We start from the raw sequence: 280,031 nt of genomic DNA, 5'->3' as shown, positions 1-280,031 counted from the left end.
ATTAGGTAAGGTTGAACCAACAGGTACAGCCTAATAAGCTTACATAGCTCTACGTACCCTAAAAAGGAGTATATGTTTATTATCAACTGATCACAGTAGAGATCCATATAGTTCCGTATTTATGTTTTAGGAAATGGCACAGCAACTCCTGTGAGCCAACCTCACAGCACAGTGTGAATTTCCCCAGTTCACAAACTGTTCTCTTAATACAGACCGACATTGGCTTCTTTCAAATAGGATCTGATTTGTTGACAGTTATGGTATCAGAATCGGGAACCGCCAAAAGACTCTTCCTGAGCCCTGAGACCAATGCATAACCAAAGGCCGCTGCTGACTGAAGCTAACTGCTTTGTCCTGAACCAGAGTTATGGGTGTGCCTTTCTTGGCACGAGCCCCGGTCCGTTTGACTCAAGCTTTCTGACTTTATTATGAATGCCTATGTCTTGTTCCTGTTCCCCACAAGTCACCTATTTATAAAGAGGAAATCTGCCTCCCTGGTCTGTTAGTAGAGCTACTGACCTTCTACGAATCGAGTAGCTTTAGGGAACCTAATGCTCTGAGAGCTTTTCTCCACCTTCCTCAAAACCCAGTTTCTGGGGCTGGAGAGATGGCTCAGTTCTCCCCACAGGCAGCTGATAACCTTCTGTAACCACAGATTCAGGGACTCAATGTCCTCTTCTGGTTCTGCTGTGCTAGGCACCCACATGGTGCACAGACATACACTTAGGCAGCAGACATACATATATACATTATTTTTTACATATAAAAAATAAAAATAAAAAAAATTCAAAAAAAGAAAAACAAACCCATGCTTCTCACACGCATGCTCACTACAAAGCGGCTCATGCTACTTCAGAAACCTAAGTGGTTTTTTACATTTTAATGGACTAATGCCGCACGTGTCTTTACGTTTGTAAAGTCGCCCTTCTCTTTCTCCCACTTTTTTCTCTTCTGTGCTGAGGATCAAAACTCCCAGCTTCCCTATACAGTGGACAGCTCTTTCCCACCGATCTCCAGCCCCAACCCCTGGGCAAACTTTACACAGGATAACCAGGGTGAGCAATACTCAAATTAGAATATCTTGAAAGTCTCAAAAACAATATGATCCATTCTCTGGGTTGCAGGAGCCTCCACAGACTGAAAACTCAAAAATAACTTCGCTTAAGGAATCTTTACAGAACATTCTTGAAAAATGAAAGACTAACCCACTGGCTCTGCCAGGCTTCTGGTAACCCCTTTTCTCCTCTCTGGGCTCTGATGGTCTAAGCCTACCAGTCCTCTGAGCTCTTACCCTTCCTGCCTAAGACGTGACAGTAACTGTTTACCCTCAAAAGCAGGCCCTCAAGCGCAGCGTCTTTACACCGGTGTCTTATTCCGAACTCAGTTACTGCAAAGGCTTCCTTGGTCACCCTACAAAGAACTGAGCAGGTGGCAGGAAACCTCAGAGTACTGTAAGGACCCGCAGCATACAGCTCTCTACTTTATACAACTCCCCCTCCCCCAGTGATAGTGAAAACAGGAAATGGCTGGAAAACTCCACGGGGACAATTCCAGACCTTGCAGATCATACTCAACACGCCGCCAAAATGAACTGTGAAGCACTAGACAAGCGGGTCAGCCCCCATCACATCCCTTAAATGTTCCCCATTACCAACTGGGCAGTCATCTCATCTTTCAACCGAAAAAGGAAGCATCTGCTATGGATTCTCAAGACTGCCCAGCAGATGTCAAACTCCATTCTTGTCTTAAGGATGAAGACGATGATGTGGGTTTGTTGGCCCATTTAGTAAAGAAAGAATGGGTGATAATTCCCTTAAGAGAATCATAGTGTCTAGCAGAAGATTTTGAAAAGACATTAGACCAAAAAGAGAAGCTTCAAGTAAATTAATTGCAGGGACTCCAATATAACTTTAAGAAATCTGGGAACTGGGGATTATAGCTCAGGGGTATAGCATTTACAAGGTCGAGTTCAATCCCAAGAACACACCACACAAACCACACACACATACATACACACCACACACACAGACACACCACACCACATACAGACATACGGTCACACACACACACCACACACACTATACACACACACCACATACAGACATACGGTCACACACACACACCACACACACTATACACACACACACACCATATACAGACATACAGTCACACACCACACACACACACACACACACCTCCAATTTTGCCCCTGTTGATAGAGTTGCCTATTGTTAGTGCAAAAATAAAAGAGTTAGTGAGAAGGCTCAGTGGGTAAAGGTAGCTGCTGCCAAGCCTGGCAACCTGTGTTGGATCACACTGAACTCACATAATGGAAGAGATAATCAACAGAAGTTGGTCTCTGACTTACATATATGCACCCTGTGCCCCTCTCCCAGCAAACAAAAGTGGAATTTTATTTAATTTTATTTTTTTATTTTTATTTTTTTTTTCGAGACAGGGTTTCTCTGTGGTTTTGGAGCCTGTCCTGGAACTAGCTCTGTAGACCAGGCTGGTCTCGAACTCGCAGAGATCTGCCTGCCTCTGCCTCCTGAATGCTGGGATTAAAGGCGTGCGCCACCACCGCCCGGCCCAAAAGTGGAATTTTAAGAAGAAAGAAAAAAATAAAGGGTGCTGGATAGAAGGCCCTCCCTTTATAATACGAGAAAATGTGGGGTCTTCCTCAGCTATCAGGGTTGACAGGGCTCCAAGGAACTGCCTGCCAAATCACTTCCTCAGTTTCCTTAAATCAGCAGTTCTCTGTGGGTCATGTCTTCTTTGGGGGGGGGCTCAGAATACTCTTTTTCAGGGGTCACATATCAGATATTTACATTATGATTCATAACAGTAGCAAAATTACAGTTATAAAGTAGCAATGAAATAATTTTATGGCTGGAGATCACCACAACATGAAGAACTGTGTTAAAGGATCCAGCATTAGGAAGGTTGAAAACCACTGCTTTAAATCAACATAAAGTCATAAGAATAGGAACTTCTGCTCGGCAGTGGTGGCGCACACCTTTAATCCCAGCACTCAGGAGGCAGAGACAGGCAGATCTCTGTAAGTTCCAGGTCAGCCTGGTCTACAGAGTGAGTTCCAGGACAGGTTCCAAAGCTACACAGAGAAAACCTGTCTCAAAAAAACAAAGGGAGAAAGAGAGAGAGAGAAGAGAGAGAGAGAGAGAGAGAGAGAGAGAGAGAGAGAGAGAGAGAGAGAGAGTTAGCTTCTTATGGTGAGAGTTTCAAAACAAGTTAGAGTTCCTCTTTTTTTTCTTTTGAACCCACTACGGTCACTCAAAACCATCATTTCCTGTCATGCAATCTTGCCCCCTCTAAAGCTACTAGGTAGGGATAAGCTGTCCACAGCCACTACTGAGATCCGCAGAAAATTCTCTTCTGAAGAAATAGCTTTAGGTAGATCGCAGATTTGTGTCCTCCATGCCCAAATTGATTGCTTTAAATTTCTGAAATCTTAGGGGTGTCTTCTTCCACAAATATAAGAAAAATTTTAAACACAGAGCCTGTTTAACTTAAACTTGATCCATCCCAGTTCCTAAATTTTTTCATTGCTTTCAAGAACCCAAAGTAAACAAGGGTTCACTCCAATAGTAGAAGACCCAACAGACTAAGGACTAATATTCTGTGCATCAGTTCTTATAATGGTATCTTACCTGTCAAAACCAATGTCCAGAGAGAAGCATTTGTGGACAGCCTTATACCTAGAAATACATATCCCAAGTATATTAAATCCAAACTGCTTGGCAGTAAGGACACTGGCTGAATCTGAAGGATTGACACCAGTAGATTCATGTTCTATTATGTTTAGAATACATGCAGTTAAGAGTGCCAATATTTGTTTGCTTTAACTTCAAATACTCAACAGTGTAAAACCACAGGGGAACCTTCTCATACTCTTTTGCAAGATATACATAGAGATTTTTTTTCAAGACAGGATTTCTCTGTGTAACAGTCCTGAGTGCCCTGGAACTCCCTTGGTAGACCAGGCTGGCCTCGAAGTCACTGAGCTCCACCTGCCTCTGCCTCTCAAGTGTTGGGATTAAAGGCGTGCGCCACCATCTCTCGGTTTACATAGGGACTTAAAAGCCAGTTTTCACACGAGTTCACCCTAGATCAGGTGTCTAGACAATTTGTCTCTTTGTTCTTCATCTGCAAAAAGAGGCAGAAGTCAATTTGAAATATCTATCCCAAGAACTAGTTTATGAAGAACACATGGTCTCTTGGGATAATCTTAAATATTTACAAGAGGCAGTACATTGTTTATATTATACATTGTCTACAAAAGCAACCCTGCCTTTGGAGTGATGAAATATCATCCAAGATTAGCCTAGAGCTATAACTGAGACAATTCTGAAGATCCCATGGACTTCCAGGATATCGTAGGGACTAGGTACTAAATCTCTCTCTCTCTCTCTCTCTCTCTCTCTCTCTCTCTCTCTCTCTCTCTTCCTTCCTTTCAATATTTTTTTTTCTTTTTTGACTTCTCCTCTCTAAGCAAAATAAATATAGCATTCAGGCATTCCTTTCTGAGGAGAGAAAACACAAGGAGGCCCGAACTTAAATGAGTTTTTCCATCTGTACACCTTAGGATAGACCAACTACCCTGATACTGTCTTACTTTTCATGAGTAGAACAACCATGTTTTGGGTGCAGTGATGGTTGAATGAAAGAAAGAAATTAAAAAAAAAAAAGGAGGATGTGACTGCTCCTAGGTATGGTGAGGAGAAAGTTTATGTAGAGAAAAGGAAGAGCACAGCCAGAGGCAGAGACATCTGGGAGATCCAGAGTGAACAGGGCCATGAGCAGGGCCCTGAGGAGAGGGGGGAGCCAGGAAGGAAAAGGACAGACAAAACGGGCAGGTAACCAAAATGGCTGAATTACATAGCAAGGAGCCTCTGGGGAAAGGGCAGCCCAGCCCCTAGGCTGGAGAAGGTTAGGGTAGGGGTGGAGTATGCCAGTCATACCCTGTAACTGATAGAGACTGAGGAAGGCTAGGAAAACGAGGCCGGCATTTTGATGCCATAAATAGGTACCTCAGCCAATCATCCTAGGTTTGAGGCCTAACAATGGTGAGTGTTACATTTCAATGTGACCAGATCTACACTCACCAAGGAGACAAGCTCTGGCACACATGTAAGGCTTCTTTAGGCTAGTCTCTGGGCATGCCTGCATTGATAGCATGTCTAGGGTAATTGGCGTGTTGAGACCTGCCCACTGTGGATGGTGCCATTCCCTTGGCCAGGATCTTGGACTGTATAGAAAGGAGACCGTGAGATGTGCATGCACTCATCGCCTTCTGCTTCATGATTCCCGATGCAACGTGGTACATACAATGGTGACAATATAACTGAATGCTTTTTTTTTTTTGTTATATGACTTTAACCAGTGAAGTATGTCCCTCAATCATTTAATTTTAACTGAAAATTCTCCAATGCATAAAAACACCCTCTAGGGCTTTTGAGATGGCTCAGCAGCTTTGCAAAGCCGAGGACCTGAGTTCAATTCCCAACACCCACGGTAGAAGAAGAGAACCAAGCCCCAACAGTTGTCCTCTGACCTCCACATCACTTCCAGGCAGGAGGAACTACAGGCATTTTAAAAATTCAAGTGAGAAGACCTGAGGTCATATCACTACACTAGTCTAAAATATTTCCCTTCATTTTTTATCAATAGTATCTACATCTTTTGGAAAACATGAATTAATTCTTGATGAAATTGTCACTAGACATATCCTGTTTGAGGGCCATGCTGGGATATATGAGACACTATTTTAAAAATTAAAGTAAGTCAGGTGTGGTGACATATGTTTTTAGTCCCAGCACCCACCCACTGAGACAGTGGGGCCGATCTATTGGGAGCTCACCAAGGCCAGCTGGACTGTGACTGAAAAAGCATGGGATAAAACCGGACTCTCTGAACATGGCGGACAATGAGAACTGACGAGAGGCCAAGGACAATGGCACGGGGTTTTGATCCTACTTCATGTTCTGGCTTTGTGGGAGCCTAGACAGTTTGGATGTTCACCTTCCTAGACCTGGATGGAGGGGGGAGGATCTTGGACTTTCCACAGGGCAGGGAACCCTGACTGCTCCTGGGACTGGAGAGGAAGGAGAAGAGGAGTGGGGGGAGGGGGAGAGGGGCGGGAGGAGGGGGAGGGAAATGGGAGGCGGGGAGGAGGCAGAAAATTTTTTTTCAATAAAAAAAAAAGTGCGGGATAATACATATGCCTTGTTCTAGACTTTAGTAATGATCCTACAATATTTTAGCCTACTGACATTTTAAATGCATTGAACTCTAATGGAGACATTAAGAACAAAACAGCAAAACCTGGGATAAATGGAGATAAGGAAAAGTGAGAAAGAATTTCAGACAGCCCAGTTTCTTTTTGTGTAATAAGTGACCAATCTCTTCTGGTGAAAACTGACACACGAAATGTTGTATTTAGTTCTAACTGTCAACTTCAGAGCTTGGACTCATCTGAGGAGTCTCGACTGAGGGGTTGCCCGAATCAGATTGGCCTGTGGGTGTGTGTGTCTTGGGGGAGGGGCTTGTCATGATAGTTAATTGCTGTAGGAGGGCCCAGCCCACTGTGGGTGGCACCATTCCCTGGGCAGGTGGTCTCAGGCTGTATAAGAAAGTCAGTTAACCTTTGAGGGTGCCAGCAAGCAGCGTTGCTCCATGCTTCCTGCTTCAGTGAGTTCCTGCCCTGACTTCCCTCAATGGTAGACTGTGACTTGGAGGTGCAAACCTTTCTGCCTCCAAGTTACTTTTGGTCAGTGTTTTATCCCCTTCTGGAACATGAATATAAATAGAGTCTCTTTATTTTATACCTCATAGTACCGTTTAAAAACTTTTAGCCATGTATATTAATTTGTAATTAAAATTAAAATATAGCATTTATTGTAAAATCTCAACCTCAATTCTTTTTATTTAAAATTTATTCATTTGTGTGTGTCTCTCTGTGTGTATGTCATATGCATTTGGGTATTGACAGAGACCAGAAGTGGGTGTCAGAACCCTGTAGCCGGAGTTGCGGGTGGTTGTCAGTCTCCTGTGGGGGCTGGGAACTGAGCTTGGGTTAGTTAAGAGCAAAGGCATTCTTAACCACTGCGCAATCTCTCTAGCCCTGCAACTTCAAGTTTCAAAAAATGTGTGTGTATGTATGTGTCTGTATGCCGGGAATATGGGGATGCCCAAGAATGCCAGGGGTCAGATTTCCCAGAGCTGGAGTAGCAGACAGTTGTGCTTAGCAGGGATACTGGGAACTGAACTCTTGACCCCATGAAGGACGGCAAGGGCTTTTAATGCCCTAGCCATTTCCCCAACCCAGTTTTTGGTTTTGTTTCAAATTTAAATTATATTGTGTGTGTGTGTGTGTGTGTGTGTGTGCGCACGCGCATGCATGTATGTATGCAGAGCCCTATGCTACACATGTGAAGGTCAGAGGATTACTTTAGTTGTCTCTCTCCTTCGACCACATGAGTCCCTTCGATCAAGCTCAGCTCATCAGGCTTGTTAGCAAGCCCCTCTACCTGCTGAGCCATCTCGCTGGTCCTCAGCCTCATTTTCTTTAATGGGACTTAGCTAAAGCACATAGTCTGAGTTTCTACTGTCCGTGGCTAAACTGTGTCAGGAAGGCAGCTTTCTAGGGGAGAAGGCTGCACTTTAATTGCTACTGAGAATAAAGCCTTCGCTAGACTGAGGAGTTCTATTCATTACTCTTCACCGTAAAGTTGAAATAAGTCAGCTTTCCCTGTCACATGGTGGTGAGCAGAGAGTAAAGCAGAGGTTATAGAGACGGTTTGACAGCCCTTTATCAAGTAATACTCATCGCTTGGAAACGAGATATTTATGGCTCAGCGGTTAAGAGCACCGTCTGCTTTTGCAGAGGACCTGGGTTCAACTCCCAGCACCCACATGAGGGTTCACAGTCATCTGTAACCCCAGTCCCAGGGGATCTGATAGCCTCTTCTGGCCTCTGAGGGCACAAGACACACATGTGCACATACAGACATGCTGGCAAAATGTTTTCACATAAAGGAAAATCCTTAAATCCTAAAAAGAAATGAGCCTAGCTAGAGATGGTGGCACAGGCCTTATCTATAAGCTCAGCACCCAAGAAGTGAGTCTGAGGCCAACCTGATCTACATAGTGAATTCCAGGGCAGCCAACCAAGGCTACATAATGAGACCCTGGTGTGGGGGAGAGGGGAGAGGGGAGAAAGGAAAAAGGAGGGGGAAGGGGGGAAGAAGGGGAGAGGGAGAGAGAGAGAGAGAGAGAGAGAGAGAGAGAGAGAGAGAGAGAGAGAGAGAGCTTTAAAATGAGGTTGTGGGGTTTTGGAGTAGAAACTATAATACTTGCTAGGTAGAAGGAGAGAACATTTAAACATATAGGATGCTCCATGTGTCTAATGTTTGTTTTATTTTTGTAAAATTTCCTATCGATGAAATCTGAGTAGCATCCTGGGTATCCTGCAAACAGATTTTCCAGACATCTGGATGGGAATTCGAGCTTAGCAAAGTATGACCCATCCATAAGGTATATCACGACATGGGCCCTCCTGTGATCAGGAGATACGACGGAACAGCTTGTGTTCTTTTGTGTCTTTCATGTAACTTACCAATTAAGCATCCTGCATGTTTATGAACAGTTACGTTGAGCTGAGGTGAGGATGCTCTAGCACCTACCTGTCCTTATTGGGGGCTCCCTGGTTAGCAAATCTCAAGACAGAACAGAGCCCAGAAGTTAATGTGGTTGAATAGGAAAATGGAGACTAAGGCAGGGAAGAAAGACAGGGGTGGAGATGTGGCAGGGTCAGCCATAGACAGGACCGAAATGCTCACCAATGTTTGGAGGGGTTAAAGATTTAATTCTAATTTTATTTAAAAAATTAATATATTGGGTTTTTTTGCACCCAAATTTGTTGAATGAGGTTCATAGCTAGCTGTTCAGCCTCACCAACTAACTACATACAATACTTGTTTCTCTTCAGATCCTCTGTGAACCTGTCTCAGTTTTAGATTTCTCTTACTCTGTCAATCACACATATGTGAAACTCTGTGAAGTGTGAATTCTTTTTGAAGTTTTTTAGATCAAGTTTTCTTAATGCATTTTGCATCATGAAATAAAGCAAACAAATAGAAAGCTATGTAACTGGTGCCTATAATTCTACCATGCAGACTTTACCATTTTTGCTTTGTTTTTATTTTTAAAAATTTATTACTATTATTATTATTGGGTTGGTTGGTTTTTCAAGACAGGGTTTCTCTGTGTTAACAGTCCTAACTGTCCTGGAACTAGCTCTTGTAGACCAGGCTGGCCTCCAACTCACAGAGATCCGCCTGCCTCTATCTCCTGAGTGCTGGGATTAAAGGCAAGCACCACCACCACCCAGCTTTGTTTTTTTTTTTCTTTTAAATATTTATTTATTAAGTATACAGTATTCTTTCTGCTTGCATGCCTGCAGGCCAGAAGAGAGCACCAGACCTCATTACAGATGGTTGTAAGCCACCATGTGGTTGCTGGGAACTGAACTCAGGACCTTTGGAAGAGCAGGCAGTGCTCTTAACCTCTGAGCCATTTCTCCAGCCCCCAGCTTTGCTTTTTTAAAAAATACTAAACAAAATGTTCTAGATAACTGAAACGCGTCATCATTTTCCTGTTGGTCCCATGACTGCTGCTCTCTTTTAGGTGGCTATATGCTCTTTGTTGCTTCTAACTTACCTGCATCAATTAGGAACACAATATTTTTGTTTTTAAGCTGATAGACCTGGTACAATAACACACATTTTAATTGCTTGTGCATATATATCTGAGTACATGTGTGCGCACAGTGCTGTGCACGAGTGTGTGCATGCGTGTGGAGACTGGAGGACAGCTGCAGGTATCATCCGCCTCCTCTGAGGCAGCCTCTCATTGACCTGAACTCACAGACTGACTCATTGGGCAGGTGCCTGGGATCCTCCCTTAAGCTTCCTTAGCTCTGGGATTACAGAGGTATGCCATCGGTCCCAGGCATGTTGTGAGGGTCCCAGAGCTCAAACTCAGGTCTTCAGGCCTGGGAGACAGGTGCTTTCCTCACTAAGTTACCCCCTGACCAAGCATCTGCATGTAGGGCCATATTATACAGGCCCATATTTCTACATTGTATGGCGACCAGAACTTCAGGGCACAGTTTGCACCTGCCACACAGAAGGTGGTCACCTAGCCTTTTGAGACAAACTAACGCCATCCTAAACAAAGGGTCAGAATATGCTAATGTCGCTCTGCTCCTTCTTTGTAATTTAGGGGGTCCCCTGGGGAAAGACTTGTTTTTCAGTCTACCTGACAGAGCAGGCATACAGAACAGTCATAGGTAGGACGATGTGACAAAATGGGCATAGAAAATGTGGACGTGACCACAGTCAATCTCCTGGCTACCTAGGAAACAGAATGCTAATAAACTCCCCCTCAGTTTATGTTTTGGTATAAAAGTTGTTTGGAGAATAAACGCAGGTGATTTTCAGGATGTGAATTCGGGATTTCATGAAGGATCCCTGAAAACTCCCTCCCGGTAAAGTCATGTGAGTTGTGTCTTTATTTCCACACCTCCACTCTGGTTTGAGAATAATTTATGTCGAGGCTGGACCCCCACACCTGCATATTTTGACTTTCACTTTGAAAATAAGGCATTATAAAGATTTATCTTGCCAGGTGGAGTGGTACATACCCATAATCCCAGGGTTAGGGAGGCAGAGGCAGGAGGCTCACCACAAGTTCAAGTGGTATACGTGGTAAGTTCTAGGCTAGCTAGTGCTATGTGGTAACTCTCTGTCTCAAACAACAACCAAGAGCTGATAGGTCAGTGGAAGAGTGCATGAAGCCCTGGGTTCAATCCTCAGTACTGCAAATAAAATAGATAATGTTTATTACATTGAGAGCTGTATGGATTTCACTTGTAAGACATGAATGGTAGTGACTGTATTCAGCTACTGATATAGTGTTTCTATTATTCAAACTTTTAAACGTGATGTAATGCTCACTTTTCTCTGGAATAGCAACATAGAAGTGATTTATCTTTTCATATAGCTTATAATAACTCAGGATAGAAGGTTTTAGGTAGGTGTAATCTAGTTGGGATTTATTTTTATGTGTGCTGACCTAGGGGTCTGATTTATATTTTTTTATATACGGAAAAAACTGAGAATTTTCCATCCTTTCCATTTTAAGTTGAGACACTACAGGCAGAGATGTGTGTAGGAGATAAGACTATTTTTTCTAAAGACCACAGTGCCGTTTTCACACATAATAAATTGGTGTTCTTCTTTGTGTCGCTTGCTCCCTTGCCCACGCTGAATTTTTCCCAGATGTCATTTTACAGTTGATCATTGATATATATATATATATATATATGAACACTGCATCTTGTTGGTTGATAGTTGTCTTCGATCTGTCATTCCTTCTTTCCCACCTCTGTCTCTTATTTAAGAAACAGAATCATTTGTAAAACTCCGCATCCAGGTTTGGTTGACTGTACCCCCATCCTATGAACAGAGTCACTGTGCACACTGAGGTATAAACTAGTTCAACCTTTGCGCCATGAATGCTTTTTAAGTGGCTTGTATGTACTTCCTATTTAGTTACATTGGGGGACATAATGTCTGGTAGCACCTTTTATTACTAGACCTTATTTTATTTTATTTGATGCTGGGAATGTAGCACAATGGTAAAGCCCTTGCCCAATGTGTGCAAGTCTTTGTGTTTGCTCCCCAGCATGCACACCTAAAAGTAATGGACTTCAGTATTTTGATTTTCAGAAAAAATTGAGCAGATAACAGAGAGTTCCTGAATTACCAGGTCCTTTCTGCTCTATGACTAACATGTAGCGTTAGTATGGCATATTGTTACAACAACTGATACCTTATTATTCATTAAAGTCCATGGTTTCTTCAGATTTCCCTTGATTCTTGAAATGTCTTTTTTTATTCTAAGGTATGCAACAAAATACCCTAACAGTTTCACTTTGAATGGTGTTAATTTTCATCAGTGGGTTCAAGTATTTTCAGGCAGATGGGCCATTGTAAAGTTCTCTATCAAAATCTTTGAACTTTATTTTTAGCATCTATTAGTAGTCACTGCCTATGCCCATTATTTCTTCAGGAGTTGCAAAGTCATGCTTTTAAAAATTCTGTTATTTCTTCTGCAATTATTAGCTAGAATTATCGTATGCAGAATTTTTAGTTTTTTAGTTGTTATCTTAGAGAGATTTTTAACGATTCTCAGTGTTAATGATTCTAATAGAGTTTGTGGTAGGTATGAGAATTTCCGACTTGTTTTACCTTTTAAAATTATTTTCACAGCAGTACAAAGAAAAAGCCTTATATTGCCGGTCAAAAGATGAGTCTTCCATCCATGATATTATGAAAGAAGCATTTGGTTTTTGCCCCATTTCCTGACTTATTGCTTCTAAAAACCCTCGGAGCCTCCAGGGTAACTGGAGTCTTTTACAACTGAAAGCCCTAGACAATTTCAGGACGTACTCTGGTTACAGGAAAGTCCATGTCTTGATTAGAACATTGGGACTTTTAACCACACCCTGCTAATATCCAGGAAGAGAAGGGTTAAAGGCCAAGTTGATCACCAATCATTAATTATTTAAGCCATCATATCTATGTAATAAAGGCTCCATCGACTCTTCAAAGGGAAACTTGGGGAACTTCTGGAAGGACAAGGAGTGGTTCTTTGAGGGTGGGACATTCAGATAGGAAACTCCCTGCCCCTCCCCCAGGACCTCACCACAGACGTCGCTCATCTATGTCATTGGAAATACCCTTTATGAGAAATCAAGGAACATAACCCAAGAGTCGCCGAGTCCTGTGAGATGCTCAAGAATTTAGACAGGCCCCAGGAGGTAGTATGGGAGCCCTAATTTATAACTAATTGGCCAAAAGCACAGGCAAGGAGCCAGGTGTAACGGTGCGTGCCTGTAGTCCCCGCACTTGAAGGTAAAGGCGGGAGACCAGGAAGGAGTTCAAAGTCATCTTTAGCTATATCAAGAGATGAAGTCCAGCCCAAGTTACAGGAGACGCTTGTCTTTAAAAACATGCATGGGTGAAACAGCTCAAGGCTGTGATTGGCATCTGAAGGGGAATTGAACCCCTAACCTGTGTGTTGTCAGGTGAGAATTTGCTCGGTTGTGGTGGTGGTGAAGGTAAAACCACATATTGGGGTCACAGAAGTATCCTGTTGATTGTGCTATATGAGATCAATGTATGTGTGTGTGTGTGTGGGGGGGGGTGTTCATGATGCAGGTGCATCAGGCCCCAGAGGGTGACATCAGGCTGTCTTCCTTAATCACTCCTTCACATTATTTTTTCGAGACATGGTGTTTCCTGAACCCGAAACTCCCAGAGATGCCGGGATCAGTCTGTCTCTACCCTCCCATGCTGGGGATATGGCACGTTGTCATCCACACACAGGTAGTTGCTGTGGATCTGAACTCATGGCCTCTTGCCCGTACAGTAAGCACTCCATTCATGGATCTCTCCAGCCCTGAGTTTTGTTTTCTACATAGTCTTCCTTTTAGGTAATTTGGGCCATGTTTGGAGACTCTCCAAACCATATTGTTGAAAGGCAAATTATTTTTTGAAAGGCCAATTAGTAAGTTCCTTACAAAGAAGACTATTTGAATATTATCATGTGAGCCAATACATTCCAAGCTCTTAACTGACGTTGACAAATCGTCTACACAGATTTTTAAAAGCTAAATTAAATAATTTGCGTGATGTAATAGCGAGCACTATAATAGTTTATGGCTAAGAAACTGAGAGCCAGGCAGTTCAAGGAAGTAGCCTGAGGGAGCCAAGTCGTATTAATATATTAAAGAGAATTTCTCACACAAATATAAGAGAAAACAACCCTTTTTACAAACACAGATATGGCATGTCAGCTATTTCCCTTCTCACAAACACATTCCATGTCTGAAGAGCAAATAGAACTTTCTATAAGTGGTGGCGGTGTTGTTTGCATCAACCATAGTCATGAGAGACTGTTTCTGAGACTTCCTAAGTTTAATTTCAAGAGCCAGAGGATGGTGGGGAGGGAAATAAGGAAAGTTAAGCCGACGTGATTCTAGTCACGTGTCTGAATATATGTGAAAACTAACTCAAGATCCCAGGCGGCCAAGCCTTTGGATTTCACCCATCTAAAAAACGACAAATCCTCCTCAATGATGGCTCGTGCCTAGTGCAATTTCTACAGAGACTGCCTTGCTCACTCCTCTTTATATGCCCTACTCTATCGTAACTAAACTTTAAAGACAAGAGAAATTGGGCATGGTAGCTCATGACTGTAATCCTATTTGGGAGACTGAGGCAGATGGATCCCTGAGAAAGACTTCAAGGCCAACGTGGCCTACAGTGTAAGACCCTGTTTTCAAACCTAAATAAATAACTCTATACAGGTGACTTGGAAGTTCTTCATGACAATAGGCTTCATGATAAGAAGACGTCTGACTTGGCTGGCCAAATGACCTCTAATAGACTTCAATTACATTATCGTCTCATTTCTGGGTTAAATGACACATTGGCCAATGTCATTAATGAGGGTTGAGAGATGCTCCGATCTAGGAGCATAGCAATCAGTCACTAGGAGTCATTTTAATACCATGTTCATTAGCAGAATAATATTAGTTTCTTCCTGAGGACTTAGGCTCTATCTAGCTACAGGTTCTTAGTCCCACTAACAGTGTCAGGTATGGGTTCTATCTCACGGAGCTGACCTTAGATCCAGTCAGAAAGTTGTTACTCCCATAACACAAATGCCTTTTTTTTTTTTTTTTGATACAAGGTTTCTCAGTAGCTATGGAGCCTGTCCTGGAACTTGCTCTGTCGACCAGGCTGGTCTTGAACTCACCAAGATCTGCCTGCCTCTGCCTCCCCAGTACTGGGATTAAAGGTGTGTGCCACCACCACCTGGCTCACTCATGCCATTATTGCATCAATCCACATGTCTTTATTGTTGTAGTTTGTGGGGGTCATGGCTAGGGTAAGCCTGATGATTTCCTTTCTCCTTGTGTAGAGTGCATAGCATCTTCCAGTACCATGAAAACCATCCGGTAACGATTAAGCTTCCAAGGGAGGACCAGCTTGCTTTCTCCATGATTTGTGACTCAAGTAAGTGGTGTTTTCAGAAATAGGGTCTTACTGCCATGTTCTGGGAGGCAAACAAGGGTATTGGTTAGAGCCTATAATGGTTGGGGGACAATGAGACACTAGCCAACAAGTCAAAACAAGGTGACTCAATAAACTCTTTTACTTTAGAGGTAAGTTGGTCTCAAGAGTTTTGATTTAATAACAGAAAGAGTAAATGTGTAGTGACAAGTCAAACACTTATTTCCAATACAGTAGCCTCTTGGGATCTACTTAAAATCTTCCCCAGTTCACTGCCTATTTTGTGTACAAATATTAATACCTCAATTGTTTAGAAAGTAAGAAATATGACCCAGAGTTTTAAACAGACATACAAATGGCATTCTTGGCAAGTCCCAGAGAGAAGAAAAAAAAAAAAACAATATTGAGATTGGAATCCAAGTCTTCACGCATGCCTGACAAGTTCTCCACCACTGAGTCACGCACCCAGCCCAACCTAGAATCTCTTGTTGCTCAGAGCCATGGTATTTGACATCATTGCTTGGGCCGTACTCCACAGATAATAAGAGGCTGCTGGTGTGATTTGAGCTGTATCCCCAACCAGCATCATTAAACTTGTACCTCGAGAAGCAGTTAGCCAATGGCCTGTGGAGCAACATGCCTAAGTTTTATTGTGACTACTGTGATACGTATCTTACCCATAATTCTCTGTCTGTGAGAAAGACACACTGCAGTAGTTGGAAGCACAGGAGAACGTGGAAGACTATTACCGGAAATGGATGGAAGAGCAGGCCCAGAGCCGGACTGACAAAACAACGGCTGGATTTCAACACGGAAAGATATCTCCAGCTCCATCCTCTGCTCCTCCTCGTCCTGCAGAGGCCATGATCCCTCCTTCCCCCAGTCTCCTAGGTCCTCCTCGCCCTGGCATGATGCCTGTACCCCACATGGGGGGCCCTCCCATGATGCTGATGAGGGGTTCTCCTCCTCCTGGGATGATGCCCATGGGACCTGCTCCTGGAATGAGGCCTCCCATGGGTGGCCACATGCCCATGATGCCCAGGCCTCCAATGATGAGATCTCCCTCTCATCCTATGATGGTGCCCACATGGCCTGGCATGACTCAGCCAGACAGATAAGAATGGAAAGCCTTTTTTTCAGTTTTGTATTTCTTGTTCTGTTTCAGCAGGAGATCACGGTGCTGAGCCTGGGTGTTTTCCAGCTGCATGACAAGCAAGGCTTCCCCTTTCCTAACAGAATAGTTTGGAGGGGAGAAGTGGGATTAGAAAAAGTGCAGATTTCACTTACATTATGAAATGTGAAAATAAAATTGTCAGCTGTTTGAGTTAAAAAAAAAATTGTATGTTGAAATCTTAACATCCAATATGGCGGCCTTCAGAGATGGGGCCTTTGGGGAGGTGATTCAGTTCAGATGAGGTCTTGTGGGTGGTGTCCTGTTGTAGGGCTGGTACCCTCCCACCATGGGACATCACAACACTAGCATGCTCTTCCTTTTTCTATGTAGAAATCTTCCATCTGTAAGCCTGGAAGAAAGTCCTCAGCAGAACCTGACAATGGAGACACCCACTTCTTAGACTTCCAAACCTCCAAAGCTATGAAAAATTTCTTTCTGTTGGTTACATCAGCTAGTCCCCAGGGTTTGTTATGGTGGTCCAAGCTGAACAACACAGACTAAGTCTCACCTAATATTTGGATAAAAAGTCAAATGTGTGTATTTCGTTATTTCATGTTCATAAGAATCCTAGGAATTGTATTTCATCGTTTTAAACTGATACATAATATTTGTGCAAATTGAAGAGACACAGCACAATTTAATGCTTGTTTATAATGTGTGATCATCAGGTCAGAGCAATTAGCATTTTCATCTCTTCAAATATTTATCATTCCTGTGTGAACTTTAGACTCTTCTAGTTAATTTGAAGAGTTATTGTGTCATAAGTTGTGGTAGATTGTAGTGACAATGGAGCCAATTCCTCCTCTTTAATATGTTTTTACTTTAAGTCTTTATTTTATTTTATAGAGACAAAGTCTTGTAACTCAGGCTGCCCTTGAGCTTACTGCTTAGCTGAGGTTGGCCTTGAACTCCTGATCCCCCTGCCTTCACCTCCCAAGGCCTGGGATTGCAGGCATGCACCAGTATGCCTGGCCTTCTCTTACTGTATTTCAGTACCCATTAACATATCATACTATACTCCCCTGTCTCCAAAGAGCACCACCCACTCTCTTCTGTGAGGCTGATTTGTTTCTAGCTTCCATCATGAGTGAGAATATGCTGTATTTGCATTTCTGTGCCTGTGAGTTTCACTTAAATTGATGTCTTCTAATGCCATCCACTTTGTTGACATTACAAGATTTGGGCCAATGTGATGGTTCCAGTGTGATAGTTCAATTGGTAAAGCACTTGCCATTAAGTCTGGCTGATGACCTAAGTTCATTCCCTAGCACCTGAAACCCAGTGCACATGTAGACACACAACAATCTCTCTCTCTCTCTCTCTCTCTCTCTCTCTCTCTCTCTCTCTCTCTCTCTCATACACACACTGTAATAAAAACAATTAAATGATAATAAATAAAAATTACAAGAATTAATTATTTTTATACTTTTACTATATTAACTGAGTGTATGTTATTACCTACCTTCCTTCCTTCTCTCTCTCTCTCTCTCTCTCTCTCTCTCTCTCTCTCTCTCTCTCTCTCTTTCTTTCTTTCGCTTTTTGAGACAGGGTTTCTCTGTGTAGCCTTGACTGTCCTGGAACTAGCTTTGCAGAGCAGGCTGGCCTCAAACTCACAGAGATACTCCTGCCTCTGCCTCCTGAGAGCTAGGATTAAAGGCGTGCGCCACCACTGCCTGGCTCATTTCTTTTGCTCGCAGGTTGATGGGCACTTTGCTTGATTCCACATCTTGGCTGTTGTGAATGGTACTGCAATATGGCAAAGTAGGCATTATAGCTGCAGGAATTAAAGCCCAGAAAGTTTGGTGTATTGCTCTGAGTCCCCACAGCCAGGAAATTACTATATTCATTACTTTTCTATTCTAGTGATAAAATATCCTTGACCAAGGGTGTGTAAGGTGATAATGGTGGGGAAGCATGGCAGCAGGCAGGCGTGACAGCTGGAGTCACAAACCCAGAGCTCACATCCTAACTGCAAGTAGGAAGCTGAGAGAGCAAATGGGGAAAAGTGTGTGGCTTTGAAACCCCAAAGACTGGTGACATAATTCCTTCTGCAAGGCCACATCCCCTAAGCCTTCCCAAACAGTGGCACCAAAACATCTGAGCTTATGGAAGACATTCTTATTTAAACCCCCACAATGACCAACTCAGAACTTAGGAGACCAGCCTTCTGCCTTTGTTGTATTGAAACAATTGCTGCTGACGTCTAGGCAACTATAAAAATAGCATTCTTGTTTGCATCTTTAAATTGACAGTTAAGCAGAAGCCCAAATTGCACACAAAGCCCATTCATATGTGAATGGACAAACGAATTAAGGTAAATGTATATAAAGATTGCTACTCAGCAATAAAATGCACAACAGCATAGACTAATATCAAACTGCAGCATTGCGTGGGAAACAAAAACAGGCAAGGAGAATCAGGTATGGCAGCTCACACCTGTATCTCAAAGCCCAGAGACCAAGGCAGAAATGGAGCAGCTTACGGGGCAAAGGGTTGATTTCCGCTCACAGCCGAGGAGTGCAGTGTATCACAGCAGAAAGGTCAAGGCAGGAGCTTGAAGCAGCTCACATTGAGGCCACAATCAGGATCAGAGTGAGAAATGCTTACTTGCTGCTCTGTTCTCTTTCTCATTTGCATAGTTCAGGATCCCAGCCAGGGAATGACACCACCCACAGTGGGTGACCCTTCACACTTGAACTAACCTAATTAAGAAAATTCCTCATAGGCCTGCCTAGAAACCCATAACTTAGGTGATTCTAGTTTCTATGAAGTTCATAATTAACACTAACTAGCTACAAGGTCAGCAGTCTGAGCCTAAGTGAGACCCTGTCTCCAAAACAAAAATACAAGAAAATAATAGAGCCCATCTGGCCTGTTTATATAAAAACCTAGAAAGTGCAGTCTGCTCTGTAAGGACCCACAGTGGATCACTGGTTGGTTGGGGATATGAATAGATGGAGGGTTTCCAAAGGGGTGTAAAGAAACTTGGAACAGGTGGAAATAATATACCGATTATGGTCATGCGTACTTGTGTCAAACGTGATCAACTTACAGGCTTTCATTACATGCAGTTAAATCCATTCAAAGGGTGGCGGTTGTAGCTCGGTGGTAGCGCACTTGCTGGGCTAGCATGCACAAGGCCCTGGGTTTAATCCTTATTATCACAGAAAGAGAGAAGAAGGAGGAGGTTAGAGGGGGAAGAGAAAAGAAAGATAGCTGAGGGGAAATGCAATTAAAGAAGATAAGTCCAACCATCTTAGTTTCCTTTAGAAGGATCTGTGGTTCTTTCAAAGAGTGGCCATATTTTCTATAGCCCGAGAGCCCATTTATTTGTTTACCTATTTATTTAATGATTTATGTTTTATTTTTATTTTATGTGCATTGGTGTTTTAGCTGCATGTCTGCCTGTCTGAGGGAGTCAGATCCCCCCCGAACTGGAGTTACAGACAATAGTGAGCTGTCCTGTGGGTGCTGGAAACTGAACCCAGGTCTTCTGGAAGAGCAGCCAGTGCTCTTAACCTCTGAGCCATCTCTCCAGCCCTCTCTCCTCCACAAACCCATTTAATTAGGTCAGTTTTATGATTTCTCTATCTTGACAGTAAGTAGTTGTCATGACTCTGGCACCTTTATTTTTAAATTTGGCCGCTTTTACAGAAAGCTGAGGTGAGTGCTATGATCCGCTCCCAGTTAGCGGCCTGCCTGTCCCCCAACACCTTTGCTGGACTTCTAAGAGGAATAAACTCGTCTCATTTCCTCAGGCATTTGGATTTACAAAAAAGAAAACAGAGGGTTACTTACAGGGGTCTTTAAAGCAAGAATCAGTTACAAAGTAACACCAGACTAAAACGACCAAAGTCTTGCATATGGAGGCTCCTCCAGGAAGCCCTTCCTTTCCACCTTCTTCAGGCAGCTGCTCGACAGAGAACCCTCACTCTCCATGTCTGAACTGTTCTGTCCTCTTTACTTATTGTTTTAGTTATTTTTAAATCTTGCCGTGCCCAGAATATCTTCAGTATGCCCCACCAGACACACTTTTGAGCCTTCTCCACAGTGCTTGCTCTTCCTGGAAGCTCGGCTGCTGTGGAGTGGATCAGCAGAATGAGGTCAGCCGATTCTTTCCCCTCAGCTCCTTCTCTAGAAGGTCGCTTCAGGCGGTTGTAGCCCTCAACCAAGGCTATTTCAAGACGGCTCGCTCAACACAGCATCCTCTGACACACTCCCTCAGCCCTGCCTATATATGGTGGTAACAGTTTCCTTCCCGCCCATGGTGAGTTTCTGTATACCTCATTTCCCCCTTCACCGAGCCATGTATTTGTAATTAATTCCATTCAATTTAACTCAATTTCCACATATATGTTTTTTTTTTGTTCCCCTTGGGACCCTCAGTTAGGTCCCAACTTAATGACTCCATTGTATCTTGAAAGCATCATAAATTTTAAAAATGAGTTTATCATTGCTAATGAGCCAAATATCATAGTGTAGTCTACCTTAACTGTTCTCAGAATGACACTCGCCTAGAATGGAGAGAAATATCTACCACAAAGCCTATTTTCTAGCAAAGCATTGAATAGTTCACCTAACTTATTGAAAACTACAGTGGAAATGAGAATTGGATTGCTTGTATAGGCATGTATTTGTACCAGGATGAAACAGAATTGATCATCCCAGGTGGTTTCTCTGTTTTGTTAGTGTCAGGCATGAACCCAGAACCTTCCACATGCTGGGAATACAATCTACCACTGAAGGGCACCCCCCGGGTGTTGTCTGTTCTTATCTGCTTTCATAGTTTATGTTGGGGGAATATTATTTCAAAGTGTGTTACTCTTATTTATGTTGCATTTGTTTACCTCTGTGGAGCTGATACTTTGCCTGTCTTGAACACCTGATGGTCTAATAAAGATCTGAATGGCAGGAGAAAGGATAGGTGGGGCTGGCAGGCAGAGAGAATAGATAGAAGAAGAAAACTGGGAGATGGGATTTGAAGCAATAGCCCATCCAGCCACCCAGCCATTGTCAGCTAGCCTTGGAAAGCTGGAGTATAAGACAGACGTGATACAGGTCTTGGAGCCCAGTAAGTTTGCTTGTTTGTATAGACAGAAGTTTCTGTCCCATCTGGTCCTGCAGCCGTTCAGTTCCAAAAAACCACACAGAGACATATTAATTATAAACTGTTTGTTCTATTAGCTTAGGCTTATTATTAACCAACTCTTACAACTTAAATTAACCCATGATTCTTGTCTATGTTTAGCCACATGGCTTGGTACCTTTTCTCAGTGGGACATTCTCATTTTGCTTCCTCTGCGTCTGGCTAGTGACTGTGTCTCTGTCTTTTTTCTTCCCAGAATTCTTTAGTCTGGTTGCCCCGCCTGTACTTCCTGCCTGGCTACTGGCCAATTGCATTCTATTAAACCAATATGAGTGACAATCTTTACCAAGTACAAAAGCATCATCTCACAGCAATTTGTTTTGAGATAGAGCTTTTCTGTGTAACAGCCCTGGCTGTCCTGGAACTTGCGTTGTAGACCAGGCTGGCCTCATACTTGAAGAGATCCACCTGTCTCTGCCTCCTAAATGCTGGGATTAAAGGTGTGCACCACCAGCTTGGCCTAAGTTTGTGTCAAACCCTAAAGTAGTATGCTGTTTTCTTTGTAGCACTAAACTTCTGGTTCCTTATCTGTACAGTTCCATTGCAGCTACCTATAAAGTTGCTATGCAGACTAATGAGAAATACCTAAGACAGGAAAGAGGAGATACTGAGCACAATACAGTAGACACTGTAATCTGTGTCTTGCTTAGCTTTGTTAAGTACTTAAAGCCAAAGCTTTCCAGTTGACCGAACATGGTGATTCATGCCTGTAATCTCAGCACTCTGGACACTGGAGCAGGGAGTAAGTTTGAGGCCAGGCTGGGCTACATAGTGAGAGTCTGTCTCAAAAGCAAAGCAAAGCAAGCAAACAAACAAAAACCACAGTAAAAATTTTTAGCATGATTTAATTTAAAAGTTAATGGAAAGAGTGATTTTTAAAGGTAAGAAAAAAAAGCAGTTTCTTGCTTCTTGCTGTAGCTGGCTCTGCTGAGCTGCAGGTCCCTAAGACCCTATAACTATTCCAACTTCAACAGTATCAAATGCTTTATTCAATCCATGGGTTATTTTTTTTAATATTTATTTATATTATGTATACAATATTCTGTCTGTGTGTATGCCTGAAGGCCAGAAGAGGGCAGCAGACCCCATTACAGATGGTTGTGAGCCACCATGTGGTTGCTGGGAATTGAACTCAAGACCTTTGGAAGAGCAGGCAATGCTCTTAACCTCTGAGCCATCTCTCCAGCCCCCTCCATGGGTTATTTTAATAGCATGCTATAAATACCCTCTCATCAGCAAATGTCTGAGATCAGTCTTGTTCTGACAAACAGATCCTGTGTGCTCAAGGCGTGTCTTTCCCTGGGTGATCACGATTTGACCAGACTGTAAATTTTATCTTGACTGCTGATTCGCATTCTGATTTCCTCCCTGAGGACTGGAATCCTAATTTGAACCCTAGCCTGGGCGTCTTGCGGGGAGGGGAAAGACTGTTTAGTCAAGCACCTGGAGGTCCCTTCTCCCTGGGAACTGATCCAGTCTTTGTAGTTCCAAGTGAGGGTTGGGGGTCTTACTTACCCTTAGCAGGACCTAAACCAGACTCCACTTTACTTACCTCAGAAGGTGGAGGCAGGAGGATTGTAGGTTTGAGGTCAGTCTCAAATATAGAGATCTCAAAAAACTTTCAAGAAACAGAAACCTGATGTGGTCAAGCATGCCTGTAATCCCAGGACTCCAGAGGCTGAGGCAGGAGAATTAGACATTTGAGGACTGAGTTACATGGCAAGAACTTGTCTCATAAAATAAGCACACATACAAAAAAAATCTAGAAAGTTTCTGGTATTCTTATTTAATTCTTATTCTTATTTTAGACAAACAGGTCTGCTATTCATTAACATTTAGAAACACAGTGGTGCACATCTGTCAACCCAGCACTCAGAGCTGAACACAGAAGAATTTTTGCATTTAAGAGCAGCATGTACAACATAGCAAGTTCCAGGTCAGATTAAAAACAAAAACAAAATAAAGCCAAAAGTAGGAGGCCAGTAAGATGGCTCCGCAGGTAAGAAAGGCACTTGTTACCAACTCTGACCACCCAAGTTTGATCCCAGAATCTGTGTGATGGAAGGGAGGGAGGGAGGAATGAAGGGAGGGAGGAGCAGAAGTCTGCAAATTGTTTTCTGACCTCTAACATGCACCCTGTGGCACACATGCACACTCATGCAGACTGTGACATACATGGACATGCCCACAGATGTTGTAATATGAGCGGCGGGGCTGCGTCCCCGGCACCCAACCGCCCGCATGGCTAGCTTATGCCCCGAAATAATTACACGGAAACTGTATTCTTTTAATCACTGCCTGGCCCATTAGCTCCAGCCTCTTATTGGCTAGCTCTTACATATTGATCTAACCCATTTCTAATATTTTGTGTAGTACCACGAGCTGGCTTACCAGGGAGAATCTTAACCTGCGTCTGTCTGGAGTGGGAGAATCATGGCGACTCCTTACTCGGCTTCTTTCTCCCAGCATTCTCTCTGTTTACTCCACCCACCTAAGGGCTGGCCTATAAATGGGCCAAGGCAGTTTCTTTATTAAATAAAAGTAATTCCTCCATCACACAGATGCACATGTACACGCACATGCTCACACATATGCACACATAAACGTTACACATTGACCCACATGCATGTGCACGCACAAGTTCACTGTGACACACGTCTGTACACATCTACATATACTAACACATGTACACTGTAGCACCCCTGTGCATGCACATACACATGCACATATTTTCACAGTGCCACACACGCATTCACCCACATGTTTACACATGCTCATGCAAAAACATACACACACTAAATAATTGTAAAACAGAACAAAAACAAAGCCAAATCCCTGAGACTTGTTAGTAGTCATTCCTTAGCACACTGTGTGGTGTACTTTTCCTGGTAAAGAAGGGAGAAAATTTTTTTTTTTTTTTTTAGAAAGGCATACCATGGAGGTTAGATTTGGGAATGTGCTAGCTTGTCACAGAGAGTTCCCTGCTTGATCCCTCCATTAGCATCCCTGTTAGTAACAGCCATTTAAAACAGAGTACTATGATTCGGACTGCGGTTATTCTCATTGGGGTGGCCCTGCCAGAGGTCAGGGGGCTGTAAGAAGTGACCGTTGTTCTTCTCAAGGCTAGCCATACATGTATGTACGTAACCTTTCCCTCTAGACCTGGGTCAGCGGCAACAGCATTTTATGTGTTGAGCCCCAAATCGCTTCACAATCATTTGTGGTTCCCCTACAGTTCATAAATGGTCTCTCCTCGAGTTTTCCTATTTTGAGTGTGCCATCTGTTTCCTGTCGGTACCCTTGACTAATACAAGCAGTTACTATGTACGAGCGCCGAGCCTCAGTAAGCAAAGGCACAAAAATTCCTGCTTTCTGGGGACTACATTTCAGCCAGTTTCAGATTGCCATGGGGGGCAGGGGCCTGTCAACCTATCTGAATGTGTATGTCTTTCTGGTCATCAGTCACAACGAAAAGAATGTTCCGTGTCTGCAAGTGTGCCTGTGTACGCTGTATAATTAGGACTTGAGGAAATCCTTGGTGCACAGACGATGTTGGACCTGCTTAACTGTCTCATTTCTTTAGCAAATTTTCTATTAAGAAATTAAGGAAAGTCTACGGCCATACCACCCTGAACACGCCCGATCTCGTCTGCTCTCAGAAGCTAATCAGGGTCGGGCCTTGTTAGTACTTGGATGGGAGAGCACCTGGGAATACCGGGTGCTGTAGGCTTAAAAAAAAAAAAAAACTTAAGGAAACCTGCACAGCAATGCTCATTTGCAGCCCTGCTCACAATTGCTAAGTTATAGAGCCAGCCGGGGTTACTCAGCAGCAGGGGACTGGATAAAGGCAGTGTGGTGTGTATACAAAACGGATTTTTCCATCCCTAAAGAATAAAGTTAAGTCATTTGCAAGAAAACAAGTAAAGCAAGAGATGATATTAAATAAATTAAGTCAATATCAGAAAGACAAATACTGTGTTTTCTCTCATTTGTGAGCCCTATACTTTATAGATACATGAGACTATATGGATAGAGAGAAGGGGTGGGGAGAAAGGGAGGACACGAAAGTAGAAATGAAACTCTGGAGAACAAAAGGGACCAGTGGGAAAAGGATGAGGGTCAAGGGAAAAGGCTACTAGGTGGGAGATATTGTCTAAGTGCACTATATACTGTGTGAACATGGTCTTATATAGCCTAGTATAAAAAAAAATTATAAAAGAAAAAGTACCTAGAGACTGAATATATGTTAGCTCCCTGTTGCTATGTTCTGGACATAGTATTACATCCTGTCAGGGGCTAGGGGACAGGGTGACACACAGATGGGGGCAGATGAATGGACAAGTAGCTCATTAACGACCTCCACAAAATATAAACAGATGTTTACAGAGGGTTTTCTGAGAAGGGCCATGGGAACACTGGGAAGAAATTATCAAATAACAAGGTCGTTAAAGTTGTTAATCAGGTAAAGCAGAATGCTGTTATAATAGCATAACTAGGTGATAGGCTTAAAATTACCTCCTCTGTGTCCTTTCCTGCAGGGTCTCCTGAAAGGTATATTCTACCCAAGTGAAAAACTAAGCCAGGAAACAGAGGTACAGGGAATGGGAAATATGACCCGGAAGGAATGTGAAGAGAATCTCCAGGAAGCCAGTGCAGGCATACTCCAGGACACCAGCAGACCTAGAGAGAACCAAACAGTAGAGGAGCCCAGAAGAAATGCCCTTAGAAGGCTGTGATGCACCCCAGTGGAGTGCTTGCCAAGAAATGTCCTTAGGAGACCAAAAATAGATAAGCAAGCTGAGCGGTGGTGGTGCATGCCTTTAATCCCAGCTCTCCGGAGGCAGAGACAGGGGGATCTCTATGAGTTCGAGGCCAGCCTAGGCTACATAGCAAGTTCCAGGACAGCCAGGACTGTTACACAGAGGAACCCTGTGTCAACAACAGAAAAACAGAAACAAACAAATCCAAGCTGAAGTGGAAGAAGACTATTCCCTTCATCGCTAAATTTATGGAAATTAACAAAACATCCTTTAAAAGTATAGAAATTGTGTTCCTCTCTGAAAGACTCCACAAATTATGCACAATATAGGTGAGGGCAGAGATATATAATAATAAATCAAAGATACAAGCTGAAACCCCTCAAGGTACTGACTAAATGCATTCATAAGAAGAGTCACTTCGAATGTGGGGCACTCACATTCCATAAATGTAGGAGATGGATTCTGACTGCAGAGACCTAACTCAAGGCTGGCCAAGGGAAATGGTACCCGATATTTATTTATTTTTATCAATATGCCCACATGTCTGTACATCTGTCTGTCTATTTGTTTTCAGACAGAATCCCATGCTGCACAGACTAGCTTAAACTCACCATGCAACCGGGACTGATCTTGAAATGGTCCTCGTGCCTCCTCCGTCTCCCAGGTGCTGGGATGATGGGCATGTACCATGTACCAACACACCTAGCTAGTAGTCTATTATTTGTTTGGTTTGAGACAAAGAGACAGGATCTTGCTATGTAGCCCTAGATGGCCTGCCTATTATGAACCATGGAGCCCAGGCTGGTCTTGAACTGGTAGTAATCCTCCAGCCTCTGCCTCCAGAGTGCAGGGATTACTGGCATGTATTATCAGACTAGAAATGTGCTGTTCAGCAGATGAATTCCATATTAGGGAGACAACCAAGAATTCTTTTTTTTTTTTTTTTTTTTGGTTTTTCGAGACGGGGTTTCTCTGTAGCTTTGGAGCCTGTCCTGGAACTCCCTTTTTAGACCAGGCTGGCCTTGAACTCACAGAGATCCGCCTGCCTCTGCCTTCCGAGTGCTGGGATTAAAGGCGTGCGCCACCACCGCCTGGCTCCAAGAATTCTTTGAGACATTTACAAATTCCCTTTCACTGGTCCCACACTCGCCAGCCACCCCATCATTTTAACTTACCCTCCTCCTTGACAGTCCCCACAAGAAGATAAGGGGCAAATACAGGGTAGAGGTGTAGTCCTCCTGGCAGCTGTATATATATATATATATATATATATATATATATATATATATATATATATATATATTTTACCAAATAACCCAGACTTCCTCTTTCCTTGTGTTTGTTTGTTTATTTTTGTTTTAAAATGGCCCTGAACTCCTGATCCTCCTGTTTGCATACCAGGACTGTAGGCACACACCACTGTTCCTAGCCAGCATTCTTATTTTATATGTTTGCAGTGTCTGTCATCTAGGTTAATGTCAGCCGACACTCTGAGAGTCTGGGCACCAATTTATGGCTGACATTTCAGGTTTCTGAGCCTGTAAGACTGACAGCCAGTCTGAATTCATTGAGGCGGGGCCTACCCGGGGAAATCAATCACCTTTCATTTGACGACGTTTTGACCTTTCTCTCTAGACTCCGTCTTGAATTCCCTCACTTGTCAAGAGCTATTTTAATTGTAATGCAAGGCATACAATCACTGTTCTTGAACTAACTGACCTGGCTTGAAGATTTTTAGATTTATTTATTTTTATTTTATGTCTGTGTTTTGCCTGCATGTATATATGTGCATCCCACGAATGCCTGGTGCCCGTGGAGGTTAGAAGAGAACATGGGACCCCTGGGACTGGAGTTAGGGATGACTGTGAACTACCATGCCAGTACTGGAACCTGAACAAGTTTTCTTAAAAGCTGAGCCCTCTCTCCAGCTCTGATCTGAGTTTTAAAAACTCAAGAGCAAGTAAAATTCTCTAGGTTTAAGACAGAAGATGAAGACAAGATCTCATAGTGAGTTCTCATAAGTGACTAGCTTACCATCTGCTGAAATCGCTGCTTATACCCATATAATCATAAGCTTAATACCACTGGTCTGGTTGCTACTTGTAATAGTTTTTCTTTTATTCTCTTCCTTCTTTCCTTCCTTCCTTCCTTCCTTCCTTCCTTCCTTCCTTCCTTCCTTCCTTCCTCCCTCCCTCCCTCCCTCCTTCCCTCCCTCTGTTCCTTCTCCTCATCTTTCCCTCTCTCTCTTTCTCTCTCTCTCTTTCTTTCGAGAGAGGGTCTCACTGTGAAGCCCTGATTGACCTTGGACACACTATAATAAAGACCTCACTATAATACCAACCAGGCTGGCCTCCAAGTCACCAGGGCTCTGCCTGTCTCTGCTTCCCAAGTGCCAGGGTTAAAGGCAAGTGCCTCCCCTCACCCCCACATGTAGGCTTAGTTTCTAGTTCTTCTAAAGCTTACTGTGGTAGGTTAGCATCAAGTTTCCTTTTGCCATTTGCACTTCTGACGGTGGGGACCTTGCTGCTAGAAGGGCAACGAATGGGTCCACAGCATCAGTTTTTGGAACCTTACCAGAACTACAGAACCTCAGGCCCCAACTCCCTCTGTCATTCTGAATTAGAATCTGCAAATGCACTGGAAAATTTGAAAAGCAGTGATCTGGGGCTTGTTTATCAAGTTGCAGTTGCAACCCATTAGAGTGGACCATGAAATCAATGTCGTGGTACCACTGTATTTAAATGCCAAAGGACAGAAAGCATCGGCATTCATTGCGTGTCTAAGAACAAGCGCTTTGTGAAGTCCTTGAATTAGCTATATATGTGCTTATGTTTTGTAAGTCATGATGTAACATGAGCTGTGGTCAAAAATTTTGAAAGCTTCTGGTCTAGAACGGCGTTTCTCAAAACGTTGTCAACATTGAAAATGTGGACATTGGAACGGTGTTTCTCAAAATGTTGTGTTTATTTCCCCAAACATTGAAAACTTAGGCTGACATTGAGAAAGGGACAGGCATTTGTCTGTCCCTTTGCCAGCAATGCCAGCAGGCAGTGGTGGCTCTCAGCACCATCGACTGGCAGTTACCTCAGAAGTTATCATGCATCATAATAAACTGGAAGGCTTTCGATCCAGAATTTTAATTCAGTAGATCAGGATGGTACCTAAGGGTTGCAGTTCTAATCAGTTCCGGTGTGTTGCTGCTGTTGGTCTAGGGACAGCACAATACATCCAGGGAGTAACTGAAGTCAAGTACTTGCTTCGAGAGGAATCACTTTTCTAATTTATGTCTAAATCCATCACTCTAGCAAACATCCCACTTAGTTTCTGTATGTGCTATCTGCTACGGCCTAAATGGGTCCCCCCAAAGTTCACGTGCCTCAGTGCAACAGCCTTTGTAGGTCAGACCTTTAAGTCCCTGTGGTGGATTCCTCCTTATCACAGGAGTGGGTTGCTAGTGAGAGAGCCATGCTTACGAAGGGCAAGCTCGCCTCCAAGAACTCAGCCAGTGGCTATATTCCTTTTGCCGATTTTTTTCCCTACTCTGGAGTATATCTTCAACAGCTACTGGATACACACAGACAGGAATGCCAACTGTGAACCTTGATACTTTTAGGCCAGCTCAGATCAGAGTTTGGCCCTTGAGTGGCCGATTCCATCTCACGTAAGGGCGTGTTGGAAAGGTGTATCTCCCCGTGTCACCGTGGTCTCCATCTCTGGAGGGAATGGGCCTTACAGTCTCTCCCAGCATCATGAAGGGTGAGATGCTCTACTTGGGATCTCTCCCAGTTTCTAGGGGCCATGTCTGCTTCTCACACCTGCAGCTCACTACGCTACTGGGGAAGTTAGCAGCAGAATCATCTCTGGCAGCGTAGCTGTGGGTTTCCCAACACCACGACTACCACAGGAAATACATCCCTTCAGTAGTGATAAAAACTACCCATATTTTACCCATTAGAAATGCCCCATATGTCTACTTTAAGAAACTACCAATGCGAGTTTTACTGTGAAGCTTCCCCCCCCAGATATGGTGATTTTTTAAAAAAAAAATCTTTGTAATACGTGTGAGAAAATAATGCATTATAGAAATAAATATGTCCAAGCCAAGATTATGAATGGTGAACTTTAAACTAGGGAAAGGTTTGAAAGTTCAGAGGTTGAATGGAGAGACCTACTATGTATGTGTGTATGTATGTACATATGTATATGTATATTAACTCATTTTATTTGATGCAACATAAAGGAGTTGCTATTGCCAGAGAAACTTCACTTCTAAAAAAATTTCCTAGAACTCAACACACCCTTGCATCTGAACACTGGCATACACGTATCACACATATGCTCACCACATATACACCCACATCAAAACCACTTTTTAAATTTCCTGAGACTCAGTGATTTGCCTGTCACATGACTAGAATATCCTCCCACAATGCAGGCTACCTTGGGGCAACACACTTACGAAGTTCAAACAGCATCAAAATTACTTTTTAAAATTCCTGAGACTCAGTGACTTGCCTGTCACATGACTAGAATATCCTCCCCCATTGCAGGCTACCTCGGGGCAACACACAGATTATCCTCTTCACACTAACAAGTTCAAACAGCCTGACTACCTCGGGGCAACACACGGAAAGAATATCCTCTTCACACTAACAAAGCTCAAACAGCCTGCGCGTGGATGTGCACTTGTTGATTTTCATTTCAAAAAGAGAAATAACAGCTTTAAAAAAAACCAAAAAAACAGGCAGTGGTGGTGCAAACCTTTTGCCCTAGCACTTGGGAGGCAGAAGTAGGCGGTTCTCTGTGAGTTCAAGGCCAGCCTGGTCTACAGAACAAGTGAAACTCTGTCTCAAACAAAACAAAACAAAACAAAACAGAAAATCCAAATAATAATAACCGACTTCCTTCCTTCCTCCCTCCCTCCCTCCCTCCCTCCCTCCCTCCCTCCTCCCTCCCTCCCTCCCTCCCTCCCTCCTTCCCTTCTTCTCTCCCCCTTTCTTTCTTTCTTTCTTTCTTTCTTTCTTTCTTTCTTTCTTTCTTTCTTTCTTTCTTCCTTCCTTCCTTCCTTCCTTCCTTCCTTCCTTCCTTCCTTCCTTTCTTTCTTTCTTTCTTTCTTTCTTTCTTTCTTTCTTTCTTTCTTCCTTTCTTACTATGAGTGCTCTATTTACATGTACGCTTGAATGACAGAAGAGGACATCAGGTCCCCTACAGATGGCTGAGAGTCACCATGTGGGAATTGAACTCAGGACCTCCAGAAGAGCAACCTCTTAACTGCCCAGCTATCTCTCTAGAACAGGAAGAGAAAGCTCTTTTTACAACCCATGACTTGGTTTTTTATTTGTCAAGAGGAGTGACCAGTCTTGACAACAGGTTTTCTTAGTTACCACAGTCTACATAAAGTTTTTCTTCCTGTACTCAACTAGAGGATTGTAATCCCAGAGTTTGATCTTTTTATTTGAGAGAGAGAAAAGGGTGTCATTCTGTAGCCTTGGTTGGCCTGGAACTCACTGTGTAGCCCATGCTGGACTTTAGCTCACCCCACTCCTCCTGCCTCAGCCTTCTGACAGCTGGGATTACAGATGTAGCTGTCAGTTCAGGTTTTGTGCACTGCTGGCGACTGAACCCAAGAATGTACAGGCTGGGCCAGCCCTGATTCTTAAGATACTAACCCCATTCAGAGCCCTGAGGGCCCCATTTATTCTTAATCTCTTCTGAATGGTACCACACCAGAAAGGTACTCTTCAACATACAAAGTTTCTTTTTCCCAATAATAAGAAATCTGCACTTCTTAGTTTTTAAAGCTCACGTACAAAGCAACAGGCTGCATTACGGCATCTTCAGGCGTCTGTGCCATTATCCTTTGTTCTTCGTTCCTCTCTCCTACTCCCAGCCCAAGGTATGAATTTACAAGGGAGAAAAAAAGATTCCGACATAGCAGCCCACACTTGGACTCGCCCAGTGGTCTACATGTTGACTGTCTTTCATCACCCTCTGTTATGTTTTGAGTCTTATGAGCAAACTCACACTTTATAATAATTATATGATAGCTATGATAAATATGCTTGGTGACAAGGAACAAGACTGGCCTTTTGGGAGCTATCAACCTGACTTTGTTCTTATATTTATTGCTCCATGTATATGTGTATGTGGTGGAGAGAGCTGTATGGGAATCCAGGTACCTGTGGAGGCCAGAAGAGAGTCCTGTTGCCTGGAGCTGCAGGTGAGCTGCCTGATGAGGGGCTGGTCACGTGCAGTGCATGCTCTTAACCACTGTTCAGTAATTTTATGACAGGGTCCAGCTGTGAAGTTCACACTGGCCTGTAATTTACTATGTAGTCCTGGTTGACTTTGAACTCTTAAACCTGACTTAGATTCCTGAGTGCTAGGATTAAGTAAGTGTGTGTGTGTGTGACCACAATGGGCTTGTATGTAGTTTTTATCACACCGTTGGTTGATGCTATAGTATGAGGATGTCCAGCTTTCCGGGAAGGAGCTACAGTCCTAGTCTTGGGATTATCCATAGATGTATTTGAGGGTTTTGTGGGTTTTTTTTGCCATTTGTTTGTTTCTGGTGTTGGGGTTTGAACCCAGGGCCTCACACAGGTTAAGCATGGGCTCTACCGCTGAGCTGAGCAACGTCCCCTGCCCCTGAAGTCAATTTTTGAAATCGATTGTCTTGGTATGTATGCTGGGAATTGCCCAAGGCCTCACGCATGCTTAGTATGCACTAAGTTGATTCTTAGCCAGCTGTGAATCTGCAGGGTGAACAGTCTAGAGGAAGGTGTTTGCCATTCAATAACACAGGCTTCTTCCTTTGCCTCGGCAATAACCTGATTTGGGGATTGCACAGAATCTAAACATCAAGCTACCTTGTTGGACTGTCTGGGAAGGATTTAATAAATTCAAAGTTACAGAACATCAGAATATATTCCAAAGATACCCGAAGAGTCTTAAATTAGGATAACTCCTAAACTTGGTGATATTTCAGGGTCTTTTCTTACACGGCACCTGACGAATTGTATTTATGTTTTTTCATTTAAAACATGAGATAGATGGGGCTGGAGAGATGGCTCAGTGGTTAAGAGCACTGACTGCTTCTTTCAGAGGACCCAGCACCCACATAGCAGCTCACAACTGTCTGTAATTCCGGTTCCAGGGGATCTGACACCTTCATACCAATGCACATAAAATAAAGTTAAATAAATAATATATGTAAAAATAAAATAAAATAAAACATGAGATAAACAATTGCAGAGTGACAAAGGACAGCCCACAGTGTGACTCATAAAAGCATGTCAGGTCAGGAATGCTGATGTTAGCTCAACACAACTCAAGCTTCAACACAACTTTTTACATAATCAATCTAGTGCAGAAAGTTCATGTATTTTTTATAGCGTTTCAAATAAAAATTTATTAATTAAACTTGATTTGGAAATCTCAGGATGGCAAATTTACATGTGGTATTAAATGTTATTATCTTCCTAACTGCAGTACTCAAAGGAAAGTACCAATGTTATTTTTGGTTTATTACCTAGCATGATACTCTCATCAAAGACTTGTTAATGAATGAAGGATTGAATTAATGAGTGAGAAAGAGAAAACGATAGAAATAAAAGAATATTGCTGTTAGATCACTTTCTTTGTTTTGAGATGGGGTCTCATGTAGCCCAGAAAGACCTAAAACTCACTACGTAGCTGAGAACGGCCTTGAACTCAGCCTCCTAAGTACTGAGGTTACAGTCACGTGCCGCCACACCCAATTCTACCCCTATTAAAAGCAAATTAAATGATAAGAATGAAAGTGATTTGCTAAAGAAATCAGGTCAACACAAAATGACGACAGCCAAGAATTCCAGACTCAAGTCTCCAGCTTCCTCCCTCCCTGCTACTGTTGGGGTCTTCTTTTTGTTAGGCAGTCGTTAAATCTAGCCACGTGTTAGAATCGCCACGGTAAGTATTTATGGTGTGTGTGCTGAGACCTGTGGTGAGCACATACTAAGCACATACCCTGAGTGGCACCGCATCTTCTAAACCTCTTCCTAAAGGATAGCGATGTGCGATTCCCATATGTGTTAGCTACTTATCTGCAGCTGTGACAAGACACCATGAACCAGGCAGCTTAGGAAGGGAAGCACTTAGTTTGGGACCTCCAGTTCTGGGGAGTTTGAGTCTGTGATGGTGGAACAAAGGCATGACGGCAGGAACAATGGAGAACTTACATCTTGATTCGCAAGTTGGGGACAGGGAAAGAGACACCGGAAATGGCTCAAGTCTTTAGAAACCTCAAAGCTCCCCCCACACACCCAGTGCCACACTTCCTTCAACAAGTCCACGCCTCCTAAGCCCTCCCAAGCAGTTCCACCTGTGACCAAGCATAAGAGCCTATGTGGCTGTTCCCGTTCAAGCCACCACACCATCTTGCTCTCCCATCGCACGCCCATCCCAGGTTTTTGGTTTGTTTTACTGTAATTCTTCTCTGTAGCCAACTGAGAATCACCATGTTTGGGGATCGTATTGTTATGGTTTGTAAAGCTGTATTTTATTTGTAATGGAATGTGTATATGTGTGCACACAGACGTGTGCATGCAGAGTCCAGAAGAGAGTATTGGATCTCCTGGCACTGGCAGTTGTGACCCACCAACTTGGGTGCTGGGAACTGGACTTGGGTCTTCTGCAAGAACAGTACCCACTCCTAACCACCGAGCCTTCTCACCAACACCCTGATGTGGTTTTGGAGCCCGGGCTGGCATCAAGTTTGTGATCTTCCTGTCTCAGACTCCCAAGTGCTTATATTATAGGCCATTCCACCATGCGTAGCTCCCCCCCAGCCACACACATGCCGTACTGGCATGCACACACTAGGCAAGCTCTCTTTTGAGCTATATTCCCAAATTCATAGTGTCAGTCCTGTGAACCTAGTGGTTAAAAATAGCATAAAGATCCTCTAACCAAAATTTGCTTTGGAGTGTTTTTGTAAGATTTGAAACTCCATGTTAAGTAGTTGCTGTGCCAAGGGCAAACACCAACAAGACACAAGGGAGTGTCTTCTTCTGCTCTACATAGCTTTACCCACTGACCTGGGAGGTTCATTCTGTGCTGAGTCAGTGTAAACCAATGTCTCTTTCTCTCTGCTTGAAATTAAATATACACCAGGAGATTAGTCTTCCTTCTGTCTCTAAACGGGCGGGTTAAAGAACACAGGTCAGAGCTCAAGGTTGCTGCAGAATGCCTTGGGGTGTGTCTTGATAACATAGCTTTTCCACAGATACCAGGTACTCAAGTCCGTTCTTTCCACACTGGTTAAGTTTTCCGACTCATTTGTTTTCTTCATGAACAGCATCTTAACAGGGTGCCCGCAGGCAAGGGAGGCCAATGGCATGAAAGCTCAGCTGTGTTTCATTTAAGAAATTCCTTATTGTGATTATTGTGTGCGTAGCCTGGTGGAGACATGAGCGTATGGAGACCAGAAGACAACAACATTGTAGGGCCAGCTCTCTCCTGCCACCTCTTCTAGCTTTGCGTGGGTCAGACTTGGGTGGTTGCGTGTGCCTGACGATCACTTTTACCCCTTGTAGTCATCTCCAGGCACCTTCTTTTGAATTGCTCTTATGGTGTGTGTGTATGCACACGCATGTGACAGGGGTGGGTATTCTCCCCTGTGTGTGCTGACAGAGGTCAGAGATGGGATCAGACATCTTGACCTTGACTTTTCTCTACCTTAGTTTTGAAACAGGGTCTTTCATTGGTCCTCACCATTTTGGCAAAACCCTGAGAACTGCCTGTCTCTGGCCACCCAGAGCTTGGATTATAGCACTGGCTGCCATGTCGAGCTTTTTATATGGTTGTTGTTGTGGGGGGGGGCATCCTAACTCAGGTCCCCCAAACTTCCTCAGTAAGCACTTGACCAACTGAGACATCTCCCCAGCCCTTGGACTTTCTTTGGCTTTAACAAAATTTCCAGCCAGAAAACAATTTTAGATTCTCCTGTTTGATTTGTTTCTGACGTTTGGACATGTGAGATTCGTGAGCGGGAGGCTATTTTGTCTGCCCCTCCACACAGCAGATGTAGGCTCCTGGGCCCGGAAGAGATACCTGAGAAATATTTGTTGAGTGAACATATTCTTTAGATGTTGAATGGTGACTTCCAGCATCCAAACACTGAAAAACCAGTGTGAACAGCTTTTAAAATGCATTATTCTCAGCTGGGCAGTGGTGGTGTGTACCTTTAATCCAAGCACTTGAGAGGTAGAGACACGTGGATCTCTGTGAGTTCGAGGCCAGCCTGGTCTACAGAGTGAGTTGCAGGACAGCTAAGGCTACACAGAGAAAACTTATTTCAAAAAACCAAAAAGAAAAAAAAATTCTTATTAAGAACTCTATAATGAATATTATCTATGTTTTAGTGTTTTTAGCATCTCTTTCTCTTCTTGAGATGATAATGCATTAGCATTTTTTTCATGATAGCAGAATCTCTGAGAAAATGAAATTACATATTAAAAAGGTTTATTTGGGCTCAGAGTTTGGAGATTCCGGGTCTATGATTGTTAGATTTCTGAAGTGGCATAATGTTAGATTTTCAAAGGCAGCTTAAAGAGACAGGAGGCAGAAAGAGACCCGACTGACTTCAGCAGACAAGACTGTTTATTTAAACAGCAAGAGGCACACAAAGTCAGAAAGGAATGTCTGCCAAATGGGGAAGGGGATACTTAGAGTTTGCCCAGGGAATTTGGTGAACAAGAAGTTAATGCAACTTCAGAGAGGGACGTGTGAGCCTGCAATTTCTTGCTCCTGGAGTTGTTTGTCCAAGGCCATTTTATCTCTAGAAACTGCCTTGTCTGGGATATCAGGATGCAGATCATTTGGGGGGCTGTGTTTGGCAATGGCAGTGACAGGGAAGGGGCTATCAACACCAGACCTTGGCCAGGGTCTAGAAGAGTTTGCTCAAGGTTTAGTTTAATAACGACCAAGTGACTTAGTCTCACATGGCTAAGCAGGTAGTAGAGACAAATTGCTCATCTGTGGTCAGAAAGCGAGGGTGGGTGGAGAATAGATTTTCCTTCAAGGGCCTGCCCCAAGATTAAGATCTCCACAAGGCCCAACTATTCCAGGCTTTCCTTGCTCCCAGAACAGCCCTACTCCATGGACCAAGCCTTTGAGTGACATTCAAGATCCAAATTATGGCTCAGTAGATTCTTTCTTCCCAATGACCACAGTGACCAAGTCCGGTCCCATCAGGAAATTCCATCCTCTGCCTGCTCCCTCTCACTTCTAACAGTATTATGGGTTCCTGATTGAAGGCGACCTACTCTGATTTTGCTGTTGGAGCTAATAAAGAAGATTGTCTCTATTTATTTGCTAGAGTTAAGCATGGGTATGACTTTATTTATTAGAATCTGGAGCCAGGTGTTGCCGACTTTCCTGTACTGAAGCTAGAATCTAAATGTCATAGCAAGCCTCTTAGAGGGAAGCAGAATTCAAATACAGGAGAGAGGGAGAGAGGAAAAGGGGGGGGGGAGAGACTTTCTCTAGCTGGCTTATCATTTTAATACAATTTTACACGTATTATTTTTTATGGGGGTGTGTTTGATGGATGTGCGTGGATGTGTGAGTACTGTGACATGTATGTGCATGGATGCATGAACACTGTAGAACATATGTGGAGGTCAGAGGGCAGCTTTCAGGAAACCATTCTTTCTTTCTACCATGTAGGCTCTAAGGATCAAATTCAGGTCGCCAGGCTTACTAATAAATACTTTACCTGCTTAGCCATTTCTCTAACACCTCATTTGTTATTATTTTATTGAAATATAAATGTTATTCTTGTTTTGTCTGATGGTTAAAGTGATTGGCATTCATTGTAAGAAAAAAAGTCAAAAAATACAAAGGTTTTCTTTAATTCAATACCCAGACACTATCATTTTGATATATATCCACAAACTATGCGGGCTTTTTTTTCTCCCTTACTCCAAACAAAAGTAAGAATTCTTTTTGTAGCCCCCGCCCTTTAGAATCTCTTTCCACGTTGCCGTAGTTGTCCTGTGGTATTGTTGGGGTGTTGCAGAACCTGTATGGGGCACCTATGAGGAGGGCTGTAGGTCATAAGGTGTGTGCCCTTAAAGCCCCTTTCGCCTTTTTCTCACTAGCCAACAAGAAGGTGACCAGTTCTGCTCTGCTGGTGCTCCCACCACAGTGCTCACTACCGGCCCCAAACCACCTCCACCCAGCCATGGGCAGAACCGTCTGCAGCTGCGAGCCGAGATGGAGAGGAACATTTCCTCTTTGTAAGCTGATTGTCTAGGTCTTGGTGACAGTGACAGAGAACTGGCCAACGCGTGTCCTTGTTCACAGACTTAGGGCTTTTAAAGCCTACTGCTCAGTTTATACATTTACTTAACCGCTCCCATCATTTCAAACAGTTCTTTCATGCTCTTGATTGTTTTTTGAAAAGGCAATAGATCCTCACATTGACTGACTTCTTAATGCTTTCCTCTGAGAATTCCTAACTCTAAATCTTCCTTGCACATTTTTGAGCCTTTAAACATCTGTAGGCTGTCAACCGGGCCAAGGAAGGGGGGGGGGGCAGACTTTTTTAAGCTATCGAAAAGAGAGACTAGTTCACTCATAACTGTGATTTTTTTTTTATAAAATTTTGAACTTGATAATTTCACGAAGCCATCACGTTTGGCGAATTTCTTCAGCTGTTTCCAAACTCACTGTTGTAATGTTTTAGTTATGACTGTACTAATTTTGAATGGCAACCAAGTCTATAATTACCAGGGTGTGGCTCCCCAGTCATAGGAGTAAACACATTTCCACCCAAGCCGTGGCTGATGCTTCACTAAGACAACAAGGCAAAGCAACAGGGAATCAAGGAAAGGAGCGATCAAGAAATGTATCTAGCTTGAGCAAGCACAACCATCCAAAATCGGAATTAATGTTTTATCAGCAAGAGGGTGATTATAAAAAGCAAGAGGAAAGATGGAATTTGTATCTCGGAAGACTTGAGCTATGATTAAATGTCCTTGGTGGGATCATTGTCTTAGGTAGGGTTACTACTGCTGTAATATAACACCATAGCCAAAAGCAACGTGGGGAGGAAAGGGTTTATTTTACATGCAATATCATTAAAACAAACATTGTCAAAAACAGTGAGGGCAGGAACCTGGAGACAGGATCTGATGCAGAGGTCATGGAGGGGTGATGTTTACTGGCTTGTTCCTCATGGCTTGCTCAGCCTGCTCTCTTATAGAGCCCAGGACCACCAGCCCAGGGATGGCCCCATGCACAAATGGGCTATGGCCCTCCGCCATCAATCACTAACAAAATGTCCTGCACCCAGATCTTAGGGAGGCATTTCTTTCTTTCTTTCTTTCTTTCTTTCTTTCTTTCTTTCTTTCTTTCTTTCTTTCTCTTTCTTTCTTTCTTTCTTTTTTTCTTCCTTCCTTCCTTCTTTCTTTTCTTCCTTTCTTCCTTCTTTCTTTCTTTCTTTCTTTCTTTCTTTCTTTCTTTCTTGTTTTTGTTTGTTTGTTTTTTGTTTTGTTTTGTTTTTTGTTTTTTGAGACAGGGTTTCTCTGTAGCTATGGAGCCAGTCCTGGAACTAGCTCTTGTAGACCAGGCTGAGCTCAAATTCACAGAGATCCACCTGTCTCTCCCTCCTGAGTGCTGGAATTAAAGGTGTGTGCCACCACTGCCCAGCAGGGAGGTATTTTCTTAAGTGAGGTTCTCTCCATCCAGATAACAGTAGCTTGTGTCAAGTTTACATAAAACTAGCCAGCACAATTGTTTTGAAAAGAAATGTAGGAATCTTGGCATGGGGGCTCAAGTTTATAGTCTTGGGACTTGGGAGACTGAGGCAGGAGGATTGCTGTGAACTGGAAGATACCCTAGACTACACAGTGAGTTCCATGCCAGTCTGAGCAACAATGAGACACATTCATAGATTAGAACCTCCCAGGCTGTGAGCTAAACTAAAGAGTTAAAGCTGCCCTTGGGAGTGTCCACTCACCTACTGTGCTCCCCAGTCCAGATCCCTGCCCTGTTGTTACTGGGTAAGTCCTGGTGTGGTGTGCTGGAGCCTTTGTTCCATAATAAAGAGACCTTGACATTGTTCAAGTCAATTATGAGTGAGGCACCACACCTTTGTCATAGAATCCTGGGGAAACATTTGAAATCACAATTTTCTATTTTTTTTCATGCCCAGTAATTAAAAAAAAAAGGAAAATGTCTACTTTTCATCTGAGATATGCTCATGTATGAAAGGAATGATTGACAATGGTGATGTGCACAGCCCCAGGATGACAATGGTGATGTGCACAGCCCCAGGATGACAATGGTGATGTGCACAGCCCCAGGATGACAATGGTGACATCCATAGCCCCATCTGAAAGCCTGAAAGTTTTTGTGGATGCTACAACAGAAAGTTTTGCTTTCTGCTGAGAAATATTTGTCACAAAATGTAGATGCTTTCAATATTTAAAATAATTTTTAAATAAAAAAGCTTTTTCTTCCAGCTTCAAAGTGATTCTTAGGCAAATTAACGTGTGTGAAAAATAACTTGAGTGGGTACAATAAGCAAGGGGCTGTATTGTCAGCTGCCGGCAGCGCATGGCTTCAATTCTGAGGACGTTATGAAAGGTTTATTGTAAGATAAATAACGTACTCAAGGGCACATTAAGTTTCTATTTTCAATCACCCTGGCTTCACATTCTTTGTATTTATTTGCTTCAAAGAGAAATCTTTCTTCTTCCAAATCATCACACTGCTTCCCAGGGAGAACTTTGTATAGATGTTTTGTTACTTTTAAGTCTTAAAAAACAAGTCCTCCATCAGGCTCAGAGGCTTCCGCTGTTTTTCAGACAACACTGCAGAATTTGGCAGCATGAGTCAACTCCCTGTACCATTCCCTTATTGTTAACCTAATTAGTAATTGTTAGGTTAAATGGCAATATTGGAGGGGTAGACATGGCCCTATCCAAGATCAAAGGACAGTAATTACTGTAAAAATCCTTAGACTAAGTACAATTATTCTAAAAGTTGATCTGGGAGAATAAGATGTTCTCCATTTCTTTATTTATTGCATGTGGTGCTTGTCTATGCCACAGGGCCCCGTGGAGATCAGAAGACAACCTGCATGAGTTGGTTCTTAATTTCCTCACGTGGGGTCTGGGAATTGAACTCAACTCATCAGGCTTAGCAGCAGGCGTTTCTACCTGAAAAGCCACCTCGCTAGCTCAAAGGACATTTTTATTTACAAAGAAAGACAACACTAGTTGAATATAATAGTCTACTAAAACTATTTATTATATAGCTGCTGACATTTTCTTTGGGCCACCCACCAGTTCCCAAGTAAAGACACACAGACTTATTAATTATTAATACTTGGCCTTAGCTTAGGCTTGTTCCACTAGCTCTTTTAACTTTAGTCAATCTGTTTTATTGATCTTCATTTTGCCTCAGGACTTTTTACCTTTCTTTCATTCTGTATGTCCTACTTTCCTGCTTCCTCCATATCTGTCTATCTGTCTGGTTTCTGGTGTCTCCCTAGTGTCTCTTTTTCTCTTTTCCCCTAAGCCTAGATTTATCCTCCTCCTTACTCTCCCTACCTAGAAGTAGTGCATATACATCCTCCCTCACTATTGGCTATTCAGCTTTTTATTAGACCAATCAGGTGCCTCAGGCAGGCAAGGAAAAATAGCAACACATCTTTACATAGTTACAAAAATGCATCTTTACACAGTTAAACAAATACTCTGCAACATAAGCAAATGCAACACAACTTTGCACATTCCAAAATACTTATCCATTTAGGTCAGGTATGCATAAAACTCCAGCACTCAGGAGGATTCTTAGTTCAAGGCTAACCTGGGCCACATAACCTGGAACTCCATACCAGCCTAGGGGACATCATAAGACCCTGTCCCAAAAATAAAACAGAGCAAAAATGCTTTTCAATTTGTAAAAAAAAGGATCTTAGATTGTTCCTTCATACTATAGATCAAAATTAATCTCAGCTGAATTAAAGAGTAGGTATTAAATAATGAAAAATCAGAAGAAAATAGAACTGAATATGCATCAAGCCTCCTGGAGGTGATTTTTTTTTTATACTTAGGAACAAATAAAATAAAGCTCCAAAACAAAGAACCTCCAAGAAAAATAAAAGCAGATTTTTGTAAAGTGACCAAATTAATAAGCGACTATGACTCATCACAATTGGCTCACCCAAACTTGGTGAGTACAAAGTCAGAAACAAGCATGGCCAAGAAAAGAGGCATGGAGGAGGATTTGAAACCCGCAACAGGTATGAAGCGTGCTCATGCCCTCTTCAGACAAATGAACCATGAGGATTTTGTTCAGGGAGCCTAAGCAACCTCACCATCCTGGAAGGTACAATCCTGAGCCGTCTCGGTTTAAGATCATAATTGAAGAAGGAAGGATGTCTTGTCCCATTTTGCTCTGGATCATGAATATGTGTTCAGAGGTTAAAATGGTGGACAGGAACAATTGATACATACTCAACTCATGACATAAAGATGGAATGCTCCTGGACCTGTCTTATGTGGCGTACAGTTGCAAACAGGAAGGCCTCTGGACATGTCTTAGTCACGGTTCTATTGCTATGAAGAGACACCATGACCAAGGCAACTCTTATAAAAGGAAGCGTACAAGTGTGTGTGTGGGGGGCTTGCTATGGTTTTAGATGTTTAGTCCATTATCATCACAGAGGGGAGCATGGTCACGCATGGTGCTGGAGCAGCAGCTTTGCATCTTGATTGACAGGAAAAGTACAAAACATTGGAGCTTCCAAACCAAAAGCCAGTAATCACATGTGGATTATAGTGAATGAATATATCATGTAAAATGGGAAAAGCGTAGTTTTAGAAATACATAAGAGTTGGTAAAGTGGGAAAACTGGAGATTAAGGATGTGTTTTTTCTCATCACCTCTTTGTCATTTTCAACTTTGTTTTAATTTCCGTGCTTGTGGATGATACACATATTTTGTGTATTTTTGAGACAGAGTTTTTCCAGTTAGTCCAGACTGGCCTCGAACTCTCCTGTCTCAGCCTCCCATTTGCTGAAATCACAGGACAGTGAGTGATAGATATTTTTAAAATGGGTCTCATGGGGGGTGCGGGACCGTGAACTCACTCTGTTGAAGATGACCTTGAACTTCTGATCAGCCGAGTGTTAGGATCGTAGATGTGCCCACCACTCCAGTGCATGCGATGCTGAGGATTGAACTCGCGGCCTCACGTGTGCTATCAATGGAGCTACATCCTCAGTTTTGATGGACATACTTTCAATCCTCCCCAACAGTAAAGTGCCGGTGCACGAAAAGCTAAGCTTTTATTGTTGTCCACTGGGTCGCGGCCAGGATGCTAAGACTTCCAGATTTTTCACACTCCAGCGGAATGACTCACTCATTCTGCTTTCCTCAGTAACTCACCGCTGCCCTCCGGATCCCAGCTGCCTTTCTCTTAACATAAGAACAGCACACTGCTTTGTTTTTCCAGCTCTCTCACAGGAGTAATCAATGTCTTTAGAGACTTTGACGCCTCTGTTTAAAGATGCCTAGCATGAGCATGACCGTCTTGCTGGCATCGACTAGCATCCACTACAATACCAAATGTACAAAGGAGTCCAAAAGCCGCTAGTCTACCCCGTTAACAGCTGGCAATTTGGTCCAGGTTTAATTCCATTGAATGTAGATGCTCATCTCTCTTAGCAATGCCTAGTTTGATTGGTATATAAGGCATTTAGCTGTGTGGAATTCCTCGAAGACCCTACTTGGGTTTCTTTAGTTCCCAACCCTTGCTATCTAGCTGGGAAGACCCTGTAAAACCACACAGTAACACTCTGTTATACTATGCATATTTACAAAACATGACAGTTTGTTCAATTTGTCACTTTCTGTGTCGTAAGTACTTATCTCATGGCCAGTTTAAAGCTCGGGCATCTTCCGACGTCTTCCATCATTGTGTGTTGGCTTTCAATTTTTTTTTTAACTTTTTGGTTTTTCGAGACAGGGTTTCTCTGTGTAACAGTTCTTCATGTCCTGGAACTTGCTTTGTAGACCAGGTTGACCTCGAACTCACTGAGATCTGCCTGCCTCTGCCTCCCGAGTGCTGAGATTAAATGTAGACGTGGGCCACCACCACTCGGCTCTGACTTTCAGTTTTAAAGTTTCAGTCTTCTTCTTTTTTCTTTCTTTCTTTCTTTTCCTATGATGGCCACAGTTCAATACAACCTCCTAGTGAGCTTAATCACTTGGCTTCAGCATTATTTTTATTGCTCCAGAAATCGAGGTGTTGGGGCTCATCCACCATTATTTTAGTAAGTACTCTACCATACAGGTGCATTCATGCAGGTTGCTTCAAAAGCCTTGGTAGAACCAGTTGGTGGTGGCACGTGCCTTTAATCCCAGATTTTGGGGGGCAGAGGCAAGCAGATCTCTGTGAGTTTGAGGCCAGCCTGGTCTACAGAGTGAGTTCCAGGACAGCCAGGGCACAGAGACAAACCCTGACCTGAAAAACCAAGATGGGTGGGTGGGGGAGCCTAGACAATAGTGAAATTTAGGGAATAAGGAATGAGTTTTAGGTATGTTCATCTCTGTTTCTAATATACTTTCCCACCCGTAAGTCCATATGATTTAATTCTTAGGAAATATTAAGTGTGTTATATACCTTACAATCTCCTGGCTCTTGAACAAGCAAGCCATCTGTAGCACACCGCTGGTTTTAAATTTACCTCAGAGTCTGGAACAAAACCTTAGTTTGGAAGCTGACGCGTCATTCTTGTATCTAAAGCAACTCTTGACCCAAATACACAAGCACTGATTTGGATTAGATTATCAGCAAACACAAAGACTGCAGTGTGTCTGGTCTTGTGCCAGGCTATGATGCTGCAAGCAAAATTAAGACTTCCCACTTCTTTCCCGTTTCAACAAAAAGCGTCTCTCTCTCTCTCTCTCTCTCTCTCTCTCTCTCTCTCTCTCTCTCTCTCTCTCTCTCTCTCTCTCTCTCTCTCTCTCTCTCTCTCTCTCTCTCTCTTTCCCCTAGGTTTTCAGGCCAGAATTCTTGGCTGTCATGTCACCTTTGGCTACTTCTTCCTTTCACGCCATTTCTTGTTCCCAGACCAATACCACACCCCGATGACTCCACTTCTAAACAGTGTTCAGGTGCCCATTCCCTCCCTCCTCCCAGCCTGTGCGAGCGATCCCCCCCCCCGCCCCCAGACCACTGCAATCCATGCCTAAATGGTATCACTTGCACTCTTGCTCCACGAAGACGTCCGGGGACCCTTCCAAGCCGTTACTTGTACTTTTCTTCTGCTCGGGACTTTCTGACAGTCTCTTACCTCATGCCCAGAAGAACTGGAGTCTGCGCAGTGGCTCAGGGACCCCAACTAACTGACATGCCTCCTTAGTTTCCTGACTTCACCGACTTCTTTGTTCACACTGCTCAACCATGTGTGTGCCCCTTCCCGGTCCCTGCTGGGATGCTCTAGCAGAGTCTGTCTGTTGTACTGTCTAGTCTCCTTTAGAGGCCTTCGTGACCCCCTCCCTCCTGCTTGGCTTTTGTTTATTTTCTCCCCCCACCCTGCCTAGTCCCCCACGCAACTTTGAGGATGGAACACAAAGCTAGCTCAGCACTCTACCAGCTGAGTCAGCCAACCCCCGTCCCTGTAATCCATCTTACAGAGATCTTACAGAAGATCTTACCATCTTCCCAGAGAATATTTTCCTCAGTACAGGGTTTAAAATTCTGTGTCTACTTACTATCAACAGAATTCTCCACTTGATTTTTTTCTCCTTCTTTTTACTTATTCTTTGTATCTTTCACATTGTGCATCTCCATCCTATTCATTTCCCCATCCATTCATACCCACCCTCTGCCCTTGCAAACTCCTCCCCCCACCAAACAAAAAGAAATAAAATTTAAGAGAAAAAAGAAAAGAAAAGAGAGAAGGAAAAAAAAAATCAGTCTCATCATGGAAGCTGTGAGTCACGCAGTAAACCCTTTTATCCATATATCTGGACTTGCAAAAAAAATGTTCATTGCAGAAAGTCATTGGTCTGGCTCAAGGCCTTTGGTTTCTGCTACAGTATCAATGCTGGGCCCTCGCTGAAATTCCTCTTGGTTATCTTGTTGTTGCCCTGTGTCGTGGAGATCCTGCCACTTGGGAGCTGCAGGACCTGGGTAAATGTTGGGGTGGGTCAACACATAACTCTGGTTCTGGTTTTGGATGGTTGCAGGGTTGGTCAGCCCGCTAGCTTTCCCTTGTCCTCACCAGCAGGGTGAGCTCCCTTGCATTGTTACCTCTTGCAAGGATGAGCAAGTTCCAGTTCTCCTGCTTTCAAGTCCCCAGGGTTAGATCTTCCATCCCTACGCCTTCAGGGTTCCCTGTGGCAGAGGGGCTACTCTCCTGAGTACTGCAGGTGATAAGGGACAGGTCCGGCTCTCCGGCTCTTATGACCAAGGCACCATCTCTCCCACTTGCCTCAGGTGTTGATGGGTGTGGGAGGTAAAGGCTGGGAGGCATCTCTCTCCTTCCCGTGGCGCCACATGACAGATGAGTAATGGAGACAGCTCTCCCGTGCTCACAACTTCAAGGTTGGTTCATTCATACCTCCTCTAATGGTGTTGGCTCTATTGTGCTGCCTATGCAAGGTGCAGAGACTGTTCACTTGAATTTTTGACATAGACTTATTTCTATTAACGTATTGTGTGTCTTACCTGTTGATTGTCTCCTCCCAGCCCCACCCCAGTAGAACATAAGCTACACAAAGCCACTTTGTTTGTATTGTTCGCTGAGGATTCGTCAGTGTCTAGGACACTCTCTGGTGTTGTCGGTGCTTAACACAGTTTTTTTGAATGAAGGAACAAAAGTATGTCATTAGAGAGTTTGGAGTTTGATCATGGGTACATTTGTAAGCAACATTGCTACATTTCCTGGTTTTGCCCTCTGGTCTCCTAGTTACTAATCTCTAACATTGTTGCCAGGCATCTATAATTCTGACACACCTGCGAAGATCCCTGTCAGTTCCTGGCCCAGCCCTGGATCTTGGGTCTTTCTTGGCTGGGGTTTTTGTGGCTTAGATTACGTTTCAGAAACGCCATTTCGTGTCTGTGTCTGACCTTTGAATGCTTTTCTTTTTTTTCTTTCTTTCTTTTCTTTCTTTCTTTTTTTGTTTTTTTGAGAGACAGAGGAAGAGGATCTCATTATATTAGACCAGGCAGGCCTTCAGGTCATAATCCCCTTGCAGCAGCTTCCCAAGTGTTAGAATTTCAGGAATGCACCAACAATTCTGGCTGCTTTTGCTGCTGCTGTTCTCTTTCTCCTCCTCTTCCTCCTCCTCCTCTTCCTCCTCCTCCTCTTCTTCTTCCTCCTCCTCCTCCTCTTCCTCCTCCTCCTTTTCTTCTCTTTTTATTTATTTTTTACTTTTAGGAAAACACCAGGGCCCCTTGTACTTGCTAAGCTCTATCATTGAGCAACATTCCTGAGTTTGAGTTTTGGATCTGATAGTCTCTGTTGTGACAGAGTATATAACAAAACACATTGTCATTATAATATCTAAAAATTAAAGTGAAAGCCAACATATATTGTTGGGGAGTATTATTCATGTGTGCGTGACTTTTGTTTATGCTGCCTGTCTAAAACACCTGATGGCCCTAATAATGAGATGAACGGCCAATAGCGAGGTGGGAGCAAGGATAGGCGGGGCTAGCAGGCAGAGAGTATAAATAGAAGGTGATATCTGAGAGAATGAGCAGCAAGAGAACAAGGAGAGGAGCACATCGGGGGTCAGCCACCCAGCTGCACACAGTAGGCCATGGAGAAGGAAGTACAGAAAGGTATACAGAAATAGAGAATGATAAAAGCCCAGATGCAAAGGTAGTCAGGTTAATTTAAGAAAAGCTAGCAAGAAACAAACTACGCTAAGGTCGGGCATTCATAACTAAGAATAAGCCTCTGTGTGCTATATATTTGGGAGCTGGGTGGTGGACCCCTAAAAAAAACAAAAGAGTAAAATATCCCACGATAATCTATCTTTGTCTTTAATCCCAGCTCTTGACAGGGAGAGGCAGATGAATCACAAGTTCAAGATTAGCCTGTGCTACATAGCGCAAGGTTAACCTGGGCTACAACAATAAGATCCTGTCTCAAAATAAACAATCCCAACCTTCAAATATGTGGCAGTGTGAGCCTGTAGCCACAGCCACTCGGGAGACCAATGCAGAAAGAATGCATGAGTCCACTTTGAGGCCAGTCTGGATAACATAACGATTTGTCATATTTTTAAAAATTAAAATGTTTTATTATAAGGACAACAATTCTTTCAGCGATTGCATAGCAGACGACTTCTCTGTTAGGCCCTTGCTCTCTATATAAGATAAATGCAAATTCCTACAAAATTCATGTTTTATACAGACAAGCATACACACACAATTAAACAGCTTAGAGGCAGCTGTTGTTAGAGGCAAATCTATTCTTAGATTTCAAGATCCCTGGCTACCTACACACCTTTCTTTAGCACTTTGCCAAAGTCCTGGCATAGCTAGGATCAAGCAAGTGTCATCTTCAGCTGTCAGCTGAGGCATTCGCTGTCTGGACAGCATAGTCTAGACACTCTGAATTCATAAGCTGCCTCCTGATTGGGAACAATAATGTGAATGAGAAGGGTTTTCGACCACCACCAACCCTGTGGAATGATCTGGTTTCTTCAGCCAGCTCCCCAGTATTATTTTTGCAGAAGCTCCCCAAAGAGTCGGAATATAAATAGTGATCTGTTGTCTGAGGTTTCTGTCCTGCCCAGTTCCCATAGTTGTTAAGTCCCAGAGAAATCACACAGAGTTCTACATTAGTTATAAACTGATTGGCCCATTAGCTCAGGCTTCTTATTAACTCTTATAACTTATATTAACAATTATTTCTTGTCTATGTTAGCCACATGGCTTGGTACCTTTCTCGTCAAGGCAGTCACATCTTGCTCTGTGGCTAGATCAGGACTGCGTCCTCTCCCAGAACTCTCCTGTTCTCATGGACCCACCTCTACTTCCTGTCTGGTTGTCCCGTCTATACTTCCTGCCTGGCTACTGGCCAATCAGCGTTTATTTAAAACATAATTGATAGAACACAGACCATTGTCCCACACCAGTAATCTTTTCTAAATAGAACTGATTTGGCCCAAACCTGGAGACCACTAATCACCTAAAACAATGCTAGTGGAAATAATAGCAAGGGCATTTCTCTTGACATAACAATGTTCTAGAGAGATGGAAAAGAACTTTGTTCAAGAACTGGTACTATTTCCCGATCATCATTTTGTTTCTGTGAGGCAACTGAGGGGAAGCAGAAGCAAATACTTCTTTTCTGAAACCGCCAATAGAACTCAGACCCTCTCTTACACTGGGCAAGTGCTCTACCACACAGCTCTACTCCCTTCTCAGGCAAATCGTCCGCCATGCTCCCCCTCGAATTGCATCTCTGCAGACATGTCACACCAGCCAGGGTTTCAGTAGAGAGAGCTGGGGATTTTAATCACCAAAATGGCCGTCGCATCCTCTTATTCATTGGCTTGCAGTTTTTATGCAATCTTTCTGGATTACTAGAAAAACAGAGAGTCTAAGTAATCATAGATGATGAGGCAAATGTGCTCACGAGCCCGAGTGAGAACTGAAAACAGGGTCTAAATCTCCTTACCCCGTGCCCATTGATCCCACCCTCAGGCCGCAGGATGAAATTACTGAATTTCATAAAAACGCTGTCAGCCTAAGCTCTAAGAATCTACCTAATTATAGTTTAGTTAATGTTTTATTATAAGCCAGCAGAATCATTCAGTTTCTTGTCTTACCTAAAGAAAATTTCAAATTGGAATTCTTTTTTAACACTGCCATTTCGTCTGTTTCAATATGTGTTTGTGTAATAGAAAAGGATCTTGGTTAAATCAACTCACTGCCTCAAAAGTCCTGCCTAGCAATTGGCCATTTAGCTTTTTTTTTATTAAGCCAATCACAGTGACATGTCTTTATACAGTATAAAGGACTACTCCATAGCACCCTCCCTCTTCCTGCTCAACAGTGGTTCTCAATCTGTGGGTCACGACCCCTTTGTGGGCCGAAAGAGCTTTTCACAGGGGTTACATATCAGATATCCTGCATATCAGATATTTATATTACAATTCACAAGAGTAGCAAAGTTACAATTATGAAGTAGCAACAAAAATAATCTTATGGTTGGGGTCACCACAACATGAGGGAACTGTATTAAAGGTTCGCAGCAGTAGGAAGGTTGAGAATCACTGCTTCACAACAACCTGGAGAGCTGAATGTCTCTTTTTACAGACTGAGTGACCTAAGATCTTTTTGTGGATTGTGAACCTACTCTCTCACAAATTGCATAATCTAGATATAGGCTCAGACTCGGGTCTAAAGCCTCTTCCAGCATTCTTTATGGTGTGTGTCACAAGAGGCTATGGTGTCTAGTTTTTGGTTTTTTTTTCCCCCTTGAGGAAAGTTTCTAGATAAACTTTAGACTTCTGTTTGTTGTTTGTTTATTTGTGGCAGGGTCTCATTCCATGGTGAGGTTGGTCTGGAACTCCCTATACAACTGACGCTTGCCTTGAATTTATGGCTACCCTCCTGCCTCAGCCTCTCAAGTGCTGAGGTCACAGGCAGGAGCTGCCACACTAAACTTAGATTTCTTTTAAAGAAAATAGATGAAGGAATGTTTTTGTTACATCTATTTCCCTCACACAGTTCTTCAGCAACTCACATGCTTAGGGCAGTAGATTATTAGTCTCGGGATAGCAGGAAAGGACGAACACATGTCTTCAAGTGTCTGGATACCATAGTCTTGTTTGAGTGGAGTTCAACAATAAGTTTCACATAATGGTTGCCAGCAAAATTTTAAAGTTAGAATTGAGCTGACCATGCTTTATATGAATAACATCCTGTGCTTTCCAACATAAGGAAGATGACACACATGAATAAATTGAGCTACAACTTTAAAAAGATTTATTTAGTTTTTCTTTTAACGTGTATGAGGGTTTGTCTATGTGTATGTGTGTGTTCCACAGTTGTGTCTGGTGCCTGCAGAGGCCAGATGAGGGCATTGGCTCCCCTTAAACTGGAATTGAAAGCCTCCACGTGAGTGCTAGGAACTGAACTCAGCTCTTTGGCAAGTGTTCTTAGCCGCTGAGCCACCTCTCCAGTCCCAGGCTACCATTCTGGATGTTGGTGAAGCCTATTGTTCTCACCAGATAGAGGTTTGTTATTATTAGTGTGTGAAAGCATGCACACGCACGCCACAGTGCATATGCGGAGGTCAAAGGACACCTTTCAGCAATTAGTTCTTTCCAATGTGGCTTCTGGGAACCAAACCGGGATCCTCTGCAAGTGCAATACACATTCTGAACCCATTATCAGCTGTCTCTCGAGCCCCAAAGAAATAATTTTCTTTGTTAATTCCTCTGGAGCCTGTGTGGGCTCATGGTGGTTACCTCTGAGCTAACCGTAGAAGGCTCTACACTGTAGTCTACAGGGTCCACTCCAGGCTCACTGTAGTGTTGGTGTCTGCCCCCATTCATGGATTGGCTCTATTACTCAACAGTCAACAAACCGCAAGCAAATCACTCCCCGGTGTTTTATTTTTCTCGTCAGTAGAAAATAAAGTCTAGTAGAGTATTTTCCTCATAGGAAAACCATGAGGATTAAGCAAGATGTTGTACTGCAATATTCGCATAGCACACAGTGCAGCACCTTGCTAATTGCTGGCCCTCAATATCATCATTGATAGTATTTCTTCCAGAGTTTCGAAGTCACTTACTTATTTTGTGGAGTTGGCGATCAAATCCAGAGCCTTACACGTGCTGAGTAGGTTCTCTGCCACACATCCTTCCCTGGCTTAGGAAACTTCTTTAAATTACAGATTTAACATTCTTATGACCTTGTCAAAGGGTCTGTTTCCATATGCTGCCTGCCAGATGGCCCACTTACAAACGAAACGCCAACCTTACACATGATAAATTAGATCAGTGAAGGTCAATAGCATAGAGTAAAGAATAAGGGTTGCCATAAATAAAATCATGGAATTAAAAAGAAAGGGAGGGAGGGAGGAGAGAGAGAGAGAGAGAGAGAGAGAGAGAGAGAGAGAGAGAGCTCACAGACCCTGAAGGGGGTGTGGTAGGGTAAGCAAGCATGGGCAGAGGATCCCTTTCAATCAGTCTGTGCTCAGTTCTTAGCCTCTGGGAGTGAGCTCTTAGGCATGCGCACCAGGGAAAGGATTTAAGCTCCTTTGATCCTTATTTTTTCCCACTGTACAGTTGGGAAGGTGATGTCTAATGTACTGAGATTCCTGCAATAACACAGACTGTACAGAGTGGGCCTCAGGAAGCTGTGGGCTACAGACAGACACCGAGACTTTAATCCCTTTCTTTCCCCTTTGATGGTCTTGGGAAAAGAAGAGCATCCCTGGGCAAGGCTTGGAGGCACATGCCTTTATTTTATTTTTAAAATTTTATTATGTGCATGGATATTTTGCCTGCATGTGTCTTTGTATACTACATGTGTGCCTAGGGCCCACATCAGAACGTCAAAGACAATATCAGAACCCCTGGAACTGGAGTTACAGATAGTTGTAAGCCACCATGTGGATGTTGGGAATTGAACCTGGGTCCACTAAAATAACAGCAAAATTGTCTAAGCCAACTCTCCAGCTCTGGGATATATATATATATATATATATATATATATATATATATATATATATCCCAGAAGGCAGAAGTAGACAGATTTCTGTTAGTTTGAGGCCAGTTGGAACTACATAGCAAGACTCTCTCAAAATGAAAAACAAAGCAAACAACACCAGTAGCAAGAGTAAGTTTGGCAAGCAGGGCAGTCCACCAGGATGGCCCTTGTGCACAGAAGGGCACAGAAGAAGTAGAAATCTGTGTTCCATTCTGCAAAATGTACAGGGGTGCGTCATTCTTCACCTGTGGTACTCCTACTCTTCCTTCCTTTCTAGTCTTTTCCACCTGCCTCAGGTACTCTGCGACGCCATGATGGCCCCTCCTCACTGCAGTTCCCACTTTCCCCACCTCATGGTTCATCCCACACAATGTGCTCCTACCAAGACAGTCTCAACAGTCTCCTTAGGGACTTTCCCAGCCAGAAAAGTGCTGATCCTATAAATAAAGTCCAGCAAAGGTTTTGGCAATATTATATTTAGTTAGACAGTCAGTCCATTGGTATTTTAACGGAGACATCCAGTGTTCCAGCTCAGAGGAACAAACATCGTCAGGGTTTGTGGTGTCAAGACATAGCTAAATGTGGAGATGTGGGTTGAAAATACAGGGGACTTTCCAGCCCAGCACGTAGCTCCTGCCTGTGTGCAATTGAAAATGGCCCTGAATACAGATCAGGAAGTAGAAGTCATAAAATGTTTATTGCCCCAATGACCCATCCTTCATTTGCCACCTTGGCCACTCCATTTAGAGTCAACAAGAACTTTGGCCCCTACCCTAAAGGAGTGCTCATCTGAAAGATGAGGATGTGGGAGGGGCAGGTTCTGTGGTGTAGGGGAAGAGTAAGGCCCTCAGAGTCGGGAACCTGGGCTTTCAATCCCACCCTTCCATTAAGAAGCCTTGTAACCCACAGAAAGGCAGTTGTGTGCTTAGACCTGAATGAATTCTCTGTGCCTGGAGAGCCTGAATTAGGGAAACTCTGAGGTTCTTTTCAGCTCACACCTTCTATGGTGATTTTCCCCTTCACTGTAAACTGAATGTCCTGAAGAGAAAACAGGCATTGCTAGGATTGTGGGTGTAGCTCTGTGGCAGAGTATGTGCTTAGCGTGTAAAGCACTGGGTTCCATCCCAGGCACTGAAAAGAGGAGGCCCTGCTACCCTATAGTATGAAGAGAATTATATTGGACTGTTTACTGAGAGCACGGCTTCTAGAAAGGCAGCTGGTCCCCAGCAGGGAGCCACACAGTGGGTGAGAGACAGAGACATGGATAGGCACGCCATGCAGAGTAAAGTTGGATATTTATTTAGTGGGTTATGGAAGGGAAGGGAGAAGGGGGAACAGCAGAGAAACAGGCAGTGATGGGGGGGGGAGTCAGGAGAAGGGAGAGACAGAAGCTGCTTCTTTGGGAGGAGAAAGAACTCAGGCTGGAAGCTGAAGATCAGCTTGCCTCAGCAGATGGGGTTGCAGGAAGGAAGTGGGCATGGATTGTCTCTTAAAGAGACAGAACAGATCATTACAGCCTCTAAGAGTACCTCCTGTGCACATTCACTACTGTTCCCTTTTAAAAGGGCCCTGCCTATCTCCCATCTTGCTTTCTCTCTCTGTCTCAATCCATCTGTCTGACAGGCACCTGAGCAATCCTAGAAATCATTGCTACTGTGTGCTGGAAATGTGCCATGGGTATTTGTGCCCTGAAGACACTTGCCAAACAGGGACTTAGTCACGTTCACCATAGATGATAATTAGGTTAAGTGTGGACTACCCTGCATGGCATAGACCACCAGTGCCAATTCTCTTACTGTGAGAAGCTCAGTCCAAAGATGGGATCAAAACTATTCTTAAATCCAGAGACAAAATTCTATCTTGGCTCCTTTTGTTGTTTTTACTCTATTTTTTGAGACAGGTCTCAATGTGCAGCTCAGGCTAACCTCGAACTAATGATACTCCTGTCTCAGTGTCCAGATGTCTCAGCCTCAGGATTACATGACCTCGAACTTCTGGTCCTCTACCTCCTAAGTGCTAGAATGACTGGCACGCAGGCAAGAGAGAGAACGAACATGAAGTTGAATGGGTAGGAAGGCAGTAGAGGATCTGGGAGGACTTGCAGGAGGGGAAATAATATGGTTAAAATACACCACATGAAACTTTTAAAATGACTAAAAACGTTCTTAAACCTTGTATTTATTTTAGCCTCAAAATCCTTACTGCCACCGTCATCTCCCAGTCACATGAACATTCTCCTAGTCAGTTTATGCAGCACTGGGGATCGTACCCAAGGCCTCAAGCAACCAGGTAAGCACTTGACAAGCTGAGCCACCCCCACCCTCGCCTAGCTACAAGTATCTTAAGTCATTGATATAGAAAGAAAGCTAATGGATGGTGACAAGACAGCTACTAGAAACAGTCATGACCCCAAGGCTGAGCAAACAAAGGGAATCTACTGGACTTATTAAAACTTAGAGAAGCGGCCCTCATGAATTCTTTATGGCATGTCATCTCTGTTCAATTGACCCACATACTCTGTTTTCTGGTGTCAGTGGCTGTACCAACGCTTACTCCCGCTGGCCTCTGAACGTCAGAATTATTCCAGATTCTTGCCAAAATTTAGCATCTTCTCTCTCTCCTTTGAACTATTTTGGTGAGCTTGAAGCATTCCTGCACTGTGGAGTTAGTTTGTATCTAATTGGTTGAAGTCAAGTGCCCTTGCCAGTTGTTTTCTGGGTGGTTTAGAAGTCTTCTTTTGTAAAGTATCTATTCAAGTCTTTTGTCCAGTTTTCTTCTTGGTTTGTAGGAATTCGCTGTGTGTTTTGGCCAGCAGCTTTTTGGAATCCATCATCCCAGGGCTTTTAACAATGCTTGAGCAGCCTTAGCAGTTCAAAATGTTCTTCTTTTGAGTAAATGGCCCTAGGAATGGAATTACCACGTTGTTCTTATTGTAATACCGCAACAAACAAAAAGTTTATTAAAATTCCTGTTTTCCCTTGTGTGTGTGTGTGTCTAGGTCAGAGGTCAACCTTGGGTATTGTTCCTCAAGGCACCATTCACTTTTTTTTTTTTGAGACAAGAGTTTCTCAACTGACCTGGAATTTGATGATTCAGCTCGGCTAACCAGCAAGCCCCAGGGATCCTCTTGTCTCTGCCTCCCTGTACCCCAGGGGTGCCGGTATTAAAAGTGTGCACCCCATGCTCATATGTTTAAAAACATGGGTTTTGGATCTTAAACTGAGGTCCCAATGCTTACCTGGAAAGCATTTCACCCACCGAGCTAACTCCTTTTGGCATTGGACACACCAAAGACTCCCCCGGTTCAACTTAAGGAAGACATTTTAAAAAGCAAGATATGAAAAAAAAATAACATGATGCTTTTTGTTTAGGTTGTAAGTCTTGTGAGGCAGAATCTCTTTGTACAGCTCAGGCTGGCCTAGAAGTCACTAGGTAGGGGCAGGTCTTGAACTCTCAAGTGCTGGGAGTCTAGGTAGGTGCCATCATACGTCACATTCAACCACCACACTTTCTGAGTCTCCATTTTAGTTTGTCTTCTGAGTGGTGGAATAAAGTTATTTAAATAGAATTGTGCTCTTTAATACAAAACTAACAGCAAAACAAAACAACAGCAAAAACAAGCAAGAAAAAAATCCGTAATTTTTTTAATGTCTTGAGTAAAGTGGGATGGGGTGATTACGACACTAGGAATGTGCTTTAAATTTATGCTGTGTTAGCACTCAACGACCATTCTAGAGATTTTCCATTCTTTGTCTTTTCTTTTTTGAAACCTGCAAGCTTTTAGTTTATTAGCCATCTCCTTATAAATTGGCACCATCACAGCAGATCAAGTCATTGCGGAGTCTCTACTCCTTTGGCTGTAGCCAGTCTCCGCTCTCTTTCGCCAGCACCAGCACTGGCCATTGCAGTCCCCAGACTGTCTTCATTCAGTTCCTGCTTTCCTGTCTCCCTTTTCTGGACAGAACTGTCAGGCCCCAAAGAAACCCCTGGACAAGTCTCACTCAGCACCTGTGCCCCCTCTAAACCTCTCTAACCCAGGTACTGGGCTTCCCTCCACCAGCTTCCGATTCCTATGCAAGCTATCCTTTTCTGCCATTTGCTCTCTTGTCCGCTTGGTTCTTCCCTCTCTCTTGGCCCTCTGCTCTTGGTTTCTGCTCCCCTCTCTTGCCTTGTGTCCTCTTTTCTCTCTTCTCTTCCCCTCTCTCTTCTCTCATGACCTGGTTCAGTCTGGACCCTTCCAGAAGCCTCCAGCTGTACTCTCCCTCATATCTACAAGAAAAACCCTTCTCAACCACAGCACGGATCAGTCATGTTCTCACAGCATTCAACAGTGGCCATGTCTTGCAAGCTTGTGTTTAAGCTCATTCCCCTTTGCAAAATCCACTGAATCATAGCTTATGCTGAAGCTAGAGTCAGCTTGCCACTACCAAAGAGGCTTCTGAGTCTGAAGACAAAGATGACATCTGGTGTGGTTTTCTACATTTTGTCTAGCTTTTCCCGAATTTCTGTCTTTGCTACTGCTGCTTTCTCAGGGTGAAGGCCACCAGTGACCATTTGTTCCCTCAGAAGCAGAAGATGAGTCATGAACTTCCTAGCCAATCATGGTGGCAGTGGTCCCCAAGTTGCCAAGGAGGAAAAGCTTATCAAAGATGGATAAACGTTAGGTGGGAAAATTGATTCAGCAAGGTAAAGTGATGTGGGATTCCCCTCTGCGTGCTGTGAATACCATTGGTTAATAAAGGGCTGCTTTGAGCCCATAAAGCACAGGAGAGTTAAATGAATCGCTCAGGAAATTAAATACATGGTATAAGGAACAGAAATTTTGGAAATGTTTACGTCCATGCCTATCTCTCCTATCATGTGAGCGTTTAGTTGACGGCCTGGCTGGCAGAAAGATGAATGAGCACACTACACCTATCCAAGTCATTTCCCTTTCTCACATCTCCAAACTCTGAATTTACTAGTAATTGTTTTCTGAGCCTCCATCCATTTTTTAGGTGATTTTGCTCCCACATTTTGGCAGCTAAGAATGACTTTTAAAGGGCTTAATTAAAGATGATTTGCTAATGATCATTATCTCTTTGGATAATTTCCTTCCCCTTCTATTCCTTTTTTACTGTGTACAGTTTCTAAAGGTCAGTGCTTTTGTTCCTTAGGCTAGATTTTTGTTTTTTAATTAATTTCCTCCTTTTTTTTTTTTTTTTTTTTTGGTTTTTCGAGACATGGTTTCTCTGTAGCTTTGGAGCCTGTCCTGGAACTAGCTCTTGTAGACCAGGCTGGTCTCAAACTCACAGAGATCTGCCTGCCTCTGCCTCCCGAGTGCTGGGATTAAAGGTGTGTACCACCACCGCCTGGCTCCCCACCTTTGTCTTTTAATAAACATGATCCTTTCTGTTGTCCTTCCCAGATCAGCAGTGGTTGCTGTAAGTGACGGCTAGGAGACAAGATGCCAAGTACAGTGGCTAAATTTAAAGATCAGCCTTTGCACCTGTTGTTCCCTGGCAGCGCCTGCGCCCCCACCCTCTTCTCCACCTCCTGCTTCCCGCCAGCTGCAGCCCACGGCCCATGACCTTCGTGTTTCCCCTTGGAAATCAGATCTGGTAATGAGATGATATACATTCCATCAAAAGTGAGGAGAAATACAGTAGTTTGACAGTAACTTAGTTTAGATTCCAAGGAGCTGAAATTTGGGCCAAACTCAGCATAATATTAAAGATGTATCTCACCTTCAGTTAGGCAGATTCATGTGGCTAGGAACCAGCCCAAGAAGGTTCCTTTAGACTGCTCTGTGAAATTCTTTTAGATATTACCATCAAAGGTGTCTATACATTAAAATGTGAAGAACAGACAGTTGACGGAACAATTGACATTGTCTAGAATTAGCTTCAGCTAAACTTGCCAGATTGGCAGCTCCTAACCTAGAAGAGCACTGTAGGACAAAATGACGTAAGTAATTCTGTTACAGAATACACCATGGTAGGGCAGAAACAGTGATGTAAGTAATTCTACAGAATAGACCATGGTAGGGCAGAAACAGTGATGTAAGTAATTCTGTTACAGAATACATCATGGTAGGGCAGAAACAGTGATGTAAGTAATTCTACAGAATAGACCATGGTAGGGCAGAAACAGTGATGTAAGTAATTCTACAGAATAGACCATGGTAGGGCAGAAACAGTGATGTAAGTAATTCTGTTACAGAATACATCATGGTAGGGCAGAAACAGTGATGTAAGTAATTCTACAGAATAGACCATGGTAGGGCGGACACAGTGATGTAAGTAATTCTACAGAATAGACCATGGTAGGGCGGACACAGTGATGTAAGTAATTCTGTTACAGAATACACCATGGTAGGGCAGAAACAGTGATGTAAGTAATTCTACAGAATAGACCATGGTAGGGCAGAAACAGTGATGTAAGTAATTCTGTTACAGAATACATCATGGTAGGGCAGAAACAGTGATGTAAGTAATTCTGCTACAGAATAGACCATGGTAGGGCGGACACAGTGATGTAATACACTTAGAATTGTGAGGGGACAGTGACCCCATCAGTCAAATTATCACGATCAAATGGGTCTGCGGAGGGCTGGGTGTAGTGGCTCCTATCAACACTACTAGCAAGTGCGTGCTTAACCTAGGCCCCATTAGACCCCGTGTCAAGGAAACCAAAGGCCTGATGATGCTTGCCGAACATTATTACACTATTAGACTAGCTCAGATGCAGGACCGAGCAACCGGGACAGAAAGTCAACAGTAAATTATGGGAGCTTGCAGAAAGGAGACTTAAGTTTTACCTAGACATTTACTTTCCGAGAAGGCTGTGTTTTTCTTCAACCCCCACACAGCACAGATGGCTATGGGAACAGCAGAAGCCAAAAGGTGGTGACAGCTGTATTGAGGTTTAGGGAAGAGATCTCCAGAGAAGAGACAGCTTAGCGAGGGAGCCGCTTGACCGTTTGGAGGTCAGTTGTTACAGGTCAGCTGGGTCTTTGTTATTACTCTGGAGGGTGCTGGGTTTCATAAACATGTGAGCCGAATGCCTGTGGACTTAGGAGGTGTGCTATATTTGAGTACAAAATTAAGAACTTGGATCACTCCAGATAGAGACAAAAGACTTGTTAGTTTCAAAGTCTAGTAAATCTCAAAGGCTGCAAGAGGCCACGAACCAACCTAACCCAGAAAGATGGCTTTAAAATTTGCTGCTGGCCTCTTGGATACTGAGAAACATGAACGAGGACCATCCTACCCGACCAAGTCCTGCCCTCCTCGACTCAGGGTTTTCTTGGGGTTCTGCACATGAAAGAAAAGATTTCAGAGTGGATGTTTTCAACAGAGAGTAATATTAAACCATAGGGTTGTTCAGGTATAAAATATGGGGTCAGTTATCCTTTGGAAGTCAGTGCATGAGCCTCCCACTAATAGACATTTTTTAACGGGGTATATAAATATATTTCTGAGTTGGAGTGGGTCTGTGTTAGAGTTGGGGCAAGAGGGAGTATCGGGAGAAATAGAGAAAAACAAGAACGTAGGCGAAGCGTTGATCTTATTAATCTTATCAATAAAACCAGGAGTCAAATACTGAGGTAAAACCGTGGAAGATCAGAGAACCAGGAGCAGTGGCCAGTTGCTTCCTTCCTGCACTCAGAAGGCTCAGATCCTGCCTCCACCCCATCTTATCACTTCCTGTTCCATCTCCCGAGCGCTGGGATTAAAGGCCTGTGCCACCACTGGCTTCTGTAGTTAACCAGTGGCCAACTCCACCCTCTGATCTCCAGCAAGTTTTATTTGTCAGAACACAGACAAAATATCACACGACACATGGGTGTGTTTGTGTGTGTAATGAAGTGAAAATAGGTGCATAGAGGAAAAACAATAGCATATTAGGACATATGATACTTGTATATAAATGTATAGAGGAGACGCTTTATTTGTTAGTGAACCTTTCTCAACTACATCGAGTAGATATATTTGCTATGCAGATGGGCTGCCAGAGAAAGAAGAGCAAAGAGCCAGACAGGAGAAATTTGCTGGAACTGGGTTGTGGTGGTGGAGAACTGACTTCTGATGGGGTGGATGAGAGAAGCGGGAATGATGGCATTCTCAGAGAGGGAAGCAAAAAAATAAAGAGCGAACAGGGCTTGGCAATGGCTCCCCATAAATATCGGAGAGCTACCCTTTTCCTTTTGTCCTTCTTTCAAATGTTCTCTTTTCTGCTCATTCAGAACTGCTGATACCACACGAATAATAATTCACATTACCAGTGAGCCAGGAAACACAGCCCCCAAACCTCCCAGGAAATTCCTTTCATGTTTGCTTGCTCGTATCAGTGTGTGTGCCTCACCTGTCCACCCTGCCTGTTCTGGAGCCCTTAGGTAAATATTCCATTGAGTTGAGTCAGAGCTGGGAACTGACCTCGATGTACATTTTACCAGGGGAACTGGGTAAAGTTTCATGCACCAGGAAATATTCTCTGATTAGTTTTAACTTTAAAAAGCGACCTGTTTTTAAGGGTTGGCATAGGAATAATTGTGCGACTGTATATCCTTTAATGACCATGTTTTTAAATTATAAAATTGATATGTGGATGGGAACAATTTAAACTACTCAAAAGAGCAGGTGTCCCTCAAAACTTCCCTGAGGCAACATGTTTTCAAGTTTCTTCCTTTGGAATCACCACCTAAATTATATAATATATAGCATATAATTAATTATATATAACCTAATGTATATTATATTACATATGATACATAAATAATATAACATATATAAAACATTTATATTATATGTGTATTTTTTTAAGGTTCTTACTATGTCATTCTGGCCGGCTTGGAATCAGGACAGGTTCCAGGCTGGCCTTGACCTCAGAAAAATCGTCCTGCCTCTGCCTCTCAAGTGCTTTCATTAAAGGCAGGTGCCATCATGCTTAGTCCTATATATGTAGCTTAAACAATTGTTTTACATATTTATTGTTCTTATTATTTTTGTGTGATTGTGAGCATGCCACAGAGCATGGATGGAAGTCGCACGACAATTTTTGAGAGTTAGTTCTCTCTTTCCACCTTGTATGTGCTCCAGACCAGGCTCAGACTGTCAGGTTTATACCACAAGCACCTTTGCCGGCTGAGTCAGTTCACTGTCTCCTATATTAGAAATATGATTTTTAAAATGATGATGTAGACTGTATTATCTATAGTTTTATATTTCATATATGATTTCAGCCAAGTCAAAAGGCTGAGAAGTGCTATATTCTTACTTTTTGGAAATAGTGTTTCTCTATGTAGCCCTGGCAGTCTGGAACTCACTCTTAGACGAGGCTGACCTCGAACTCACAGAGATCCACCTCCCTCTGCCTCCCAGTGCTGGGGGATTAAAGGCGTGTACCTCCCGGTTTACATTTTTTTTTTTTTGAAACAGGGTCACCTGTAGCCCAGGCTGTTCTCAAACTCTAAATAGCTGAGGATAACCTTGAACTCTAGCTCTTACTGTCTATATTTCACAAGCACTGTGATTATAGGTTTGTACCACTATGCCAAGCTCACTTTTAGTAAAGAATAAACACATGATTTCTTGGTTTTTGGCTAAGATAAAGTGGGAAAGTACAGGTAAGACAACTCTTTTCATTTGTGGTTTGTTTTGTATTTGAAATAAACGAGATAGGCTTATGTGGTCCAGGCTGGCTTGAACTTGTCAGTCTTCCTGCCTGAGTTTCCCCAGTGTTGGATTATGGGAATATGATCATATCTTTTTTTTTTCTCGACAGTTTTTCACTCAGTAGCCCAATTGGTTCTGAACTTGTGATCCTAATCCTCCCAAGTACGGGGAAACAGGTGTGTGTCACTGTGCTTGACTCATGGATAGGTACTTTTGTAAGAGGTTGATTAAGATTTTGTTGAGATGACTGATTCTTTATTGGAAAATATTGAGGTTGTCTTCGACATCTTACAAAGTGTGTGTGCCCTTCTTTATTAATATATCACCCCTAGAATGATCAGCGGGTTCCCTGGTTCGCGAAGGATCCCTCTTGGGTATGCGGACTCCTTTCTGATGAGCTACTGTACTTTTTCCTTACTCAGCTTGACCAGCCTGCTCATGTAGACCTTCGTCGCTGAGGGAAGTGACAGTTGTTTAGAGCAATTGCTAGATCTATACTCCATGAACTTGGCTTAGTCGGTAGATCCTCTAATATGTAGTCTGATTTAGGGGCATCAGGAATTCGATTTTCCAGGATATAAAATGATGCATTTGGAAAATAGATTTGGAACGCTTAGCAATGTCTCTAATTTGTACATCAAAAAGAGTGTGGCCAGGTGGTGGTGGCTCATGCCTTTATTCCTAGCATTTGGGAGGCAGAGGCAGGCAGATCTCTGTGAGTTTGAGACCAGCCTGACCTACAAAGTGAGTTCCAGGACAGCCAAGACTTTTACACAAAAGAAACCCTGCCTTGAAAAACAAAACAACAAACAAACAAAAATAGTGTGACTTTTTTTTTCCCATTTTGTTTTATTTGTTTTTGTCTTTTCCTAAAACTTTTAACTATGTAGCCCAGGTTGGCCTCATATTCACAGTCGTTCTGCCTCAGTTTCCCCAGGTATGTGATTACAGGTGTGTGCTACCATGCCTGGCTTAATCCAGTTCATTTTTAAATGCACAGAACTAAGTCTCAGTACTGCAGGATGGACATTTACCTTCCATACTCAGAAAAACAGACGAAAGGCAATTCCAGCAAGGTTTCCAAAAGTATAATGTACAGATAGAAGGGGACACTCTGGGCCCATGGCCAGGTTTGGCAAAGAAAAAAAGAAAATAAAAGAACTCAAACCCGTGGTAAATGGAGTAAAAGGGAGAGAAGGGGAGATGTGCGGGATGGAGAACCACATGAAACGCTGTTGGGATAAATATAGACGGGCAGAAGGCGATTGTGAGCAGAGATGTTCCAGCGATGGCATGAATTCCAAATGGGGGGATAGTCCAGGCAGCTGTGGAGCTGGAGCACATCCCTCCATTCCCGGGCTCCACTTGCTGAGAATCTGAGCTCTTCTGGGTAAGTGAGCGGCATGAAGACCTCATGTGGAGAAGCCCAGCAGCCTCCTGTTCCGGTTGGGGGCATAAGAATTAACCCAGAATTTTTACTTCATTGTTTGGCCAAGAAAGCAATTTTAGTCAAACTTGAAAGAATATTATTAAGAACAAGTAACACATTTTTTTAAAAACTGCATGTAACAAACTACAACTATTGGAATTAAAAAAAATTAATTGCCTCCTTGACCCCAAGATTATATAAGAAGCTGAAAGAATTGAGCAGCTCATAATAACAAACAGCTAGGAAGTCTTCTAAGAAAATCTAGGACCCCTTCCTGCAAACTTGTTCCTTATGCAGTGGTTCTCAACCTTCCTAATGCTGCAACCCTTTAATATAGTTCCTCATGTTGTGGTGGCCCCCAACCATAAAATTATTGTCGTTGCTCCTTAATAACTGTAAATTTACTACCGTTATAAATCGTTATGCAAGTATCTGTGCTTTCTGATTGTCTTAGGCAACCCCCATGGAAGGGTCGGTTGACTCCTCAAAGGGGTGGTGACCCACAAGTTGAGAACCATTGTCCTTGTGGCAAGGAGTGTTTTCAAGAGAAAGTGAGAATCAGCCCAAGACAGGCATGATGGTTCATGCCTGTAATCATGACATTCAGGAGGCTGAGGCAGGACTGGGAATTCCAGCCCAGTCTGTTATGTAGTGAGACTTCATCTCACACATGTAGTGATGGGAGCAGTGGGCTGCGTCCCTGGCACCTGGCAGCCTGCATGGCTTTACCTGAAATAATTACACGGAAACTGTATTCTTTTAAACACTGCCTGGTCCATTAGTTCCAGCCTCTTATTGGCTAACTCTTACATATTGATCTAACCCATTTCTAATATTCTGTGTAGTACCACGAGCTTGCTTACCAGGAAAGATCTTAACCTGCGTCTGTCTGGAGTGGGAGAATCATGGCAACTGCCTGACTCGGCTTCTTTCTGTCTACTCCGCCTATCTAATTTTTTGTCCTATTAAAGGGGCCAAGGAAGTTTCTTTATTAACCAATGACCTTCCTTCATCACAAACAAAACTCAGAACAAGAAACAACAAAATAAGAGTTATTATATTCTGGGTGAGACGGTACATGCCTACAACCCCCACACCGGGGATGGTGAGATCCGAGGTGAGTTTGAAGTCATCCTGGGCTACATGGACAGCCTGGGCAACCCAATGAAATACCTCCCTCTCCCCAAGAAAGTTATTCTGAAGTGTGATCTAATTGCTGTTTTAGCAAAGTTATGAAACTTGATTCATCTTTACAATGATTTTATTACTTGTCGACTTTTTTGGTTTTTTTTTTTGTGGTTTGTTTAATAAAGGAGCCCAAGGTCAACTATGATGATGAACAGTGTTGCTTTTAGAGAGGAATGTCAGTGTTGTAAAGGCGCTGTGAAAAAGAACGGGGTGTTTCCAATGTCTAGAGAGTTCTGTTCATTCCACCCAATGGCAGGTGCTCATCCTGGAACTTCGATGCTACTGCAATCATTAAACCTTATATTGTGTTACACAGCACTGTCATTGGGTTATTTTATGATTCGGGGTTTGTTTCGTCATACCCAAATGCTATCCTATCCGTTATGGCCGCTAACTTTGGACATGTGGTCGAGAGTTGTAGCAACCTACTTCATATGACCAACTGAGTTCTCCTGTAGACAACTTAGAACACTCAGAACTCAACTCCGAACACAATTGGCACAGTTATCTATTTCCCTAGTTCCCAATGTCACTATGCTTGGTAAAGATTAGCCAGATCGAACTTGCCATCCCTTACTGCTCCATTCCAAGTGCTTCGAGTGCCAAAGACGGGTTCCCTAGAATTTGCCCGTAAGGTAACTCTGGAAGTGACAGACAGCCCGAAGCCGGGGTTCTCCCGTTTTTTCATTGGTCTTCGAAGAAAGCCCCGCCTCAGAGGCTTCACTCAGGACTGCAGTTGGCCGGGTGCGGCTGAGTGGCGGGTCTTGGCCACGCCCCGGCCGTCCGCTGCGCTGCCTGGGCCAGCGCCGTTTCCAGTTGAGAGATGGCGGCCGCCGCAGGTAGATCGCTCCTGCTGCTGCTCTGCTCCCGGGGCGGCGGCGGGGGCGCCGGCGGCTGCGGGGCGCTGACTGCCGGCTGCTTTCCCGGGCTGGCCGTCAGCCGTCATCGGCAGCACCAGCAGCACCGGACGGTGAGCGAGCGCGGCTCCGGGGAGGGCGGGGCGGCGTGGGGAGCCGCGGGCAGGCCGGGGCGCCCGGCGACTTCCCTCAACTCGCGGCCGCCCCGGGGTGGCGGGCCACCGAGCCGCCGTGTCCTTCAGCGCCTGCGGCGGCGACTGGGAAGGCAGGGCGGGCGGGCGGGCGGGCGGGAGGCAGAAGAGGAGGAGGGGCGACAGCAGGGATGTTCCCGCAGGACTGGGGACGCCAGGGCGGGGAAGGCACGGGACTTGAACCTCTCTCTGACCCGCCTGTGGGCTCGGTCCTTCCCTCCGTCGTTGCTGACAGCTTTGCTCCAGTGCTCCCGAACTGAGCCCGGTGCGAGTTGTCTCCTTCTCTCCTCCGCTGGGCTGGTCGGGGCGTCCTGAGTTACCGCGGCTGCCGGTGTGTCAGGAGAGTGGCAGTGCCACGCTGCTAGGAACTGTCCCCCGGAGAACACCCCAGGACCCCAGGAGGCTGCTGCCTCGCCCTCTCTCGGCCCCCTAGGAATGCGCAGGAGGGGAAATCAAACTTTATCCCTCTCTGAGTCCCTGCATGTGTGTGTTCCGGGAACCAGTTTCTTCAAGGTGGATGCTGCATTGCTTCAGGAGACAGGCACCATCCCCTCGGGTCCTTAAAGGTTCTGGTGGTCCCTTCGGAGGGTTGGCTTTCATGCTACTACGCTCGTGCCCAAAGGAAGGACAGCAGGCACAAGAGAGGCAGCATGGCAAATTGTTCACAGAAGCAGTGATTTGGTGGTTCTGGGTTTTATTGCCTGGCAAAGAAAAGGAATTCTGTCTGAACAGCTTAGGTTGTGTGTGTGTGTGTGTGTGTGTGTGTGTGTGTGTGTAGTGTAGTGTGGGGAGCACGGGAGCTTGGCATGGAGTTTTTCACCTAACAAATCAGCAGGTTCTCTTCCTTTGGACTTTTGAGGCCCATATGTCTTGGTCTCTGGCCAACTCTGAGAGAACAAGTGTAGGTTTAATTTTATAGGATGAGCTCGTATATTGTGGCGCTGGGAGACTCACTGTATCCAGCCCAATAGAGAAAGACCCTTCAGCCTGTGCATCATGACCTGTCTTGTTCTGATTCCTCATCTCTGAAGAGGAAAGGACTGGAGGTTTGCAGAGAGGATACCCCTAGACCCAGGATAGCATGAGATCGTGGGAACATGCTCGGAAAAGACCCGAGACTCGGCAAATGCAAGATAGTATTGCTATTATTAGCCGTAGTTACGGACCCGATCATCCTTCTTGTGAGAAAATTGCACTTTTTCGTATTTGGCATACTGACATTGCTTTGCTGAAGCATCTGGGTGAGAGCCGAGTTTTTCTATAGTTCAATTCTGATTTGCATGTTTCATAGCCTCCAGTCATGTTCTCTGAAAGACATAAAGGCCACTCCAAAATCTGATGGCATTCGTTCCTCTCTGAACTATGGGAAGACTTCCCGAGTTATCTTTGATTTCCAGTGAGGCATCTTCTGATTTTTGCAGTTTGTTTTTAATACTGTTTGGGTGTGGTATTCAAGTGGTGTTTAGAAATGTGTGCCTCGTGTATTTTCTCCCATGCAAATGCACCAGTCTGTGAGTGTCTTCCTTGTAGGGACACTTCATGACAATGTTCTTCTGTGCTATTCTGAGGCGGGTAAAAGTGGTGTGCTGAATTCCTAGCTGAAAGCACAATTAAAAATGAAGTGTTATTTTTGAAGGGCAGAAGTGTTGTCATGGGGATGCTGACTTGTAAATGAACTTAGGATCCTAAGATTGGAAAGGTGGTGAACCTGATGATTTAAAGATGTAGACGCCGATTTTGAATTTCTGTCCAGTTGCTCCAAAGCCATTGTGCATGCATCCCTATCTGCAGTTCTGTGATTCCTCGCATGACGTTCCATTTGAAGGATGTCTCTTAGGGATTTGACTCTTGATCTTTCAAACCTGAAACTGAGGCCCAGAAAGGAGGGAGACTTGGCCCAGAGTACATAGCTGGTAAACCTAGTCCTGACCAGATATTATGACTTCTTTTTTGTGTCTTTTTTTATTGTATAATAAACCATAGTTGCCTTAACATATCTCTGCATCATTCACTTATAAAATTAACTGATTGTCTGCCAGGAAAGTATTTCTATTTCAAAGCCACAGGGATAGGAATCTTTCGGTGGATCTGATTTTGAGGCACATAGAGTAGGTGAATATGGAACCAACAACTTGCTCCAAACAATCGATGTTCTAGTGATCCTACCCGGCGAGACACTGGGGCCGAGTGGGGACATCCCATGCATGCAGCAGATGGCAGTCTGCTTCGAACCTGGTCATAAGCCTGGCTTGTGTCACTTTATTCAGCAGTAGTAGGTCCAGAGAATTAGAGCCAAGGGTCATAGCTAATAATAGCTCTCTTTTTTCCCCAGCTTGGGCCACCATTTTTATTTGTTTGTTTGAAGCAGGGTCTCACTATGGAGCTGAGACCAACCGAATGACCTCTTCTTTTCCTGCTTCTTCTTATTTCCCTGGTGTTGGGATTACAGGCATATGCCATCATGTTCAGCCTAGCCAAGAGTCATTGTTTTAAAACATGCCTAAAGCAAATAAAACTTTAATAAAATGGTAAATATGATCGAACAGTTATAAGCATAACTGTTCACTATTCCCCCATTAAAACATATTTCACCCTCCTCCCCAAGACACAGGGTTTAAAATCAAGTTTTTCTTTGTTGTCCAGGTAGTCCTCTAACTCCTGGCCTTAAGAGATCCTTCTGTTTTCAGTTTACCACCTAGCTGAGACTACTAATGTGCACCCATGCAATCCGATTCTAGAGTTATCTTTCAGTGGAGTAAAGGAACATGACTTTCCCGGTCTTTTTTGCACCATGCAGTATGATTTTCCTTCTTGTGTAAAGAGCCCTCTGTTGTCGTCCTACTTGAGAGCACTTACAGTGCATAGAAACTCTTTGTCGCATACCGTCCTGTGTGATTAATGAAGGTGGCTGCTGGTTCCAAAGATGCTCTTTCGAGGGGAACTGCCTTTCACCGTGGGCTGTGCAATTCCTTTGCTAAATCAAACTGTTTCGTCTCTGGTTATGACAGCCCGAGTGTTGGCAGTTCCTGGTGGTCAGCATCTGTGCTAAGTTACAAAATTGTAAGCAACCATTAGACTGTTACAGTTTGTGCCCCCCCCCCCCCCCCCCTTCTCCACACATTGCAGTTTCTTGGCAGTAATACTGTTGCAACTTACCTAAGGCTGCTTGGCTTGATACATAGTTCCCCTTGGGGGCAGTATGTAGCCCAGGCTGGCCTCAAGCTACCTTTGCAGTCAGTACAAGCAGGCCTTGAACTTCTAGTGTTCTGCCTGCATGGGATTATAGGCCTCTATGAGAATGCTAGGCTTAAACCCTGATTCTCTGAGTTTCTCCTGGTCCGAGTCTGCCTTTCATTTGTTGGATCCGTGCACAAAAACCTCTACTGTAATTAAGCCAACTCCAGCGCTGACCCCAAATGTCCCATCCATACCTACTATTAAACAGATTTTGTGGCTGACTTTCAGCTGTGACTACCCTTATTCATTCCTCTTATGTCTAAGGTTCATTTCAGGCCAGCGACTGTCACACTACTACTTTCAAGTCTAACACCGTCACTTCATAAAGTTAATGAAACAGAAGAGTGACTTGTGAGGTTGTATTTGTGACAAATAAGAAATTAGGGATTGAGATTCCTTTAAATTGATATGGGTTCAAGAAGGCTTAGTTTAAGGCTGGGTGGTGGTGGTGGCACATGCCTTTTATCCCAGCACTCAGAAAGCAGAGGCTGGTTGATCTCTGAGTTCGAGGCCAGGCTGGTCTACACAGCGAATTCCAGGACAGCCGGAGCTGCACAGAGAAACAAACGAAGCTTAGTTTATAGCTTAACTTGGTGATTCCTGCCTCCTAATTTTTTCTCCCATTCTTTAATCTAAATCCTGATAGAATTTATTACCTTCAGGAGGCAGATCAACAGTGTACTCTCCACGTTTCATTGGTGGACTCCTGATCTACTGGGGAGATAAAGTCAAGATGCGTATCTTACTTTTCTTCCCCTCTTGACTCTTTAGCCTGTTGTCAAGGAACCCAAATCTGAAACATTGCTTCAAGCTTGGTGATGCCAGTGATGCTTTTGATTGTATGCTATATTTCTTTATGATGGGTTGGCGGCAAGAGTTGGTACCACCAAGTTAGTTCTGTCGTGGTCAGTGGCTATATGCTTCCATCAGATTCCAAATATATTGTTTTTATTCTACTGTAGTATTAGAATATTGAGGGTCTTGGATAAATTGGTTTAGAACACACTTGCTTTGTTTTTAAGGAGGCAGGCATCCTTTTGTTCATCTTAAAAATCTTACTTATTTTTTGAATCCCACAAAATATTATGAGTGAACGAATTTGGATTTATTCAACAGATTCTGATTATTTGATCTTTTTAAGGCTCTGAGGACTTTATTTTATTCTCTATGAAACTTCATAGAAGAAAAAAGTTTAAATATATAATATAGCATCAAGGATGATGTAGTCAAAGACAGTACATTGACAGCCAAACCTTTTCTATTTTTTTCCTTTTGAGGTTATGCCTGCCTCCTATTAGGTCTTCTGGAATATGATGTCATCATATGAATAACCACTGGGATTAAGGTCAAGATTATATTTTAATATTTTAGGATATCTGCTCAGCGTTTGAACCTTTGTTTTTAATTGGACTGATTAAACCAGGGCTCATGGATGTATTAGAATTATACATTATTAGAAAAATTATAGCTGTTGTATACAAATACATCTGGAACAGAACTCTGAAGCCCCGAGAGCAGTCGTTCTCAACCTGTGGGTTGTGACCCTGTGTATTTGTGTTGGGGGGGGTCCTTTCACAGGAACCACCTAAGACCATTGAAAAATATGGGTATATACATTACAGTTCATAACAGAGCCAAAATTGTACTTCTGATGTAGCAATGAAAATAATTTTATAATTGGGGGTCACCACAACACGAGGAACTGTATTAAACGGTCACAGTATTAGGAAGGTTGAGAACCCCTGCACTAGAGGAAGCAGGAGTGTGAGACAGATGGTTTTTTCATAGTATCTGTGAAAGCAGTGGTGAGAAGTCCTGAACATTCGTTTCTTCTTTCTCCAGTCTAGCTCTTTTCCACTAAATTACATGGTTGTGTATTTTGTTTTTAACTGTTAGTTTTGGTTTTAAAAGGTGAATTGGAAAAAAAAGCTAATTGGGGTAGAATTCTTAAATTCTTGAACAAGTGCTCTCTGATACAGATCAAGCTTGACAATAAATGCTTAAAAATGCCTGCCAGGGCTGGAGAGACGCTCCGTGATTAAGAACACTCACTGCTCTGAGGGAGGACCGGAGCTGGCTCCTAGCACCCACGTCAGGTGGCTCACAACTTCTGCAACTCCAGCTCAGGACTGTCCGATTCTTCTGGCTGTCTCGGTGGGCGTCTGCACTCATAAGCCTGTGTCCGTACATACACATTCATAATTAAAAACAATAACAGGAAGTCTTAAAAGAAAAGCTTCTGCAGGTTCAAAATGAAGGGGGGGAAACCATTTATTTCTGCACACTTTGTTCAATGCTTGCAGTGAGATGGCTGTGTAAAAATGAAGGTTGACATCAAGCAAATTCATTTTAATAACTTTAGTGAGCTGTTGGCCCATAAACTGTATACAGGTTTGAATCTTTCATAGTCATAAAAATATAACTTGGTAAATCACATCACCAACTGGATCTAACAGCTTGCTAAAGCAAGCCTGTTTCTGATGCAGTTCTGAAGTAAATGGATAACAGGCTATCACCTCTTAATATCTCCTAAAGATAATGACTTTTTCTAAAGGCTGTTTTTGGTAACATTAAACGTATTAATCCATAAGAATGTGTATTTACCTTCTTTGCATCATTACTAAAGTTTTCAGTTTTTGCATGTTTTCTGCTATTTATTGTCCATTTGGTCATTTGAGGAATACGCATAACAATCTCTAGGAAGTTGCGGAGGCAGACAGCCAGCAGCTCAAAGTCCTGTCTGTTTTAATAGGTATCAAAATTCTTACATTATCTTGCCTCCTAAGACAGGGCTGTGTCATGCTTCCTGTCTGTTTTGAGTGATGTTTCAAGATATTAATATCTGCTTTAAACTTTGATGCAGAGAAAATTAAAGTGACTGATAAATTGTCAAATAACAATAGAACAAATGAGTTAGCTTGTACTGTCCGACCTCTGCAGTGTAGAGAGAGCCAAGATCTGAGAGCATCTGTAAGACCCTTTAATTCCCACCATTAACCTGGGAAAGGCACTATTATCCCAGTTTTGTAGATTTGGACTTTGAGGGTGGGTTAACTTGTTTTGAAGTACCAGGAACTATTTCAGTGCCACTATCTATCTCCAGCCGCCCCTGCCTCCTCCTCCAAGCATTTGCTGCAGTTTTCCTTCTAAGAGACCTCAAGGCCCTTCCTACCGGCTCTAGTCCTCACATCTTTCCCGGCGTCCTTCAGGTTAGCTGATTGACTGGGGTCTGAGTCAGGTGTTTGCCTCCTAGGGATCTTGATAATTTAATCTGGAATGCTAAATAGTTCCAGTAACTGTGGTAATTGTTGAGTGTTGCTTCTATACTGGATAGTTCTGTAAGGTTTCTAGTGGATTCTGTGACAAACTGCTCCACCTGCAAAGGTTAAGTTACCCAGAATCACTTGGAAGGGATGTATAGAATTTCCTTGTGGGCCTCTGTGCGAGGGAAGACAGCCTTTGGTCGGTGAAACGAGAGTGCAAGCAGTGTGACTGGTTGTGCTGTTGATGTTTTCCAAATGTAGTCTTTCCTTCCTTTTTATTTTTTCTTCTGAGACAGAGTCTGTCTGTAGAGCCTTGTCTGTCCTGGAACCACTGTGGAGACCAGACTGGCTTCAAACTCACAGAGATCCTCCCACCTCTGCCTCCTGGGTGGGTGCTGGGATTAAAAGCATGGAGCACAATGGCTGGCTTTTTTTTTTTTTTGCTTATGGAGGTTGAGTGGGAACACTGGGAGACACCTGTTGGAACTGGGAAGGCTTCACTGAGGTGGCCTCAGAGGAGCTAAAATACGAAGCCATTTATGCACGTGGGACTGGAAAATGTGGTTGGTGTTTTGGGGACATGGAGATGTGAGATGACCGACCGTACTAGGGAGTTTGTTACAGTCGTAATACGGACAAGATCAGCTACGGAGGGCAATAGAGGCGATACCAATAATAACTCTTATCACTTTCACCAAGCGCTTTATATTAGTTGTCTCCCTCAGTTTTTGAGTTACCCCAAGATGTGAGTATGGCTCCTTTTCTCATCTTACATATAGTGATACTAAGTTACCCCTTACTGGTTATGTGACTTGTCCGGGATCACAGCTGATAGCACTTGTCTAGGGCCACATACTAGCAAAAGTAGAACCTAGCTCGTCATCCCAGAGAGCCAGGCTGCAGCCTCTGGTTTTTTAACCACCTCGCTATGTGGAGAGGTCAGGCTATGACAGTGAAATGGCTTGCAAAGGTGCTGACAGTTTATTCAGTACAGCAGCGGCCATTTGTGGACTCACACCCTCATGGAACTTTGTATTATAGAATCACTCGTGTGTGTGTGTGTGTGTGTGTGTGTGCGCGCGCGCGCGCGCATGCGTGCATGTGTGTTTGCTGGTGTAAAGGGTAAACTGAAGAAAAAAAATCTATAAAACAGTAATTTTGCTTTGTATGAGGCATGCATGATTTCTTTTCTGCTTGAAAAGTACCACTAGGGTCTCCTTCAAGTTGATTTTGCAACTGAAGAAGTCTCGGTTTGAAAAAAAAAAAGAAAACAACCAAAACCAAAAACCACACCATTGTTTGTCAGTAGACGAGTTTCTGCAGATATAAAGTAGGAGAACCACTTGATCAAGTTTATGCTTCTACGTGGGTCATGCTGGCTTCAGTGTACAGGGTGGATAGTGAGGACGGGACCACAGGGGTAGAGAGCAATAAAGGGTCGAGCGGTTCAGTGGGTCCAGAAGAGATGGTTGAACTAGGACATTAGCTAGAGATAGGATGCACAGAATAGAGAGAGGCAAGTAGGGAGGAGAGCGTTTCCATACGTGGAAGTGATGGCTCCATCCGTCTCCCCAGCTCCTAGCCAACACTGGGTTGAGGGCATTTTAATTCAAGGTCTGATTTTATTCCTCAGGCACAACGATCATTTCTTGATCTTTGAAATTTCCCTTTCTATATGCTTATTAAATAGGCTTCGCTGTGTTCTTTTCTGTGCTTGTAATTTTGTATTAAAATATGTTGTTGTGCTTTTATTACTTCAAGCTACTTTTACATTTGTATATCAAATTAGATACCTACCTTCTCGTGTCCCTGCCTCCCCTCTCCTCCCCATAGAAATCAGGAGATTTTCCCAGCAGTCTGAGAAGGCACACACAGCATGGAGAACACTCAGGAAATCCCTGCACAGAGACTGCATTCTGTGTGTTGCACGCTTCTCAAAGCTTTGAGCAGTAGCACTTTGTATTATGCTCATCAGAGGAGGACTTTTGAGTAATTTTCTCTGACTTAGTTCTTCCTGGCTTTCCATTTTTGTCGTGTGTGTTGACTCAGAGCTTTTTAATGGCCTTAAGTTTTGATTCCCTTAAGGATCTATTGAACCTTGTATGGTAATAGTCTTGTCTTTCTTATCTTTTCCTTTAATTTTTTTCTTTGAATTGGCAGGTAAAAATCTTACCTGTGCCTGTTTAAGGGAAGCTGTTATGGGATGTTTTGGTTTGTGTACACATCGTGTGATGTTCAAATAAGTAAACATACCTATCTCCTTAAATATCTGTTTTCACATTGGGAGAACATTCAAATTCAGCACATGGTTGTCTAATGTCTCCGTGCATAGAATGCCATTTCTCCTGAGGTAGGCATTCCGAAGCATGAGTGTTTTTCTTAGTAAAATTTTACCCATCTTCCTTTCTACATTAGAAACGTAAATACAGGGGATTCCTGGTTCTTCCACTGCCCCCATTGCTTGCGAAACTAAGATGAGAACAAATAGTGTGGAGCCGTTTGTGTAGAAAGCGTAGATTCTGGTCTTCTGCAAATGCGGGTCTGTTCCTTCAGTCACTGTGACCGTCTTTCACACATATTGTGGCATTTCTATGGAGGAGGCCATGCTTGTGATGCCGTTGGTGGGACCTGGAATCTTCGGAGAAAGGATAGCTGTACCATCAAGCTATTGCTAGTTTTCTGAGCTACTTAAATGAAGGGGTTATAAATGTGTGTATGTTTGTATGTTTTCCACTAAATATAATTGAAGGTGCCATGTGGTATAATAGTGAGAAATGTGACTTCTCTTTAAACTTGCATCTGATCTTGGACAAGACATTTAACCATTTGGTCTCAATGTTTTTATCAGTAAGTAAGAATACTCAATCAAGTGAATCGTAAGAGCTTATTTTGCTTTTCATTTATGTGTGTTCAGGTGTGTGTGTGTGTGTGTGTGTGTGTGTGTGAGTGATGGGCATGCATGCTGGGATTAAGGTGCCACTGTATTTGGTTGTATATTTTTTAAATATTTTATTATTTTTATATATGTGTATGTCTGTGTGAGTGTATGCCACCTGTGTATGAGTGCCCACGGAGGCCAGAAGATGGCGTCAGACCCCCTGGAGCTGGAATACAGCTGGTGAGTTTTCTAATGTGGGTGTTGGGACCCCACTGGTCCTCTGTAAGATCAGTATGCAGTATTCACTCCTAACTGCTGAGCTGCATCTCTCACCTCATCTTTTATATTTATAACTCTTACAAGTAACCTTTGTTTCATTATGAGGCCTCATTAGAGTTGAACATCCAGGTTTCATTCTTACATTGAGGTCAGGAGCTTGAAGTAAGACAAACAGCTCTCTAGTTCTTCATCATGACAGTTTCCATAATTTCATCTGATTCCTTGTTCAATATTTACCTTGTAGTCACCCCCTTTAAAGAGTCATTTATGGCTGTAGTTTCATCTTTCTCCTCTGTGTTTGCCACTGGCCTCCTCCTCCTTTCCTTCTTTTTAATCCAAACTATTGAGAGAATGGCAGAAGAGGTATGGATGTGTTGGGGAGCCAAGAGTTTGGAGAAGGTCCAAGCAGTCAAAGTTGGAGTGCAGTGGTAGGATTATGCTAGTAAATTAATTCTAAATTGTGGCATGCTGGCCTGAAGCAAGATGCTTCTCCTCTCCTTTGTGTTCCATTAGTGGAAAGTGTAGCAGGAATACCGTAGTGCGTGCTTGTTGTTTTCACGATATTCATGTACTGACAGCAGTCATAGCATTGGTGGGCATCTAGAAGCCTGTAATGTCTTCCAATTCCACAAGCAGAGCCAAAGTACAGTGTCGAGAGCCTAGATAGTCCATCACTTTTGGATGGATGAGTCAGTGAGTTAAACAATCCTAGAGACCATTGTCTAAATCCTTTGGCTCCAGGGGAAATGCAGTTAGCTGTAGATCATCTTGTTCTCTGCCAGGACAAGTGATAGAATGACTTCTGATTCATGCAACAGTACATCATCTTGAAGGAGTTTGCATTATGCTGAGGCAGGCAAGGCTGTATAAAGGCTATGCAGCAGCCGTAGTCAGGTGGCGGCGGCGGCGAATGCCTTTAATCCCAGCCCTCTAGAGGCAGAGACAGGCAGATCTCTGCGAGTGTGAGGCCAGCCTGGTCTACAGAATGAGTTCCAGACAGCCAGGGCTACATAGAGAAACACTGCATCGAAACAAACAGACAAGCAAACAATTGGTGCAGTAGGACTGAGTGGTAGGGTGTTTGCTCTTGAGTTCTATCCCCAGGACTACACAAAAATGGAAAGAGGGTGGCACAGAAATCACTACCTGGCCTGTGTTGGTGGGAGCTGGGTTCTGCAGAAGACAGGAGGGAACTCTTTGAAGAGGCACTTTCTGCTCCAGTTCCTCCCTCCATATATCCTAAGGTGGCAGAGTTTTGCAGGTGTTTGTTCGGGAGTTAACCTTCTGAATCTTCATTCTGCCCCCACCATGGCAACATCTTTGCACTGTCAGGACCTTGCTAGCTGCCATGAAGCAGCCTGTGGCATGTGGCCAACTGTGATAAAAATCCATTTTTGGATTTTAAAACAGAATTCGGATAGCAGGGTACTTTAGAGAAGTATATTTAAAGGTAGGTTGAATATGGTGGGAACAGTAAAAACCTAATGAGGATGTTAAAGCTACCAGAGTTCTCACTACTACTACTTCAACCACTACTGCTTCTCCTTCTCCTCTTCCTCCTCCTCTTCTCCTCCTCTTCCTCCTCCTTCTCTTTCTCCTCCTCTTCTTTCTTCTCTTCCTCCTCCTCTTCTTTCTTTTCCTCTTCCTCCTCCTCTCCTTCCTCCTCTTTCTCTTCTTTTTCTTCTTCTTCACAGAAAAAAAAATACTAGATTATGCTGGCTTGTCTTGGTTGGTTGTTTTCTTCTGCTCCTCTTTCATGATCTGTAAGTGCCAATGGTAGAAGGAAGCTTTCATATACAGATGAAAAAGAAATTTTCTGGTCAGCAGAAGTGGCTGCTGATTTTTTTTTAAATCCAAGGGTGTGTATTCACATGCCTAAGGTTTTTTATTTTATCTTTAAGTCCTAAAGAAAGTAAAATCTTAAATAAATTTTCAGATCTGTAGCTCTGACCTAAGTCTGAAAACAAGATGTTTCCTAAGTACAGTCGAGGTGGTAAGGCAGAATGTTAGTGTAATACATTGCAGAACTTTTAGATATTGATTTATTTAATGGAGAACCGAACAGTGCTTTCTTTAATTTTAATATCTCATTCTGCATTGGTCTTTGATTCAGAATGAATTATAATTCTCAGCATGGCCAAATACCACGAAGTCGGGTGAGCTTGAAATCTGTAATGACTTTCTTTTGAGTGATTGCTAGAGCTTGAGGTAGCAAAGGAGGAGACAGAAAGGGAGCTATAATTGTTTTTTATTTTCTATTTTTGCCTAAGATGAGTATTTTGGTAAGATTAGATGCAGTGATGGGCTGAGGCCCTGAGTTGTAGGTCAAAAAGTCACATCGCAGCCGGTACCAGAAAATCACCACAGAAGGAGTTAGCTCACCAAGGAACTCACCTGGAAAGACCTGTCGCAGGAGGGGATTTCCTAGGGGTGTCCATTGTAAGGGGGTTCCATCATTCTTGGCCGATCCCCTCAGAGCCCCCCACCCCAGTCTTGTTTCCTGTCTCTTTCTCAGAAGTAGCATTCTTTGGATGGTGTTTCCCATCCAGCGCATGGTTAACCATTTGTTGTGTCTGTGCATGTCTGCAAACTGCACAGTCTATAAACATGCTTTCTAACTAGTTAGAAATAATTAAATCAACCATATTTAGAGGGTTTTACACTGTGTGTCTTTCTCCAGTTCATTCTCTTTGCATAACACTTTGACAATAGTTAGCTGAGGGTCGGCCTGCTGATGCAGTGGGTAAGGGTGCCTGTCTCCAATCCTGAATACCTGAGTTCGACCCACAGGACCCACTTGGAGAGCCAGTCCCTCCGGGCTGTCCTCTGACCTCCACCTGCACCACCCCCCAAATAAATAAAAGTAATACAAAATAAAACCATGTTTAGCTAATACATTGTTAGGTTCATTCATTTTAATTTTAGCATATTTTATGTGTTTGGGTATCTTGTCTTCATGTTTGTCTGTGTCCTGTGGGCATGCCTTTTGCCCTTGAAGGCTAGAAGACAGCATCTGGTTTCTTGGAATAGACAGTTATAAATCAAGGTTGTTGTGGTGCTGGGAAACAAATCCAGGTCCTCTGGAAGATCAGCTAGTGCTGCTAGCTGCTGAGCCATCTCTCCAGCCCCCAGTTCATTTGTTCTTAAGTGCTCTATGACATTTCTGTCTCTGATCTATATATATGAGCATTTCCCTGCTAACCGAGTATCTTTTTCATTGAGTATCACGAGGAGCAGGAATCTATTACGCCATTTTTAAAGTTAGACTAGGAATGCTGTTTTGCCTTTGAAGAAAAGCTAATCTTTTTTGGTGCGCAGTGTCCTCATTGATCATATTCCTGGGAAAGCCCTTTGTACTTCCCCCAGAGAAGGCGGAGAGGAGTAATGTCTCATCACACAGATGAATACGTCCTGTGCAAAGCGCAGAATAGCTTCTGCTGGGAGAGCGAGCTCACGAGGGACAGGGCTGCTGTGGGAGAACTTACTTCACTCCAGTGAAAACGGCAGGGTTTTCCCACTGCAGACAGGCTGTGGCTGGAAACTTGTTGGCATCAACTTGTTGTTTCTCTGTGTCTGGGATAATCTGCAGTGTGCAGGCGATGCTTTATTCTGTAAAAGGATATGATGCCTTTTATGGTAAAAGAAAAGATTGTTGTGAAATTGTGGCATGGCTTCATGGAGCTGAAGACATACAAGTTCTAGAAAGGACGAGAGGGACTCCTTTGTGAGATTGTTGGTGTGAAATATTCATCTGTTTTAATGATGAGTCTTAGGCTCTTACTTACAGTCCCTGTTTTAAGGAGCAATCTTGGGTACTTTTTTTATCCTCTTCGTCTCATGCTTTTGTCTCTGTTTGCAGACTCCTGGCTAATGGTCTGAGCATTTTTACAGAGCCCACAGTGCAGAGCTTCATTCAGGTTGTCCCTCCAGATGATTTGCTGTGCCGTGCATTAACCAGAAATGCTGAGACAGCAAGGGAAACACTAATAAATGGGATGCTTTCCAGGGATGGTTGCTAACGCAAGGCAAGCACAGCCAAAATCAAGAAGAAATTGTTACTTAGGCACTCAAGATGTAGTCTGGCCAGATACGCTATTAACAGTGAGTAGCCAATTGTAATTAAACTAATTGGGACCTGGGCAATTTGAACTGCCAGATTGTCTGTTAAAAAGAGTAAGCAATTTTAATGCATCTTAGAATTAAAGGCTATGAAGGGTGGAAATAGTATACGTTCAATACTTGTGTGAAATTCTCACTAGATAAATACATTAAAAAAAAAGAAGGGTCATGCAAGTTTGACACAAACTTACTTAGAATGAAAAAATTACATTTGCCTTTTGAAGAAGGTGTAAGTTCCAGAGGCTCAGGGGTGTCTGGGCTTGGCTTGCCTGTGTGTTTCTTCCATGATCTGAGAACCAGTGCGCAATGGGCTGCTGGTGAAGGGAGCAGTCTGTCTGTCTGTCTGTCTGTCTGTCTGTCTTGTTTTTAGGAGGTGAATGACTGGCAGAATGATTGTTTTGTTTTTCACTGCCGCTCCTTTTCTAATAAACACACTTTGAAGAACCCAGGTGTAGGGTATGTATGCATGGGGAGAGGAATTCCCGACGTGTAAAGACCCCTTTTATTAGTGTTCTTGGTATTAGTAATCTCCAGTCATCCCTGCTCCAGAGAGCTTTGTGGCTAGGCCAATGTCCTGCATCTGTTTTTCATGTTTCAATTTGCTTATTCATTTTATGGATATGGGTGTTTTGTCTGCATGTGTGTCTATGCATCACATGCATGCCTGGTGCCCTGCAGAGGCCAGAGAGTGTATTGGATCCCCTGAGACTGAAGTTACACAGATACGCCACCATGCGAATGCTGAGAATTGAACCCAGGTCCTCCGGAAGGGCAACCTGTGCTCTTGACCGCTCAGCCATCGCTCCAGCCCCGTGCTTTTAAGTGTACTCGATTCCTGAGTCTTATGAGTAAGCGTGGCTTCTCTGAAGTATTGGTTGTTAGAATCCACTTTCATTAGAAACGTGATTCTTCATTGTTTATTAGAGTTCTCTGTTTCATCTCTATATTCTGAAGCAGAGAAGAGAGTGTGAAAAAGATTCCCCATTTTTGCAAGGCTTTCTCAAAGTATTAGTTTGTGGGTTGTTGCTTCAGATTTCCAATTCCTCCATCTGTGTGAGTTAATACTCCATTTCTCGGAAAGGCTTCTCCCAATTCATCTGGACTTGCTCCAGGAGTGCTCTCAGGAGGGCTTTGTAGACTCTTGGCCTTCTAGGCTGAAGTAGCCATGCTAGCAGGTCAGGGCCTTCACCTTTGACATTGACCTTACTTTTCTCTGTTCCTTTAGGTCTTTCATGGCCATTCCTTCAGTGGCTGGCAAGATCCCCACCTCACACCCCATGTTCCCTGCCAGTGGCATCTTAGCTGCTAGAGTGTGGAGCTGGCCTATGGGAGTCAAGTAAGTGCCTTTTTTACTATTTGGCATGGTTTTTGCTTACTTGGCAAAGCCATGTAGAGAAACTTCGTAAGATGAGTTTTTAAAAAGGCACTTGCTTGATCTTGGTGGGCCAGCTGTGCTCCAGCCCTCTCCCAAACACCTGCTAGCTAACATGGGGCTGAACTTAGGGAGGCGACTCTTACAGAATGGATTAGTTTTGCTAGGATAGACACAAAGGGAAGATAGAGCTGATCTTGGCCCACACATCCACACCGGTGAGCAACTCTTGTCCCATCCTCAAATAAATCAGAATGGTTAGGTCAAATAGTAATTACTCTAGTTATCTGCCGATGTAGTGGTTTATGGATGACCGTGAGTCTGCACGTTTAAAGCAGCTATATAAAAACACAATAGGTCTTCCAGGGAAGCCAGTGACCTTGGCATTTATCTGAACTAGTTGCTTAACAGGTAGAAGGAGTAACAGTTGACACTAATCAGACTTGGGTTTCTGTATTTATTGCTTAAGTTGCTAAAACCTGGTATTTTACTTTTGCAGGTCATCATGTAAATTTTGCCTGTATAAATTAACACATCCCATTCTGTCATAACAACCATGTAAGGGAGAGTGTTTTCCTGCTCTGTCTTTAGGTATTGGTGACGTGACCAATTCACACAGGGGAAACTTGACCATTCGCAGGTATGTGGAGATTCTGATTCCTCCCTGCAAGTGAAACAGTTTGTCTTAGTGAGAACTTGTGATGTAGTGTTGCAAAACTCTGTCTTTCCAGTTGCTTTTCCTGTTCCACTGTGACTTGAAGAAGACGGGCAAACTGTAGCCTGCACTGCTGCTTGTTTTTACAAATAAAATTTTATCTAAACACAAATCCATTCATTTCTATATGCATCTCCCCTGTATAACAGAATTGAGTTGTTACCACAGAGACTGTATGATTCCATAAAGCTTAACATAGTTACTATTTGGCTTTTTAGTAAGAAGCTTGTCAACTTCAGCTTTAAATACATAAAGTTGCTAGGACCTTCTTACTGATCTCAAAGCTCCTAGGATTAAACCAAGGAAACCTAGACCTATGTCAGGGTACTGCGGACCAGCAAGTAAGAATTTGCAGTACACAGAGTGATATGATTACTTTGTCATTTGAGGGAAATGCTCCTGTAGCTCAGGCTGACCTTGAACACTATGTAGCTGGGGATGATTTTGAACTTTTGATCCTCCTGCCTCTACCTCCCAAGTGCTAGGACTGTGGATATGAGACGCACACCTGGTTTATGTGGTGGTAGGACTAGAACCCATGGCTTTGTGCATGCTAGACAAGCACTCCCCAAAATGAGCTCATGTAGCAGGGTGGGTTCTACAAGGTTAAGGAAATGAAAAAGTACCATGGATATCCAACTTAATCTTTTCTTTCATTTATCACCCCTTTAGTGTGTGTGTGTGTGTGTGTGTGTATGTGTGTGTGTGTGTAGGCATTCATTCAATGGCAAGATGTCACTGTTTAGATTCTCTAAATGTTTTGCAGAATGGAGAGTAAAGCTTTAACTAGGATAATTTGCACAGGCTAGAAGTGAGAATGAAGGACCTCTTGGTGAATGGGAGAGATACTATAGTTGATTGTAGACTTGAGATCATGATCTTGAGGACTAGCGATACTCAAGGGTCACAGAGTGGTCCTAACTAGTGGTAGAGCTGAATGAGGCCAGGTCTCTTGACTTTCGACCAAGGTTCCTTTCCCTGGATCTTCCATCATATTTGTGGAGTTTTCTCTAGTACCCGAAAACCTGTCTACTTCTTCTCCTTTCTCCCCCTGAAATAGAAGCAAGGACTTGATGACTGTAAACTACTGAGATATGCTTTTTGGAATGTTATCTCTGATTGGAGGTTTGATTCGTTACTACTTGACGATTATTAGAGGCTTGCCTCTTAATGAATTATTAAATGCCTGTGGTGTAAAGTTGGGAAGGTTGGAGTAGATGGGATAGAAAAGAAAGACTTATTTGTATCTTATAGCAAGGTACAAAGCCAATATTGGTGCAGATAGAAGTGTCCCATGTTTGTCTGTGTGCCTGAGTTCATAGAGGGAAAGTGTGTATGTGCGTATGTGTACACATGTGTGCACAGGCATGCGTGTATCTAAAGCTCTTCAAGTGTGTCCTAAAAGAAGTTCTTCAGGTGTTTTACACATGCAGACGACGTTTTAAGTAGACATTTAAAATTTTTTAGCATAATTTTAGATTTGCAGACAAATCTAAATTCCTATATATTTCTCAATTCCTATATACTCTCTCTCCTCCCATTTTTCTTTTTATTGACTTTTTACACAGCTATGGCACATTTACTGTAACTAATGAACCAGTCTTGATCTTTCTCTACTGAAGTCCATATTTTATTCGGTTTCTCCCTTTTCTTTCTTTTTTATGTTCTAGAATTGTGCATGCAGGTGCTGGAAAGCAATAAATGAATTTTTATTAACATGGTCATTGAGGTGGAAGCTGTTTATAAAGTCTCCTGGAAATTAGGCTAGTTCTGAAATGCCTTTCACTTTCTAGATATTTAGAAACCAATGTAGAGTCTTGGTCCAACTGCCACTGCTCTGAGCTGCAACATTGATGTTCTGTTGTAGCGCACAGAAGTTACTTTCCAGTAACAATGGCACTGCACTAGTTTGCTCCTAACTTTTAGCAACACCAATTCTGAAGAACAGAGACTCTTGAGTTATCCTGTGCTACAGTTACTCCTGAAAATACCATAAAGTAATGACCTCCAAGGACTGATGGGCCAGCTCTCCTCCTTCTATACCCTCTTCCTACTAAAAGCAACTCTGAAGTTATACCTTCCACAGTCCTCTGCTCAACTCTGAAGTTTTTACACTAGTGGCTGATAAGCCAAGGTGTAACTTGGATTCTTTAGGATGTTCATGTGGGGGTATGCTCTCCTTCCCACTGACTGCTCCTGTTAGATGGTGAGCAAGTGTGAGACCTGCCTCTCAGCATCTACACCTGCCCTTTGGACTTCAACGTATCACTTCACACCTAACCAGAGCCCTCTTCCCAAATGGAGCCGTTTTGTGGCTTTTCTTCTTGGTACCGTTGGTTTTCCAAATTATTTGAGTTGAAATTAATCTCGGCTTTCACCTTTCCTAATCATCCTTTTAAATTGTGGTAAAATAGGGGCTGGAAAGATGGCTCAGCCGTTAGGAATACTGGCTGCTCTTTCAGAGGCCCCAAGTTTGGGTCCCAGCCACTTAACGTGGTGTCTTTTTTTTTTTTTTTTTTTGGTTTTTCGAGACAGGGTTTCTCTGTGGCTTTGGAGCCTGTCCTGGAACTAGCTCTGTAGACCAGGCTGGTCTCGAACTCACAGAGATCCGCCTGCCTCTGCCTCCCAAGTGCTGGGATTAAAGGCGTGCGCCACCACCGCCCGGCCTTAACGTGGTGTCTTACAACAGTTCCTAAGTCTAGTTCTGGGGAAGCTCATGACCCCTTCTAACCGTTGTAGGCACCAGTCATGCAGATGGTATTCATACATAGATGCAGGCAAAAGCACTCGTACACATTAAGTAAATTTCAAAAGAATAAATTGTGGTAAAATATGTTCAATATAGATCGAGCATTTTCTCTTTTAAAAAGTGTCTAGTTTAGTATCTCACCCTTTTGTGTGATAGCTAGATCCTAGTTGGTTGGCTTTGTTCCACCTCTTACTTTGCCTCTTTGCTTCCTAGCATCACCTCCTTCTTGTTTAGGTTCCTGTCACGTGACTGGACTTCTACTGCATAGGTCCCAACTCCAGTGTTTCCCCTGTAATTAGTTCATTTATGGCTTCCCACAGATTGGCCTCCCTAATACTTAGTGGTGGCCCTGGGGTAGATTCCTTTACATTACTTGCCATGCACATGACCCTGGGTTCTATCTCTAACACCACAAATACAAGTAAGTAAATGAATCCATTGAGCAGTGACTAGTTAGTAATTTTTATAATGATATTTTTGTTACTATATTTTTATTCTTGGGAGTCTTTTGAAGTAGGTACAAGATTGCCATTATTGAGGAAAATGGGCAGGAGGTGTCTAGTAATTTGTCCAGGCTTGGGAATGATGGGATTAGGAGTTCAAATACACGTTCACATATTTCACAGTTGTAATGTCTACCTCCCTATAACCTGCCTCCTACTTTAAAAGAAAAAAAAGAAGAAAAGATATCACTGTGTTGCCTAGGCTGGCCTCAAATTCCCCATTCTCTCTCTCAGTTGGGTTTGTATATGCATTGCACCCAGCTCCTCCCCAAGTGCTGCATGCCTTGAATAGGGTTCTCCCTACATACTAGCTGTGTACCCCCTTTCTCTTGGCCTCTCACTTTGCAGAGCCACTAGTTAGCTTCTTTCTTCCCTCTTACCATCTCACTTTCCATCCTTCAAAACACAGGTTAACTCCTGGATGGCTAATAGTTTCTGCCTCTAATCTCTAGCTGACAGGATACTCATTATATTAATTAATACTCATTTATTAATACTAATATGTTAAACACTCATTAATACTTGTATTTTAATATTATATTATATATTATGCTCAAATACTTTGTACTCCCATTGTTTTGAGTCTTTTGTTGTTTCTGTTGTTTGTATTGGGTTGATAAGAAGAAGTTCTCATGAATATTTAAACTTGGAGAGAGGCGCTTAGAAAAGAAGAGCGGGAAACACGCAGCCAAGCACAGGCATGGGCTTTTCAAGGAAGTCACCAAAAGTGATTTATTTTCTATGTTGAGATCCAACACTGGCCATATGCAAGCCAACAAGCACTTCACCAAGGAGCCTCATGCCCAGCCTTGTGTCTTATTACATGAACAATTCAACCTGGACTTTAGGTTGTGATCTCTTTAGGAAAGGGCTTGGCTTTGTAGCGTTTCTTGATATCCTCTGCAGGACCTTGTTGTATGGTAGCTGTTCAATAAATGAATGTGTCAATCAATTTAAATAATAAGAAACCCCTCCATGGCTAAAGATATATGATGGCCTTCTCTGTTGGTTAATTCTCATGGTCAGTGATTGGACTGACAGATGTCTTCATTAATAAAGCATATTTCTGGATGAGCCTATGAGGTTGTGTCTAAGGACAGCCGACCTGTGGGACATCAATTAAGAGACAAAGGCCTGGGTGGAATGTGGGCAGCACCAATAATGAGCTTGGAATTGAGTAAAGGGATGGAGGAAGCCTCTAGCACAGCCACACTCTCTGTCACCATGAGGTGAGCAGCTTCCGCCACCACACACCCTGCTGCCCTGACGTCCTGATCACACGCCCCGGGCGCGTAGCGATGGAGAGAGCTCGTGAACCATGGAGAGCTCGTGAACCGCGAGCTGCACCTCTGAAACCAAGACTTAGAGTAAGTTCTAACTCTTTTGCGGTTTTTCCTCAGGTATTTGTCACTGACAAAAGTCATACCAGTACCACAACATCTTAGAACTCCGTTCTTGGTTGATCTTCTCGAGATACTTTGACTAGTGGTCTTAATTTAGAACTGGGGAGGAGATGTTGAAGTTAGAAGGAGAGATTTTTTTTTTTAAAGTTATGTAAAGTTTTATGTGTATGAAGTTTTTGTCTGTGCACCACATGCTTTCCTGGTGCCCACAGGGGTCAGAAGGAGGCAACAGATCTGGGACTGGAGTTAGAGATGATTGTGAGCTATCTATCACGTGGGTGCTGGGAATGGAACCTGGGTCCCCTGGAAGAGCAGACAGCGTTAACTGCTGAGCCATCTCTCCAGGCCCAATACTTGTTTTTCGAGATAGATTCCTTAAGGTACTCAGGCTAGCTTTGAACTGGACTCAAGCGATCCTGCTGCCTGCGTCTCCCTAGAGGCTGCTGTATTAGCTACTAGGCTAGCATCAGCTACTGATGCTTTGTGGAGGAGAAGCCTGGTAACCATTGCCACATGCTAACTCAGAGCAGAGCTGCTCTGCCAATGCCGGTTAACTGCCTCTCACTGTCTCACCTCCTGCACTCAGAGTCAGGCTCTAACACCTTCCACCTAGATTGTTTTCGCCCCACTTTCGTCCCTTCTGCCTGTTGGTCTGAGTGCAGAGTGACAATGCTGGGCAAAAGGTCCTCTTGGTCTTCCTGTATCTTCTGGTCTTAGTCGTAGGAGAAGCCCAGGTGTCCTAGAGGTGGTCACGAGAAGCCACTCCCCAGGGAGAGCCTCTGACTTGCAGCTTTTGCCTCCTTGCCTGATATAACTCCTCCCACACTGGCTAACTGAAGTTACAGAACGTGTGACAGTCTGCTCCCCAGCACCACTGCTGAACATTTGGCTCCAGTCCGACTCCCATCTGCTGCCTTTCTTGCTCTTGCCCACTCTGTTCCTGCAATCCTGACCCCTTTTTGTTCCTCAGAAACGTTAGACACGTGCCTGCTTCCCGGTTTTTCCCATTTGCACTTTTGTTTGATTGGGAAGCTGGTTCAGATCTTGAGCGCCCACCTAAGAAACTGGATGTGATGGCAGGAATCCCTCCAGTGCTGAGGAGCAGAGACAGGGAGATGCCCCAGGGCTCCCTGGCCAGCCAGTCTTGATGAATCTGTGAGCTCCAGGTTCAGTGACAGATGGTCTCAGAAAATAAGGTGGAGAATGATAGAGGATGATATTTAATGTTGACTTCTGTCCTCATACACATGTACACACATGTGCACATATGTGAACATGTACACATATATACCTAGAGACACACAGATATTAAAGTATGGCCTAACTAGTTGCTGCTGCCTTATTTTTAATTTTTTCTTATTGATTGATTGGGATGGACACACACATACTCACACACACTCATACACACAAACACACACATGTGCGCACACACAAGCACACACACATACACACAAATACACATTCACAAATGCACACTCACAAACACACACACTCACACTCACAAACATACACTCATACACACATACTCACATATACACACTCACACACACTCACAAACACACATACACATACTCTCTCTCACACACACACTCACAAACACACACACACACCATGATGCATGTATAGGAGACTGAGGAAAACTTTCAGGACTCAGTTTTACTCTTGTACTGTGTGTGTTTCAGGGACAGACACATGGATTTTGTGTTTAAACTTGAGTTCTCCTATCCTTAAGACATTTCATTGTATATGAGTAAAAACTTGAAAAACTCCAAATTCTGAGACATTTTTGGCTTCAAATGTCTTTTCAGGTACTCAACCTATGCTGTCCCCTTTGACCAATGAATTCCCTTCGGGTGCACGTTTCCAGTCTTTGGCTGACACTTGCGTTGCTAGGGTGATAACCACGTGAATTCCTTATTGTTCACGGTGAATTTTAGAATGCGTTGCTAAAAATGGAAGTTATGAGAATTGTATCTGATCCGGTCTTTGTCAACACCATGTGTCACCAAACGTTCGGGTCTATGACTTATGTGAAAAAGCGTATAAGTATAAATTAAATTTGTATTTCTTGCATTGCTTCCTCTTCCGCCTCCTTCCTCTTCTTCGTCATCCTGTGCTGGGGATAAAACCCAGGGCCTCTGTCATGCTAGGCAAGAACTCATCTCTGAGTTATACCCAGACTGATGGTGTGGCTTTGTACTTAGCTGATTCTGTACTAATTTTTGTTTCCTATTTTTGCCACTCTGAACATTGTAGAAAGCTCTCAGTCCATCTCTTATGTCTTTTATCCCTAATGAGATAACTGAGGTGTGATATACAACATACAGATCACTAAGAGTTTTTCTAAGGGTCTCTTCTGAGTCATTTAAGGACAGAAAATAGTTATATAGTTATACGATTTGGCATTCATTCATTCATTCATTCATTTACTTTTGAGGCTGGGTCTCCTAGTAACATTAGCTAGCTTTAAATTTGTTATATAGCCAAGGATGACCTTGCACTTCTGGTCCTTCTGCTTCTACCTTCCAAAGCTGGTCTTTTGGAGGTGAGCTACCATGCCTGGTTTATGTAACACTAGGGATTGAGCCTAGGGCTTCATGAATGTCAAGCAGGTTCTTTACCAATTTAGATACACCTCCAGCCCAGATTTGCTGTACCTCTAAAAGAATGTACCTAATAAGTTCTATTATAAAATTGACCATCTTTTTGTTTTCAGCATGGCTGTATGATTTTAACACAAAATTTCATCCAAGGATCTTAGTTTAAATACTTGGAACCAGTGCAAGATTTTAATAGATTAGAAGATAAATGGAGTTGGGGAATTTTAATACTTTGTAGATAGGGTTTGAGAAATAAAGGCCATTTTGGTAATAGATCTTTATTTTTAAATTGGATATTTGCTTGGTTGCAAGAGGATTAATTATAAGAGTCTCTTTCCCTTGGTCTCTCAGCTTGAACAGATAAATATAGAGCACCAGGGTTTGGAGAGGGAACTGTAGAAAATGTGTGGGTAGCTGTTGTAGTTTTACACAGAAGATAACATCTAGAATAGAGAACAGATGAAAATACTCATTGAGGATTAGTGTTCTTAAGACATCATCAGCGACAGCGTTCCCAGGCCTTGCATTTTGAGCCATTCAGAACCTTGCTCATTTTGCATGCCTGATGGTGTGTCACCGAGCTCAGCTCGTTTCCTTAATCATGGTTCTCCATGTTGGGAGAACATGTTCCTTTCTCCATGTTTCCACACTGATTCCCAGTGCCTGCTCCTCCTCATCCTTGGAAGGCGTGTGTCTCCCTTCCATACCCCAGTTTCAGATTTTTTTTCAATATTCTCTATATTTTTTTCTTCATAAAGCCCAGGTGACTTCTCTGGCCCACACTGATTCTAATTTTTAGCTTTTGACTTCTGTAGCACTGAAACTTTGAATTTCTTTCAACTGGGTCATGAATATGTATTTGCATAGTAGTAGAAAGGTGTTGGTGTGTGTGTGTTTCCTTGAGGGCCTCATGTATGTAAAACACTGTTCTAAATACTGGACTTATGAAAATGAGTGCCATACACAACATCTCTGTCTTCATGAAGTATACACTCTCATAGGCACAGACGGCCAATGATGAAACAATTAATAAGAAACATTTCATCATTTGTGCTATGTGAAAAAAAATGTGTGGATGAATCAGAGTTCTTAGTAGCGAATGACAGAACCCACTTAGGTTAAGCAGGAAAAAAATGTTTTAAAAAGGTGTATTAGGTAGTTCATAGAACCCAGAGACTCAGTCTTGGCAGATACTTAGCCAGGAACCATGCCAAAGTTCTGCTGCTGTACTACAGTCGTTGGGGACTCTGCTGCTTTCGCTTTGAAACAAGTGTTAGCTCTTGCTTCGCTAAGTATGATATGTAGCCATGAGGACCTCTGCCATTTCCATTTCTGATAGAAGGCTGATGTCACTCTGAAACTGTCAGATTGGATCCCACATGGCCATCTTCGTGATATCATTTGCTTTCTAACAGAAACACACCACATGGGTATGTCTGACTGGCAGAACATAGCCACTTATCTGCTACTTGTTTGCAGAGAGAGGCTGGGAAAGTCAGGTTTTGATTTCTGTCATGGGAGGCAAGCTTTATAAGATGAGAATTTCCCCCTAACAAAAAGGCTATTTAAAAGTACTAAGTAGTTAAAAACCACGGGGAATTTCATGCTGTAGAGAGTAATTAGAACATCAATTTAGATTTGAGTAGTTACAGAAGGACTCACGTAGGGCTTGGTACTAAGCTGATGCTTACATGACAAGGAGAAACCCTTGGAAAGTTTACAGGTGAGTGGTATTCCAGCGTAGAAAACAAGCGAAAAGGCCTTGGGCTACAACTTGGGCAACTGGACATAGCCTGGATGTTTTATGGGCTTCCAATTGGACAAAACGCTGATTGGCTGATGTGGTTGGAATTTGTGAGTGAGGGGAAGGATGTTATGAAGTAACGCAGGAGACGTGTTTCTATCAAAAGTTCAAGGTCCCTTTCCTCCTGCAGAGAAGGGGGTGTAACTGTCGGTGTGAATACAAGAAAGGCCTGTCTGTGTAACTGAAGCTCTATGAGCTGTTAGATGTCGTGTAACTAAGGTTACCGGTGTGCTGTTCAGCAGGAGAGTAGCATAGGGGATCTAGCAAAGATAGGAGATATTAGAAAGAGTGTGTCTGGAGCCCGTGGGGGGGGGGGGGCACGAAGGTTTCTGTTCAGCAGGAGAGTAGCATAGGAGATCTAGCAAAGATAGGAGATATCGGAAAGAGTGTATCTGGGGTGGGGGAAATGAAGGTTTCTGTTTTGATGCCAGTGTCCCATTCAGGTGTACCTGGAAACAAATTACCTTTTTATTCTTTGTACCTTGAAAGCCTTGAAGATCATGGTTACAGTCACTTACCCTGTGCTAGGCCCCCTGACTGCTTCAGTTTAACTAAAGCCTGCGGTCTCAGAGGTGAGCTGGTAGTCTTTCCAGCTTGCGTTCTGAGCTGAGTGTGATGGCACATGCCTTTAATCCCAGCACCGGGGAGGTAGAGGCAGGAGGAGTGAGAGTTCAAGACTAGCCTGCAGATATACCTCAGTGGTAGATCATGTGTGAGGCCCTGGGTTTGATCCCCAACACCCCCACCATGAACAAAAAAATAATTGCATTAGATAGTGAAGTAATAGAAAACTGCCTTTGGGTACCCTTCATAATTGAAAACAGTCATACAAGTAAGATGAATTGGTCCTTGCATTTATTTGCATGTGAGTATGTGTGCATGTGTGTGTACCTGCCTTGGTGTGTATGTGGAGGTCAGAACACAGCCTGTAGGAGTTGGTTCTCTCCTGCCACCACATAGGGCCCATATTGTCCGGCCTCTCATGGTGTCAAGTGCCTTAACCTGCTGAACTACCACCATGCCATCCGGAATTTGTCTTTGGAATCCAGAATCCCAACACTCTGAATAGACCCTCTTTCCTGCTAAGTCTTTTCCATTTGTTAAACTTGGCTCCTAAAATGAGAACACAATCCAGATTTATCTAGTACTCCACACTTCAGAATGGCATTTGGACTTTCGATGAGCTAACAGAAGTGTAGGAGGTTATCCTCCGTTATTCAACCTTCACAGCTCTGCTGTTTGGAGTGAGCTAATCCTCTGTGACAGGAAACCCCTCCTATGTAACTGCACCCTTGGCCCCTACCCAGCAGGTGAGGTCGCGTGTCCCCACTCAGCTGTGATAATCCGGAATGGCTGTGCATTGCCGGATATCATTTCTGTTTGGTTTTTGATGTCTAGTGGCCATACCCTGAGAAAGTTTTATTTGTTTGGTAACAAGGTCTCATCACTATGTGCCCAGGATGGCCTTGAACCCCTGGGATGAAGCTGTTGAAGTTGTCTTTGCAACCTCAGCCTGCTAGGTAGCTGAGATTGATCGTGTGCACCCTCACACTTTCCTCCAGAAAACATGCAAGTTTAAATGAGAAGACAAAGCTCTGTTCACATTGTATGTATGTCATTTAGATTTCCCCAGCACGGCTTTTGTAAGATCAAACAAGATAACATATGCAGGAGTGTACTATGGGTGACGTTGTGGGGCAGAGGCTCATTCTGGAACAACCATTGAGACCTTCTCCATCAAGCAGCGGTAGGGTGGCTTTTGCATGTCGCCCTTCCCCCAGGTGTGGCCTCTGATTAGGTAAGCCAGTTATTTTGAAGTTGATGGACACGGCATATTAAAGGGTCATAGAAAGCAGCCCAAAGATGTCTGGGTGCTTTCGGCATAGTCAGGAGCAGTATTCTTTAACAAGCATTGGTGTCCCTTCTCTTCATGTGTGTGGACCGAGTCTTACAAGCTTCAGTTATGCGTGGCACAGCAGCATTCTGCAACTGACCAACCCCATATGCAATAATGGTTCCACAACACTAGAATGCCATTGCACTCACTAACTGAGTTTGGGCTTGATATTTGCACAAGGGTGAACTTGCCTAATAATGCATTCCTTGGAATGTCTTTCCATCTTTATGCAGGGCGTGACTCTGGGGTTTTTGTTTGTTTGCTTTGATGTTGTTTATATATCTGACACACACACATATATGCATACTTTTGTTGTTGTTGTATTGCTACTCTGAGACAGGCTCTTGACCAGACCCACACTCACTGTATAGCCCAGGCTCCCTTCACTTCTCAAGAGGTAGGACCACACGTGTGTGCTACTGCACACTGCAAGTCTGTTTCCTATTGTAGCTTTCAAATAAAGAATAGGGCACTCTGGAGCTAGCTAATCCTGTCAGTTCCATCCTTGCCAGTGACTGAGTAAGCAGCCCAGGTTGAAGTGAATTCCACATGGAATTCCCTTCTGGGAACTGGCATGGATTCTGGAATGGGCCTGCGTTCCGAGTTGGCCCAGTCATCTCGAGGAAAGGACTTTGGATCAGGCCTCCCTTGTCTCAGTTCTTATTCTCTTATTCTTCTGCCTCGTGAGTACAGAGGAGCACTCTGTGTTAAACCTGGTGTGACCTGGGCACTCTGGGAGCAGGATTGGGAGATTCACCACTTGATGCCCACTACTCGGGATTTTCCAGAGGTGGCATGCCTCCCTCATGGTTAAACCACTTTTGAGCTGCTGTTCTACCTGTAACTCAAAAGTATCGCCCGATGAGACCGGACAGCAAAAGCGTGCTGTGTGGGAATAAATGTTGCGTCTCACTTTCTGCTTTCAGAGTCTGGTGGAATTGTCTTCAACAGCTGGATTTGGGAATGAGTTGCTTCAAGACGCGAGAAGCAACCAGGTTCCTGTAAACTCAATTCCTAGTATTTACAGTATGTGTCACTTTATGAACCTTCAGTACTTTACGTATAAACATCTCATTTTGTTATTGTGACAAGATCTCCCTGTGTAGGGAGGCTTGTCCTTATCTGTGATCCTTCTGCCGTCACCGCTCAAGGACTACTTTATGAGTTCTCTAAGTGTTTTGTCGGTGAACGCTGGGCAGTGGGGAGGAAAGCTGCCACTGTTCCGGCTTCAGTGACAGTCTCCGTCTCCCTTTCTCTAACAACAGCCTTATCGAGGACTAATTCACACAGGGTAAGTTTTGCACAGGTAACGTGTGTAACTCCGTGCTGATACACAGAGTTCTCTAACATCACCTTTTTTTTTTTAGTTCCAGGAAACTTTCAATAGTCAATTTCCATTCTCTCTTATACCTAGATGCTGGCAAAACCCCACTTTTCTTATTTTTTAATTTTTTTTTTTTTTTTTTTTTTTTTTTTTTACTTATTTATTTATTTTTATTCTTTTTTAATTAAAATTTCCACCTGCTCCCCATATCCCATTTCCCTCCCCTCCTCCCAAATATTGCCCTCCCCCCACTTCCCTCCCCCTATCCCCACTCCTCTTCTCCTCCCCCCACTCCATTCCCCCTCCCTCTCAATACTGAAGAGCAGTCCAAATTCCCTGCCCTGCGGGAAGACCAAGGTCCTTCTATCTACGTCCAGAAAGGTGAGCGTCCAAACAGGCTAAGCTCCCACAAAGCCAGTTCATGTATTAGGATCGAAACCTAGTGCCATTGTCCTTGGCTTCTCATCAGTCTTCATTGACCGCCATGCTCAGAGAGTCCGGAATCAACCCATGCTTATTCAGTCCCAGACCAACTGGCCTTGGTGGGCTCCCAATAAATCAGTTCCACTGTCACAGTGGGTGGGTGCATCCCTCGTGGTCTTGATTTTTTGCTCATGTTCTCCCTCCTTCTGCTCCTCATTTGGACCTTAAGAGCTCAGACCGTTGCTCAAAATTGAGACTCTGTCTCTACCTCGATCCATCGCCAGATGAAGGTTCTAAGGTGATATGCAAGATATTCATCAGTATAGGATAGGGTCATTTCAGGTTCCCTCTCCTTAGTTGCCCAAGGTACCAGCTGGGGACATATTCCTGGACACCTGCAAACCCCTCAAGAGTCAAGTCTCTTGCCAACCCTAAGATGGCTCCCTTAGATAGGATATATACTTCGCTGCTCCCGTATCCATCCTTCCTATATCCCAACCATCCCAATCCTCCGAGCTCCTCCCATCCTCCCCTTCTCATATTTCTCATCCCATTTCCCCTTTGCCCCATGCCACCTCACCCGCAAGTTCCCAGTTTTTGCCCTGGAATCTTGTCTACTTCCCCCTCTCCATGCGGATGACTATATGATTTTCTTTGGGTTCACTTTCTTATTTAGCTTCTATAGGATCACACATTATATGCTTAATGTCTTTTATTTTATGGCTAGAAACCGATTATGAGTGAGTACATCCCATGTTCCTCTTTTTGAGTCTGGGATACCTCACTCAGGATAGTGTTTTCTATTTCCATCCATTTGCACGCAAAATTCGAGAAGTCATTGTTTTTTACTGCTGAGTAGTACTCTAATATGTATATATTCCACACTTTCTTCATCCATTCCTCTATTGAAGGGCATCTAGGTTGTTTCCAGGTTTTGGCTATTACAAACAATGCTGCTATGAACATAGTTGAACAGATACTTTTGTCATTTGATGTGGCATCTCTTGGGTATATTCCCAATAGTGGTATTACTGGATCTTGGGGTAGGTTGATCCCAAATTTCCTGAGAAATCGCCACACTGATTTCCAAAGTGGTTGCACAAGTTTGCATTCCCACCAGCAATGAATGAGTGTGCCTCTTTCTCCACAACCTCTCCAGCAAAGGCTATCATTGGTGTTCTTGATTTTAGCCATTCTGACAGGTGTAAGATGGTATCTCAAAGTTGTTTTAATTTGCATTTCCCTTATCGCTAAGGAGGTTGAGCATGACCTTAGGTGTCTTTTGGCCATTTGAATTTCTTCTGTTGAGAATTCTCTGTTCAGATCAGTGCCCCATTTTTTTATTGGGTTCATTAGCATTTTAAAGTTTAGTTTCTTGAGTTCTTTATATATTTTGGTGATCAGACCTTTGTCTGTTGCAGGGTTGGTGAAGATCTTCTCCCAGTCAGTGGGTTGCCTTTTTGTCTTAGTGACAGTGTCCTTTGCTTTACAGAAGCTACTCAGTTTCAGGAGGTCCCATTTATTCAATGTTGCCCTTAATGTCTGTGCTGCTGGGGATAAACGTAGGAAGTGATCTCCTGTACCCATATGTTGTAGAGTACTTCCAACTTTTTCTTCTATCAGGTTCAGTGTGTTCAGACTAATATTGAGGTCTTTAATCCATTTGGACTTGAGTTTTGTGCATGGTGATAGATATGGATCTATTTTCATTCTTCTACACGTTGACAACCAGTTCTGCCAGCACCATTTGTTGAAGATGCTCTCTTTTTTCCATTGAATACTTTTAGCTCCTTTATCAAAAATTAGGTGTTCATAAGTTTGTGGGTTAAAATCAGGGTCTTCTACTCGGTTCCATTGGTCGACTTCTCTGTTTTTATGCCAATACCAAACTGTTTTCAATACTGAGGCTCTGTAATAGAGTTTGAGGTCAGGGATGGTAATGCCTCCAGATGATCCTTTATTATATAAGATTGTTTTGGCTATCCTGGGTTTTTTGTTTCTCCATATAAAGTTGATTATTGTCCTCTCAAGATCTGTGAAGAATTTTGCTGGGATTTTAATGGGGATTGCATTGAATCTATAAATTGCCCTTGGTAGAATTGCCATTTTTACTATGTTGATCCTCCCTATCCAAGAGCAAGGGAGATCCTTCCATTTTCTGGTATCCTCCTCAATTTCTTTCTTCATTGACTTAAAGTTCTTGTCAAATAGATCCTTTACTTCCTTGGTTAGGGTTACCCCAAGATATTTTATGCTATTTGTGGCTATCGTGAAGGGTGATGCTTCTCTGATTTCCATCTCTGCTTCCTTATCCTTTGTGTATAGGAGGGCAACTGATTTTTTGGAATTGATCTTGTATCCTGCAACGCTACTAAAGGTGTTTATCAGCTGAAGGAGTTCTTTGCTGGAGTTTTTGGGGTCGCTTATGTACACTATCATATCGTCTGCAAATAATGAAAGTTTAACTTCTTCCTTTCCGATTTGAATCCCTTTGATCCCCTTATGTTGTCTTATTGCTATTGCTAGAATTTCCAGCACTATATTAAAGAGGTATGGAGAGAGTGGACAACCTTGTCGTGTTCCTGATTTTAGTGGAATAGCTTTGAGTTTCTCTCCATTTAATTTGATGTTAGCTGACGGCTTGCTATAAATAGCTTTTATTATAGTTAGGAACGACCCTTGTATTCCTAATCTCTCTAAGACCTTTATCATAAAGGGATGTTGAATTTTGTCAAATGCTTTTTCAGCATCTAATGAAATGATCATATGGTTTTTTTCTTTCAGTTTATTTATATGATGGATTACATTGATAGATTTTCGTATGTTGAACCAGCCCTGCATCTCTGGGATGAAGCCTACTTGATCATAATGGATAATTTTTCTGATGTGTTCTTGGATTCGGTTTGCCAGTATTTTATTGAGTATTTTTGCGTCGATGTTCATGAGTGAGATTGGCCTGTAGTTCTCTTTCTTGGTTGTGTCTTTGTGTGGTTTTGGTATCAGAGTAACTTCAGCTTCATAAAAGGAATTTGGCAATGACTTCTCTGTTTCAATATTGTGAAATACATTAAGGAGTATAGGTATTAGGTCTTCTTGGAAGTTCTGGTAGAATTCTGCATTGAAGCCATCTGGACCTGGGCTTTTTTTGGTGGGGAGGTTTTTTATAACAACTTCTAATTCTTCGCGACTAACAGGTCTATTTAGATTGTTCACCTGGTCCTGGTTTAACTTTGGTATATGGTACTTATCTAAAAAAGTGTCCATTTCTATAACATTTTCCAATTTTGTGGCATACAGATTTTTGTAGTAAGATCTAATGATTCTCTGAATTTCCTCTGAGTCTGTGGTTATGTCTCCCTTTTCGTTTCTGATTTTGTTAATTTGCGTATTCTCTCTCCGCCGTTTGATTAGTTTGGATAGGGGTTTATCAATCTTATTGATTTTCTCCATGAACCAGCTTTTTGTTTCATTGATTCTTTGGATTGTTTTCTGTGTTTCTATTTTGTTGATTTCAGCCCTCAATTTGATTATTTCCAGTCTTCTACTTCTCCTAGGTGAGTCTGCTTCTTTTTTTTCTAAAGCTTTCAGGTGGGCTATTAAGTCTCCAATGTGTGCTTTCTCCGTTTTCTTTAAGTGGGCACTTAATGCTATGAACTTTCCTCTTAGCACTGCTTTCATAGTGTCCCATAGGTTTGAGTATGTTGAGTCTTCGTTTTCATTGAATTCAAGAAAGACTTTAATTTCTTTCTTTATTTCTTCCTTGATCCAGGTGAGGTTCAGTAGTTGACTGTCCAGTTTCCATGAGTTCATAGGCTTTCTGGGGATAGCATTGTTGTTGAATTCTAACTTTAATCCATGGTGATCCGATAAGACACAGGTGGTTACCGATATTTTTTTGTAACTGTGTAAGTTTGCTTTGTTACCGAGTATGTGGTCTATTTTCGAGAAGGTTCCATGAGCTGCAGAGAAGAAGGTATATTCTTTCCTATTTGGGTGGAATGTTCTATAGATGTCTGTTAAGTCCATTTGATTCATTACCTCCCTTAATCCTCTTATTTCTCTGTTAGGTTTCTGTTTGATTGACCTGTCCATTGGTGAGAGAGGAGTGTTGAAATCTCCTACTATTAGTGTGTGTGGTTTGATGACTGCCTTGAGTTTTAGTAACGTTTCTTTTACATAAGTGGGTGCTTTTATATTAGGGGCATATATATTCAGGATTGAGATTTCATCCTGGTGAATTGTTCCTGTTATGAGTAAAAAATGTCCATCTCCATCTCTTTTGATTGATTTTAGTTTGAAGTCAACTTTCTTAGAAATTAGTATGGCCACACCTGCTTGTTTCTTAGGTCCGTTTGCTTGATAAACCTTTTCCCAGCCCTTTACTCTGAGTAGATGTCTGTCTTTGTGGTTGAGGTGTGTTTCTTGTAAGCAGCAGAATGTTGGATCCTGTTTTCGTATCCAATCTCTTAGCCTGTGCCTCTTTATAGGTGAGTTGAGTCCATTGATATTTAGTGATATTAATGACCAGTGGTTGTTAATTCCGGTCATTTTTCCTTTCTTTCTTTCTTTCCTTTGGTAGTAGAGTTTCTGTGTTTCCCTTCTTCATGTTGTGCTGGTGAAGGGTCTTTAGATGTCTGAGTTATTGTGGGCATTGTTGGACTCCTTGGTTTGTGATTTTCCTTCAATTACTTTCTGAAGGGCTGGATTTGTGGCTACGTATTGTTTAAATTTGTTTTTATCCTGGAAAACTTTGTTTTCTCCATTTATAGTGAACGAAAGCTTGGCTGGGTATAGTAGTCTGGGCTTGCATCCATGGTCTCGTAGTTTCTGCAGTATATCTATCCAGGACCTTCTGGCTTTCATGGTTTCCATAGAGAAATCAGGTGTAAGTCTGATAGGTTTACCTTTATAGGTAACTTGACCTTTTTCCTTTGCAGCTCTTAATATTCTTTCTTTATTCTGTATGTTTTGTGTTTTGATTATTATATGACGAGGAGATGTTTTTTTTTGATCCAGTCGATTTGGTGTTCTGTATGCTTCTTGGACCTTCAAAGGAATATCTTTCTTAAGGTTGGGAAAGTTTTCTTCTATAATTTTATTAAATATATTTTCTGGACCATTGAGCTGTACTTCTTCTCCTTCTTCTATCCCTATTATTCTTAGGTTTGGTCTTTTTATTGTGTCCCAGATTTCCTGAATGTTTTGTGATGAGAATTTGTTGGTTATGCTGTTTTCTTTGATGAGAGTGTTTATTTTCTCTATGGTATCTTCAGTGTCTGAGATTCTTTCTTCTATCTCTTGTAATCTGTTGGTGGTACTTGTCTCTGTAGTTCCTGTTCCTTTATTCAAATTTTCCATCTCCATCCTTCCCTCGGTTTGTGTTTTCTTTATTACTTCCACTTCGTTCTTCAAGTCTTGAACCGTTTCCCTTACCTGTTTGATTACTTTTTCTTGTTTCTCTTGGTTTTCTTGGGTATCTTTGAGATATTTATTCATTTCCTCTACCTTTTTGTTTGTAATCTCTAATTGGTTGTGGCAGTTTTTCACCTCCTGTTTAAGGTCCTCTATTATTTTCATAAAATTCACTTTTGAGTCGAATTCTTCTAATTCTTCTGTATTAGGGTTTAGACTTCTCATTTCGGGATTCCTGGATCCTGGTGATGTCACGTTGCCTTTCAAGTTGTTGGGGGAATTCTTGCATTGGCACCTGCCCATCTTTTCCTTCAAATGGAGCCAGGAGAGGCCTGATGTCTTGGGCCAGTCTTTGCTGTGACTAACTCTCTAGGTGTATCTCCTCAGTGTAGGGGCAGGAACCGTTCCCTTCCAGGTGAACTCCTCAACACCAAAACATGGATGCGTGGTATTCCAATGACCCGCGTAAAGAAGGCCGAATGCAAGGGGTCGGGCGGGGTCCAGTAGAACCCAGGCGACACTGCAGTACAAGCTGGAGGTGCCTGCGCTCCCTTTCGGGGGTTGCTGAGGCCTGCCCGCTGCTCTGGTTGGGTAGCCTTAGTGTAGGGGCGTTTGTGCTCTCTACCGGGACCGTCCGCCCCAGGATAGCACACACTCACCCGTCCCGATGAAACTTCTTGGCACCTACACAGGAACTTCTGGATGCCCCAATGAGCCAGGGACTAATGGAAGTAGGGCGCAGGCAGAGCAGGTCCAGCAGATCACAGCAGAGACTGCAGCCCCAGCAGCAGGGGCCCGCTTTCCCTGGCGGGGACCTTGAGGCCTGCCCTCTGGTCAGGGACTCACTGCTCTGGGTTGGTAGCCTTAGTGAAATGGCAGGAAACTGTTCCACAGCTAAGGACCTTGCAGACAAGGCAGGTTTGGGGGTGGGGGTGGGGGCGGGTGTGTAGGAGAGCAAGCCCTGCAGCAGGAGCTGGGGGAGGGGTGTTTGTGCTCTCTACCGGGACAGTCCGCCCCAGGATAGCACACACTCACCCGTCCCGATGAAACTTCTCGGCACCTACACAGGAACTCCTGGATGCCCCAATGAGCCAGGGACTAATGGAAGTAGGGCGCAGGCAGAGCAGGTCCAGCAGATCACAGCAGAGACTGCAGCCCCAGCAGCAGGGGCCCGCTTTCCCTGGCGGGGACCTTGAGGCCTGCCCTCTAGTCAAGAACTCACTGCTCTGGGTTGGTAGCCTTAGTGAAATGGCCCTTATTTTTTAATTTTTAAAAATTTCTTTTATCTATGTGTGTGAGTATGTGAGCGTGAAAGCCTGTACGTATGTGAATATATGAGTGTGATCGTGTGTTGTATGTGCGTGTGTTGGTGCCGAGAAGGTAAGAAGAGAGCATCAGATCCTTTGGAGCTGGAGTTACATGAACTGTTTGGCTTGGGTCCTTTGGAATAGCAATGCTTTTAACCATGGAGCAGTCTCTCCAGCCTGTTTTCCTCAGTTTTATGAATCTTCTCTGAATACTTCTTTGAATGGACTCATACAGTACATGGCTTTTTGTGACTGGTCTCCTTCACTTAGCCATGCTTTTAGGATTTATCTGTGTTTTAACAGAATGCTTATTAAATATCTCATCATATGAATACACGTTTTGTTTACTGTCATCCCTTGGTGGCTGTTTGTGTGTTTTTCATTCGTCTGACATGAACACTGTTCCTGAGAACACACATGTGCAGTTGTTCTGTAGACACATGTTTTCACTTCTCTACGAGTGGAGTTGCTGAGTCACAGGACTGCCCTGTGCATAGCTTGCTGAAAAACTTCTGAGCTGTTTTCCAGAGTCTGAGCCATTTTTTAAAATTCTCAACACCATAAGAAGGTTCTGGCACTTACTCTTTTCTTCAGCCTTTCTGGAAGATATGAAGTGGTGTCTCACTGGCTTTTTTTGTTTTGTGCTGGGTGTTGAATCCAGGGTTTCTCTATAGCTCTGGCTGTCCTGGAACTCACTCTGTAGACCAGACTGGTCTCGAACTCAGAGAGATCCTCCTGCCTCTGCCTCCTGAGTGCTGGGATTAAAGGAGTGCACCCCCCACACACACACCTGGAGGAATCCAGGTCTTTGTACTTGTTAGTAAATTAATCCTCTTCTGATTAGCTACTCTCCCATTGTTAGTAAGTTAATCCTCTCCTACTTAGTACTCTCCCAGATCTTCAGTATGGGTTTGATTTTCATTTCCTTAATGACCATGTTGAACATACTTTCATGTGCTTATTAGATATTTGTGACTAATAAAAATTTTTAAAAAATTAGCTAATTTTTAAAGAACTTTTATTATTATGTATATTTATTTTTATTTTATGTATATTGCTGCTTTTGTCTGTGTACAACATACATGCAGCGCCTACAGAGACCAGAAAGTTTCAGATCCCCTGGAACTGAGTTACAAATGCTTGTTAGCTTCTGTGTGGGTGCTAGGAATTGAACCCAGATTCTCTGGAAGAATAGTCAGTGCTCTTAACACTGAGCCATGTCTCCAGCGCCCCAAATTTAGCCCATTTTAAAATCGGATTACTTTGTATTATTGGGTTATAAGAGTAAGGGTATCTTTCCAAAATCCTTTACTTCATTATGAATCTAGCATCCATTAATTTATTTGAACCAATAATTTACAGCATCTTTTTTCAAAGAAGGCAGGTCATTCAGAGCTTTTAGATGCTATCACCAAGAGATTGCCATAATTAAAACAGTTAAAATGGAGATTATTGATGTGTAGAGGAAGACACTAAAAGCCCTGGTAATATAGAGCAGGCGTGATAAGATCTGGTGAGCTGGATTTTAACTCCTGGGGTCTGAGCAGCTTTGAGCACTGACCTTCTCCAATAACCGATGCTGGTTTCTCGCATACTCCCTAAGCACAGCCCCGTATTAGGAATACACAGAACACATCTATCTAGTATCACAAGGTCTTTTATGTGCCACCTTGAATGTGCGCTTGTTTTCCCTTCCCTCCTTAGGAATGTGGGAACTAGTCTAACTAGATCCCGAGAGTGATTTTACATCTCTCGCATATGCTTCATCCCTTGTCACAGCAAGTGTAGGCTATTGATTAACTTGATTTAATTATGGTTAAGAGCATCTGTGAGATCAAAATAGCCAATTTTGAGTGCCTTTTCTACATTCAGTGGCCTTAATCTGGGTGTAATCTTTCATTAAGAGCTTTCATGTCTACTAATACGAAACGGAGAAAGAGCCTAAGCAGAAGAGGGGAAGAGGGCAGAGAGGGCTGGGAAGAGCCCATTCTCTGGGGCCAGACTGTGGTTCAGACCGTAGCTCTGCATGTTTGCTTTGAGTGACCTTGGCCAATCTGTGCTCTTCTCTGTCACACGTAGGGCAGAAGGGGTTCAGTCTGTCTCTAAGATGGCGAGAGTGAAGTGAGGCAGTGGGTGGAGAGCCTTTGGCCTGGTACTTGGCAGCAACAGGCCTGTGCGATACCATATTTGATGGCGCCATCCTTTAAAAATACTTCAAAATTATTTATTTTTGGGGAAAGAGTCAGAAAATCTTATATTGTTTAAATTGGATCACATCAATCTCAATAAGCCCTTCCGGTAATTTAATTTTATAAAATGCACATAAAGCAAGTCTGGGTTTCTTTTTTGAAGGACTTCTTTTTGTTATGATAAAATGTGCTTATTTAAGGAGATTAAAGATATTATTTTGAAAGCTACACTTCACAGGGCTAGGGAGATGGCTCAGTCAGTGAAGTGCTTGCTGTTCAAGTGCGAGGATCTGAGTCCAGGTCCTCAGCATTCATGCAATAAGCCAGGCACTTCTGTGGTTCCTGTGCTGGACATGCAGGGCAGAGATGGGCACATCCCTGAAGCTGGCCAGCCAGCCACATCAGAACTCCAACTTCAATGAGAGACAAATAAGGTAGAGAGCAATAGAGGACGCTATTCAGTGCCAGCCTCTGACCCCATCTGAGCATGCACGTGTACGCATGTGTACACACACACACACACACACACACACACACGGAAACACATATATGAATACACCACACACACACACACACACAAATAAATAAATAAATTAGGGTGGGCTAGGATACATTTTATCCTAGCGCTTGAGAGACAGAAGCAGGAGGAGCTCTGACTTTGAGAGCAACCTGGTGTACATAGCAAGCTCCATGTCAGTCAGGATGACATAGAGAGACCTCTCAAAAAAGTAAAAATGCAACAAAATAATAAAATAAAGAGTTGTACCTGTTTCTTTGATGCTGGGGATCGAACTTGGGGCCTTGTGCACCCCAGGCAGATACTGTAGCACTGTGCCACAGCCCCAGTGTTGATTGACATGACTAGTAGACTAGACACGTGACTTGCATCTTCCTACTGGCTAATATTGTGCTTTAGCTTCAGGTATTATACTATTTACTAAGTTGTTTTTGAGAAATTTGAAATTTTAAACTTAATGTAGTTAATATTAAACCAAGATTTTAATGGTTCCTTTTCTAAACAAGACTTTCGTTCTTATGCCTAAGTAGACTTATAATTGGTTAAACAAATATGAAGAATTTTAATAAAAGGATGGAGATGTCTAAGGAGGGAAAGTTGTAGTTTTGGTAACCATGGTAACAGCAGTACGTGGGAAACGGTAGCAGTGGGGGAGACGGTACACTTTGCCTCTTTTGTTCACTATTTTTAATAAATTTGTTTGTTTTGTGGATAGGGTCTGTATGTAGCTCTGGCTGCCCGGGAACTCCGTGTACAGTAGGCTGACCTTGAGCCTGCTGAGATCTGTTTGCCCCGGCCTCTGAGTGATGGGATTAAAGACAAGTCGCCATCACGCCGGGTTAATAATTTTTTTTTGTTTGTTTCTTAAGTTAAAAGTTTTGAGAAGATTGTAGATTTATATAACTGTAAGAAAGACTGTAGCGTGATTTCCTGTGCCCTTAACCCATCTTCCTCCAGTGGAAAATTACCTCAGTGTAGGTATTCTGATTGTGACATGATACTCGTGATTTGTACTCGTCTGGGTGTGTATTTACAGGCACGTTTTATTGTGGTGTAGGTCCCTGCTTCCAGCACCACAGTCAAAATTCAGCCCAGGGGAATGCTTGCCTGGCACGTCACAACGTCCTGGTCCTGGGTTCGAGTTCAGGGTGGGAATGGGGAGGAGCAAAAAGATAAAGAACCGGTTTGTCACCTGACGCCTCCTCCGCAGATCCTTCTAACCACGCCGATTTCTGTCTTACTCTTACGGCGGCAGCAAGTCTCTTCTTCGTTTCTATACATTTGTCATTTTAACAATGTTACGTAAATAGAGTCGCACAGTACGTAACCTGCCAGGTTACCTGTTTTCACTCAGCTGTTGTCTATACCAGTGAGTTATTTCGTAAACGGTTATTGAGGTAAAACCCATGCCGTCTGCTTAGCATCTGCAAGTGTACAGTTCCGTGCTAAGAAATTTACCATCACCATATCTGTTTCCAGCAACCTCTCGGTAACTTTTATTCTACTTTCCATCTTAACGAATTTGCCTAGTCTACATATTTTATGTAAGGGGACTCATACAATATTTGTCTTTCTGATTCTGGCCTGTTTTTACAAAGCATAATGTGTTCAAGACCCATGGATACTGTATCTATCAAACTTTTATCCCCTTTTAGAACCAGTAGTGTTTTACTATGAGCATTTTTATTAATAACATGGATGGAATATTACTGATTTATCTGGCAAATCCATACATGACATGGGATTGGCAGCAATATTAAAGTTTTGAATTCTCCAAATAGAGATCGGAAATAGTTATTGGATAGACTGAGTTCATCAAGCTGTGGGAATCACTGATGTAAAATTCCATGTGTGTTTCTCACACAATAGTGTAACTATAAATGTATGTGATGTGGTTCAGTTGTAACAAAAAATATCTGATAATCTTCCATGACAGTAAGGCCACAGCCTGACTTGGGCTCTATTAACAGAAATACAGTGTACTAATCCCAGCACTCGGGAGGCAGAGGCAGGCGGATCTCTGTGAGTTCGAGACCAGCCTGGTCTACAGAGCTAGTTCCAGGACAGGCTCCAAAGCCACAGAGAAACCCTGTCTCAAAAAACCAAAAATAAAATAAAATAAAAGAAATAAAAGAAATACAGTGTACTGAGCATGAACCGTGATATAGCCTCAGCACTGTGTCCATGCCTGGGTACCACCTTATCTTAAGGGTAAATGTTTAAAATGTGTGTACTTAAAAGAAAAAACAGGATAATTTTATGGAAAGGTAGTAGCCACTCACTATGAGATCCCAAGCTGGTATGAGAGTGGAGGTCTGCCTGGATGCTCAGGTCCTTGTCACATGATTTGTATGAGCAGACTGATGGCCATGTGGAGGTACACTGTTAGAATATGTTAGCACTTGTGCCCTCCCAGCAGAGGTAGAGGAGGGGCTTGTATCTGCATAATACCTTGTGAATCCTGCACATTTGAGAGTCTATAATAATAGACACTGCACAGTTCTGAGTTTAAAGTGTTCATAGTTAATGGGACTGAAAAAGACTTATTTTCAGTTCTGTATGTCTGTACGTAATTTTGGCTTTTATAGTAATATATATTCACTATATAAATGAATACATATTACTCTATAAAAAGCAGCTGTAAAGCAATACTCTTGTTTTGCAAATAAACGATAATACTTGAAAAACAGCAACCACACGAGTAGCTTAGGTCTGAGGATGCGGCTCAGTTGATGGTGTTTGCCTAGCCCTGGGTTCAGTGCTCAGCTTTGCCTGTAAGCCCAGCAGGAAATGACATAGGAAAATCAGAAGTTCAAGGTTATCCTCAGCTGTGTAGTAGCCTGGACTGCAGGAGACCCTGTCTTAAAAAACCTCCTGTGTACCATCAAGAAACTCACTGCCTGTTTCTTAGTATAAAACAACAGCAACAAAGCAAATAAACAGAAATTCTTTTTAGTTTGTATCCGCCTTTCCCTGTGCTGTGTCTCAGAAAACAATATGCCAAAGTTTCTCTGATCACCTCGTGTCTTCCTCCTGTGTCTTATCCCTCCTTCAATCTCTCTGAGTTAAACCACAGAAACTAGAATTTATTTCTCTTCCTCAAGGGAGCTCACAGAACCAGAACCCTTTCTTCCAAAACCAGCCATAAAACCTAGAAGAATTACCTTCACCTTCCTTGCCCTGGTGTCCCATAGCTAGTCATAAAGATACTGTCTGACCCCACTTCTCTGATAGCAGGACAGAAGACCATTGCACAGGGGTCTTTTCCCAGCCCTGGGAGGGAGAAGCACTTCACACAGAGGAAAGGAAGCCCCTGGACCAGGCCTTGGCCTATAGCATTCCGTCACGGCTTTTGTCTAGTCATAGTTCTGCATGGCTTCTGTGCTTCAGCAAACCCAAGCCTAAAAAATGTGTGGTTCTCGTTTGTTCTTTGAACCTTCAGTTCTGTGAAATATGATCAGGTCACACGTGTTCTGCCTTTTTCCTGCTGGCCCGTCTTCCAAGAACGGCAGCCGTCACTCCCTGCGACAGGCAGGAAGAACAGTCCTCTCTACGCATGCTTTCAGACCTGTGTGCGCACACCAAGGCCGGACTTGGCTGTGTGGGTTTTCTTTTGCCTTTGGCTCGTTTGGCAGATCCTTCTACTCAGAGTTACCTTCAGCCTCCAGGTTTGGATTATTAAGTAACTAAATAGGATATCCTGACTAATATTTGTGACTCATTTCCTCCCCAACTGCGGCTGCCTAGAATGGCTGTTGTGTCGGAAGGGCTGCTAGTTCTAAAAGGAAGCTCAAGTGGGAGAAAATGGCTATTTCCCTGTGAAAATATTTCCTGCTAACACAGGCATCTTTTGCTTTCCCTCACATGGCTTCTGTTACAGCCCGAAGAGACCAAGGGTTGGCCCTTAGTGCTTATTGAGAAAGCAGGACTCTGACCTACTGCTGCCTTCTGGGGATGGTTAGGGAAAGGGTTGCTAAGATACTTCAGTCAATAGGTTGTAAACGAAACCCCAAGCCACACCTCCTTCCTCTGCTGTTAATCTTAGTAAATGTTAGTTTAGGATTTGGGCTATTTAAATGGTGCAGGCCTCTTAATTTCAGTTAAAATTTCTTTTGGCGGGGGTGTTACATACATTTATTTGACTCCGAATTTGAAAACTGAAATGATGAGTCAGATAAGCAGCAGATTGGTGTGAACCTCCCCAAAGCTCACAGTGTGGCCAGGAGCTTTGAGTATATCTAGTTCTTTTTAAAATCATCACTAGCAGATCTTCCGGTTTATTTAAGAGCTACAGTGATTCTGGGTTTGTTCTCTCTGCACAGGATGGACAAGAAGACTGATAAAATGGACAGAATTTGTTACCCAGGTCAATTTGCAGTTTTTTCACACTTCCTAGGATGTTTTCAGGTGTCAGAGCCAGGCATGGGAGCACTTGCCTCTCCTCCCAGCTCTTGAAAGATGGGAGCAGTAACAACAAGAGTTGAAGGCTAGAATGCCTTGCACTACTTTATAGCAAGTTCGAGGCCAGCCTGGGCTACATGAGACCCTATCTTATGTAGCTATTATACATAAGGTATTGTGGGCAAGAATGCATAAGAAGAAGATATTAGATCCTGTCATCCCCTGGAAAGTTATTCTGGACTGTAGTTTTATAATTGACTTTTTCTGGTTTAGACAAGGTATCAGAAGATAGCCCAGGCTGACTTTGAACTCTCAATTCTCTTGTCTTTGCCTTCTGAAGCTCTGGGATAACAGGGCTGTGCTGACATGCTTTGCTCCTTAAATTAGATTTTTAACTGATACATAAAAACATCAAAGCAGAGAGCGAGGAGGGGTGTATGGGAGAAATGTGGTAATTAAATTATAATCTAAAAAAAAAGACACTTCACATCAAAGCAGTGCAGCAGGGTTCTCATACACTTTAAAATCTGCATTATTTGTCAGTGAAGAGACTTTTCAATATGTCCTTTTGCCTGTGGTTGTTTTAGACAGTCCAACAGTGGATAGTTTTGGACGTTGCTGCTTGATGTCTGGTATACTGTGGTAGGAGGAGACATTGCTCTGTTAGTTTTTAATCAAAATGCTTTCCTGAGCTGATTATTTTCAATATTTATAAAGTTTCTGCAAAGATCTGTTTATTTTAAAGACATTTCTCCAGTTTTTTTCTTTTTTTAAGTCTGGTTAGTAAAGTGTGTAGGGTATATCATTTGTGCAAACTTCAGCTCTAAATGGCCATAAAGGTTTTCTTGAATATATCTCTTTGTTTTCTCTAAACCTCAGAAACTTCTCAGCTGTTACTGTGGGAGTTGTTGATGCTGTGGCCGTTGTAAACGACTTGAGCTGTTTCGTGTTCTGACATATGTGTGTGTCGGCAGTCGGGATGAGGATTGAGGCTCAGGGTTGAAGGCAGGCCTCGGATTTGCTAAATCCCTTCTCTACCACTAGCTGCATTCCCAGCTGGGTTTTTTCCTAGCAGCTGCTTGAGCTCTGATTCATGTGTCTTACAATTCACCCCCTTCAAATACCGTTTGACCAAATGCTAGCAGAACAGTTTCTCCTAGCACACCATGTCAAATGCCAAGCAGCTTTCTGTTGGCATCAAGCTATCTAAGATCAGCCATTATCCAGATTGCTGAAGTTGTGTCTTTAGTGCGATAACAGAATGAGGATCACCACCAGGGATGTCAGATCCCTATTATCACATAGGAAAGAAACCCCGTGACCATTAGCAGTTACTGCCACCACCCTAGCCCATCCCTGCCATCATGTATCTCCTTTGTGTGTCTTTGTGCTCTCCTGCTATGGGACTATTAGAAAACAATCCTGCTATCTAATTACAGCTGTGTAATCCCTTGACCAAATCCCCCCACCCTTCAGGAGATATTCCTTTATAATCCCTCCTAATGCTGTACTCAGGGTACTGACATCTACCCACACCATTTCCCCCTCTGTTAACCACCGGCCTGCTTTTTACTTCTTTAAGGATCATGCAGGATTTGTCTTTCTGTGCCTCATTACATTGCTTGACATGTTTTCCAGGTTCATCCACAGTTAAGGTTTTGATCGTTTTAATGACCTGATCGTATCGCATGGTATATGCAATGTACATTTTTAAAATCTAGTGATCTGTTAGTTAGGTTGAGTCTGTCTTTCTAGTTACTGTGAATCACGTTTGCATTAAATACAGGCACATGACTGCCATTTGCTTTGGGTATGGTCACATAGGTTAACAAATGTCCTACAAACAAACAAGCGCAAAACCCACAAGAAAACAAAGAATCACAAATGTAACAGCAGGATTTCTTTTGGAGTATCTCAGGAGCAAAGGTGGTATGATAGAGCAGAAGCTTTATTTCAAAAAGCACTTGTTTTATTTAAAGCTAATATTCTGTATTTCTCTCTAAAAAACTCACTGTTAGTCCTTGGTCTCACATCCCAAACACCATAGGCTAGCCTTGAACTACCTACATAGCCCAAGCCGGGCTCGAATTCTTCATCCTCCTGCCATAGCCTCCTGAGCTCTGGGATTACAGATGTGCACCACCGTGTCGAGGTATGGTGTTTAAAATAAAAACTTAGAGAGAAGGAATAAAGGCAACAGTTTGTACCCACACTGTGTCCTGTGTGGCTTCTTCAGAAGGGCAGCTGCCAGTGTTTTCCCTTTTTGTCCTCCTGGCTTTGACCTGTGTCCACACCAGGGCAGCAGGTTGCTGTCATGCCCATGGCTACACTCTGTTGTTCAGTTCTGGAAAATCTCTTTGTCTTTCTGCCCCATTTTATCTAAAACAGTAGCACAAGCCAGCGGAAAGTGCTGTCTTAACATTTGTTCACTGTACATGCTTAGTCCTGCAGGTGGGCTGTGCATTGCCCTGTTACTACACCTTAGGGCCATAGCCTGCAGAGTCCTACAGGTGGGCTGCATATTGACCTCTTACTACACCCTAGGACCATAGCCTGCATTGTCCTGCAGGTGGGCTGTGCATTGCCGTCTTACTACACCATACAACCATAGACTGGAATGAGCGGTGGCATGGTGGGGCTGCTTGTAGGTGCAGTTGTTTAACAGCTCTGGGATTCAGAGGCTTCATTAAAAGAATAAGAAAGCCTAGGCTGGAACTGGAGCAGAATTATAGTGTGTTATAAATGACTGGGAAAGCTGTCTCACTGTTGGTGGAATAGAGCTTGTAATTATAAAATAATTTTTTTGAGCTAAGTGGTAGGGAAACCAGAGTAAAATGGTATGAACGAAGGCTTTGGGGGCACTGAGAAATTCCTCCCACATTTCCCTTCTTCATTATAAGGCTAACAAATAAAAGCTAACCTCCAGGGAGAGTGGAAGGTAACAGGGTGGCGGAGTGCTTGCCTGGCATGCTTGAGGCCCAGGGTTCCAGGTCAGCACTGCAGACTGGAAAGTCCGGTGGGTGAGGAGCACAGGCTGTTGGGGTTGATGAGAGCAGTGTGCAGCCGATCTGCAGGACTCAGCTTGTATGAACAAATACTAGAAGGGTCCTTCCCCACTGGCTTGTGCTATTGTTTTAGATAAAGTAGGCAGGAAGATGAAGAGACTTCCCTGAAAGTTTATGGTAAGTAAAGAAAGATGGATTTTTAATTGTCTTGAGAAAGGAAATGGGTGCTGCCTGTTCTCTTATCTCAGTGGGTACTGCTGGGGTGGTGTGCACACGTGAACACAGTTCATTGTGATCAAATTGCTGAAGTGAGACTGTGCAGGTGTCATTTTCTTTAACAGTTTTGAGTTTAGTGACTGACTGTTTATCTTTAAAAAAAAGTCAAATAACCAGTATATGTTACAGTGAAGTTCATATTCAAATGTAAGGTAGGCCATTCCTCTTTGTGCTTGGTGCATACATGGTTAGAATTACAATATCCTCTATGTGGATTTTTCCTGTAGGGATTATGTAGTGTCCTTCCCTCTCTCTTCTGGCTAGTTTCGCTTTGAAGTCTATTTTGTCAGATACTAAAATAACTATATCTACTTGCTTCTTGGGTTCTTTTGTTTGGAAAATCTTTTTCCATCCTTTAACACTGAAGTGATGTCTACCTTTGATGGTGAGGTGTGTTTCTTGGTTGCAGCAGAAAGATTGATCCTGTTTTCTAATCTTGTCTATTAGTCTGTGCCTTTTTATTGAGGAATTGGGACCGTTGATATTGAGAGTGGTTAATGAGCCGTGTTTATTGATTCCTGTTACTTTGTTATGATGTGGGTCCTCCCCCTTTTTGATGGACGGTTCCAAGATTATCTATTATTTGTGTTTTCTTGGGTGTAGTTCACTTCTTCAGACTGAAGTTTTACTTCTAGTGCCTTCTGTAGAGCTGGAATGGTAGATAGAAATTGCTTAAATTTGGTTTTATCATGGAATGCTTTTCTTTCCCTGTCCATTGTGATTGATAGTTTTGCTGGGTAGTCTGGGCTGGCATCTGTGATCTCATAGATTTGGAGCTTATCCCTGTCCAGGCCCTTCTGACTTTTAGAGTCTCCATCAAAAGCTCAAATACTGTTTTAATCAGAGTGCCTTTATATGTGACTTGGTCTTTTTCTCTTGTAGCTTTTAATATTCTTTCTTTGTTCTGTACATTTAGTGTTTTGATTATTATGTGTCATTGGGGTTTTTTTCTGTTCCTGTTTGGTGTTCTGTATGCTTCTTGTCCCTTGATAGACACCTCCTTCTTTATTTGGGGGAATTTTTCTTCTATAATTTTGTTTAAAAAGTTTTCTGTGCTTTTGACCTGGGTTTCCTTCCTCTCTCCCTATTATTTGTAGATTTGTCTTTGCACAGTATCCTAGATTTCCTGGAAATTTTGTGCCTGGATTTCTATTTTTTAGATTTAACGTTTTCATTTCTTCTACCTTGTCTTCAGCATCTGGGATTCTGTCTTTTGTGTTGTGTACTCTGTTGGTGAAGCTTACCTCTGAGGGTTTTGTTTGACATCCTAAGTTTAATTTCCAGTTTTATTTCACTTTAAGTTTTCTTTAATAATTCTATTTTTTTGCTAAATTTTACTTTCCTGTCTTGAAATGTATTCATTATTTTATTCAGCTGCTCATTTGTATTTTCATAGTATGCATTATGGCATTTATTCATATGCTTTTTAAGGTCTTTGGATGTATTCATAATTGCTGTTTCAAGTCCTTGTTTTGTGCCTCACCTAAATTGCCTTTCTCTGGGCCTGTTATAGTCCGGCACTGGTATCTGAAGGAGGCCTGGTATCTTGGCTGTTTATGCTTGTGTTTTTATCTATGTCTGTGTCGGGATCTAGACATCTGTAGTTACAGTGTTTTAAATGTTTTTTGGTGTAGATATCTGGTCTTGTCTTTGCTGGTTGGTTGTTTGCTCTCTTGGCTGTTGCCTACTCTGAATCCTAGGCTGTTGCGTCCCTGGTAGACAGTTCTTCTGAGGTTGGCGGGTGACACATAGGAAAGGAGACGGGTTACAAGGGAAGGTTGAGAGGGCCAGTGGGAAAGAGTTAAGGGGACCCTGGGTCAGTGCCAGGGAAGAGGGGTGGTGGTGGCGGAAGGCCTCCTGCAGGCTGGCTGCAGTGGAACTAAGTCTGGAGAGATAGGAATGGAATTTAGCATTTGAACAGCTGCCTCTGGAGCAGTCTTCCTTTTTATGAAATAGAAAAACATTTTCCATGAAAAGAATACTGCTTAAAAAAAAAAAAAAAAGAATGGCCAGAGTGGGGTTTTGCTGTGCCTGTGGGTCTATGGTCTATGGTTTTCCTGTGCCTGTGGATCTATGGTTGAGCAGTGTCTTCCCTTTCGAAGTATGCTTGGGGTGTGGTGCTGAGCAGTGAAGACAGTTAAGCCGGATTCTGTCCTCCACTCCAGCCCGTTCAGATAATATCTTCTGACCAGCACCATGTGGAAGGGCTGAGGCCCCATTCCTAGAATGTGCGGAAAGGTGGGAAGAGGGAACTCGTTCCACAAGCATTTCACAGGATTGTCCCTGGGTCCATGTGTGTGCTGTGGCATGCATCCCTTCCCCTTACCGGAATAACTGTCTCTTGCTTTCTGTTCAGTGGTCAGCCTGGAGCGCATCCTCCTTCCTCATTGTGAAGTTTTCTCTTCTGTTACCCCAAGATAACAAGTTCCTTCCCCTGTATGTGAGTGAGACACTGAAATGACAGAATATCTTATCAGAAATGTTTTTCCCAAGTCAAGCATTTTATCAACCAGTGTTCAACAGCGGTGGTGGTGTGTGTGTGGGCGATGATGGTGACAGGGTGTGGCATACTAATATTGACCCTCTAGCTTTCTTTCTTTGTTTATTTTTTGATCGAGCTACTTTCTTACCTTCTCCCCCACCCCTTTTTGAGATGGTTTCTCATTAAGTTGTCTAGGTTGGTCTTGGACTTACTCTTTAGTCTGAGTAGCTGGAATTGCAAACCTGGGAAAACTGTGAGTTTAATTTGCAGGTGTCAGTTCTCTCCTATCATATTCAAGATATGATCAAACTCAAGACATCAGGCTTGCTGGCCAGTGTCTTTACCCACTGATCTATCTTATCAGCATTTATTTAAAACTTCATTTCATTTCTTCCATTTTTGCTTCAAAGTGGTAGAACTTAGGTGTATGTCACACATGCGAACGCGTGCTCTTGGAGGCCGGATTGGGGTGTCAGATCCCTTGGGGTTACAGGTAGCCAGCCACCCTGTGTGAGTGTTGGGAACCAAACTCAGATCCTTTGCAAGAGTGACATACACTTTCACCTACTGAGCCATCTCTCTACCCCACCCTCACCCCCAGTCACTTTGAAAGATCGCTCAGCCTTTAAATAAAGCTAAAAAATGAATACTCTTCTTGTTGCCCCACCTCTCTCATGTTTATTGGCTGTTCACTTAATTGGATTAATTGTGTGAAAAAAATCATATCTGGTAATATTTATGTCGGATTCAGTGAAGGATAGGTCGGATTGATGTTCCACCCCCAAATTTTCACACATGGAGGTATGCTAAGTAATGAAGAATCATTAGCATGTTTCTTTGTTTGGAGTGGGATTCCAGTCTGTTGCTCAGGCTGTCCTTAACTCCTGAACTCAAGTGACTCTCCTTGTTTGGCCTCCCAAGTAACTCGGACTTACTGGTGCATCCCACCATCATTGGCCTGCCAAAGAGTCTTAGACTAATCTGTCATTCTTAAGCAGGGTGTAGATTATAGACAAATTTTTCTGGAAGAGACAGAAAGCTTCCGAGATCCAGGTAGAAGAGGTCTTTTTCTGAAGATGTGATTAGAAGGGCAGTCTCCCCTTTCCTCTTTGTATAGCCACTGAGGTAGGTCATCCCCACCATTCAAAGCTGTAAAGACCTTTAGAGGATTTTAGTCAAGGCAGTCAGAGACTGGGCACTCGAAGGCCCTATACTGGGTTTAGGTGTCTTTCAGATTATATATGCATGCATATGCGTGATGCTTGACTCCTGCATTGCATTGCCTCACCATTAGCTTTTTAGGTGAGGGTTTTTAGAGCGCCTTTCATAAGCCATCCTTATGAAGGCTGTGTGGTAATTTTATGATAATTAATTCCTTTATCCATTCAACAAATACTTTAGTATCTGCTGTATGTCAGCTATTGCTTTAATTATCGGAAGCATTTTTTTTTTTGAATTGTTCACTTAAGTTGAGGTGCTAGTTATGTGTCTACCTCTAGAGGCTTGCAATGTAATCTTTATCACATAAATTGTTAGACTTTGGACTTAAAGTAAATGGGTGAAACTTCAATTTAAATTCATTTTGCATTATTACCTGGAGTTGAAGACACTTTTATCTGAAGAATGGCCACGAAGGAATCCTGGATGATTTAGGACTGCATGATGGAATTTGAGACCAATTAGGCTTGAAAATCACCTTAACTCTGTGGAGTAACTTTCCTGCTACTTGAGTTAGTGCCTAATGGAATTTGATTCTGGGAGGCTGAGCCGTGGTCTGTGTTATGGTACTATTGAACTTGCAGGTTTCCCCAGACATCCAGCCATTTGGTATTTGTAGGTGTAGCTATAGTTTAGAATCTTCATTTCTGCTCATTGTATATATACATGCACACACATACACACATGCACACACATATGTACATGCATGCACATGTGTGCAACACACAAATGTATAAACATATGTGCATGCATGCATGCATGTACATACATGTACACACGTATCTCACTGTGTGTAGCCCAAGCTGTACTCTGAGTCTAATAATACTCCTGCTGGGATCACAGGCATGTGTTAGCACTCCTGGTTCAAACCACTTTTTAATATAGGAAATATTTTGTCTTGACCTTATTTTTCCCATCCTAGATCTGAAGCAACATTTAAAAAGAGAGAGAGAGAGAAGAAAAGGAAGAAAGGTATTTGGTTGGTTGTCTCTTAGAGGACTTTAGCAGCAATAGTGTGCTTCTGGTTGAGGACAGACTAAATGTTGGTTTGAGCAGTGGCTCATTTCTTTCTTTTTCTTTTCTTTTTTCTTTTATTTTGCCAATAATTTCCTTAAATATAGAAGGGTTTGGATGAGAGAAGAAAATGATAGAGGGTTGGAAGAAAACAGAACAGCCAGAATGGACTGCTGCCACTTTGTCAATAGTTCAAGAATCAGGCAGAAGTTTGGTTGAGCAGTCACAGCTCGGCAAAGAACAGCAGCTCTGGGGTTCTTTGCAGAGTTAGGCTCACTCTCCTTTCTTTAAAAACCTTGGGTTTCATCAGCTTTCTTTGAGGGTCTCATAGACTTCTCACTGCTTGGCCAGTGTCTGAACTTGTTGGAAAACAGCAGGAATGCTTAGGTAGACTTCTTGTAGCCAACAATCGACCTTCCTATCACTGACTGAGATTTCATACTTTCTTCCTTCCTTGAGTGTTTAGTGCAAGAGAATTTCTCTTTGAAAAATGACCTTTCTTATCTCTTCTTTTTTATATAGGATGGGTTTTTACCTATTTGTAGAACTGAAAGGCATAGCTTACAGGTGATACCAGTACTGGGAGCAGAAGCTGAGGGATGGATATAAAGCTTGAGTCATCTGGTCTACCTAGCAAGTTCCAGGCCAGACAGGACCAGAGAGTGAGATCCTGTCTCAGCAAACCAACCAAATAAGCAATCTAACCAAAACCCAAAGCAAATGGAAGCATGCAGGTCAGTAATGTACAGCATGTTCACATGGCCATAGTCCATAACCATTGCACCCCCAGAACTGCTTTGAATTCACATTGATAGTCTTTCTGTTTAAACAATATTTTATTAATTCTTTGAGAATTTCATACATCCCTGCAACGTATTTTGAGCAGATTCATCCATTACTCTATCCTATAACTCTTCCAAGATCCACCCCTCCCAACGCCATGTCCTCTTTTTATTTTATTTTATTTATTTATTTATTTATTTTGGATTTTTCGAGACAGGGTTTCTCTGTAGTTTTTGGTGCCTGTCCTGGAACTAGCTCTTGTAGACCAGGCTTGCCTCAAACTCACAGAGATCCGCCTGCTTCTGCCTCCCGAGTGCTGGGATTAAAGGCGTGCGCCACCACCGCCCGGCTCATGTCCTCTTTTTAAATAGCTCACCAAGTCCAGTTAATGCTCATGTGTACATGGTATAGAGCCATCAGGGTTGACCCACCAGGGGCCATGCTCTTAAAGAAAACTGGCTCTCCCTTGCTTAGCAGCCGTTGCTTGTCAGTAGCTCCCCAGCTGGAGGTGGGGCTCACAAGCACCTACTCCCTCCCTCCATGCTGCAGTGTTGCCTGGCTGGCTCTGGTGCAGGCGGTTCCCGTAGCTGCTCTGAGTTCATGAGTGAGGTGGTCCTGTCATGTCCAAAAGACACCATCTTCTCTTAGTCTTCCTTGACCTCTGGCTCTTATGGCCTTTCCATTCCCTTCCCTGTGTTGTTTCCTGGGCCTTGTGGGCGCGTTTACTTGGTGTCCCAGTTTGAGGGTGCCATTCAGATCATGATGGGGAAACTGTGGAGAAAGGAAGGTGAGGCAACCGGTTGCATTGCATGCACCGCCTGGAAACAGAGGAGTAAATGCTGGTGCTCAGGAAACACTCTGACTTTTACTCCACCCTGGGACCTAGTCCATGAGATAGGGCCACCCACGCTTCCCTCTTCAGTCAAATCTTTCTGAAAACACTCGGGTACGTGTTTCCATGGTGATTCTAAACCCTGCCAAGTTGAAAATCAAGATTTGACGTAGGGCATCCCGCTGGGTTCTGCCTATATTCTCGTTCCTTGCATCCAGTTTTTCTCCACAGTCTGGCAGCAGGGGATGTGCTTCCCTCCTCTCATTCACCCGATCAGCAAATGTTTGTGGGATGCTTCTGTGTTTGTAGTAAGGCCTGGAACTGAAGTGAGATAGCACAGGGCTAGTACCATCACACTGGTCTGCCTGCAGTTTTTCAAACACCAGAAGGAAGCTTCAGTAAAGCGTTTGAATTGTGTCATAAAAGGAAAGAACTAGGTGATTAGAAGTTTCCAGTGATATCACAAATCCAGAGAAAAGATTTTCCTCCCCTTGTTGCTTAAGAAAACAAAACAAAGCTTTTATACCAACATTCCTGGATACTTAGTTTTAACTACCAAGGAAACATAAATATTACCTATGTCTATATAAATATTATCTTCCTTTCAAACTGGCCAAATCCATCTCTATATAGATACAAAATCTAAATTATGTCTGTCCTAAGCATTTTGTGAGAGGTCTGTTGTTTTAAGACTCCTGTTAGTGCCTGGATCATGTATCAAGCCTTAGGTTTCGGTGTTTGAAATAGAAATACAAGCATGTGCTACATAGTATGGGTTTGGTCAGTGGTGGGTTGCATATATTATAGTGGTTCCATAAAGCTCTATCTGGTAATGTCTCAGTACATCTTAGTCAGCGTCAGTGTGCTCTGTGTGTTTGCACAGCGTGAAGTCAGTTCTCTCCTTCCACCCTGTAGGTCTTAGGGAGCAAATGCAGCTTGTCAGGCTTCAGAGCGAATAACCTGTCTTGGTTACTTTCCAATTGTTGTGACACAAACACCATGACCAAGGTAACTTACAAAAGACAGCATTTAACTTGGGGCTTGCAGTTTCTGGGATGAGTCCATGGTCGTCATGGCGGGCAGCAGCGCAGCACACAGCAAGGCATGGCACTGGAGCAGCAGCTGGGAGCTACCCCCAGGGACACAGCTCCTCCAACCAGGCCACACTGCCCAGTGCTCCCCAAACAGTTCCGCCAACTGGGGACCCAGGAGTCACACACAAGAGCCTGTGGGGGTCTTTCTCATTTAAGCCACCTCAGTACCCTTCCCCTCTGAGCCATCTTGCCTGCTCTCAAACTACCCCTGTGTTTATGGCTTTTTCCTCATCCTATTTTAAAGCCTCTTTAAGTCTTGAGGTAATGTTTTGTTTGTGGCCGGTCTCATACGCCAGCAAATAGAAGATGGTATCCTTCACCAATTTTGTGCATTTTAAGTCAAATAAATTCTCTGTCAAACGTGGAAAGTGCACATCAGCAGTAGATGTTCTGTATTATGGCCAGTGGCAGCCCTGCATGACTCTGTGGCCAAGACATAGGGAGCCTTGTCTTCGACAGAATGTTTTGCCAGATGTCTGGCATGTCCTTCCCAGATGCAGCTGCTTGAGTCATGTGAGTCTGGCCTGGATCTTAGTGGAGGTCAAGTGTATATGTAATGTGTGCATTCGCCAAGGAGAAACCTAAAGCTTCACAAAGTTAATTTCTTAAGTTTCTTAGGTGACAAACTTTTTGTGTCTTGCTGTGTTGCACAATGTTCTGACGCGCAAGTGTTTTCGGTTATCAGTTCCATATGTTTCTGTAGCTACACAGGCTGTCTTATTCTTTAGATGGAGGTCATATTTCTTGTCCCTGAGAGATGTTAAGACAGGTAGATTCGAGGCTCCACATTTATGCCCTTACATAATGAGTAGTGTCTGATGCACAAAATGCTTCTCCACAAGCCAAGGTAGCAAGGATTGCCGAACAGATAATATTATTGAGGATTATCCTGTCAACAATTGGCACCTGCAGACGTTTCCAGATCCTGGTTACTCTTTGATTGAACCGTTTGCGCTCATTGCCTCTGCGATGATAGTGCTGTAATAAGATTCTAGAGGAATAAAACATGGCACGGAGAATAAGGCTTCACATTTGTAAAATGTTTCTGTCTTGCAGTGTGTTAAAGTGAAGCTGGGCATGCTGATATATATCTACCCGGGAAGCCGAGCGAGGCGGACCTGTAGTTTGAGGCCAGCTCGGCAACATAGTTCCCCTAAAAAACAATCATAAAGTGCATTAAAGTTTTGTGTTTATTTGTATAACATATCAACTTGTTCCATATTATCTTTCAATAAGATAATATGATTTCTTTTCTTTTCTTTTTTTTGCGCGGGGGGGGGGGGGCAGTATCTCAGAGAAGATCTGAGGGGTTAAATGCTATGTAAGTCCATAGCACTAGTGGTTGGGATTACAGGACTCCCCAGTGGTAGGCCAGCCCAGTGCTGGTCCACTGGTTCAGCACCAGCTATAGCACTGCTTAGTGACAGGTCCTGATTTGAACCCAAAACTTTCTGGGGCATATTCCCATCAAGAGGTTCTTAAGAGGGCAGAGGAATCTTCAGTAAATGTGAGAATGCGCCCTATGCCTACGAGCTAGGAAGATTCAGACATTGATAAAGTCAAGAGAACTTTCCTCACTTAACAGTCCAGTCACAAATGCGTAGTTAGCTTTCTGGTGTTGAAAATAAATGCAAATAGCAGTTCATCCAAATCTCAGCACACGTCTGGAAGGCTGAAGGGAATGCAAGAGTTGACCCGGGTCTTAGCTGTTTGGGTCCTGTTTGCTGTTGGGTCACAGTGAGCTCCATTCGTTTGCACAGCTAGGGGCCTATTCAGTCTTCTAGTCTGCAGGCCTGTGGTAAATGTGTGTTCCTTGCAACTGAATTATGGCTGCTATGAGACCGTCAGCTTGGAATTTATGGCAATAGAAGTTTTAAATATCCCAAACATTGCAGTATGGACAGAAGGAGCTCTTTCTTAAAAGGGAGTAGGGCCAGACATCTATTCTGAGGTTGGAATGAATCAACAATCGGGTTCTGAAGAAAGCCGCATCTAGAGAAAATGGATGGAGGCCACTCTGTGCAAGTCTGGTGGTTTGTGCGTCCCTGGGAATATAAAGCAACTGTCTCATCTGTTGGGAGCCTCTGGCTCTTTTTCCCCTGAACTGAGACCCTTTAGGCTTCTTTCCAGCTTTCTCCAGCAAGGTCATTTTTCTTTCATGATATAAAATGACTCAGGAAAGGACTGGGGCGTGGAACTCACCGGTGAAGCACTTGCCCAACACGCGTGAGGTCTGGATTCCATCCCCAGATTGGAGGGGGAAAAAGCAGAATGACACATGGGCATGAGTGTCCTCCTTAAAATAAGATGTGCCCAGACAAAAATATGTGATGTGAAAATTCTAAATGGGCTGTTGAGAGCCCATTTTATTTTTATTTTATTAAATATAAATAAGTATATTTATTATTTATTTTATATTTATTTTAACATCTATTACACATACATTTATTTAAGTTTTACTTTATGTTTTGTATGTATGGTGTTTTGCCTACATGCGTGTGTGTGTGTGTGTGTGTGTGTCACTGGCATGCCTGGTTCCCCTGGAACTGGAGTTACAGATGGTTGAGAGCCGCAGTGTGCGGGCTGAGAATCAAACCCCAGTCTTCTGTAGGAACAGCACATGATCTTTACTACTGAGCCCCTACCCGGAACATTTGTTAACTGCTAGGTTCTAAGAACATTTTGTATTTACTAATTATCACACTGTATACCATGGTTTTTTTTTTTTTTTTTTTTTTTTTTTTTTTTTGGTTTTTTGAGACAGGGTTTCTCTGTGGTTTTGGAGCCTGTCCTGGAACTAGCTCTTGTAGACCAGGCTGGTCTCGAACTCACAGAGATCCGCCTGCCTCTGCCTCCCAAGTGCTGGGATTAAAGACATGCACCACCACCTCCCGGCCCATGGTTTGTAAAAATGCTTGCCCACTCCAGTAAGTTTAGTTTAACATCCTTGGAATGCCTTTGGATGTTTTGTTTGGTTTCTTTCTACAGTGCTAACCCAGTAGCAAACACAGGTCCCTGTGCATGATGGGAAAATACTCTACCACCTAGCTGCATCCCTAGCTCTGAAAAAACACTTGATGACATGGGTGGTGGCTTGGCTGATTTTATGTCAACTTGACACAAGCTATACTCATCTGAAATGAGGGACCGTCAATTGAGAAAATGCCTCCAGGGCTGGAGAGATGGCTCATTGCCTAAAAGCACTGACTGTTCTGCCAGAGGACCTGGGTTCAAGTCCCAGCACCCACATAGCAGTTTACAAGTTCCAGGGGATCTGATACCTTCACACCAATGCACATAAAATAAAGTTAAATAAATTAAGAAATGAGAGAGAGACAGACAGACAGACAGACAGACAGAGACAGACAGAGACAGAGAGAGAATGCCTCTATAAGATGAGACTATAGGCAAGCCTGTTGGGCATTTTCTTAATCAGTGATTGATGGGGGAGGGCACAGGCCATTGTGGGTGGTGCCATCCTGGACCTGAGTGCTATAAGAAAGCCATGATGAGCAAGCCAGTAAGTAGCACCGCACATGGCCTCTGCATTGGTTCCTATCCCTTTTGAGTTTCTACTCTTGGCTTCCCACAATGGATTGTGACTTGGGATATGTAAGCCAAGTCAACCCTTTTCCTCCCCAAGTTGCTTTTGGCCATGGTGTTTCATCAGGGCAGTAATAACCCTAAGACAGATAGTATTCATTTTAGCAGATTTTGACAGATTATTTATTGTATACTTATTAAGTGCTTGGCACTATCATGAATTTTAGCTTGCATCATTTTATGCAACCCTCAAAAACCACACTAAGGCAAGTACTGTTTTCAATTGTATTTTTCAGATTGAGGAAACTGAGGTTTAGCATGGCTAAGTAACTCACCATCGATTACAAAAGCCAGAGAGTAAGCAGGCAGGGAGTCACCAGTAGCTGTGAACCATTTTTGTCTGAACTGGGAAAAGGTTCCTCCTGTGGTGAGCCAGTTAGGAAGCTGACTTCCTTTTGCTGTCCTTTCTAGCATGTGTCCCCTTTTCTCCTGGGTGTCTCATTACGGGTAAAACTTCGTGAATGGCTCCATCCAATGAGCTTCAAGCCAGGGTGTCGATGCAGGTCTGACTTCAGAGCTGTATTCTTACTTAATAAATGTTCAATTAGTGGAAAGTGGGGAGTTCAGTGTAAGTCCTTCTGGACTTACTCTCCTCAGCTCTTTTTTGCAGTGCATATTGGTCAGGATATGAATGACATTGGAGTCCCGTGCTAGCCTTTCCTGCTCTCTGTGTTTGTACAGGTTTTTGTTTGTTTGTTTGTTTGTTTGTTTTGCTTTGTTTTTGGAGAGTTGACTCAGCGGTTAAGAGTACTGCCTGCTCTTCCAAATATCCTGAGTTCAATTCCCAGCAACCACATGGCGGCTCACAACCATCTGTAATGAGATCTGGTGCCCTTTTGAGGAAGAGACCTGGTCAGTTGTCTTCATCAGTTTAGACCACAAAACCCAGTATGGTCAAGTCCAACAGAACCGCCGTTTACAGGCTGCCCACACATGCTTCAGCATTGCCAGGGCATACATTTCATTTATTTCATTCAAAATTCATTTTGTTTTTATATTGTTTGTTTTTGAGGGTGATGCTGAAGTCGTTAGATTTGAAAGTGTAGAGTGAACAGTTTGTTCCTCGCTAAGTGGCTCAACAGCTATATACATTTTTGGTTTTACCTTCTACTTAGCTGTGTAAGTTTGATTAAGTTAGGGAGTGTTGTATAGTGTGGCTAAGAGAATAAACTTGACTACCTGGGATCGGATTATAGCTGTGAACCTAGGCAGCTTACTTGGTGTCGTTCAGCTTGGTGTGTAAAGTTAAAGCAGACATTATACTTCCTATTCCAGTGAATCATAGATCTAAAACACTCCTTGACAAAAAGCACTTAAATTGTTTTATTGGACCCTTAGAATAATGTGGCTCTTAGATATAGTAATTACTATGTTAGTATTATTAACCTCCAATCATTATGAGTTTATTTTGGGGCAGTTTGAATTTCTGAAATGCCAAGAGCATCTACATCCTGATGAAGTATTCCTTACAACAAGTGTGCATGAGCCCATGCACCTGACAAGACTTTGCAAAGATTATATCAGAGTCCTTGGTTGAAGGACAGTCCTTCCACTGAGACCAAGTCTTTATTTTTATCCTCTGGCAGTTCAGGACCTTGTGCATGCTACTCAAATGATCTACCACTGAGTATGTCCCCAGCTCTCTGAAATCAAATCTTAGACGAGGCTCCCACAACCATATGGTGTTTTCTGTTCATTGAGGGGATAGTGTTTGTTTGCTGCGTTACCATCCGTCTATGTTTAGATGGTTAGCATTTAAAGAACTACATTTTCAACACATTGCTCCAGGTTATAGCCACTAACAATTATTTATACATAAAATATTTCTTTTGGATCCTTAGTCCATTTGGAGAGCTTCTGTGAAGAAACGGCAATCCACTGGGGGAGTGGAGTCCTGTGACGTGTGGAGGGTTCGCTAACATAGTCACTGCTTCTGTGTTCATAGGCAATGTCTGTTCTGGGATGTTCCTAAAAGTACTCCTGTCGTATTCAGAGCCACCCAGTCTGAGACTTATTGATTTGAATGTGCGCTGGTAAAGCTAGCGTGTTACCCAAGTAGCTTTGGCTATCTCCTTTATACTCTGACCTTCCTTGCCTATTATTTTCCCCTTTCTTCAACCTCTGTACTCATGTTAGTCTGTACCTTGAAAAGTTGGAGTTTTGATTTTTATCCCTGACCTGAAAGTTTTGCTGTTTTGAAAGAACTGTATGAAAGCAAGGTAAACATACAAAAGAGCAAATTAACATTTCAGAAAACAGTAGACGACTCTTTGTCAAGTCGGTGGTTTTTATTAGGGTCTCGTCAGGAAGAGAATGCATTTTTGGCATTTACAGCAGAAGGGAATTGCTATAGGAAAATTCTAACACAGGCACTGATGGAGCCAAGAAGGATGCGGTGAGCTAATGTGGAGATTAGCAGCAGGAAGTCGCCCCCTTCACCTCTTCCAGCTGGGGACACACAGGAAGGCGCAACAGTATTGCACAGGAAATCCAGACATTTCGGGAGGAAAGAAGTTATTGGATTGGGTAAGGACAAGTCATCCCCCAACCCTCCACCCTCCCCACCTTCCTGTACAGAAAACTCTGTTGTAAAAATTGCTATTTTAAAATATAAGTTCTACACATTTTAGCTGAGGTGCCAGCCTGCATGTCGGTTCTAAAGCATAAGAGTAGGGGAAAAAATACACATAGGAGTTAGAATAGCTCTGTCTGTCTGTCTGTCTGTCTGTCTGTCTGTCTCTCTCTCTCTCCTGAACCTTAAGCAAGGAAAAGAATTTATGCCTTGCTAGTAAAAGCAGTATGAAGACAACATTTGAAAAAAAATTTAATTATAACTGGCAAATGCAAGCCGGTGTGTTCCCTGGTAAAGAAGTACCCTCCTGCCCCTTGAGAACTGTGTACCAGCACACAAACAGATGCCATATGAAGTCGATGAGACTGAAACACCTTTGTGAAAGCCACCTGTTCCTACATCTGTAGATGGGTGAGGCTCACGGATAAGCGCTGGCCGAGAAATGGGCTGGCAGCTTTGCTGAGAGCGCCAGTGACTTGTTGTGTGTGACTTGCCTGCTTAACCACCGCAAAGGTAGTTATACCCTGGCTTTCAAAGCTTTGTTTTCTTGGCCTTGAGACTTGTGAGCAGATAATGAAGGGTAAATGAAACCTGGTATCTTTTCAAGGTAAGACACACAAGAGCTCCTTTTGCTGAAGAGGGCACAGTTGGAAGGCAGCTGTCTGTCAGCTGAGAGCCCTCACTAGCCTGAGGCCTGCTGAACCCTGACCTGAGACTGCTAGCCTCAGAAGAGTGAGACTCTGTCACTCCGTAAGGTTTTGTTATTGTGCCTTAAGTTAAAATCCTATAAATATTTGAAACCTTGGTTTAAGAAATGGCTCTCAGAAAAAAATAAATAAATAAAAAAAGCCATGGTGTCGGGTGGTGGTGGCACATGCCTTTAATCCCAGTACTTGGGAGGCAGAAGCAGGCTGAGGTCTGTTGAGTTCGAGGCCAGCCTTGTCTACAAGAGCTAGTTCCAGGACAGGCCCCAAAGCTACAGAGAAACCCTGTCTTGGAAAAAGAAAAAAAAAAAAAGGAGAAATAAAACCGTGCGATGATGCTTAAAAGTCATACTTTAAGAGGAATAAATATGTCGTAAGCACTAATTGAATGGAGCTGTTGTTTTAGGGGGTGTGTGTGTGTGCGCGCGCGCGCGTGCGCACACACGTGCACACACATGCTAGAAATCAATCCCAGGGCCTCATGTATGTATGCTAAGTGTACGTCTTATTGTTGACTTGTAGCCTCTCCCCCAAGTGTTAGATGTATTTTTACAATTCAGTCTTCATAAAAAACTTAGATTTCTCAGTTTTGAAGAACCTAGCTTTGGAGATAAGACACCTAAGGCTTAGCCAAAGTCTTATAGTTAACATGTGCAAGGGCTAAGGTTCAGCTTCAGGCATAGTTCTTTAAAAGCTTTTTAAATTATGCCCTGTTTCTTTCTATTCATCTACTGGTTGTATGGCGCTCACTAGAATGGCAGGCAGAGTACAAAGATTATTGCCATATCAGGATGCTGGAATTAGGAGGGGACTTTAGGGTTCAGTTAATCCAACTTTATGGTTTTATGTGCGCGAGAAGGCTCAATACAAGGAAGTTGATGAACTCACTTAAGATTACCTAGTAATTAGTGAAGCGTGAAGATCAATACTGCTAATGTTTTGTAGTTCACACTTAAGCCTGTTTAAATACTAACTATTAATAATGAGAAGCGCCAGAAGCTGGTGAACAAGAGGCGAGAGCACAGGGTGACTCCCCCTCTGTTCTGGGATGAGTTGCAAGCGAATGGATGGTGGGTCGGTGAACAGCAGAAGAGACACACACATTACTAATGCACAGGAGGCTTATCCAATGAGGTTGGAAATTCGTATAGCCTGTTTGTAAGGGAGCTGGGGAATGTAGACAGTGAGGGTCGCTAGATGATTTTCAGGGGGTTTGAAGGGCTAAGAGCAGGCTGCTTTGTACATGGTTCTGTGTGAAAGCTGAACGGCAGGAGTAGATGCCAAAGTCAAAGTTGGCATGACGATGTTCCTCTCTCATGGTGAAGGTATAATCTTCTCTGCCTGCTGGACTCTCAGGGAGAGGTTTGAAGACCGTTGTACCTTCCCCCTCCCCCGGATCTAACCTTTAGGTTGGTATGTGTTGTGTAAGATTTTCTTAATGCTATGTAAACATGTCTGCTCACTCCAGAAAGAGCACTGGTGACAGGCCAAAGACAAATTCTACCCAAGTCCAGCCAGTGAGTTTATTGATGAGCTTGTCACTGATGTCAAGAGTCTGGACTGTGTATTTCCAGGCTCAGGGCCTCTTAGTTGAAGAGCTGAAACAGTGTCTCACATAGATTGCAGAAGTAGTGATGAAATTTTATTCAAAGCGAAGCAGCTGTAGATGAGAAGGGAGTACCCTGTCAAGATTGACAGCAGGTCACATGCACTAACCTACTCAAGGGCCTGGCTGGCTCAGGCTTCTTTTCATGGCATTAAAATTAGGAGCAGTTTGGTTAATAGGGACATAGTTTGGGTGATTCTCCATTGATAGATTGTATTATATATAATCATTTCTCTACTGTGATGTCCTTTTCCACAATGCATCTGACTTTAATCACATATGTGCCCATGCCCAATTATAAATAGTCATAAGACAGAAAATATGGGATTTTCCCCAAAACTTCACTCACAGGGCATAGTTTACTTATTGTTCATATACCCCAAACTAGTTTGGGCTAGATCGACCTTCCTGTTTTCATAACTGACTGTAACTTGAGCAGTCTGTATCCAGTTTGATATTGAGAAAAGGAAAACTTATTCCGTCGTTTAGAGAGGGCTGCGTTTGCATAGTCCCTACAGGTAAGACCCTTAGGCCAGCAAATGCAGCATTAGAAGAGAAGCATGTGGAAGGGCTCTGAACTTTCATTTAACAGATTTAGCAGCTTCGTTCTCCAGTGCCTGGAGACCAGTTCTAGAAGAATAGGGAAACTGAACCAGGAGTCATGGAAACCAAGCCCAAGCTCTACTACTTTCAGGGCAGAGGCAGGATGGAGTCCATCCGCTGGCTGCTGGCTGCGGCGGGAGTGGACTTTGAAGAAGAATTTCGGAGACAAGAGAACAATATGAGAGGTTGCAAAAGGACGGGCACCTGCTTTTTGATCAAGTCCCTTTGGTTGAAATTGATGGAATGCCTCTGACACAGTCTAGAGCCATCCTCAGCTACCTTGCTGCCAGGTACAACTTGTATGGGAAGGACCTGAAGGAGAGACTCAGGATTGACATGTATACTGATGGATGTATACTGATGGCACCCTGGACCTGATGATAATGATTGCCCAGGTTGCATTTAAACCCCCGAAGGAAAAAGAGGAGAGCTATGCTTTAATAGTGAAGAGAGCTAAAACCCGTTACTTCCCTGTCTTTGAAAAGATTTTGAAAGACCACGGGGAGGATTTTCTTGTTAGCAACCAGTTCAGTTGGGCAGATATACAGCTGTTAGAAGCCATGTTGATGGTGGAGGAACTCAGCGCTTCCATTCTGTCCGACTTCCCTCTGCTGCAAGCATTTAAGACAAGAATCAGCATCATTCCTACAATTTAGAAGTTTCTGCAACCTGGGAGTCAGAGGAAGCCACCTCCAGATGGCCACTATGTTGAGGTGGTCAGGAACGTTCTGAAGTTCTAGTGGCAGCAGGCCTTAAGGTGGCCACAGCGAGTATCCAATTGCAGCGTCACCATAGGCCAACTACAGAGCATTCCAAAGCAAGGTATAGATCCCAGGAGGCTTCCAGAAGGAAAACCCCTCTGCTATCAGCAACACATGCCAATTAAATATGGTGAACTACTGAAAAAAAAAAAAAAAAAAAAAAGAAGAGAAGCATGTGCCTGGTCCAAGCCAGGTGGAGTCGCTGAACCATTCCCTATGTTTGCCAGCTCCAAGCTTGCTTACTGGAGGTGAAGGCTTATGTACAGGCGTGTGGATGACTGGATCACTGGAAAGTCCCACTCTGCATAGGTAGGACTTCCCAAAAGTTACACAGAACCCTCTCTTGGTTAACCTTCCACATGCTGTAATCCAAGACCACAGGCAACTGGACAGCTGGGGGTGTGGCTATAGGAGAGATGGGGGAGGGGAGGGGAAGGAAAGCAGAGGGAGGGAGAGGCAGGAGGAGTCTCAGGTGAGGTTCTAATGACCCTCCCCATACCAACTCTGAAGAAGCATCAACAGGCCTGGTTTTGGGAGGATCTCATGTAGGTAATCACACAGATCGCCACTCTGATTAAGATGGCAATGCCTGTGCTATGCCAAGAAGAAGGAATTCCACATTTCTGGAATTTCTGAGAAAAGCCTCTTCTTGTTCCTGCTGGTCTCCAAGCATTTTAATGTAAAGCAATCAGCATATCAGAGTATCCTACCCTGGGATGACATTCTCTAGAAGCCTCCAAGTTCAATTAAGTCTAAAGTTAGAATCTTTCTGTGTCCTTAAGAATGGAAGTAGTGGTCGATGGGAAAGACATCCAGGACAGACACGGCCTACATTCCTGTCTTCATTTTGGGAAATGTATGTTACCATACTAAGAAAGTGGAGTCATTTATGGCCAGATTACCTTGTCTCATTTTGTAACGCAGCGCCACTTTTTGATTTGTTTTATTTTAGTTTACTGCCAGAGATTGAACTTGGACCCTTACATATGCTATGCAAATGCCCTGCCTCAGAGCTATATCCCCAATGCCCTTTGATATTATACAATAACTATTGTCATTGCCTGTGACCCTGGAAGTTCTTTGTCAACTGGGAAGGCTGACCTTCCCCAAATTCCATTTTTGGTTAGGAGAATAAGCTATATAAATGTTGATTTGTGCAATTTACTTTTTACTAATGAGCTGTCTTTAAAATTTCCAGCTGTGTTACTTATAAACTGGGCAGATTAATCTTAAGCAGGATATTAATGGTTCTGAATCTCCATTCATCCCAGTGCAATTTGAGGGAAGTAAACATACAGAATCAACTTCATGGGTCATTGCAAATGCTTCAAAGCTCGTATAGATTTAATTAGCGCAGCTATGGGCACATATTGTACCATTCCACACACACACCAAGCTGGTAATTGATATAATGTGAACCATAGTATTGCCTCTGTCTATAAAAGGGGGAAAGGGAAAAGCAATGTCAATTTTAGAGAGTTAGAAAGTAGCATTTTAGTACTTATGAGTATTTCTAAATCCTGATTCAAGAGATGAAACTTGAGTATTAATTTGTTTTATTTGATGCTCAGATGTAAGTACAAAGCCCTGTGGATTAATAAGGTAGTTCCTTCTGTTTCTTAGAAGTGACAGAACTATATGTTCCTGTGACAGTATGTGATTCAACACAGATCTGATATGAAGCAGGAAATGCAGATATAATTTATTTACATTTACTTATTTATTGGTGGTGGGGATGAGGGAAACACACACACACGCACACACACACACATACACCACAGCACACATATGGACAACGTCATGAGACTCACTTCTTTCCTTCCCATGTGAGTCCCAGGAATCAAGCTCAGGTCATTGGACTTGGTGGCAGGAGCCTTTACCTGTTCAGCCATGTCTCCAGTCGGAGAATGTAGATTTTTGTTTGTTTGTTTTGTTTTTAACTATCTATATATGTGCACGTTTCATAGAAGCACTGGGTTGAAGTGAGTACCTGCCCTAAGTCAGAAGTGAGCCAGAACTAGAACGGCTGACTAGTGAAATAGGAAATTCATATTGCTGATGTTGGATTGAAGAGAAAACATTTTCATCACAATGATATCATCTTTGGAATTAAATCACTAGGCAGTTTTGGTTCTGAAGTCCTGCTGAGCTCTAGGAACTATGCATAGGAACTATGCTTTTCCAAGAGTGCAATTTTAGGGGCTGGAGAGATGGCTCAGCAGTTAAGAGCACTGGCTGTTCTTCCAGAGGTTCTGAGTTCAGTTCCCAGCAACCACATAATGACTCACAACCATCTGTAGTGAGGTCTGGTGCCCTCTTCTGGCATGCAGGCATACATGCAGACAGAACACTATATACACAATAAATAAATAAATAGATAGATAGATCTTTTTTTTAAAAAAAGGAGAGTGCAGTTTTATGTAATGTCAGGCTCTGAGCAATAGTGTGTGCTAGCTAGAGAGCAGACAGCGACGGTGTAATGTACAAAACTGTCTCCCAAGTATAGGAAGCTTGGTTTGTTTAAGCAGAATCTCTTGTATCCCAGGCTAGCCTCCAACTCACTGTGTAGCCTCTACCATCCAGGTGCCGGATTACAGGCATGTCCCACCATGCTCCTGTTATAAAGTGCTAGGCATGGAACCCAGGGCTCTGCATGCTAGGCAAGCATTCTGCCAACTAAACCAACCCCGTGACCTTTTCTGTTTATGCTTATGTAACACATCATCATACACGTAGTGGCTTAACTACAAGGGCAGAAGCTTGTCTGGGATTTCACTGGACCAGAAGGTGTCAATCTGTCAGTACTCTCTGCCTACTCTAGGACAGATATTTCTTTTGCCTTTTCTGATTTCCATACAATACTGCATTTCTTGGTTGGGAGCCCTTTAACACTAGAAAGGAAGGTCCAACTTCTCTCAAGCTGCTGCCTCTCTGACTCTCTACAACTAAGAAAGGTTTTCTGCTTTTATGCGGTTAGATTAAATTGGACCCATCCTGGATGTGGGTGTAACAATGTTTGTAATCTCTTACTGCAAACAAGATAGCCTTGTCCCAGTCTTTGAAGCTGAGGTATATTTGAGAGCCGCTATTTTGTTTAGCACACCAAAGAAAGAAGAGAAATTCTGGTACCGACTTAATTTAGGGAGCCAAAGCTGCTTTTAGGAGGAGATGAGTTGAACCCTGAATTGTATGGCGAGGTAGCACTGTGACTGCTGGACTCATGTACCGAGATCAGTGTAGGACAAACATTTGGGTTCAGGGGACTCCATGAGTATATGTGCAAGTGTGCACAGGATGGCATACATTTTTATTTACTTATTCATTTCCTGTTTGTGTATTATAGGTGTGTGTCACTCTGCCTGACTCTAAGCTTATCTTCAAGGAACTAGAAATAAGTTCAAGATGTAGTATGATGTGGTAGAGCTGAGAGAGAGAGAAATGGAGATGAAGGTTCGGTTTTGGTTGGATTTTATGTCTCAGAGTCTCAGTCTGTCCTATGAGTTGTGTGACATTGAAGGAATTGAAACTGAGGAGTGACATGATCGGATTTCTCTTTAGATAGCTCGTTCTCAACTGGTGGGGAACAGGGCAGGAGGCAGAGTGAAAATGCTGTTACCATTCAGGTGTCTTTATCAATAATTCATTTGATTGTGTTTTTGGCTTGGGTTGCTGGGTTGTACCATCTGCAGCAGGAGAGCCCAGGAAAGGCTGATGCATATAGTATATCCTCATTTACACTCACCCAAAGAAAGCGCCACATACAGACGTTAACATAAATTCTTTATCTTTTCCTTAAAATGTACTGTGTAGAGAAAACTAGGCTGAACTGTTAGATTTTCTGTTCTGAAATTAAAGCTCTTTTCCCTTTGGTGTCCACACCACATTTTCATACTGTTGAGTGACCACATATTTTGCTTCTCCCCTGGCCTGTGGCTTTCAACTCTACTCAATGATGTAAGGAATCAGGGCACTATAGAGGTCTACTTCAATTTGCTTTCTTCCCCTTTGTTGTGCTGTGCTGGTTGAGCCAGTTCCTGGCTTGCCAAGTAGTCCATTATTCAGGTTAATGGACAGTATGATTCTGGCTGCTGAACTGCATCATCTGAAGATAACAGCAAAGTGAGGGGAAATGGTTACGGATGTGGAGTGGAATGACTTGTAGACATGGTATTTTCTCTATAGTCACACAACATTTGAATCTGTTATTTCACAGCTAACATGTGTTAACATGATGTAGTTCATGTGTGCATCTATTTTCTTTTGATTAGCCAAGCTAAGAGTTTGTACATGCTCTGGCTTCACTTCCAGGATTCTGCAAAGGTGTCTTCCCTCCCTCTTTTTAAGGATATTATACTTTTCTTTTTTTTTTTATCTAATTATTTATTTTACATCCTGACCACAGTCCCCCACCCCCAAGCATGGCATATCAAGTTGCACCTCCCCTTAGATTCAGGCAGAGCAAGCCATCCAGTATGAGGAGTAGGTTCCCCAAAGCATTAGGGACAGCCCTGCTCCTAGTGTTAGGAGCACCACTATGCCTTCTCATTAGGGCTTTTCCACAGTGAGAACACGGATCATTTGAATTTAAAACGTATTCCCCTAAAAAGATTGGGAGTTCGTTTTTAATATTTCTAAGTTATGAACCCCTGTCTTTGAACAGAAACTAAGAAATATAATTGCCACAAAGGCCTAAGAAGATTTGGTGCCACTCTGACTTTATGAAGAGAGCGAGGTTTATCAGGGAGATGGTGTAAGTTTCTGTAACATGAATTTGCTGTTCACAAGAAAAAGCTGTTACACAGATTGCTTAATAATCACAGATTTTAAGAGAAGAAAATGTGATAATTGATAAGATATCAGTACATTCAGAACAAGTTTTTTTTGTTTTTTTTTTTTTAATAATTATGTGCGTATCTGGGTGGGGTCTATGTATGTGTGAGTGTAGGTGCCCACAGAGTCCAGAAGGAGGCACTGGATCCCCTGAAGCTGGACTGTGTGTATCACCGTGGGTGCTGGGAACTGAATATTGGTTCTCTGCAAGAGCAGCATGCCCTCAGAACAAGTGCCGTAATGGAAACGTTGTGTTTTACCCATCATCCCCCTCTATAAGAGCTCAACTATTGAAGGCACAGCAAAATATAACTGTTTAGAGATAGAGTAATTAAAACAATTTTTCTATAAAATGTTGCAAAATGTTAGTCTGTTTTATTGGAGGTTCTATAGAATTGAGAGATAATGGAAGAGATTAATGTATAAGAAAGAAGACTTCATTAGGTTTTTGTTCTGTTTTATGCTACCAGCACCTCTAGACTTATTATTTCCTGAGATGTGTCTTCTCCTTCAAAGATGATTGTTAAAATATCTGCAGGGATTAGGATTTGAAATACCTGTTGCATGTGATGTTAAGGCCCACTAGAAAGGAAGCTTTCTCTCACTGCGCTACAGTCTTTGAAAACTGCCCTGAGTGAAAACAGTTCATATGGTTGCTTTCATTCCTGGAAGTTCCTAGAAGGTTGAAAGCCTTAAATCCCTTTTGTAGACTGCTTCTCTTTGTCTTTTTATAGTTCATAGAAAAAGTGTGACAAGACTAGCTTTTCTTTAGTCTCGTATTAAATCTAACCTTGTCCATTCAGTTTGTGTTACAAGCTCTTAGTGAGATCAGGGCTTGCTGCATTTCCTTTGGTGTCCTCTTATGCTGCAGTGCAGGGAATATGCGAAGTTTTGTTTCCTACATTTAGATTATTGAGGTCATACGTTAGAACTCTAAACTGTGGGACTGCATGGACTCATAGGAACTGTCTGGTTCTAGGAACTATTTTCAGTTTTATCTTTAAGTAATTTTAAAATAATTCTTTTCTTGTATGTACTTTAAGGATTTTGCAGACTCTTACTATTAGAGTATTGATACTGAATATTAGGTCATAGTCCATTTCCTGATAGCTGTTTCTCTCTAAAATTGGTCCTTTATTGCTATTTGAGCCTATATTCTGGATATTTATTGCTCCATGATAATTGGAAACCAGATTTTAATACTCACTAGGTCTTCAGAAAGGAACTTAAAAGACTTTTTTTTTTCTGGTTTAAGTAAAATACATGTCAGATATGGTGATTGTGCCTGTAATCCTAGTGTTTGGGAGGTAGAGGGTAAGGAGATCAGGAGTTTAAGACCAACCTCCACTAAATAGTTACAGGCCAGCCTGGACTATATGAGACCCTGTCTCAAGACCCCCCCGAAAGAAATGAATGGATAAATAAATGATATTGATGACATCAGCAACAAAATAAAACTCATTAACTACCTTCCCCAGCAGTTAGGTCTGAAAGTTACAATCAACGAGAAACTGTTCTCGTAGGAGAGACTCATGGGGTCTGGTTTTGATTCTGTATCTTTTGATTCTTTTAAAACCAACTTTATTGAGGTATAATTTACCATGTAATGAACCAAACCTGTTTTGCATGTACAAGTAATAAGTTTGACAAGTGCACATATCCGTGTAATCGCTGCCGGAATCAAATAAATGAGCGTTCCCACAGTCCTAGACGGCCCCGTGTGCCCTTTGCAGTCAGCGCATCCACTAGTCTGCTGTCTGTCGTTACAGATTAGTTTTAAAGTCCCTGTATAAAAGTGTTATATCAAGCCAGGATTGTTTTATAGCCTTTTATTATTTAATGGATTACTCTGGTTTATGATTTTAAGGGTTCCCACTACCCACTTCTCTTCTGTTGTGTGCCATGATATTATCTCTGAGGCTTCCTTTGGGAAGGGATTATGTGCACTCGACAGTTAAGAGCCTGGCACAAATACTACAGGCTCAGCATTTACTCAGGACCAGGGGGATCCTCGCTTTTGAAAATGGAGCTGAGGAGGAATTGGAAGGACATGGGAATATTTTGATTTGGCCATGCCTGAGGGTTTTGATATTAAGCTGGTTTGCGTCAGCTCTTCTGTCTTTGTCTTGTTAGGTTCTGGTGAGTTTATACAGGACAACAAATGAGAGGTTGAAGGCTTGTGTTGGAGTCCTGAATTCCACCGCCACTCCACCCTTCATTTATTTGAGAAAACTTTTCTCTAATAGAAGTTCAGAGTTGTTGCAGGAATTGCAAGGGCATGCTTGAGTACTCAGAGGTTCATTTCAGTTTGCAGAGATGGAGCCGGCTGTTCCGTCGTCATCCTCTCAACGCCTTGGCTTCTGATTTAGGTAGATGGTACGTGATCAGAACTACATCAAAGAATAATCTCCAAGAGAACCTAGAAAATGTCAAGATTCTTAAAAATGACTTGTACCATCTCTTTGGAGTGAAACACTTCCAAGAAGTAGAAAGAGAATTGAAAAATAAAGACCAGGTAACTTTGAACTAGAGAAGGGCAAAAAATAAAATTAAATTAAAATGAGAACCATTTCCATTTTCTCCTGCTTCAAGTTACCATGGGATCTTCAATCTCAGAGGTCTTTGAATGCTCTCGAGTAAAATTGCTTCACTGTGAAGTTCATTTCATCTCATATACAAGGCAGCATCTTGCTGTGAGCCCAGGATGACCTTGAAGTCCTTATGTAGCCCCCAGGGGCCCTGACCTCAGTTTGATCTTTCTGCCTTAGCCTCTGAGTGCTCAGATCATAAGTGAGCTCTTCCATACTTGGCACCATTTCTTAACTAATTAACATTTCTTGTCCAGGTTGCCAGACAGTTATATATTCTTTCAAAAAATAAAATCTCAATTAATAACATTGAGATTCTGAAGTCTTCTGGTAATTTACTACTCTTTTTCTTTTTTTCCCCTTTTTTTCTTTCTTTTTTTTAAACTTTTATACTATCTTAATGAATTCAGGGTTTTCTTTCCATGTTAGAATCTTGCAAATTAGAAACAGTCTTAACCCTGTACCTTCACAGCCATTTTGTAACATTGCATATGCTATATTAAGGTACTGTATATGGTGACTGAAATACAGGCTCAGAGTGTTGCGTGGAGTTAGGCCACAGAGGGAAGTTTCAGTTTCTTCAATAATGAGTGTAGTCTACTCACATTTTATTACCAACATCTCAGCTCCCTTTCTGGGTCAAGGTTTTGACAAGAGCTTGTTTCATTAATTAAGTACAAGAACGAGGCCTGGAGGGCTGCAGGAGAGGTGACACCCTGTGAAAGTACAAGTCCCCTGGAGCTGTCCTTTTTCTGCAGCAGAAGCCACCCTACATGGCAGGAATCAGGGTTCCCGTGACACCAGCTCCTAGGCAGACAAACAGGCCTGGGTCTGTTAGGTAGCATTCCTTCCCTGGGCTCGTTGCCAACAGATGTACTGTCCTTTTATAAAGTAGTAATAAAAATAATCATTAAAATATCATATACTTATCATGAGTTTTTTAACTTTGTGTTTATTAAAAAATAACTCATATTAAAAATTATATATCAAGGGACTAATGGTAGCTGAGCACTTAAGAGTTCTTGCTATTCTTGCCGACAGTCGGGGTCTGTTTCCTAGCATTCACATGGCGACTTACAACTGTTCCAGGGGTCCTGTGCTCTCTTCTGACCTTTGTGGGCACCAGGCACACATGGTACACTTACATACATGTAGGCAACACACACACATTTTAAAAATAGATTTAGTTTTGTTTTTATCTATGTGTATATGCTTATGTAAATGAATGCCATGTGTAGGTACCTTTGGGAGCCAAAGAGAGCATTGGGTCCCCCCGTCTGGAGCTAGAATTAAAGGCGCCGTAGGTCACCTGACATGGGTGCTGGGATGTATGTAACACAGGTCCCCTGGAAGAGCAGCGCATGCTCTCAGCAGCTGAGCCATCTCTTCAACCCCAAATGAACAATTCCTTACACAGTGGAAGAGCCCCTGCTTAGCAGGCGTAACGCCAGTTGAGTTCAGTCTCAACACTGCAACAGAACAAGCAGAATTTATGTTACCACTCTTAGATGCACATAGAGAAGGAAGTGCAAATGAAATAATGGTTCCCTTGGCCTTAAAACTTCATCAGGTTCTAAGTCCAGGTCTAGGCCCTTTTTCTGAATGAAGAGTTTGGCTGCTTGCAGTTCTCCCTACAGCACGATCTGTTTTTTTTAGAAAATGTGCCAACTTTGTTGTAAGCGGCTGACACGCGTTCTGCGCTTTCTCATGCTGGCACGTTCTTAACCCCAGTGTCAGTGACATGTCCAGAGAACAAACAAGACTGAGTTTCCTGCTGAAATGAACAGTAAGTGGCTTGTTGAAGGAAATGAAACGAAAGGGCTGTAGTTGACCAGTGCCGTCACGAACAAAGCCACGTTCCCGCCTGCACAGGCCTTGACAGCTGTCACAAGTGCTCCTCAGTGTCAGAGGGTCCTTCCCTGGATGTACATGCACTTGTTTTCAAAGATGAGAAGATGTTTGCAGGGAAAAGGTCTTGGTAATGTTTATTGACCTCTTTTTATACCGTGTTGATTTTAACAGCTCCACTGAGACGCCATTACAAGCCATACGGTCACCCATTGAAAGTGTCCAAGTTAGTGTTCCTTAGGATAGCCCCAGAGTGTTATGGCCATCACTACAGTTGATTTTAAAACATTTTAGTGACCCCATAAAGAAGCCCTGCACCTCTTAGCGGTCACTTCCCATATTCCTCCACTCCTTCTCCCTCTGGGCAGCCACTGCTGTAATTCCTGCCTACGGGTTTACTCGCTCCAGAGATTCCTTCAGCAGAACCGGTACTGTCTGATCTTCCAGCGGAAGTTGAAGCTGTTAATTTGAGACATTTTTTAAGATAGGCATTACAAAGTGTTTTCCAATTTCCCTTTGATTTCTCGTTTGTTCTGCTTGCTGTTAGGAGTGCGTTGGTTCTGCACAGTTGTTCTGCATAGTTTCTAATTCTGTTCCACGGTGATCAGAGAGCACAGTGAGGATGAGCCCACCTTTTCACTTTATGTTGTTTTCTTACTGATGCTTGAGTCTCGGGCTTTCGATACATCATAGCTTATTAATATATACTTCAGGTTTATATTAACTTAATCCAAGTGAAGTACTGAAACACTATTCTTACTTAGTCTTGATTCCTTTCCCCGCTTTGTGCTATTAGAATATACAGCATTATATATATATATATATATATATATATATATATATATATATATATGTTATATATGCTGCACACTTAATACACATAAACCTAATTTTTATAGGTTTAGATCTTTTTATAAAGCTTTTTATAGTTTTGGACCTTTTGAGGAAGCTGAGAGGATGGCCTTCCGGTTTTTTTCTCTGCACTACTTTGTACTCTCCTGGCACAGTCCCTTTCCACCCGCATATTCCACTTGCTAATTCTGTCTTGTTTAGTTGATATATGTGATTTAATCCTCTCTAATGAATTTTTCATTTTAGACATTGTACTTCTTAACTCCACACTTAGTTTTTTATTTTGAGGTATGGTGTCATGTAGCCTAGGCCAGACTTAAACTTGCTATGTTGCCAAAGATGGCCTTGAATTCCATATCCTTCTGTGTCCGGCTCCCTAATGGTAGGATTACAGATGTGCGACACTAAACCAGTCAGAATTCCATTTTCAAAAATGCTTTCTGAACTTTACAGTCTGATGAAAGTCCTCATAGCTTTGGTTACTGTTTCCTTTTGGGAGTGCCCCTGAGGATGAAGCCCACCAAGCCACGCCTACAGCCTCTCCTCCTCAAGCACTGTCTCCTCTCATTCTTTGAATGTATTTATGTCATTGCTTTGGTGTTTTCCTGTCGCGTTTGTCGTCTTAGCTCTCTCAAAGGTAGTTTCTGTTGCTTGCTTTTCTCTTGCTTTGCTTTACACTTTCCCTGTTTGTTTTTTTGTTGAAAGTCGCTAACATTGTGGCAAATGAGAATACATGTTTCTCTTTCAGCCTCCTTACTGTCTGGATGTAGCTGTTTGCTTATGTGTTCAGTATCTTGGCAGGATACTTCAGGGAAGCCCGTGGTGTATATAGCCACTGATATATTGGGTGTGTCCATCATCCTGGGATGGAGGAGATTTCAGCATGGCATCTGACTGCTTTCCTGGTTCTCTCTCTTAGGCTGTTTGCCTCTAGGTTGTACACACTTATGTAGAAGCCGCCTAGTGGACAACCGGTAGCTTGGTTGTTACTCACAGTATCTGTGGGATTAATTCTTCCCCATCATGCAGGTCAGTTTGGTCATTGCAGGAATCTGGGGCCAGTCTGTGGAGTTTATTCTGAGTTTTAGTTCTCTTCTTTTTGTTTCACTTTAGTCAAATTCTAGTAGTTCAAGGGTGGCTTGTAACTCCGCTAGCGCTTCCCCCATCCAAATCCCTTTATTTGTGGTCTCTCTACCACATTCTCATCATTACTAAGAGACTTGGAGTTCCTCTTGTTAGGGTCCGCTTTACCTGGCTCCCCACCCCTGCTGCTGCTCTGAAACTGGAGGGGAAGGAAAGACGAGGGGACACCTCTACACAGCCTCCCGGGCCTCTTTCATTGCCAGTATTCACCTCATGGATAAGCTGGTGGTGCAAGGACAGCTGGGGTTCAGTATTGTCTTAGCAGAATCTACCTGGAGGAAGTACACTCCCGGTGTTTCAACAGCTCGTGCCTGCTACAAGCCCCGCCACACCGCAAGGGGAGTATGAGACATGCAGGTGGCCTGCCCCTCTTGAGAACACACCGTGGTCTTCCATTGAGAGCTGTGGGGGAAGGACACCCTGTTGTATGAACTCGGCAGAGGGCAGCGTATGTCATGCTAGAGGGCAGGGGCCAGAGAAGGAGCAGATTGTGGCTTGGATAGTTTAGTCGTTTGGTGTTCTTAGAGAGATTTAGGACATTTTCTTGACTTTTTTCATTTGCTGTATGTGTTTAGGTCAGTTTCCAGACTTCAGATGGCTCTGGCTGCTTTTCCATTACAGTTGTTTGACCGAGGAGATAGTTTAGAGTTTCTCATCTTGCCATTCTAGAACTTACCGCTTACACATACTTTATCATCTTAATTTATACTTTAAATCACTCTATTTTTATATTTTACATTTTAATTAACACGTATTAATTATACATAGTAATGGTTCCGTTGTGACCTTTTCATGCACATATAATGAATTTCTATCATATGCATCTCCTGCTCCTGTTGCCCTCTCCTTTTCATTTTTAAAGCATTTATCATATTTTGATCCTGCTTCCCCTCTCCCAGCTCCTCCCAGGTTCTTCCCACCTCCCTACTCACCCAGCTTCATCATGTCTTCGTGATTGTTCCTCCAACATGAAAACCAAAACCAACCAACACAAACCCCTAAAGACAAAAAGGCCAAAGCAAAGCTGTTGTCCCCGTCGTCCCCCATCCCCCGACTCCGCTGTTCCCCATCTACTTCCCAGCCATCTCCTCTTACATCCTTTCTCTGTGTGGTGGGATGAGTTTAACCAAGGTTCTTATGGGAGCATGGCAGAAGGGTTATTTACAGGAGCACAGAAACCTTGCTGGTAGCTACAACATGAAAGAGCCCCCCCCCCCAGATTATTAACTGCCTATAAATGGGTAGCCCCCACTCCATGGCAGATGGTGAAATGCCGAGTGTCCCTGCTTGTTTACAGAGTGAAACACTACTGTCTTACCCCTAAGGGCTGGGGTCATGTGCTCTCATTAGCTCCCCCACGAAAGCATAGCAACACAAAAATCGTGCAAAATGGAGAAAAATCTCAACATAATATTAGATTTAATATTTGATTAAAATAATTGAATATTTAATTTTTATTATATTTATTTAAGGTTTTTTAATGTGCTGTGCATTGGTGAAGAAAAAATATACAGCAAATAACCAGATAGCAGTAATTGTTCACTGTTTCTTACTCTGTTTTAATAATTGAAAATACTGGAAGTATATGAGCCACTTATCCTCCAGGCCTTAATAGAAACGGAATGAAGAAGCTTGAGGATTCAGGTCATCTGCGATTAGCATTACTCTAGAAGGTTCCGCTTTGCTGCTGTGACTTTTTATCAAATAGAGAAGGCTGCTGGGCATGAGCCCTGGGAAGGGGAAGCCCAGCTTCTTCCTTTGGAGCTTCCATCACAGTGCATATGCTCTCCCCCCTGCTGAGTCCCAAACCTCGGTGCTCTTGAATGATCGCCAGCTGCTTTTGCAGAGACACCGTGCAACCAAACAATAAGATGGCTGCATTGCTTTCTTTAGAGGTAGGTCTTTTCTTTCTTTGGTTTTCCTTATTCTTACAGCAGAAATGAATGGAAAAAAACCTTGGAATTTGAATATCTGAAATTTCTTTTGTGTGGTTATGATCAAAACCATTTTAGTTTGTCAGCTGCAGTGGGCCCAACAGTGGTTTTCCCAAAGATGCTCAGGTCTTGATTCCTAGAACCTGAGGGTGTTTAACTTTAGTGACAGGACCCAGGTCTTTCCTGTGCACATTCCTTTCTGTAGCATAGGGCTTCGGTCTTTGTGGTGATCTGCTCCCTACTGAAGCTTTCTAGGGGCTCCTAGGCCCTGATTATTTCATTAGCATACAAAATACACTCATCACGCTGGACATTCCCAGAGTTTTAGGAGCTGTGTACCAGAAACCAGGGAAAGAGATCAAATATGTGTTCTTTTTGTGATTTATTTTTGCTGGCACTGGGGACCAAACCCTGGGCCTTGTGTTTGCCCTGCACTGAGCACTCCACCACTCAGCTAAATCCCCAAGTCTGCAAGTATGTTTCCTATATCCTAACACCACCCCGAGAAAATAAACACAAGTGGCGGAGCAGGTTTATGAGAAAAACGCTCTTCTGTGTGAAGTCTCCAGTTTGCAGAGGGCGGAGAAGAATTTGATCTTTCCTAAGGTTTTAAATGCTGAGACTGTAGTCCTGGATTTAAACCACTTAACAAAAAAGAAAACCAGTTAGGCCCACTTCTCCTCCCACTTCTGGGCATGCAAGACTTGCCTAGTCATTATCTAGATCAGGATTTGTGACCTGGTGGGAGCTAAGGTGGGAGATAGGAAGTTTGAGATACACAGCAGGGAAAGTGTGAGGGCGGTCTCCCATTTTCTCTGCCTACTTCATTCTATATCTTAGAGGCGGTGTACTATTTAATTTGCTTTGGTGTTAGAAGGCCAAGATGTGAAAGCAGCCTCGATGTTGTTCTTGCTCTGTGTACCCCTGAGTTTCCTTTCTTAGAGAGCATTGTTCTGCTATGCACATGCACGTGCACTAGTTTAGAATCGGTCTTAAGAAACTTCCATGGGGCGCTGGAGAGATGGATCAGCGGTTAAGAGCATTGCCTGCTCTTCCAAAAGTCCTGAGTTCAATTCCCAGCAACCACATGGTGGCTCACAACCATCTGTAATGAGGTCCGGTGCCCTCTTCTGGCCTGCTGGCATATACACAGACAGAATATTGTTTACATAATAAATAAATATTTTAAAAAAGAAACTTCCAAATGTTGTCTTGTTAAGGTTTCATGTCTTCACAACTTAAATTAGTTTTCCCTTTCAGCTGTAGTGTGTTGAGCCTGCAGCTTGCTCAGCTAGATAAGCACTCTACCACAGAGTGACAATCTCAGTCCCAGGACCTTCTTCATATGTTAAAACCAGTAAAGAAATGATACCCACTGGGAAAAACATTGAGGAAATGTCTAACAATATAACTCTTCCTTGGAAAAATGTATACAGATCTTTCAGAGATTGTACTGTCCCCTTCTTTCTCCCATCTATTCTTCATGACCTGTAAGTAATTACATGATCTTTTGACTGTAACATCAGAGCCATAAGTTAAGAGAGAGAGAGAGAGAGAGAGAGAGAGAGAGAGAGAGAGAGAGAGAGAAAGTAGGTCATTGGACTTCATCAGAATGATGTTTTTAATGCTGGCGCTTGCCTTTAATCCCAGCACTTGGGAGACAAAGGCAGGCTGATCTCTAAGAGTTTGAGGCAAGCCTGGTCTATGTAGTCAGTTCCAGGCCAGCCAGGGCTACCCAGTGAGCCTCTGTCTCAAAATAAACAAACAATAAACAAACATTAAAATTAAAAGCAAATCTTTAAGTGTGAGAAATGCTTGTGTGCCCTATATGTGATAAAGGACTTGCACTTAAAATATTTATTTTTAAAACTCTTACAATTCAATAATAAAAATATGACAATTCCATTTAAAAATGGGGAATGGTTTGAATGACATTTCTCCAGAGGAGACACAGATGAATGGTCTGTAATCAAACGAGAAGATGCTCACCATCATTAGTCATTCAGGAAACGAAAATGAGAGCTCCAGTAAGAGTCCTCCCCGTACTCTCTAGGACGGCTGTAGTCATAGTGAAAGAAAAACACCCTAAGGGTTGGTCAGGATGTGGGGAGGCCGGAAGCCGCATTGCTGTTGGGGGTGTGAAGTGGCGTGACTTATTCCAGAAAACAGTCTAGCACCTCAGACTGTTGGATGTGCATTTCACTGATGACTTAGCAGTTTTACTTCTAGATGTATATGCAAGAGAAACAAAAGCATATGTCCACACCAAACATGTACATATGTTCATAGCAGCATCATTCAGAATAGCCCCGAAGTGGAAACAACCCAGATGTCCATTAGCTGGCTAGGGAATGTGGGATAACCATACAGCAGGGGATTCTACACCCCAGGATTCTGCACTCGGGAAGGGCTGTCCTGTGAGTGACCTTCAAAATAATGCTGGTTGCCCAACTGCGTTTGTATGAAGTGTCCAGAATAAGTAGATTCATAGAGACCAAAGGTGGATTAGTGGTTACCGAAGCCGGAGAAAACAGCAGAGATGAGTGAGTACTAATGATTATGGGATTTGTCTTTGCTGTAATAAAAACCCCTCTGAAATGGCATAGTGGTTATGGTTATGTAACTACAAATGTAACAAAACCACCGACGTGTACGCTTTAAAATGTGACTTTTATGAAATATAAATTACATATCAAATGTATGTTTTAAAAGTCCCGTGGGGGAAGAAAATGGGAAATTAAATCTGTCGGTTCTTGTAATGTTTGTCTCGTGTAGATTTGTGTGTGAGTCTGTGTGTGTGTCTGGCATGGATGAATTAGGAAGAGAGGAGTCAAGATACTGTTGTCATAACTTGTTAAATAAAATCCCCACAATCTCATGTGCAGAGCAGGAGCGTTGGGGCTGCGTGACGAGACCACACACAGTGGCTCTTGTCCTTTGCTTCCTAAGCTTCTCGTTACCTGGGAAGGTCGAGAAGAGACTTGAACAGCCATCCTGTTGTCTTCCATGTAAATATCCTCCTCACACTCACAGAGCTACTATCAAATCAGATTTTAGCTGTAGGTCCGTTGAGATGGCCAAACTGGTGAAAGCAATTGCTGAGCTAACCTGCTGCCCCGACTTCAGTCCCATAAATGTGGAAGCAGAACCAGCTCCGTGCACTCGTCCTTTTCTGACCTCCATGCTTGCGTGCTGGCAGGGGAGTCCACACACTCATGTCGTGTGTGTGTACATGTGCACACCATGGTTGCCGCTGCTACTACTACACCACCAAGCTTTGTAAATTCAAAAACACATTTTTAAGTGGGGAAAAAGAGGCTTAAAGAATTAGGCGAGCCTACAACTGTAACACAAATTCTTTACATACAGAATGTGTTTTAACTTGGTGACATTGTGACGGTCATTTAATATACATTGTGATGGTCTGATCTGCAAAGACAGTCATTTGGTTAATATTTATTTGGAGATTTTTTTTTTAACTGGAGTACTGGGGTAGGAGGAATGGGATAGCATGGTAGAGAAACTCAGAGAGGAAGGATTTTCGTGCAGGGTCTGGGATCCTGTTACCAGCGATCAGGAGAATTTAGAATTGGACTTGTCAGGTTCAGGAATTTGGAGAGAAGTGCTTGTCAAGGTGGAGGCTGCTTGAAGCCACCAGGGACCCCTTTGTTTAGATACAGGAACTAATCGTGTTTTCAGCCTGGCTGCAAACACGATGGCTTATTTGGCCTCTCACTGCTTTTGGATACAAACAACCTCCTCAGTTTCTTAGGGTTTAAATGAACCTTTATGGAATTAAACTCTGCTCAAGCTTAGTTGGGTTATAGGTCGTGTGGATTCTCCCAAAACAAAACAAACAGTTTTGGGGATGGGGGTTCATCTACTCACCCCACCCCTTTTGTGCTAAAACCAACCTTTGGGACTCAGGTCTCGGATGGTCCCATAGCTGTACACATGCCGGTTTGTTTTCCTGGGAATCGGAGTTAGAGCTTCGCCAGAGAACAATTCCTTCCCAACAGTCCTTAGAAAAATATGAGCGTGTTTCCATGTCAGTTCCTCCCGCACCACTCTCCTAGGTGGCTGTGACACAGTCATGGTCTTTTCAGATCGGCCAAAAGGATAATGACCGTGGAGTCGATTTAACGACAAGGTCTCTATAGAAGAGCCTAACAGAGCGAGCGCTGGCTTAGCATCACTAGGCTGTATCCGCAGAAGCAGGAAGCACCCTCTCGTCTTCATCAGACATCTGGGATCCCTTCCATGAGAGAAACTCTGAGTGCTGCCAGGACTCTGCAGACATCTCTCTCTCACTCCAGAGTTCCTGGATCAAGAGTCTTTGCATTGTGTTCCGGAACCTTCCATCACTATTGCTGATTAGAAAAGAGAAAAAGGCCTGGCCACTCTTCAGGAATGAGGACCACAGAATGGCAGTAGATGCTGGGTGGGGGGGTGTGCACGTGCGTGCTCATATAGTATGGTGTGCTTCGATGTGTCCATCCGTGCTTGCCTTCACAGTCTGTGTGCTCCCTCCAGCTTGCTCTCTTCTCTCTCTGTGTTTACGAATCCTACCTAGTCCAGCTCCTGGGAGGCTGAAGTGGGATGATTGGGCTAGCTTTGGCAACAGGAATTCTTTGTCTCAAAAACAAATGCACGAAAACCACCCCCAAACCCACCTTTTTATGGAGTTCATTTTAGTGTTTTTTGTTTGTTTTTTTCCTTCATCATCAGAATGTGCATTTAGCTGTTTCCCTTGCTAAAATTTTATTTCCTTGTGTTAGCTATTAAGCCCAGGAACAGCAGAGGTTACTGTGAGTAGTACAGCAGTCTAGCCTTGCGCCTAGATAGCACAGAGCTAGCCAAGGAATTGAGACTGCTGGTGTCTACAGTCTGCCGCTCTGTAGGAACGTGTGAAGGGAGATCCCAGCCATAAAAAGGGAAACAGTAACTCAATTGACTTGAAGTTTTACAGAATGCACTTTAAGCATAATCAATATCTACCTTAAGTCCTTCATTAAATAGTTTGATTGAAGCCACTGCATTGCACATACTTTATGCTGGCTAGAAATATAATTGTGTAGACTGCTTTCAAATTGAATCTTATCACTTGACATAGGTATACTGTCTGTTTAGATTTCTACTACGTGTTCTTCTGTGGAAAAGTACTGTCCAGTTGAACCCTACAGGATGAAGAGATGTGGGGGGGATTGTTGTAAAGTGTTGATACAGTGCAAGTACAGTTTGTTTTTCTCAAACGAAGACATAGAGCAGAGGGTGTGCCAAGAAAAGCGCATAGTTTAGGGGGTAGTTGGGAAGGCGATGTGATCCATCCCTAAAATGATGTTGATTGGAAGGATCTGCCATGGTTACTGCCATGCTCGGGGCGTGGGGGGGGGGATGTTCAGACCCTCTCCCCTCTTTTGTCTTTCTTACATCTTTGACTTTGCCCTCAACTCTCCAGTTTCAACAAGTTAAGGAAAAGCTTATTAGAAAGCCTGAGGCCATAGGCATTAAAGAAATTACCAACCCCCAAAAGTCAATATCCAATTTCTGTACCTTCTTGACTGTTTCACGTAATTAACCCTGCTGCAGAGTCCAAGGGAAGCTAGGGGGAGACCCACACTGCTGGGTGGTGTCACTTCTGGCGTAGCCTTCCTGTGTGGGGAGACCCACACTGCTGGGTGGTGTCGCTTCTGGTTTAACCCTTCTTATCTTGGGGAGACCCACACTGCCGGGTGGTGTCGCTTCCGGCGTAGCCTTCCTGTGTGGGGAGACCCACACTGCTGGGTGGTGTCACTTCCGGTTTAACCCTTCTTATCTTGGGGAGACTCACACTGCCGGGTGGTGTCGCTTCCGGCTTAACCCATCGTGGTGTGCTGTAAGGCTGGATTGCCCATGCCTGGATCTGTGAGGTGGTGGCATTTTCCAGAAGACTTTCTTCTACTTTGCCTTGGGAACTAAGGTGAATCATATGCAGATGGCGACCAGGACTTGATTAGTGTAAAAGGGAAGCATGAGGACTTTCATTGTCTTTTCTTTTTGTTTTATTTTTATGTTCTTATCAAATGAATACTGCCACATTTTGAGGATGCTGCTCCGTTTTAATAGATCTCCTGGAAGCCTGTCTTGTCAGTGCAGATAGCAACGGCAGTTTTTAAAGCTAACTAATATGAATGTGATTCATTAACTTGAAGTCAAGCTGCCTTGAAGTTATGCCTGATTTTCCTGAGAAGCAAATGGAATATTTTCAGTGGGCTCCATTTAGCTGTAGGAGCGGCTGAAGAATTGGCAGCAAGCTCGCTGGAAAGTCCCACGAAGCAGTTGTCTGCCGGGATTAAATCTCTAACTGTCCTTGTCTGTCAGGAAAAGCCCTCTGGGTTGTGGGCAGCTTGCATCAGTGCTAATGTGGTGTGCTGTCCAGGGAGGCTCTGAAATGAGCAGGCTGATGGGAAAGCCTGGCCCTCGGTGTGCGTGGGCGAGAGCTGGGTGCACTCCGGCTGAGGTGTGCTGCACAGCAGTCGTGTCGTGCCACGGGGATCCCTCCCACCCAGAGCAATTTGGGTGATTCCTAATGCTGATGCGTCTCAGCACCACTGTGACAGTGCCCTGGTTGGAGTGAGGAGCAGAAAGCATGAAGGCAGCGATTTAAATCACTAATCAGTTTCTGGAGGATGTATCTTTTGCTCCTTGATGAAGCTGTTCAAGCAGGATCTTGGCGGCTCTTGTTTTCCCTTACCAGTGGTTTTCAACCTTGGCTAACTCTGTGGCCCTTTAATACAGTTCTTCATGTTGTGATGACCCCAACCACAAAATTATTTTCATTGCTACTTCATAACTGTAAGCTTGCTACTGTAATGAATTGTAAGGTAAATGTTTTTGGAGTGGAGGGTTGCCGAAGAAGTCACGACCCACAGGTTGAGAACCACTACCCTAGATGCTTGGCATGCCAGTGCCCTTTCGTGATCCAGCCAGGTTCTCCCTGGCTCCCACACATCATGTAATGAGCTGATGGAGTGGCGGTGGCCGCCTCTCCAGACAACCCTGCCTGTGCTGCTGCAAGCACTTTTCTCATAACCTTGGCGCTTCCGCAGCAAGGTCAGCGATTGTTTACCAAGCTTCAGCTGCCTCTGCCTTCACCCACTGTCCCAGCTCTTCCTCGATGGCCCCTCCCACTGGGGGGTCAGTAAACCTGCAGGTGGTATGCAGCGACCACAAGTGACTTTTAAAAAACACACTTCCGGGTTAAAAGAGAAAAAAAGGGGGCCTCATAGAAACCCCAGTGTCCACAAAACCTTCTGTGACTGTCACAGTAAATGGCAGATGATGGAACCTGAATCTGAAGCAGCCAAATGTATTCTAGGAAGACACGATTGTTGAGCAGGTGTTTATCCGAGGCTGAAATGAGCGACTCTTGTGTGATGATGTGTAGTTGAGAATCACAGTTTTGTTCTATGTACAGTCCTCCAACTGGAGAGGAAAGTGCTCTTCATCTCCGAGTGTCCCTGGCCCAGTCTGCTGCAAGACCTCACGAAGCGGCGATTTTCATTTTAATTTGTAAGAAAAACACTATAACGAGTGTGTGGCCACTTATTTCAATCAGGTGTCGCTTGTCAGCCTAATAATAGAAATGAGTGAAGAGACTCCCGTTAGAAAGGGGTTTCTACAGAAATCAAAGGAGTGTTGCCCAGCAACTCTTAATTAATAGTTGTTTACCGAATGTACATTATGGGGGTATGTGGAGTAGCTTAGAGATCCTAAAGAATAATAGCATGCTGCTCTTCAAGCTGCTTCTCACCAGTCTGAGAGGAACTGAACAAGAGGAAGTGAACAAGACTCATAAGGCAGTAGTTTGCTGCACTGAACGTTCAAGGTGCTGACACATGGCCAGCCTGGTGGCACACACCTTTAATCCCAGCACTGCGGAGATCTCTGTGTGTCTGAGGCCAGCCTGGCCTACAGAATGAGTTCCAGATAGCCAGAGCTGCATAGGGAGACCTTGTCTGGAAAAGGAAAAAAAAATGACACATTAGTAGATGATCTGCCAAGAGATCATTTCAGCAGATATGAACTCGGTGTTCAGAGGTGGCACAGTTTGTGGTTCCAGCTGGTTCTGGAATTTTGGCCGGGCTGGTTCAGTTATCTAGCCTGCTTGGAATTGGATCAGAACAGCATGGAGCAAGCAGCCATTGTTTTGTTCTCCCCAGATGAGTCACGCAGTGGAAAGAAGTGTGTTTAGAATCGTGTGTCTGAGCTCAGACCGTGGACTGACTCTCTGCCCTGCTCTCTCTAAGCTCAGTGTGTATTGAAAGGGTGGGGATGGTAGTTACTAAGTCACAGAGTTGCTGGGTTCCATCTCACTGAAGCACACGCATGCACGGTGCCCCTAGTTTTCTGACGGCAGCCTTCCTGGGAACATGCCATTATAGGTACAGAAATCGTTTCCATGCTACCTGTTCTTGTCCACATCTCAAGTTCATGTTTCCCTACTTTATTTTATAAGTCGTCATATTCTAACTCACAAAGCCAAACAAAAGAGCATTTATATTTAGGAATTGTTCAAGGGCCATATTTTAGTCTTAAGCTTAAGATAAGCTTTCTTCAAGTTTTATTAATTTATTGGTCTTTTTAAGACAGGGTTTCTCTGTGTAACAGTCTTGTTTGTCTTGGAACTTACTTTGTAGACCAGGCTGGCCTCGAACTCACAGAGATCTGTGTGTATCTGCCTTCCAAGTGCTGGGATTAAAGCCATGCACCCCCATGTCTGGCTTCCAAGTCTACTAATATAAATTGTCTTTATATTAAGTTGAAGAAAATATAATTTGAAAGACAGTTCTGCCGACTTTGCACTTCATGACACATAATGTTGGCCCTTTCTGGGCCTGGCTGAGATGCTATGGGAAGAAGCCTTCTTTGGCCACTCCAGCCACAAACATCTTTCCTTACTGAAAGATTTCTCTTGGTTGTATAGATTGGACTAGACTGGCCTCCCTCTTTAGTATGTCTGCTTTATACATTCATCCTACCTTGCCAACCATAGCCCTTTAACAGTCCCCGCCATTGTGTTTTAATCTGTTATTCTCTTCATAGTTCGTACGTAATAGACCCTTGAGTTGATTGTACCTTGTCCTTGAGGGTAGCGACTGTAGTTGTCAGGAAGGAGGATTGGATTCTGTTGTGTATGCTAGTCCGCTAGTCGGGGTGGAGAGGCATTCCTGCTTAGTCACTCGGTGAGTGCCCAGCTCCCTTCTAAACAAATAGCAGTTGAATTTGAGTGTATATCGCTAGATGGTTAAACAAGTCAGCAGCTGTGCTCCAGCACAGCATTGGAATGACAAGATTATGCGGAAGTACATAGCAGGAGGCTGGTCCACAGCCAAACTAGTAATGGATAAACGTTGGTGCATTTGGAAAGTCTGTACCTTGCCCATGTTGCTAAGAGGCAGCAGAGAAGAATGTATCTAAAAACTCCTTTTAGTTGAGTGTGGTAGCCTATAATCTAAGTACTACGGTACCTGAAGCAAAAGAGATATTTTAGTTGAATGTGGTAGCCTATAATCTAAGTACTACGGTACCTGAAGCAAAAGAGTTATGAGTTGCCAGTCAGCTGGGAATGGACTGTGGTGTCTTAGAGTCACTTGTGCTGTTTTCATGAATCTCTCACAACTTAAAAACACTATACTTAGGAGTTCAGACCCTAGTTCCTTTGTGCTTTCTAGAATAAGCGTTGATTTAGTTCTCTGAGGCTTGTAAGGGATAAGTTTGGGTGTTAGGCAAGAAAAGTTGGAATACAGCCAATCTTAATTGCTTTTATGTTGCCGTGACAAAAGACTATGACCAATGTGACTTACAAAAGGAAGGATGTAATTGGGGTTATGGTTCCAGAAGGTTAGATGGTGGACTGAAGACTGATTCACTGAGAGCCCACATCTTGATCCACAAGCAGGAGGCAGAGCTCACTGAGAATGACCCCAAAGCCTTCTTCCAATGACTCACCTCCTCCAAGAAGGTTACACCTCTAAACTCTTCCCAAACAGTTTCATCAGCTGGGAACTAAGTTTTCACACATATGAGCCTAGGGGGGCAATCTCATTCAACCACCACAGCCTTCCGACTTTCCTTGGAGTCATTTGACCAAAACTAAAAAGGAGCTTGAATGACTAGAGACTCTGCAAACAGCTTGGAGATTTAAAATGAAAATCCTAACGCAATAGGTTGTAGGAAAGTGTAGATCTAAATATTAGGTAATTTGCCCTTTCTTCTCGGTAGTAGACTGACCAGTTAATGGCCAACAGAATCAAATGGCTTAAATCTGAGCTGTTAGCATTGCATATTATAGGGTTTCTAAAAACGTGTATCTTTGTGGTGTTTTTAGAGTTGTGACAGTTTTAGCTTCATGTCATGTAAGAGCTTGTAAGAATTTATATTGCTAATTTTGTGCCTTGTTATAGTCCAGTCATAATTTAAGTTTTTATGTGGAACTGTTCCATCCTTCCTACTATATACAGATGAAACAAGATTAAACTGCATTTGACACGCAGTATGAATCCTTTTAATCCCTTTCCCTCAAGAATAACTGGTGAATTTTGTCCCTAGGGTCTTGCCTTTCCTTTTCTGTTTCCCATCAGTCCTTGTTAAGGCATTCCCTCTTGTTATTCTCCATCATAGTAGTAGCTAAGTAGGATTATCAATACGTCAGTGTTTAAAATGTTCCTGGGCTTCTGAAATTAGATTTTTTAAAAAAATTTCTAATCACAGCAGGAAAATTATTGTCCTCTTTGAATATGATTTCAGATTGGACCGCCCTGTGTAAATAGAATAGTTAACTGTATGAATGTCATACAGAGCGCTGGGAATGACAGCATGAGCAGCCATCTACAGGGGCCGCCTGCTTCTCTTCCCTCCACAGCCCATCAGACGCCCACCAGCCATCTTTGGTTGTGTATGTGAGATACATCTCCTGGCTCTAGCTCTGCTTTGAAAGTGACCCTGATGCTACAGACTTTATGGAACCTGTTCTGTGCCACGCACATCATAGATCACTTAAGTTATACCCTGGCGTTCCTAATTCTGAACTCTGTGCGTTATTCTTATGTCTACTGTTTGTCCTTCAGGTTGCAAAATCCAGCAACATAGATAGGAGGAAAAGCTAATCCATGACTTGTATCCAGTGACAGCCTTGTCCGGAGGAAGTAAACCATATTTAAGTAATTACTCTTCTTAACTCTAGTTGGTAGTAGAGGGAGAAACTTCTTAGGTAGCTGTGTGTGATACAGTCCCTCCCAGAAGCCTAATCATCCGTGTATAGATCATGAACTAAATGAGAGCCAAGGTGACTCATATACACTCTTAGAAGTCTTGCTATGAAGGAGATTTCTCTAAGATAACTCCAGTGTATTTTCTATTTAAATTGTTGTTCTGTGGACGTAGCTGTTGGGTATAGGGTGAGATACATTCACAGCTCCTATTAAATGGAATCTCTGTTTGCGTGATAAAATAACTCTGGGTGTTCCTAGGGCTCCCTGCTGCTTATTTATTTATAGGTCTGCATCTAGGGAGTGCTGCAGGAGCAGCAGAAAAGCTATGAGGCATGCTGTACGCCACTGTGCTTGGAAAGCTGTGATTGCAGCTCCTTTGTGAATAAAAATGTTTATTCCAGATGAACCGGAATCTCCCAGGATCTTCAAGCCACTGTATATTTAAACTTATAAGAATGCTTTTCATTTTGAATATAGAGAACATGAAACAAAAAGACTTATTGTGATTTAACAAAGATAAGACAGGTCAGATATTTTGGAGGCTCTTCAGAATCTTGAAAGCCTGGCTCTGTTGGCGCCCACTCAGTAGATGTTCCTCAGGGCCATTGATTCTCCCCAGAAAGTGATACACACTGGATCTAATATTAGCAAGTGGGAGGAGGAGGGCACCAGAACTGAGCCTCCTTGTGGGAACTGAGACATTGTTGCCCTACCTGTCTCCAGCGTTCTCCAAAAATCAATGAGTCTCCTGCCGTTTTAGATCCTTTAAATTGCAGAATGATTATGGTATCTTAAAGTTAAGTCGCTAAGATCAGCTGTTGTCTCTCTCTCTCTCTTTTTTTTTTTTTTGGTTTTTCGAGACAAGGTTTCTCTGTAGCTTTGGAGCCTGTCCTGGAAATCCCTTTGTAGACCAGGCTGGCCTCGAACTCACAGAGATCCTCCTGCCTCTGCCTCCCAAGTGCTGGGCAGCTGTTGTCTCTTACCACAGTTAAAAAGTTATACAAAATGGGCAAGAGAGAAATTTAACTCAATGTCACAGATGGGCACTAAACCATATAAGCCATCAGTGATTATTCCTCTTCTTCCCTTAAAATTTTTAAATATAAAAATTGTTTTAAATGATTTATTTTTAAGATTATAATATAATCATATCATTTTCTCCTTCCATTTTCTTCCTCTGAATTGTCTCATATATTCCTCCTTGCCCTTGTTGCTGCCTGTCTACATGTATATGCCTATATATTCCTAACTATAACCTGCTTGGTCTGCACAGTGGTACTCATCTGTGTGGTCTCCAGGCTGAGCATTTGGTCTTGGCTACCCAACACTCATCTTCCTCTGAGTGTCCTCTCTTCATAACACTCCAGTCTTCACCTCAATATTTTAGACACTGTTTTTCTACCTTTGACATTTCTTCTTAATCATATTGTTGCCTATTTAAATGCAGAAATTATTTTTATTTTATTTTAATCATAAAGAAGCCTTTCAACCCAATATTTTTTCTCATAGTTCTGGAAAGGCTACAGTTCACCAGGAGCAGTTCATCTGAATCCATACTATCTGCATGTAGGTATATTGATTGAAAAATCATCTCTTCATTCCCCTATAAGAATATGACAGCCACGCATGGTGGTGCACACCTTTAATCCCAACACCCGGGAGGCAGAGGCAGGCAGATCTCTTTAAGTTCAAAGCCAGTCCGGGGCTCCAAAGCCAGTCCGGTCTACAGAATGAGCTCCTGGACAGCCAGAGCTACATCATGAGAGCCTGTCTTGAAAACAAACAAGCGAATAGAATATGGAAAGGCAGGAGCTTATTTTTATTGTCCCCTTCTCGGTGTTTTCTGTCGCCTCTGGAAGAGATGGCTGCCTCAGTTCCCTTTGTCAAAAAGCCATCATTACAGCAGTGGCAGAGTGGAGCTTTCGAAGTCAAATTTGGACCCTGATGGAAACATTTCCAGAAGTTTGACTTTGAAACTCCCTGATGTCCCTTTTAGGTGAGCATAAGACAAATATAATGCCTCCCGGGGAGTTGTTTTGTTTTTTCAGGTTAAATGACAGCAGTGCATGCCAAGGGACAGTGCAGCTCATGGCTCGGGACTCAGTAGATATGTGTGGTGGGGTGATTATGCCAGTTTTCTAGGCCTTACTGCAATAACACACCCAGGTACCTCAAAATAACTGTTGTCACAGAGATGAGGCAGAGCCTGCCCCAGGCCCTCCCATAGGGAAAGCAAAGCAACAGACGGGGAGCCAGATGTTCAAACCACTAAAAAAAAATTACAAGAGTGATTGCAGTGATTGGCATACAAAAGAAAAGATGGGGAACAGAAAAAATACTTTTTAGAAGCTCGGTGACCCACTTACTACGCTGTACACCTCTGTGAACATTAGGAAACACTGTGCCAAGACAGAGGTAAAAGACAGGTGTGGTGTACCCTGCAATCTCAAGACTCAAGAGGCAGAGGCTGAGGGTCGCTCTAAGTACCAGGTTATCCTGGGCTGCAGTAGGAGACCATGTAGTCAATGAAAGCAAAGTCCAGAAAGGAACTGGATACACTGGTATGTGGTTATCCATTGCTGTGTAACAAATCATAATTAGTGACTTAGAGCAACCTTTTTGTTGTTTGTTTATTTGTCTGAGGTAGGATATCTTTATGTAGCCCTAGTTGTTCTAGACCTCATTGTGTAGACCAAGTCAACCTTGAGATCTGCTTGCCTCTGCCTCCCACATGCCCAGCTTGAAAACAATCTTCTCATTGTTTGGCATGGTGTTTTGCATTTATTGGGCCCAGGAAAAGTAGGGTATTCTGTTTTGTTTTGTTTTTTAACACAAGGTCTTGCTCACCACCTAAATCCTAGCATTTGTGAGGTGGAAGCAGAAAGTTCAGGAGTTAAATTAAGGCCATCCTTACCTATCTAGTGTATTCTAGGCCAGCCTGGGTTACATGAAGCCCTATTTCTAAACATTAAAACAAACAAAAAACAAAACCGAAAAACTATGTTCAGTTTTTGCTGTGTCCTGTTCACTAGTTCAGGCTAGCCTTGAACTTGCCATCCTCCTACCTCAATCCTTAAATGATGTTGTGTTTCACAGTGTCAAAGTCAACAAGGTAGGTTTTTGTCAGTTTGTTAGTTTGGTTTTTTTTTTTTTTTTTTTTTTTTTTTTTTTTTTTTTTTTTTTTTTTTTTTTTGCCTGGCATATGTTATGTGGTTGCAATCAAATTGTAGCTGACATTTATGTGGGCTTCTTCTGGTGCCATAGGCGACAGTGTTTCTACATCTGGTCTTTGTGTGTAACTTAGATTTCTTAACTGCATGGTACCTAGAGTCCACCCGAAAGCACCGAGTGGAAACTGTTACCTCTTCAGACCTAGGCTTAGAACTTAAACTCTAGGCATATCAGTAGGCCTGTCCAGGTTCAGAGAAGCATCGACTCGCCAGCTCTTGAAAGGAATCTCCGCTTCGTCGTATTGTGAGAAAGTGCAGAGAACAGGATAGACTGTGACCCCCAGCCGCCAGTCCGACCTCTGCCCTTAAGAACTCATATCCAGCCGGGCGGTGGTGGCGCACGCCTTTAATCCCAGCACTCGGGAGGCAGAGGCAGGCGGATCTCTGTGAGTTCGAGACCAGCCTGGTCTACAAGACCTAGTTCCAGGACAGGCACCAAAAAACCACAGAGAAACCCTGTCTCGAAAAACAAAAAAAAAAAAAAAAAAAAAAAAAAAAAAGAACTCATATCCATTTGCCTATTTATGACCTCTCTGGGTAAAGGACCTTTAACATTTAGGTTTACTGACCTGCGTTCAGTCCCCGGAACCTATACGAGAGTGGAAGGAGAGAATCGACTCCACAGAGTCGTCCTCTGACCTCCTGATTCCTGGGATGCATTAATGCCCATTCCCCGTCACACACACACTCTCTCACTTAAATTGTTTTTTTTAAAAAAAGAATTCATATCCCTTCTACATATCACTTTCAGCCTTCCTGTCCAGACTCCCAAATCACATTTTATTACATTATCAGCTTCAAGTCTGTCATCTTACTACCTAAATCAAGTCTGTGTGTGGGTGAGGCTCCTCAGGCTCATTCCTTCACCCACTCCTTGAGACCCAAGTCTTGATTTGAAGACTTATTCCTAAAGGGGTATGTCACCTGCCCCACAAAACACACAGCAGATAAAGGTCGAACAACCACTTTAAATCATGCTATTAAGAGGGAAATCAAAATCCAAAGCACTTCTGGAATTCAGCCAAGGATGCTCCTCGTCTGTTTTTCTATCGAGGCTGTCTTCCTACCTGTGGGGTGTCTAAGGGCTTTGGCTGTACCCACTGGGCTCTTCACTCCACTGAGCATCCTTACTCTTACCTGAAGTAGCCTTATTTTGCACGAGTGTTTCTCTACATCATCCTTTGCCTATGCAACTTCTGTTGTTGGTTTGTGTTATTTCTGCAGCTGCGAATGTCAAACCCAGAGTCTCTCACGTGGTGGGCAAGAACTTTACAACCAAGTCTCACCCAGAGTTTAACCTTGTTTTGAATTTTTGAGATGGGATCTTGCTGTGAAGACTTGGCTGTTCTTAAACTTGTGATTTTCCTGCCGCAGCCTCCTTAGTACTGCCATTATAGACCTGGTTCTTCCTGTAGAACTTTAAGAGTTCCAAAGGCCTTCTTTGTTCTATCTCTGCCCCCTTTTCATTCCAAGCTAATAATACAATTTATGGACTCCAGAACCTGAAGATAAGCCCTCTTCATCTCGAATTCCTTGTGGTATGGTATTGGACAGTGTCCTTGCATATCTTAGAAATGGTGTTTAGTGGTCAGTGAGACACTGTTGTAGGAGGCCGCTTGTTTGTTCCCAGCTTCTCAGATTCCCAAAATAAGCACACAGAAATATTATTTGCAATACTGTTTGACCAAAAGCTTAAGTTTATTTTCTGGCTAACTCTTATATCCTAAACTAACCCATCTCCATTAATCTGTGTATGGCCAAGTGGCAGTGGCTTACTGGCTAAAGTTACGTCCGGCGTCTGTCTCTGGCTGGATTACATGGCTTCTCCCTGACTCTGCCTTCTTTCTCCCAGCATTCAATTTAGTTTCCCCCACCTAGCTCTGTTCTGTTATAGGCTCAAAGCAGTTTCTTTATTAACGAATGGTATTCACAACATACAGAGGGGAATCCCACATCAAGACACAACAGTCCTTTTCTTCTGTTCCAGGAGGTCTATAAAGTACCACTGTAAACTTAAGGTCCCAATGCAGTGTCATGGAAAGTCTGTTCTGGTATGATATTTGCCTAGAACCTGTTTGACAAGAGATGGATTGAGACAAAGATTTGTATAATTTTTCATTTGTTTTCATACCTGTCACATACTTCATCCAAAATTTCCTTGAAAACAAAAAGTTTGGGCTTTGTTGTTGCTGCTGCCACCAGCTCATCTTTTGATTTGTGTTCTTCTGTGGACAACTGGAAGACAAGCAGAACTTTGAAACTCAGCCCAGAGTCTCCTGTGGAGACACCAAGTTTGTTAGCTACATCTTCTATTTCCCCATTCCCACTGCTAGCAGCCTTGTCACTTTCTGACTTCCTAGCTTCCGGTGAAGTTACCTCCCTCCCCAGAAAGCCTTTCTTGGCTCTTCCCCAGGCCTGTTTCCTTCCACCTGCTGGTGCTTCCCATCATCAGGACCACGTGCTTTCCTATGGCAGCACCTGATGTCCGAGAATATCAACCCGGGATTAGCAAATAGAAGCTGTTGCATATTCAGTGTGCTTTACAGAAAGTGGGTTAAATGGTAGAACTGCTTTCATTAAAAGTACTTAGAACTTGAAAATGCAAATATGTATTTGCTAGTATGATTATGTTTTTAAAAATCTTATAGGAATACTGTAACCAAACACATTGAGTTCCTATCTCGATGAGTCTAAAGCCAAAATAGGAACAGCCAAGATGAGTGAAGGAAGATTTGTTATCTGCTGTAGGAGAATGCGGCAGTTATCTCCAAAGTAGTGTGCTAGACCTCAGATCCATACGTCTGCTGCCTTAGTTTCCCTGTGTTCAAAATAAATTAAAAAACAGAAATTGGTAAAGGCAAATAATTTTGTGTTTTCTTTCTTAGCTGTTTTAATGAAATTTTATTTTTCACTTTTCGTTATTAAACTTATTTCATATGAGTGTATATTGTGCTCATACCCCTCAACCCCACTTTTCTCACCCTTCCCCACTCCTGTTAGGCACTTTCTTCCCCTAGACAGTTTCACTACTAATTTCAAGTCCTGTCTGCACAGGTGTTTTTTATATAACTATATAAAATATAAGAACCACAGATGAGAGAATATTTGTCTTTCTGAGAGTGGTGTAAATGCTTAATATGATAATTTCCAGCTGTTTCCATTTTCCTGCCAACAACTTAACTTCATTCTTTTTTTATGGCTGTTAAAGAAACTATTACACACATCACATTTTCTCCATCTTCTCCCCGGCTGTGACAGACAGTGCCGTGACAAGTGTCGCCATGCTATAGCTCTGCAGTGTGTTGATGTGGAGCCGCGTAGGTCAGTACTGGGAGTGGTAGCACAGCTTGGTAGGATACCTCCTCGTAGGGAGGGGCCTTTCCTGCGTTGTTCTGATCTCCTGTTGCAGAGGGGCGCGGAAGGTGGGTTAGAAAGACTATGCTAAAGCCTTTTAACTGATCCTCCGGCCTCCGCCTCTGGAGTGCTGGGCATCATGCTTGTTTCTGTGCGGTGCTGGCGGGCGAACCTAGGGCTTTGTACACTTTGACAAGTTGATTGAGCTACCTGGTCAATCCCTGTTAGTTCTCTCTGCTCAAGCTGTGAAGTTAAAGCCTACTGTTGGGGGGCTGGAGAGATATCAGAAGGCATGGGTTCAATTCCCAGCACCGACATGGCAGCTCACAACTGTCTACAACTCCAGTTCCAGGGGACATGACACCCATGGAAAAACATCAATACATATAAAATAAAAATTAACAAAAAGAATCAAATGAGGGGAAAGTCTACTGTTGTTTTATGATGTTTCACTGTATACTTCCTGCTGTTTCTCTTTTATGGTAACTAGCAGCTGTGCCCTGTTCTCTGCATAGCAGCCGTGCCTGCCATGCCTTCTACCTGGAGTCTCCGAGGGCGCTCTCTTAGAGTCCACGTTGATACCCGTGTGACCTTGTATGTGGTCACCTCTGTGAGTTTCAGTGTGATGATAAAACAGTGCTCTGTCCTTATGCATATTGAGATTCTCAATTTTTTTATTCTGGCTTTTTTTTTTGGTTCTGATTACAAAGGTAATAATAGTGGCTAAAATTTATTCATCCTATAAATGCATAAAGGGAAGACACAGCCTGCATACATAAAAAGGAAAAGGAGAAATATCCCTAGACTGTAAATGGAAAAGAACTCAGCCTGGCGCTTAAAAGAGCAAACTAGTGTACAAAATGGGGAATGCTCATAATTCCTGCACCCGTGGCAACTGTTGCATCTGTGTGCATCCTTCCGGGACTTTCTTCTAGGTATCTTTATTTTTAAAATTTTTATAAATGATTTCTTATTAGAGTAGTGTATGAAACTTATAAACAAGCTATTCAACACATAGAAGTGCTGTAGAATAAAAAGCAAAAAGGCCTCTCTTCTAGGGTAATGCTATTAGCAGTTAGATATAGATTCTTTTAAATTTTAAACACAACAGAATTATACTGTATTTTAATACAAATAAAATCAAATATTTTTATAACAATTATAGCTATTTTATCTTTTAATTTTAGCAACCAAGATCTTAATGATAAGCTTTCATAGATGTATATTTGGATTGATTTCATTACTGTTGGTTTATGAGTTTTTTTTAAGATTAAAAAACATTCTGTGTGTGTGTGTCTGTCAGTGGTTTTCAACTTCATAATACTATGCCACTTGAGTACAGTTCCTCATGTTGTGGTGACCTCCAACCACAAAATTATTTTCATTGCAACTTTATAACTGTAATTTTGCTGCTATTATGAATCGTAATGTAAATATCTGGTATGCAGGGTGTCTGATATGCGACCCTTGTAGTCATTCATTCCTCCAAGGGGACCGTGACTAGTCTGGTGTACCTGCAGTACCCACAGATGCCAGAAGAGGGCATCATGTCCCGGAGCTGTAATTACAGATGTATGTAAGCTCTGCAAAGAGGGTGCTGGGAACCAAACTCAGGCTCTCTGAGAGATTAGTATATGATCTTAAGTAAACATTGTACTGTCCCTGTGGCCTCCTTCCACTTTTCAAACATTTAGTTTTTATTTTTGTGGTTGTTATGCTTTGTTGTTTCTGACAGGGTCTCACTGTGTAACTCAAACTGATCTCAGATTCAGCAATCTTCCTGGTGTAGACTTCTAGCCCTGAAGTACAGGGGCATGCTTTGTCTGAGTCCTGGAATACAGGGGCATGCTTTGTCTTCTCGTTTTTAAATTGTCATTACTATTAAATTACAATTAAATATTTCCCAAGCTTCTTGCCATTTGCATTTCTCCTCTTATGAATTATCTACCCATACCCTAAGGATCACAAACAATAAATAAGAGTGTGGTATGTTTCTCTTGAGAACTTTTAAACATCCAACATTTGTTTGAGTCATTGTTTCTGTGATTATTAATGATTTTTTACAGTCTTTGTAATCAGTCCAACAAATAATGCAAAAAAGATGGAGAAACCTGTCATCCATGTTTCAAATAAATTTATTTCAAATAAATCAGGATTTATTTGCTAAACAACTTTAATGAGACTGTACCCATCCTGAAATCCTTTATGTAAGCCACTGGCTCCAAATTGTGCTCTTCCTTGCAAGGCTGGCAGCTGCTGGCGAGATGACACCTTTAGGAATACTCTAAACTCGGAGGGATGGCTCAGTGGTTAAGAGCACTGACTGCTCTTCCAGAGGTCATGAGTTCAATTCCCAGCAACTACATGGTGGCTCACAACCCTCTGTAATGAGATCTGGCGCCCTCTTCTGGCATGTGGGCATACACGGAGGCAGAATGTTGTATACATAATAAGTAAATAAATCTTCTTTTTTTTTTTTTTTAAGGAATACTCTAAACTCAATGAAGAGAAACTTGTACCTTCCTAGACAAGTCTTTGAATTAATTGTGTTTATATGACTTATAAAAATCAAGATAGAGCTGGCCGTGGTAGCAAATACCCAGCACTCCGGAGGCAGAGGCAGGCAGCTCTCTGTGAGTCGAATTCCAGCCCAGTCTATACAGTGAGTTCTAGGTCAACCAAGGCTACATAGTAAGACCCTGTCTCAAAAGCCAAAAGTGAACAAAACAAAAAAATCAACGTAGCATTTATATATCATAAAATGCCTGAGTCTTGGGTATTAGATTACTTTAAGTAGTTTCACTGAAAAGAGACACTAAAATGTTTATCATATTATCATTATTTGGAGCGGGGGAGACTTGAGGAGAGGTGTAAAGACCATATGTATGGTACTTGATCAGCCTCTCGAGAGACTGTGCTTTCCGTACCGTGCTGTCATGGCATGGAGTGGGGCAGGAAACAGTGCCTGATAGAACTTCAAAATGATTCTATTGCCAGTTACTTCAGAGACATCATTATGAATGTAAATCCATTTTTAATCACCTGCAATCATAGTATAGAAACTGTGGGATGGAAAATGCTTGTTAGAATTTTCTAGCAGGACCCTGAAGGTCTTGCAATCCAGTCTGTTGTCAAGGGGAGAAATCAGAGTCTTATGAGGGCTCTGAGGGAGACTGTAGTCTTCTTAGACAGTCCTGGAGCTCACTAATGCTGCATTCTGGCCCTAATTCCGTGTTCTTTCCGAACCTCCTCCTTCCTCTTGAGGGGCTCGGACTGGCTATAACCTGTACACTTTCCATCTTTGATAACCTTTTGCCAGTTTGTTTTCTTTACAATTGCTGCTTTATTTTAGAACCAGAGACTAGGAAGTGTTCTTTTAGATGAGGATTCCAGGTAATTACTTCCGGTCACTCCCCAGAACAGCATCTGCATTCATGTGCACTGGTGTGGCTTTTGAGGAATTCCAATACCAAAGTGTTGAGCTCAGATACAGAAACCGAAGAGGTTGATCCCCTCTATACTGGAAGCCTAAGGCATTTCCTGGTGGATTTGTGGGAGTCATCTGCACACTTTAGGGAGACAGACTGGCTGTAGAAGCAGCTTATTGGTGTATTATGTCCTTTGAGGGGTGGGTAAAGTACTGGGGTTGAACCCAGGAGCCCCCACATGTCAAGAGCATGCCACCACCTCACTATAGCTCTGCCCACCTGCTTTTTTCCTTTGCAGTACTGGCATGCCACTACCCATTATCTCCAGACTAACTCAGTGTTCAGACTAGAGCTGAAAAATAAGTTAGGCAGTTTGGTAGTCTTACATTTTTTGTTTCTAAGATAATTTTGTGCTTAATTGAAATATAAATTAATCCTGGTTTTGTGTTTTTTGTTTTTTATAATAAAAGAAAAGGCTTATGAACAATTCAGAAATAACAACTTTTTGGTCAGGAATTCTGAAGCATGTCATTAGTGAATTGGCTAGAATGTGAAGATCTGTAAGCTTTATAGTTAAATGGAAACCTGAATCAAAGGGAAACCATGATCGAGGCAAGCACTTGGATGCCTCCAGCTCTATCCAGAGCCTGCTCTCTTCAAATGCGGCGTCTGTGTCTCACAATATTTACTCTTTGTTTTAAACAGCAAACAAAGCATCTTACCTGTAAACCTCACTTTCTGTTTTGTGTTTATGCCCTTGTTCTACCCATGACTATGGAAAGTGTTCTAGGCGGTCTGTTCACTTGTTTACCAAGTAGACATCACTAGCTCATATTTAGTAGGAAAGTATTTGTGGATCTGGGGTAACTGCTGAACCAGTTTTCTATCTAGATCACCCGCAGTGGTTTCCTTCCCCATACAGCCTTCAAGCCATGGGCCAAGAACCCATTTGTGTTATTCATGGCTTCCTGCTCCCGGTTTCCTCACACAATAGGATAATACTGCCCTCCTCTCCCCTCTGAGTTTTATCGTAAGACAAGATTGACTTAAACCATTATTTCCAGAAGCACAATGAAGTGAGCTTTTCCAACCGGGTTATCCATCTTGGTTTATATTATTGTGGGGACAATTTAGCTCATGGAGTAGTTGGTTGGCAGTGTTTGCCCAGCTTGTTCTGTTTGTTTTAGAGACCATTTCTCCACAAAATCTAGAGCGACTCTCTAGTGTTCCCCCTGGTTCTTTATCCAGCTGCCTCTCGTTGTCTCTCACCTTCTTGGCTGTTACCCCGCCTGTCTGATAAATACTCATGAGCCTCAGAAGACAGCAGGACTTCAATAATGCAGTAGCGAAAAGAAGGGGGTAAATGCCCCCCAGAGGGGGTCTGAACCCTTAAACCTAGCCTGTTTATTTGTTCCTCAGCTGCATCTTCTGTTGTTGGTGAATCTTTACAAGCCAAGAGGGGCCGGAGGCTTTTCCATCCTAGCCTCTGGCTGTTTGGTTTTGTAATGACAAATAAACCTCCATCTTATATTTTTAATGCTTCATTCTGAAAAGAACTATTTTAAGGGATCTCATATTTCCCTTTGTCAGTTATGAACACAGACATTCTTAAGCTTCTTTGTTAGGCAGGGTCCCTTGTAGCCCATGCTGCCTTGGAACTTACTCTGTAGTTGATGATGACCTTGAATTCTTGATGCTCCCTCCTCTTTCACCTTCCAAATCCTTGAATTACATTTGTGAGCCACCAGGTCTGGGTTCCCATGGACAGTCTGAGCTTCATTTCCCTTCCCTCAATCACTTTGCATACACACAGACAACGGATTGTTTTACACAAATTACTCATGCTGTAAATGTTTCCATGAACGCTCCACTTATTGCTCTGAAATTTAAGAGAAGTCAAAATGCCATCATCACATTAAAAATAGCAATGCTTATTTTATTAGCGTCAAATATCTAGCAGTCACTGAAATTTTCTTGATTTTCCCACTGGTGTTTTCAGTTAGTTCACTTGAAGCAGAATCCATGCAAGGACCAGGAGGGGCTTTTTAGGCAGTTATGTGGAGGTCTTTTCTCATTAATTCATTCAAATACACAGCGATTGTTTGAATGGATATGGTTTTCGTGCACCAGGCACAGCTCTTGGTGTCAGGAATGCAGAGTGGAAGCAGTTGTAGACCTTGCATGCTCACGGTGTTGAAGGCTGGAGGGAAGAGAGTGGGGACAGTAAACAAATCAGGAAGAAAGGAAGTGTGCACGGTGAGAAGAGCCGAGAAGAGCTGAGGCTAAGCCGTGCGTTCAGTGTAGCAGCTTCACACACATCACGGAAGACGACATCCTTGGAAGTCAGGATGCTTAGTAAAACCTGACTGATGAAGAAGATATCCATATAAAAGACAATCTGAAAGGATATTTCAGACAGAGAAAAGAAGCTATGTGAGGCCGTAAGGCCAGAACAAGGTCAAGCAATTTCATGAAAGCACTGGGCTCTGAGGTACAAAGTGAGGGTAGAGGGGGTGCATAATGAGGCTGCAGGAACTCGTCTCTATGTAGCTGTGACCATTGAACAGAACCAGTACAATCTAAATGGCCATAATTTTACTTGACGATGTCTTGCTAAAATGCCATGGACTTTAAATTGGTATGTGAAGCTGACAGCCTCTGTTTAGACTCTCTGAGATGAGCCTGCATGCATTCCTATGATGGAAAGATCTTATCTTCAGCCCTCTCCCCATTTGGAAGTATACACAACCTATGCAACTGTTCATGTCACGTGGTGATATTGAGCTTCCTATGAATTCAATAGAGGGACCTGTGAAATCTACCATGTCATATGGTGATATTGAGCTTCCTATGAATTTAATAGAGACACCTGTGCAATCTCCCATGTCACGTGGTGACATTGAGGTTGCTATGAATACAATATGAGGTGCAAACACGGAGGTGAGCTTTTGTGCCATACAGTGTGGGTAGCACAACTTTAAAGGATGCCCTTTACTTTGGTGGCTGTGTTAGCCAGACTTTCTAAGATGTAAGAAATACTCAGCAGAAACAATTTTTAAAAGGAAGGATTTAAGCCGGGCGGTGGTGGCGCACACCTTTAATCCCAGCACTCGGGAGACAGAGGCAGGCGGATCTCTGGGAGTTCGAGGCCAGCCTGGTCTACAAGAGCTAGTTCAAGGACTGGAACCAAAAAGCTACAGAGAAACCCTGTCTCGAAAAACCAAACAAACAAAAAAAAAAAAAAAAAAAAAGGAAGGATTTATTTTGATTCATGGTTTCAGTCCATGGCCAGCTGACTCTGTTGTTTTTAGGACTGTGGGAAGACAGAAACTTGGAAGCAGTGCTGTTCACTTTTTGGTGACCAGGAAGTGATGAAGGGACAGAAGGAGAAGGTGTGTCTTTGTAGAGTATGTGCCCAGTGAGCAGCTTCCTCCCGCCAGGGCCTCCTTCTACTGCCTACACAGATGCAGCCACCAGAGCGAATCCATTAAAGAATCGCTCCACTGCATAGGTCAGAGCCCCAGAATCTAACTGCTTACGAAAACCCATGGGCCTTTAGGAGAGAGACATCTCAACTCAAACCATAACACCAGCATGTGGTTTCTTACCCCACTTAAAAGCAATAATTATTGGAAGTCTAGGTGAGTCCAAAAGCCTGATTTGATCCATAAACAAATCCTGTTATAAAGTGGAATATCCAGCTCTGCATGGTGCAGCGCACACCTTTAATCCCAGCACTGGGAGGCAGAGGCAGGCAGATCTCTGTGAGTTCAAGGCCAGCCTGGTTTACAGAGTGAGTTCCAGGACAGCCAGGACTATAGAGAGACTCTGCCTCAAAAAACCATAAATGGATGGATGGATGGATAGGTGGATGGATGGATGGATGGATGGATGGATGGATGGATGGATGGGTGGGTGGATGGGTGGGTGGGTGGGTGGATGGATGGATGGGTGAGTGTATGGATGGTTGGATGGGTGGATGGATGGATGGATGGGTGGATGGATGGATGGATGGATGGATGGATGGATGGATGGAAGGAAAGTAACTGGAAAGTCTGCCGTGCAGGGAAAAGACACTTGGACAGTATGTACTACAACTTAGTACAGTATGAGTAGCCCTTTTCTGAAAACTCCAAATCTTAAATGCTCCAAAATCCAAAACTGTTTGGGTACTGAAATGACATCCCAGGTGGAAAATTCCATACCTCATTCTTTGTAATGGGGCACAGTGAAAACACAGGAGCAGGACAAATGCTGTGCAAAATTATCTTGACGCTACATATGCAAGGGGCATATGAATCACAATTTAATTTCATGTTTAGAATGAGTCCTATTTCTATAAAATCTCATTATCTATATGCAAATATACTAAATGCAGTACAATAAACAACAAACCCCTCAGTATCCGAAACATTTCTGGTCCCAAGCGATTCAGATAAGGATCGTACTGTCGGTTGAAGTCAAACTTAAGAGTTTAGAAGACTAAATTATCTAAGGTTAATAACATTTTAATAGCTTTCATTGTGCTAAATGTACTTGTTCTGAACTCTTTTTTAAAAATTACCTGCGGTGCTTGCCCTTAGAGCTGGTGACTTGAGTGTGTTTTATGCCAAGAGAACTAATGAGATTTGCTTAAGTTCAGTGAGTTCTATTGTATTAGACAAAGAGGTTATTCATAACGATAGAATCAAAGCCAAAATTTTTGCTCTGAACTCAATTTTTATTCATTCATTGACACAGAATCTAGCACTTTGTTCAACCTCCTTCTACTTCAGACAGAGACATAAATTTATCTCTGTTTTCTCTCCCCTTCTCCACATACATGAGTATTAAAGGTGGTTTTTGTTTTTGTTTTGTTCTTTAATGGGGCAGCCAGAGAAATAGCTCAGTTTGTATGTTCACCTGGAATGAACAAGGCCCTGGGCTCAGTCTTCAGTACTGCCTGTTCAGGTGTCTTGGTACAGACCCTGTTGGCACAGCATTCTGGAGGCAGAGGTGGGAAGATCAGAAGTACGAGATCATTCTGGGCTATAGAGTCACCTCAAGGTCAATCTGGCCTACAAGAGATCTGTCAGGAATGTAATAATATAAAACAAAACATGAAAATACCCGATGGACCCCCCTCCCAAATTACCTAGCCTATTGGTAGCCAAGAAAAGATAGGATACTGAAGATCTTTTTCTCACTCGGGAATATGTATTGTTCATAAAATTGCTTTCTGATAACATGCATTTGTGAGTTATCAGTAGGGTAATCTAAGGAAATAGGAAAAAATGTGGAGCCTCCTTGGTCTCTGTCCTGGTGTCCCTTGAACATTTAATTACTCTTCTGAATCAAAAAGGCACTTAAATGCAGTCTGGCCAATAAGCAGCCTGAAACGGTAAACTTTTAAGCAATCTATTGATAATCTTATTAAATAGCAGACTGATTTCTTTAGAGATACTTAAGAAAAGACTAAAGAATGATGATGTTTCACGGTGCTGTAGACTGTCATGGTGCACATTTGGCTTCTTTTGTTATAGTTGGCAACTGGCCTGCCTTTTCTCCCGCCTGCTGTCTTTGACACTAAGCCAGACCCTCCTGCCTCTGGCTTCTGATGCAGCGCTCATTGCTGCCTGAATGAGAGGAGACTCAGTCAGTCTTCACCCTGAAACAAGATGATTCTCCCATGGGCACTTAGACAGCCATGGACTCACTCACTGGTGACAAAGCCAAAGCATTGCAGAACCCTGAGAAATAGTACAGTTTTACATTGAGAATGAAGTTTCAAAGAGACACCATTAAAAATTTAGGTGGTGACACACGTCTTTAATTCTAGAACTGGGAGGCAGAGGTAGGCAGATATCTGTGAGTTCGAGGCCAGCCTGGTCTACAAGAGAAAGTTCCAGGACAGGATCCAAAGCGATGGAAAAACCATGTATCAGAAAAGAAAAAAAGTTTAGGTGCTTTCTTTGTATCCACACAGCACATAACTGTTAGGTGGGAAGATAAGACGCTGCTAACATGTGTTGAAGATCAGTTTTAGGAGGCATTCTTTGAGTGTCTCAAAGAAGAGTTGGGGCTAGAGTCTGTTTCTAGAAATCCTTGAAAATTGCAAGTTTTGGCTTCGTCCTTTAGATTAGCCAGGATCCAGCGATAGTGTCTGAAGACAGGAAACTGTCACTCAGTCTTAATGGAAGGCGACTAGCACACTCTAGTACACGCATCAAAAGGACACAATATCAGGATTATTGCACCGGCCATAGCAATAGTGATTTTAGTGTGAGGTCCTTTGCTCAGGGCTTTGCGTATTGATGCTTTGGCATCTTTCAGCATCTGGATTGGTAGACAGAGAACTGAAGCTTGGAGACTTGCTTAAAACCCGCAGAGCTTGAAATCACAAATCAAAACGAAGGGACTAGGACTCAAATGTATTTGTGACTTCAAGGCATGAGCCTGTTTGTTTTCCTTCAGATGAATAGCTAGGCTGTTTTAAAAGCTATTTGTAGTGATTGTGCCATTTCTATTCTTGTCTGATATCGCACTAAAATCCATTATGTTCTTGGGTGGAAGAAAGGATGCTCAAACAATAGATAATTATTTTCTAAAATTTCTGCAGACTGAGAGCCCAAGCAAGTTCAAGGTGTGAGCATTGGTGAATAGTTAGTTATTCAATATTCATTCTTGTTCCTTTTCCTTACTGTGACAAAATACCTGAGAAAATCAGCTTCCAAAGAGAAGCAGTTTGATTTTGGCTCACAGCTTTGGAGATTGCTGTCTGTTGTTGATTGCCACCATTGCTTTGAGGAAGGGAGACATCATGGCAAGACTGCATGGTGAAGGGAGATGCAGGCCCCTTGGAGGTCGGGAAGCAAAGCGGGCTGTGTTCTAAGCACTGGGTTACAACAGTGTTGACAGGGGAGATGTGACCATGGAGTCAGGAGTAGGAAATGAAGACTCTAAGACAGCTATGCAGCTTTACTGTGAGAGGTTGACCAGAAGGTCGTGGTTGCAGTTAATCAAGGTAAGGACTACAGGAGCAGAGCAGGTTTTGGAAACACATTTTCATCAAGGAACTAAAGGAACACTAGTAGGCTCTTGGAAATTAGGGTCTGAAAATCAATACAGAAAAGAAAGACTAGATGTGTTCTCACGGAGGGTAATAGCTTAGAATAGAATAGAACGGGTGTGCTTGAAAAACAGAACGAAGTACAAGACAAGGGCAGAGAATAAGCCTTATGGGGGATTTTGTAGGTAACTTGGAAAATAGGGGTCCATAAATCTAAGATAGCAGAAAACATGTATGCCCAGGGTGGGTGCAGAGATGAATATGCTTCCAGAAGAAGCTGTGTGGTGTTCCCTTTGCCATTTCTCCCTCCCCCAACCAAGGTTGCCCTTCCAGCCCAGACAGTTTAAGCCCAGAACTCCTGCTGCTGGTTCTTAAAGTGAAAGTGCATTTATAATGTAAGAAAGATAAACTATCAAATTGTTGATTGGGTTTCGACCAGATTGCCTTTTCAGTTGTGTTGTATGGTTTTGTTTTTAGGAAATGGTTATTGCCCTTCAAAGGAACTCACATTCTGCATTCAATGAGCCAAACAAAATTTGTTGAGATGTAGTTGGTGTGTGTTGGATGTCGACATTTACATAAGTATTTTTCTTATGCCTGTGGTGTTGATTGCCATTGAAGAGATCTAATGTGACCAATAAATGGGTCAACCTGTGGCCTGGTTACCAGGATGGCAATGTAAGGTCTGTGGGGACCTCCCAGGTTATTCTTCCAATAGGAATTCAACTAGGCAGACACCAAGTTCCTCTTCTCTGCTTTTTTCTTTCAACCAATACATTAGAGTTCCAGAACAAGAGAAAACTTCCTCTTGGTGTGATTTGGTAGAAGGCCCCATTGTTAATTAAAAGCTGTCATTGAACTTACTGTTTAATTATTTTCTTCTGTCTCTATATTCATCTAAGTATCTTAGTATTCATACTAAGTAGTAATGATTTAAATTACTGAAAAACACATTTCTTATTAAGCAACTTGCCTTTGAAGAGCAATATTAGCTAATTACAGTAGCATTAAAATCATATTTAATTTTTTTCCCCAAAAATCCTTCTGGTTTTCTCAGTCTTGTTTTGGTAATTGTATTATTGTTGTTGTTGTTGTTATTATTATTATTATTGTAATTATACTGTTCTAAAGTGTGTCTTTTTCTTCACCACAGATATAACCTAAAGCATTCCCATGTATTTTCCTTGCTTTTTGGTGTTGGGGGGGGCGTGAGTTAAACAAGTAAATAAATAAGTAATTCTCTCACTTTTCCTGTAAAGAACACATTAAACACCTATTTGTGTTGTGACGCTACCGTGCTTAAATAAAAAACTTCTGTGTATGTGTGTGTGCGTGTGCATTAGCGAGCGTGTGTGCATGTGCACCTGCCTGCACACATGCTTCAGGTCGAAGCTAGGGCCTCTCACTCTGAAGAGGCGCTCTCCTAGTGTGCCACACCCCAGCCCTTCACTGCTTCTGGCATTTTATTATCAGTGAGGTGGAAACAGTGGACAGAGCAGGAGCTAGAGAGAGGAGGCCTCTGGCTCGGGGCCAGAGAGAATGGAGTTCTAGAGAGAAACTTGGAGCATTGGATCCAGAGTGAAGCAAGGGGCACAGGATCTTCAGTGGACCTCAGTGAGAAACAGTCCCTGACATCTTTCTAGCTTCAAAATGCAGTGGGAAATGCAGGGGCTTTTGCTCTAACAACGTTCTTTCTGTTGTAGCTTGAATCAGTTAGTTGAAGAAACATACAGAAAGAAGCCAATTCATATCTTACTATATGCTTAGGTCATTGCTATCAGTTAATGGAGAGGGACGTTCAGCTCTGAGTAAACCCACAGCGTACAGCTTGACATGGGAGTCATCTGTGGCTTAGACAGTAAAGATGTGCTCTGTCCCATCTGATGCCTGGATCGGTTTCATGGCTGTCACTTCCAAGCTGTCCTAAACATTAAATAGCACAATGAGGTCACTGCTGCCAGCATTTGGAATGCAGTCTAGTTCCTGGTCCAGCATCTCCATCCAACATCCTGGATGTTTCATATATTGAGGCTGACTCGTGGCTGGAATCCAAATAGATTCCCTATAGGAAGCTGAAATGAGACAGCTTTTAGCAAGATGGCTTGAGTCCGTTAGAACACAAATTCCAACAGCCTGGCCAGCTGTGGACTGCTAGTGAGCGCAGCTGACCAGCCAATGTGGAAATGAACATTAGAGTCTCCCCGTAAGCCGTGGCAACAGCTCCGAAATGCTGTCAAGTCCAGAGCTGTGAACAGATCCATGGATGGCAGAACCCAAAAACTTTAAGCATAAAAAGCGATGAAGATAGAGCTAGAAGTATAAGCATTTATTAATTTATTGATCAATCCTACATGATTGATACTCTGATGAGTCTTTTTCCGATTGTGAAATAATTTATAACATTATGGTAAATGTATATTACCATAATACATTGTATGGTAATAATCCCTTGTCGATCTATTGTGTGCTCTTCTAGTATGTACAGGGATATTTTAAATGTCTAACTCGTCTTCTTACCCCATAAAATATATTGTAGCTAACAGCATGATATTTAATGCCTAAACTCAAAGATTTTAAACCTATCAACTAATCTAACCTCCTGAAATTATTAGAGGTTGAACCCAAATGAGAAGATGGAAGAAAAAAGGCAATCACACACATAGATGTCAGTAAATTAAGGCCAGATCAAAAGGAAATGCAACATGTGACTGTGTGTGCATGTATGTTCACGGGTGGGTAGATGCACAAGCGTGTATGTGCCAACATACACAAATGTGTGCGAGACCAGAGGTCAGCTTCCAGTGTTGTTCTTCATGAACACCCTCTCTGGAGACAGGTCTCTCACCGAACTGGCACTCGCTGTTTTGACTAGGCTGGTTGGCCTGCATGCCTTTCGGAGCCACCTGTCTCCACTTCCCCAGCCCTGGAGTTACAAGCATGCACCACTATACTCAGAATTTTTACGTGGCTCTAGGGTTCAAGGACAGGGCCTCCTGCTTGCTTTGACAAGCATTTCACCAGCTGAGTCATGTATCCAGCCTGCCTCTTGGGACATCAGTGATGATCACATGAACTTGGTCATCTTAATCTTAGTACACTGTAAACTGCAAGCAGGCACAGAAGTCTTTCGTAGCAGAACATTCTGCAGAACGCCTAATCCAATGATCCCAGCAAGCTGGCATGGCTACTGGACAGATCTCTGAGCAAGCGTTCCCTGAGCAACCTTCCCCTAAGCAGTTCTTCCGCACTGCTGGTCTTTGCTTTTATGTTTCATCCCCTGATGCATTAGCACCTATTGTCTATAACTTATTTTTTTTTTATAGATTAGCTCATGCTAAAATCTGTGTGAGCAAGAGACCAACTCTCTTATTCTTCCCTACACCTTTTGAGCTCACAACAAGTAGAAGACAGGAAAGTAGAGAAGATATCTGTCCTGGGGGAACGGGGCACAAGGCTTAGGTATAAGCTCTGAATTGGGACTGGCTGAATATGGCAGTATCTAGGTTTGGGAGAAGGCTGGACCTCTGCAGGGAATCTGCAACGTGCTCATTTCCCTAAAAGGAGCCTTAGGTCTGTCTGTTTTTCCTTAATACTTTTCACATTTTTTTTATTAACTCACAAATGATTTTGTTTCCTCTGGCTTTTCTTTTTCTTTTTTTTCTTTTTTTTTTTCTTTTTTTATTTTTCGAGACAGGGTTTCTCCGTAGCTTTTGGTTCCTGTCCTGGAACTAGCTCTTGTAGACCAGGCTGGCCTCGAACTCACAGAGATCCGCCTGCCTCTGCCTCCCGAGTGCTGGGATTAAAGGCGTGCGCCACCACCGCCCGGCTTCATCTGGCTTTTCAAACAAGATTTGTTTAGTTGTTCTTCTGACCCTCTCCTTTTCTATCACTGCCCCATTAAAATGATTTTAAAGTAAGCAGCTGGGAGGGGGGGTGCACTCCGAATGAGACAGAGGCAGAAGGATCTCTGTGAGTTCGAGGCCCGCCTGTTCTACAGAGGGAGTTCCAGGACAGAGTCCCAAGCTACATAGAAAAACCCTGTCTCAAAAAAACATAGAATTAAATTAAATAAATAATAAGATAAGTAAATATATTTTTTGAGAACTAATACAATTTAGTGGAAATTATGCTTTTAGACTAAATTATAAGCTTATAAATTTTGTTGTTGTAAAGTTAATGATGATCATGTGGAGCAGGGAGAAATGAGGAGTACGAGTTCTTGCCCTTTAATAAATGACTAAACACACCCTGACCAACAGGGCTAAAAATCATGCCAGTGTCTTAATGTTTTTATAATCATTTTATTTCTTTAACTCCACGATTCAAGAATTATAACCAAGCCTTCCATTTTCCACCAGACAATTTTTCAGTTAACTCAAGAATGGTGGTGCACACCTACAGGCCCAGCACTTGGGACTTTGTAAGAAGAGGATTGTGATTCAAAGTTCGCCTTGGCTGCGTAGTACATTTCAGGCCAGCCTCAACTACAAGCCCCTGTCTCAAAACTAAAAACAACCAAAGCTTTAAAATGAACATTGTATAAACTTTCCCTGGGTAGGTATGAACACACACTTACCCTAGATGGAACACCAAAGAGACAAATATACCCAAGTCAAGCTTGAGAAACCAGTGAGTTCAGTTGTGTCTATTTTCAGGAGTGTGAGCAACTCACTGGCTGCCACAGCACACAGGGAAAGTCTCCAGTCCTGCAGTCGTCACTTGTGTTTCCCCAGATCCTCTGGCTGCCTCATGTGCCCCTCATGACTCATTTCTCCCTTCCACCAGGAAATGTTAGCGAGTTCGATCTTGTGAGGGTCTCCTCTTAGTGATCCATAGCTGCTCTGGTTCCAAGACAACCGTTGCCATGCACAGAAGACAATGTCCCACAACAATTAGAAAAAAAAAAAACTTTACAAATAGCCTGGGTTAGTCAGTTATACAGTGGTCTCTGTGGCACAGCGGCCCTTCCTCTGGCTTCCTGGGGTTGGTGACTAAAGGCCCTTCCCTTGTAGCCTGCTGGAGTGTTTTAAACAGCTCACACAGAGTGACCAGAGCAAAGCTATTCCTTAGCAAGGTTGCTGAACTTAACGGCTAAAGAGCTCTTTGGGCAGCCAGGAAAACCAGCATGTTTATATACAAGTGAGGAGGAATGGAAACATAATGTCATTGCTTAAATAGTTACAACCTAATTACTAATAAGAAGTGGTGTGCAGCCAAGTTACTGCTGATGCATTTTTTTTTTCTATTTCATTACTGGTGACTTTATAATTACTTATTGTTACTTAATAAGGTCAATGTCTTATTATTCCTCCCCTGACACACATTCTGAAAACACTGTACTGTCCTAGAGACTAGTCTCTGGTTACTTCTGCTGCTGCTGCTGCTGCTGATTCCGTAATTCAAACACAAGACCTCTCTATTCAAAGCAAGTGCCTGTTAGGCAGCCATTCCAGGCAGAGGAAGTGCTATGGCTAAGGTTTCCCTGGAGTGAGAGGGGTGGATTCTCCTGTTTCTTTCCTTTGTGTCTGGAACTGTTGACACAATGCCTTTGCTCCACCCTGTGTGCATCCCTTGCTTGCAGAGTACCCATCTGGCTTTACAACTCCCCAAATTCCACCCCCTTTTCTTTCTTTTGTCCAGTTCCAGAGGTTGAGCCTCATTTATGTTAGGCACTGCTGAGCTGTATTCTAAAGCCTCCCTTCCTTTTTTTTTTTTTTTTAATTATTTTTATTTCATGTGCATTGGTGTTTTGCTTGCATGTATGCCTGTGTGAGGGTGTTGGTTCCCCTGGAACTAGAATTATAGACAGTTGTGAGCTACCATGTGGATGCTGGGAATCGAACCAGGGAGCTCTGTAAGAACAGTCAGTGCTCTTAACCACTGAGCCATCTTTCCAGCCCCACCTCCCTTCCCTTTAAGCTTTATTTGTGACTAAGTTGCCCAGGCTGGCCTTGAGCTCATCCAATAGCATGGATGGGCCTTGAGTTTATCCAAGCGCTACACCTCAGCCTGAACCCCAGGCTCAGCTTCTTGCCACATTCTTATTAGATCTGCAGTCTGCCTGCTTGCTATGGTATACAAGGAAGCCATAGCTAAGGGTGTGAGTCAGTTCTTCAGACTTTGCTTGCAGTAACCCCTATTGTTGCGCATAGAATTGTTAGTGCTTTGAATACGGGTGTTATTTAATGGTGACTGTGATGCTCTTGAGAAGAATATGATGCTGTTTCTGTTTCCACGCGACATAGAGACCAACAGTGCCAGGAGAAGCTGGAAATATTTCATATTGCTAGACTGATAATGATACATTAGTAGAAACTTTAATGGATGTCAGTGACCCAGGGAGCTCAGAATTTTATCCCACAGAAAATGAACATTTAATGAGTAGCCTGGCATGTACTCTAACACCTTAACAAAAGGCAGTCTGGTGCTAACTAACCTCCAGATGTGGAGAACTTCTTTTAGAATTTGTGAAGTGGAGAGAGGCTGTTTGAAAATATGCAAAGTCGACAAGTGCTCAGTTTCCCTCTTGGAACGGAATTAAACAACAGGAAAACAATAGGGAATGTGGAAGGCTTCGGCTGCTGGTAATTAAACCATCGCGCTGGCTATAATGGATTTGCAAAATGTGACTTAGAACAGAAAGTTGCTCCGGGCCACTGTTTTTTTCTGTGATACGATGAAGATTTTCATGGGCTTCCAGGTAAATTAGTGGGAGGGGCTTAGGCCACGTGTGATCAAGCCTCTCATGCTCTGTGGTGCTCTTAATGTATAGAATGCTAATTTCCCTATGAATACAAAGAAACAAATACTATACTGAGAAGCCACTGACATTCTTCGCCCTTCTTGATTTCATGACTTCCGTTGTAAAAGTCTAAACACCCTTAACAACCCCTGATTAGAGGTGGCCAGGTTTTACATACTACAATTGTCAGTGAAAAATCAATGATTGCATTCTAGTAGTGTGACTGTAAAGAGGGAGAATCCTCCAGTCCTTGTGTTGTCAAGACATAAATGAGAGGTCAGAGAGGCCAGGGTGCAGCCTCAGTGATAGTGACACTGAGCTTAGCACCCCTTGATGCGCCCTGGAAGTAAAGGTCATTCCAACACTCAGTGGTCCTCTTCCTCCTTTTATTGAAACGTTAGCCTGCCATATAAGCAGTCTTCACTTTTAACTTTATTGTCTTCCAATGTCCTCTTCTCTTGGACAAGCAGAAAATATTTTTTAAAATGCTGGATATTGGATGGCATGTAAGATTTTCAGAGAAACAGTTTGTGAAGTCGGGGTGACTAACATCTCAAGATCAGTGCAGAAGGGAAGCTGGGTCATCTTCCCTTTGGCTGTGAACAGCTGGCAGGAAGAGCTCTGTGGAGGACACAGCTTTGTGACAAGCTGTACACTTTGAGGAGAAGGCAATGAGTGCTGGAGTCGGGAAAGATGGCGTCAGCTGCCCACCAGGCCTTTGTGTCTCACATGTTTGAAGCTCTGTTGCATGTTTGCATTTTGAGTAACATCACATAGGCATCGGAGACAATCACTTTCAGGTAGAAACATTCAAGGCCACGCTAGCCGAGGGTGGTGGAGCCGAGTGAGCTCCCTGAACCAATGCCACCAGCAAATAGTCCGTCATGGTCCTCATGGTTCTGCCAGACTCACATATTGAGAGATGACACTGCCTTTCTCCCCTCTGGTCGGGTACTGTCGAGGTGTGTTTATGGTCCTAGCGTGTCCCCAAATTGAAAAACCTGTTTTTGAGGCTCGGGTTTAAATAAGAATTAAGACCTCTGCCCACACCTGGCTCATGCACAATTAAGACAAAGTGTTAGTCTTTTAATTAATTGCTGCTACTCCTATTCCTTATGTTCTCTTTTACACCAGCATACTAACTATTATAGCTAGTAATGTCAAGTGCTAGCACGTTCCGCCCCTGGAATGGGAGTCAGAGGACACCCTGCCAAGACGCTGCAGTACTGTAAAGTTAGCGTGCACACCTCCTCGCTGTAGCAACTTGTCTGTCTTGGCACTTCTGGATTTTCAATAGGAGCTTTCCTTCCTAAGTTTTTATTTTGAAAACAATTCACATCGACAAAAAAAAAAAAAAAAAAAAAGTCCAGTCGATATCCAAGGTCCTTTCACCTGTGTGCACTTGTTAACGTTTTGCCAGCACATCTAGTCCGTCTGTCCGTCCCCCCACCACCCCACCCCAGCCTTCTGAGAGACTTCGTTGACATTTCATCCGCAAAACATCCAGTCTCCTCAGCGGGACGTTCCTCTCAGAGCCAGGCAGTCTGCTGAAAAAAAGCAAGTGAAACAGAGTTGTTGGCCTATGGAAAGTGATTTTCTATGGCTTGCCTAAATGAGGAACACATTTCTTCCTTGCTGACAAGACCAAGGGGGAAACGTGTGCCACTCACTCTGTGACAGTGAGTAGCCTGTATTTCTGACAGGGTGGGCAGCGTTCATCCGTGGCGGTGTCAACAAACGCTCCATCCACTTTCCATTTATGCTTCAAAAATGTTCTTCACCTGTGCTGTGCAGGTGTCTAATGCTTACTTACATTCTGTGTCTGTGTGTGATTTGTGCATACATCACGTGTGTAGGTCAGGATAACAGTAAGCAGTTGGCTCTCCCTCCACCACGGGGTTCTGTGTATTGAACTCAAGTCTTTAGGTGTGTGTGACGAGTGTCTTTACCTGCTGAGCCGTCTCACCGGCCCTGTGCTTCATGATTTTGTTCCTATAACTTCCGAACATTCTGGAGGGTTTGTCTATAAAGCATAAGGGATTGTTTGCCGCATGTCACAGGATCTGTTTGACTTTTAATCCTTCATTTCCCTGATTCTCCTATTAGACAAACCGCACTCACAGACCGCCTAACTTAATTTATGGACAGAAATATAATGTTTGTCTCTTTTATTTTGGACCTTGTGCTTGAAGCTACCAGACAGCTGTTTGGATGACTTGTCATGGTTGCTCCAGCCTTCCTTTGAGAAAGGAGCTTAGCGGCTGTTGGTGCATTGCAGGAAATGATCCGGTAGACAGCCTTCTGGACTCTTCATCCATCCAGTTGGAATTTCTTAGTGGGCTACAACACGAGGGTAGTGGTGTTTAGGTCAATAGCTATTTCCTGCCGTGTCCCCTATATACTCCTTTCCTGGATTTTCCCCCAAATGGTGATGTGATATTAGACTTGGCAGTCAACCTTGTCACTCAGTACTGACCCCTGAACGTGGACTCCACACATCAGTTCTGGTTCTGGAATCTATTATCTCTAACACCGCCCCCTTTCTCTTAGCATTCTCCCTCCTGGTCATCGTTGCCGTCTCTGAGAGGAGGCGTCTTCCTGTACTGTGGGAAACAGCCTAGAAAGGAGCGAAGATCTACTACAAAGCTTATAGGGTTTAAGTTTTTTTGACACTAAACATTTGGTTCCTAAAATCTGCATGAGATACAAAGATTGACACTTTCCTAATGAAGTGTTCTCTTGATATAAAATCTAGTGAAGTGGTTGGCTAATTTTAAATTTCATCTGGTGTTTAAATATTTTGAATTGTATGTGAGAAGCGTTTTGAATAATGTGCATCTCTTCTGAAAGGCTGGATTAAGCTAAGCATGGTAACGAAGCCTTGCAGTTCTGCACTAGAGGGGCTGAGGAGGGAAACTGGATGTTCAAGGCCAGCCTGGGCTCCACACTGAGATCCTTTTCCAATTCAGATTGGAAAAACCAGTCTGGTCTTTTCATCCTGTATTAATCTGAACAAGATTAATGGGCATGTCTGAATTCTTAACATGAAATAGGCCTTTGTCATAAAAGGAAACAAACATGGGCTGGGGAGATGATGGCTCAGCAGGTAAGAGAATTTGCTACACAAACATTAAGAACCTGGGCTCAGATCTCTAGCACTCATAAGAAAACCTTAGTGGCTGGAGAGATGACTAAATGCTTGAGACCACTTGCTGCTCTTGAAGGTGACATGGGTTCAGTTCCCAGCACCCACATCAGGAGGCTCACAACCACTTATAACTCTAGTTCCTGGGGATCCAGTGCTCTCTTCTGGCCTCTGAGCACCTGCACACAGGTGGTGCACATACATAACTCAAGGCACAAACACATAGACTTTTTTAAAGCTATGAGTAGCGTCACACCCATAACTCTGACACGGGGAAGAAGGGCATAGGGACTGGATGAGCACCAGGGCTTGCTAGCTGTCAGCCTGCCAGAACATGGCAAACTCCAGAATCAGTGAGAGACTTTGTCTCAGTGCGTGAGACAGAGTGGAGAGGGTAGCACCAATGTCCTCCTCTAGCCTCCACACACACACATCATGTATACCTACACACACACACATGCATACTGACACATGCACACATCATGTATACCTACACACACATCATGTATACCTACACACACACATGCATACCAACACATGCACACATCATGTATACCTACACACACACACATGCATACCTACACACACACATGCATACCTACACATGCACACATCATGTATACCTACACATACACACACATGCATACCTACACATGCACACATCCATGTATACCTACACATACACACATGCATACCTACACACACACATGCTTACCTACACATGCATACATAATGTATACCTCTACACAAACACATGCATACCCACACACACATATTATGCACATTTACACACACGTGCACACAACATGCACACACAGGAAAGGAAACAAACATGACTTTCTGCTTTTCACTCTGAAGGGGCACATATTATAGTAGGGACATTCTTCACAGCAGCTTATTAAAGAGCTTTGCCGAGATTGAATAATTCTCAATTCAGCCAAGAAACAGCGTAAGCTCTTAACTGTCTCTCTTACACACACTAAGCCAACTTTCAATCATCTGCTATTAAAAGCCATGGAAATACCACATCCAACTTCTGTACAATTCTTCCTGTTTCAAGTACACATGGAATATTTTCTGAAATTGACCTCAGGTTGGTCCATAAAGCAAATGTTAATAAATTCTGAAGGATTGAAGTCATATAGCATTTTCTGTAACCACAGAGGAAATCACTGGCTGGGGCAATGAATCATTTTCTCCAGGAAATCTTCCAATATTTGAAATGTGTATCAAAGGAGAAATAATAACCACACCAGGAAATTAGAAGTACACATAGTTCCCAGTATTAAAAACAGAAAAGAGGGTAATCACTACAGATCCTACAGCCACTAAGAAGGTAGCTCAGGATGTGGCCCAGCAGTAGGGCATGGAACCTGGGGTTTGGTACCCAGCACTGGAAAATAAAATTGGATAGAATAACTTGTTGCCAAAAACTTAAGTTTCACTCAAAAGTTTCTAGAGTAACATAACTTACAAAGTGAACATTGAACTTTATAAAACAAACCTGATTTTAAGAGCGGTCAAAAGATCAGAACAGACATTTCTCCTGCGAAGACAGCTACTAAGTGCTCCAAATGGTGCAAAGCATCGTTGTCACCTGGAAGAGGGAAATGAGATCCACGGTGAGATACTCATTCACATCCGCTAAGGAAGATGCCGTAAGAAAGACGAACAGTGAGAAGTATTGATGAGGATGTAGGAAATTTGGAATCTTCACCATAGGCGGGAATGTAAAAATGGTAAAGCGCAGAGATTTGCACATGAATATTCATGGAAGCATTAATTATTCCTAATAGCCAGAAAGCGAAACCAACCCCATTGTCCTCCCACTGATAAAAGGATTCCATATCTCCATGCAGTGGTGCATTAGTTGGTATTAAAAAGATTGAAGTACAGGCACACAATGCCATGTAGTTCTGTCTTGAAGACATTATGCTGCTAAGTAAAAGCCACTCAGAAAAAGACCACGTCCTGTGTCCCTCTGCTCTTATGAAATGTCAGGAACAGGCAAATCCATGAAGACAGAAAGTAGGTTAGCGGTTGTTAAGGGCTAGGAGCAGAGACAAGCAGGAAATAGTGTCTAATGGATGTCAGGTTGTGGGGATGATGAAAAGGTTCTAATACTGTCTATGTCTTCTGCTTCTCTTAGCGTGCATGGAGAGAGTCAGTGAAGACTCTGAAAGCTAGGCAGTGCTTTACAGCCAGTTTAGAAATTACACTTACAACTTACAAAGAGTTATATAATAAATTATTCTTATCATCCTTAAATATTTGCATTTTGTCCAGCTTGCTTCAAATATTTTTTTTAAAGCCAAGGATAACGCCCTAGCTTCTTTTCCTGTTGCATGATAAAATACTCTGAGAAAGAAACACAGGGGAGGAAAGTTTACTGGGGCTGGCAGATCTGGGTCCCTCATGGTTCCGGACAGGAAAGAAACAAAGGGAAAGTTTACTGGGTCTCACAGATCTGGGTCCATCATGGCACGGGGAGGGAGCTGGTCACGCTTTATCTGCCATTTGGGTTTTGTCTTATTGAGTTTTTTGTTTGTTTTTGTTTTTTAAAACGAGAACGAGAGAACATGAAGCTGGGTGGGTAGGGAGGTGGGGAGGATCTGGAAGGAGTTGGAGGGGGAAAGAATATGATCAAAATATATTGTAGGGAAAACATTAAATGAGAAGCGGCAGGAGAGCGGTGAACACATGCATGCTAACGCACAGCTTGCTTTTTCCACTCTACCAAGTCCAGAAACCCCTGCCTGGGGAGTGGTCCTACCCAGTAAGATGGGGCTTCCCACATTAGTTATTATAATCGAGATAATACTTCACAGACGTTCTGAGAGACTAACCTTAATGTAGATATCCCACCATGGTTTCTGGACATCACCTGTCAGGTGATTTTAGATCCTGTTGACATTTAATACCATCACAGAAAATATTACAGTATGATCAAAGCTAATTGTGCTCCCACCCCCAATTTCCAAACCTTCCTCCCCAGAGTTGCTTACTGTAAAAAATGATGTACCATCTCCATAGGTCTTAAAAGTCACCATTTTCACATATCCATGTTATTGTGTATATATTTATATATCCATGAAAGGTAAAATAATAATGTATACATTTGTATGTTAATTCATAGAGTACTGTAATTTACATACTCTATAATTCTCATTTTTGTTATGCGTTGCTTGAGATTTATTCATATTTAAATCAACGGATAGTTTTGGTACTAATTGAATATTATGAATTAGCATTTCCTAACTGTAAATCTTGCATAATGAAGATGGTAGTGATGTTTGTAACAAGAGTAATTATTGATATGTAACTGAGCCTCTGTCCATCTCAGATGGTGAAGCTGTGGCTACAGTTGTTTGCTGAGAGATTGGTCCCCTCATGATGTCTAGCCAGTCAGTGGAGAGTGGCTGGCTTCAGGCAGAATGAGCAAAGGGCCATTCTGAGTTGGACTTTCGATTATACATGAAGACCATCTGAAATGCCTTGTCCGCTCGTCCCCTTCACAGAACACTGTGACGATGTATAAGACTTGTAATAACCACCTTTCTGTGATCATTTTTAGTAGTGTGTAAACTATACGAAGCTTAACTCAGCAAAATAAAATAAATCCACTTAGCTGACCTCAGAGAAAAGGAAGGGAACTCATCGAATTCGACATGTTTTATGAAGCCCGGATATTAAGAGCAAACGTTTTAAGTCTCTCATTAATGGCAGTGTGTAGGCTCCGGTGGCACTGCTGCGGGACAGCTACACTGGAAAGGTTGGCAGTGCTTTGATTGTGTTTTTAAATGGTAAAGTAAGGAGTAAACGGAGAAGGGGTGTTGAAGCAAAATTACTACCGTGCGGGAACTCTCTCCGGTCGTCTGTTCTCCTGGCGGTAGAAGTCCTTTCCGCTCACGTGGCACGTGGGAGGGCAGAGAGCGATTCTCGTAGCAGCTGCTGTCTCCCTCTAGTTCCAGGGAAATATGAAAAGCTTGTGGTTTGGTCTATTTCTGAGTGGCTGCTGTATTCTTTTCCAATATTAGCTGAAGCCAGAGCAAACGTGAAAGGCCCATCTATTAGTTGAAAGTAATATTTTTAAATGTTGTAGCTCCCCACCCCGTGTGTGTACGTACATTCCCCCACCCCCGTGTATGTACGTACACCCCCCCGCCCCCGTGTGTGTACGCACACCCCCCCACCCCCGTGTATGTACGTACACCCCGTGCCCCCGTGTGTGTACGTACATCTCCCCCACCCCCATGTGTGTACGTACATTCCCCCACCCCGTGTGTGTACGTACATCCTCCCACCCCCATGTGTGCCCAAGGTTGGCCTCAGGTGCCTTCCTTCCCACCACCTCATTTTCCAGTCTCTCACTGAGCCTGGCTCTTGAGCCCCGTGGACACCTTCTCTGCCCCCTCTGCCAGCACCGAGCTGCCGCACTGCCCTTTTGAGTGGGTCCTGAGGATCTGAATTCACACTTCGGTGACAAGCACCGTTGCCCTGGACCTTCTCCTGCCCCATGGTTAGACGCTGTTCACTTTGTTTAAAGAAGCCTTGCAGGAATGTGAGTTATTAAAACGTCCGACTTCTAGAAGAACTAGTTCCAGGACAGGAACCAAAAGCTACAGAGAAACCCTGTCTTGAAAAAGTAAAAAAAATAAAATAAAAAATAAAAATAAATAAAACGTCCAACTTCTGATCTCTTCCATCCTATTCTAGCTTTTCTGACGCGTCTTAAAATTTATTAAAGAAATTGAATCTAACACATTTTACTTGTTTTTTTTTTAAAAAAAGAATAAGCCAGGCAGTGATGGTGCATCTTTTAATGCCAGCACTCATGAGGCAGACAGAGGCAGGCAGATCTCTGTGAGTTTGAGGCCAGTGTGATCTACAGAACTAGTTCCAGGACAGCCAGAACTGTTACACAGAGAAACCCTGTATTTAAAAACAAAACACAAAACAAAACAAACAAAAAAAAAATACTGCAAGAAACTTATTGGAGTCAAGGTATATTTATGTTAATTTTTTTCTCCCTCAGTTTTTTATTTTGAATATTCTCAACTCTAAAGCGTACAATGTACATGTAGTCTTATGCCTCTAGATTTATGTTATTAATATATTGCATTTACTTTAATTTCCCTACATATATGCATTCACACATGCACATGCATGTTAGTTTTATTTTCTCTACATATGTGTATTCACATGTATACATGCATATTGGCTTTATCCCCCCCCATCCTTTACCTCTGAACATTCTAACCGTGCTTTTCATAAGAGCACTAACATTCTCTTGCTCTTGTGCAAACTGTAAAAGCTGTTTTCGTCTCTGGAGCTCTTTTGTTACCTGTGTTTTTATCTGTATTCAAGAACAAAGGGAGAGGGGAGGAGATTATTAATAGCAGCCGCCCACTGCCTAAGTTATTCACCACTGTGCATCTTCCAGAATTCAAGTGTGAAAATGAAAGAGGTCACGCTGCTGCGCTGTCTCCATATAAAGTGCTGGAGAGACGAGGCCCCAATATGTCACTCAGGCCCAGTCTCGGAACCCTTTCTCCCAGCTACGTACACCATTAAATCATCTCCCTCAGCCGCTTCATCGTATGTGCTATGTGTCAGGAAAGAACCCATTGCTACGTGTCTTCACAAATTCATGGCCCTCAGGGTTGCAAAGCCTCACAATATCTGCTCAGATCTATTCATTTTACAAACAAGGGGTCTGGTTCAAGGTCACGGAACTAGACATGCAGCTGAATTTAGTTTTCGAGCTCTCTGCACAGTGTTGTTTCCATTATATTGCATGGCCTTTCTATGAAACTCAGTTGTTCTGCCAGGGTCTTGCTAAGTGAGAGGGGTTCGGGTCTGAGAATACCGCACCTGGAGAGCTTCTACATACCCTTGAGTCTCATTGGGGTGAACTACACAGGACTACACAGAACGACCTAGTAACCTTGTACAGTGCATGGGGGACCTGGAGTCTCCGTCTCCGACAAGCTCCCGGATGATACAGATGCTACAGGGACTGGCTGTTAGGAACAGCACGGGTTCTCACAGCCCGAGGCATCACCAAAATAGGAAAGGGTACTTTCAAAACATTCCACAGTACTGCACTTTATAAAACATAGAGAATAGCGGGTGGGGTAACTAATCCTGTGTTCCTGCCATCGGTCCAAAATGAGGGACTCTCAGACCTTCTTCGTATCTTTCTAACGTTAAGTCACATCAGAGAAAGAAGCTTTGTCTTGGTGTGCTGATTTAGATGCAGCTGTCTCTCAGTGTCATTGCGCCAGTGACTAGAGATGTCACAGACGTAAATGGTAACACAGAGGGAACCACAGTTTCAGAGTCCTTTGCCAAGGAGAACTGTCAAAAAGAGCAGCACAACGCATCCCAATCTACATTCTCAGTATAAGCATTTTATAAATACTGGGTCTGTTTATTTAGTCTAATGAATCATATTCTGGTTTGATTCACTTTGAATTGTGCATATGGTTATTAGGTGCTAGTTATTATGTGACACTTAGTTCCTTAAGGACTTTGTGGTTGGGTATTCTGTTGTCTAAAAATAATTACCAGTGTAGTTATTAACCACCTCTATGCAATATAAAATGTGCCTGCTGCAACCAAAAATAAAGCGGACCTTTAATATATAGGTGACAAAATACTCTAAATACCCCCCCCAAATGCTGTAGATACCATCATTTCTTCTCATTTCTCAGAATCCCTTGGCAGTAAAATAAAACATCAGTAATAATTCCCCATGGAAAACAGTAGAGTACAAAGCCAAGTTAGAAAGCTTGTCAAAGAAGCTAAAATATGAAAAAAAGAAAGCACTACAACTCAGTTAAAAATAAATATTTATGAAGTTTCTACTTTCTCCTGGCATACCGAGAGGCACCAATATGTAAAGAGATTAATGCAACCTTCCTGGCTGACTGTGATCCCGAAGGGGCGGCAGTCACTGGGACAGGTAACTAGAATGCCGTGCGAGGAGGCCAAGGGCGGGCGGAATCTAGGAACAGTGTGCGGAAGTCCTAGAGAAAAAGAACTTGGAAGGTGTGGGGTACTTAAAAATAATAAAAGAAGGACTGGGGATGTGGTAAATGTGGTTGCCTAACGTACAAAGCCATGGCTTCCGTGTTGGTACCACAAATGACAGGGGTGGTAAGGCGTGTCTTAGACTCAGTGTTTGCGAGGTGAAGGAGGAGAACAGGGAATTCAAAGTCGCCCTTAGCTACAGACAACCCAGAATCGCTATTCAAAAATGAAAACAAGAACTCTTTGTCCTTTTTCACTTGCTTGAGACATGGTCTCGTGTAGCTCTGACTGCCCTCCAGCTCACTACTTAGTCAAAGCTAGCTTTGAATTCTAGATCCTCCTGCCTCTACCTCCCAAGTGCTGGGAACATTGGCTTGAATCCCCATTCTGGTCCCAGCTAAGACTTTTTTTTTTTTTAGATTTATTAGTTTTCTGTGTGTGTGGAGGGGGGTTCTTTGTGAGTTATATACACCACTTGTATGCAGGAGCCTGAGGACTCCAGAGGAGGGCACTGGGTCCCCTGAAAGAGCAGTAAGCACTCTTACCTGCTGCCCCATCTCTCCAGCCCCCTGTGAACAAGTATTTTTAAGTCATTTCATACGATAGATTTAATCTCTTACTTAGAGAATTGATGCTGAAAGAGTTCACAGAAGGCCTTGCTGTGGTTGTGTTTTAGAGGTGTGAAGTTGCCTTGAAAATTAAAGGCATATACATTGAACCATGACTTCTATGAAGTCACAATGATCTAGTGGGAGAAACATTAGTCCATGTGGAATAGAGTGTAATAATCATTTTAAATAACCGAAGGATGAGTAATTTTCTTATCCTAAAGCATGATGCATGTTTTATGTCATAAATATGAATAGCACCAACTTAAACTGCATCAGACACTTCGTCTCCTCGTTACCGGAAGAGCAAAAGATGTCGTGCAGTTCAGCATACTTATTTGTTTTTGTTGCTGTCTGAAGAGATATTTCTGCAGACCCTGGACCATCTGCTTTTCACATGGTGTGGGTTTACCTTACACAGATTTCAGGGTGCGAACCCTTGTGCTTTTTGGAAAATGCACTGTACTTCCCGCCACTTCCTTAAGGAGATGAAGGACTGTGAGTTTCTGTTTCCGTAGAACATTGAAGTGCAAATACAACATGCCATTCAAGTGTTGACCCTCAGCCTGAGTGAAATCAGCCTTGTGAACTAGTTGGCAAAGGTCGTGTTGGGCATTGAGATTCTGGGCCTAGTCTTCTCACTCCAGGGTTGCCCCTGCTGTCGGCTCTCAAGCTCTAAGAACAGAGTGCTGGGGTTGGTGCTTTGGTTGAACGTAGTAAGTCTATTGCCGGTGCGATGCTTCAGTAGTTCTATTATGTCGGCAGAGACACATGGAAAAAACCAGCTCCAGATCGAGTGTGTGTGTGTGTGTGTGTGTGTGTGTGTGTGTGTGTGTGTGTGACAGGACAACCTTGGGTGTCACCTAAGGTTTTTCAGGCACCATCTACCTTTTTGTTTTTTGAGACAGGCTCACTCCCCACCTGGAATTAAACAGTGTGGATGTCGGCAGGTCCCCAGGTTCTTCCCCGGCACTGAGATTACCATACATTTCACCATGCCCGGCTTTAAAATGTGTTTATAAAAATGTACTACCGTACTTGTATATCATGCATTGTGATTACTTTCCTACCCTTTCTAATGCTCCTTCTACTCCCACCAACCTCCCTTCCCAGCTGGCCCTCTCCTACCTTTGTGTCCCTCCTTTCTCCTCCCTGCATCCCTCCCTCTCTTCCTCTTACTGAGGGAAGAATGCAGACAGTCACAGCTAGCAAGTGATCCTGATCACAGAGCTTATATTCTGTCCAGAAGACAGCACCCACTGCCCTAATCCCCATCCCCCAGTCCCCTCTTCATCCTTGTTCCCTGGGCTTCAGAGTCAGTGAAAAATGTCCCATTCTGTTTGAGGCCAAGCACCATGACTTCAAAACAAAACAGCAAACAAAAACAACAAGAAAAAAACTGGGTTCTAGGGCTTTTACCTTGGCTCTGAAGCTCAAACTCTGGTTAAGTCCTTAGGAGGCAAAGCGCCTTGTCCACTGAGCTCCCCAGCCTGATGGATACTCTGGTCATAGAGTTTGAGAGATCTAGACTGTGGTGCAGTGAAGCTTTGTCTGACCGAGTTTCAGCTCTGGACAAAAGCTGTTTGGCACCACTAATGCAGTATGCTTTGCTGTAGTTATCAGCTGTTTGTTTCCTAATGAAGTAAGACGCAGTCCTCTCAGGACAGGTGGTGGTGATGCACACCTTTGATCCCAGCACTTGGGAGGCAGAGGCAGGCGGATCTCTGTGAGTTCCAGCCCAGCCTGGTCTCCAGAGTGAGTTCCAGGACAGGCTCAACCAAAACATAAAGAAATTTAAAAAAAACTCTTAAACAGAGCTGTGGTGGGAATGAAACTAACCTTACTGCTGCTTCTCCCTTCCTCTCTCCCCTCCTTCCCCTTCCTGTCTAATTGGCTGTGACTATTTGGAGCTGTCGGCAGGTTGTTTAGACTCTTAGTGTCTTCTTGACTGGCAGGGCTGCTCTTCTGACTGTGAAAGGTAAATGAAGGGAAAGTTAATTTATGTTAGCAATAAGGGACCCGAAAGTAAGCATTAAGTTGGGTTGAATAATTGGATCTGAGGACATTAAGTGTCTCTTTTCAATACTCAAAGTTTTTAATTAGTTTGAGTCCTATGACTTGGGGAAATAATGTTAGGGCATTTGGGAATCTAAGTTGATGCTGTTGGGCGCTGTTCTTCCGGGGGCGAAGGCTAAAGGGAGCCATTGCAGCTCAGGTGGCAGTGAGCTGCTTGCATCCCTGATCTTAGTTACAAACCTCTGCTTGTCTTTGACACTCCTGGGTTACTTATCAAAAATGTGGACTGCCCTTCATTAAAAATAAATCTTAGGTTTTCTTTGCAAGGGAGTGTCTCTCTACCTGGTATTAACACTACCTAGAGACTTCTCCTTACTCTGGGTATTTTTATGCCTTCTAAGGACCCTCTTCACCTTGATTGTGGTCTCTGCCTGTGAAATTTAAATACATAAATAATATGCACTGTTTGCCCAGTATGTTGTTAAAATTTCTTTCTTTTTTTTTAAGAAAAAAAAAACACCTTTTTGTTGTTTATTGTTTGCTTGGTTGGCTGGTTGATTTGCTAAGGTTTTGTTTTGTTTGCAGAACTGAGACCCAAACCCAAGGCTTATGCATGCTAAGTTTGCACTCTTCCACACCCTAACAAGCTCATGTTTTGTTTTGGGTTTTGTTTCTGTTTTTTGGTTTTTTGTTTGTTTGTTTGTTTTATTTTGTTTTTGAGGCAGAGTCTTAGGTAGCCCAGGCTAGCCCTAAATTCCTGTCTCAACCTCCTAGGTGCTGGTATTATGGTTAGACACCCATCATACCTTGCTCCCAACAAACTTCTTGATGTGTTTTTTTTAAAAAATGTTAGTGTCAGCCAAATATTTATTAAATGCTTGCTACTTTAGAAGAAAAGAAAAAACTAAAAAACTTACTATTTTTTTGTGACATATGAAGAATAAAATGATACAACACAGATCTCTAATTTTGGGGACCACGAGATACGAGGGGGTGGGATGAGTGGTAGTACTTCTTTGGTGTTGAACATCCATTATCCATTTCCTGGTTATTTTGTTTTGCTTGTTTTTTCTCTGTATTGTTACCATGTTTTGAGGAGAAATGGCTAGAACAAAATCATTTTTATTTATGTTACTCTTTGGACTGTAACCGTGAAACAGCTTAAAGAAAAATAAGGACGTGTGTGTGTGCCAGTGCTGTTCAATAAATAAGAGCCAGAGTGTGGTGCTGTAAGTCACAGCTATTCGGGAGGCTGAGGAAGAGGGTGGCGTGTGTCCAGGAGCTTGAGGCCATGAGTGCAACCCTGTCTCTGAACACATTTTTAGTTGTGATTGTCAGTATCTCTCTAGAAGTGGTGTGGACAGTTAGCCCCACCCCATAGAAGCTTTGTTGTAGCAAGGGATGCCTAAGCTTCTCTTTGAGGACGGAATGTAGACTGTAGACGTTTAGATTTCTAAGACCCTGTGGTTTCTGTAGCAGTTACTCAGCTATTTCACCAGTACCCAGCTTCTGGATTCCGTTGTTTAGAGCGCGTAGATTAAAGCTGTGGGTATGAGTGAGCACAGCTGTGTTCCAATAAAGCTCTACAAAAAGAGGGGGCCGGCCAGCCAACCATGCTCTGTAGCATCTAGCAGAAATCGTTCAGTCATGTACTGCTGATGCCCAACAACAACAACAAAAATAATTGCTGAGGATGATTTGTAAAATCATAGAGGCCTTCTAGTTTTTACAGTGTTCCAGCAAACGTTGTCTGAACTCTTTTCAGGTGAAGGGTTTTGATAGTTCGGTGTCTTTTAAGATGTTGGCTGGGGGTGAGGCATGATGCTGCATGCTTATGATCCCAACACTTGAGAGGTAGAGAGGAGGGCATAGCGAGTTCCAGGCCAGCTTTGACTCTATGGGACTGTATCTCCTAAATATCAAGAGAGGCAGAGACAGAGGAGGGGGTCTGGGAAGGAGAGACAGGGGAGAAAGGGACTGACTGACTCTGGGGTTAGAAGAAAGCAAATGAGGTGGGCCTGGATAAACTGATTTTGACAAAATGTTGGTATCTGCTGTAGTGAGTGATTGGGACATGGGGCTTTCTTCCCTCTTTGCTCTGTCCTTCCGTGTGTTCACAGATGGTTATGGTCAAAGTCACTGCATAGCAGGAACAGCCCCTTACTACAACAGCTCCTTCTTTCTCTTCTCACACCATAGAAGGAAGGTAGAGTGAGAAAGCGAGTTCCAGTTTCATCTTCAACATGACCAGGGAGCCGCCGGGTCTGGCGAAGGTTGAACAGGGGTATGGAAAGACCTCAGGATGCCCCACCTGTGGCTGCAGAGCCCCAGCAAAGCCAGACGAGCACTGTGCTCCAGAGTCAGTGGCTGGCCCCAGACTCCCCAAAGGCAACATTTAGTACTTTACCAAGTCCTCCAGGAAAGATTAGTTCAGGAATTAATATGTCAGGCTTCAGAAAATTCAGCTCTCATGAGCTCTTCTGCAGGGAGAAGTTTGGTCGTCGGAGCAGTAAAAGCAGAAACTGGAGCTACAGAATCAGCAGCAATCATGGAGCCCATTAATCGACAGAATTAAGACGAAAACAAATGTGGAATTTATATCCACAGAGGAGAATCTGAGTCTTTAAAGCTTCCACAATGTGGGGAGGTGAACGAGGGACCAAAACTGTATAAACGCTTGCTTTCCACGTAGCCGCCAATGGTAGTCATCAAGGAAAATCCCAGCAAGAGCGTCATATGACAAGCAGGTAGGCAAGTAGGTAACTGCCACCTGAACTAAACTAAACAAAGAAAGACATAGAAAGCCTCAGTACTCTTACTAGAGGGAGGACTTTTGTTTTAATATAAAGTATATTTTATACAAGCTATAGTTATCAGGACTCAGCATTTGTCTGACGAGGACTTGTAATTCACAAGCACTATCCTCCATGACTGAACCAATCAAAAGTTCTTGTCCCATGGGTCAGAGGATACAAGCAACAAACAAAGTAAATAAAAAAGAATTGGATCTTCCAAAATCCGGGGGAAAGTTACGTGTGTTGGATTGGGGCATACACCTGGAAGCAATCAGAAGAGGCAATGCATGAGGGGCCAGAGTAGATGTTACCCAGCAATGACATTCAAGGAGCTAAGGGAAGAGAGGGAGCCAAATAGTCATGAAGACCAGCTTTATAAACTGGAACTTGCAATCTTCCTGCCTCAGTTTCCCGTGTTCTGGGACTGTCAGTGTGCATCACCATGCTTTACAAAGGAAACTATTTTAAAGAAGAAAACAGCTGGGTGGTGGTGGCACACACCTTTAATCCCAGCGCTTGGGAGGCAGAGGCAGGTGGATCTCTGTGAGTTCAAGACCAGCCTGGTCTACAGAGTGAGTTTCAGAACACCAAGTCTACACAGAAAGACCCTGTCTTGAAAACCAAAACCAACCAACCAATAAACAAAACAAGAAAGCAGCAATCAGAATACAAACATCTCATCAGAACATCTCAAAAAACAAAGATTCTTGGATACAAAGACTAGAAATCGTATGGATGGTAGTCTCCACTGTGCTAACTCATGGAATTAACATGGTCTGCCCTTACTACATACCAGGCACTGTTGTGGATGCTTTGCATGTATCACTCATTTGGTTCTCATGAAGACTAACCATACCAGATACTAAAATTTGTCATAAAAACAGAGCGTGGACCCAGCATGGCCACCAGGGCGTGAGCAACAGATCACTGGACAGAGTAGAGGTTCAGAAATAGATTCAGTGTGGAAAATGATGATGCCATCTGAGGTCAAGTGAAGATGGGTCGTTCACTACGTCGGACAGCCGCGCTGCTGAGAGAGAGAGTAGCTGTGTTTATTTCTTAAATTCGACTGAATTAACTCCTATGAGTCAAAAGTTTAAACCTGGGGAAGCTTGGTGGCATGCAGGTGGAGCAGGAGCCAAAGCTTTGATCTTGCCTACAAAACACCAAGAGAGACTGGGTCTGGCTTGAACTTTTGAACAAGGGCACACCTTCTAATCCTTCACAAACAGTTCCACCAACTAGGGACAAACATTCAAACCTAAGAGCTTAGGGGGCATTCTCATTCTAACCACCCTAGTTAGCCTTATAGTCCCTACTGCCTTTAGGTGGAAGGAGGTGGGAGTTGGTGAGATTCATGTGTCTTCTGTTACAACTGAGTGATGGTGTGCGTTGTTTCAGAATCCTAAATGGTTTTTGTTGTCTTGGAATGGGTTTTGGTTATTTGGTGCCTTCCTGTCTTCCTTCTATCATACTTTTGGGGACTGGGAAAGGCAAAGGTACCAAGGAAAGATATAGCAATGCATTCAGTGCTCTTAAATTAACCTAATTTAATCCTGATATCTGAAGTCTTGGACTTACAGCTGCGGCACTGTACTTTGAGTACGTGGCAAAGGCGTGTGGCCGTGGTTTCCTTCTAATGCTGTGGGCTCAGACACTGAAGTTGCCTGTCCAGGTTTTTAATAAGGAAAGTAAACCTCAAGGGCCAGTGCCTACTCAAATACTGTAAATGCACGGTGCATCTTGTTCTTTGATGAAATAAAAGAAAGAGGTGCCAACCTAAGATCTAACAGGGGAAGGAGCCAGGGAATTTAGAAAGGATAATGCTCAACCAGAATTGCTTTTAAAAGTTGGAAAAAAAAAAAAGATTTGTCAGGCATGGTTCTCGTTTTGTTCAATTTGAGACAGTACCTATCTGCACATGTGAAAATGTGTTCTTTGTGATGTGGAAACACACCAAAGTGCTTGTTGCCCGTAGGATGCTTGGGATCCCTTTTGGTTGCTTCCTTGTGTTATATTTTCAGCTTTTCCACCGAGTATACACAGTACTTACAGACTCAAAAGCTAGTGTTATTTGGGGCACACGTGTCTCGCATTGGTCGCCCTGACAGTTGACCTGACTTTTGTCTTACAGGCACACCAGAGGCCGGCGTCCTGGCAGAATGTGGGAGCTGCATACTGCAGTACGGTTGTGCCCTCTGATGGTGAGTTTTGGCAAATCCCTTTTTATGTCTTACTTTTTTTTATTCCTCCTTAGCTTAATATTTCCAGATTTTTTTAAAGTCAATACATAAACTTATTTTTAAATATGAATTGTATTTATTTTGGGGAAGGGTATGTGCATGATATGTGCATTTGGGGGTCAGAGGACAATTTGAGGGGGTCAGTTCCATTCTTCCACCATGTGCGTTCTAAGAATTGACCTGAGATCTTCTGGCTTTGGCAGCAGGTACCTTTACCTGCTGGCTATCTCTCCAGCCCAGCTCATTAATGTATAACCCATATCCCATTTGTGATTCTGTCAGAGATCGGGGGAAAGGGAGGATTACAGAAGGAGTGTGGAACTGGGATGAGGGTCTAGTGAGTTCAGGTTAACCACGAAAACCTAGCCTGTCCATCATGTCTTCATAGGCCCTTGGTGTTATTTCACGTTTAGAAACAAGGACCACGATTACTCGAGCATCAGAGGAATGCCTGTTGGTATTTCCTAATTACCAGGTTTTCACATCCTGGATACCCATCAAATGTTGCTGCCCCTTCACGACATCACAGGCAGTTCCATGTCTGTGTGCCCTCTCTCCTTGTCTTCACGACATCACAGGCAGTTCCATGTCTGTGTGCCCTCCTTGTCTTCACGACATCACAGGCAGTTCCGTGTCTGTGTGCCCTCTCTCCTTGTCTCTTCCCTCATGCTCAGGTGTCCTCCCCCCCTTTTTTTAAATAAAGAATCATTTTATTTTATTTTCTGTATATGAGTATTTTGGTTGTATGTATATCTGTGTACTGCCTGTGTGTCTGGTGTCCATAGGGATCATAGAGAGGGTATTGGATCCCCTAGAGCTGGAGTTATGAACAGTAATGAGCCTCCATGTGAGTGCTGGGAATCAACCCTAGGTCCTCTGTGAAAACAGCGATCTTAATAGTTGACATGGGAGGGGTTAGCAGATGCTTGGGGATCACACAGAATCCTTGGTAAGTGTGCACAATGCTACAGACGGACAACAGGACTGAAAATTTGCTTATTTTTATAGTTGTGTGTTTCTAACTTTCACTACCATTTCTACCATGAATATCAGTTTACAGTGCTTGGCTTAGGGGTCAACTTTTAAATGTTTTTGTGTACTCCCTAATTTGATCTTGCTCTAAATTCAACTCTATAAGCCTTGCTTCATAGACAGTATGTACTAAAAGAACATCTTGAGAATTCGCAAGGATGCCAAAACTGAAGAAGCCCAAAATGAATCATGTGATCCCTGGGGTCCCCTGTATGTCGTCAGTATGAGTGTCATGGTGTAACCAGGATCCTTCCCCCAGCGCCTTTCGGTAATCTGAATGCATAAGTGTGTGCTCATTGCATTCAGATCAATGCAATCGTTAGTGATCCCTCAGCCTCTGCAGGAGACCCTTTGGCAGTCACTCATTTATAGAACAGAGACATTGACTGGAAGATTAGACTGAAAGCAAAACAAGAGAAATTCTACCTGGCATCTTGTTGTTCGTGTGTCCTGAAGACAAACAGCTGCCAGAAAAATACTAGTATATGTAAGTTAAAGGCAGCTGGGGGGCAGGCCTGTGCCCCCAGTCAAGGCTTAGTACCAGTGTGCACCAGATACCAGAGCTTGTCACGTGGCCAAGAGCCAGAGGTCCATAATACCTCCTGCTCCCTTCTCTCCGAGAGCCCCTGTAATTTCCTATCAAATTCATGACCTTTTTAATTATGATTGTTTTACACACACACACACACACACACACACACACACACACCCTACTGAGTCCATTGAGTGTGGTTCATATGTACATGTGCTGACCACCTGGGGTTAGACAACCCATTAGGGAAGCTTGTCCCTGGAGAAAATTGATTCTCTCTCTCAGCAGCCCTTAGTTACCAGTAGCTCTTCATCCTAGCCCTGGTGCCGGTGAACTTTCTCCTGTCCGTGTTGGTGTGTCAGCTGGTGTTCTAACTATGTAGGACTTGGTTAGGTAGCCATATTGTTGAGTTCATGGATGCAGCTTCCTTGCCATGTCTAGAAAACCCTGTCTAGCAGCAGCCAGAGCAGGGAAGTGGCATTTATGTTCTTACTATCAAGTTGTACAAGTTCCGTATACGTCAAGGTTCTTTGAAAGAACAGAATGGATAGAATGCATTTTTATATGTATTAAAAGGCTTTATTTATTAGAGAAGCTTGCAGACTGTGGTTCAGCTAGTCCAACAATGGCTGTCTCCTGAAGGAAGGTCCAAGAATCCAGTAGTTGTTCAGTCCATGAGGCTGGGTGTCCCAGCTGGTCTTTATCTACGTTGGAATCTGAAGAAGTAGGTTCTGAGTCAAAAGAATGTCTCAGTAACGGGACAGATGAACTTCAGCAAGAATGAGGACAAGCAGGGGAAAAAAGCTTCCTTCTTCCATGTCCTTTTGTATGGGCTGCCACCTGAAGGTGTGCCCAGATTTCAGAAGGTGTCTTCAGATGTCAAGAGTATCTCTCATAGGCATGCACAGATGCTTGGGTTTCAGCTGATCCCAGATGCAGTCAACAACCAAAATTAGTTCTCTCTCTCTCTCTCTCTCTCTCTCTCTCTCTCTCTCTCTCTCTCTCCAGGGTCTTATTATATATAGATTAGATTGGCCTAGACCTCAATGATCACCAATTCCTCAGCCTCCTGAATACAAGGACTATAGGATTATAGCCACCACCCCTACCTCATGTCACTTCTAAAAATGGTTGAAGAGAGAAAGATTTCTTGAGTTGACTGATACTGTTAGAAACCACTCATGCTCAGCTGGAGTTATCTTGCCATTATCTTATCAAGTACATATGTCACGTATTGAGTATTGAGGGCCTTTTGGGGTTCAGCCCCAACGTCCTCTTCAGGGTTCAGATTGGATGCTACAGCAAGCAAAGGGGACTTTTTTCTTAGGGTATCTGAGGGAGAATGAACTCTCTCACATCATGCTGTTCCAAACAAGTCTCTTTATTCTTCTGCCTCTATTCTAATTCTCCTGGCCTACTTCTAATTCCTTCTAGCTTCTTCTAGCCTAAAAACACTGTCCTTACAGGAGGCTTGAAGCAAAGGAAAAGTTGCAGGAGTTACTTCTCATTGGTCAGAAGCACATTCCTAAGGAAAAGGAGTTGAGCCATTGCCATGGCAACGCAAGGTTCCTAACAAACTTTGAGACATAGTTCTATTGTCAGCAGACTGGCAAGTGAAGAATTGGAATGCTTTTCTTAGGGTGCTTGCGTTGCACAGGTTGGACACCTGAGACTCTGACCTTGTGCATAGCTGTAAAGTTTTAAACTATATCTATTCACAAAAAAGCCTTTAGTCTAGTTTGAACTTGTTCTGAGGTAAAAATGAGCTAATTGTGTACAGTTAGTCAGAGCAAAGGGGGAAGCCAGGCTTTTAAGTGTCTACAGTCCTTTTGGAACAAATAGATCTAGATTCATAACTAGATCCATTTATGAATCATGTCTTAGTATATGTTCTATATACCAAAATTATAGAGCTAAATGAAAAGTCATCTTCCTGACCACCCACAGATATATGTGCCCGTAAGACTGAGATGTAATCATGAGATTACATATACACATCACATGAGATCACACACTACAATGCAGGGGCACCAAGCTGCTTAGCAGATGTGAGCAACAGTCTCCAGAGCCGATGGTCCTGCAGGCCTTGCCTGGACAGGACTGACCTCCATCAGAGTCACTCCTCTGCTGGTTTGATGGCTGAACACCAGTTGTCACCTCTCACAGCCTCAGGTAATTAAGTACATATGTCACATATCGAGTACATGTATATCAAGTGCATATACCATATGTTGAGTATATATGTCACATATCAACTACATGTACCACATACTAGGTACAGATATCACACCAAAGACAGATGTCACATATTGAGTACACATCTTTTATTTTAATATTAAAAAGAGGTATGACCATCCAAAAGGACAATAAGGAAGCTGCTAATCATGAAGGTGACAGACTACAGAGCCTCTGGGTTTAACCTGACCAGGAACTCACTTCCTATTGAATGAATGTTGTGAAAACTAAGTACTTTATATTTTTCTATTTAAAAGATGTCTGACAATTTGAACGTTTTTTGGGGTTTTTTTTTTTTTGTTTTTTTTTTTTTGGATTTTTGAGACAGGGTTTCTCCGTAGCTTTGGTGCCTGTCCTGGAACTAGTTCTTGTAGACCAGGTGGCCTCGAACTCCCAGAGATCCGCCTGCCTCTGCCTCCCCAGTGCTGGGATTAAAGGCGTGCGCCAATGTGGACGTTTTTTGTAAACTGGGGTTTCAGTTTGAATCCTTACTCAGTTGTGAAGTTGGACTTATTCCACCACAGAACCCCTTTCTTGAAGGGTTTGGTAAGCCTGGAGTTCCACATTGCTGCGGACGCCCATGTCACAGCCTTACTGTGTGTGCGGGGCTTAGCCTGTAGGAGAAGCAAACCTGCCAGATTTCAGGTGATGGCGTCCGTTCCAGGACTGCACAATTTTCAATATTTTGAGGGGATTAGGAACTCTCATTTCTCTCCCAAATGCAGCTTGATGAAATAACTGCTCTAAGCAGTTAGTTCCTGGTTTTTCTGTTGATACCCATGCTGATTTAAAAAAAATCCCTAAATATGTGGAAGCTGGAAGGGCTTTCTTTCACTGTGAATGGCTACCAGTGTGTTTGAAGAAACATTCAATTTCTTTGCTAAAAGAACCACTAGGGAGGGAAAAGACTTTTTTTTTATTTTAATGTAAGGAAGATCTTGGTACTCGGCACAGATGGCACATTCCCCATACTTTGCAACACAGGTACTTAGCTTGCCAGGCAGAAAGCCGCACTGCCCATTGCAATAGCGTATGCCTTATTCCTTGGCCTCATGCTGGCTCTGAAGTCTTCTCACAAGCCAGAATGAAGTCTGGCTTCCTTCCACAGGTGTCCATGCCATGAGAACAAGGTTTTTGTTTTGTTTTGCTTTCTACAAAGAGGATCAAAATATAAATTTCTTTTCTGAGGCTTTGACTGGGAATTCATATTTAGGAGGAGAGGGATGAATACAGGACCTCTGGAAGAGCAGCCAGTGCTCTTAGCCACTGAGCCATCTCTCCAGTCCCCCTCACAATGTCTTAATGACAATATTTTATATAATTCCAGAGAGAGTCAATTGGCCAATAATCATATGAGGTACACAATAAAATGTCCAGTTGATGTGATTAAAATTAAATTGTATTGCTGGTAAGAAAGATTATTGATATGAATAAAATGTGTATTTTCACATATTAATCTGGAGGGCTGGCAAGATACCTCAGCAGGTAAAAAGCACTTGTTACCAAACCTGATAACTTGAGCTTAATCCCCCAGACCCAAATGGTGGAAGGAGAGAACTGACTTGTGCAAGTTGACCTCTGACTTCCACACACATGTCTTATGGTGTGTACAGATAAACAAATAAACGTAATCAAATATTACCATGGAAAGATAATACTTTCTTCTTCGTGTGTTTGTGCTAGAGATCAAACCCAAATCTTGTACATGCCAGTCAAGTATTCCACTGCTGCGCTGCCTCTCAAAAAACCTAGTGGGTTTTTTGGTGGAGAGCACATGTATTTATAAGAGGAACCAATCATAACACACATGTAGAGATCAGTGGACAATCAGCAGAAGGTAACTCTTTTCTTCTGCCCTGTACATTCTGGGGGTCAAATTCAGGTCATCGGGTTGGCAGCAGATGCCTTTATCCCCTAGGCCATTGTGTTCCTCAGTGCTAGGTGTTTTGAAACAGGATATTACTCTGAGCTGAGGCTGGCCTTCAACTTGCTAGGTAGTCTGGGAGTCTAGGCTGATCTTGAATTAGCAATCCTCATGCACCGACCTCCCAAGTGCACGAATGCACAACCACATGTAGCCTAGGAGAATATTTTCTGTCTAATTATTTCCATACGTTGGTATGGTCCAGTGTGACTAGCCCCAACCAAAACTCTGTAGAGGTTTATTTCCTTGATACAAAATTGTCAGCGGTAAGACCCTTAGGAGGTGGTTAGGTCTTGGAATCACCAGCCTCATTAATGGTTTTCTCAAAAGATTGGGTTAAATGTCAAGAAACCAAGCTTGATGTCTCAAGAATGGGTGGAGCTTTATAGGAGTTGGGTTTTTCCTGTAGGACTTGTTGGGTCCCCCAGAGCAGAGCAGACTGTTACAGAGCCAACTTACCCCTGCACCCCTTATTTACCCCTGCCCCCCTTCTGTATGCATCTGCTTGCTAGTTCACACCTGGTCTTGCTGTGTAATGTCATCCACCATGAAATAAAACTGCCTGAGGTCTCAGCAGATGTTTCCAGGCTGAGCTAAACCAGCCCCCTTGTAACTTAACCTCAAGTATTTTGTCATTGTGACACAAAATGATTTAAGACATGATTATTTTTCAAGTGAGAATGAGAAAAATTCCATGTTTTTAACATCAATATATTATGAATACTTTAAATAAATATTTTACATAAGTGCCTCTCACAAGGTTATTTTGAAGCAAGCACATTTTACTTACATGTGTTAACTGTAGATATTCCAAGAATGTTTCCATACAGTGTGGAAAGAGGCTTTTTGTCATCATCAAAATAAAAGTTAGTTAACTCTACTAAAGCGATAATTTTGTGCTTTGCCTAACATATAGTTAGACCAAAAACTGTGCCCATGGACGTAGTACTATTAAAATATTTTTCCTTAGATGTAAAACTAATGAAAGTATCTGAGACACTACTGAAAAGAACTATATTGCAGGACATAGAAAATAGAATAAATGCAGAATTATGCACATTAGCACTTGTGAAGATGGTGGTGCCAAAATTGTTCATCTCCCCCAGGAATCTGTAAACTGGGTTTAATATTCGGCAGAATCCAACAGAATGGCACTTGTTCAGAATTCCTGTGAGTGAGTAAAGGTGTGCAGACTTCTCAGACAGACGTGCAGACATCTCAGACAGACGTGCAGACATCTCAGACAGATGTTCAGACATCTCAGACAGACGTGCAGACATCTCAGACAGACGTGCAGACATCTCAAACAGACATGCAGACATCTCAGACAGACGTACAGACATCTGCAGACATCTCAGACAGACGTGCAGACATCTCAGACAGACATGCAGACATCTCAAACAGACATGAAGACATCTCAGACAGATGTACAGACATCTCAGACAGACGTGCAGACTTCTCAGACAGACGTGCAGACTTCTCAGACAGACGTGCAGACTTCTCAGACAGATGTGCAGACATCTCAGACAGACGTGCAGACGTCTCAGACAGACATGGGGTGCGAGAGCAAAGGGGCACAGCTCACCTAGAGCACGCATTAATTGATGTCATCCAAACAGCTGGCATGTGGGCATGGCAAAGATTTGTGCATCATAGAGAAACCTTGTGCCAATGGAAATTCAGCATGTGATAGAATTGCTTTTCTAAATCAAAGGCAGGGGAGCAGACTGTTCAGTACATGGTGCCATGACAACTGACTTTCTGTATCAGAGAAGCAAATTCCAGGTGTTTAAGGAGTAAGATGTAAAACATATAACTCCAAAAGGAAAAGAAAGGTACCAGAAGTTAGAATCTCAATCTCTCTCTCTCTCTCTCTCTCTCTCTCTCTCTCTCTCTCTCTCTCTCTCCCTCTCCCTCTCCCTCTCCCTCTCCCTCTCTCTCTCTCTCTCTCTCTCTCCCTGAGCCTTTTGTATTTATAATGAAAGAAATGCATTGTTTTTTGTTAGTGGATAATGGTGCTATATTCCTGCAATGAAATTCTGTTATAGGTGTAAATGTACAGAAATAGGGTTCAACCCTAATACATCTCAAAACAGTGGAGCATAAAAACAAGTTGTAGAAGGTTGGACACAGTGGGACCATTTATTTATATAAAATCTAACTGCACACAAAACTTGTATTTAACTCTGATGAATTACTGCAGCAGAACTTGAAGCATCAGGGTCCTTTATTCTCGTATTTCTGCAGATTCAGAACAGTTTAGTCGAGCAGGATGGAGATTCTTGAGGCTGCAAGTCCGTGTCATCTAGGGCTACGGTCATTTGAAGACTTGACTTGGGCTGGAGAATCCAGTTCTCAGGCTGCTTGCTCATGAGGGAGGTGAAGTTGTTGGTGGGAGATGCCACTTCCTCACATAGGCTTCTCCACAGGGCTACAGGCTGGTCCTCATGGTAGCCAGCATCCCTCAGACTGGGTATCCAAAAGAGCAAGACGGATGCAAGTCACTCATGATGTAGCCTCAGAAGTTGCACACCGTTTCTTGAACACTCTGCTAGCTGTACAAGCAAGTCCTGACTTGATAATGATAGTACCACAAATTGTGTGCCTACCTCCATGGGAGAGAGCTGTCACAATGAGACTTCTTAGAGGCTGGCTGTAATAATATATAATACTTTTTATACATGGCCATGTATGTGTGCATTTGTATTCATGCAGGTATAAATGTATGTATTACAGGTGAGAGCAATAAACACCAACTTTCAACCTCAGAGTTGTGATTTCCCTTGGAGAAAGAAAGATCATCCTGGTTCAGTGTGGATGATTGAGCCTACGCCAGGCTAGAATGAAGTGCTATGTCCTCCATAGAAGAAAGAGATGGGAGCAACCTAGACGAGGACAGTGGTGGCAGGGAAAACTGAATGGCTTAGAGACGTTTTTAAGATAGAATGAAAAGCCATAGTTTACTTTTATTTTTCTCCTGCAAATTATTGTTCTGCCTGCGTGTGTATCTGTGTGTGGGTGTTCAATCCCCTGGAACTGGAGTTCAGACAGTTGTGAGCTGGCATGTGGGTGCTGGGAATTGAACCTGAGTCCTCTGGAAGAACAACCAGTGCTTTTAACCTCTGACCCATCTCTCTAGCCCAAAATAGAAAGAAAAGCCACAGTTACTGATTAGTAGGGGAGTGGCAGGTTCCAGCATGAGGGACAGTCAGATACTAGGTAGTTTGCTTACTTGGATGGAAGCTGAACGATGGTCTTATTTGGGATGGCAGATGGTTAGAGGGAAATGGGTTCTGTTTAAGGCTTTGAGTCTGTAGTGCCCACGTGGAAAGCGCAGTGTCCCTCACAACTGATAGAGGCGTTGGGACAGCACCCGCATTTGCTTAATAGTTAGGAAAGATGTGGGATTGCCTGGAAAACATGAGGGTTAAATAGCCCAGGTTCTGAGGCAGAGCACCTAGAATCTTTTGAGGACCGAATACAGGAAGAACTGCTTATGACTGAAAGTTAGGTCTGGACCTGCATAGTGGTACACTCCTTTAATCCCAGCACTCTCTGGGATCTCTGTGATTTCACAGCCAGTCTTCCAGGACTGGCTACATAGCTACTGGGAAACCCTATCTTGACAAACTAAAGACAAAACAAAATAAAAAAGAACACAAAAAGATAAAAACAAAAAGACAGGAAATACAGTGCCATCAAAGCTAAAGGCAAAAATGTTTTCACCAAATGAAATAATTACATCACTGAGTGCTGCTAAAATAAGAAAATTGAGAGATGAAATCTCTGTTCGTTTTAGTAGCCCAGCACCATATGTGATCTAAGAGAAATGATTGCCGAGCCAGACATCATAGTGCACATCTGTAATCCTGGCACTCAGAAGACTGAGGGAGGAGAGCTGAAGAGATGAATTAGTTGAACAGTGAGAACCGGATTTGCATTTGATCCAGGAGTATTATCTGATCTTGTTACAATTAATTCTCATAACTCTAAGTATTCAGGCATCTCTACTGGCCTGCCCTTGGGTCCTGACAGATTTGTCCCCAGCTGCAGCCACTAAGAGCACCTCCTGTGCACCTTCACTGTGTTCCCTTTTAAAAGGTGGGTCTCCCATCTCTTTCTCTTTCTTTCTGTTCGTCTCTCTCTCTCTCTCTTTCTTTCTCTTCTTTTCTCTTCTGCCACAGGCCAGTCTCCCCACTCCCTTTCTTCCGTTCACTTTTCCTCAATAAAAAGCCCTCCGTGTGCGCCCTATCGTATGGCGTCTTTCTCTCACACGCTGCTTTTTAAGTTACAACAGTAAGCATAGAAGAAAAAGGTTGTTGAAGAAGAATACATGATTCTCTGGCCTCCCGGTATTAAACCATATAATCATATCTCACTTTTGTGGTGCGGAACATCATCAAAAGTGGGCAGTGTGTGGAGAGATCATTAGCCACAGAAATCATCTGTCACACGAAGTTCAGTCTCAGGGCTTCACAAGGCACTGCCTTGTGCTCTGTTCCCTCCACAAGGAGCCCTCGAGACACAGTCTTGTTCATGACATAGCATTTGCTCTAGAGAGAAGTGGTTTTGTTTTTGTTTGTTTGTTTGTTTGTTTGTTTGTTTTTGTTTTTCGATACAGGGTTTCTCTGTGTTGCTTTGGAGCCTGTCCTGGAACTAGCTCTTGTAGACCAGGCTGGTCTCGAACTCCCAGAGATCCACCTGCCTCTGCCTCCCAAGTGCTGAGATTAAAGGCATGTGCCACCACCACCCAGCTTAGAAGATTTTTACCTTCTTTTGAACAATAACCAAGCTGTGTAAAATTATGTATTGGGTTGGTTCTGATGGTCTGGCTGGCTGGTTGGTTGGTTGGCTGATTGGTTGGTTGCTTTTTCGAGTCAAGATCTCTAATAACCATCCTGACCTGGAACTTGCTGACTGAACTCATTCATCTCTCTCCACCTTGAAAGTCCTGAATTTCTGTACCACCAGTCTGTCTAGAGAGGGCGTGAGGGGGTGGTGTTTTACAAGCATTTGGGTTTTAAACATTTGACCAAATAATAGCATGTGTGTTTTACCACAGACCTTCCTTCCCTACCCCACCCTAGCCCACAGGTGTTACTTTGCTCCCAATTTACGCAGCCCCAATGTTCAGACCTCCTGCCCTGCCCTTCTTAGCCTCCATAATTCCGTATGCTCTGCTTTATGCTTCAAGCTCTCATCACATCCTGTCTGGCTCTCAGTGTTTCGGTAGCAGCCCTGTGACTTCTGAGACTCTTTGAAGCAACACTCTTGGTGAACATACTTGCCCATTCTTACTTTAGTAATACGGAAGTCAGAGCCAAGGCCACTTTAAAAGCGTGTTTCTGGAGAGCAGTTGGTGCTGCGGCCTCCTTGTAAAAGCCCCTGGGTGATGGTTCTCTTCCAGCAGCCTTTTCTTGACCTATATTGTTAAACCTGTCAAACTGGTAATTGTCCTCCTAGGTTGCTAACTGAGACATCTAACATTTACATTGTAATCCAGTCTTGGGAAAGAGGGAGACCTGGGGATTCTTTTCAAAGCAGTATTATAATGAAGGTTTGTGTATTCCATGCAGAGTTGCCGGAAGCTTTTCTATTTTATTCCTTCAAAGGGCTTCATACTCTTTAAAGGAAGACGTTAAACTAGATGCAGAGGATCTTCGTTCTCTCCATTGACTTTGTCTCGATTGTTTTAAAGGCAGTAACCTCTAGGCATGGAGTGTTTTAATGAAATATTCGCAAGTGTTAGCTGAATGATGCTAGAAGAATTATATCTTTTATTTAAGTTCCCTTCTGCCTCTTTCAGAGATCTGTAGTTAGCTGGTCTTTTGCATAACAGAAAGAAGATAATTGCAGTAAGGATGCCAAATGAATAAGTTAATCACTTAATTTACTCTGATACCAACATTGCTATCTGTAGAAGAGACAGGCCTACTTATGTATCAGAGGCTCTGAACGCTGGGGAAGGATTCTTTTTGAAAAGGAAAATAATAACCTTTTCATATTTGATACATTTCAATGTTGCAAATCTGTGCTTTGTGTTAAGTTGTTGACCTGTTCCCTTTGAGTGTATACTCAATTTCTTTTCTGTGTCAAATTTCAAATCATGTATCTGTGTCTGTGAACACTGATGGGAATGTCTGCCTTGCTATCAACAGTTGCAACACACACAGCCTTTCTGTGACAACAGTTTTCAGAAATCTGGATAGTGAGCAGCATGACCCTGTAATCCCAGCTCAAGGGAAACAAATGGCTACAGTCACTGTTGCAGTCTCTCAGCAGGAGGCAGCTTCTAGACTGTAGCACCAGAAGGGTAGCCAGGCCCAGGCCCAGCTGGAATGGAGGAGCAGACCAGGGTAGCTGAATAAGTCTGGTTGGCAGCTGGGACTGTGTGACAGTGATCCTGAGGGCAGAGCTGCCAAGAGCCAGGTCCAGGTGGGCCAGCTGAAATGAAGAACAGACCAGGGGATTGTGGGACAGTGATCCTGAGGAAGGGGCTATGAAGAAAGGCCTCCTGAAATTTACATAGGTTCCCATGAACCTGGCTAAAGTCTAATGAACAAGAGTAACTAGAAAAAAAATTCTCAGAAATTATTTTTACCAGGAAATATAAAATGAATGAATCTCAGTGTCCAGATAAGGCCAGACATCATTTTCTCTTCCTCTGGCCATAATAAAGGACATCATCTGCATTCATGGACAGAGATTTCTAGAAAGATCACCTAGAAAGTAGCCCCACAGTAAAGGATTCTCTGCCTCTGTCTTAAAAGAGTTAGTCTTGAAAGCATAAAATTATTACATAAGTAATTTTACTTATTATGCTTAAAATACAGTGCTCATCAATACAAAATTGAGAATATATAACCAGTAAGCAAAATTAGCTAGACGTGGAGCAGCAGGAAAACATCTTCCAACTCGGCCTGGAGATCCAGAAATGACAGAGAAGAAGTCAGTAGCCAAGAGTGCTCAAATGGCTGTTGTAACTGTAGTCCTTCCACTGAGGAGGAGGAGGAAAACTGTGTAACATGAAGAGGAGTGAAGCTGTTAAAAAAAAATCTAATGAGGGGCTGGAGAGATGGCTCAGTGGTTAAGAGCATTGCCTGCTCTTCCAAAGGTCCTAAGTTCAATTCCCAGCAACCACATGGTGGCTCACAACCATCTATATTGAGGTCTGGTGCCCTCTTCTGGCCTTCAGGCATACACACAGACAAAACATCGTATACATAATAAATAAATAAATATTTTAAAAATTCTAATGAATGTCTGAAGATTTTTTTATACCTGAAATTTAAAAACAGAATACAGAAGGAAAAAGAAAATACAGAAAAAAAATACAAAATCAAAAAATACAGACGGAATTAACAAGAAGACAGATGTAGTGGAAGAAAAAAATCTATGCCACTGAAATAGCTAGCATTTAAACTGACCCAGGAGCCGAGAGGAGATAGAAACCTAAAATACATGAAGAAGAGTTCAGTAAGTTCTGAGACAGTTCATATGCTTGAACACAAACAGTTCAGACTTTCAGGGGGAGGGGTGGAAGACAGAAAGATGAAATAACGGTCAAATGTTTGCCAAGTTTGCTGAATGCTGTGAATACATGCATCTAAGATATTGAGCCATTTCCGCATAGAATAATCATAAAGGAAAACAAGGCATGTCATAATCCAGCCATTGAAACCCACGCTAAACAGGACGTGTGAAAAGCACACAGGAATGCAGATGTATCACACATAGAGGAATAAAGATACAACATGCCCAAACTTCTTATTTCATGTAAGACAAGACAATTCAGCTAATTCTTCGAAAAGTGCCAAGAGTAAAAAGAAAAACCTGTCAAGTAGATTTTCTTCTATATACTAAAAATATCTTTCTCAAAAATCAAGGTGCGGTGACTTTTTCAGACTTACAAAAATGGGAAGAACTCATTGCCAGTGCATTTCTGCAGCTGTGATATTTAAGGGGGTTCTTCAGACAGAAAGGAAACAATGGCCTAGAGTAATATAATAACGCAATATGGATGCTTTGTAAATGGTCATTATATTACTTAGTGAATAATGTACATTTTGTTTGGTATAGGCACAAAGGTTTCCCAAGTACTGATTTGCAGGTGGCTGAATCTGCCACAGATAGCCGTGGGCTGTCCCACAGAAACATTCCACACAGAGGCTTTACACCAGTAATCACAGAAGCTTTATAGATAGACCAGAAATAGCCTACTTTCCATTAGCAGGTGGGAAGATAAACTGCCGTGGGTCTGTGTATCCCGATAGTAGTTGGCAGGATGAAGCTATCCGGGTGAACCCATCACTTTGCATGTTAAACTGAAAATGTAATTTAAATACAGTGAATGAACTACAATTGCATACAGCATGGAGGCAATCTCATAACCCTGCCAAGGGAAGGACGCCATATACGAAGAGTTATGAGTCATAGAGCCCCAGTAATGCCCTACAGAATCAAATGCAGTCGGCTCTAAAAGCAGATGCAAAGTTCTGAGCCATCCGCGGGTGGGGTGAGGGAGTCTGAGGGGAAAACGTGGCATTCTTGGTCTTGAGGCATGTCAAAACTCATCCGCTGTCCATGGAAAACAAGAATTGTTGGGGTTTTGCTGTTAGGACAGATGAGGAACTTGGGTGTGAGTGGCAGCTCTGGAAGGTTCGATGCTCTTAGAATGTCTGGAACAGGTTCTCCTGATCTGATTTTGAGGGGTGTGAAGCTTATGAGAATAACAGGAGGCGCCTTTTGGTTCCCGAAGGGAGCTCGTTATCACCTAGTGATCAGTGTGTTGAGTGCTCTGAGCGGTTTGTTCATTCTTTCCCTACAACATCTCCAAGAGTTAGGAACCCACTGTCTGTGGGGGGGAGGGGGGAATGAAGCCCATAGAAGTTACATAATTCCCAAAGATGCCTAGCCAAGATCTGATCCCAGATTTTACTTCTAAGCCTATATTTGCCCCTCATGTTGGCATCATCGGTAAATGTTTAGCTGCTAATGTGAGGGTTTGAGCTGAAAACTTTGCTTTAAAAATATATCTGAAAATTATTCTTAGGAAAGGTTTTCTGGGATTCATTTTACTAAGGCTTTGTGCATTGAAATTGCCAAAAGAAGAAAGAAGGAAATAAGGGCTGCTGTCCATACTGTGTAGCGAGTCCCTTAGTTGGTGGCTGCCAGTGCTTTCACTTCCGACTGAACTCAGGTGGATGTGCACACACCCAGAAGGGGCTGGGCTCTGTTGTGTAACTGAATGTTTAGATACAGTATACCTTAAGCATTGTTTATCACTCTGAGGAAGAGCCTCAGTTATTGGTAGATTTTGGGATGAGTTTTCGAAAACTCTGCATCCCAAGATTGACACACCTCCTACAGGCTGTACCAGTCATCCAATTGTCTCCATCTTTGGCTACTGAATAAATCCTTGCCAGATAGGACCAGGACTTGACTCACCCTTCCAGAGAGCTCCCTGCGTTGTGTTCCACAAAAGCCTCTCCTTGGCCCCCTCGGAAGACGGCTCCTTTTGCATTTTTCCATACGTGAAAAATTAGTCCCTTGATCTGATCTCTCAAGAATCTGTTCCTAGACTAACCCTAAAAGCATTTTAAGTCGTGCTAATGGTGGTCCCAGCACAGTTGGAATAATGATGTAGAGAATTTTGACTTGCAGTAACGCCTAACTGTCGTGTGTCTATGGGTCCTTTCGCTCAGATGTGACGGTGGTTTATCAGAATGGGTTGCCAGTGATATCTGTGAGGCTGCCGTCTCGGCGTGAACGCTGCCAATTCACACTCAAACCTATCTCTGACTCTGTTGGTGTGTTTCTACGACAATTGCAAGAGGAGGATCGGGGGATCGACAGGGTTGCCATCTACTCACCAGGTACAGTCACCTCCGCTTTTAATTCTCACCCCAAACTGCTCAGTCTAACTTTAGAAAACAAGGAAGTTTTTGCTTTGCAAGTATGCATGACAGCACCCTTTCTGTCCCTGTGGTCCTCAGGACATAACTGTTCAATATCAGCAGATGTGTGCCCTCAGGGAGTCTCATTCAGATGCAGCTCACATTGATGCCATCCCAAGGACAAGCAGGCAATCACATTTCATGTTCCTGAGCCTCTTGTCATAATTGTAGGTGTAAAGTGTGTTTTCCCAGTAGCTGAGACCTTGAATGTTTACCAAAATAGCGTCTGTGATTTGAGAATATACAATAAGACACTAAAAACTCTCATTTGATGTAGCATCTGTTTAAGTGCCAAAAGAATTGTTTTCATTTTGACTCAGAAAATCTTTCAAACCTACAGAAAGACTGAGAGACTAGTAACTACCCATTACCTTTCCCTTGCAGTCACCCGTTACGAAGGCCGCCAACTTCCATCCTTGGTGTATTAACTTCTGTGCCTTAAACACTCCAAATCCTTTAGTAATATGCTTGGCAGACCCATTTGGTACACTTGCTCCCCATCACATCCTTCCCTACCGAATGAATTAGCAGCTTGCGGGTGGCTGGGCTGCCAAATACCTTGCCATCGAAAGCTCTGAGCCTCTTCCTCCCGGCTCCCGGTGTAAAGGTCCACACTGCTCCGCAGTCAACTCCAGAGTCCAGCTGAGCCCCGTGGGTCCATGACCAGCAGTTATTTCGCTTGTTCCCACAGCTGCGGGAAAAGCGATTGTTAAATCATCAGAGCCGGCCTAAACACAAAGAGCATTCTACAAGCTGATCTATGTTTAGCATAGGCCCCCGGGCTGTGAGGCAAAGGTTAGCAGAGAAAAGGGATAAAGCACTCTAAAGCTATTTGAGATGGGGGTGGTCAGTGCCTGACTTGTTCCATTTCAACTCTTCACAGATGGCGTCCGAGTTGCTGCCTCCACAGGAATAGACCTCCTCCTCCTTGATGACTTTAAGCTTGTCATTAACGACTTAACGTACCACGTACGGCCACCAAAGAGAGGTAAGCTGCCTTAGTGAGGTTTTGTGAAGGTGGGAAGGTCTTTGGACCGTGAGTAATCCTAGAAACACACGTGGTCTTCACACTTTTCGTACAGCGAGCCTGGCTCGGCACTAAGCCAGGCTTCCAGCTTGATCCTGGATTGTGTTGTCATTCCATCTCATCTACCTGAATGTCCTTACCAAAAGTTCTTCCTGGCACAGGTTTTCGCTCTTCAAATTCTTTTTCATTATTATACAAGTGTATCTCTGTGTGTCTCTGTGTGTGTGCATTTGTGTGTGTGTGCGCATGTCTGTGTGTGTGTGTGTGTGTGTGTGTGCCATAACACACTTGTGGAGGTCAGAGGACAACTCTACAGAGTCAGGTCTTTCCCTCCACTGTGAAAATCCCTGAACTCAGGGCCTCAGGCTTAGCAGCAGGTACCTTCACCCCCTGAACCAACTCACCAGCCTTGTGTTTTCCTTGCAGAGGGTTTCTTTTAGCTTACAGTTCCAAAGGAATACATCCATCTTGGCAGGGACATATTCTTCTATGTTAGACTAAGATGAAGGAAATCTTTATGTTTAAACAAAGAGTTTCTCTGCTCTGTGACACACTGGTAGAGATTGGTCATTTTGTTTCTTTAGTGGTTTAAGTTCAGCAGTCTGAAGCAATTGTTCCCATCTTTCTTGGCCTCCAGTGTGGTTAGTAAGTCCAATGGAATTGTAAATATAAACTGTATTTGATACACCCGACTTACCAAAGATTATGTCTTTTTTTTCGTTTTTTTTTTTTTTACTTATTTTGTTTTTTGTTTCTTTTTGGTTTATCAAGACAGGGTTTCAATGTGCAGCCCTAGCTGTCCTAGAACAAGTTGGCCTCGAACTCAGAGATCTGCCTGCCTCTGCCTCCAGAGTGTTGGGATTAAAGATGTGCACGACCACCGCCCAGCAAAGATTACATTTTAGTTTAGTTTATCTTAAGTGTATCCAGAACTTAAGCACATCAAATATTATTCAACAAAATCGTCTCACAAAAGCCCTGCTTTATTATAAAGTTCTGATAATCTCATGTACAACACATGGCAGGGTATTTTTAGACATACTGGATGCACATATGTAAAACATAGCATCAAAACCAAGAACACAGGCAGCACGTACTGCATACGATAGGTTATTGGTTGATTGTGATCACATGGCTGACTGGAAGTAGTAGATGGCAGCCTCTGCTGGACATCACTCTCGTGGAAAGATCAGTTCTCAAAATGAGAGCCCTGGTTCCTGCTGAATACACAGTGCCTTCTCAGCACTATAAAAATCAAAATATCCTGAGTCCTGGGGCCTTCTAGAATCCTTAGAAATTTCCAATATACACATTCTTACTTGGTATGGGGGGGAAAGGGGGAGGTGCTCAACTTTGATGTGCATTTTAAGAGGGCACCAAAATATCAGTGTTCAAGGCAGCATTTTAATGGCCATTTTTTATACACATACATATGTAAAATGCATGCTCCGGTGTTATTGGTTTTCCTTTTCATCCCAGGCTCCAGAGTAGCTTCTGTCTTTGTGGACCCTTTTCCCTCTTTGCCCTGAGATTCACTGTTGCTTGCTGCTAATGCCCCTTCCACAGTCACTGTTCCCTGCACTAACCTACTACGACACTCCTTTTAGTCCTGCTCTTAGGGATTGGATCTAAGCCAGATGCAGTGATGCGCACCTTTAATCCCAGCCCTCGGGAGGCAGAGACAGGCAGATCTCTGAGTTCAAAGCCAGCCTGATCTACAGAGTGGGTTCCTGGACAGCCAGGGCTACACAGAGAGATCCTGTCTCAAATAATAATAATAATTATAATAATAATTATAATAATTAGATCTAGTGAACTGGAGAGAAGGATCAGTTAACACTCGCTGCTCTTCTGGAGGACCCAGGTTCAGTTCCCCGTGCCCATATCAGGCAGCTCAGAGCTGCAGATGACTCCAGTTCCGGGAAATTCAACACCCTCTGGCCTCCACGACATAGTGCACATATATAAATTTCTATAACTAAGTACACCTGAAAAGAGCTGGCTCTGTCATATGTTAGTCCACGCTGGCCTTCCTATCACACGCTGCCCTCTGGCATGCCTTTCTCCCTGCTCCTTCCTCACCTCCACTCTCTCATGTTAAAATCTCCAGGTCAGCTCGTCCATGATGCCCTAAAGCATCCTATTCATTCCTTCTCTGGCTCCAAAAAAACCAGAAGTGATGAACTCTGAACTCTGCCTCTTCTTTTTCTTTGTAAATGTTCTCTGAGAAGGCAGGCGCTGTGACTCAGGCTCATTCTGTGTTGAAGAAATTAAATAACTCACCGGGTGATGGTGGCGCACACCTTTAATCCCAGCACTCAGGAGGCAGAGGCAGGCGGATATCTGTGAGTTCGAGGCCAGCCTGGTCTACAAGAGCTAGTTCCAGGACAGGAACCAAAAGCTACGGAGAAACCCTGTCTCGAAAAACCAAAAAAAAAAAAAAGATAAAAAGAAATTAGATAACTCAAACCAGGAGCATTTTGATTGTTCGGAGGCTAGAGTCTCCTGTCTAACAGCAGAAAAGGAACGAAGGAATAAATGAAGGAATGGTGACCCTCAGCAAAGTAGATAGCGGTCTCCGTCTACGCCTATACAGACTGGAAACCATGACCAATCCAATGGCTTCTCAATGTTTGTCAAACAGAAATAAATGCTTTTGTTTTTAAATAAGGCTGCTCTCATGAGAAGTAAGGAAAACTCAAGTAGAAACTGATCATAGGAGGGATTATATTTGATACACAGTGACTTTTTTCTTTTTCTGTGTCTCAAAACTGTGTACTTCTCTGGAAGTATGCTGGGATATGAAGTTTTGGAGGTCAAGAGTCTAAAAATTTATGGAGATAACTGGTAGAATTTGGTAAAAATTAGCAGTATTCTTAAAGAATTTTTTGTTTTGTTTTTGGTATTTTTAGTCAGTATTACTATAGAGCCCAGATTGGCCTCAAATTATTAATCCTACTCCCTCCCCACCTACTGTTTGGACTATAGGTGTGCACCACCGTGTCTGGTTTCCTATATAATTTAAAGAATTGTGTGTGTGTGTGTGTGTGTGTGGCGATATATTGTGGCTTGTGAGAACTGAAAATACTCAGAATGCTGTATAAACTATGAGTTCATACACACCAGACCCCGAGGACAAAGGACCCATTCATGCCTAGTCCGGTATGGCCACACGCCATGTGTACATGGGACAGCAGGCTGGAGGTGTTGACAGCCTTGTGTCTGAGCCAGAGCAAGATGAGAGCCTGCATCCGAGGTTGGAACAAGGGGCCATGTCATAACAGGAAAGCTAGGTGCCAGGTCCAGCACATCCTTTTAGTGGCCATGGCTGTTCATCGTTTAAGTCGCAAACAGAAACGGGAACATAGAAAGGAGCACAAAAGCCTGAAAAATAGCTAATTATCTTTCTCTTGTTTTTGGAAAGGAAGAAAATGTACCCCATGTTACTGGAGGATATGGGTTTGCTTGCTAAGGAGAGTCATTTTGATTGGCACTTCTAAAGCCAGTTCCCACTTAGCCGTCCACGGGAAGTTAGAGACCTTGCTTCTTGGTGGTGCGATTTGAAGAATGAGGTCGAGAAGGCAGACTAAGCAGTGGTAACAACTGCCTCATTAGGGACTCAGATAGCTAAGACCTTCTCATTATGTTTGTGGATGACAAGGATTTCCATGGCTCATTATATTAGCATATCTCTCTGACATTATTATTATTCTGGGATTGATGATGTCTACAGAGATGCTGGTAAACATGCCATTATTATTTTGTGTGTGAGAGAGCCAGGCATGATTTAACCCAAAGAACTATTGCTAAGCCATTAGAAAAATTTTCCCCTTCAGTGACTTCTCAGGGTCAAGGGTTGGGGTTGTTATTGTCACCTGTGCCGTGACATTAGAGCCATATCGTTCTTGTTAAAGCAACCTGACAAACAGTAAGCTCGAGTCCACCAAGACTTTACCATTGTGTAAGCCCAAAGATAACTTTCAACCAGGTCTAGAGTGGCCCCTCTCTGAGACCTACAACTTACCATTCTCTGGATCTTTTTAAATCACTGTTAGAAGGCATTGTGGTAGCGTGTTAGTGTATTGTTACTATTGTTTTGAATGGATGATACATTCCTAAGGTTCAGCTCCCAAAGTCTAAAATAATCTTACATAATCACCAAATCCCTGTTCCTCAGATACTCTTTTTAGGCACACAAGCAAATGTGTACACATGTTTTAGGCAAATAGTAACGTATCATACATACTATTTGTGTTGTGTTTCAGTGAAGCAGAGCCACATGAATATTATAAAGATTGATGGTAGGGGCCTGGGGAGATAGTTAATAATGGAGTTCTTGCCTTGCAGTTCCCTGAACACATGCAAAGAGTCTGACATGGGGGTGCGTTCCCGGTACTGGGGAGGCAGAGGCAGGCAGATCCCTGGGGGCTCCCTGACCAACTAGTCTACCCCAATGGTGAGCTCCAGGCCAATGAAAGACCTTGTCACAACGGTGAATGATGTTCAGGGTTTAGCACTCAAGGTTGTCCTCCAGCATCCCCACCACATGTACACACACATTTATGTCTTTGCCTTGTCGCTGCCTCCCCATCACACACACATACACGAGTGTATGTACCCACACACATGCATGGCAGGAGAAAGACCTTTTAGAAATTATAGCTAGAGCTGAGGAAGAGGTCTGAAGCGGAGCTTGGGGATCGGGGAAAAGTCAGAAGTGTTGAAGCTGTGGCACTGTGGATAGCTGGTAAACCCTTAGGGAACCTGGAAATCCCTGGACATCCAGATCTTAGTGGAGGCCTGCGGTGAAGTACTTTATTGTAGGTGGAGAAATTTTTTTTGTGTTGTTAAATAGAACTTTCTGGCTCAGGGCTTTGAGTTCAATCCCCAGCACTAAAAAAGAAGAATCTTTCTGCAGGATTAAAGGTGTTACGCTTCTGCCCTGTTGAATATAGTGGCCGGAAGCAAATGGCTCTGACCAGAGAACTGAATCTTTTGAGTATTTTAAATTTAACCAAGGGGAAGTTACAGAAATGTTAGTCAGAGCCGGGCGGTGATGGCGCATGTCTTTAATCCCAGCACTCGGGAGGCAGAGGCAGGTGGATCTTTGTGACTTCGAGGCCAATCTGGTCTACAAGAGCTAGTTCCAGGACAGGCTTCAAAGCTACAGAGAAACCATGTCTCAAAATAAAAAAAAGAAAAAGAAAAAGAAAGAAAGAAAGGTTAGCCAGAAGATTTTTTTAAAAAGTGGAGTTGAATAAGATCAAGTAAGGTGACTATCACTAACAATATATTGTATTCTCCACTATCACTAGGAGTAAATTTTGTATTATCATTACAAAAAAAACATGTGAAGTAATAAATGTCTATATTTAGCCATTTCACAGTTGGTACATATTTCAAAATAACATACTGATGATAAATATATATGCTTCTACTTGCTCTAACTAATATAAATAGTTAAAAATAAACAGAAGCATGTGGCTAGGGTTCCCATATTGAACATACCATTTTTAGAAGTCTGCATTCAGTTCTGGGCCTGGATTTGCTGCTAAACAACAAATGCTACAGATGAGCGATGGCCCGACAGTGGGAGAGAGTAGGTGCAGCCGCTACAGCAGACATTCCACATCTGCCTACTCACAGCCTTGGCACCCTTCAAGACGCGATGCCATCGGCTTCGCTTCCCTCTCCCAAAATCTCACCTAGGTTTCTCTCTCGCTTAGCCCTCTCAGAGGCCCTGACTTCCCTCAGAGAAATGTATTCTTGGTAACACTACAATTTCACACACTGACCAGGTATAAAAGCCTGACTAAACTGCTTCTCCTACCCAGTAGGAGGCTGTGACGACCCCAGCATGCCAGTTCATACGGAATATCCTTCTCTTCATGGCTTTTGTGCTGTTTGTTTGAATGAGTCCACTGACCACCTCACTGCCTGTTCTATGATTTACTGGCAGGACATGGTGATGTCTTGATCTTTTGCCACAGTTTACAGGAAGTGTTGGATGTATGTCATGAAAGATGTAGATGTATGTATGTCAGGAAAACGTGTTGAACTGTTGTGTTAGAGGGAGTGTTGATCTGAAGTTAAATTTTTAAGAAGAAAAATATTAAAGATAATAAAAGAAGTTTTAAAAATTATTTAGAAGTGTTTCTATGCCTATGAAGCGAGGAAAAGAACCTTCTAACTGCAGCATCAACCTAGTAGAGAAAAAAGTATGTACTGCCTCTGTGAGGAGGACTGATCTAGAAAATAAGCTCCGCAGGCATAGAGGTGCTTGCCTGAGATTCCAGCTCAGGAGGCAGAGGCAGGAGGATCATGAGATGAATTCAAGGCCACTATATCTTAATCAATTAACTAATTAATTAAATTTATACAGTAAAATTCATAGCCTGAAGATTATGCTTTTTTAAACTAACACATGGTTTTCTAATGGAAATTTCCTCGTTTGTAAAACAAATATCAACCGTATTTCCAAAGGCTGTGATAAACACCATAACCAAGGCAACTTAGAGAAGGGTTTGTTTGGGCTATGGTTCCAGAGGAATAAGAGTCCATGACCATCACGGCAGGGAGCATGGCAGAGGGCAGGTAGGCAGGCTTGGCGTTGGAGCAGCAGGACGCAGAGAGCACCCTGGGGATGGCTGGAGGCTTCTGAAGCCTCAAAGCCCGCCCCTCGTGACACACCTCCTCCAGCAAAGCCACACCTAATCCTCCACAAACAGTTCCACCAACTGGGGAACCAAGAATCAAATGTGGAGGAAAAAAAAAAAAAAGAAAGAATCAGATGTGTCCTATGGGGCCATTCTCCTTCAAACCACCACAGCGTAGGTTACTGTCTGGGAGAGAATCTTGTTAACCATGGGAAATCCATATCAACTTCAGGATGTATATTTTCTAAAGAGGACTGAGTTGAAAGTGGTATTAGGAGGTTTCATTTCACCCCAGCTCCTGACCTTGGAGTTGGGAGCTGCGGGTTCCACCAAGTCACACCAGTGTTCTGGACAGGCTGCAGAAGAAATGGCTTCTGGGTGCAGTGTCCTTGTACGGTAAAGCCATATTCCCATGAGAGCTTGTAGCCTTGCTGCAAAAGGATCCTGTTGTCATGGACGACTTCTAGAAGTCAAAGTGTTCTTTCTGTTGCTATTGATTCCATACACATCTACTGAAGCTCTGGAAGGTTCCACGTTGGACATTTGACCACATCAGCTCTTCCCAGTCCACTGCCCTGCCTTATGTGGATTAACTTTGTGATAACTACACTGAAGAATATTGGAAACAAGATTGTTCATGTTCATGTGACCAAATTTTGATTTGGGAAAGGACTGATCAGAGCTTGAAATATAGCTGAATTTTTGTTAGAACCTCAATACAGTTTAGATGTTTGGAGACATCTGCTGCCCATATAAAAAAATATCGATTCAGAGAATTTAATCTTTCACTTTTTTGATCATTTTCATCACTCTATGCCCTTTACAGCATGATACTGGGGCTCAAACAGCTATTTTTGGTCTTTGATAAAGAAGATAGAATAGAAGTTGGCCAGTGTGCTGGGGAAGGCGTGTAGTGTTCAGATTACTACAGTGTGGTGGGGTTTTTATTTTGTTGCCTTTACATTTGCAAGTGAAACGCTATATATGTTTTCCTTAGAAGTGTCTAACTGGGAAAAATATCAACAAAAATATCAAGGCCACAGATAAATTACAGACTGACCATTTAATAAAGAATTGCAGTGAGGCTGACCCTGACCCTCCTGACTGGTTTTGAACTTGGGTCTCAAGTTTTTTGTCCTTGTCTGTCTGTTGGTACTGGTATGCTGGACTAGCTCCCTAGCCACACCCTAACCACTGGGGATTCCCCTCCCCATTTCCCTTGGCCATGACTGCATTCAGAGTACTTGGACTTCTAAAAATATAATAATGGATATTGATTTCAAAGTTTTTGAGTTGCCCTAATATGAATTTACTTCCTTGATTGATAGACTGATATTTTAAAAACTGTTGTTCAGTTTAATGCTGAGGGACTCCCATAATGGATGGGCCTGCCTCATGGCCTTTCATTGTCTCGTAGATCTTGGAATAGCACGTCTTCATATAAGGTGTTCAATTTTTATCACATTTTATTTATTTATGTAGACATGCACATGCATGGACTTTGAGTGTGTGCACATGTGCACACTTGCACACATAGGAAAGTCAGAGGACAACTTGTGAGAGTCAGTTCTCTCCTTCCACCATTTGTTCACTGGAACCGAACTCAGATCATCAGGCTTGGCAGCAGGCGCCTTTGCCCACTGAGCCATCTCCTGGCTGGGATGTTCAATTGTTATTTTATTTTATTTATTTTAAGGTATTTTTTAATTCTCTCATACAGTATCTCCCGACCACAGTTATGAACCTCTTTCTTTCAGACCTCCTAAGCCATGAAAATGCAGAAACCCTGAATGATGTGAAGACGCTGGTCCAGCAGCTCTACACCACGCTGTGCATTGAGCAGCATCAGCTCAACAAGGAGCGGGAGCTCGTGGAGAGGTTAGAGAACCTCAAGCAGCAGCTGGCCCCCCTGGAGAAGGTGAGAGCCCCTCAAACTTCCCCCCGACCCCAGTACACATGGGCTTCCATGTCTCACTTTGAAATACTTGAGTCCGCTTACCAAATTGGTCCATTAGCTTATTGGTCTGAACCATCCAAAACGTTCCAATTCATAGCCAAAAGAAGACTTATAAAGGGATTGTCTGGAGCCTTGGTAATAGACCAAGAGCCCAGAGGTCCAAAGACTAGAATAACTGCTGACCAGGAGAGCTTCTAGATGTACTGGATGTCAGGTTATGAGTGAAGAGTGTATGGAACACTAGTGTGTAAACTTAATTCACTATAGAAAATATCATTGCTATGGAAAATAAATCCTAAAAACAGTGTTGATAGGTTCCAGTGTTTTTTTGATTGCATTCATTTATTTATATACGACTTTATGGGCATGCAAATGCCACAGTGAGCGCATTTGGAGAGCAGAGAACAATGTGCAGGAGTTGGTTTTCTCCTACAGTGTGGGTCCCAGGGATTGAAGTCAGGCCATCAGCCTTGCTAGCAAGCACCCTTGCCCACTGAGCCATCTCACTGACCATTATGACCCAAGTTTTAATGTATTATTCATATTCATATGCACATTTATACTACACACAAAGAACAATCAGAAGGATTATAATAACCTCATGCAGCTGTAGGCCCATGATTGACTTTTCTCCTTTATTCACATTTTAGAATATTTTACAGTGAACATGTTAGCCTGAGTCTTTATGATATCGCAGGTGCAGTCATTGTTCACTTCATGATGGGGATGCCTTCTGAGAACTCTCTAAGAGACTTCATTGTGAGACCCTCACAGAGTGTATGTGCGTGGATCTAGATGGGTTAGGTCTTCACTCAGCGTGGCCTCTTGATACAGTCAGAAATGTGGTGACCCCACATATATGAGCCTGGTGTAACCGCCTCTAACATAACGGTAGAAGGAATAGCTTAGAATACTTTGCCCGGTACTCGTTGCCTTCGAGAATTATACCGGTGCTAACAGTACAGTGGGCTTGCTTACAACAGCATTGCCACAAGCGTCCTGTGGGAGCCCATCATATATGCAGTCCCTCACTGACTAAAATGTTCTTGTGTAACTCGTGACCATATCTTTTTCTTAAGGAATTGGGTAATTGGGATTGAAGAAAGAAACAAGTCCTCTCAACGTTGTGCCTTTGCTCTCCCAAGGACAGTTGTTACCATGTTATGTACCGTGCTCCACAGTCATGGACAGTTGTTACCATGTTATGTACCATGCTCCACAGTCATGGACAGTTGTTACCGTATGTTATGTACCGTGCTCCACAGTCAAGGACAGTTGTTACCATGTTATGTACCGTGCTCCACAGTCATGGACAGTTGTTACCATGTTATGTACCGTGCTCCACAGTCATGGACAGTTGTTACCATGTTATGTACCATGCTCCACAGTCATGGACAGTTGTTACCATGTTATGTACCGTGCTCCACAGTCATGGACAGTTGTTACCATGTTATGTACCGTGCTCCACAGTCATGGACAGTTGTTACCATGTTATGTACCATGCTCCACAGTCATGGACAGTTGTTACCGTATGTTATGTACGTGCTCCACAATCGTGCACCTGTATCCCTCGCTCAGCCTGTAGACCTTCTCGATGAGACAGCTAGTGGGATTCTGCAGATCTTGCCCAGAACACGTTTGCTCAGAATCCAGTCTGTGCTGGCTCACTCTCTCATTCTGCCCTGGGAGAAACTTGACCTAAACTGAGAATAGATGGAGTCTGACATATCAGTAAGAGGCCGTGGCAGCTTTCAATTTCCTCCTTCGAAAGTTAGCCTGGCAGCTGGGTGAGGAGCTGGTGAAACTCACGCTCGTATTCCCACCAACTTGTCGAAAGCACACAGAAATCTCAGTTGTCCTTGTAGGCAGTCTGTCGCGTGCCTGCGAGCAGTTATTGCAGAGGCATAGGTTATGTCTGCTGGCACTGGCTCCAGGCTGTTGATAAACCCTGTACCCTTGTGGACACAGAGCAGCTGAAAAGAACTGTAAGTTGTCACCAAAGCAAGCGCCTTAAGGTTGTCCACGTGTGCCCGCCAGGTACGAATCGAAATCAGCAGGAAAGCCGAGAAGAGGACGACGCTGGTGCTATGGGGTGGCCTGGCCTACATGGCCACACAGTTTGGCATCTTGGCCCGGCTTACCTGGTGGGAATACTCCTGGGACATCATGGAGCCCGTCACCTATTTCATCACCTACGGAAGTGCCATGGCCATGTACGCGTACTTCGTGATGACGCGCCAGGTGAGGAACAGGAACGGGGCTTCCAAGGCCAGTCCTCAGTTCCGTGCTAGCGCTGTCGTAGGCACTGAGGATGGAGAGGGATGTGTGGCACGGCCTTGACTGCTATGAATCACGTGTGTAGATGCTTCCAGAATTAACGTTGTAATAAGATGAGCGACAGCAGAAGAATGTGCTGCCCTAGGGATGTGCTCACCTTCTCACTTGATATTTATTTATAACACTGGTTTTACAATGCTGAGGCTCAAACCTAGGATTCATACACACTACCACTGACCTACATCTCTAGCCATAATGGCTTGATTTTCCATGTATCTATGTAAATATTTTGCATATAAATTTATTCCATACAACTTTTAATTGAATTTTTAGAATGGAGAATTCCTTATGATTAATTGAGCGCATAAACTAAACTCTAAGCTACTTCTGTGTATATTAAAGGATGTTTTGACTTCGTAAAAGGTAAACAGTAAGAACTCGGTCACTTTATCCTTAGTCTATTTATCGACCAAGGCTGCCACCTTAGTGAATGCTAGTATCTAGAACCAGCCAGTGCTGGTTCAAGTGTCATGGAAATCCATGGTGTCATTTTGAGAAGTATGATGGATTATGGCTTTTTTAAAATGTGGTGCCGGTGTTTGAACCTAGTACCTCATAAGCTAGACACTCCACCACTGAGCACCTGTCAATTCTGGTCATTATGTCTGTTGTACCACATTTAACCAACACTGCCTTGAATAAGAAACATTTGAAGCTGCTGAGACACACAAGGCTCCCCAGGTTCTCTTTGTGTGTGAAGCAGGCTAAGGATTGCTTCATGAATTTTTATGTGACTGCTTTTGAACTAGGCATTTTCCTCCTGTTGTTAGATCAGTAAGTGATCATGAACCTAGACATCTGCCGGGAAACAAAAGCCTAGGGATTCTATGTAACCTTTCTCAGCCTCCCAAGCATCCCTGGTATAGAAGGGGGCAAGTGAAGTGTCCATATCCTCTGAATACTCACCCACGGTCTGCCGCAATCCTGAGTGCACAGAGCTGGCAACCACGTTATCCTACCCTGCTGCCTCTCTGGATGCAGCCTGCCTCAGTTTCCCTCTCCTTCCTGCCCAGCTGTCCATCCTTAGATGTCTCTCAACTCAGGGTTTGCTCTGTGTTCTGGTCCCCAGGATGCCCTCCCTCCATTCCTCTCCTCACACCATTCTGCAGTCTGGAAAGTTCTCCCTGCTCTCTCCTGTCATATTTCAAGGTTTCCTTAAATCTCACCTTTCATGAACTTTTGGTCATTTTCCTACAGAGCAGTGTCTTCCTTTTCTCCTGAACCACTGCTCCGTATTATTATTTATTCAGTGTCTTTTCCTTCCAAGGAGACTATTGTATCATCTTTATTTGGGTTTGTTTAAGTGGGAGGGTGTGGTTTGTTTGCTCTGAGGGACAGGTTCTCACTTTGTTATTCAATATGGCCCGAAGTTTAGGTCTTCCCGCCTGGGCCTCCCAGGTGCTGAGGTTACAAATGTAACCACAATGCCAACAGGCGGCCATTCACGTTTTACTCCCTTACCTTGTAACATGGTACCTTATATCTCGATGACTGAGTAAATCAACAAGTGAAAGAAATAAGAGTCATGCCTTTGGGCACATGCAAGAACTTTTCAGTTATACCTTGAATTCAAAAATGGTATTTGTTGTATTCTTGCCAGTCAGTCAGTCAGTCAGTCAAATTTAAAAAAAAAAAAGGCATTTCCCTATGGACTTTGCATTTCTTTGATTATGAAAAGATTAAGCTGCCTTCTCACATCTGTGGAAACATCCATGCGCCTTTCCCCGAGGTACATCACGTGTCATGCATTTTACATCTGATAGCATAAATACATCTGCACTCATTGATTTAGTCTCAATTCTGTAGATGCATATCCACCCTGCAGATGAGGAAGTCAGGCTCATTAGGAAGGAGTTACCTGCTGGAAACAGTAGGTCCTGGAACTGAGCCCGACTGTGTTCTGCCCCCAAGCTGCTCTTTCCTGTAAATCCCCATATTCCCTCTGTGAACTTCGTTTATGTGTAGTTATTTCTGAAAACTAAATAATCTGGATCTAGAATAATAATGGAAGTATTGAAGAAGCTAGGCATGTGCCACACACCTGTATTCTAGCACTTGGGTAGCAGAGGCAGGAGATGGCTGTAACTCCAAGGCCATCCTGGTCCAGCTTGGGCTGGCAGGGCTAGCCTGTCAGGGAGGTGAGTACTGCTGCTGAGCACTCCTCTGTGCTCTGTGCACATTCACTGGGCTTCACATTACTGCGGTGTTAGTCTCGAACACGGTGGCAGCGCTTTCTTCATTACCATGTCTTTGTATCTCTAATACCACGTCCATCCTGTGTGTTAGATGCTCCACTGGACTTCCAGAATATTGTGACTGCCCCCAAGTGACAAGTTGTGACATAGCAGTAGTAAACAGTTTGGTCACACCTCTGACCAGAAACATTAGCTGAATTAAATACGCGTAATTTCTTGTGCTAAATATTGGTTTTCCTAACCATCGTCTCTAATTTGCATGAGCAAAATGACTGTTAAACAGCATCTTTCTCTAAATTGTTACAGTGATATGCTGTGTTCGTGCTCAATAATGACAAATTCCTTGAAATAATAAAATTCAGTCCAGGTCTGCTAGCACATCCCAGCTTAGCAGTGGTGGAACAGACGATATAGACCATGATGTGGGCTACAGTATAATGCCAGATAGCAGTAAGAAATGAATAGGCTCTGGCTACAAAAGAACCATCAGATACTGTCACAGTGGCGAGTGTCTGTAACCCCAGCTGCTGGGACAGATGAGGCAGGAGGATGACTTGAGTCCAGAATCCAGGCCATCCCAGGAAACATAGGGAATGTGATCTCAAAACACAAAAGGCAAACAAATGTTAAGAAATAACTAAATATGTAACGGCGTGTTGGTCTGTCTTTATGTATACATATTGTGTTGAGTCTGATCAATATTAATAATTAACTAACAGTTAATAAATGTCATTAGAACACTTCTAGTGTTGGCCAGGTGGTGGCACACGCCTTTAATCCCAACACTTGGGAGGCAGGGCAAACAGATCTCTGTGAGTTCGAGGGCTACCCAGAGAAATCCTGTCTCAAAAAAAAAAAAAACTTCTAGTGGGGACTAATAGGCTAATTTTTCCTTTGTTTTCTAGGAATATGTTTATCCAGAAGCCAGAGACAGACAATACTTATTATTTTTCCATAAAGGAGCCAAAAAGTCACGTTTCGATCTAGAGAAATACAATCAACTCAAGGATGCAATTGCTCAGGTAAATTCTAGAAAAATCACATGAGCCCAGCCCCATCTTAAACAGCATCATTAGTATCCATGATCATGGTCCTTCACATGGGCAGCTTGAAGGAGGGATCCAGCCACTGTATCCTGGGTAAAGGTCGTTAATAAAACCTTTAGCAATGGACACTTAACTAGGTTTTTCTTTTTTAAAGGGGGTTGGTTTCTCGTTAGCAGGACATTTTCTGTTTGTTGTTTGTTTTAAGGCAGCGTCTTCTGTAACCTAGGCTGTCCTTGAACTCAGTAGATAGCAGTTAGTATGACTTGAACTTCTGGTCCTCCTGCCTCCACCTTCCAAGGGCTAGGACTGATTATACGTCAGGTTTATAAGATACCGAGGATTGAGTCAGGGCCTCACGCATGATAAACAAGTGCTCTGCCAGCTGAGCTGCTCCCCGGCCGTTGCTGTCTGGATGTGTGCCTGAGGCTGGCCTCTGCCTTCAGTGACCCCCTAGCTCAGCCTCCTGGGTTGACCCCAGTGTGCCACAATGCCACCTCTTGTTTTCACACCTCAGCGGATGAAAAGATGGGGAGTCCCAACGATTCTGTTGACACAAATACTGGGATTTTTCGGGATTTTTTTTTTCATTCTTGGTTATTCAGAATTGCCTGGTCCCCCCCCCCCCTCCAGGCTAGAGTCATTTGGGTGTATTTTATTTGCTTGGTTGTTTGGTTTAGTTTTTTTCTTCTTTTAATCTCTCTACAATAATTGGCCCAGAGACTTTCCAGCTAAACTGGGATGGAAACAACAGCACAAAATGAAAACCTTGAAGGAGAAAAGACTGGGCGGCCTAGGCCAGGTGTACGCCAGAGAACGTTCTAGAAGACGCCTTTTAAACACACACACACATGCTTTCCACAGAAACTGCCCCTCTTTCAAATTCCCGCACTTCCTTTGATTTTGGCAAATAAATCTTTGTTTTCCCCATAGTCTAGTGATTTCAGAGGTTTTTAGTCTTCCCCAGAAGGCCTTCCATCCTCTATAGTGTTTGGCTCCCCAGCTCTGTGTGTGTGTGTGTGTGTGTGTGTGTGTGTGTTGATGAGATTGTGCCTTTAATAGGTATCATCCATCGTCCCACCTTGACCTAAGCACATGTTGCCTACTGTTGCTGAATGTATTCATTCTAAGCCAAGGGCAGTACTGGTCCGTCATCTCCAGAGCCAGTACAAATACAGGTGCATCAGCTCCGCCCCCCCCACAGCTAATTAATACAACTCTTAAGGATGCGATCCAAGCATGTGAGATGCTTTGAAGATGCCTCAGTTGATTGCACATCCTTTTAACGCTGCTCTAGCAGCTGGGAAGACTCACACCTATAGTCCTAGCACTGAGGTAGGAAGGCTGCTGTGAGTTTGAGGCTCACCTAGGCTACAGATTGAGACTGTCTGAAAATCAGCAAAGGCTAGCAGAACATGATGGTACACGCTTTTAATCCTAGCACTCTGAAGGCAGAGGCAGGCGGAAGTCTTGAGTTTAAGGACAACGTGGTCTACACAGTAAGTCCTAGGACAGCCAGGGCTACATAGAAAGGCCTATCTCAAACAACAACAGTAACAGCAACAACAAATTCGCTGACTGAGTAAAATACTTAAATAGATATTGAATGAGCAAAGTTTAAATGGCAGAGATTAAGGGTTTTGGATTCTCCTAAAGGTTTATGGAGGATCACTCTCACAGATGTCTGACGTGGTCCCTGCACTCTTAGCTGAGGTCTTTGTACCACCTGCCCATTCTGCTTTTCTGGGAGGATGGACAACTGCCTTGGGCTAAAGACATTTGCCTTCTGATCTTCAGAGTCCCTGAGAGGATCTGATTATAGTCATAACGGAGAGGCTGTTCCCTCTCTCCGCAGGCAGGAATGTTGCTGCAAGTGTCACTGGCCACCCCTCCTGACTTGTTGTCTCTATTTTAGGCAGAAATGGACCTTAAGAGACTGAGAGACCCGTTGCAAGTACATCTGCCCCTCCGACAGATCGGAGAAAAGGATTGATCTGCACAGAGCGTGAATCCCGGCAGAGAGAACGCCTGTTTCTAACTCATGCCTTTTTAATCCAAGCATTGCAGGTGGAAGCGGGGGCCATGTGGGGGAGAGGGTTTTTACCTTTAATTCTAAAACAAAACACAAAAAGGATCTTAGGGAAGAAAGGGCCGTTAAATTCTGAGGATCAGGCATCGTGACATACAAGTGCAAAGGGCTTAGTGAATCTTGTCTTAAGCATCTCGTTTCCAGATGAGAATGACGCAGTCACAGCTGAGAGAACGAAGCAAGGGTGATGTTGGGGTGTTCGTTTCTTGCATCTTTGCAAGGTCTGCAAAACACTAACACACCAGCACCCCACTCGGCTCTAGTTTTGTGTTTTGCTTTTTTTTTTAATTTAAAGTTTCTTATTTTTGACATAGGAATAAATAACTGTATAAGAAAGCAAATCCTTATGAATTGTGGTTGGCAGAGTCTGAGCCAGTAAGGCTAACCTTCATCTTAAGCTGGACCCAGTCTCTGTGAAGTTACCAGGAATTTCTCCACCCTGGGTCCCTTTTCTGACCAGCTACCTACTTATGTATACCTGCTGGTTACACTACTTTTATCCAAGTAATCATTGAAATCAATTTAGGACTGTTTGGTGATTGACAGTTGGATTATGTCGTCTTGAGTTCTCACGTCTATCTCCCAGGGTTCTGAATGGCTATCTAGAGATCACTGGCAATACTGCATGAGGTTTTAATTGTATTTTGTTTTATTTTTTTACTAATTAGCCTTCAGATGAGAAAAAGATCCCCTCCTTTGTATGCTGCTCCCATTGATAGTCCCCACTTCCTCCACATCACAGGCCAGAGGGCCAGTGTTCATCTGTGTTACCCAACGAGGAGGATGCAAGGTTTACAAATCAGCTGAACATCATGGCTCTGGGGCTGAGTCAGAGCCGGGATAACCTTGGCTAATCTAAGACACACACTTCCTCACCATTGTGAGCCCTCCCAACTCCACTCCAGTTGCTGAAAACCAAGGGCGGATCTCAGAGGGTGCAATTATCTTTATACAGGAGTACCTTTCTATGGCTTCCTTTAGCCTACCTTCTCCACCCTGTTTCTTTTTGTCTTAAACCGAGAGACAGAAGAATTAATCTCATACTCTGCAGAACGTTTTCTACCGTGTTTCCAGATGGCACCTGCTCTCGAAAAGCCAACAAAATCTCTCTCTACTGTCCCGGGAGCAGGACAGCAAGAATGACAGGGGCTTTGCCGCACAGCTGATTGGCTTTTGGCTTCTGTTTCCTTCACACGTTTCATCCCTCCTCGTGGGGCAAGGGGTTCCTTTTGGGATCATTGTGTACGAAAGGAAACCTTGAAATGACAAACCCAGACTCCAGGTGCCTTGCAGAGGTCGAAGGCCAGCCGGGACTGCCGCTTCTGCCACCACCCTCCACCGGCATGACAGAGCGAGCGAGCGAGAGGATGCATGTCTCAATCCCAGCCTCCTACTTCCTTCCTGTTGTTCAGCCTCTCCCTCGTTTCTTTTCGTTGTGTGGATTATTTTTAAACCGCTCATCCTGTTTGTGTGCAGGGTTCTTAAGAAGGAAAGGCACAGTGCAATGAGTGAGTCCTCTGGGTGGTGTGGGAGGCAAGGGGGGGGTGAGCAAAATGTCGAACACATGTACAATCCTGTATCATTTATGAAATATGTATAAAAAGCAATGTACCTTCTGGAACAATAAATACTTATTCAATTTTTGAATCCTAGCCTCTTGTTCTTTAAAACAAAACCAGAAAGAAACTGACTTTCCTGGAATCGTAGCTGGGAAGATTTTTTTTTTTTCTGTCTAAAGTTAGATTTTGTATAGGCTGGGTGTGGTTGCGCACACATTTAACCCAGCATCACTCAGGAAGCAGAAGCAGGTGGAGTTCTAGACTCTGTGAGTTCTAGACCAGCAGGTTCCAGGCCAGCCAGAGCTTCAGAGTAGGATCTTGCCTCAAAAATAAATAACAAAATAAGTAAAAGTAAATTTTAGAGGAAATAGCAATATCAAATTAAGCTTTCTTCCTCAGCCTGCACATCACTAATTCTTCTCTCATGTAAGTGCACATTGTATTCTCAGTTTTCCAGCACCACCAAGGCACTAATCAAGTCACCTCTGTAGTCAGTATAAAGCAGCATTGAAACTGCTTTAATATACAGGGAAGGAAAAAGATCACTTTTATATCATTCTGCCGTGATTACCTGGTACTCCAGAAACCTGTTCAAAGATAAATCAAATACCCATTATTTTCAGAAATTGAATCAAATTTATAATGTTGCTAACTAAATAGGAAATTATCATGGGGGACATCAACAAAACAACACAGCCTCGTCTACTCTGCCTGGGGGGATCTGAGACAGATGAGGAACAAGTTATGGTTGGGCTTCTCCATGGGAAGCAGGCAATAGTTATTCTTTCTGAAATGCCCGTATTATCTGTAAGATGGGGGTTTGTATGGGAAACATTGTGATAATGTATTGGCTCTACTACATGGTGCTTTACAGATTATCCAATAAGAAGTAGATCTTTGGGGCTGGAGATATGGCTCAATGGATAAGAGCATTTGCTGCTCTTCCAAAGGTTCAGGGTTCAGTTCCCAGCACCCATATCTGGTGACTTACAACCGCCTGTGGCAACAGCTCCAAGGGATCCGATGCTCTCTGGCCTCCCCAGGCACCTGTAGGCACACGATGCACATAAACCGACACAGACACAGACACAGACATGTAAATATGAGAAGAAAAAAGTAGGTGTTTATTAAAAGCAACAGACAAGAGGCTGCATGATTCAGCAATCCCACTTCTAGACCTGTGTTGGAAGGGATTTGAGGATTCCAATCATGACCGTGTTATTCAGCTTGGCCAAAGAGCGAAAGCAATGCAAGTGGACGCTAGCACACTACTATTTATACAGAGTGGCAGCCGAGGGTCCAGAAACGGAGGGATGGATGTGGCCTGCATATGGGATGCTCCTCAGCCATAAAAGATGGAAATTCTGACATGCTGTAACATGGATGGACTTTGACGATAATATGATAAGTAAAAAATCGTAAGAGAACACTTCATGATTCTACATGTGTAAAATAGCTAATCAAATTCACAGTAATATAAGCGATTTTGCAGGGAGACTGGAGAATGAGGAATTATTGTTTAAAAGGCTTTAAGGAGTTTTCGTTTGGGAAAATGACGTTCTGGAGATAGGCAGTAGTGATGGCTGCACAAAGGAATAAACTTAAAGCCACTAAACTAAGCACTTAAAAACTGTTCTTGGGGTAACTTTGTGTTGGGAAGACTTTGTTACGTTGTGAAGCTGTGGATTCCCGCTAGAGCCAGGCTGGCTAGCATTGACCTATCGCTGAGTGGAAGGAGTTGGGGTGAAAGTGAGTCCCAAAACCTAAAGAGTTTCCTTTTTTTCTGTGAATCCTTCTAGATGAAATTTAAAAGGCTGGATGGTGGTGGCACCCACCTTTAATCAATGAAATTAATTCAGTGCAGTTGGCCCCAGGAACTTCTAGCTAGACTAGCAGAGGGGCCTCAGAGATGATCTTCACCTCCCAAGAGCTGCTAAAGATGCAAGTTCTCAGACCTCTGTGCAGCCAGCATTCAGTGTCCAACAAGGATCGCTGCTGATTCTGTTGAGACTGTCGACCAGATGAACCGTAGCTCTGGAGAATGAATGTGAAGAGGAGGGAGCTCTACCCATGACTCCAGTGAGTCCCAGAGTCCAACACTGGATCAGCTGAAGGGCTGGTGAGTATGTAACGGGCAAGCAGCAGCCTGGGGCCAGTGCGAGAGAAATTCCGTGGCCTGCTTGTAGGTGGACACCTTCAAATACAAGCATAAAGAGGCTGGATTTTAAATTTCATCAATTAAAAGTAGGCGCCACCACCACCCGGCCTTTTAAATTTCATCTAGAAGGATTCACAGAAAAGGGAAACTCTAGGTTTTGGGACTCACTTTCACCCCAACTCTTTCCATTTTTTTATCAAATGTGTTGACTGGCAATTTCACACGTGCACACAGTGTCTACAAACTATACCCCCAACTCTCTCCCAGCTCCCTGGTGCAACTCTTTCTTAGTTCATGTCTGTACGTTTTATTTTGGGACCCACCGAGTAGTTTGACCGGGGCCATCTGTGTGACCACAGAGCCACCCATTAGAGTCCGGTGGGCTCAGCAGTGTGTCTGCTACTAAAGACAGTGACTGCCCCTTTCCCAGAATCTATCAGTAACCAATAGTTCAGTGCAAAGGGTGGTGACTCATGAGCCTCTCCCCAACTTGGGACAGTGTTAACAGGGCCAGTCTTGTGCAGGTGAGTTCAGGTAACCATGATGGTCAGTTCATGGTTGGAACTGTTGTGTCAAATCTAGATGGCGTTTTGAAGCCCCGCACCCCTTCCTCCGGCTCCTACATGCTTCCTGCCCCTCTTGCTCAGTGTCCCCTGACCTTACAGGGTAATGATATAAATGCCACTGATTTTATTCAGTACCACCGCTCTTCTCTCTTCTCCCAAACAAGTCACACACCGTGTCTTCCACAAAGCACCTTTTGGGTTATTTCCTTGGGATCATTACCAAATATAAAGTTACCTGCTTTATAAATTCCTGTTTACCATCATTTGCAAACACTTTGTAAGTGTGGCCCACACTAAACAGGACCATCTCCTTCAGTCCTCTCGGCCCCTGTGACCCAGCTCTTGACTCTCCCTCCTCTCGTCCCCAATTCCTTGGTCTTCTTTGCCGAGTCTACTTCCTACAATCACATATTTCCTGTTAATTTCCCACCGTGCCCCGTCCTGGGACACTCTTCGCTTGGCCGATCTCGCTCATTGGCCCATCTCAGGTACCATTTATATGTTGAAAGCTGCCTCCATGTTCTGCATCTCAGAACAGCAAACTGGTTTATTCCTTCCATGTCACCAGCATATTTGGGGGGTTTAATTCTTAATAACATTAGCTGTGGGCAGGGGAGGCTAAAAGACACAATAAAGAAGCAATCAATCAAATCTGGAATACGGAACATTATATAATCTGATGGTCAGCAAATAGCAGAGGATGAAGAACGGACGATGCAAAATTTATGTGACACTGCACAATGCAGTATATGGTAAAACTCTTATTGACCCAAACTGGCAATAAAAAGGTACATTTGAAGCTAATGGGAAAGTTAAACATGGACAGGGTATCAGATATGGAAGAATTATTCTTGCTTTTCATAGCTGTAGTCACATCTACCTCATGGTTACATAAATAAGGAAGACTACATCTTAGGAGTGCATAGTGGAATATGAACAAAATAAAACTGATAAAACATTACCTTTGCAGCTGGGTGTTCAGCAGTTTTCCTCTGACATTTGTGTGTATTTAAAAAATTTTAATCATTTTTAAGGCAGGTCAACTAAAAGAGAAAAAAGAGACAAAAGGAGAAGACGGGGGGGGGGGAAGGCTGCGGTCAGGATGTAAATTAATTTAAAAAAAAAGGATGATAAAAACAGGGAAATGAATTTCTTTCCCAATCCACAATGTGTGTGAATGAGAGAGAATCCTGCCCTCCCGGGGATTCTTGTTTATAGAACCAAAGGGCTATCTGGTGAAAGTCCTTGACTCCAGCAATCAATCCTGGCAACAAACTTGGGTTTATCTCATGCACACGTCCTTTGTGTTTTTGAAACACACATGAAGCACTCAGATGGCTTCTCGGGGACAGGAAACAGTGAGGCTTGTTTTTTTCTGTTAAAAGCATTGCCCTGCCCTGAGAGTCCCACGGCCATCCATCACGGCCATCAAACCAGGGCGTAGGAAGCTAGTGGTCAACTGCCTGAGTCCTCATGTGAGAGAGTAACTGCATGCTGAGATCCACACAATCCCTTGTTTACCTGTAACTCCTGCGGGACCACGTGTTTACGATCACAATCTAGTAATTAGCATTGCCCTGGCCCGTAGTAAGCACTAATCTAGAAATGTGCTCTTAGAAGACAGAAGCCACAATAATTGGGAAAAGTAAAGTTAGCCAGAAGCTTCTGGCTTTGGGGCTTTAGAAGTTGGATTGAGAAAGAAAATGTGTCTATCTCAGATCTGTTTAAAATAGAGGAGGAGGAGGAGGAGGAGGAGGAGAAAGAGGAGGAGGAGCAGAAGGAGAAAGGAGGAGGAAGAGGAGGAGGAGGAGGAGAAAGAAGAAGAAGAAGAAGAAGAAGAAGAAGAAGAAGAAGAAGAAGAAGAAGAAGAAGAAGAAGAAGAAGAAGAAGAAGAAGAATTTATTTTACATCCCAATCAAAACCTCTCCCTCCCCCTCCCTCCTCTTCTCCTACTCTCTCCTCCCTCCACCCCTCTGCCCCTCCCCAACCCACCCTTCCTCTATATTCATTCAGAAAGGGACATCCTCTCGTGGGCATCAGCAAGTCACAGCATATCAAACTGCCACAAGACCATATTCAGGCTGGGCAAGGCAGCCCAGCATGAGGAATAGGTTAACCAAGAGCAGCCAAAGCACCAGGGACAGCCCTTGATCCCATTGCCAGGAGTCCCACAAATAGACCAAGCTACACAACTGTCCAATGAATGCAGAGGGCCTAGGTCAGTCCCACGCAGGTCCCTGGCTGTTGGTTCAGACTCTATGAGTTCCCATGAGCCTGGCTAGCCTTTTCTATGGGTTCTCCTGTGATGTCTCTGACCCCTTGGTTCCTACAATCTCTCCTCCCTCTCCTCAGCAGGACTCCCCAAGGTCAGCCCAATGTTTGGCCATGGGTCTCTGAATCTGCCTCTATCTGTCACTGGATGAGGGCTCTCTAGTGATTTCTGACCTACCCCTTCGATCTTCCCCTCTGCATTGTCTTGTATTGGAATTGTTGTTTCTCGGTGTCCACAGTTTAAAATACCAGGAACCTTCAAACCCTCACACCTACACTTGCTACTGCAACCAGGCCTGGTGGCATGTCATGTGAGAGTCCTCAGAGGTTCCCTCTTTGGTCAAAAGTACAACTCCAGCCGGGTGGTGGTGGTGCATGCCTTTAATCCCAGCACTTGGAAGGCAGAGGAAGAGAAAAGGGAAACTCTTGGCAATTTTGAACTTTCCAGGATTTTGTTAATTTAATGGTAGCTCTGAATTTTAAGTCCCTGCCCCTATTTTAGTGTGAGAATTGGTGAAATCAATAATCCCTACCACCTCTGTTACGTGGGAAAGAAATGCATCATAATGACACCAGGCTCTACCGCTGGGGTTGACGATGCCCGCGTGAAGGTCTTTACTTAGGAGACCTCGAGACGGGGAGACCAGAATAAGACAAACCTAGGAGCTTCTTTGAGAGAATACCAGCCCCTCTCAGGCTCCTCACGACCTTGTATGTGCTCCTGTCAGCTCCTGGACCGTCAGATAGAGACATGTCCTCAATAACCAGTTCCGACTAAGTGGCTTATCCCGTTCCCACTGAGGGAGCCTGAACAATACCGTGACTGCAGCATCAGGAAGCCAGTTCCTAGAAGTCACCAAACAAGATTTTGACATGAGGGGATGTCGCTCAGTAAGAGTTCCCTTCTGGATAAGATAGCAAAGACTCCATTACAGGGAATTCTTCAGAGAAAAAAACAAAAAACAATAGAAGGATGAGGGGTGGTGAGGTGGGGTTTTTCCCGCCTCTGAAGACATCTATCAGGACAATAGCACTGTTGGCAGTGGAAAGCAGGCTCTATCTGGGGTCAAGGCCAGAGCCGTTGGCTCCTTGTCCCACTCACCCTCCTTGCTGCACCGTAAGGTCCCAGCCAGCACTGATACAGATTTGCTTCCTAAGAGCCCAGAGGGATTTTTCCCCTAAATACTCGAAGAAAGAACAAAGGAAAAATAGTGTTAAGAGGATTTCCACTCTGTTCCTGGCAGCTGGATGAGAAAGATGCCCCTGTTCATGCTGCTCACCTGCCTCTTCAGCACCGTCACCCCAGGGTGGCCCAGAGGTGAGTCTTGGGTCAAGAATGTGATACAATGCACTTTTTGTTGTTACTGTTTGCTATTGTATGCCAAATGTTAGGACTATATAATGGGGCCTTAAATACTGACCCCCACATTTTTGTAAAAAGTTATTCGGCCTACAAGGATCTGTGCCTGGAGAATTTTTGCTGCATGCTCCTTTATCCTCCTGCCTGAGTGTCCAGAGCTCCATGGATCTCTGTTGTCGCTCAACCTTCCTAGAGCTAAATTGTTCTTGGAGCGTGCGTGGAAAGGAATCCTAATCCTTTCTCGTGCAAGCACTCTCGAGTTCCCACTTGAAGAATGGAAATGATTATTTTCTTTTAGAGATGAGGGTAGGGCCTTTTCCTTAACGAATGAAAGGGGCCGAACGTTCTGTCCTGTAAAGGGCACAGATCTGGATAACATGTTTGCTAAGTTTGGCCTTTAAAAATATGAATGGCTTTTTGCACAGACCAAAGAACTCTTACGCTGTTCCTCTCAGGCTTGGCAGAAAACTGGCCAACGAGGATCCTTCTGGGCACTTCTGCTTGGTATGTGACTGGAATAAATTTGTTTCTCTGCAGTGACTTGGGCCAAGCTCTGGCACCTTTGAGTATATACATTAAAAATAAGTTTGAGCCCCGAGGAGAGATGAGGGCTACATGTAACGCAGTGTTCCGGATGGCATCCTGGGACAGGCGACGATGTAGACAAAGCCTAAGACACTGTGAGCGACTATAGGCTTCAGTTAATAATATGCCAGCCAGTTCACTGACTGGAGCACAAGAAAGGAGAGGAGGTAGGAAGAGGCAAGGGGTGGGGAGCTTCCAGACGCAGCAAAGATACAGGGGCCGCAATGACTACAATCTGGGTAGTGAAGGGAGGCTCGCAGGTATGCCAGTCTCCAGGATGACAAGATGGGGATACAGATGTCTGCTCACACCCTGTGGTTGGTCCTTGTACAGGAGCCAAGATGCTCCTGAGTGTCCTGAGACGCTGAGACCTCTAGGGGGGAGCAGGATTTTGAGAGGAACACAGAGGGCTCTTCTCTTTCATGCCCTGGTGTTAGGGATGGTATAGTTAATGAGGTTCAGTTTGTGTAACACCACGTTCTTGGCTCCACGTTGAGACTGAAATCAGGGTTTGACACAGAATGAATGTTTTAAAAGAGGGTGGAAGCATTTAGTGTTAGACAATATCTAGTGGCTGTTTGTGTGACATTCCCTGTGGTTGCACAGCATAGGCCAGGGCCGTTTCTCTTCTTCCTGCCGTCGTTCCTTTGCAACAGGAAGGCATGGGCTGTGCAGCAGCAGAAGAAACGGCATTTAGCTGTAAGGAAAACTTTACAGATCATGGAAGAGTCATTATGGGAGTTGCTGTCGATGCCATTAGAGGTTGAGCGACTAACCATTTCTTGTAAAATTTGAGCCAGGGAGGAGTGGAATGTCCCTATGAGCTTATAATCACCTGTGGAATTGCGCTGGAAGTCTCGCTTGGCCAGAGTGCCACAGCCAGCGGGGCAGAGGAGGAAATTTTTCCCTTGGAGAGGTGAAGGAATTTGAGGAGGAAATTTTTCCCTTGGAGAGGTGAGGGGATTTGAGGACATATCTTTCGCTTCAGGGAACACTGAATTGCCAGCTAGCACTCAGCCGGGACAGTTTAAGGGCGTTTTAAAGACTTTGGGAGGAGCTGCAGAACTTGAAGAAAAGGTTGCTTGTGCCACCAGCAACTCAGCAAATGTCATTTCCAGAAAGTTCAGTGTCCTAATCACTTCTTCCCCAGACTGTCATGTTATTTCCCCTGTCCGCCTGCCAGGTTGCTGTGTATTTCAAAGCTCCGGCTGTGTGCCTCGGACCTTTTCCCTTTCCATGGAACGAGCTTCCATACTCTTTATTCCGTCAGACTTCACACTGATGCAAGATTCTGACTGTCATTTTTGTAAAAATAATTCAAGGCTTTCTTCCTTTCTTTTCTTTCTTAATTTCCCAAAATGGAATGCTAACTGCATCGTAACACAGTCTCTCGCATGACTGGATAGCTGGATTGAAATATGCTTTTCATAAACATCCGTCCTTATCTTCAAATCAAAATACCTAATTCCTCTTATACATGATTCTGTTGGTATATTGGTTTATTTTCTCATTCATTTGTGTATCCATTCTGGTGTTAGTGGGAATGCTGGCCTTCATACACACCCAGCTCAGCTGTAACACTACTAGGCATGACACAGACTCTTAATCCCACCACTAAGGAGGTGGAGACAGGAGGATTCTTGGGGCTCACTAGTCAGACAGTCTAGCCTAACCAATGAGCTCCAGGCCAGAGAGAGACCCGTCTAAAGAAAACAAAGGAAATGAATCCCAAGGAATGATGCCTGAGATTGACATCTGGCTACACATACACACACACACACACACACACACTTTTTGTTTGAAAAAGACTGAGGTAGATGTAGCTGTTAGCCCTGTGAGCTGAAACACCACCAGGTCTCTCTGAGTCCCCTTTCCTTCCCAGCCCTAGATCCCTGCTCGGCTTACATCAGCCTGAACGAGCCCTGGAGGAACACCGACCACCAGTTCGATGAGTCTCAAAGCCAGCCTCTCTGCGACAACCATATGGATGGGGAATGGTATCGCTTCACAGGTATGGCAGGAGATGCCATGCCCACTTTTTGCATACCAGAAAACCACTGTGGCACCCATGCACCTGTCTGGCTCAACGGCAGCCACCCCGTAGAAAGTGACGGCATCGTGCAACGCCAGGCCTGTGCCAGCTTCAAAGGGAATTGCTGCCTTTGGAACACCACAGTAGAGGTCAAGGCCTGCCCCGGAGGCTACTATGTTTATCGGCTGGCCAAGCCCACTGTCTGCTTCCACGTCTACTGTGGCCGTAAGTACCTTCCTCGCCCTCTTCCTTTCCCAGCAAGGCCACCAATGGCGTTAAAGAGAAAGGCACCATATGAATCCCAGTTATTGGGACCCAGATTTATTTTAAGTCTATTCGTTCAAACATTACAGAATTAGAAGTGATGGATTTCCAACCTTCTGAGTACGGAAGAGCCCTCTGGAGATACCTGTTGATGCGTGATCAATAGGTGAACAGATAAATGCCCAGACATCCGCATGGTGCTCACTGTCATTGCTTTTCAGAAATGATATACAATGAGAAGAGGTGGTGTGATATCAATAATACTTTTTTTAAAAATAGTTATTTATTTACTTATTATGTATACAATATTCTGTCTGCGTGTATGCCTACAGGCCAGAAAAGGGCACCAGACCTTTGGAAGAGCAGGCAATGCTCTTAACCTCTGAGCCATCTCTCCAGCCCCCGACATCAATAATACTTTTAAGTGAATTTCTATATCATTAATCACATCAAAATCTGGAGATTTTTTAAAAATAAAGATTTATTTATTATTTATACAGTGTTCTGCCTGTATGTCTGCCTTCAGGCCAGAAGAGAGCACTAGATCTCATTACAAACGGTTATGAGCCACCCTGTGGTTGCTGGAAATTGAACTCAGGACCTCTGGAAGAACAGCCAGTGCTCTTAACCCTGATCCATCTCTCCAGTCCCCCAAAACTGGAGACTTTGTAAACATCCTTAAGGGCAGAGCTCAAACCAAGGGTCTCTCAGAAGCTGGTGTCCCCAATTCCTGTGCACATTTTGGAGAGTCCACAATGGAGCATGACCTCACCCTTAGTCCCTAGCTCTTCCACACTGATGATTTTAATTTGCTGAAGTCCTCTGGCCACCAGTGGGTCACTCTCACTCTAGCTGGGGGTCAGTTATCTGAACGGATCAAAGCTGCCCTCGAACAGCCAATCTCTCTCCAGGGGACAATGCAGCCCTGAACCATGAATAACGTCAGGACAGTGTTCTGAGACTACTGCAAAGAGAGAGTCCCCTGAGACTCGCCACTCACAGCAGATAATCGTTGTCCTTCTGTAGATTTCTATGACATCTGTGATGAGGTCTGCCATGGTAGCTGCGAGGATGCCACCGAGTGCGCATGCTCCCCGGGAACCTCGCTGGGCCCAGATGGACAGACATGCCTTGGTAAGAACTACTCACAAGGTGGAAAGGGGCCCTCAGGAGTGGAGGGACAAATTAGGGCCCTGCGGCCATCCCTCTTAGTCTCGGAGCATTCGCAATTGAGCTTGTCACAGTCGGTCTTAAAGCGCCTTACAAGCGCATGGTGTGGAGAGGGAGGTCGGAAACGCACTGTTATCTCTCGCGGCCGCTGGTCCCTTGTGATTATGGAGCCATTGAAAAGCGGCCAGCGTGCCTGAGGATTTGAATATTAATTTTACTAATTTTAATATAAAAACTGATTTTTGATTTGGTCATTGGTAAACGAAAAATGCCTGGGATAACTCAAATGACTAAATTCTGTCTGTTTTTACTAACTGTAAATACAGACTAAATGTTTCTGCTAAAAGTTGGCATCCATTAAGGTGTGATACATTCCTATAACCCTAGCGCTGAGGAGACTGAGGCAGGAAAATGGTGAGTTCAAGACCACCCTGAGCTACATAGACAAGACTCTGTCTCAAAAAAGAAAAGAAAAAAAAAAAAGAAAAATGAAAAATTGGGCATTCAAATTGAGATGTGTTATAAAGTCATTTCAAAGTAGATTTCAAAAATTTTCTTATGCATATTTCCTTTGGGTAGATTCAAAAATGCAAATATTTCTTTGTGTAGCCTTGGCTGACTTAGAACTCACTCTGTAGACCAGGCTGGCCTTGAACTCGGAGATTCACCTGCTTCTTCCTCCCAAGTGTTGGGCTTAAAGGCGTTCATCACCACTGCCACTGCCCGTCAATGCAAATATATTTTTACTTATTGACTTTTTCTTTTTGCCTCCAAGGTGGCATTCCATCACACTTATCTCTTCTTGACACTATTATTGCTTAGACATTTTTGCTAGGGAAAGCCCCAAGTTCCTACCTAAGCGCTGTGGGCTCCAGCAAGAGACTGCAGGCAGGCTTCTGTGCTATGTAAGCAGGTCAGCTTTAGCTTCAATTCAGTTTTCTGGTAAATGAAACAATTTTAAACTTTTTGTTACATTTATTTATTGTGTATGTGGTAGGTCAAGGACAACTTGCCAGAGATGGTTCTCTCTTTCCACCAAGCTGGTCCCAGCATCAAACTTAGGTGGTCAGGCTGGGCAGCAAGCGCTTTTACCCACTGAGCCAACTCAACAATTTTAATTATTTCTTTAATTAGCTTTTTCAGGCAGAGGGTGGGAGTAAGAAGATAACAAGGCAGATGCACATGTACCCAGACATAGCTATAGTTAAAATTTGTTTCCTTTGCTTTTTTAAATGAAAATAGAATTTTAATGTTCCAACCAGCTAGACCCCACCATCCTCTGGGGTTGGCTGCTGCTCGGACCTCAGCCTGCTTTCTTCCCACTCCATCTCTGTGTTTTAGTATTGTTGTGTGGATGGACCACACGGCACCATACAGAATTATTCTATCTGTAAAGTTAACATACAAGTGACACCTCACTCCACGCGTGATGCTTTCTCTAGGGTGTAAACATGCGTGTGGAGGTGCTAGCGGTCACGATTCCTACCCTGGCTAGAGATAACAGATAACAGCCCCGTGTAACATTAGCCGGCATAAGTAGAAGTTAATTTCTTCCTCCTATTAGAAAATAAAAAGAAGAAGCAGTCCCAAGGGTAATAGCCCAGGCTTGTCTTAGGGGCCTGGAGGAAGTGCTGGCATCGGTGGGGTCATATCCGCTGTCAGGAAGCTGCTGGCCTCCTGCCCTCCCTGGTGCCCTGCACCAGTGGAGAAGTCAGGGTCCAGTTAGGATCTAGGCAGGCATGGTGGCACACAGCTGGAATCCCAGCATTTGGAGTGTGGAAAGGGAAGATCAGGAGTTCAAGGCCAGCCTCTTCTGCATAGTGCCTTCTAGGCCATCCTGGGCTACATGAGACTCTCATTTTACCGACTGTAGCTTTTATTTCTGCAAGCTCTAAATCTTGGCTTCTTTTTAGTTGTGATTTATTTAGTTCCTTTTCTTCCTTTCTTTCTTTTTATAATTTATTTAACTTCATTTTATGTGCATTGGTGTGAAGGTGTCAGATCCCCATGGGACTGAATTTACAGACAGTTGTGAGTTGCCATGTGGGAATTGAACCTGGTCCTCTGGAAGAATAGTCAGTGCTCTCAACCTCTGAGTCATCTCTCCGGCCCATAGTTCCTTTCTTTTTTTCATTTTTTTTCTAGTTTAAAAAGATGCTTGTACAGACTTCGGGGTTGTTCTTGTATTACCAGTTCAAAGCCTCCAGTTATCTTGCCTGACTACTTTCACTGTGAGCTGTCTGCGGTGTTTTATGCTAGACCCTTGTTTAGCATTAGGGGACTTCTGTGGCTCTCTGCCCCTCCCACCTGCTCCAAGGATGCTCTACTCCAGGGCAGTTTTCCAGGCCCGATAGCACATTAGTTTCTGAGATCAAGATCAACATCCCAAGTGAGTGGGAAGTGTGAATCCATGCTGTAACCATGGCAGCACCCTGGCCCAGGGGTTCCACTGCATGCGGATCTCTCTCCCTTTGGGCCTCGCAGGGAGCCCCCTAATTGCTACCTGCCGCAGAATTTTACCCTCAATTTTATTAAAATATGTATTAGTCCCTCTTGTTACTATAATGTAATAGCTGACACTCAGTAGGTTATGAAGAAAAAGAAGCGTCGTTCACAATTCAGGGAGGCTCAGGGGTCCGTTGGCAGCACTGGCTCAGCTCCGGGGGAAGGTCTGGTGGGAGATGGCATTTCAGGAGCACAAGCAAAGACAGAACAGGGACCCCACAAGAACCACATCAGTCACCTCCAACGGCCACTACCTCATAACATCACCCTGGGGGCTAAACTTCCAACACGTGAACTTTCGGGTTTGCTTAGACCATGCCCAAAGCCTCAGAGGGAGGCACCTACTCTGGGGCTCTGGATATAAATGGAACTCCACCCACCTCGTCTCCTCTCCTGGGTCCAAAACAATGTTCTGATTCACTGTGAGCATTTAGCTCCAGCCCTTGGCTCACATCCTGAATCCAGGTTCCTTCCTAGGAGCCGAGACACACTTCATTCTCAGCTTCCTCTGCTCTGCAGGAGACAGGCATTTCGTGTCCATTTTATGTGTGTGTGTGTGTGTTATTTTCAGCAAGAATCTATGCATAGCTCATCAGATGTTTTATAGACTAAAAATCATTTCTTAAATATAATGTGAGAATATTTTTTTAAAAAAAAATTGGGGTTTTACTATGTAGCCCTGGTTGTCCTGGAACTCGCTCTGTAGACCAGGCTGGCCACCAACTCACAGAGATCCACCTGCCTCTGCCTCCCAAGTGCTCGGATTAAAGGTGTGTGCCACCAAGCCCAGCTGAGAATATTTTAATTTTTAAAGTTGATTTTTGAGAGTGGTTTGCCATGCAGTACCAGAAGAGTGTCTCACATAACGTTTTGCTAGTTATTTCCTTCTGCACTGTAAGCTCCTTCTTTTCATTAAAAAAAAAAAATATATATATATATATATATATATATATAATCTTGCATTTAACAATTTTTTATGAACTCATTGGAGAAAGAGGGTTTCCATAAAAACAAATAAGTATACCCAGCTCACAAAAGGAACCTCACCCCCCCATAGTCTTACCTTATTACATTTCTGTATTTATTGTACATGCATGCCGTGTGCCATGCCATGCGTGTAAAGGTCACAGGACAACTTCTAGATGTCCGCTCGTACCTTTTACCATGTGGGCCCCAACCAAACAGGCTGGCAGGGTGAGCAGAAAGCGCCTGTACCTGCTGAGCCATCTTGCCAGCCCCGTAGTTTCTACCCTGAAAGATGGGAACTCAACAAGTGTTCGGATACCTTCCGCTTGGCAGAGAACGAGCAGAAGGCAGGTGAACGAACAGCTTGGCTGGGGAGACCAGGCCTGTGCATGTGTCTGTGCTGATCCACAGTAGGAGATTCAGCAGCATCTGAGAAGGGGCGGGGATTCAGTTCAGGGGCTGGGGACAGGGTGAGGTTGCTCAGCGGTGTCAGCGTCAGCAGTATGGTTTCCCTTCTACAGATGACAATGAATGTGAGCAGAATAATGGCGGCTGCAGCGAGATCTGTGTAAACCTTAAAAACTCACACCGCTGCGCATGCGGGGTCGGCCGCGTGCTGAGGAGCGACGGGAAAACGTGTGAAGGTAAGACCGGATAAGGTGGGGAAGCAAACTGAGCTTCCAAAGCGAGCCGCTGGCTTGCTCTTTGGCGTTTGGGAAGGTGCCCTGTTGTTAGAGGCAAATAATAGTTTGTCAACATGAGGTGACTAACGGGGTTCTGGGCACCGAGGGCGCTTTAGCTGTGGACAGAACTCAGTATTGATTTTGTCTTCAAGATTGAAGGGGAAGGGTTTCCAAGAAGTAGAACGCTGTGGGAAGCTAAGGTAGAGTAATGCCCATTTTTCTCAAACTTCAGTGTGCCCACAAATCCCACAGGATCTTGTTGAGGTGCAGATTTGGACTGAGTGGTCTGGGGTCAAGCTGAGGTGACTATGTTTCTAGATAATGGGTAGGTGCCCGAGGTTGTTGGCAAGAAGTTCAGAGCAGCAGACAGCAGGTCTTTGATCCATTCGGACTTGAGTTTTATGCATGATGATAGATATGGATCTATTTTCATTCTTCTACATGTTGATGTCAAGTTATGCCAGCACTGATGGTTGAATATGCTTTATTTTTTCCATTTTATATTTTTTGCTTCTTTGTCAAAAATTAGGTGTTCGTAGGCATGTGGATTAATATCTGGGTCTTCAATTCAGTTCCATTGGTCCTCCTGCCTGTTTTTATGCCAATATCAGTCTGTTTTCAGTACTGTAGTTCTGTAGTAGAGTTTAAAGTCAGGGATTGTGATGCCTCCAGAAACTCCTTTATTGTACAGGATTTTTTTGGCTATCCTGGGTTTTTTGCTTTTCCATATGAAGTTGAGTACTGTTCTTTCATGGTCTGTGAAGAATTTTGCTGGAATTTTAATGGGCATTGAAATTTTGGTAAGATTGCCATTTTTACTGTGTTACCTACCCAAGAGTGCGGGAGAGCTTTCCATTTTCTGGTGTCTTCTTCAATTTTTTTCTTCAAAGATTTAAAATTGGCCGGGCGGTGGTGGTGCACGCCTTTAATCTCAGCACTCGGGAGGCAGAGGCAGGCGGATCTCTGGGAGTTCGAGGCCAGCCTGGTTTACAAGAGCTAGTTCGTGGACAGGCACCAAAGCTACAGAGAAACCCTGTCTTGAAAAACAAAAAAACAAAAAACAAAACAAACAAACAAACAAACAAAAAGATTTAAAGTTCTCGTCATACAGGTTTTCCACTTGTTTAGTTAGAGTTACTCCGAGATATTTTATGCTATTTGTAGGTATTGTGAAGGGTGATGTTTCTCCAATTTCTTCTTCAGCCCATTTATCATCTGTGTATAGGAGGGCTACAGAATTTTTTTTTGCATTAATCTTTTTGTCTTAGAAATTTGAGAAACTGCCATTACATTTAGTCATTCCCCTAACATTCTCTGCTGAGGGCGCCATGGAGAGGTAGATGGCGTGCATAGTTGTTATTATTTATAGAGGACATATGATTTGTCCTTCAGGGGAATTGAGCTTGCGTGTTAATAGAGCTGTAATCTGTATATTAAAATTCATTGTATTCTCATCACATTCAAAATAATAAAATACCATCCCAAAGAGAAAACGTATGAGTACTGTCCAACAAAGTTTGCATTATTAATACAGAACACATTAACTGGAACATTAAATTGCTGTCTTTGTGACAAGGCTAAATTATTATAAATTTTATTGAATAAGGATAATGTGTGGGATCTTCCCTAAATCTTAATAATTTTGTGTAATAATTTTTGCATATTTGAATAGTAATATAATAGTTCATGAAGAACATTTGTAATTATTCATGAGCATTTTATTGAGACTATCATGGTTAATACAGATATAACCTTAAAACCTAATAACCATAACTGAAAAATATTTAGCAAATGATAAAAATTTTATGTGTCTATATGAGCAATACTTTAGGAATACTGTTTCTATTTATAACATTTAACTTTTATTGAAAGGCTGAATGTATTTGTTTCTTTAGTGTGGCTATTAAATGATTATAGCTTCTTAAAAATTAATTGTACTTTTAAATTTTTAAGTAAATTTTAATAGTTTGTGATATAAATAGGAAAACACAGAAGAGTAAAAGGGGCGTTTGTAAATGATCCCCTTTTAGCAATCTCTGTTGCTAGGGTATTTCCGCTCTGAACATCTTGTTCCACCATCCCAAGGTTGAAACCCTTTAAAGCAGTTTGGATTCTTTGGTCTGCTTTTCCTTTTGAATTTTTACAACTGAAGATGCCTAGTGTGATAAGTTAGGGTTAGCCCTTCATCTTACAAATATTGAAATCACAGCTCGGAGAAATAAAACGACTTTGGAAAGGTCATTTTTGCAGGTGGGGGTACCAGGGTGCTGGTGGGGGACCAGGGTGCTGGTGTGGTACCAGGGTGCTGGTGGGGGTGCCAGGGTGCTGGCTAAGTGTGGTGAGCCACCTGGGTTATCCCCAGGACTGAAGAGAAGCCTTCTTTTAGAAAGAAAAACGCATCCCAGTGTTGGGGATTTTTGTTTGCGTGTTTGTTTGAGACAGGCCCTCACTAGGCACCCTCAGCCGGCCTGGAGCTTGATCTCAAGACACCCCTGCCTCCGCCCCCAAAGTGCTGGGACTAAAGGCGTGCACCACCACCACTCCTACTGATTTTAACACTCCCTAGCATAGTTTATATTTTCTCCCAACTTGTTATCCATAATCTCAACTAGCCTAAAAATCTACAAAATGCCTATATCCTCTAAAAATATATAGATTTTCTAGAGCTTGTGAGATGTCTTAGCAGGTAAGGCTGATTGACACCAGACCTGACGGCCTGATTTGATCTCTAGAACCCACATGGTAGCGGAAGGGAACCAACTCCCACAACCCCTGACCTCACACACTGTGGCTTTGCTAGACACACACATACACATGCACACACGCTGCATAAATGTTTTAAGTATTACAGCTGGGTTTCTAAACAGTTAACAAAGATTCATTTGTTGTGACTTTATTACATTTCCTGAGCACACTGATTTGTGTGTATCAAGTTAACTTACTGCTGGCTCCACTAACATTTTTTTTTTTTTTGAGATTTCTCTGTGTAGCCCTGGCTGTCCTGGAACTCACCTGTAGACCAGATTGGCCTCAAACTCACTGAGATCCACCTACCTCTGCCTCCCGAGTGCTGGCATTAAAGGCATGTGCCACCACCACCTGGCCTTTTTTAAACTTTTTCTTCACTAACCTGTTTTTACTATCATCCTTCAGAATCAGCTTCCATCTCTCCCTGAGCAGTTTAGGTGATCCAAAACATCTCCTTCCGTCATCTTAACTTAGAACAGGGCTCAGCAAAACTTTTCCATAATGTCCTGATGGTAAATATTTTACGTTTCGTGGACCATCCAGAATCAATCAAAACTGCCCAGTTCTGCCCTTGTAGTTTAAAACAAGCAAGCAAGCAAACAAACAAAAAAGTCCAGCCATACACAGTTGTCAACTAATAGTCATGTGTATGTGTGCTAATAAACCTTTATTTATAACACTGTGTAACAGGTAGGAATTTGACAGTCCTCAACCTAAAAGATAATGTTCAGTTCCCATAAAAGTCGTGATGATGAAGATTATTGTCATTGACATGCTAGGGCAGGGGTGGAACCTGGAACCTTCGGGATGGTAGGCAGACACCCTGTGAGTGAGCTGTGTCTCCAGCCCCAAGTCTACCCAAGACCTTTCATATCCAGAGAGAGCTCTTACTCCTAGGGAGTCTAGGAGAGGGGCCAGCGATCCAATCAGTCTGCCGCAACTCTGACCCACCCAGCTGGTCCAGATGAAGTTACTCAATCTCTTTTCATCCACCAATAAGCCTATCAAATTATAACTTATATAAAGAAATTAAATGTTACAATTGTTAAGAAATGGTTGTTGGGCCGGGCGGTGGTGGCACACGCCTTTAATCCCAGCACTAGGGAGGCAGAGGCAGGCGGATCTCTGTGAGTTCGAGGCCAGCCTGGTCTAGAAGAGCTAGTTCCAGGACAGGAACCAAAAAAAAGCTACAGAGAAATCCTGTCTCGAAAATTTAAAAAAAAAAAAAAAAAGAAAAAAAGAAATGGTTGTTGGGTCTTAGCCATAAATGTCCATGACCTCACTGTACGCATGAGAGAAACAACAGAAAGACGTGGAAAACTTCGAAAGACACTCTGTGAAATGCTAAGCATCGCTGTGGACGGACTCTTGGCAGTCACGGCCTTTAATAAATGTTTGCGGGTTGCTTCATGTTTCGCTGACCGCATTAGACCTCAGGGGTTCCGCCACAGAATAATCTCTGGCGATTGACGCTAGGATTCCTGCAGAAGAGGGTCACATGGGGATTCATTTTTGTCGGTTCCCTCTGCAGACATCGAAGGATGCCACAATAACAATGGCGGCTGCAGTCATTCTTGCCTGGGCTCCGCGAAGGGCTATCAGTGCGCATGTCCCAGGGGCTTGGTGCTGTCTGAAGATAACCACACCTGCCAAGGTAGGGCGATGTTTGACTCCCTTCAGGTTTACACACCCTTCTCCCCTTACCTTTGCCCTCCCTCCCCCAAGACTGTCAGAGTCTTATCTTTCGGGTGCCATGAGTTCCCTGAGTCACCATTCGGGGAACCGTGCAACAGAGAACACCCTGGTGGGGTGTGTGTGTGTGTGTGTGTGATGATGATGATGGCTCACGTCTGTAATCTCAGCCCTTGGGAGGTGGAGGCCAGGGGAGCCCCGCCTGAGAGCAAAGTCAACCTGAGCCACACAGTGAGACCTTGTCTCAAAAACAGACAGGAGTGGAAGAAGGTCTCTTTTTTTAAAGTCAAGAAAAGCTAACTTTCCCTTGCTGGTTGCCTCTGAGTTATTCTCTGACTTCTATAATCAACAGTACGGCTACCACTCAACTTGGAAGTATCAGCAGTGTCCTTATTCCACAGTTTCATGGGCCCAAACTAGCTAGAATGGGGAGGAATGATGGATCGTCCCCCATCAACAGTGTTCGGAGAACTGTTTTCTAGTTCTTGGTGTCTGGGGTAATAATTACAGCACCCAGCAGCCACCGACCAGGCGCCCATTTCTGATTTCTTGGCGCATCTCACTGTTGAGATGTATGCGCACAGGCGGGACTCTGGAAGTATCTAGAATCCTTCTGGGTGTTTACAGGGTCAGAGGAAATAGACGTGGGACCACCACAGAAAAGCAGGCTCTTTTTAATATTAAGGTGAAGTGTAATTTTATAGTCAGAGTTTACAGTTTGCTGAGGAGCTCACGGACAATTTGGAAGGCTTCCAGAGTGCAGGAACACTGTTTATTACCCGGTTAATGGGGCAGTAACTAATGGTCAAAACACAGCAGTGCTGTTGTGCCGTTTAAACCCATGTCAGCTGTGTCTTCCCTGTGTTGCCAGTCAACCGTGCTGGCGCCAAAGTTCATCCTCGGGGTGTCTCACTCCATGGAATCATGCCAGCCACACCTCGGGCTGGCGTTTGTCAAACTGAAGCTTGACCACACTGTTTCCTGTTAAAAGGAATATGTGTTTTGAGAGCACCATTAGCTATAATCTTGGGAGCTAGGGATCTTCCTTGTGTTCATCACCTTGCTTCAAGCCCTTTCCTGGAGGAAAGAACAAAAGGGCAGGTTGTGTGGAGGAGAAAGCGTTTCCCTGGGACTTTTGTAGCCTTTTCCCCAAGCCGGGTTTCATGTTCTAACGGAGTTGCCTTTCTCACAGTCCCCGTGTTGTGCAAGTCCAGCGCCATCGAAGTGAGTGTCCCTAGGGAGCTGGTTGGTGGCCTGGAGCTCTTCCTGACCAACAACTCCTGCCGAGGAGTGTCCAATGGCACCCACGTCAACATTGTCTTCTCCCTCAAAACCTGCGGCACCGTGGTTGACGTAGGTTCCCTGGCGGATACGTAGGGAATGGCCGAAGTTTCCCACGTGGGAAGGTGGTTCACAGAGGGTAGAAGGACAGTGTGGCTTGTGTTGATGAGATAGATTCACACAAAAGAACTGAGCTCGAAACACCCTCTGCCCTGCGCCAGGGTCCTGGAACACAGGGAATGGAATGAAGAATTCAGCCGTCCCTGTTTTCACACAGCCCTGAGCAACCTGTATGCAAGGTGTTTTCCTGCATCATCCCCAGCAATACCAAGAGGCAGGATGCACCCTCTGTTAGTTATTTGGAGACTGAGGATGATAGGGACCAGGGGGCTGGTAGTTCATTTGTGACTAGTGAGTGAGTTCAGGCATTGATCCAGGCTGAGGTTAAAAGGTCATTTTTGTTTCTTTTTGTTTTTGTTTTTCCTGAAACATGCTCACACCCCCATGCTGGAAACTCAGACAGGGATCTGGAATAAGATTGCTGCCTGTCAGAAAGCACACAGCAGTACTGAGATAACAATACGTAAAATGTAAATAAGGTCTAGGCTGTCCTCTAGGAGTCCATGAAAAGGACGCCTCGCTTAGATGTGGGTAGAAGTGTGTGTAGCTCACACAAGCAAAGAAGCCAGGAGTCTTTTGGATGGGGTTAAGGAGCAGAATCTTAAGGGATTCTCCAGGTCCATGCTAAGGTAAATTCCTCGCGGGCTGCCCTGCAAGGAATCCTCACCAGAAAAAGGCACTGGGAAGGACACGGGATAGAGATTGCTTCCAAAGGCAGGGCTGGAGAGACAGCAGGTTTGAGTCCACAAAGACGGATTGAGCTGGGAACTGTGGTCCCACAGTGTTCAAGATGGTTGCTGTACAGAGGACTGGATACAGGTCCATGCAGAAGCCTTAGTGATCATTTGTTTATGAGTCCCGAGAAGTGAGTCAGAGGGCGAATCACTGTGGGTGACATTCCTGGTAGCTACAGAGGAGCAGGGCTTCCCCATTTAGGCAAGTGGTATGGATTGTTTCTATGGAGAGCCTGATGAAATAGCCTTGTAACTGCCTGGTACCACTCCCTGGTGGTAGAGTAGAATTGCAGAGGGGGGCGTGGTAAACAGCTGAAACCCCTCAGCACCTATGCAGGTGCCGATTTGGGATGGATCCAGGATTCCTTAGAAGCAGTGGCATCCCAAATCTGGTATTCCTGCCGAGAGCATGCTGTGCTGTCCTCTTCTGGATGCCAGAGCTTGGGATTTACTGATTTTCTCCCTAGATCAGGTTTCATGCCTAATGCACCAGAGGGAAGCCTGTAAGTAAGCCTTCTGGCTCACTCTGCCTGTCTTACTAACCGACAAAGAGAAAACCGGCTTAGGCAGATTTACTTGAGGCCAGTTCAGGCCAACCTGGGCAAGATAAACAGCCCCCATTTTCAAAACACGCTCACTCAAACCCAAAGTCCCTCTGGTGCAGGAAATGAAATCCGTGATGTTCGACACACCAGGTGTTTGGAGGATGTTAAGGTAAGAAGAGAGATAACTAGAAATAAATCTCACAGTCTCACTTCACCCCGGACTGGCGCAGGTGGTGAATGACAAGATCGTGGCCAGCAACCTTGTGACGGGTCTGCCCAAGCAGACCCCTGGGAGCAGCGGGGACATCATCATTCGGACCAGCGAACTGTTGATCCCTGTGATCTGCGAGTTCCCACGGCTGTACACTATCTCTGAAGGCTACGTGCCCAACCTGCGCAATGCCCCTCTGGAAATCAGGAGTCGAAACCACGGCATCTTCCCCTTCACGCTGGAGATCTTCAAGGACCACGAGTTCGAGGAGCCTTACCGGGAGACTCTGCCCACGCTCAAGCTTCGCGACTCGCTCTACTTCGGCATTGAGCCCCTCGTGCACGTGAGCGGCCTGGAGAGCCTGGTGGAGAGCTGCTTCGCCACGCCCACTGCCAAGATGGACGAGATACTCAAGTACTACCTGATCCAGGACGGGTGAGCACTGCTGGCCACAGCCTCTGTGTGTGTGTGTGTGTGTGTGTGTGTGTGTGTGAAATATTATATATTATATTTTCAATTATATTTTAATAACAAATAATGATATTTGCTAATAATATTTATTATTAATAATAAATGATAAAATAATTTAATTGTTATTATTTTACAATTTGGGGTACGATTGAATTTAATCAAAAGCAGTGAATAATTTTACACTTGAAATGCCCATGGAATGCCTAGGAAGTTCAGCAGGCCGCTAGCAGTGTGTGTCAGTCTCAAGATCAGAACTACAGGCAAAGGACAGAGAATTACCCCGAGTGACTAGGATCCACTAACTTGCCCAGAGGGGCCGGAAGTCAGGAAGGAGGAGGGCTGTGGGAAAACACCGAAACAGCTAGTTTCCAGAACTTTGATAGTGGGGGCTGGGAAAATGGCTCAGTGTGTGAAGTGCCTGCCATAGGAGTGAGGCTGTGAGTTCAGATCTCCAGAACCCAGGAGCCTACTGCCCCGGGGTTAAACAGTCTGCCTAATCTATGAGCTCCAGGTTAGAGCTCCAGGGAAAGACCTTGCTTCAAAAATTAAGGTGAAAGCTGGGCATTGGTGGTACACACCTTTAACTCTAGGCAGAGACAGGCGGGATCTCTGTGAGTTTGAGTTAGGCCAGCCTGGTCTACACAGTGAGTTTCAGGACAGGCTCCAAAGCTACACAGAAAAACCCAGTTCGAAAAAACAAAAAGCAAAACAAAACAAATCAAAGGTGGCGAATGACTCAGGAAGACGCCCGACATTGACCTCTCTCCTCCACACATGCACACATCTGTACCCACACAGACACATGCATACACACATATGAACATGAACATACATCTCACACATACACAGATACACAAAAATAAAAATAAGAAATGAAGTTGGTAGTGTTGCCAAGGGAAGAAATTCTGGGTTGATTCTAGGGAATAAATATTGATATTTCTGTGGCATCACGGAAAGGTCCCGGACTGGGATCTGTAGGTGTGTGTGACATCAATGAAAACCTATCTGCTCCCCTACTTTATATCAAGATTTTGTTCTTCCTCGGCCTAAATGGAAGCCGGGACACATCTTAGGTGATCAGGAACTGCAGCCTTCTAGATAGGGGAAGGGTATAGTGTGTGTCACAACATTCCTCAGCTTCTTCTCTTCCCTGGTTGGCCCAGTTCCCTTGGAAGTTTCTAACTTGCTTCAGCTTCTTGTTTTGCTCTTACACATGCGGCTAACAGTGCCTTAAGGTACTGACTCCTTGGTGCATTGAGGTCAGTTTAGAAGCCCATTTTTTTTTTTTTTTACATTTTCTGGGAATGAGTCACCTCATATCTCAATGCTGGGGAAATCTGCTTATGTATTTGTTATTTGGACCCTGGGTGAAGGACTTTTCCTTCTGTTTAAATAGTTCAAAGAAGCTGTGCCGTTTCTTCCTTGATCCTCAGCACATACAGAAGAGAAAAATACATATCTGTGTGTGCGCGCCCTCGTGTACATGTGTGCACACATGCACCAAGACGCAAACTGAGTTAAAATGGGCCAAACATACAAAGACAGTCCTTGGCTTCTTAGGAGAAAATGTGCCTTGATATCTAAAGTCCCAGCCTTAGCGTGTCAGATCCTGTGTCCTTCCCCAGTTTACCCTGACAGCAACCTCAGAGCAATGTGTCAAACTGACCTACGATGAAGGCCACAGACTCTGTGAAATGGCAGCTTGCTGTTATATTTGGGAAAAGAGAAATTAAACCATTTGAGGCCAGTTGTCACGTGACAAGTTTAAATGTCTGTGCAGCGATGGCTCATTGCCCTTTGTACCCGCTCCAGGAGTGTGCAACCGATTATAGGAAATCGGTGTTAAGTTAAAAATAAGCCTTCTCAAACCAGTAACTACCACAATATGTGACCAACGGAAAGACGACCTTACTAGCCAAAGGTCTCTCTGAAGCATACTTTGTGCTTCTAATACCTACCGCTCTTAATCAAGCAGGAAGTGCTGTACTCTCTGCGGCTCCATGAATGAAGGATGGGAGGACTTGATACTTAGCACAGCTTCATGAGCTCTGGAGATGCCTTTGCCAGGAAGGATACCATTTCCCCTTTATTCTCCTCCCCAGGCTGGCATGCAGCTCAGCATGCTGCACCCACTTTACCTCTCCTGGCCCAAATGCCCTAGCTGGGATTGCTTTCTGCCTCCGTGGGGGTGATCAGATCTGACGCGCTCTCTCTCCCACCTCCAGCTGTGTTTCCGATGACTTGGTGAAACAGTACTCATCCCGGGACCACCTAGCAAAGCACTTTCAGGTCCCCGTCTTCAAGTTTGTGGGCAAAGATCACAAGGTAAGCAAGCAAAATACCGTTGTCTCCCAGCCCCATGCCTGAGCCTTCCTTCGCGTTGTCCCGATGCATTGACATTCTGAGAGTCTTCGGTCAGCTTCCTCATGACCTCTGGGAGAATATAGTTAAACTATCAAGAAACTCGGCATCCATATATGTCACAGTTGCCTGCCCCACCCAACTCCCACATAAAATGACTGTGCACAGAGAGTATTATAGGACCGTAATTTGAAATCTTTGTGGGCAGATAAGGAGAAAAGCCAGTGTTATCATCAGTTCAACCAAAGATTTAGACAGGAATCTCACAGAACTGCAGCAATGGATTGGGAAGAAGCTAGAACTCACAACGCTAATCGTAGGACACAGCTTCGCAATATGGCGTTCTCCACACGGAATGTATGGGAAATGACAAATTATCAAGCTTTCAAAGCCATAGGAAGCAAAGAGCAACAGTATAACTTGAGGTTTTTTAAAGTAAGTTACCTGCTAGTATGTCATAATCATTAACTCAGCATACGATTTTATCTAAATACATTTTTGGCAGTTTCACAAGGACAAAACAGTGTGCTGGATATGTTTATAGAACATGGTCATAAGAGGGGGGGAAGAGGCCCCCAAATGAACATAACGACTCTTTCAATTTAGTGCAACAATAGGCAGTTTTTTACATTGCGAACACAAGAAAAACAAACGTGAAGAAAGTGTCCTAGCAGCCTGTGTTTATGAGGGTCAGGATGGCAAGAGGCTGGCCCAAGAGGCTGGGTGACAAACTTGAGCTTTTGCTGATGTCACCAGTGTCGAAAAACTACCCAAAGGAAGCTCAGCAGAGTGGCACTCTCTTCCACGTTGCCACCAAGTGTCCTTTCAAGCCATCTTGTTATTCCAGAACTCCACTTCAATAGCTGAACCTGCCTTAGGCAGATCCTTCTAGAAAGGACCTACTGCTTCACAACAGAAGTACTTGGCCCCAGTGTTACTCCAGCCCAGGACTGACACCCTAATGCCAGGACATGCTGTTTCCCTAAAGTCTCTTCAGCATGCCAAAGTTATGGGTCTAGGTTTTGAGGGCACCCATGTGACTGCCTTCCAACTCAGCCAATATTTCTAAGTGTGTGGACTGGACAACTCCCTTATCCGACGTCTCGCCTTCCTGTCCATAAACACAAGCGTGTCACTGCCACCTCAAGCTGTTGCTGTTGTGGCTGAGATGGCACTTGGGGGCCTGTGGGGTGGCTCTCAGCCGTTGCCCACAGTGACAGTTGGTACCACAGCTTAACCATGATTCTCTTCTCTTCAGGAGGTATTTCTTCACTGCCGCGTCCTTGTTTGTGGGATTCTGGATGAACGCTCCCGCTGTGCCCAGGGGTGCCACCGCCGAGTGCGTCGTGAGGTGGGGGAAGACGAGAACTCTGCTGGGCTTCGGAGCCAGACACTGACTGGAGGTCCCATCACCATCGACTGGGAGGACTAGCCCCACTCCAGCCATCCTCCTCTCTGGACCATCTTCCAATGTCCTCTAGAACATCAGAGACCCTCCCAGACCACCCGGCTTCCTTAAATCATATACTGTGAGTTTAGACAACCCTTTCCCCCACACGAAAGGATTGACTAGCTGGTTTTGTCCCTGGGTTGGTACAAATCACAGACAGCACTGCTGACGTGTGTGGTTAAATCAGTTTCTGGATTTGAAGAACCATGTTGTCCTCATGGAAGGACACCTCTCTCGTTTCCTCCATTTCTTTCTTACAATGAAATACCTCATTTATGGTTTAATAGGACCACTAAAATGAGGTGCTGGGAATAACATTCCAATTTACAAACCTAAAGAAACTAATTACTAAAACTGTAACCCATGAGCCCTTAAACATATAATAATTATGTCTTAAAATTCTAACCCCAATACGGAATATTATAGGAGATTTGAAAGCTATCAATAAAATAATGTATAAGAGAAAATATAATAGGTTGGATGTTGCATAGGAATTTTTCAGTGTTTTCATATTGCCTTGGGTGAAATGTTTTCACCTAAAGATAAATTCAGAAGGTGCTTGTGAACATTGGCTGCTCTTGCAGAGGATCTGAGTTTGATTCCCAGCACCCACATGGTGGCTCACAACTGTCTGTAACCCCAGTTCCAAGGGATTTGATGGCCTCTTCTGACCTCCGCAGGCACCAGACATGCATGTGTTGCATAGACACACATGCAAGCCAAGCACTCATACATATGAGATAAAATAATTTTAAAAATTATCAGCATGCACATAAGTGGTTCCATGGCTGAACCGAACTATAAGCAAAACTAAATTTTGGTCCCGTGTGCCCTGAGCATTGGTATTCTGTTTCTTCGGCTAAGTAAGACAATAGGAAAAGGTATAAAGTTATACCATACTCTTACTTTGCAGGTGCTCAATACATTTTATTGAAATAAATATCAAACTACAAAGATATAAATGTTATCTGCAGTTGAATTTGGCTCCTTGATATTCCAATTAGCTCCTGACATTATATATGATCAACAAAGTTTTCTTTTTCTTTCTCAAAGTGGTTGCAATGAACAGTTCCTTCTTTTTCTCTTTTATTACCTCATGGGATGATTGGCAATTCTGGTTCAACTTAATGAAATTAGGAAAGGGATAAGGAGTGGGAATTTGGGGTCAGGGATCAGAAATGCTTCTCTATAAATGGCCAAAGGTGACAGTCTTAGACTTTGAGGCTCTTCAGTCTTTGTCATAACCTGTCTCTGATTTAACAGGCTGAGAGCCGCAAGCCGGGCGGTGGTGGTGCACGTCTCTAATCCCAGCACTCAGGAGGCAGAGGCAGGCGGATCTCTGTGAGTTCGAGGCCAGCCTGGTCTACAAGAGCTAGGTCCAGGACAGGCTCCAAAGCTACAGAGAAACCTTGTCTCAAAAAACAAAACAAAACAGCAGGGCTTGACCTGAAGCTGACCTGTGTGACTTTGCTGGCTCATTATGATCCAGACTGGTGACCTTCTCAGGGTAATAGAACACCTGTAGACTGTCCTAAGCGGCCTAGGAACAGCCCACAGAGTCTTCTCAGGGTAACAGAATACCTGTAGACTGTCCTAAGCGGCCTAGGAACAGCCCACAGAGTCTTCTCAGGGTAACAGAACACCTGTAGACTGTCCTAAGCGGCCTAGGAACAGCCCTCAGAGTCTTGGCTGGCTCCATTTAAAGGATCCACAAGAACTCGTAATCCACAGCCAGTACTGAGGACCACAATTTAGGGAATAGCCTGTCACTCCCTGCCAGTGGTAAGCATGTCTTCTACCCCTAACCAGACACATCTCAAGTCTCCAAATGACTCACACAGCTTGGAGTGTGAGCATCCAACCAGTAAGGCCACTAGAGGGAGAAGTGGGGGTGTCAGGGGCCCTAATTCTAACCCACCTTCATCAGCCAAGCCTCCATCCTTCTACCTTTGCCTCTGGAGCACCCGTGAGAATGCCCACTGGCAGAACTTACCGGGCTAGATTCTGTTCCCATTAAGTGAAATAGAACTATCGTTGAGAATGGAATTCATTCATCTCTCTTCAGGTTTTCTAAAAAGTGCACTTTATTTAATGTGAGGTGCTCACTGGCAACTGAAACAGGGGCCAGAGGAAAGTCCTTGTCTCCCAAATGTTTGGGCTCGCCCAGATTTCGTTTGTGAATGTCAAGATCTGCTTGCTGTTCTAAGAACTGAATTTCCAGGCACGTGTGTCTTGTCTGGGAGACCAGCGTTGGAGTGGACAGTCTTCAGTCTCTGCATCTCTTTTCCTTAACCTTCCTCAAAGGACAAGACACGCTGGCTCCCTTCTCCAACTCACAGTCTCCAAAGGTAGAAAGAGCGGCGCTTCCGTCACACCACTGTCTCTGAAACGCAGCCGAGGAGTCACTCAGAGCCTGGAAGAATCTCGTCTTCATAGCTCTTCTTTCTCCTCCTCCGCACAGATACAGGCTGCCCGCTGACTGTTCATAAAGGGTCGGCAGCCCAGGGTCCACACAGTGTTGAACACGGTGTCAGCCAGAGAATCACAGGCTGCTTGAAAAGACGAATAGAGACAGCAGGGTCAGCAGAGGCCACCCCGTAGCATATGAGGCCATGTATTTCCCAGGCGATCCCCAGAGGATGGCAGAGACAGAGTGCAGAATTGAGAGGACCAGCAAACCGCTTTCAGAAAAGCCCCTCTCCAGTCCAGTAAGGCAGATGCACTTGCTGGAGTCTCACGTTTGTGGTGCCCTGGGGAAAAGTCATTAGAAATACTCACTCAGACTACACTACGTTGTTTCCCATAGCTTGCCCTGCTCAAGCGTGGGGTATATAGTCATTTATTGATTGAAGAATTGTGTATGAGAGATAGGCTTATCCTTGGGAAAAAAAATACATCATCCCCACAACTCAAGGATCTCATAGTTTGGACCAAGAGGTGGAGCAAGCAAACAGGTCCGAAACTAATTATACTATACCATGAAGACAGGGACCGCAAAGTAGCTGGAAACTCACAGAAAGGTTCCTGTCCCTTGGGAGAAGGGGGTTGCTCTGAGGGAAGGAAGACCTCTGGCTCATTACTATAAGGGATACCAAGGACGTGCCAGAAAAATTAGACAATTTAGAGGAAATGGAAATTCCGTGAACTGAACTGACTCAATGAACTAGAAAATGAAAATAGATTGTTAATTCCCCAAAAATATACCTCTTAAAGAAATCTACTTCCGTGCTTCGAGGGAATTTTTGCTAGATATTTAAAGAACTAATAGAAATCCCTTCTAAACACTTTCAGAAATTAGGATTATATATTTCATTTATGAGTATTATGTTGCTAACAAAAATCAGATAGAGAAACCAAAGGAATAACAAACCAAGGATAAGCATCTCTCAAGACTAAATGCAAAGTCTTCAACAGATACCCAGCCTACTAGACTCAAAACACAGAAGAGGACTCACACCATGCCCATGGGGGGTTATCCTAAGCATGCAAGCTCCTTCAACACACTAAAATCATCATACCATACCACCTACCAAGAAAATAAAAGCCACACACCACATTCTGCAGAAAGACAGACTCTAGAAACAACAACCCAGGAGGAGGACTTCCACCCCTGATAGGGGTCACCTAGAGAGATGCAGGGTCAGTCTCATGCTCAGAGCTAACCCTGGTGCCTCTTCTCTTGCAGGACAAGGAAAAGATACAAGGATATGCACTCTTAATGCTGCCGTAGGGTATTTCAGATTTTAGCGAGAAAGGTATCCAAGTTACAGCGGGAAAGCATGTGCTAGCGGCAGCATGTAAAGACTCAGAGATGCTCTGAAATCCTATCAGAGCCAATCAATTAAATAAATAATTAAAATAAAGCAATAGGCAGAAGCCAAAATCAATGGTCTTTCTGTACAGCACTGTAAATCACCTGTCAAACATTAAAAATGCAGGAGAAATGGCACAATAGGTAAAATCCCTTGCCTGATGTGGCCTAGGTTTGTTCCTTGGAGCCCACATACAAGGCTTGGGTAGAGTTGGAAAGATGGCTCAGTGGTTAAGCGCACTGACTGCTCTTCTAGAGGACCCGGATTCAGTTCCCAGCACCCATATGGCAGCTCACAATTGTCTGTAACTCCAATATCTGATACCCTCACACAGACACGCATGTAAGCAAAACACTAAAGCACATAAAATAAAAATAAACTAAAAAAACAAATTAAATTTTTAAAAAGAAAATTAAGAAAGCCATAAAATCACGAAGGAAAAAAAATTACCAAAAAAGTGCAAGATCCATGCTATGGAAATGACAACACCATGGAAAGAAATGAGTGAAGAAAGAAGCAAATAGAAAGATGTTTATATTCTTATTTTTATACTAAACAGTATAATTTTATGAAAGTGGCAATACTGGAATTTATCCACAGAAACAACCAAAGCTCTGAGAACCACAGCTGTCATTCTTGCAGAAATTAACAAGCGAATCCTAAAATTCCATAGAAATGACAGAAATCTAGAGTGTCCAGAGAGACCTGGACAAAGAACAAGGGTCAAAAACACATCTCAACTTCAGAGTCACCGCGACACTACACTACGGAGCTAGGCACGCAGCGTGCTGGCACAGGCAGGAATAGAATAGGGTCAAAGGTTGAGAGACCACTGTCCACACTTCACAGGTTAATGTGGGGGAAAATGGTATTCTTAACACCAGTGTTTAATCACTTGGGAATCCATACAACGAAGGTAGACCCCACTTTCACACTGTCCACGAATAATCCTCAAAATGGATCACAAACCTAAACCAAGAGCTAAGACAATAAAACGCTCAGAAGAAAAGATCGCTAGGTATTTTTGACCTGTGAGAGCAAAAACACAAGTTGATGAAAATTAGTAAATCGAACTTACTCAAAATTTAAGTTTTCTAAGCTGGGCGGTGGTGGCGCACGCCTTTAATCCCAGCACTTGGGAGGCAGAGGCAGGCGGATCTCTGTGAGTTCGAGACCAGCCTGGTCTACAAGAGCTAGTTCCAGGACAGGCTCCAAAACCACAGAGAAACCCTGTCTCGAAAAAAAAACAAAACAAAACAAAAAAAAAAAAAATTTAAGTTTTCTGGGCTTCAAAAAATAACTAAGTAGAAGCTGCTGTGCTGGTGGTGCCCCACCTCAAACTCCAGACCGAGGAGGCTGAGGCAGGGGATCCGCAAGTACATGGAGACCCCGTCTCAAAGTGGGGCAGGGGAGGGGGACGGTGAGTGCTTGTAAACCATAGATCTGACAAAGGACTAGAAACAAGGGGCTCCCTCCACTCAGTATCGAAAGCAAATACGAAGTGGGCAATGGGCCTGAATAGACACAGCGCATCAGTGGCCAGGGAGATGCTCAGGGGCCTGTAACAAAACGATAATGAACGTTGACAAAGGCGTGCAGAAACTGGGACTTTGGGAAAACATAAAATGGTGCAGCTGTTTAAGAAGACAATTCACCAGGTTATCCAACAGTTCAACCTATATTAACCCTATATTCCATCAATCCCTCGTATGAATGTATACGCATACATATATGCAAAAGAATTAAAACATGATTCCTGCAGATATTCACATGTCTATGTTCATGGTAGAAGAATTAATCCCAAAACCAACCCAAATATCAACTGATGGACAGAGAAAGACGATGTGGGAAGGCATACAATGAACTATTACTTGGCAATAAAGAGGAATGACCTTCGGATGCATTCTACAGCAGTAGTTCTCAACCTGTGGGTCTTGACCCCTTTGGGAGTCAAATTACTCCTTTCATAGGGTTTGTCTAAGACACAGATGTTTACATTATGGTTCATAACAGAGAAAAATTACAGTCATGAAGTAACAATGAAAATGATTCTTTGGCCGGGGGTCACCACAACGTGAGGAACTGTATAAAAGGGTCGCAGCATTAGGAAGATTGAGAACCACTGTCCTACAGCACAGATAAGTGAAAGAAATTGTTCACAGAAACCCATGTATTTTGATTCCATTATATAAAAATTGGAAAATCAATAGAGGTAGAAATTAGATTCCTAGTTGCCTTTGGCTGAGCAGGGGGAGCTCAAGGGAAATGGTTATGAGATTTCTTTGAGAGATGATGAATAGGGGTTGATTGTGTGACTCTATTCATCTGGCATTTAAATGAGTTAACTCATATGTAAATTACATCACTGTCTTCGGTACCACCAACAAATGCTCAGACTGTTTCATGCAGAAGGAAGTCAAGGGTAGAAAGCCTGGGCCTTCAACCCAGGTAGATTTCAGTGCAGGGGTCCAAAGGGAGGTCTGGGCATCTGCGATGATGCTAAGGGAGTAGCTAGGGCTGACCTCGGAGAGCTGGACAAACTGAACTTTTAGTTAATCCATAGGGAAGAAAATATCAAGTGGCTTCAACTGTGGGCAGAAGCGATCAGAGTTAGGTGATCTTACAAGGTAGTTGCTCCCAGTGGATGGCCCCCACTTGACTGGGACATAAACACAGGACTTACAGCGCCCTGGCCAGTGGGAGAGCAGTAAGACCCCTAGGAAGGAAAAATCAGTAGGACGTTGGCCTGCAACAGTTCCCTGACCTGAGCCTACATCAGAAACAGTTCTTTCCTACCCTGTGTGGGCACAGGAGAGAGAGACCTCCCTTTCCCAGGCCCAGCTCACTACCCATATTCCACGGACCACCTCCAAGATTGTTCCCACAGTTTCAACCTTTCCCATCTGGAAGCTTTGAGAGATTAAAATCGTTTGGATGGCAAATTACGGAAAAAAAAAATTACAGAGTTGGAGCTAGAAGCTCAGTAGTTAGGAGTGTTTAAACACAGTTATCTGGAAGCACACACAGAAGAGGAATTTTAAAGTTCCTACCCAGACTAAGAGCAAACTTTGAATGGGGGAACTTCAGCCAAACCATGTGGTCCTATAGGGAGGGACTACCGAGTGGAAAGTCATTTAGCACACACATGGAAGCTCTTCTTCAGTCTTAAAGGAAAGGTTTTTGTTCTGCGGAAGCATCACTGTGGCCTCTTCCAGCAGGAAGGATGCCAATGGTGTGCAGGAACTTCCGTGAAAGGGTGCTGAGTCTCTCCTTCTGCTGCACAATGCTCCGGCCACCTCGCCCAGTAGAGGGCCCTGGCTCCCTGTGTGAAGACAGGAGCAAAACTCCCTGTCACCAGAAAGTGTCCTTAAGAGACCTACCTTCCACGTTGGAGACAAAGCCGAGGCTCCGCTTGAGGTCAGAGCAGATGGAGTGGAGACACCATCGGAATTTTGCATCGCAGCGGTACTTGTTGGCACCGCAGGTGTCGTAGCAGACATCCAGCTGGTTGCAGCACTTGGTCATGGCTGGAATGCCCAAGTCCATCTGGAAAAGTGAAGCAGGAGAGTGCCACGTTTAGACCAAGGACCTGAGGCAACCCTGTCCACCTCACTATGAGCTAGTCACTTCTTGAGTGTGTGCCACAACCTAGATCCATTCAGAAACACCAAGGGCTCAGAAAAATTAGCTCCGAGGTCATAGGATGCTGGATTTTAATGTTATTAGCTTCATATGTGACTCCAGCCAATTTTTCTCATCTTTCCTTTTGTGAGATTAGTTATTTTCAAATCCACACCCAGATATGGCGATGAAAACAGAAACCAGAGGGGCAATCGAGATGGCAGAGGCCCAGGAGATTCACATTTACTGAAAGCTTTACATTTGGGTCTGAGAGTCTGCTGAAGAAAAAGGTTCCAAGACTACTCTGAAAAGTTCAGCCTCAAGTAAATGGAACATGGCTGGCTGTTTTAGGGACCTGCCCTCTCCAGCTCTGTCTTAAGGTTGTATCTGAGTTGGGGAGAAAAACAGGGTGCAGGACACTGAGTTCTCAACCACAAGAGGAATGACGTCAGGGCATTGCTTGCACTAAGCATCTTATAAATAGCTATAGAGATTGTGGCATGAGATGGGAGAGCATCACTTAGAGCTGGGACACGGCTAAGTGGGAGAAAGACTAAGAGCATTGTGGGAAATGAGGGTACATGGGCTTGGAATGTGGCTCATCTGGGAGAGTGCTTGCCTGGCATGCATCATGCCTTAAGTTTTATCCCTAGGACTGCATAAACCAGGGCTGGCAACTCGTATCCCAGCGTTCATGAGCAGAGGCAGGGGGATCAGAACTTCAAGACCATCCTTGGCTACATTTCAAGCTTGAGGCCAGTCTGGACTACGTAAGACCCTGTCTTAAAATAAGGGGGAGGAGGAGATGAAAGTAGATTCAGAGCAGGGAAAGAGAACGAGCAGGCTACCAAGTCAGTTTTTTAGTGTGTCAAAGGTTGTAGCAGGAAATGTACCTACATACCTATGCATGCCAGCATGTGTGTGCGTGGCAGAAGCTTTGTGGGCCTTAGAGTCTGGTTCACTGGCAGTACCTAAGGTACCAAGTTTGAGTCTCAGCACCATATAAAAAAACTTATTTGCCAAACTGGTAAATGGCTTTGCCTTCAAAATTAGAGTTAGCACACAATCCTGAGCAAGGAAGAAATGATTTTTAAAAGCAAAAACATGGGTATCTGCATACTTGGTAATGAATGATATTCAGTGATGCACGAGAGCATTCAGTGATGTATGATTGCATTCAGTGGTGCATGGGTGCACTCAGTGATGCATGAGTGCATTCAGTGATGCACTAGAACACTCAGTGGTGCAGGAGAACACTCAGTGGTGCAGGAGAGCACTCAGTGGTGCAGGGGAGCACTCGGTGGTGCAGGAGAGCACTCGGTGGTGCAGGGGAGCACTCGGTGGTGCAGGGGAGCACTCGGTGGTGCAGGAGAACACTCGGTGGTGCAGGGGAGCACTTGGTGGTGCAGGGGAACACTCGGTGGTTCAGGAGAGCACTCGGTGGTGCAGGGGAACACTCGGTGGTGCAGGGGAACACTCGGTGGTGCAGGGGAACACTCGGTGGTGCAGGAGAGCACTGAGTGGTGCAGGGGAGCACTCAGTGGGGCATGAGACCACAGAGCAGGTGAGATTAGCACCAGACAGGGCATCTTAGGACACTTTGGCAGTTTCCTGATAATCTGGGCTTGGCTTCTTGTTTGTTAGTTTTTCCAGACAGGCTCTTACATAGCTCAAGCTGGCCTCAAACTCATTATAGCCTTGACTGAATCCACCTGCCTCCACACCTGGCTTTGGAAGCTGGGATGTGGTTGGGAAATGGGGCAAATGTGCTTTCAGGGTGTGGGTGAGGAGTGTCATCAGTGATGGCAGAGCCTCCTCACACTAGCGCCTCTCTGGACCTCCTACTAATCCAAGGTCACCTGACACAGGACAAGGACTTCCACCGTTTAAAGTGCCCCGAAGCAAAGAGAAACAACAAAATCACGTTAAAGACAGCCCAGCTCTTTAGACGACACAGACCACGGCTGTCCTATGCCTGCGGCCACACTATGAAAAGGCGACTGCCCGTTAGGGAGGTGCAGTGACCTCCACTTCCTGAACTACTTCTAAATAGTGGGAATCCATTTGTTTGTTTGTTTTTTGAGATGGTCTCACTACGCAGCTCTGGCTGGCCTTGAACTCACAGAGACCCACCTGCTTCTGCACCTTGAGTGCTGGAACTAAAAGTGTGCACCACCACTGTACTGCATTGACTGGTTGGTTGGTTGGTTGATTGATTGATTGATTGATTTTGGCAGCGCTGGGGGCTGAACCCAAGGCTTGTTCTACCACTCAAGTGTTCTACCACTGAACTCCATGCTCAGACCCCGTGCATCCCTTCTAGAATGACTAAACTCACACCTGAAGATGTGCCATTGCTCTAGCATGCCCAGCTGAGAGGATATTCTCCCTTGTGTTCATACCCTTACTGCTGATTGTGAACAAGCTTGCCCCAGGCTGTGTAAGGGCTGAGAACTCTCTATATAGAGACACCTTCCCCAGAAATATTTTAACTTCATATACTTAAGAAAACACGTTCAGTCAATAGCAGTCAGGTTTCTTCTAGCAAAATCAGTGTGTGGATACGGATATCTGACGGATAAATGAAAACTGCCCAGAGGATAGAGGACCTTCTTGCAGTCAGTGTGGAAATGCCAATAGGTGAGCCAGCAGCTCGGTTAGAAGAAGACTCATGGAGCTGCTTAGACAACCGCCCAGTGAACTCTTGAACCAGCTAAAAATTGAGGCTTAGCTCTATTAAGAGACAATTCAGGGGGCTGGGAAGGTGGCTCAGAGGTTAGAAGCACTAACTGTGCTTCCAGAGGACCCAGCCCAGAGGATCTCACGCCCTCTTCTGGCCTCCATGGGCACTGCAGGCATGTCGTGCACTGACATGCAGGTAAAAACATCCATACACATAAAATTAAATATATATTAGTTGATATATAAAACAATTTTAAAAGATATTCGAAAAAAGAGGCCATTCAGGGCCTGAGTTGGCTGTCTGTAAGGTACTCGCCAAGCAAACATGAAAACCTGAGACATCATCTCTCAGTGCCCACATAAAAGTTGGCTGACTGTAATCCATGCAGGGAAGGTGAAAACAAAGAGTTGTGGGCCAGGCAGTCTAGCTAAACTGGTAAGGTCTAGATTCAGTGAGAGACCCATGGCTCAGTCAGTAAGTGCCTGCCGCATTAGCGAGTTGACTGAGCCCTGATCCCCAGCACACAACAGCTGACGCATGACAGCATGCCCTAACCCCGGTGCTGGGGAAGGCAGAGACAGCTAGATCCCTGCAGTTGCTTGGTCAGCTGGCCTAGCCAAGTGATGAGCTCCGGGTTCAATGAGAGGCCCCATCTCAAAACAAACAAACAAGCAAACAAGCAAAAATAAGGTAGAGGGAAGGCAGGCTGGCTTACTGGGTAAAAGCAGCCGGCACCAAGCCTGTAGACTTGAGTTCAATTCCCAGAACCCACGGAGGGGAAGGAGACAACTCTGGCAAGTTGTCCTCTGACCTCCATATGTATGCATGGGGCATGCGTGTTCCTACTCACAAAATAAATAAAAGATGCACAGTAAATGAGGAAAACACCCAACACTGACTGACCTCTAGCCTCCACACACACATGCAACATGCATGTACCAGCATGCACGAGTGCAGGTATACACTTGCATGGGCCCACACACTTACACACACTCACACAGACTTGCACGCACACAAATTAAGAAAAAATAAGTTGGAGAACAATTAAAGAAGACATTGCGTGTCAACCTCTGGCTTCCACAATACACATGTGTGCACAAGTATCCGAATATACATAGATCTCACACACACGCATACACATAGGACACATTCAATGTCATAGTTGATATACCTGTAGCTACATTTTATATGAAACCTCTCTTTGAAAGTGCAGGTCAAAAGCATCTATGATATTCTCTGTCTGTCTGTCTGTCTGTCTGTCTGTCTGTCTCTGTATTTGTGTATGTGAGAGGGAGAATGTGTTCGTGCGTGTTCAGGTGCACTTGTGTGTGAGCGTGTGTGCACCCATGTGAGCTTTTGAAGGATGACAGAGAACAGCCTCAGCTATTATTTCCCAGGTGCCAACTCACTTGTTTGTTTTAAGTCAGGGTCTGTCTTTGGCCTGGAACTTTCCAAATAGATTAGTTTGCTGACTAGAGAGCCCTGGGCACCTGGTTGTCTTCACCCCACAGTGCTGGCATTACAAGTAAGTGCCGCCATGACCAGGTTTTTAATGTGGATTCTGGGGACCAAACTCAGGTTCTCTTGGTTGCAAGACAAGCACTTTGCTGACTCAGCTGTCACCCAACCCAGCCCCCGATTTTTGAGACCGAGTCTCATGTAGCCCAGGCTGGCCCCAAATTCACCGTGTAGTCAAAGATGACCTTGGAGTTCTGTTCCTCCTGTTTCAGCCTCTGGAGAGCTGGCATTACAAGCATGTGCCACTTCACCTGGTTTATGTGGCACTACCTGGGGCTTCACGCGTGCTGGGCAAGCACACTACAAAACCCAGACCCTTTCAAGACACCTTCAAGGAGACCAAGTCATTGCTTGCTTCTAGGAGAAGTTGGAAGTTTGAGAAAGGGACAGCCATGTACTAACAAATCTCAGCCAACAGTGGGTGTGCCAAACCCCAAACTTTGTTGCTTTGACACTCTGCTTGCAGAGGTCAGCCAATATAATAATCCATATTTTCTGGCCAATACCAGTCACTCTAGTCCATCGCTGGAATGAATTACTAGTTTCGATAAGTCAACAGCATCCAGTCACCTTTAAATTGTGTCTTGATGCCATAAATTGTAGCCAATGCTTATAGGGGTGATTTTAAAGTTTGCAAATACCAGAAGCTTAGCTGAGGGACAGCAGTCTTTGAGAAAAAGAACTCAAGTGTCTGCCTTGAAAATTCTCTCCCTTCCCCCAGTCTAGTTCAAAATAACAAATCACACTGTTTGAATAGACTCCAGAAATGATGGCTTCCACCAGTGGTTATAGCTCCTGGGTTGCTCTTCCTCAAAACCACATCAAACAAGAAGGGAAGATTAGTGGTACATACACTTCCTGGTACCTTAATACCCAGGAAATAGGAGCCGCAGCCATTGGGCTCCTGGGGTTTGTAGCCTGGTCTGGGCATCGGCGCCTTTCCTAGAAGGAAGAAAGGAGAAAAGCAGAAGTCAGACATTTGACATTCATTCATCCAATAAAAATGTCCTAAGAGCACATGCCATTGTTCCTTTAGATGTCACTGTCCCCATAAGATAATCACATTAAATCAGCAGTGAGGAGGGAGTCACCGAAAGAATCACGTTACCGTAATTTTACAAACTGAATGATCTCCTCCAGACAGTGTTCCTCCCGTGTTGACAGGGGCTGCTTGTTTGTTTCCCGGCCACTCAGACCCGAAATAATTACACTGAAACTATATTAATTGTAATACTGTTTGGACAATAGCTTAAGCATATTTCTAAGTAGTTCTTGCATCTTAAATTAATCCATTTCTATTATTTTATATTTTACTATGAGGCTTGAAGTTTATTGCAAGATTCTGGCTGGTGGCTTGCATCTTTCTCCCTGACTCCGCCTACTCTCTCTAAATAATCTCTGTTCAGATTTTCCGACTGATTTTGCTCTGCTAAGCCATTGGCCCAAAGCAGCTTCTTTATTAATCCATGATAATAAAACATATTCACAGCATCCAGAGGGGAATCCCACATCACTCCAGAACTACCCCCCGACACACAGAGCAGCATATTATATTGCCTGGTCACACACGGACAGAATCAGAATCATAGCTGTCATTATGATTAACTTTGCACTGAAGAAAGCTTAGGGAGTCTCTGTAGGTACAGGCCGAGCATCACTGACCACAGAACAAACAACTGGTGTTCTGGATGCTTTGCCTTGTTTATGGGGCTTAAGAATTGTAAGAACCATTTTATGGTCTTGCAAACGTATTAAAGAAGCTGGTTCGATTAGATTACAGGACTGGGAGGCAGTCATCACATGGCATTGACCCTACCGCTTCCTACTGTGACAGGACAGGAGGAACCTCTGCCACGTGCTCCTGTCTTCATGAGCTCTGCCATGCCTTCCTTGCCACTTGGAACTGCCCAGCCCTGTGAGACCATGAGCCAAGACAAATCTTCCTGGATTCAAATGACTTCTCCAGGGTGTTTATGGCAGAGATGAGATGCTCAGTTAAATACTGGGTGAAGTGTGCTCCTTTCTTGTGTATGAAGTGTGCTCATTTCCTGTGTATGAAGTGTGCTCCTTTCTTGTGTATGAAGTGTGCTCATTTCCTGTGTATGAAGTGTGCTCCTTTCCTGTGTATGAAGTGTGCTCATTTCCTGTGTATGAAGTGTGCTCATTTCCTGTTTATGAAGTGTGCTCCTTTCCTGTGTATGAAGTGTGCTCCTTTCCTGTGTATGAAGTGTGCTCCTTTCCTGTGTATGAAGTGTGATCATTTCCTGTGTATGAAGTGTGCTCCTTTCCTGTGTATGAAGTGTGCTCCTTTCCTGTGTATGAAGTGTGATCATTTCCTGTGTATGAAGTGTGCTCCTTTCCTGTGTACGAAGTGTGCTCATTTCCCGTGTATGAAGTGTGCTCATTTCCTGTGTATGAAGTGTGCTCATTTCCTGTGTATGAAGTGTGCTCATTTCCTGTGTATGAAGTGTGATCATTTCCTGTGTATGAAGTGTGCTTATTTCCCGTGTATGAAGTGTGATCATTTACTCTGTATGAAGAAGTGGTTAATTTCCTGTGTATGAAGTGTGCGAGGGTTGGAAGTGTTTCGGGTAGACATTCTTCACCTTCATTACTAGGTAGATGGAAGCATCTTGCTTCTTCCTTGTAATATCAGGTCGAAACTTTGTAATCTCTCTGTGCATGTGGGTGAGTTTGGGCGTGTATGTGTGTGTGTGTGTGCGTGTGGTGGTGTGTACGTGTGTGTATGGAATGTGTGTGGTGTGTGGTGTGTGTGTGGTGCTGTGGGTGTGCACAGGTGTGGACATGCACTATGTGGCATGTGGGTGTGGTGTATGGTGGTGTGTGTGGAGTGTGTGAGTGGTATGTATGTGTAGTGTAGTGTGTGTGGTGTATAGTGTGGTGTGTATTGTGTGTGGTCTACAGTGTGTGTGATGTGTATGTATGGTATGTGTAGTGTGATGTGTACATGTTTGTGTGTATGACACATGTCAGGGGAGGTGCCTGGATTTGCCTGTTTCTGCCCCGCAGTGTGAGATGAGAGGAACCAGGCAAGGCACGTGCCTCTGCCCCCCACGCTTTTACACAGGTCCTGGGATCTGAACGTGGGTCTGCATGGCCAGATGTTCATGCTGGTACCACCAGCACTAAAGGATGGCACCGCCTCCCCAGCTCGGAACCCTAATACACCACTAGACCAAAACCAGGCTCTCAGAAAGTATTTATTCAGCAGACACAACTTTTGTGGAAACGAAAGAAACTCAAGTCCTTTTGCGACTGTTCAGGCCAGCATCCCGGTTCTGACAAGTGCAGGTCACCTCTCCTCCAAACACTAGACTCCCTGAGCGCGGTCCCAAGTTTCCTTCTGCTCTCAAGCCCAAGACCAGGATCCCCAGTGTCTGCCTTTGTCCACCATTATCTTCCCATGATCTCCTCAGAACTGAAGATTTCCCTTTTCATCCTGCCGTGTGTGTGTGTGTGTGTGTGTGTGTGTGTGTGAGAGAGAGAGAGAGAGAGAGAGAGAGAGAGAGAGAGAGAGAGTCTGTATGTTGTATGTGAGAGAGAGGGCAGGTGTGTATGAGTGAGAGAATGTGGTATGTGGGAGGGTATATATGTGAGTATGTGGGGGGGTGAGAATGGGTGGTGTGGGGGTGGGTCTATCACAATGGGGGACAGAGTCTGATATCAATAATTGAGTCACACATGGGCAAACAGCCGAACCACACAGTATAATTCAACGTGGTTGCTCCTAAGATTATGGGCCTTTTATCTTTTCTTCAGATTGTTCTTTTACAAGTTACCTTCTTAGATATTAGGGAAACTTAAAGGAACAAATACTTGAATACACAGACAATGCGTTTTTTAAATTTTCTTTTTAAATTGTTTCTTATTATTTTGTATGTGGGGGTGTTTTGCCTACATATATGTCTATGTCTGTCTATGTATGCATGCCTGGTGTTCTTGGAGACCAGTTACAAATTGTAAGCCAACCTGTGGGTACTGGGAATTGAACCCCGGTCCCCTGGAAGAACATCAAATGCTCTTAACCACTGAACCACCTCTCCATCCCCCAAAGGCATCTTTTTAATGAGTGCTGGAGAGGTTTCCCAAGTCACCCATGGTCCTTTTGCATCTAAGAAAGCACAGAAGAGCCGGGCGGTGGTGGCGCACACCTTTAATCCCAGCACTCGGGAGGCAGAGGCAGGTGGATCTCTGTGAGTTCGAGGCCAGCCTGGTCTAGAAGAACTAGTTCCAGGACAGGAACCAAAAGCCATGGAGAAACCCTGTCTCGAAAAATCAAAAAAAAAAAAAAAAAAAAAAAAAAAAAAAAAAAGAAAGCACAGAAGAGAAACATGGCATCAGTTTGGAAGATAACGGAATGGCCGACTTGTCTATAGTGCCAGTGATGCAGGGCTGAGCATGAATTGCAGGAAGCAGCTTCCGAGAGAAGCACGGAGTCTCAGGTTTTAAGGGACGTGGCAGTTGAATCTAGGCAGTTGAATCTAGGTGATAACACACCCTAGCCTCGAGCTGTCCCTTCTGGTTGGATGCTCTGAGCCTAGGCATCAGCAATATGCTACGTTGACACGTAGATGTTTTTTCCTGGTGTGAAAGTCGAAACGCTTAGCTTCTTGGCAAATGGGGGCTCCGCACACTGCCAGTCTTTTGTAACCTGCCAACTAGAAATGGGCTTCATCTATTTTAATGATCGGAGGCAGGAGTCAAAACAAGAATGATATTTTATGACATGTGAAAATGATATGAAATTCAAATTTTAGTGCCCATAAAGAAGTTTTATCAGGGCACAGCCACGCTCATTTATTATGCATTAGCTGTGGCTGTTTTCACGGAAAAAGAAATCACAGAATATTGCTACAATCTTGAACTGAGGATGCTTTTCTAATCAAGATGTAAAAGTCGGAGGCCATAAAGCGATTGACAAATTTGGTCTCATAAAGAGTCAAACCTTCTAAACAAAGTTAACATCATAAAACACTTGAGAGGCATCAGGAGGGAGGTTCAGGGCAGAGTCAGCCTCAACACCCAGCAACGCTGCTTCCAGCCACGTGTCCTGCGCTCTTGGCCAACGTTTCCTCTCTCTCATTTTATGTCAATAGAAAGATTGAGAGGAAGATATATCACAGACCAGGGGGCTGAGCATCTCCCAGGGAGGGTGAGGCTTTCCCTGAGGTGCCAGGGACAGCACTATGCACAGACACTCGGCAACCTCCAGGGATGCCCACACGAGCAGCACCCTCATTGGAGACAGCAAAACAGTGTCCATGCCATCAACACAGAGACTAAAATGGATTAAGTTGATTCTTGCTTCCCTTGTCTTGGTCTACCTATTACTGTCTCTATTTAAATACCAACAGCCTCAGAACCTTCAGTAAATTGGGAGACCCATCACCCTAGTGCGAGATGTAGGTGCTGGTTTCTACATCTATGGGTGTTTCCCTTTTCACAGGTTCCTGAGAATCCCGTGAAGGCTGTAAGAAAGTCTTTTGCTAGGCAATAGGCAAACTCACAAGTGTGTGGACTTTTTCTGTGAAATTTCAGACAGATAAAAATGTCTCCAGAAAATTAAAGATGACAGAGCTAGGAATGGGGTTCAGTTGGTAGAATGTTCGCCAACATGAATCCTTGGATTTGAGCCCCAGTCCAGACTAAACCTGGCTTTTTGGCATATGTTTATAATCTCAGTAGGAACACTGGAGGAGGTGGAGGCAAGAGGATCAGAAGTTCAAGGTCATCCTTAGCTGCATAGAAAGTTTGAGGCTAGGCTGGGTTATGTAAGACAATTTATTTAAAAAGGCAGAGATTTGCTATAATGAAAAGCTTTTGAACATCAACAGGAGTGATGGCAGAGCAGAGACAATGGAGGGACAGGGACAATGGATTCACAAACTGCAGCTAACAAAGGGATAGCTATCATCCAAAATACAGAAGGGAGCCATAGCAGAAACTCAACCCAACTTTAAAATAGCCAAAAGCTGGTTCTCAAAACAAAACAAGCAAACAGGGGACTGGAGAGACAGCTCAGTGGTTAATAGCACTGACTGCTCTTGCAGAGAACCTGGGCTCAAGTCCCAGCGCTCAGTTGGTGGTACCTCCAGTGTCAGGGACTCCGGTGTCCCCTTCTGGCCCCCTCAGGCACGAGACACACAGACATGCAAGCAAAACACCCATACACATAAAATAAAGTTAAAAAAAGAAAAAGTTTAAATAAGACAAACGAGGGGTGGTTGGACAGGAAGAGATGCATCTCCCGTTTAGTAGGGAAATAGAAGCGGAGACCACAAGGAACCAACACCTTATGCTTGCTAGAACGGCTCTTAGCGATAGACAAAAGTGGTGAGCGTGCAGCAAAACAGAACTCATACCCCATTGGTGCAAATGTCAATGAGTTTAGCCATTTTGGAAAGCACTATGGAGGCTCCTCAGAAAACTAAAGACTAAAAACAGAACTGCTAGACAGTCCAGCAAGCCCACTTCTGGTACCTGTCCAACAGAACTGAAGAGAGCATGTTGGAAAGATGTCTATGCTCTCGTGTTCATTGCAGCATAAGAAACAAGACAACAGAAACCACCTAAACACATGTCAACCTGGGAGTAGATAGAGGTGTGTCTACGCAATGGAGAGCTACTCTACCTTAAAGAGGGAATCCTGTCTTTCTGGAACTGGAAATCATTACACTGGGTGGAAAAAAATCAGAAAAACTCAGCCTCCATGATCTCTAATGTGGAATCTAAGGAAGAAAAGTCAGTTTCTTAGAAACCGGGAGTAGAAAGGCTGAGAGGAGGGGGAATTGAGAAAAAGGAGATCTTCATCAAAGGCTGGTTCTTGAAGGACTAAGTTTTAGTAATCTCCGTACTGATCATCACAGCAAAGGACGATTATGGTTTGGACTGAAAATGTTCCGTGGGGACTGGGAAGATGCCTCGGTGGGTAAGAATATACACCTGAGGCTTGGTGGGCAGAGCCAGGACCTGAGGTCAAATGGGTAGCATCTGTGCGGAAAGCTGGGCATGGCTGCTCATGCCCCTCTAACCCCGAGAATATAGAGACAGGATGGCTGGGGCTTCCTGACCGCCAGCCGAGCTCCACGGTCAGTGAGAGACCCTGTCTCCGGGAACAAGGTGACGCATGACGACTGGAGATACAGCTGTTCTCCTCTGGCCTCCATGCAAACATACGAGTACGTTCATACGCGCACGCATTACCCCCGTGTTCATGTTTTGAGTCAGTTTTCTGGCTGATAATACTGTGTGGGGAAGCTGAGGAGCCCTCAGAGAGAGGGCCAGTGCGTGTCAGAAGTAACTGTCCAGGACCAGGCCTCTGATACACCCAGCCTGGCTATCTGTTTCCCAATATTACCAGGTGAACCAGCCTCCACTTCAAGCTCCTTCCACTCCCCGTTCCTTCCCCAGCCTTACTGCCCCCCCCTTAATAAGCAGAGATCTCTGAAACCTTGAGCCAACATCACCCTCCACCCTTATTATTTCTAGCAAAGTGTCTTGTCACGGCTGTGAGCAGAGACACGATCTCAACACTTTGAATGAATAGACTTTTAACCTTCTCACGACAAATGAAAGGAAGGTTGGGAGGAGGCAATGGCTATGGCAATCAGCTGTGGAACCTTTCAACGATGAACCAAAGCACTGGGCTTTCTTCACAGATATCCACTATTGTTTTTGTCGATTTAAAATTCTAAAAAGATTGACGTTTAAGCAGCCTTTATGGGGGAAGTGGGTTGAGAGGGGATCTCAGGTGTCTCACTATGTAGCCAGGCTAGCCTGGAACTCCTCAAGTCTGTTCTGTCACAGCCTCCCCAGGAGCCTCAATTGGATGGGGAGTCGGCAGGCCCTTCCCAGTCAGAGCTGTCTAAGCAAAAATTTGCTGAAGTCTTTTGATGCCGATTTTGCTAGACAAGGGAGAGTAGGGTTGGGCTCACAGTTTTACAAAAAGTCCTACTGTTAGATGTTTGCTAAACCTTGGTTAGTATTGATAACATCTGTGTTGATTCAGACGGCAGGCATTAACCCTTTGCTGTCTCATCAGGGGAAACTACGCTGGCTTATTGCAGTGACTGGCTTCTGCCTTCACACACCTAACTCTGGGTAAGTATGAGGTTGAGGGACCCAGGGCTTGATCCCAGGACATTCTCACAGGGAGCTTCAGGCTCTTTTGCCTGTGCCCAGGGATGTTAAGTCTACTGGGAACAATGGCTTAACCATTATCTCCTGGTTGGCCACTTTTAGTACATAAGGAAGCCATTTCCTTCCCCCCAAAGAGGTGTAGGTTGTGTATGTATGCCCCAGCTGTTTTGATTGTCTCTGGAAAGCTCGTGTTGTCCCAGGCTAAGCAGACTTGGCATTTTCATCTGGGAGCCTACTGCGGGATATTTGCATAAACTAAACCATCGGAGGACGTCTGTGCTGTGTGCTTTAAAGGTTCATTTTCAGGTCCAGGTGCAGCTCAGTGGTGAACCACGCGCTTGGCAAACAAGGCCTGAGGTAAAATTCCCAGCACCACATTAAGCACAGGTTTTTCACCCACTGTGCGAGCTGCCAAGCTTGGGCAGGAGCTCGGCTCCGGCCTCTTCCGAGCGGGTGAAGGGAAAACTGGCCTTCTGTGCAACTGAGGCAAGGTAGGCCTGGGTGTCCACTCCAGTTCCCAAATCAGCTTCTGTGTCTGGTTCTGAGACGGCGCTTGGGTCCCTGGTGGGCAGCGGCGGTGCCCTGAGGCTACTGACTGGAGCAGGGCAGGGATGCCTCCCTTGGGAGAGTCTAGGCAAAACCCTGCCAGTCAGAGATCTGCGGGTGGGCCGAGAGAGTTATTTGGAGCTTTTGGGATTCTGAGGAGTTGTTTGACCCCAGGCAGAATCTCCAAACATCAGGTTCCGGTTCCATTTCCTTCCCGAGAGCATCTCAGAGCCCGTGAGGTTTCTCTCGCCATGCCCTCGCTTCCACGCTGCTCACTACCTCCCCTTAAGCCCCAGGCTCCCAGCAAACCCATAAAGGCCTCCGTGAAGACTCCCAGGCAGCTGAGTGGAGCTTGAGTTTCAGTTAAAGCATAATTGATCAGGAGATATAGGTCCCAAATGGCATCCCAGGCTCCGCGTAGGAATTTGTTGTCTGCTTGGATTTCTGACGTTACTACACCTGATTTGCTCAGTTTGGTAACCTGGCCTACCTGGTGTAGGACAGACGTGACCTGCTGAGCTGCCCATGACCCAACACCCTCCCCCACCCCCACCTCAGAGAAGGCACCCGGGTACTCACCATATCGGCACCGGTACTGACAGACTCCATTCTTCCCTCCCAGCAGCTCCATGAAGGAATCGACATAGCTGTTGACCGACTCGAAGCTGCCCCGCAGGTGCCGCAGGCCCCAGTCCGAATAAGACTCCTCTCCCTTGAGGCTGGGGTCGTTCTCTGCCAGGCTGCCCACCAGGCCAAACCACAGGAGGAAGAAGCCACAGGGCAGCTTCATCCTGCACACAAGTAGGACACTGCCCTCGTCCCCCCCACCCCAGCCAGGGTCCCAGGAAGCCTGGGGAAACACACACAGCCCCGTGCCTGGCCTTATCGGAACAGTCAGTCTGTGTTCCCCAGAGGTGGACTTTAAACACAGCCATGGAGGCCGGGAGCAGATCCGAGCGATTAGAGAGGACAAAGGTGAGACCGTGGGAGGGCTTGTATGAGGATGGCCTAAGAGGGGACTTCCAGTGGACCCCGAAGAGCTGGAGGGGGGATGGCTGCACTCTGGGAATGGGGGAAGGGAGCCCGGGGATTCTGCTGTACACTTGGGCTCCTCAGGCTTCTCGACTGCACAGCTTGTCCAGAGATAACAGCCACACCCCTGAGCCACTTCCTCCTCTCCACCTGTCCAGAGGAGGCCCAGAGGGTGTGTGCAAGGCTCGGGCGGCCTGACTTGGGGTCACCTTCACAGACGGACAAGTTGCCAGAGCCTAAACTCTTTAAGTGTGCCTCGGTGAGGTTCAGATTTTGAGCCCAGTTTCTGCCTGGGTCCCTCCTAGTCTCTAACTGAGATCCTTCCATCTGGTAAAGGTCCGTATATCCTCCCAGGGATGAGTCCGGTTCCGAATCTGCAGTGCTGTGTCCTAAAATCCTGAGGCCTGCAGGGGACCCCAGGCTTGTTAGGGAACAACTCGCTCTAGTGGCGGTGAGTTTTTTCCTTTGAGGCAGATAAAAGTCCAGGCCACTATCAGAAAGCCTGTTTGAGATTCCAAGCGTTGAGACTGCTCACGTCAGCCCGGGGTTTGGGCATCACTTTCAGGGTAGTTTGCTCTTGGTCGCGTGAATAAATACCTATAATGTCACTAGTCTGGAAAACGGCACCATTGTGTACCAAGTAATCATTCGGCTGCTTTCTCAGATGTCATGAAAGCCCTGTAGAAAATATTAAACCTACAAACATCCTCGTTTTAGATAAGAAATGTGTTCATCTAAAGACTTAACGTCCAGGAAGGGTAGTGGTTAAAATGCCTTTCTCGTGTGCATGATTGTTGTGTGAACTTAAAGAGAAAACAGTACTAATGCCACCCAGTGTTTAAAACACGTACACATTCCAAACCAATCAGTCTCTTGTCTGTCTCGACCTCTCTCCCTGCCTGCCTCTCCTTTCCTGTCTCTCGTCTGACTTTCTGTTTCTCTGTGTCTATCTCTGTCTCCTCCCTTCCTCCAGCCCTCCAGATATTCACGCCTATTCTAGGCAAGGTTGATATCGTTTCCATTTGAGTCATAAGAAATCACGCAGAGGTTAAATGACTTCATCTCGCTGGGCTGGAGGCCAGCCAAGGCCAGTGACATAACTGAAGAGATCATAACAAAACTGTGGAACTCTTTTTTTCCCCCCAAAAGTAAGGAAATCTGGGGCAGACTCAGAGGTGGGCCACATGGTGTGTGTGTGTGTGTGTGTGCGCGCGCGCGCTCGCGCGCGATGCCATGAGTTCCCTCTCTAGCTACCCAAAATAGAAAAAGGGTCATTAAAGATACGACAAATGCAAAGGGTCTGGAAAAGATTTCATAATTTTATTTTTAGTTGTGTGTGTTCGTGTGATGGTGGTGGTGTACACGTGAGCACAGGAGCCCGTGGTGCATGGAGGATGTCCTGGAGCTGGAGGCTGTGAGTCACGTGATACAGGTGGCAGGCTCTGAACTCAGGCCTCTGTAAAAAGCAATATGGGCTATTTACTGCTGAACCCTGGTGTTTTTTTCCCTTAAAAAAGAAAGTCTGCTTATTTTTTGTAAGTGCAATGATAATAGTGATACATGAAGAACATGTATATAAAACATAATGTTTTAATAATGTATGTTATGCTGGTCATGAGAACTTTACTGAAAATTCATTTACATCAACAAAGCTTAGACTTACCACCGGCTCAGTTCCAATATAACTGAAATGCCAACTTCTCTAAATAGACACAAGTAATAATGTATAAATTTTTTAGTTTCAAGTAGGATTTTTTTTGTGCTTATGCTATTGTTAGTGGCATTGTTGATAGAATATTTCCCTTGTGGTTATTTTGTTTTGTTTTGGGTGCTTTGAGACAGTTTCTCTGTGTAACAGCCCTAGCTATCCTGGATCTAGCTCTTGTAGACCAGGCTGGCCTCGAACTCACAGAGATCTGCCTGCCTCTGCCTCCCGAGTGCTGGGATTAAAGGTGTGAGCCACCACCGCCCAGCAGATTTTTTAACCTAAATTTTGAGAGGGATGCATATTATTTGAAGTATTTTTGAGGGTATAGTGCATGAATGGTGTTAAGGATATTAATGTATTGTCATGTGACAGGCACCAGGACCATCTCCAAAGCTTTTTTATCCTAAACTGAAATTCTCCACCTGCATTTTCCTCCCCCCTCTACCTCTGCCTTTTTAATGAACTTGAATAGTCTTGGTGCTTCAGAGAAACAGAATCCTGTAATGTGGTCTCGGGTGTTGGCTTCTTTCTCTTAGCGAGGTGGTTTTTAGCCCGTCTGTACGGTGTCTGCCGGTGCCTCCTTGCAGTGGATGAAGCCCCTGTGAGCGCTGGTGTAGATTCTTGACCTCCCAGTTCTTTGATGTGTATGTCTGGAGTTGAATTTTCTGGATGGGTTATTTAGCCATTTGAAGATCTGTTACCCAGGCCTTTGTGGCTATACTGACCCAGTGAGATTAGAGGGTCCCCATTCCTCCACAACTTTCTAAAAATGTATTCTTTGACAGTTTTCTATTTTATGTAGTACATTAGGGTCACACTTATCCCCTTCCTCCTTATACCAACCTTCCATCCTTCCACCAAGTGATCATCCTCCTTTCTTGTCTTTTTG

General features: G+C 43.6%; 3 protein-coding genes and 3 pseudogenes across 4 annotated transcripts; 5 read left to right on the top strand and 1 right to left on the bottom strand.

The window, feature by feature from the left end:
• Positions 1-15,800: 15,800 nt before the first annotated feature.
• On the top strand, positions 15,801-16,282 carry LOC130862390 (U1 small nuclear ribonucleoprotein C-like; annotated as a pseudogene).
• Positions 16,283-25,095: 8,813 nt separating this feature from the next.
• On the top strand, positions 25,096-25,214 carry LOC130862483 (5S ribosomal RNA; annotated as a pseudogene).
• A 40,872-nt stretch (positions 25,215-66,086) lies between these two features.
• Mcu (mitochondrial calcium uniporter) lies at positions 66,087-229,932 on the top strand. Its single transcript, XM_057751943.1, has 8 exons — positions 66,087-66,233; positions 195,239-195,308; positions 210,775-210,945; positions 211,910-212,014; positions 220,467-220,627; positions 222,704-222,907; positions 226,104-226,220; positions 228,157-229,932. Exons 1-8 carry the CDS (start codon positions 66,087-66,089, stop codon positions 228,232-228,234), a joined length of 1,053 nt encoding a protein of 350 aa, XP_057607926.1. The 3' UTR covers positions 228,235-229,932.
• Positions 128,531-129,239, top strand: LOC130862367 (glutathione S-transferase A4-like; annotated as a pseudogene).
• Positions 229,933-236,081: 6,149 nt separating the features above from the next.
• Positions 236,082-256,796, top strand: Oit3 (oncoprotein induced transcript 3). The gene is made up of 9 exons (XM_057751672.1): positions 236,082-236,202; positions 238,712-239,086; positions 240,152-240,259; positions 244,288-244,410; positions 248,729-248,851; positions 250,082-250,242; positions 251,800-252,215; positions 254,477-254,576; positions 255,871-256,796. Exons 1-9 carry the CDS (start codon positions 236,133-236,135, stop codon positions 256,042-256,044), a joined length of 1,650 nt encoding a protein of 549 aa, XP_057607655.1. The 5' UTR covers positions 236,082-236,132; the 3' UTR covers positions 256,045-256,796.
• Positions 256,797-258,492: 1,696 nt separating this feature from the next.
• Pla2g12b (phospholipase A2 group XIIB) lies at positions 258,493-277,192 on the bottom strand. 2 transcript variants are annotated; one of them, XM_057751974.1, is made up of 4 exons: positions 276,982-277,192; positions 268,550-268,638; positions 263,255-263,420; positions 258,493-258,614 (listed from the first exon to the last, which is right to left on the bottom strand). In XM_057751974.1, the coding sequence occupies exons 1-4, from the start codon at positions 277,190-277,192 to the stop codon at positions 258,493-258,495; spliced, it is 588 nt and encodes a 195-aa protein (XP_057607957.1). The 2 variants fall into 2 exon arrangements, with proteins under 2 accessions (XP_057607957.1, XP_057607958.1); XM_057751975.1 differs by having other exon boundaries at positions 258,493-258,611.
• Between the last annotated feature and the right edge of the window lie 2,839 nt (positions 277,193-280,031).

This window comes from Chionomys nivalis, chromosome 19, assembly GCF_950005125.1.
Source record: "Chionomys nivalis chromosome 19, mChiNiv1.1, whole genome shotgun sequence".
Classification (NCBI taxonomy): domain Eukaryota; kingdom Metazoa; phylum Chordata; class Mammalia; order Rodentia; family Cricetidae; genus Chionomys; species Chionomys nivalis.
The sequence above is the reverse complement of the archived record's forward strand: the minus strand, read 5'-3'. Positions and strand labels throughout refer to the sequence as shown.

What these genes read in the sequence shown, in the direction of transcription:
- Mcu (XM_057751943.1), top strand. Translation starts at nt 66,087, where the DNA reads ATGGCGGCCGCCGCAGGTAGATCGCTCCTGCTGCTGCTCTGCTCCCGG. An exon ending in GGTTGCCATCTACTCACCAG is followed by an intron (nt 210,946 to 211,909) that starts GTACAGTCACCT and finishes AACTCTTCACAG; the next exon opens with ATGGCGTCCGAGTTGCTGCC. An exon ending in AGCTGGCCCCCCTGGAGAAG is followed by an intron (nt 220,628 to 222,703) that starts GTGAGAGCCCCT and finishes TGTGCCCGCCAG; the next exon opens with GTACGAATCGAAATCAGCAG.
- Oit3 (XM_057751672.1), top strand. Translation starts at nt 236,133, where the DNA reads ATGAGAAAGATGCCCCTGTTCATGCTGCTCACCTGCCTCTTCAGCACC. An exon ending in CTTCCACGTCTACTGTGGCC is followed by an intron (nt 239,087 to 240,151) that starts GTAAGTACCTTC and finishes GTCCTTCTGTAG; the next exon opens with ATTTCTATGACATCTGTGAT. An exon ending in TTGTGGGCAAAGATCACAAG is followed by an intron (nt 254,577 to 255,870) that starts GTAAGCAAGCAA and finishes TCTTCTCTTCAG; the next exon opens with GAGGTATTTCTTCACTGCCG.
- Pla2g12b (XM_057751974.1), bottom strand. Translation starts at nt 277,192, where the DNA reads ATGAAGCTGCCCTGTGGCTTCTTCCTCCTGTGGTTTGGCCTGGTGGGC. An exon ending in TCAGTACCGGTGCCGATATG is followed by an intron (nt 268,639 to 276,981) that starts GTGAGTACCCGG and finishes TCTTCCTTCTAG; the next exon opens with GAAAGGCGCCGATGCCCAGA. An exon ending in GTATTAAGGTACCAGGAAGT is followed by an intron (nt 263,421 to 268,549) that starts GTATGTACCACT and finishes TCACTTTTCCAG; the next exon opens with ATGGACTTGGGCATTCCAGC.